Source organism: Pagrus major, chromosome 17 (assembly GCF_040436345.1).
Source record: "Pagrus major chromosome 17, Pma_NU_1.0".
NCBI lineage: Eukaryota > Metazoa > Chordata > Actinopteri > Spariformes > Sparidae > Pagrus > Pagrus major.
This window is the reverse complement of record NC_133231.1, coordinates 18,813,342-19,101,699: the sequence shown is the minus strand read 5'-3', so window position 1 is coordinate 19,101,699 and position 288,358 is coordinate 18,813,342. Positions and strand designations below refer to the sequence as shown.

At 41.8% G+C, this 288,358-nt stretch overlaps 16 protein-coding genes across 36 annotated transcripts; 2 read left to right on the top strand and 14 right to left on the bottom strand.

Moving 5' to 3' along the window:
* Nucleotides 1-21,152: 21,152 nt before the first annotated feature.
* On the top strand, nt 21,153-22,292 carry uts2r3 (urotensin-2 receptor 3). Its single transcript, XM_073486020.1, has one exon. The coding sequence runs from the start codon at nt 21,153-21,155 to the stop codon at nt 22,290-22,292; it is 1,140 nt and encodes a 379-aa protein (XP_073342121.1).
* An 8,133-nt stretch (nt 22,293-30,425) lies between these two features.
* Nucleotides 30,426-38,510, top strand: khdc4 (KH domain containing 4, pre-mRNA splicing factor). 2 transcript variants are annotated; one of them, XM_073485248.1, is made up of 14 exons: nt 30,426-30,583; nt 31,008-31,185; nt 31,968-32,096; nt 32,191-32,270; nt 32,368-32,420; nt 32,514-32,692; nt 33,108-33,319; nt 33,446-33,506; nt 34,301-34,361; nt 34,490-34,788; nt 35,249-35,392; nt 36,492-36,601; nt 36,708-36,793; nt 37,707-38,510. In XM_073485248.1, the coding sequence occupies exons 1-14, from the start codon at nt 30,555-30,557 to the stop codon at nt 37,937-37,939; spliced, it is 1,854 nt and encodes a 617-aa protein (XP_073341349.1). In that variant the 5' UTR covers nt 30,426-30,554; the 3' UTR covers nt 37,940-38,510. The 2 variants fall into 2 exon arrangements, with proteins under 2 accessions (XP_073341349.1, XP_073341350.1); XM_073485249.1 differs by lacking the exon at nt 37,707-38,510 and having other exon boundaries at nt 30,462-30,583; nt 36,520-36,601; nt 36,708-36,800.
* Nucleotides 38,511-39,180: 670 nt separating this feature from the next.
* On the bottom strand, nt 39,181-43,238 carry LOC141012453 (NADH dehydrogenase [ubiquinone] flavoprotein 1, mitochondrial-like). Its single transcript, XM_073485938.1, has 10 exons — nt 43,160-43,238; nt 41,958-42,040; nt 41,687-41,857; nt 41,398-41,581; nt 41,131-41,320; nt 40,791-41,003; nt 40,529-40,695; nt 40,349-40,430; nt 39,410-39,555; nt 39,181-39,276 (listed from the first exon to the last, which is right to left on the bottom strand). Exons 1-10 carry the CDS (start codon nt 43,226-43,228, stop codon nt 39,181-39,183), a joined length of 1,401 nt encoding a protein of 466 aa, XP_073342039.1. The 5' UTR covers nt 43,229-43,238.
* Nucleotides 43,239-46,930: 3,692 nt separating this feature from the next.
* Nucleotides 46,931-67,667, bottom strand: zbtb7b (zinc finger and BTB domain containing 7B). Of its 2 annotated transcripts, XM_073484784.1 has the most exons (4): nt 67,274-67,667; nt 64,632-64,738; nt 48,623-49,698; nt 46,938-48,492 (listed from the first exon to the last, which is right to left on the bottom strand). In XM_073484784.1, the coding sequence occupies exons 3-4, from the start codon at nt 49,690-49,692 to the stop codon at nt 47,862-47,864; spliced, it is 1,701 nt and encodes a 566-aa protein (XP_073340885.1). In that variant the 5' UTR covers nt 49,693-49,698; nt 64,632-64,738; nt 67,274-67,667; the 3' UTR covers nt 46,938-47,861. The 2 variants fall into 2 exon arrangements, with proteins under 2 accessions (XP_073340884.1, XP_073340885.1); XM_073484783.1 differs by lacking the exons at nt 64,632-64,738; nt 67,274-67,667 and adding an exon at nt 51,215-51,420 and having other exon boundaries at nt 46,931-48,492.
* A 6,433-nt stretch (nt 67,668-74,100) lies between these two features.
* Nucleotides 74,101-87,277, bottom strand: LOC141011419 (uncharacterized). Its single transcript, XM_073484573.1, has 9 exons — nt 87,101-87,277; nt 83,840-84,046; nt 83,296-83,509; nt 81,319-81,480; nt 80,122-80,340; nt 78,897-79,043; nt 78,541-78,781; nt 78,240-78,404; nt 74,101-77,889 (listed from the first exon to the last, which is right to left on the bottom strand). The coding sequence occupies exons 2-9, from the start codon at nt 84,025-84,027 to the stop codon at nt 75,470-75,472; spliced, it is 3,756 nt and encodes a 1,251-aa protein (XP_073340674.1). The 5' UTR covers nt 84,028-84,046; nt 87,101-87,277; the 3' UTR covers nt 74,101-75,469.
* An 8,405-nt stretch (nt 87,278-95,682) lies between these two features.
* Nucleotides 95,683-110,507, bottom strand: pklr (pyruvate kinase L/R). Its single transcript, XM_073484875.1, has 12 exons — nt 110,347-110,507; nt 107,766-107,930; nt 106,408-106,499; nt 106,175-106,306; nt 103,869-104,055; nt 102,468-102,741; nt 101,613-101,763; nt 100,609-100,761; nt 100,334-100,500; nt 98,158-98,224; nt 96,127-96,241; nt 95,683-96,037 (listed from the first exon to the last, which is right to left on the bottom strand). The coding sequence occupies exons 1-12, from the start codon at nt 110,366-110,368 to the stop codon at nt 95,931-95,933; spliced, it is 1,632 nt and encodes a 543-aa protein (XP_073340976.1). The 5' UTR covers nt 110,369-110,507; the 3' UTR covers nt 95,683-95,930.
* Nucleotides 110,508-112,671: 2,164 nt separating this feature from the next.
* cyp11c1 (cytochrome P450, family 11, subfamily C, polypeptide 1) lies at nt 112,672-119,121 on the bottom strand. The gene is made up of 9 exons (XM_073484877.1): nt 118,790-119,121; nt 118,474-118,629; nt 116,757-116,971; nt 114,565-114,768; nt 114,252-114,433; nt 113,979-114,145; nt 113,539-113,617; nt 113,239-113,451; nt 112,672-112,782 (listed from the first exon to the last, which is right to left on the bottom strand). The coding sequence occupies exons 1-9, from the start codon at nt 119,119-119,121 to the stop codon at nt 112,672-112,674; spliced, it is 1,659 nt and encodes a 552-aa protein (XP_073340978.1).
* A 1,531-nt stretch (nt 119,122-120,652) lies between these two features.
* Nucleotides 120,653-122,356, bottom strand: LOC141011467 (complexin-3-like). Its single transcript, XM_073484628.1, has 3 exons — nt 122,120-122,356; nt 121,137-121,220; nt 120,653-120,874 (listed from the first exon to the last, which is right to left on the bottom strand). The coding sequence occupies exons 1-3, from the start codon at nt 122,354-122,356 to the stop codon at nt 120,653-120,655; spliced, it is 543 nt and encodes a 180-aa protein (XP_073340729.1).
* Nucleotides 122,357-128,468: 6,112 nt separating this feature from the next.
* Nucleotides 128,469-134,324, bottom strand: clk2b (CDC-like kinase 2b). Its single transcript, XM_073485669.1, has 11 exons — nt 134,259-134,324; nt 133,505-133,595; nt 132,861-132,927; nt 132,659-132,775; nt 132,420-132,586; nt 130,720-130,814; nt 129,243-129,372; nt 129,068-129,150; nt 128,908-128,987; nt 128,732-128,822; nt 128,469-128,645 (listed from the first exon to the last, which is right to left on the bottom strand). The coding sequence occupies exons 1-11, from the start codon at nt 134,322-134,324 to the stop codon at nt 128,469-128,471; spliced, it is 1,164 nt and encodes a 387-aa protein (XP_073341770.1).
* A 1,373-nt stretch (nt 134,325-135,697) lies between these two features.
* LOC141011466 (meiotic recombination protein REC8 homolog) lies at nt 135,698-143,198 on the bottom strand. The gene is made up of 17 exons (XM_073484627.1): nt 143,143-143,198; nt 141,759-141,827; nt 141,541-141,683; nt 141,374-141,449; nt 141,152-141,272; nt 140,951-141,041; nt 140,087-140,154; nt 139,920-139,998; nt 139,700-139,823; nt 139,439-139,616; nt 138,566-138,770; nt 137,378-137,562; nt 137,223-137,268; nt 136,889-136,973; nt 136,377-136,466; nt 136,166-136,275; nt 135,698-135,801 (listed from the first exon to the last, which is right to left on the bottom strand). Exons 1-17 carry the CDS (start codon nt 143,196-143,198, stop codon nt 135,698-135,700), a joined length of 1,830 nt encoding a protein of 609 aa, XP_073340728.1.
* Nucleotides 143,199-144,606: 1,408 nt separating this feature from the next.
* On the bottom strand, nt 144,607-156,382 carry setdb1b (SET domain bifurcated histone lysine methyltransferase 1b). 2 transcript variants are annotated; one of them, XM_073485753.1, is made up of 25 exons: nt 156,246-156,382; nt 154,239-154,442; nt 153,862-154,028; nt 153,708-153,751; nt 153,166-153,292; nt 152,900-153,070; nt 152,597-152,798; nt 152,392-152,465; nt 152,112-152,302; nt 150,555-150,684; nt 149,623-149,833; nt 149,314-149,427; nt 148,904-149,201; nt 148,496-148,757; nt 147,631-147,721; nt 147,423-147,539; nt 147,110-147,279; nt 146,776-147,000; nt 146,467-146,637; nt 146,044-146,174; nt 145,821-145,840; nt 145,576-145,694; nt 145,198-145,454; nt 145,022-145,110; nt 144,607-144,946 (listed from the first exon to the last, which is right to left on the bottom strand). In XM_073485753.1, exons 1-25 carry the CDS (start codon nt 156,260-156,262, stop codon nt 144,829-144,831), a joined length of 3,720 nt encoding a protein of 1,239 aa, XP_073341854.1. In that variant the 5' UTR covers nt 156,263-156,382; the 3' UTR covers nt 144,607-144,828. The 2 variants fall into 2 exon arrangements, with proteins under 2 accessions (XP_073341854.1, XP_073341852.1); XM_073485751.1 differs by having other exon boundaries at nt 146,758-147,000; nt 156,246-156,381.
* A 1,942-nt stretch (nt 156,383-158,324) lies between these two features.
* LOC141011464 (cortexin domain containing 2) lies at nt 158,325-158,513 on the bottom strand. Its single transcript, XM_073484626.1, has one exon. The coding sequence runs from the start codon at nt 158,511-158,513 to the stop codon at nt 158,325-158,327; it is 189 nt and encodes a 62-aa protein (XP_073340727.1).
* A 1,295-nt stretch (nt 158,514-159,808) lies between these two features.
* On the bottom strand, nt 159,809-175,366 carry arnt (aryl hydrocarbon receptor nuclear translocator). 7 transcript variants are annotated; one of them, XM_073484778.1, is made up of 20 exons: nt 175,071-175,344; nt 174,316-174,409; nt 174,114-174,158; nt 173,393-173,443; nt 173,158-173,205; nt 172,309-172,522; nt 170,924-171,137; nt 170,690-170,792; nt 170,523-170,588; nt 170,286-170,371; nt 170,096-170,172; nt 169,400-169,534; nt 169,188-169,262; nt 167,513-167,664; nt 166,521-166,611; nt 164,175-164,362; nt 162,372-162,576; nt 162,084-162,261; nt 161,865-162,001; nt 159,809-161,773 (listed from the first exon to the last, which is right to left on the bottom strand). In XM_073484778.1, the coding sequence occupies exons 1-20, from the start codon at nt 175,105-175,107 to the stop codon at nt 161,690-161,692; spliced, it is 2,280 nt and encodes a 759-aa protein (XP_073340879.1). In that variant the 5' UTR covers nt 175,108-175,344; the 3' UTR covers nt 159,809-161,689. The 7 variants fall into 7 exon arrangements, with proteins under 7 accessions (XP_073340879.1, XP_073340883.1, XP_073340876.1 ...); XM_073484775.1 differs by having other exon boundaries at nt 161,608-161,773; nt 162,372-162,579; nt 175,071-175,193; XM_073484777.1 differs by having other exon boundaries at nt 161,608-161,773; nt 162,084-162,258; nt 162,372-162,579; nt 175,071-175,193.
* A 1,748-nt stretch (nt 175,367-177,114) lies between these two features.
* Nucleotides 177,115-199,789, bottom strand: LOC141011779 (ceramide synthase 2-like). 2 transcript variants are annotated; one of them, XM_073485049.1, is made up of 11 exons: nt 199,247-199,789; nt 188,611-188,784; nt 186,558-186,675; nt 186,345-186,463; nt 184,014-184,071; nt 183,692-183,742; nt 182,048-182,140; nt 181,444-181,572; nt 180,943-181,049; nt 180,691-180,844; nt 177,115-178,899 (listed from the first exon to the last, which is right to left on the bottom strand). In XM_073485049.1, exons 2-11 carry the CDS (start codon nt 188,781-188,783, stop codon nt 178,753-178,755), a joined length of 1,149 nt encoding a protein of 382 aa, XP_073341150.1. In that variant the 5' UTR covers nt 188,784; nt 199,247-199,789; the 3' UTR covers nt 177,115-178,752. The 2 variants fall into 2 exon arrangements, with proteins under 2 accessions (XP_073341150.1, XP_073341151.1); XM_073485050.1 differs by lacking the exon at nt 199,247-199,789 and adding an exon at nt 198,871-199,138.
* A 5,847-nt stretch (nt 199,790-205,636) lies between these two features.
* On the bottom strand, nt 205,637-228,906 carry LOC141011824 (CUGBP Elav-like family member 3). Of its 11 annotated transcripts, none has more exons than XM_073485131.1 (13): nt 228,759-228,906; nt 226,106-226,188; nt 209,924-209,981; nt 209,487-209,615; nt 209,279-209,358; nt 208,362-208,505; nt 207,761-207,905; nt 207,450-207,596; nt 207,281-207,343; nt 206,757-206,759; nt 206,226-206,330; nt 205,988-206,071; nt 205,637-205,764 (listed from the first exon to the last, which is right to left on the bottom strand). In XM_073485131.1, the coding sequence occupies exons 1-13, from the start codon at nt 228,901-228,903 to the stop codon at nt 205,637-205,639; spliced, it is 1,314 nt and encodes a 437-aa protein (XP_073341232.1). In that variant the 5' UTR covers nt 228,904-228,906. The 11 variants fall into 11 exon arrangements, with proteins under 11 accessions (XP_073341232.1, XP_073341233.1, XP_073341230.1 ...); XM_073485132.1 differs by having other exon boundaries at nt 209,933-209,981; XM_073485129.1 differs by lacking the exon at nt 206,757-206,759.
* Nucleotides 228,907-233,644: 4,738 nt separating this feature from the next.
* adamtsl4 (ADAMTS-like 4) lies at nt 233,645-274,623 on the bottom strand. The gene is made up of 17 exons (XM_073484928.1): nt 274,451-274,623; nt 272,454-272,517; nt 268,574-269,178; nt 265,855-266,545; nt 253,967-254,069; nt 245,317-245,456; nt 244,662-244,866; nt 243,720-243,904; nt 240,925-241,090; nt 240,142-240,405; nt 239,815-239,944; nt 238,789-238,993; nt 238,141-238,314; nt 237,871-238,050; nt 237,013-237,192; nt 236,759-236,906; nt 233,645-236,664 (listed from the first exon to the last, which is right to left on the bottom strand). Exons 1-17 carry the CDS (start codon nt 274,471-274,473, stop codon nt 236,534-236,536), a joined length of 3,594 nt encoding a protein of 1,197 aa, XP_073341029.1. The 5' UTR covers nt 274,474-274,623; the 3' UTR covers nt 233,645-236,533.
* Between the last annotated feature and the right edge of the window lie 13,735 nt (nt 274,624-288,358).

Here is a 288,358-nt window from a genome sequence, read left to right as displayed (position 1 = left end):
AGTGGAAGATTTATGTGGAGGGAAAAGGTAAGCACACAGGTCACCTTAGGAAGTCTGCTACATTTTTCCACAAGTCTGGCGCCAAAGATGATAGATCAGGTGTATGCCACAGAGGGAGAAGAGCTGAGAAATAAGGTGGCTGAGAGCTTTGTGGATTGTAGTCTCTAACTCAGCATCTGTTTGAACCAGATCAAAAAGAGGCTGCTTGAACATCAAAGAGAGTTTATGCAAACAAACCAGAAGATCACATGTAGATGCATTATGAAAATAAACAACATGCAGGGGAAACTTTGAAATGCACCATGAATATTATCTAAAACACATGCACTAGCATGAACATGTCCTCAATATATAGAAATAATTATTAAAAACTGACAAAAGATTAAATAAAAATGTGCAATTATATCAGGCAATGAAATGGTATGCTTGTCACGTATTTACCTTGCCCAACCATTTCCACAGAACTCAACACAACTCTTCCACAATTAAATCCTGACAAGTATACAAGAGTATTCACATCCAGTCTCTTTGGAACAATGGACAGAGAACAACAAGACACAAAAGCTACTGCTAAAACTGTACAAGTATTGAATAGGACATTTCCTTCAACCAATAACAGCAGGATAGACAAAAGTCTACAACAAATGGAAGTGGGGAAAGAGATCCCTCCTGAAGTGTGAGGTGACATAAGGGTTCATCTTTGCTTGTTAGTTGACCTCCCTTTATGAAACATGCTCAGAAAATCATTGAGCTTAGGGGGAAAAAATCTCAGGAGAAGATAACAAAAGAGTCTGCTGGTTTTTCTTTTGTCTTTACTGAGATGTTTGTGGTCTGTTTTGCATCCCGTCTTGTTCAACACAATGCCAGTCTTGAAAAGAAATAAGAACAAACAAAAAAAAAAGGTAAGGTCATTGTAAACATTTACAAAGCTGAAACAGATGATTCATCAGTATATTCGCATTTCATTTCAATTAAAATCTTTAGTATGCTGTATATGATACATATCTAACTGGCTGGTTATCAGAAACCTACCTTTTGTAGTATACCTCTATGGTTTTTCTCATGCAGTCCTTGAATTGTTACTGGATTATTTTATCGATCAAGTATGGTGGTATGTTTTTTTTTCTATAGACAGTCTTTGCTTGAAAAACCAAACTCTGTCACGACAAATGGAAAAACTTCATGGAACTTTCACTTCATGACAGATGGAGCCTGTGAACGGAAACAAAGAGAGAGAAAGAGAGAGAGAAGGTCATTTTCATTGTTTTACATTTCTGTACTGTACTATACACTATAATACTATAAAATCAATTTTTGAATATACACTACTGCAATTCTAAATATCTCACAGAGTGAGCATAACACTGAGCTTTCTGAAGTACAGCTGATGTTCATTACAACACATTTATGTAGAGGGATACAGAACTTTATAATGAGAATAGGTAAATTATCCTGTTAATAAGTCATGTAAAAGTTCTGTACTACAAGGCCCTCATTTTGGGCCAGGGAAACCAAGTGGTACAGGGTGGGTGATCTTTGATAAATAAGCAATAGTGGATTTAAGCCAATAGACTGGAAGAATTGCAGGGGATTTTCTTGGGCAAAGGTTGAGACTGGGATTGTAGCTCAGATGACGGACTGGGATAAACCGGGACGCTGGGTTGGTTTGGGTGAAGAGGTAGTATGTCTTGCTGTAGAGATGGCGATATGCTGTGGATTACAGCTACGCTCGTGACTCCGGTAATCTCACCGATGGTTTTGCTAATCCCCTGAGGACTTACATAAGAGCCACTACTGTTATAGAAAGTGGTAAGAAAATCTTTGAACACACAGGTAGGATATTTTATGGCATAAACAGGATTTGGGATAACACAGGAAAAGGGAGAATATGTCACTGAAAGTAACAAATGTCCAGTGTAAATATAATGTTCACCTTGAGTCAACTGGAACTGATCAATACTTTTACTAGAATCTGAGACATAACTATGTTGCATGATGTATATAAAAACAATGTGGTGGATCTTTTTTTGCAAATGTAACTAAAATAGCATCAGCTCCAGATTGTCAGAAAAAAATACTAATTACACACATTAAACTGATATATAACTTTGTATAAGTCATCTTCCTTAGATTCATGATCACTACGTCAGCACTGTGCAAATACCACAAAGGTGAAAATAATGCAAACCAGTCCAGGATGTAATAGGCTCAACCAAAATGCATGAATATAACACTACTGAGGCTATTATTGCACTGCTAAATGTAGAACAAATGGTAAAGCATTATCAAGGAAGCTTGACACGGAAGAGTAAATTATGGAGGTGTTAATTTTCACAAAGTGATAAAGACAGATTGTTCCAGGCTTGTGTTGCTCAATGTTCAGTTAATGAACAAATGTGTGAGGAGGAGAAAGTCTTGACCTTGAGGCCTCTGCTGTAGCTCCTGCCAACACTACCAAATGAACAAGCTCTCAGGTTTGCTATCTCTGTGATTGGGTTAAAGTGTCGCTGGACGACTGACGACAGTAGCCCGAGGAGGTGATGAGGGAAGTGTGTGTGTGTGTGTGTGTGTGTGTGTGTGTGTATAGGCAATGTAAGGGTGCACATGTCCTTGTGTTGCCTAACCTTATCGTGGTGAGGTGGCAAATGTCTCAAATGACTTCTTATATAAGAACATTCATGTAGGGGTGTCTGTGAAAATTGTCCATGTGGAGTTGTTGCTTCACACTTCAGGACCCCCAGAGCAGGATCTCATCTGCAGTCCTGCCTTATATGATAAAGGCTGAAATGTGATGGGGCTACTGATGTTTGTGACTCCTTTAAGCAAACTGATCTCCTGCAGCAAACATCAGCCTCTGATAGTAGATTATACAGGGGTCAATCAAGAGTTTTGAATGAACAACAGTTCACCTACTGCAAATGGACATTTTCATCTTATACAGTATACTGGGATATTTACTGATATTCACAATTAAAGGTACACTATTTAGTTTTGGGAAATATGTTTAAAGAGAAAGATCTTCATTGACTGATTTTTTTTATGCCTAAACAAACTAAATAAACAACTTTCTGCATAAACTGAATAAATAAAGACAAGACAATTTCATACTGTTTTACTTTGCTTATGTTTGGCGGACCTTGCCACCTTTCTAGCTTCAAACAGTGTTCTGGGAACCTTATTTTCCTCTGAGAACAGCTTGTTTATTCAGTAATGGAAAACATTAATATTTCAGAGCTTGTATTGTTACCTCATTGATACTTTAAACATTAAAATTGTTCAAATGTTTAATTAACACCTGCTTAAAACAAAGACGACATGTAGGCTCATTCAAATATCTTGGCTTGCTATTTTCTCCCACTTAAAACAGGAAATATGGCCGAGCTGGCGTTCTTCTTAGAACTAGGACCTCCAAATCTATATGTTAAAGCAATGCATGCATAGCACTACATCAGGCTAATTACCTGTAGTAACCTCCATCAGCCCAGTCTCATTCCCACCTAGTCAAATATCGATGTCTGTTGCCCAAAACTTTTCTTTAAAGTAACACTGGAAGCATTTGGTGATAGTGATAAAGCACACATGAAATTATACGTTATTTATGGGCAGTGACTAGGGATGTTAATGATTAATCATTATTTCACCAATTAAAAACAGACAACCAGAGATGAGCACTGGTACATCAAAAAGTAACTTGTTACAAATTACATGCTACTTGCAGGTAATTTACTTGCTTATCAAATATATCAAAATAAAATACAAAGTACTGGTATGATTAAATGTATTTAATTAAAATACAAGCATACTATACAAACTGATATTATTATGTTTTAGTCATCTAATAGCCTCAATATAGGTTGGATTTTGTTGGGCCTGTTGTTGAATGGCGACAGACCAGAGCAACACAATTAAAATAAGGTCATTATTTTGTGTTGTTTAGTTTATCCGTTCTTTTAACTTCTAATTTAGCCTACTTTGATTTTGCATTGAACAATTATCAAGTCATAACGGCGCATCAAAAAGGGCAAAGCCTAGGTTACTACAGAGTCGACAATATGAAAATACTCTGCATAAAACACACAATAACATCGACCAAGTAACAATTATCCATATGCATCACATCCACGAATTCAACACCATGACAATAGAACAATACCAATATCATATCTACTGTAGAAAGCACCAGGGCATGTTATTCAACAGTTTTCATTTGTTAGTTAACATTTCTTGGTGGTATTTTTCGGATCATTTTAAATAAATTATGCTTTTAAAAAGTGACGAGGACAAAATCTGCCATTTAAAAAAGTGTTGGGGACATGTCTATAGTCTCCCCAGTGTAAGTGAGACCTTTGGTTGGCCATTTTATTGGCAGATATTGACTGATCACAGATACAACAAAATTGGCGTATATGTTGTCCAATACATGCTGACTTTTTTGACAGAACATAATGCGGAAAAAACTGTTTCACTACTCTTATAATAACAGAAAAAAAGGCATATTGTCAAAGTTTATTGTTAAACTGTATAATATCCTGCCTCTATTACATATGTTTGTCTCAACTGTTTGACAACCACATTTGAGTATCTTTGCAAAAAACGTATGTTTAATTACAAAGAATATCGGAAGATATTGATGTCAGATTTTTTTTCCCTCCTCATATTGGCATCGGTCCCCAAAATCCAGTATCAGTCGAGCTCGAACTATATTAACCAAAAAAACGTACAGCAATACAATTACCTTGGCAATTATGTTTCAATTCTCCAGCGGGACCGCAATAATCCACATTGACAATTTATCTTTCTCTCTTTTTTTATTGTGGGTCTCTCACCATGTATTCTCTCTATGGCACCTCCCCTGTCCTCTTTCTATCCAGATTATCTGACCATATTAAGGTGTTATGTGGTCAGATTAGGTCTGCAGAGAATATGATTTCAGTGTCATTGAAAAAGGCTCTGAATAAACCATGTACTTCTTTGTCTGTCACCTCCTGTGTCACATGTGATTTGTGACCTATTTCCTGTTTTTATGTTCTAAAAACAAAAGCATAAGTAAAATAATGTTCACAGGATAATGCTGCTCTTTGTGTCATTAAATGTGGTTGGATACTTTCATGATGGTTTAATTAACACTGTGCACACAATGTACAAAACAAAACCCTCAAAAGTGACCATCTAACTATAGAGACATCAATACTTGTTATCGATCAGGGGAGTTAGAAACCAGGGCGGGTTTCTCTCTCATACTGTCACATTGCTCTCTGTTTTGGGTCTGTTTTCTATATCTCTTTATTATTCTATTAAATTTCACTTTACAACGCAGATTTTTAAAATGTTTGATGCACGCAAAGGGGCTACTGCAACAGCTGTAATAGCAATGCATAAAAATATAACAAGCGCACAGTGACCTTACAATGCTGCAGTGACCTTTTGCTTTAAGCCTATCTGATCAATACAGTTCTAGTGTCGTGTTGATCTGGTGGCATCATTCATATGTTGCAGCTGATAGTTGCAGCACCAGAGTACTGAGCAGTAATGGATGTTGTGTCATAAAGAGTCAAATCAAACCTTGAGTATGTCTCCAAAGAATTGTAATTTAACATCAAGGGTCAAACATGTAGCACCTTTATTCTTATTGGGTGCACCTACATTTTGTGCTGGCGCCCCTAAATGAAGGGTTATGTATCAACAGCCAATATTATCTATATAAAATATGAAATAGAAAGCAGTAGCATGGACTGGCTACCATGCCGCAGAAAAAAGGCTGCTGCTGGCAACAGCTCCTAACGTAGGCTATATTAGAAACCACCAAAGAGCAATGAACTTCAAATTATTAATATTCAAAGATTGGCTATGAAATATAAAAGAAATATAAAACTATCTTAAATAAATAGAATATAAATAACACAACCAGAATTATTAATCAAATGTGAAAAGACTTTTGGGAACTGTACCCAAGTCTTAAAATGATAAGCAAAATCTTGCCAGTTATTCTGGCATTGTATTGGCTAAAATGTTGGCGACATTCTCATGTAAACAAACACGCATGTTAACACAATGGGCAATATCAATAAGATATGTATGAAAAATCAATAACGCTAATTATTGAGGTAGGCCTAAGAAGTCTTGACATAGTTATTGTTACACAAAAGTATAGATGAAACAAAGAAAATTGTGAACACCATGACATGGTAAATCTGATGGTGTGTGGTTAGTTAGTTAAATACTGTGAGCTCTGACCGGGCAAACATTTGGAATTTAGTGATGAACAACACACACACTCCCAGACACTCCCAGACACAAACACAAATTTGGAGTCATCTTGGCGCCGGGCCTTATTCCATCTAATTGAAACTTTTCCACCATCGTCCCTCCTTCAGCTCTGTGAAGCGTTCGAGGTCATTGTGTGACGACGACCAAATGTTAATCTGGGGAGTTAAGATGGTGCAGGTTGCAATGTGACCGTTTAAACTCTGCACAACTCTTTTCTAATTAAGAAAATACTCAGAACAACTCAACTATTCTTTTAGAAATATTCATATCGAGTTACTCCATAAACAAGTGTACTGTCATGGAGACTTTTTGTCTAATTGTTATCCGATAGAAACGCCTTTTAGCGATTTAGAAAGCAAATTTCAGTATAATTCATGACAACAGAACCAAATTAACACTCTGACCTCAACAACAATGACACATTTTATCGTTCTTCAAAGTGTAATTTATAACTTAACTTAACCTGCTGTATTGGTTTGAATTACAATGACTAAAAGTTTCCATCTTTCTAGGTGGTCACAGCCTTTGGATTCCTGCCCTACCACTGCTCAAATCTAGAACATATCATGACTGTATCAGCTGCACAACAGCACAACCGAATGATGCTACTTGCATATATTTGCATTTGAAATGTGGCACAGACAACAACGTGTCAGGGCTTTTGAATGTTCGGTTCTGACGTGGCTACCAATTTCTAAAATACAAGTGTAACTGAAATATTCTGCAAATGAATTTAACAACATTTTGAAGGTGGAAAGAAAGGGCATTAGTCAGGGCTAACCTTTAGAGTTTGATGTTGTAGAATCATTGTTCAAATCTATAGGAAAAGTCTTTGCATGTAAACGTGTAATAATTTGAATGTGAAATGGTCATAAATTGAAAAAATGTCAAATGCATATATTAGAGCAGTTAAAAAATTCAAACATTCTGCAGTTGAATTGCAATATTAAATCACTCTTTTCTGTGTGCCTCTGTTAGTGTTTCCCAAGTTGTACCATTGTTATTAGCATTTTCTTAGCTTAGCTTCCTCAGTATAGCAAGCCAGCTAGCATTGTTTCAAGCTTCTGAGGCTGAACAAAGTTAAGTTACGGACATGTGGTATGGAAGAAAAACATATTAAACCCGACACAGGGATGTATGTCGGTGGCGACGGGAGACAGTTTCCTCGGCTGGGTGAGACAATTGGGGGTTGCCGTCTGAGCTACAGCGAGAAACAGCAATGACTACAGTGGTGAGCTAATGTGCATCTCTGCCCTAGGGCAACTCTGAGGGGACAAATTAACTCAAGTTCAGAAGCACATGGCCTAATAACCCCCCCAGCATCGATGTCATCTTCCAATGTGATGTTTCCCCGTGGACATCATCATATTCTAGTTCAGTAGACATTGGCCACCCTACTGTAACTCCCATATCTTCTAACTTTATTTAAGCTCAGTACTAAATTGCTGGAGAACCCGTTAACACCATTAGCTATAATGCTTACTTGCTAACTGTCTTGGATGCTAAGCATTGGTCAAATAACTTATTTTGAATAATGGTTCCCTTAAAATGATCAACATTAATAAAATATCATGCTGAGTTGACTGAGGATCGATTTACAACACAAAATAAAGTGTAACAATGAGCACTTTATAAAGGAGATACAGCTGCTGTCATCTTATAATCCTGTACTCTTTAACCCATGTGCCTCCCTGAAAACCCTCAGCAATATACTGCCATTTGATTTAACTGTGTTTTATCCACCAGTGCTTGACACGGCTGCAATAAATGTTTAAAACCTATTGTGTATACTACCTACTGCACATTTTGCAAAGTGTCCCTTCAAAATGACTATGGATGTGTGCTGTACACTGTTTCAAAACACTTTAGTTGTCCAGAAGCAGAAGGCCACCTCATTTTAAACCCTATTTCAAAATACAGCTGTGTTTTCTATCAGTTCACAAGTGACCACAACAAAAAAGGATTAAAGTCTAAATCATCAGGGCGCACCAAGCTCTCTGGCCTCCTTATCTGTTCAGTACTCTGTCATTGCTTCAATGCTCAGTGTTCCCAAGTAGAAACATCTTTTTAGTTTTCTTTATCTACCAGGCATGCACAGTACATGCAGTATTTTATTTTTCAAAATATACAGTAAAACCTGACAGAGGCTCTCTGTTTATGTAAAGTCTCATTTGGAGCTAATAGCAACTCTACAAACCAAGAGTAGGGGTAAAACACCATGATTTTTTTTAGATTTTGAGTTAAAATACACGAGTTTGCACTGTTTTGAATACACTGGGTACCACTTTAAGTTCTCAGACCGCTCACAGACAACACAACTGTAAACATCATCGATAAAATAACAATTTTACTGGTGTTTGGACAACTTCTCACGCACTAACATTCAATCAGCACTTACCCACCGCTGTCATTTCCCTCCCGTTGTGACGACGTCAGTTTATTTCACTTCCGTTTCTAGCTGAATTTAACGGTTCATTCGTTTAAAAGAGTTCGAATCCGTGCGCGAGCTGTCCCGTGCTGCCGGTGCTGCCAGCCGTCCGCGAGCCCTCAGGTGGTGGATGCGCGCGCTCACGTCGCGCTGCTATCCGTCCCCAATCAAAGACAACCACGCGCCTCTGCGGACTGCCAGAGTGACCTTGTCACACCGCACTGTCTGATTAATCAATGGTAAATTACAGTTTAGCTGTGTGATACACATGGATTATTGATCCCGGATTAGTTCCTTTATAGATTAAATATATATTTTAATTATTAAAAAAAATGAAAAAAATGACGTGTCATCAGTCAAAACTTCATTGTTACACGAATTGCCAAGAAGGACCAAACAGCCTAGCTAAGATCTTTTATTTAAAGGTCTAAATTATTTTTTATTTTAAGTTTATTGTTGATCATAAAATATAAAATGTTACTTACTTTTTATATAATTCTGGGCTCATTAAAAACACGTTCTTATATTTTATTTTTGGCTATTATTTTTTATATTCTTTATCAACCTCATAGGCTATTCTTGGTGTCTGTTCACTTAAAAATGTCAGGCTAAAGATCTGACAAACTGAATTTTCATGCAACTTCCCCGAATCCAAGGTGACATCTTAAAATGTCTTGTGTTGTCCAACCAACTGTACATACTACTGTACATAATTTGAGTTTTTCCATTTTAAAATAAATGTATCAAATCAATTTTATTTATACAGACCAAAATCTTTACAATTTGTAAGGATTGTACAATCTGTACAGTAAGTGACATATAAAGTAGATCTGTTTTTTTTTTTTGTTTCTCTGGCTAAAAGTAACAGTTATGTTCATTACTGATGAATCTGTTTCTCAATTTAACCAAATCATTTTTTGGTTTTTGTTCCCAGAGCCCAAGGTGACATCTTAAAATGTCTTTATTGTCCAACCAGAGAGTAACTATGTACATTTACTGAAGTATTGTACATACTACTGTACATCATTTCAGCATTTCTATTTTAAGACACCTTATCCACCACATTTCAGAGGAGAAGATTGTACTTTTAACTCTTTTCATCCGTCAGCTTTAGTTACAGATTACTTTTCAGACTGAGATTTTACACAGAAAATCTATATTGAGTTTCTAAAATGTTCTACTGTTAGTGGTTGAACTGACAAATGACAACATACACAAAGTATCACAGCTATACTTAGGTCCATCCCAGCCAGCTACAACATTTATAGTAATGTTATATTACAAATAATCAGATAATACAGTAGGCTATATGATAATGTACAATGAAAGTGCACATTCTGCTGCCTAATGTGAATTACACTTGTCAAACCGAATTTTCATGTAAGCTGTAACTCCAATGATTCATTTAAAAAAAGGTTAGATCCAAAAAAATAAGAATCTACGGAAGCCCTAAAGGGCCATGCATTCATACATTTTATTTCCTCCGTTTTCCCGTGATAACGAGTTAATTTCATTTGTTTTCTTGAGTTCCCGAGATAACGGGATCATTTTCTCGAGATCTCGAGATAACGAAACTTTGTTTTCCCGAGATAACCGTATATAAATTATTCGAGATCTTCAGAAAACAAAATGATAGTGTAGCATATTAAATCATTGCAAGAAACATCATTCAGTGTAGCAATGTCAGAGGAGCAGGAGCATATCGATCATCGCGTCACATATCTTTTCAATCAAGGCCTGACACAGGCTGAAATAGCATTATGCCTTGCTATTATAGATAATATACACATTAGTGTGCGTAATCTAAAAAGACGGTTAGCAAGGCTTCAGCTATATCGGCGGTGCAATCTAAGTGAGCCTGATGTCGTCGTTAACTACATAGCTGACCAGCTACGAGGTCCCGAGCATCTCCATAATCTCAGGCCTATCATATCACAGTCATTATCTCGAGATCTCAAATTAATTATATCGTTATCTCGGAAAAACAAAGTTTCGTTATCTCGAGATCTCGAGAAAATTATCCCGTTATCTCGGGAAAACGGCAGTTGTTATTTCGAGATAATAACTCGAGATCTCGAGTTATTATCTCGAAATAACAACTGCAATATACTACACTATTGTTTTGTTTTCTCAAGATCTCGAATAATTTATATACGGTTATCTTGGGAAAACAAAGTTTCGTTATCTCAAGAAAATTATCCCGTTATCTCGGGAAAACAAAGTTTCGTTATCTCAAGAAAATTATCCCGTTATCTCGGGAAAACGGCAGTTGTTATTTCGAGATAATAACTCGAGATCTCGAGTCTTTCGGTCTCTTTGGTGTGCGTCTGTCTGAGAGAGAGGGACATAGTGAAACTTATACAACATGGTTTGGTAATACTATCCTTAATTACAACCATGCTAATAAAGCTCATTTGTAAATTTTAATTTCGAAGGCCAGACAGAAGGATAGAGTGAGAAAAAGAGAGAGAGACTAATTACTCGTGACTATAGCCAGATTACTGAGCTACCCTGTGTGTGTGTGTGTGTGTGTGTGTGTGAGAGAGAGTGAGTGAGTGAGTGAGTGAGTGAGAGAGAGAGAGACAGAGAGAGAGAGAGAGAGAGAGAAGGCCACAGTGTGTGTTTACTAAAACTTAATCTCATTTAATCTCCGTCCAGGCGCCCAAGATGTGACCTATGATGTCATGAGCTCTGTCATTCTATGGAAAAAGGGATTAAAGACGTAATGTAGCAGCCACAACAATCAGCCAACAACAACATAAACATGTAAACATTTGGATATCAAAATACTGTGTATTTATTTTTAGTATTCTAATTGTCACCATAAATCTACATAGTGTAAATCTTAATCTGTGTTTACAGCACATATGACATGGCAACAGATGCAGTCAGCGTTACACTGATTACATTTGCAACTGGGCACCCTCTGTTATTCCAAATTGCATAACTGTTTGTGTATCAACTCTAATTGTAATCGACCCATGGAAAACTGTGTGGGAGGAGGGGACAGAGGCTGAGAGAGAGGGAGAGAAAGTGACGGGGGAGGAAATGATGATGTCAGACTTTGTGAATGATCAGAGAGACACTACACTCAATCAATCACTCTATACTGGTTTGGTTAGCTATACTGCAAGTTTAAAACATGTTTGGTATATGAAAAGGTATATGAAAATCAATTTAAATGAATTTTTTTTAGCCTGATAGGAAGGGGGTCAGAGCGACTTGTTTTTTAAACACACAGAGCCACAGGGTGCAAGTGCTTTAGTCGCACACAAATAAATCCATCAAGTGCGACATTAGTTGCACTAGTAACCCTGAAATTTATCAGGTCAGATTGAAAAATGTATACAAATATTTTTTAGAAAGCACAAATTGGGTGCGTAGACAGTTGCCTCTGAACAAACATACACCTATAAACATATTTTCTGTAGATTAGATTGTAAACTTTTAAATCAATTAACAGTTTTTCTAATACTTCAATAATATTTCAGGTTGATGTATTTATTAGAGTTTGTCAAGCACTTTAAACATCAGCACTTTGTAACTTGACATTTATCGGCACCTTTATGAGTGTTTACAATCATTTACATGATATGTGAAGAAATGTAATTTAAAACTAGCCCAGTTACCAGAATATAATGTTAGCAGCTAATGTTTCTGCAAACCACAGATACATCCAATGATGACATTATTACCAGTTGGGCATATCACATGCACATTTTATGCTTATTAGCTGACTTTCACATCAGAAGGTGGAGTGGTAGGGGATGGCGTTAAATGGTACTAGGCTGCCACGACTGCAGTCCAAGTCTTTAACGACATTTCCAATCCATTTTATTGGTGACCAAAACTGTCTATTTTTCATGGGAAGTCAGACGATCTCCAGGTGTTTTATTGGTGACCAAAACCGTCTATTTTTCACAAGAAGTCCGACGATCTCCAGATGTTTTTGTGGTGACCAAAACAGGAATTTTAAGCCAAACCATGACGTTTTCCTAACCCTTACCAAGGGTTTTTGCTAGGTTTACGTTATTAACTCTCTGCTCATTTCCTGTCATCTTTCTACAATAAGTTCTCAAACAAAACGTGTGATAAAAACTTTTAAAATGTGGTAAACTCTGACTGGAAGTCCACGTGCCATGTAAATAAAGCTTGACTTGATTTGATTGTGGTAAAGCTAAAATAAACAGGGAGAAATATGTACATCTGGATGAAACTTTCCTTTTTACTTGTGTGACTAGAAATGAAGCATAAAAGCACCAGCAGTGCTCATTTCTAACTGCTCAACAGTGAGTCAACGTTTCCACTCTTCAGCTTCAATCGTGGGGCTCTTTCACAGTGAATCATTTAATGTACAACAGTGATCTGGAAACATGATATGATGTATCTGCAGCAGGGTGGCAGTGTGAGGAGGAGGGGGATCTGCATAATTACTCCATCATTATTATTATTGGATGAGAAGGTGGGGGTGCAATACTGACTCTGAGCCACCAGTGGGCAGATTGAAACAATTTTTGGCATCCATTAGGGAGCCGGCATAGTTAAAGATCAGTGCCTCAGTTTAGGACTTGAAAGTTTTCACTCTTAACAGGTGATTAGGGAATCAGACTGACCAGAGGCTATACACCTGGTCACTGAGGGCCTAATTACAAGCCATGATTTAAAATCAGCAGCTGTGCAGACACTTAAGGAGGAGAACTTCACACCTGAGGGTGTTTTTGCGACTTGAAAGATGCCTATCAGAGAAGACGAGAGAAACAACACCTGCCTACACATTTGATTTTATAGAATTTCCTTTAAAGTAAAAGGCTATTTGGGAATTATGAGCGTTTTCTATGAAGTAAAAGTGTGATTTAGGTCATTTTACAGTCTATTCCAATACTTAGTTTTTACACCTATTTACAGGAAAGGCCTTAGTAAACTGTCTTGCTTGGTGAGATAGAGTCCATTTCCCTGTTGGCTGCTTAGACACTTGCTGCTATGATAACGTTTCACATGCGCCTGTGAAAGGCTGATCTGATTTCTGCAGATGGAGCAGCAAACTCAGGCTCAGGGTCCAGTAACAGGTTCCAGATTTTGCCACGGTCACACAAGGTCCAAATCTAATGCTCCGTGATTTCATATTGGTTCAATGTGTGGTGTCTGCCCTCTGCAGATTTCCTTCAGGGGCCAACACAGAAGACAGATCCTCTGCACTTCAGACTAGGAGGATGAAGTGTTTGCAGATCCTCTCATGTCAAGAAAACTGCTGAATCACTTCAAAAACAAAGGACAACTCACCTAAAGTAGATCTGTTTTGTTGTTTCTCTGGCTAAAAGTAACAGTTATGTTCATTATTGATTAATGTGTTTCTCAATTTAACCAAATACTTGTTTGTTTTTTGTTCCCAGAGCCCAAGGTGACATCTTAAAATGTCTTTATTGTCCAACCAGAGAGTAACTATGTACATTTACTGAAGTATTGTACATACTACTTAATAATTGGAGTATTTCCATTTTAAGACACCTTATCCACCACATTTCAGAGGAAAATATTGTACTTTTAACTGTTTTCATCTGTCAGTTTTAGTTACAGATTACTTTTCAGACTGAGATTTTACACAGAAAATCTATATTGAGTTTTTAAAATGTTCTACTGTTAATGGTTGAACTGAAAAATGGTAACATATACAAAGTATCATGGCCAAAATTAGGTCCATCCCAACCAGCTACAACATTTATATTAATGTTATATTAACAATAATCAGATAATACAGTAAGCTATATGATAATGTACAATGAAAGTGGCCATTCTGCTGCCTAAAGTGAATTACATTTGTTGTACTTTTAAAGTAACATGACATCTTTATTTGTGACAAAGTATTTTACATTGTATAATATAACTTATTTTATTTAAGTAATAGATCTAAATACTTCTTCCTACGATAACCAATAACTACCAGCATTAAATGACTGATACCGATAAGATAACCAGTAATTTCACATTTTTGTAAAAAAATCCTAACCTGTAGTTTTTGCACACCTGAAGGTCAGAAAGGCTCAGATGTAGTTAACATGGATGATTATTACAATTTATACATAATTGCATAATTTGTACTATAACTTTTGAAATACATTTCTCAGTATTGGGCCAATATCTATCGTGCATCACTAAATATTATTGATTGATTATCAAAATAGCGTTATTTAATTAAGCACTACTATTTTCTACCATTTAAACAATCACATCTTACTTAAATCATATTCAAAAGGCAAACTGAGACATACAAAACAGTACAAACTCTTGGCTTGGTGTAGAAGGAACAGGAGAAATTTGATGTGTAACTGTAAAGACAGACAGGCGGAGGGGTGGTGGTGGAGGGGGATCAATAACTCATCACAAGTTGTGAATCAGCCTCCAACCATTTGTCACACACAAGAAAATGTCCGCCCATTTAATCAAGTCTACGAGACTGAGGACGGTCAACCGGCAGGCAATCTGTCAATTTGCTCAGAAATGGGTAAGCTAATTAATGAAATGAATAAAGAGAGCAAGGACAGCCAGGAAAAGGTTAGGGAGCTGATAATGTTTACGTGTAGGCCGTTTGTCAAACTGTGGCTACCCACTGATTGGACACGTTACAGCCCCTTCATTTGGGTGTGCTGCATAAATAGATGAAGATATACAGAATAATAAAGACTGTTTTTTCAAGGGAGTGTGACTGTGAGCTCAAGCTCCATTTTGTTTTTACACGCTCAACCTCTTGTGAACTCCCAGTAGCACAAAGACACCTCAGGGCTCGTTTGGCCCCATGATACCCAAACATCTGAGAAAGCCCAGAGTATAGTATGTGGCAGAACATTAGCATACAGTTAGTACATTGAAATACATTAGAATAGACTTGTAATCCACTCAGTGTCACAGTCATGTTCTGTAACAGGTGTCCACTGTGATACTGAATCATCTGGAGTAACAGAAACTTCCATTAAAAAAACACTCTTCCCATGAGGGAATTAGGGAATGCTGCTGTATATAAACCTGAGCTGAATGTATTCATTGACTGGTTGATCAACAGAAAAACTATCTGCAACAATTTAAATAACTTCAGATCACAAATATACCATACTTTTGTTTGACGATTTTAAGTATGCTGGTGACCAAAACAAGCAATTTGAAGATGTGACTGTGAACTCGATGATGACTCGAACAATAATGATAAAATAATAAATAAAATAATCTGAGGATTAATTGATACAAAACAAACAAACAAATATTTAGGGCTGCAGATTTTTTCTCAATTAACGATTGTTTTTTTGCTCAATAAAATGTCAGAAAATGTTGAAAAATGTCGATCACTGCTTCCCAAATCCCGAGATGACATCCTCAAATGTTTATTTTCTTTCACAACCCCAAAGTTTTCCATTTACTGTCATACAGGAGTAAGAAAACAGAAAATATTCACATTTAAGAAGCCGGAATCAGAGAATTCAGACTTTTTTTTCCTTCTGAAATGACATAAATTGATTGATTTAGTAGGTGACAAATAATCTATCAATCAATTAATGATTGCAGTTATTCCTTTATATGTCAAAAAAATGTAAACAAAATGTAAGTTACACTCATTATACATAGTCAGATTTTAAAAAAATGGCCTGACAGACAACATAAACAGCAATACGTCTCCATACAACATTTTTGGTAAGAATACAATTTATTATGTTGGTAATGATGAAATCTGCATAGGCTCCATGCAAAGAGCGACAATCACCAACTCAGCCTCCATCAAAGCTTCATGGGGATCTGTTAAGAAGTTTTTTGTGTAATCCTGCTGACAAACCAAACCACAGGTGAAAACATAACCTCCTTGGCGAATGAGCACATGAGTAACTTTTATATGCTTTCATCTTCAGACCTTCTATTTTTGCATACTAAAGATTGATACAGACTAATCAACAGTGGAAACACGTGCACTGCAGGTCAAAGCACTAGAACAAAGCCCATTCCTCAGGTAAATGTAATTAGAAATTATATAATGTGTCTGCACGGACAGAGATGGATGTGTTCTGACAAAGACAAATAAACAGCACAGTTCTCAGACACTTTCACTCTCCTCTCCCCCCCGCTCCCGTTTTTCCATGTTTGCGTGTTAAAGTTAAGCAATATCCGTTTCTAAATGTCTGCTTTCACAGTTCATAATCCCTCCTGCTTCTTTTTTCCATTTGAATGTAAATTTGAGACCCGGAGAGCACCTGATATCACTTCATTAAAAAACTTTTTTGCCACCTTGGCACTCATGCCTCCTTCTACGTTTCCATCTATTAAATTGTAATACCTGTACCGTCTGCTTGTATGAGGGAGCCTGGGCTTCTCATGCCTTCATGGTCCCCCCACACCCCCACCCCCCATCCTATTTTGGCATGCCTGTGCCAGGTATTTGTTCAAATTCCTCACACCCCGTGGGGATAGGTATGTCCCCCCCCTTCCACCCGTCCCTCTCTCGTCTTTACTGCCTGTCTCTGTCTATCTTATGTACGCCAGCACATGTACATGGACTCCCCACCACCAACATGCAGCGCTCAGCCTACACATTTTACTGGGCTAGTCACAACTAAATCATTTCCAAGTTGTTCAGCCTCTTGATGCTGGCACAACCACAGCTGTGGGTTATACAACAGCCGGGCCAAAAACAACTCGGTGGATAACAGGCGACTGTAAGTTGCTTTTGATAACTGCTGAAAGACCCGTTTATTCTGCGATGTTGTCAGACTTTACACTTATTAGATCTACCAGTTTAGCTTTTCTCTGACATGGACAAATGTTGATACAGGCAAGTATACTGGATAATTAATTTCCTCTATAATTTAAACACCAAATCATCTCATAAATCCCTTGTGGGGGTGTGAGGCGCCTTGTGTTTGAACATGAGCTGATGTGGTATTGACATTGGGTCAGAGTTGAAGTGCATTAGTTATTGCAGTGCGTCATGAAATGACAGCAAATACCAGTGATACGCTGGCTGCGTTTGTCCTTCCCACAGACAGTCTGAACTTCACACAGTCAAATTTAATCTAAACGGTGCAGTTTAATACTAATGCTTACATTTTTCTGGTATCAAGCAGAAAATTAGATATTCCAAACAGAGTTGTGTCAATGTTTGGATTTGACTGACTCATTTCTTACAGGGGATTAACCTTGTGACCCTTTGGATGCAGGACAGGTTTCTTTAACCACTGATCCAATATGTGCTCTGTGTTTATTAAGAATTAAAGAAAAACACTCTGGAGTCCAACAGGGAACCACCGAACACTTATAATTCTTCTCCTGATGGGAGTATCCAGGTCTTAAAAAATAAAAAACAAGACACGCTCAACTTGCATTTCAACTAAATGCTTTCTGCTGAATCCTTATTGTAGTGAATAACCACAAAAGAAAAACATGGACAGCACTCTCATTTGACTATTTAATATTGTCACCAATATGGCCATATTAAATAGTCATATGGGTGTGCTGTCCTTGTCTTTCTTTTGTGACCATCTAGATCTTAAAGGTGCACTATGTAGTTTCGGAGAAGAGTTACATTAAAGTTTACATTAAATAAACTGAAAAAAATAATTCTCCTCATTTTTCATGACTGAATAAACAAACTGACCTTAAAGGACAACGCAATTTCATAATGTTTTACTTTGTTTTTATTTGGCGGACCCCACCACCTTTGTAGCTTCAAACAGTGTTCTGGGGACCTTATTTTCCTCTGAGATCAGCTTCTTTATTCACTTATGGGAAAAAATACATATTTCTGAGTTTGTATTATTACCTTATCAAATTTCTGGGATTGAATTTCTTCTTTAAAACTACACAGCGCCCCTTTAACCTTTGAAATGCCTCTGTATCTACTGATACTGGGAATGCATAGCTCAATATTTGATTATTATTTTTCACTGCCATTATGATCTGAACATGTGGACCATAAAAGCATCATTTTGTTTTAGTGCTGTTGGCAATTTAGCAAAAAAGCTTTCTTTATTTCTTGGAGACTAAAATATAGGCTGTTCATAAAAACAGTAAAACCACAAAGAAGTTTATCTTCTTCACTACATTCTTTAGTTTTAAGATAAAGTATGCTTCAAAGCGTATTTAACGTGTTATTACTGAATAAATCCATCACAATAAATTGGTAGCTTTCAAAACATAATGTAGTGGGCATATCTGTGACTTATACAGCACCGGATTATTTGCCCAAATATCGATGTTATGATACCATTTATGGTCAGATTCTTGACTTTCATGGAAAGTCTTTGCAGTGAGTTCACCGTGAGATTTATGTGTGGCTCTAAGGTATTGAAACCATTAGAGAGTCATCATCAAACTTACTGTAATCACCTCAATCGTGGCTATAAAATATAAGAATTCAAAACAGACATTAATGTCAGCTTTATCTGTATTTTACATTCTTATACTGCTACTCATCACAGCTGTGACTTACTCAGTCGGCTTTCAGTCATAATCTAAAGCAGCTGAACTGTAATTATCATAAAATGAGTGTATTGAAGTGAGAAACTAAATAGATTTCAACCACAAACCCCATCTGACGCATTCTTCAGATTTCTTCCTGTTTTTGGCACCTACATTATTAATTGTCAGAAAGAGAAACATGTGATTAGGAGGGTCACTGTTATATATTATTTAAAAAAAGTAGGGTCCCCGAACCCCAGATCAGGCTGAATATGAATATTCAGTACTCTGCGGGGTAAGCCCCCTCATTCAGCATCCCATCCCATCCCACCCCCTTCTCCCTTCACACACACTCCTCTCCCCTGGACTCAGACACATCAAAGACTGAGCTGAGGAGACAAGAGCTGCACTGAGCAGAGATCAGATCACAAAGTTTGTCTCCACATATATATTCAGACCTCCATCTCCTCCTGTTGAAGATAAATAAACCTAATTTTGTTCCTGAAGAATCCAGCAGGATATTTCAAAATGGGCACCAAACAAATGCATGGAATATTATTTTTACAGCGTCTGGGATTAAACTGTTTAAAGGTGAGTATAAGAAAAAAATAATCTGCAGAATTAATGTCTGGCTGTATCTGTATAAACAGTGTGGATTTTAGGCCTATTACTCATTTTTCTTTAGCGCTACTTATGGCCCAAACACAGGCCATCATGCAATCGTGCAGGCTAAACTGTTCTCAGTTGATTTATATTTAAAATTAAGCTAATTGCAATTTTTAAGTGTGAAACCAATATTCTCTTCAAAGTTTGTGGGTGTCAAGGATAAATATTTTTAGTGGCCTTAAATTGTTTTTGTAAAATTGTTTTTAAAAGTGCGGTCATCAAAAAGGCATAAAATCGTGTGAAACTAAACTGCATATCACAAGCCTATCGCAGTTTAAAATAAATAACTGATGGAAAGATGACTCATGAACATCACAGCTGTCTGGAGCCGGTAATGTATGGAGACGCACGGCGCGGCGCGGCGCGGCACGGCACGGCGGGGGTTCGGCTGCTCCTCCACAGTTCAACAGGAGCTCTTAACCCCGGTGCAGCCCGGGTCACCATGTGTCACACAGGCCGTTTCTGTCAGGCACCCCGCGTCTGCTTTGATGTCGCTGCAGATTACATTTCTCCTGAAAATCATCGGTCATGGACGAACAGTACTCTCACAATAATACGTGGATCACCACCCGCGTCTTTTTGGAGAAGCAGCAAACTGTCACGACCGAACAAACTGGCTACATTATCAGTTTCTCATGAACATTTAAAATGCATTCAGTAAATTAAAACATATCCCAGATGTAAGTCGGTCCGCCTCTTCGCGCTATCCACTGACTCGGCAGATTTCCATGCGCAAAAACGCACAACATAATCCCAGAAATCCGATTTAAAACCTGGCAATTTAGGATTTTATTTGCACCTGAGTCATGCTATCTCTCTTACACCTTTCGTGTTCCACTTAACCTGATTGTTGCGTTTGGAGGCTTCAGCCTAGATTTACAGTTGGAGCCCTCCTCCTCTGAAAATCCAATTATTTTACTAAACCCATGACAGCCTCATCTGGCTCCCTGTGAAACTATAAAACTGTGAAGGCTGTGCCAACCAGAGCAGGTTTCTGCTAAAACATAAACCAGCCTGGTTTTGCTGACATTTTCATTTCTACATGTTTATATGACTTTATTTACTTTATCTGGTGTCAAGATTTACATGGATATAAATCACCTTGCAGCACGTTCAGGGATCCAAATCAGCCTTGTATTGTTTCCTTAACCAGTGTGTCAAACAAATAAAACCTATAGAAGCCAGAGAATATAACAAGGAGGAAAGTATTGATTGAAACTAATAAAAAATAATTTTGTTCTCCTCTCCTCTCCACCCCACCTCCCTCCTCTCTCTGCTTCTTTTGCTTTATCTGAACCAGACTGCTTAACATTCATTCTGTTTTCCTTCTAACTTAAAAAACATTTAGCAATTTCACATCATGGATCTCTCAGGCTCTTTGCCTCCACCTTCCCCGTACACCTTCCCCATTATCCCCAATGTCTCCGTGCCCTCCTCCTCTCCCTCCATCTCTGCATCGCCCAGCCTGGCCTCCACAGCTCTCTTCTGCTCCCTCCTCTCTCTCCTCTCCTTGCTGGGCATCACAGGAAACCTGTACACTATGGGCCTCCTCCTGAGGCGCAGGAGAAGCAGGAGAAGATGTGGAACAGGACCAACCTGTTGCCTAATGAGACTACCTGTACCATCCTGCCTTGCCAACTCCTCCCCTTCCTCCACCCCCATCTCCTCTTCCTCCTCCTCCTCCTCTCTGCACCTCCAGGTGCTGAGCCTTGCTCTGGCTGATCTGCTCTACCTTTTCACCGCTCCCTTCATCGTGTACGACAGCCTGGCATCCGGCTGGGCCTTCGGTGAGCTGGGCTGCCGCCTCCTCCTGAGCCTCGACCTCCTCACCATGCATGCCTCCATCTTCACCCTCACGGCAATGAGTCTGGACCGCTACCGGGCTGTGGCCCATCCCCTGCACACCTCCTCCTCCAACTCCTCCGGCCTGCTACGTGTAGGCCTGGCCTGGGGGCTGGCTGTGGCTCTTAGCCTGCCCATGATGATCACACTGCACCTGGAGGACGGGGACAACCAGGAGGGCCAGCTGTGTGTGCCAGCGTGGGATGAGCAGAGCTCCAAGGCCTATCTGAGCGTGCTCTTCTGCACCAGCATTCTCGGCCCTGGGCTAGCCATCGGAGCACTTTATGCTACACTAGGCAGGCTTTACTGGGTGTCTCAGACCAAGCCAGCCTGGGCCAGTGGGAGCAGCACCGCCTGTCCTCCCCGTGCCCCCAAACCCAAAGTCCTGCTCCTCATCCTCGGTATTGTCCTGGCCTTCTGGGCCTGCTTCCTCCCGTTCTGGATCTGGCAGCTGCTGCCCCTCTACCAGCCCGACATGTTGCGGACAGTACCAGTAGGGACACAGGTGACAGTGAATCGTATCCTCACAGGGCTGACGTATGGGAACTCCTGTGTGAATCCTTTCTTCTACACGTTATTGACTGGAAAACGACGACGCAACCGGCAGACGCTGACATCAGCAAATCAGCTCTGCCGTAAGAGCAGTCCACTGCAGTAGTGTGTGTGTATGTGTGTGTATCTCTAACAGTAGAGACAAAAATGTGAGGGTGTACACATACGTCATGTGTGAAATGATACTGAATATGAATGTTTTATGAGTTCCATAAACACCAAAGACCATTGATTCATCCTTAGACTGCAAACTAAGGAAATACTAAGCGAATGATAGCACTTTGTAATAATGCTTTGTGAAAGAATATTTCCTCTGAGGAGACAATCAAAGACAAGTCACCTAATTAATGCTTTATCTGCACACTTTGTCCAAATCAAATACTGTGTCTATAATTGCTGTAGTAGCCAAGTTTACATGATGATAATGTCTATGCAGCTATGGCTGACTACATGTGGTCACTACAGTAAGTAATTGTGCAAAGTTATTCACACAAATCGACAGATTTAGTAACACAACAAAACGTTTTATTAAGTTATCAGGATTATTCCTTCTTTACTGTATTGTTATACAGAAATATTAGAAGAGTCTATGTTGCATGTTGCCCATGCACAAACATTTCCAGTAAAACCCTGATGCACTTCTGCTTGTTTTCAGAGAACTATCAAAGAAAATGTTTGTTTTTGAACGACTGGTTGTAACTGGTCAGGACCTTGTTGGGACATTTTTCTGAGACATTGTTTGTTGACTTAATGAATGATGTCTGAGCGGGTCAACAGTCTTTTGTTTGTTTCCCCTGAACCCTGACATATCTAAAACAACTGACTTTTTTTTTTTTACAATCACAACCTGCATGTTGGATTTGAAAATGTACTTATTACTTTGAATCATGCAATGCTTTGCATGGCCTCAACTTGTGTTGATTGTAACTGATGTTTCTATTGATGCATAATATATAGCCTTGAATAAAGAGAGTGCTTTCTGTAATTTGCTGTGTGATTTGGATCTTTAACTGGGGAATAAGGCCTTGTTATAGATAACAATAACATGAGAGAGAGAAGAAAAACCTGAGGAATAACAATGAAATGAGACAGGAGGAGGAAGAAATGTGCCTAGTTGAAAAAAAATCCTTGAGTCGCAGTCATACTTTTGTTTGTGTGTCTTTGTCAGCATGTCAGTGACTTTAGGTCTTCCCCGCTCTTGTGTATAAGCTCCCTGGCTGGTGTTTCTGTGTCTCCCTGTAGCAACGGCCTGTCTCTGTCTGTCCGACTCAAAGGCTGCACTGTACTCTATCGCAAAGCCTGCTGCTCTTTGACGCAGATGAGCAAATATTGTTGTTCGACAGAAAGGAGTAAGGATGGGGATGGGGATGGGGATGATGGGACAAAAGGGGTGGGCTGGATTTGCACGAACATGGTGCTTTGGTCAGAAACATGGAGTTGTTTAGGGGGGTGGCACCCTCGAGACATGAGGGTTGACCATGTGATTGTAAGGTCCCTGGTTCAAGTCCGGCAGGAGACTATTGGTGCGTGTCATCTTTGTCTGCTCTTTACTGCATCCGTCTCATAAAGACAAAAAGGCCTTAATCTTATCTATCACATCTTGCAGAAATCTAATTCAAAACAATAAAAGCGTAACTTAAGGTAGATGTAATAGCTCGTTAATTAAATGAATTCTGTTTAAATCTAATTCAGTTTATTTTGAATTACAACATGCCCACATCTGTACTGATGGATGTGAACTTTGCCTTAAACAGTATGCACCTTTGAGCCTGGGCAGTATATCGATATTATATCTTTATTGTGATATGAGACTATATATCATCTTAGATTTTTGATATCGTTATATCATGATAATAAATGTTGTCTTTTCCTGGTTTTAAAGTCTCCATTATAGTAAAGTGATGCCATTCTCTGAATGTACTTGCATTTACTCACTTAGTCATTATATTTACATTAGGATTACTGGTGATTATTTATCGAAAATATTTTGGTAAAGTATCAACAGTCATCTTTTTAATTAAGTGTTATTGAAAAGATTGCAAAATATTGGGATATATATGGTGTACCTAAAAATATCTCAGTGTTATTTTAAGGCCATATCGCCCAGCCCGAAGCAAATCCTTAGAAATGAATAAACAAACCAATTACTAAACAAACCATTAAACAATGAAGTTGCCAAACTCTTCTATAAAGCAATTTCTAAGGAATTTGTTTTTCTTTTTTGTCAAATATAAATGTAATCTTCTGGACACTAACCCTCTTCTGTATAAAAAGAAACGCCTGGACATACTTGTAGATTTTTGCCAATTTTGACCTTATTCTTTCAGCCAGTGTAAAATATTATATACCATAAAATTTAGGGGAACCTGGCCTTTCTTTAGTTTTGATGCAAAGTTACAATCTGAGACAATTTCTAACAAAATAAATCAAAAACTGCATATACAATTTTTCCCATTAAGGCAAAAATTACATTAAATCCTCTCATTAAAAACAGCAATGCTGTCCTCTAAGGAAAGAGATCCTAAATAATATTCCAGACCTCTGTGTAATTTTGACACAAAGCTTGGGGCGGGCAGATAAAGAAGTGGCACTGTTCCTGTCTCAAGTGACATATCTGGATAATGGTGTTTTTCTTTATCCACCCAAATCACACAGAAGGACCATTAAACCCTACTAAGTGTGGTTAACTGTGTTTTGACTTCAGTAACTTCTGAGAGAACATAATCTCCAAGTAATGTGAATGATTTCATGTTAAATGCAATGTAAAATGAAACTTGAATCATATGAGGAAAGCAAACATATAGTTTGGGTTTATTTATGTGCACATTAAGCACATACATGTAAGAGCATTAACTGAGGAAAAGAAAACCTGAGGGCTGCAGGAGAAGCCACTAAGCACCGCAGGGCTTTACTGCATTGGTAATACCAACAGGTTGTGGAGACACATACCAAAAGCATTTGTCAAGGGAGCGCGTGTGTTTCACGGCACGGTGATGCCATTATTTCTGAGGCTGTAGGGCCCTTCTGTAGTCTACGCTGCCTTCCATGTGTTTCCATTTACCTGGCACGGCTACCTCTGAGCATAACGTTCCCACTGCAGTTATTACCTGGAGCCCTGTGCGGTCACACCGCGGGGGGGCGCTTCTGTTGTGAAGTTAATGCAATATCCATCCACCTTTCACAGACAACTGAGGCCCTCTCAGCACATTTGTCCATTTAAATGGATTTTTTTGCGGACAAAGAGCCAGCTCCATATACATTTGAAATCATAAGCCCTCATATGAGACTTGGTGATTTTTGGACCCCTGGATCACCGAAATGACAGAAGATGGAGAGTGTAGCTTGTGTAAAGATAAACCTTTCCAAAAAAGACACTTAGCAGCAGAGTGGATATTAAAGCACAGAGCGCTTGTTGTTTAATTTTCTGAGTCTGCAGAGTGGACAGGTTTTAGGTGTCTGCATACTCTAAAACTCAATATATCAGATGATTAAGTCCTCCCTCAGGTCTGCGGGGATGACTGAGTGTTTGATAAACTTCAAATACATGGTGTTTGGTCAACCCAACCCACTGGATGGAAAATATTGTCTCAGTTGGCAGGCTGGCCGATCTATAAACTTAGTGTTGTTTGTGTTGGTAGTTGCCAACACCGGCCGACTCGCTCCAACCATAACTTTTGTCCTCCTGTGCTACAGAAGCTTTTGATTTCATCCTGAGATTGCAGGCAGTGTCCTCCTCCTCCTCCTCCTCCTCCTCCTCCTCTTTAGTCCTCAGGGGCAGACGCAAGCACAAATGTTTTCTTTTGGGAGCGTCGCTCGGTTCTACCTGAGGATTTCATAAATCCAGCACATGTCCGTTTTCTTGGAAACACCAAGCATCTTTCCATCCCAGCAGCACCCCTCGCCCCGCCCGGCAGGCTCTCCTCTTGACCAGTGTTTGAGGCTGCTGCAGGTGCCCCTCCCCTGGGCAGCCCGCTCAGGAAAGCACCCCACTGTGTAGACGAGACGAGACCACAGCCCGCGCCAAATTCACGCTGTGAGGTGTATAAGAGGCTCCCATTCTCTCCAGACATACACAAAAAAGATTCCCTTCACACTCCTCCTCCGCCTGCCCTCCACTAAAATTCAATCTTCCATCTGTTTTCCCTCTCTCAATCACTTTTTGTCCCCTCTGCACTCTCTGCCTTGCCTACACTCTCATTCCTCTGCAAGGTCTCACCTTATACGACATTAATGTTTATAAGTTTAATAAAAAATAAATTGAATAAAAACTCTCCAGTCACACCAACATGTCCCAGAATCAACATTGCTTTCCTCAAGTTCCAGCTTTCAACATCTGTAACATTACATCAGCTTAAATCAAACACACTGACTCAAGTTTTATGATACCCGCACATGTAGTCAACACAGTATTAAAAAAAAACAGTTTGTAATCGCTGGTTTGACAGCAAACACTGAAACCTGGGAGCTCACAGTGTTTCTTTGTTCGACCCATGGCAACCCCACCATGAGGCGCCCTCCTCCCCATCACGTCCCCCTGACTTCACACCTCTGTGTCAGCCGCCAGGATCAGGCGAGACCCAGGCCTGCGTGCCTTGAAGGCCGGAGGTTACATCAACCGACATACACATTACGGTTCGCACTTGGGCTCTTACTAGGAAAGACAGTAAATATGACACGTCTGCCTCTCTCTCTCCTTCTCCCTCTCGCTGCGTTTCACCTTTTCTCTGTTCTCCTCCTCCTCCTCATGGCACACTGCCCGTAAACAGCCAACGCTGTCAACTCAGGCGTCACGGCTCCCCTGACCTCTGACCTTTTGACACTTTACTCATCTGAACCCCATGGTTTGTCCATGGCTGAGGAGGGACATGATGCATGTCCATGACACTGCTCCATAGTTGAAAAGCCTGTGTAACCTATTATGAATCAACCGTAAAGCATAAGTGAATAAGCCATTTTACAGGAAGTTAATTTGTAACTATTGGTGTAACAGTCCTTTAGTTGTTGCAGGAATCTTTAAGGCAAAAATAACAAACATGACCCTTTTCAAATGTGAAAATTTGTAGGGGTTTTCTTTTAGTCTTGTGTGACTTGAAACTGAATATTTTTGGGTTCTGGACGGTTGGTCAAACAAAGCCAGTCATTAGAGACTCAGGAAGGTTTGGCAGTGTTTAAAACCAAAACAAGTTTCATCATTCAAAGTGTCATCACCAATGATTGCCTTGCCTATATCGTCTATCATACTCATTAAACTTATTTAAAGTGATGGACTTTTTTTAACCATTTTCTTTTTGTACAAACGATTAATTAGATAAACAAGAGCATAAAATGCAAATTAATCAATAATTAAATGAACTATTAGTTATATATACGAATACTAATAGACTATTTTTAAGATCTTCCCAAAGGACAACCTGCTTACTATACCAACAGTGTATTTTAAACAAAGAAATGGCAGCTACAAGTGATTCCGTTCAGAAATGTCAAAATAAAAGGTTAAATTTGAGATATTGAAGTTATGGCCTCATATATAAACTGGTTTGGTCCAACAGACCAAAAAAAAAAAAAAAAAAAAACTGCTTCGATGTCACATCATTTTCTGAGAGTGAAGGTTGAAGAGTGAACAGTATGGTGTTTAGGTGACAGAATTAGAGCGCCACCTGCAGATGAAATGTGAGAACAAAGACTTCATATCTGAACCCACATCACTACTTTCCCTTCTTTGGTAGATTACAGTTTAGACATTTGTGGCATCACATTTCTCCCTTTATCTTCCTCACATCTCTGACAGTGAAGAATAAAAGATCATTTTAAATGACTAGTTTTCAATTCAATGTATTGCAAACATTACTTAATCTCTTTTTGTGAGTGTTGCACATGATGCAATGCAAATGGATATCTACCTGTTGTTCAGGCTCATGATTATATTCTGACAGCTTTGTAATATGTGTTCATGGGTAGCAGCAATGCAGCACCACAGACTGAGCATCACACTGGTAACAGCTATAAAATGGCTGCACGTGTTCCTCGCTAAACAACATGTTCTTCCTCTTGTCTGTCTTTGTACCGACTGAACTTCCAGCTCGGGTGGCTCAGTAACTGACCCATCCCAGTAACAGTGTCCCCAGAGGGGAGGACACCTCCCGTCCTGAGGGCTCAGCACTGCTGAACAATCTCTGTTCACACAGTACCGAGCACATACCTTTGAAGAAATATAATTTAATTTCACAATGATTACGTAGCTATTTATATGAACAGTTTTTAGCTATTAAAGCTCACCAGTCCTTGTATCAAAAATTCATAATACTTAACTACTTATACTACAAAACACTCTGTCGCCCAAGGGAATCTTTGGTTCTTTTTTCAAGTCAAAGTAAATTTGTTAATACCTTAAAATTGCCTTAATGTTCACTGAAAATGGCTCCACGGTTGTAAAATCACATTTCTTAAGTCAGCTGTTTCAGTAAAAACATAATTGCAAACCTTAAGAAGTTTTTGATTGCTGTACAAGAACTGAAAATAATCCATTACTTCCACTCTTGAATTAGAAAGCAAAGTAAAAATAACTTCAGTCCTAATAGATGAGCACAAACAAAGCAAGTGATGTGACTGAAATCCAATACAAAGCCTTTGAAAACAAGCCATTTCCTCTTACGTACACACCTCGATCCTAATCAAACTCCAGAAAGCGGAGTTTTTCATACTGTTTTCAACACCCTGCATCAGCGAACAAAAGAAATTCAACTAGGGCTGCTGGTTGTTCAATCTATTGATCCATGTCGCCCCCACGCAGCGTTCTCGCCTTCCACAGAAACCTGCACCTCCTGGCTATGTCTCTGAGCTCCTGGGTGGTCAGTAACTGAACACCTGTACCTGCCAGAGTGACTCTCGGTAACCCAGTACATCTGAACAGCCTGGGAGCCGGCAGGCATGATGCTGTGGTCTGTCTCTGTAGGATGCTGACTTCATCCTTCACCAGGAACAAAGCCTTGAGGACCAAACAGGACCTTTAGCCCATCACAAAAACACTGAAAGCCTACAGATCTCACATCCTTCAACCAAGTTCAGTTTGAAAGCTTGAGGGGGATTTCAGTTTATAATGTATTTGCACAAAATACAATCATGTCACTAACAAGTCAAAAGGCAATTAAAGCCAGCAAGACATATTAGAGTTAGAGTCTGACTGAATTTTTGGGGCCGATACTGATACAAATATTAGGAAGTAAAGAACTCTGATATTGATATAATGGCTGATAAACACTCGCAATGGTCCCTCAAATGTGGTTATCAAACGCTTATGACAAAGATGTGTAACTGAGGCAGGATATTTTACAGTTTAATAATAAACTTTATTGTCTAAAACGACATCAGGGAACTGAAACAGTAAACTTGACTGAGAATTGAATGATTATTGGTTACCCCAAGCATCTTTTTCTGCATTATACTCTCTAAAAAGAAAGTTTACATATCGGGCAACAAATACATGACACCGATTTATCTCCAGACATCTCCGTCTGGCTCTAATCGAATTTCGATGACAGACTTTCCAGAAATATTAAATATATTGATGACAATTTGTTATTTTTGGTAGTTTTTCTATAATTTATGTTTTACTTTATAGAGTTTTGACTATGCTAACAAGCTCAATTTTACACAAAGACGTCCATCTTCCTGTGATTACTTCATGAAGTAACTTTTTTAAAAAGTTGTGTATAATTTACAAATTTTGCTGCCTATATTAGGTACAAAGCAAATATTTAACCACATTACAGTCAAAGGGAATACTCTAAAACATAAAAAATGCTATGACATCATAGGGTTAATGTAGCTAAATGCTAGCTTGCATATGTTAGCATTAAAAAAATGACACAAAGGGTCAAATCCCTCTGTCCTAAACTTGTAAAAGTTAAATGAGACATGCATGTGTGCAGTTCAAATGCTTCAGACAGACATTTTAAAGAGCAGCTGGTGTAATAGTTCACACTTACCTTGAAGCATGTGCTGCAGCTGAAGGCTCTTTCCTCCACTGGAGAGACTTTCATGCCTCCTCCGGAGAAACCCACTCAAGGGTGGCAAGGAGGTGTTGACAGGCGGGACAGGTGAGGTAGTAGCCTCGCACCTGAACCTGTTTTAATGCTCAGAGGAAAAGCGTGCTGGTATCTGGCGCCCCCATGTGTGTGAGAGAGTATAACTGCCGGCAAACAGCGTTAACCGGAGGCGGAAACGGAGCTGAATGTAGCTGCAGTGGCTACTGCGGCTACCGTGGCTAGCAGCCAACACAGCCTCCTGACGACACTGTGCAGCAGCCAAAACACAGTTATTTCGCATTTATTTTGCACTGAGAGGAAAAAAATCGCTTGACGGGAAATTGATGTCATATTGTGGAACCCAAAACGGCGGGTGAGTGTGTAAAAATGGGCTGTTTTTTTATATTTTCCTGTGGTATTTGACCCGCCGTCCGGATGCTTTCAGTTAGCCTCCTAGCTAGCTAACGGTAGTTTACATAATCATGGCGGAGTGTTGTCTGGCTGCTGCTGCTGCGCTCTGGTTCGTGCTAGCTCTGCTTTATATAGTTGCAGATTATGTAAGGTGTTTCCAAAGACTGCATGCGGGTTTTCAGTGTGCATGTACTGTAATGATCACATAAGAGCGAATAAAAATAGTCTCTCCTCTTGGTCAGTTTCCAAAACATCAACAATACTGTAAGCAGTTGTAAGGGTGACTTAGGTTATACCAACAAAGTCCAAGTATAGGTTAGTTCTCTTCTCCTTTCTTCTCTACAGTCATTATTTTATTTTCCTGTCATGTTTTTCTGTCCTCACAGCCGCCGCAGCAAATGGGACCAGCCCGGCCCCGGCTCTGGTGGGATGGGGGAGGCTGAGGCTGCACCCACCGGGGCTCTGGATGCTGCAGCTGCTGTGGCTGCCAAGATTAATGCCATGTTGGTAGCCAAGGGCAAACTCAAACCCTCGCAGATTGGCACCCCAGGCCCTCCAGATAAGGTATTTAGGAGCATCACATTAGATGCCTGGTGGTTAGTCTCTACACAGTCCAACTATCAGTGCAATATCTGACAAATTAATACACATCATGCACCATCTATCTATCAATCAATCACTGTTTTTATACTGTTTTGCTTTATTTTACTATACACCCTTGTTGCCTTTACATTCTGTTAGTATGTTTGTGTCTCATGTACATACAGGTATAGATAGTGATTATACAAATGCACCTTATCACTGCTGTCCTTTTCATACGAGTGTACTTGTACAACCGGAGTGACAATAAACACTCCGGCTGTTCATTGTCAATCCGGTTGTACAGGTACAGAACTGATACAAATCGTATCTGCACTGACGCAGGGCCATTATACTATGTTTAGAGGGCCGGGTAATATTAGTTAGAGTTAGAGAGTCTTTATTGTCCCTGAAGGGCAATTTTGTTCGCAACAGTAGTCAACACAATCAGTACGCATCGGCCTGAAAAGATACAATACATAGTGACGTAACACATAACATACAGGAGGTCATCATAAAGATAAACAGTGAGAAATAAAAATGAAATAACTATAATAAAGCTCTAAGAGTGCATCAGTCCTTTGTTTAGTGCAATAGCAACTAAACCTACAGCTTGTTCAGGAACCCAACCGCTGATGGAACTAATGATCTCAGATATCTGTTTGATTTGGCTCTCCTAGGTAAAGTATACCTCCTCCCTGATTGAGTTCTCTGGCCCCAGTTAATCTGGAGTGACACACACTTCATCTTTCTCCCTCCTCTCTCAGGTTGTAGGTGTTGGGAAGCCTCCAGTGCCAGCAAAGGCCAAGGATGACCTGGTCGTAGCTGAGGTTGAGATCAACGACGTCCCAATCACCTGTAGAAACCTCCTGACGCGCGGACAAACGCAGGATGAGGTCAGTATCAATATGGACGATGATATCTCTCAGAATTCAGGTTATTGGTAGCTATTTATTGATATGCACTCTCCAACACTTTGTTTGTCTGCAGATCAGTAAAGTGAGCGGTGCTGCTGTTTCAACCAGAGGCCGATACATGACTGGAGAAGAGAAGGGGAAAGCGCTTCCAGGGTGAATTCTCGCGCCCTTTTACTTTGGACAACTGATCTTAAAAACCTGCTGTTTAATTATTTCATGTTAACACAACCCCTCTGCTCTTCCCACGCAGGGATCGACCTCTGTACCTGCACGTCCAAGGACAGACTAGGGAGCTCGTCGACAGTCAGTACTTCAAATTTATCTTCAATCAGTCACGAATGGATGTCTTCATATATCATGTCATTAGACTGACGGTTTCTTTCCCGTGTTCTCCAGGGGCAGTTAATAGAATCAAAGAGATCATCACCAACGGTGTGGTGAAGGCTGCGACTGCCTCATCTTCTTCTTCAACCTTCTCCCCTAGTGGAGCTTCTGTCACAATTTACCAGCAGCACAACCCACCCCCTCCATCACTGCCCCCCATGACCCACCACAAACCACACTTTCAGTCCGGGGTATGAAAGTTTCCTTTTGTCTTTTTATATCCCATGAACTAATGCTGCGTTCCAGACAACTAGGAACATGAACATGTCTGACCTCCGGCTAGTAAAAGTACAATTGAAAATCACTCAATAGAAACTGGAGGCAAATCCATGAACCCCGTCCTCATGAAGCAGCAGTTGTGTCACATTGCACAACAATGGGTGTTGTTGTCACGCAACAACGAGGGGTGCAGGATGTATTTGTTGACTACAGTATTTGTATGAGGTTCAGGATGAATATTCAGATACCTTTCTGAGTATAAATGTGCAGAGAAATATAAAACAGGCCGTTTAATGGCATCTTTTACCTCATAACTGGTGGATGGTTTTAATGAACTAGAGTAATGTAGTTAAATGTTTGTCCTTATGTTGTGTTTCCTTTTCTTAGATGCATTATGTTCAAGATAAAGTCTTTGTAGGCCTGGAGCACGCAATCCCAGGGTTTGTTGTCAAAGAGCGGGTGGAGGGCCCTGGCTGTTCGTACCTGCAGCATATCCAGGCTGAAACTGGGGCCAAAGTTTTCCTCAGAGGAAAAGGATCAGGCTGTTTAGAGCCTGCGTCTGGACGAGAGGCCTTTGAACCCATGTACATCTATATCAGGTGGATGCTGTCCAATGAATTATGAAAGATTATGAACCATGAAGCATGTCAGAATTCCTGCTTGAGCAACTGGCTTTGTAGCACTGTGGAATCACCAGAACTAATTGCAGTCTGCTCTCTCTCCAGTCATCCTAAACCAGAAGGGCTTGCAGCTGCAAAAACCCTGTGTGAGAACTTGCTTCAGACGGTGAGTGATTTCCTGTTACTGTCAAATAAGAAACCACGATACTGATACTTGACTCCAGCTCTTTGCTTTTCCATTCCCAGTACAACTGACACTCCGGTATAAGTTTATAAAATTACGAATGTGCACTTTTCCATTATGGAAGCTTTTGACCTTTGTTAGAGGAAGAGACAGATCACTGACCATGATAGTTGGCTGTGTAGGGCTTAGTTATTACAACTGTTTGGAGATTTGGCACAGGGTTAAAGCAAATGTCCCAGGGATGTACTTCAGCTTGCCTAATTAAATTCCTAGCCATATCATTGATTGATCACTAATATCCCTGTTGGCCTCTACTGACATTTCCAAATGTTGTGACTCTCTCAAACAGAAATGATTGTCATTACCAGCCCGTTGTTGCCACTCTGGCAAACAAAGCTTGAAGTTGGTGTGAAAAAATTAACACGCACTTCCTTTCGGTATGAGCAGTGTGATTGAACTTTGAGATGAGATCAAACTTATCTGCAGTCACAAAGCGGTAGATAGTTGTGTTTTTTGATACCACAACTGTAGACCACAAGTTTGAGTTGCACTTTCTTCACACGCAGCTTTCTGCTCTAAAGGGAGGTATTACTGAACGCTATCATTTCATTTGTATTGAAGCTAAGTAGGTGTGTGACAGAGTTTTCACATTATTTTCCTCCAAAATATAGTGATGTTACTTTTCTGTTTTGTTATTGTCTTATGATTACCAATAAATCATATGTTAGTTCTTGAAACACTAAAAAGCCTTATGTGGAATGTTTGTCTGTCTCTAGGTCCATGCAGAGTACTCTCGCTTCCTCAACCAAATGAGCACAATGATGCCAACACAACAAGGTAAAATATACCTGGTTGCCTCTCTTTGGTTTTGATTTATCACTTTATTAAACGATACACTAAGAGCTTTAACATACTCAGTCAGATTGAAAGAGCCTGACTTGATCTGTTTCCTCTCCCTCCTACAGGTTTTGCACAGCCCCCAGTTGTGAACGGGATGCCTCCGCAGCCTCCGTACTACCACCCTGCTGGTTATCAGCCAGGCTACCCAATGCCCGTACCACCACCTCAGCCACAACCTCTCCCTCCACCTTACACAGTCCCACCTCCTATACCTCCCGCAGCACCTGCAGGTGTGCCTCCTCAGTACCCCCTCCCCCCTGCCCACACCCCTGCTCCTGCTCCTACCCCCATTCCAGCTCCTGCTCCAGCTCCAGTTCTTGCCCCTGCACCTGCTCCTGCTCCTGCTCCAGGCACCATGCCACAGGTAGGACCGGGCCACCAAGTCCTCTATTCTATAGAATAAAAGACGTAAAGCATAATGGTTCCTTCTGTGAAACAAGAAACAAATTTGGACTTTGTCTTCACCACTTGTATAGATTTGAAGGTTGTCACAATGCCAGCATTTAAAACTTCGATACAATACTAGTATAAAAAACAAAACTTGATAGCTTTTTCGATACCACAGCATACCAAAAGTCAGAGGCGCACAAAATAGGAGAATTTATTCAAATTTTTTACTAACAACCTGTACAGAACTTGTCGAGAATAAGTCACTTTTTTGTGTTTTCTATAGCACCAGTCATTTAGATTCTATTAAATGCATCATATGGTTTTAAGCATGTGGTGTTTTAATAAAGCATCGATGGTTTTGACAACCATAATAGCTTCCAAAGCAATAATACTTGCAATAATGTTAATTATTGTAGTTTTCTCCTTCTCTGCAGACTCTTCCTCCTGTACCTTTTCCTCCATCCGCTGCAGTGCCACCCAAAGCTCCACCTTCTGCCACCCCAGCCAACCCACCGCAGAAAAGACGTTTCACAGAGGAGGTCCCAGACGAGAGGAACAGCGGCCTGCTCGGATACCAGGTGATAAACAGCTCCTCCGCCGTTACAGATTATTGTTCTATAATGATCTTTTATCGCCCTTCTTTACTTTTCTCCACCTTAGTCCCCCTTGTTATATCCACACCGAGTACAGTTTGTCTGAGTGTGTGTTGAATTTCATCAGCCAATCATATGCATTTCTGTCAATAGCTATTCTGTTAATTCATTGTCTGTGATTTTTCTATCACCATGTCATCCACCTTCCGTAAGTGTTTTATGTACACTGTTTGAGATAGCATGGCCTGTTTCCTGTTGTTGTTGTTCACTTACAGTTTTCCTGTCTTTCTACTGATAATATGGAGTATCAAAAGAAGGTATTATTCTTACTGATCAGCCTCAAGTATCTTTCATAGAGGCTGGAAAAAATGTCAGTGTAATCAGACTTGTGGTAAGATATTCACAGTGACAGATTATTTCACTTTAATGCTGGTGTAGTAATAAGTCATATATTTTTTTAATTGAATAATATCCTACGTACAAACAACATGACTCAAAGATCCTTTATATAAGACCAATGGGATCAGATGCATTAAAAAAACATGAAACAGCCGTTTTGCTTCTGAACGTTGATGTTACACGGAGCTTTGACATCATATCCAGGTAGTGAATGCGCCACACAAATGCAAATGTCCGGTGGTAATTTCTAAATTACATGAGATCAACTGGTAATACTAGTCCCGTGTGAATAGGGCTTAAGAATGTTATTAACAAGTTAAACATCTTTGCTCTCGTGCATTATTTGTAAACGGTGTCCTTTTAAGAAAAGATGAAACAATTTTGAAACTTTGGTCAAAGCCAGTCATGGACATGTAGCCAGAAAGATTCAGGGTACACACACTGGAAAAATAAATGATCAGTTGTTTCAGTATCATCACAAAATAAACAATTATTAGTTTCAATTCCAAGTCATTTAAAATATTTTAAATTGATTTATTTTGCTTTGGGAGTTAATGGAAAATTGAGATTTATAGATTATAACATTTGAATAGTTATTTTCCAGTTATTAGTCGTATTAAAGTGACAGGACAGGGTTTAGTTGAGGATCTCTGCTAATCAGGCCTGTGTGTTTTTCTGCTCATAGCATGGACCCATTCATATGACTAATTTAGGTGCAGGCTTCCCAGTGGGCAGCCCGGAGACCACAGGACCCCCACCACCGAGTTCCTCTGGCCCACCGAGTGAGAGGGACAGGTACGCATAGTTTTGTTGTAGTGGTTTACAGTTAATTAATTTAAAAGTGATTAATGGTGTTCAGGGGTCAGTTGTTAGCTGACACATCTCTCTTTGTCTTCTGCAGTAGGCAGCTAATGCCTCCACCCCCGCTGCCTGTGAATGGAGTGAGACCCAAGATGGAGGAGAGAAGGGTACCGCAATGCGCCGTGGGTAAGGGCATTATCCCGTGGATTGACAAAATCCCTGCCCAAATCCAAATCCACACTTCCTGAACGTGGACTCTGCCCCTTTATAAGCTCAGCCTGGATCTGTTCACAGCCTTAAAGTAGAGCTGCAAAGAGTAAAATGTAAATCCTGTCCCGGACCACTGGACCATGTCTAACTGTCTGGAGTTTACTTGAGACCTATATCTGTTACATGAAGCCCCAGAAGATGTATTATGACACCTAGTTGGCCTAAAATCTTGATTTGAATAATAGGGCCCCTTGTTTCTGTGACAGATTAGATTAATGAAGCGTTACACACTCTCATACTCAGCCTCAAACTGGCCCTTATGCTTCTTATGATTCTTACAGGATTCTGCTGCTGTGACTAGAAATCTCCAGATAGTGAGATGGAGCTATGACCTGACATCTTTTATGCATTGTTAAGTCCTTTTTTATAAAGAAGTCTGATTTGTCGAGTCCACCTTACCGTCCCGTTCTGATGACATCATCAGTCTGGTGTATCTGTTTATTGTTTTGCTTTCCTCACTAACGAGAATCTCTCCTGTTTTTGTGTTTTTCTCTTTTTCTCTGTGTTTTTCTTCTCTTCCATGTATCTCTGGGGCGATGCTGGATTCTGATTGGGGGTGGGGCACGACTCGTCCCTGTGATGCCGTCCTTCCTCTCGATTGGACGGCCCAAACACTGTCGCTCCCCACCAACCAATGGCTGCTTTCGAATGGCTGCCCCCCTTCTCTACTCTGCTGACAAACTATGATTTAAATCTATTAACTATTTGTTTCTCCCAAAATGTGTTTGGATTAATGAATTTGTGCTGCTGCTGTTTTTGTGTATGTTTTTCTCTCCCCATATTTCTCTCCCTCCCTCCCCCACATGTGCCTCCCCTCTCCTCCTTTCAGAGCCCACAGTGAAGAGATTGAAAACTGGTTTGGTGTCGTACACGGGCGACTCCTCGGATGAAGAGGAAGACCACTCAACCTCCAAAGCCTCAGGGCCAGGTAACCCTGGGGCAGTTCCCCCTACCTCCACCTCCTCAGGCTGGACACAGGGCTATCGCTGCCCTCCTCCACCACCCCCGCGTGCTAAAACACAGCCACAGCCGCAGTCTATGCCTTTCTGGATGGCACCCTAAAACAGGAAAATCTCCCTCAAATGCTTTGTGCCGAAGTCTTACGGGATGTTCACCCAAACTGAGCCTGTCTTCTTCCATCACTCATCTCCCGCTCATCACATGGATGACTCTTAACAGCTACATGTTGGTTGCATTTTAGTACTTGGGTCTGCATAGACATACTAATACTTGATTTTTTGGTGCACACATTATAGTTTGAAGATGAACATTTGAAGGACTGATATTCCAAACTATTTTGTGGATGTAAAGACGATCAGATGAGCGATTTTCTGCCTCCAGTTTTATTTGGAACGGAATAAAATCACATGCCAGGTGAAGTGTTTGAATATAGTGTCATTGTAAAAACAATCTCACAAGGCAACGATGTTGTACATCACTTCTTTAAATTTTTTCCCCAAAAACAGCTTTTCCTACTTTGTCTCACCCCCTTTTCTTTCCTTTCTCCCTGTCGGTGATATCATCCTTTTCTATTATGGTCTTTTTGTACAGATCATATTGGACTAACATGTAGTAAACCTATTGAATTTATTTCATGCTTTTATGAAATAAATAAACTTAATTTATTGCAGTGTTTGAGCTTGTGACTCTTATTAATGTGTATTTTCCTTATTAAAGTCTGTTCTGCCACACATCACAAAACCAGTCTGCCAATTAGCTGTCAACAGTTAGCGTTTCCAAGTGGTATGATTGTTGCCACTTTTGTAAAGACAACTATATTGTTTCATTTTTCCTCAGAGTCGCAAATAACACGGGACACAACTCGAGTTCAGTCAATCATTCAGTCTGTAATAGAAATAGATCACCAGTTAAGCTTCCTTTTCCCAGATGACCAAAACTGTATAGTGATAGCGAGGTTTATAGGGAACCAATACAAACATTGATGGTTTCATTATTCTACATCCATAAATTGTGCAATCAGCATTTACTTCATAATGATATGATGAAGCAAAACGTCTATTGTCACTTTAAATAAATGTGTAAGTGACCAACTTGTTGCAGAATTGATTACAAAAATGTACCAATCATCCTTGTGTGAAAACCCTTAAAAACATGTTGTCTGTGAAGGTTTTGCAATGATGATAACTTTAAACTTGAAACATTTCATTGAAGCAGTACAACTTGCAATGTGCATTCTCTTAAAGAACAAATATCACATTTAAAAACTATAATTAAAAAAAAAATTATACACAAAGCATGATGAGCTATTTATACTGTAGTGAAGGACTTGATGCTGTGTGGTCTCAGATCATCTCAATATCTGGCTCCCTCGGAGGGTTTTTCTTGTTATACTGAGCGATGCGGCTCTCCATGATTGGCCGGAAGTGGCGAATCAGTCCCTGCATATAAAAAAAATGGAAAGTGAATAGGAAGAAAAAAACGTGTTAAAATGTTAATTAATACGTGTTTCAGAACTTTGTAACCTCAGACAGTGTTTCATGAACAGCTTCATCGTTAGATCTGTAAATTCACCTGCACAGGCCAGGCAGCTCCGTCCCCGAGGGCACAGATGGTGTGTCCCTCAATCTGCTTGCTCAGCTCCCAGATCATGTCGATCTCTGAAACGGCTGCTTCTCCCCGAACAAACCTCCACATCATATTATCCATCCAGTCAACTCCTGAAGGAGCGGACAAAGGGAGAAAAGTTGAATACAACAGAGAAGAACACTAAAATCACAACATAAGTCTTCTTCTGGCAAATACCCACATAAAGGGAATGAGGAGGACTTTTCCTTTGATACTTTTATGTGTGTTTTGATTTAAAATCATGAAAATGATCTACTCATTTCCATCCTGATGGAAAGTCGGTTTCATAGTCGACAAAACTTTTCTGATGCTTCACAGCAAAACAGCGTTGCAGCATCCCCCCTCAACTACTGAAGAAGATGGGGGAAAAAAAGTTAAACAACCCAAATATATAACAAAAAAGAAAATGGCTCCATAAAGCTCATCTGATGTAATTGAAGTCTCTGGAAGCCTGAGATCTTAAATTGATTTGAAAAGACATTATTTATAACATTTTAAAGTAAAATCTTCACTGTGGCTGCTGAGCTAAAATCATGAGCGTGAACTTATCCTCTAATACTTCTGAATTTTGGGATGCAATAACATAGTGTATTTTTTTGTTGTTTTTTTTTTAATCTAAATATAAGATCTGAGTACCACATGTGGTTGGTAGTAAAAGTTTAAGAGAGCTCTGATTCCAGTGAGCAGGAACTTCAGCCGTATTCATGATGACTTCTTGGTATCCAGCACCGATCACACAGAGGTGTTTGTGTATGTACATAACTATTCCAGCCTATTAAAAAAGAGAAATGGCAACAGAGTTCTACAACAGTGTTGGTTATAAGAGGACTCAAAGGTCATAATGAGGTGATGCATTTGAGGTTAAATACATCTGCAGTTCTTTACCCTCTCTGCAGGGGGTGCACTGTCCACAGCTCTCGTGTTTGTAGAACTCAACCAAGCGTGCGATGGCTCGGATCACGTCAGTCTGGAGGAAAAATACAGTTCTCAGATTATCTTTGCAGACTGATAGTCGCTGAGGGCGCAGTGTGTTTTGTCGTGTGCAGTATTCAGGAGTGTGTTTACCGATTTATCCATCACTATGACAGCAGCGGTTCCCAGTGCAGTCTCTGCACGGACCAGGTCATCGAAATCCATCAAAACATCATCACACACATGTCGAGGAATGATGGGAGTGGAGGACCCACCTGGGATCACTCCTAATAGATTGTCCCAGCCACCCCTCACTCCTCCTGCGCCAATCAGACGAGAGCAGAAAAGGAAGTCATGTCAACATCTCAAAAAGGAAACCTGCATCAACACAGAGGTGGACAGTAAACACACACACCTGCGTGCCTCTCTATTAGCTCCCTCAGAGGAATAGACATCTCTTCCTCCACCGTGCACGGCGTGTTCACGTGACCGGAGATGTTGAACAGCTTCGTCCCTGAGTTCCTCTCCCTCCCGAAGCCGACGAACCAAGCTCCGCCTCGACGACAGATCTCAGGCGCCACAGCAACCGTTTCCACATTGGAGACTGTTGTCGGGCACCCAAACACCCCTTGAGGGAGAGAGAGAAACACAGTGATAAGCACCAAGGACTGTAATTACAACATTACTCTATTTTGCAGTTTCTTAAACCATAATTAACCCCAGCAGGAAACCGGATGTTGGAGCTGTCATCTCACCTATGTCTGCAGGGAACGGCGGCTTGAGTCGGGGTTTCCCTTGTTTGCCCTCAAGAGACTCGATGAGCGCCGTCTCCTCCCCGCAGATGTACGCTCCGGCTCCCCGCATCACAAACACATCAAAGTCATACCCCGAGCCACAGGCGTTCTTCCCTATCAGCTGGGATTTGTAGGCCTCATTAATAGCCACCTGTTTGGAGTGACAACATCGTATAAAACACGCAGCATCTATGGACTGAAGAGCCATCTATCTGTGCCTCTGTATACCTGCAGATTTGAGGACTCGTTGTAAAACTCTCCTCTGATGTAGATGTACGCAGCACGAGCGCCCATTGCTCTCCCAGCGACCAGGCAGCCTTCTATCAGCTTATGGGGGTCATGACGCATTATCTCACGGTCTTTACACGTCCCTGGCTCCCCCTCGTCGGCATTCACCACCAGGTACTTAGGCCTGAAACACAGTAATGAAGGAAACGTCACCAGAGTTTCATTACTGGTGTGGACAGTGCTTCAGGCGAATCAGATCTCGGTTGTGTCTTCTTTTTCTTGTTCCTACCTGCCGTCACTGGGTTTGTTCATGAAGCTCCACTTCATGCCAGTGGGGAAACCCGCGCCTCCTCGGCCTCGAAGCCCCGAGATTTTCACCTCATTTAGGATCCAGTCTGATCCCTTCAGTATGATCTCTTTAGTCTTGTACCAGTCTCCTCGTTTGAGAGCTCCCTTGAGTCTGGCAGGAGGAGGGAGAGGATGAGAGAAAGAGAGTGTGTTTACTGAGTTTCAGGCCATTAGAGTTGATGCAAAACTGTTTTTGTCTCACATGTTTCTACCTCCACTCATGACGGCCATATAAGTTGGTGAATATCCGATCTTGGTCACTCAGAGGGCCAAATGTGGTCTTTTTTGGCTTCACCTGGTGACAGGAAGATGAAAGACAAGTGTGACTGACAAAGCAGACATAAGGTGACTGCAAAGATGGACGCATGAAAATTAGAGCTGCCATAACCTAATATTATACATAATAAAGATTGTTTTCATTATCAATTTCATCTGCCGATTAGGTCAGACAAAGCAAAGACTCCTGTTATACTTTCCCACAGCCCAAGGTGACATCTTTAAATGTCTTTTTTTTGTACAATCAGCAGTCCAAACCCCAAAGATATTCAGTTTAGTATGATTTATGAAAAAAACAAAAGCATGAAGTCCACACATCTGAGCTGGAAACAGCACATTCTTAGCATTTTTGATTTTAAAAAATGATTGTTCAATCTAAAGCATTTAGCACGTAATTTTCTGTTGATTGACTAATCGATTTGTTGACATAATAGCGAAAACTAGAATGCATTAAATGAAAAATCATTTGAACACATAGGAGGCCTTCCATATACATTCATTGATACATGCCAATATGGGAAATTTGGGAGTTTTTGAAATGAAAATCCTTAAACTGATTTCTTTGAATTGTCTGAATTTTATATATATGTGCATGTTGCAGTGATCAAACAGACCTGAAAACCACAAAACTAATTTCAGAAAACAACATTGAATGAATTTGGCAATCAGTGGGACTCGTACAGCACATTGAAACATTTGGTTATACATTTTATAGTACGTGAAACATGGTAATAATTGCTATATTCTGCAAAATAATTAAAATATATGCAAGTAAATATATTACTCAAATTCAGTGGGGGATATGGATGCATTACAGTCAAATGAATTGCGTTTTTTGGGGGGATATATTCTGATGTCACAGAATAAACAATCAAGTGAAACACTCAAATATTCCAATATCCCTCACTAATTTTAAGTAGTGCACATCCACAATGCCTTTTAAGACATTTTCATTAAATATAGTACCTCTTTAATAGTCAGATTAAATCAATGTTATATCACTGTCATATAGAACAATATGCAATATGAACATAGACTGTCAGCCTTAAGACAAATTCATCATGAACAGCTAATTAAAGCCTGTATGTGACAGCAGGCCTGCGGGCCGGTGCAGTCTGCGGTGTGAGGGCAGGCCTACCTGCGGCTGTGCTGCGGTGCTGTAGGTCAGACGCGGAGCCACCTGACGCACCACGGCGCCCCACAGCATCCGCCGGGGCAGCATCCTGCAGAGCCGCTGGACCAGCACCTCCAACTCAGCTCCGACCGGTTCAAACCTCAAACCTACTCCTCCTGCTCCACGTCTGACTTCTCACACAATGTAATCGATTTGTGAACCCTCCGCCGTTGAAGTGTGGGCCTGCTGGTTCAGCTTAATTAAACTAAGAGGATTAACCGACCACGTCACATCCTTTCCCAGCTTCCCCTGCGGCAACCCGGCAGGTAACCAATGCACTTGACACACACGGTTAATTGGTCAGTATCAGGGTCACTGTGAGGAGCTAGCATTAATAATTAATCATTAATAATCATGCGCATTATTTAAAGGGATAGGAGTATTCATCAAATGTTCCCATGGTGTAGTTTGTAGTCCTAAAACCCTGAAATCAGTCTGCATTTTCACACATCCGTTTCCCGCCTCTCAATGAGTTTTGTTGATTGTGTTTTCAGTTAACTGCCTGAAATAAGGTCTGTGGCTACCACAGGCTGAAGATATTTACACGTTTTATTCTACAACATAAAATACAACATTAATTGTCCCACAATTTAATTATAAAGCGCTTACGTGTCTTAAAAATGGCGGTTGCTAACAAGTGGCTAAACTACAGAAGTTGTCACGGACATAAAACGTCGTCACGCCGAACACGGAGACTCATCTACTCACTAGTCCGTCTTTACAGGCCGACTTTGGTTACACAGAGTTAACTACAGAGTGGTGTAGGGATGAAATAATATTGTAGGCTAACCCTGACGTTAGCATCGCCCTGGTTCCCACGACTAAAGCTAATGTCAGGCTCTAACAGACGGTCGCATGGGGACATTTAATTATGTATTTTATGTCCTAGAACAAAACATGTGAACATCATAAGCCCGTGGTAACCACAGATCTTATTTCAGGCATTTAACTGAAAAACAATTCAAAAACTTTGGGACGAGGGAACCGGATGTGTGAAAATGCTAACTGATTTCCCTGTTTTAGGACTACGAACTACACCACTCTATTGTAACTCTAACTTTACAACTTGTAGGTCGATCAATTTGTAGAAAACATGTATAGTATTTGTGTAGTAAGACGCTTAGTGGTGGTGATGTTTCCGTCATGCGACTGCAATGTAATTTGTTTATAGCCTAATATTAGCTTTTTACTTCTAGCGATTTAACTCACGCTTTGAAAATCACAAAAGTGGTGTTGATCTGTGTAGATTCTCTTGCTGAACAAAATGTGTAAGTATCATAAGCTTGTGTTTGCCACAGATTGTTAAAGAACACACTTAAGAGAGTGAGTTAACGACAGATTTTCTTTTATTGAATTGTTGTTTTCGCAGTTTGTCATTAACCCACTCTCTGAATCTGAAGTGTGTTCTTTCATTTTCTGGAGGCATTTCCTCATCAGAAGTCATATGACATAGATATGTTGGGTTTTAGTGTGTTTCTCCATAAAACTCCCATTGACTTCAATACAGCTGTAACAATAGTCTGGCACCAAGATGTAATGACTCTTCCTTCTTTTTTAGGTTCCTTGGTAGTATCAAAGAAGTGGTAGTGGGAAGTTCCCGTCTTCCTGAACTATGTCAGGAAGTGAGCAGTTCAAAGAACTAAGGGATATTTTAAGGTGGCCTGTAAAACAAACATGTCTATGTAATATCCTTTAAGAGACTCGCTACTTTCAAGGGGGGCTGGCATTAATTGAGATTTATGAAAGTTTATTTTAAAGAACATCTGTTTCAAAAAGTCATTATTAGTGGGTTACTGATACAGTTGGCTGAAGTTATTGCACAATATCAGCTTCATATCAGCTAATGATTAATAAGAAATGTCAGTACAGAAAGGCTTCAGGTATGTTTGAGGTATTTTAAGAAGAATGTCTCCATTACATTGTTTGTCCACCAGAGAGCACAGGTTACTTTGTGATTGTAAAATGTCCTTCTCAGTACGCATGTCAGTCACAACTCTTTCCTCACCAAATCTAGGTGTTTCTTAATAAAACTGTTATGGTTGACATTTTTAAACAATATATGTAATCTGACATCTTCTTACTGGATATTTTTACCTTTCAATTATGGACATCAGCCTCAAAAATCCTGTATCTATCAGGTTCTAGTGAGAGTTTGCTTAAAGAGTCATTTTTGTAATACAAATCAGTAACAGTAAGACAGCCGACAGCAAGCTTAGATATCTTTATTTATTTTCTTTACATTAACTGAAACAAATGATGGGAAAATTAATTCATATCTCTGAGAAGGTTCCACTAAAAACTGAAAGACAAAAATGTATCCCTGATAGCGGGGTCTCTGCTCAGACCGGACCCCGTGTCCCTTCACCGAAGCCAAGAAAACAAACAGCTCACATAGAAACACACACTTCACAGCTGGCATCAGTTAACCCTCATTCATTCACAAAGCTCTGACTGGGATCGCCAACACCCTTCATCAACAGGACCAACTGTCATACTGCCATTCCAGTAGGACTGGTTCCAGTAAGGCCAGTAGATTACTCTTACAATAGGTTTAATTAATTTGGTTTTCAAACGTCAAATTATGCAAATCTACAAAATCTCTTATTTTGAAACTACTGGCCTTACATGAAGAGTGTCAATCGCCCCACAGCACCAAACGATTTCTTCCCATTTTATATTTTGTATAATCACTTAGTGCATTGCTCAAGGTTTCCTGAGAATAGTTGCAGCACAAAAAAAATCTAAGGCAACTTCATCCCAATATATATATATATATATTATATTGACTATATAACTCTGTACATTAAGCAGGAGGAAGAGTATTCAACGTATGTGGGTTTTAAAGAAGTATTTCAATCACAATCTTAAATCGTACTGAGTGAGTTAATGGACTAGATATCAAAGGTCAGACGAAAAGGCTTGAAGCTCTCAAATATCATAGTGCAAATAAACTGGAAATAAAAAATGATTTACTAAACATCAAGGAGCGGATAGTGCACACAAGGCCAGACCAGCGCGACTGCTACACCAGGTCCTGACTACATGGGTTTTGAAAGAATTTGAAATAAAAAGACAACTGCTGTCACTTAAAGCCATTAATGATTGCATTACACCCTGCAAAAGGCCTTAATGCGCTGGTCCAGGTAAAGCATGGCAAAGCTAAAAAGGTTTTTGGTCGAAGATAGATTAACTCAAAAGATAATGGCCCCTTTAGACACAGCGGTGGCTGATCTATAAGAACTGCCATGCAATAACACGTGATACAGTACTATACATGTGGAATTAACAACAGAGAAGCATGCTGAAAACGTCAAACAGCAAAGTCATGTTGTGTTCCGGTTACACCGAAGGTTTTAAACCCCCTGACTTCTTCTTCTTTGCTCTGTTCCCTTCTCTCAACCCCAGAGGATGGAATGTGCCTGTAATTATTGCAGTACCTGACGGGGTTAAATGTGCAAAGAATGCATTCGAGGAAGAATCACCAAAAGAAGACACGCAGCCCGTTAAAAAGGCGTTCAGGTATATGGAGACGTTGAGCCAAAATCTTTAGCGCAATGCAGCTTCTTGCAAGACTGTGATCTGTGCCCTACCCTGGATTTGGTCTCACAAAAGAGTTTCAGCAGAAGAGTCTTAATAAATAACAATAAATAAATAAGTACAGAAAAAAGGGGCAAGTCATTTCATTCACCCCCCCATAACATGCCCCTTTTCTATTTTTTTTTTTTTTTTTTTTTCAAACAAGGAACTCAAAACGAGTGCATTGGAAGACTGAAATCCACAGCCTTTGGGAAAAAGAAGAATTGTCTTCAACACAATCAACTCATAGACCCAGACTTTGTCTCTTTTGGTCAGGCATTTAACGCAGAGCTCCACGGCCCTGAAACACTCAAATATGGAAGCAGATTCTTTCTCATGGCTATCAAAACAGTTGGGATGCATCTTCTCGACAAACCCAACATTGGCTACAAGTCACCTCTCCTCTCCTTACCTCACCTGTTAACTTAGGATTTAAGAGAACAGTTCAACTAAAATCTTTGGTTTAAGCACCAAATCAAAGAAAAGATTCTACCACAAACAAGAAAAGACACAAAGAACATTATTGCTTACAATGTACAGAAAAAGTTGGATTCATTAGACTGCATTTCCACTGATAACCACCAGAGGACAGTGGCCACACAAACTCATTCTTGTGATGTAGGTGATATGACTTCTGAATTGCACCTGAATCAATACATTTATATTGTAACTAAAATATACATCTTCAAAAATCCCTAAATGTCGCAGCTCTGGATTTTAGTTTGCATAGTGAAAAGCATCCCGCTAACCACACACTCAACACACACACTTCCAGCTAGAAAAGTCAAATCAAACAGCTCAAACCTGAAACACATAAAAATAAACAACAAACGAGAAATGAAAGTTAAAAGACAAATTAAATCAAAAGCCAAGAGCAAGAAGACAAACATTTAAAATATCTCAGAAAACCCGTTTTCCATTTTTTTCTTTTTATCATTTAGTTGTTTCTTTTTTAAGCGCTCTCTATATGGGAGCAGCAGGTCATTAGTCCAGCCACCTGAGTGAGATTTTTTTTTGTGGATGCTTTACCACACAGACACACATGTATACACACACACACACACACACTCACACAGACACACACTCTTCACTATTCCTCTTCCTCCGCTTCCTCTTCTCCAATTTCCTCTTCCATTTCGTCAGGCCATCGGTCCCGCTGCGAAGCCGGCGAGTGGGTTCCTCCTGGGTCTTCTCCGTCTGCCTCTCGGCTCCCTCGCAGCTCCAGACCTCGCAGGAAGAGCTCAGGGTAACTGGCCAGCCTGTGAGGCCCAAGTTGAGCCAAAGCCTGAAGGGCGAGGGACCGCTCCCTCTCCCTCTCGACGTCGCCTTGAAACATCAACGGAGGGCCGGACCCGCTCCCACCATCCAGCACCTGGTGAGGGAGGAACGCCGAGGAGTGGGCCTGTAAAGCCAGAGCCTCCAGATGGTTGGAGTGCTCCCTCATGTTGCCATCCCCTCTCCCATCCTCCCCGTGCTCAGGCCCACGTCTGGGCCGGCGTGTGCGCAGCTCCAGGCAGCTGTGTCCCTTGCGGTGACGCTGGAGGTGGTCCTCTCGGGCGAAGGCCTTGTGGCAGAGCGGGCACTCGAAGGGCCTTGCCCCGCTGTGGAGGGACAGGTGGTTTTTGAGGTCGTACGAGTGGAGAAACCGGGCAGTGCAGTGCGGGCAGGGGTAGGGGCGCTCGCCTGTGTGTTTCCTCATGTGGATCTTCAACTTATCATTTCTAATCAAGAGAAAGATGAGGAATGAAGAAGCAGGAAGGGAAGAGAGAGAGGAGCAAAACATTATTAAAAGACTCGCAATACATCAAACCATTTTGTTTTGTGCATATTAGATGTAAGAGGTTCCCGTACCGAGTGAAACGGACTCCACAGGCAGAGCACTGGAAGGGCTTCTCTCCAGTGTGTGTCCTCATGTGTCGGGGCAGTTTTCCCGCTCCATGGATGATCTTCTGACAAACAGGGCACTGCTGGGGCGTCTGAGACTTCCTCTTTCTCCCACCTCCCGCTGCTGACGCCGCCCCTCCTCGATCAGCTACAGAGGTAGGTATGGAGGTGCTTCCCATCAGGATACCATCATCGCCAAAACCTTCCATGTCATCTTCCTCTGACAGCTTGTCATTCAAAGGCGGAACAGGAGGTGGGTGGGCTATACGGGGCCGCTCAGGGAGCCAGTGGAGGAGCCCTCCATTTGGTGTGGCCCCTCTCCCTGGCTCTCTGATCGCCCTTGGATCTCCGTTCTGCCCAGATTTGTGGCGAAGCTCCTCTGGTTCTGGGCTGGGTGGCTGAGTGGACGGCAGGGAGCGGAAGCTGTCGGACGCAGGTGACGGGTGCGAAATGGGAGAAGCAGGTGAGGGGTTCAAAGCTGATGAGTCGATGTGATGTGACCCAAGTTTTTTCACCCTCTTTCTGTCTGTTTTTCTTCGGGACCCTTTCATTATCCTGCTCTCTTCTTGCGCAATCCTCTCAGCAGCTGTGTGTTGGGCTCTCTGCTGCTCTGCCGTCTCCCCCTCTGCCTCCGCTGTCTCCCCCAGGATGTCTCTGCATGCGTCGGCCACACACTGGATGCCCAAAAGCTGAGCCCCTCTCAGCACATCCCTCATCCCAGAGCTGGGGATGGTCAGGGTGGCAGTGTAGGCGAACTCCAGCAGGGCATCCAGGGCGTCCGGTGCCACGCAGTCCAGCTGGCACACGCTGAAACCTCCTCCACCCTCGCCGCCCCCCTCCTCTGCCCCGAACAGCTGGCGGAAGTAGAGACTGACCGCGGCCATGACTGAGCGGTGTGTCGGGTAGCGTGCCCCGCGGGACGTCAGAGTGAGGTCACAGAGGAGCCCCGCCCTCCTCTGGTCATTCAGGTGGGACAAGAGCTCATTGCTGTGCTCCGGGAAGGGGATCCCAATCAGACCGTCCTCTCCTGGAGACATTGCCACCTGCATGAAGAGGAGAAAATCAGGTAAGAGGACAGCCTGAAATATGTACCTGACACAATCGTCCTTTAATGTGAATAAAATCAGATTCTTTTCCTATGAATTTCAGCTTCACTGAAAGAATATCCTTCTATCGCTTCTGTAAAGAGCCTCGTGTACACTTAAAAGTACATAAAAGTAAATGTCCAATAGCGTGACTGACACAAGGAGTTTCTTTCACGTGAGGGACAATTTAAACCAGGCTTAGCAACAACTCTCTCCATTATCCTCACCCTCCCCAACCCCTGTACTCTCTCTCTCCCTCTCTCTCCAGATTACTAAATCAGGAGGCAGCGATTTTGGCCAGTGAGATGGGGGTTGGGGCATCCGAGGACGAATGCGATGAGATGACAGAGCCAGCAGGAGAGGCAAAATACAACAGCGAGGAGAAGAAGAAATAATCATTAGAGCGGAGAGAGAGAGAGAGAGAGGGCGCAAGGGATAAAACCAAATGTTCGATAACGGTGACGCGGAAAGGATGCAGGATTATGCAATGTGCTGTAGGTGCTGTAACGAGAGGCAGTAGGTTAATTCCCGTGTGAAACCTTTATAGCATTAGCCGTTTGATTAAAATACCTGGAGAAGAAAGACGGACTAATGGGGGAGAGAGAGACGAAAGAAACGCAAGCAAGGAGAGGAAGTGACAAGACTAGAGTGGGTGAAAGGGGGGAGTACCAATGAAAGAATGAGGAAGGAAAAAACAGCAAGAGAAGAATTACAACCTTTATGAGGCCTAGTTTAAAAGTACATCACTCACAAACTTGATCTGCAACATATAGTTTACAGCCAGTTACTAAATTTCATTTATTTCAGTCCACTCTTTGTCTTTTTTTTATGTTTACCAGTGAGTTTAAAAGGTAAAATGTCGCAATGCAAGTCACATAAGGCCAACAAGTTTCTTTATTTCCCTTTGTGAGACATAACGAGGTCTGTGGTAATAAGACCCAACAACTCCCTTCTTTGGCTCCCAGAGCTCGCACCTCACCCTGTCCACACTATACCTGCTCAACAATATCTCGAACACACCTGAGCAGACCAGATTTTCCACAAACAACTCACCCTCCAGATCTCACCCCCCCCCCTCCCTGCCCTTCATATCCCTCCCATAGCAACTGGCAGCCCCCTGGCCATCCAATAACAGTGTTCACACAGTGCCCAGAGGGCTCCTCACAACGACACTGCATCCACCTGACTAACCTGCTCCAAAACACACCCTATTAAATACACAGGAGCACACACACAGATACACATTGCGTGCCAATCTGTGGCCCCCCCCACCCACCATTGTTCTAGTTAACCAGTTATGTGACGATCTCGATGCCACCCCATTTAAAACACGTATAAATATACTCCACCCATTCAACAACAAATAAAAAGTAAAAGTACAACCAATCGAATAAATTCCTCACAGGAACTTGCCAGCCTTTTTCAAATAGATATCAAACGTTCCCTTTCTGAGTGCCTCAAATGTTAAACCTACCTTCCCCATCTTCAATGGCATGGGCACAGTCAGCTGGAGTCGAGGCAGCGTGTGTCTTTTGGCATCCATCTTTTTGCTCTTTACAACTCTTCAACCTGGCTTTCCTTCTCTCTCTCTTTGAAAACCACTTTCTTTCTTCCTACTTCCGTCTACCCCTCAGATGTGTAACTTAAAGGTCTGATCTCGCCGTCAGAAGTCGGGGTTAAGCGTTCATCCTTGGGGATGTCTACCTCTTTCGCACATTCTGACGCTCACTCTCCTTCCTGTTGTATCAAAAGAGGGTGCAAGTGACGAAGGCAGATTCAGAGATACCCCTCCCCCCCCCCCCCCAAGATCGCCCACGTGCCCCCCTCGCTCCATAACCCAACGGCCCATTTTCCGAACACTTTCCGATAAACACGATCTCGTCGTCGACCTCTCCCCGTTCAGAAAGAAGCCAACAGGTAGACGGGGTGTAGTGTATCAAAGGTTACAGCAGGACTGTTGATGATGTAGAACAAACAACCTTCAGAGTTCAGACCACACATTAATTGAACTGGTTTGGCAGGAAGGAAACCAGCACATTCAACCAAAACACCTCAGAAACACCTTCTTTTTTTTTTTCATTCAACCCAATGTCAAAATTGAACAATCATGTAAGAAATCATATTGGCATTATGAGTCATATTACACCTAAAAACAAACATTCAGGTAGGTGCAGTATGAGAGTTTAACCATATTTCATCTGCCACAAAGACAAACTGGTGCAGAAAGCTCTTCCTTTGAAAGAGCCACTTATTGCTCGTCATAAAATAAAACCAAGGTCTCCATAACAGATATTTACTTCTATTTTTCAAAACAAAAAGCATTTTCAGAAGAATTATCTCTTCAACTCGAGGCGACAAGGACGGCATGTGTACTCGCTGATACAGACGAGTGAGGAAGTGGAGGGGCACATGTTTGCTTTGTTCCTCACATATACATACACATATTTTCTTTAATTTTCCACCACACTAGAGCAACTATTTTTTATAATGGATCAATTGTTCAAGCCATTTTTCATAATAACATGACTGTAAAGTGATTATCTTTTGGTTTTGGATATTGGGTTGGATGAAAATAGACATCTGAAGACGTCAGCTTCTGCTTTAGGGCATTTTTCACTTTTGTCTTTAATCAAGAAAATGATCTGTAGATTCACTTTTAGTTGCAGCCCTACAGCGTCATGGTTGGAAAAGAAATCCCACTGGAAACTCACCACCGAAGCCTCTGTAGGACAAAGTGTAAATGCATCCCTTGACCTTGCTTGTGCACAGTTTGTCTCATTGTAAGTCGACACGATAACAGACCTCAATGTCATATTTAAGGATCACAAAGCATCCAAAGCAATCATTGATTAAATACATCCACAGGAAAACAGGATTGCAGCCTATAATTATTGTGCACATAAATACACAGTAATCATGTTTTGCCCAGTTTCTGAATAGCCGTCAATAAGCGAAAAATCACTAAAACACAGAAACCAGAAATCTTGAGCAAAGCAGTGCAGCAAAAGCGAGACACAAAGGGGTTTTAGGAGGAGCACACAACAACGCACGTTAAATTTCCGGCGCAGGGGAGAGAAAAAAAAAAGCATCATGGGTGGTTGGTGGTTCGAGCTTGTTATTTTAGGCATATTCCTTAGAACACAGACGTGTTCGGAAAATAGCAAGATTGCAGAGAAGTTGCAATGATTCCCATCAATTTTCTGTCTGTCTGTGAGTCACTTAATACTGACACATCATGACATGCACAACCGCTCTCACACACACACACACACACACTGTTCATATCCCCCCTTCTCGTTCCTTTTCACCTTGTTTCTGTTTTTTACTGCTAACCAAGGACATGTCTGCATAAGTTGCTGAATCTTGCAACACATTGTAACTAATGTTAAAACAGCCCGCAGGCAGATACCACAAACACACTTTGTCTTGCAAACAAAATAATGATGTTGGCTCACAAGCACGTGTTAAACCATTATCGTAAAGCATGATTACTGTCATTGTAGGTTTATTCATGTTAATTAGGGTTCACTAGCTTAAAGTCAAATAACTGATATCACTGTTTGCCTTTAGGTGTGTCATTTAGTACCACTGTTAGTCTTTCCAAAACATGAAACCACAAGAAAAACACTCACTGAAAAGTCGTTTATCTCTCAAAAAAAGTGCCCGCTTGTCATTTTTTAAATGCATTTAACGCTACAGATGTTATCCTTCCAACAATAGTCGCTTATCTCTTTCTTTGTTTTTTGCTCTCACCTCCCACTCCTTTGTCGACGGTGGAGGAATTCAACCTCCTCTGCAACTCTACGGTTTCCTCATCCCTCACTTTCATTATGTGCACACTCTTCCTCTCTCTTAACAACGAGGATGTATTTGTCACTATAAACAATACTGATGACACTTGGAGGTTTTTAATCATTGTGTGTTTATCTTACTACCGGGCCAAGTGTGGTCAACCTAAAGCTACAACTTAGTTTTTACTATCCGACCGTGAAACTGATAAAAAAAAAAAAAATCAAATGAAATGTGTTTAGAAGTGAATCCACCGAGTATTCATTTTAGTGAAAAGGAAATGGAAACTTAAATCCACCATTACTGTCCACTACCACGGCTCTGTGTCACTCCTGCAGAAAAAAAAAGAGAAAAAAAAGAAATTCTGTGTGGAGGCCAGGAAAATGACAGGATTGACCGAACCTGAACACAGAGATTTATTCTTCAGTATAAAAGCAGAATCCATCGTCTATATCGTGAAATCCTTCTGCACACGCTCGGAGTGTGTGATGACTGGAACTAGAACTGTTGGTATTATTTTTATGGGTCTTATTTTCCGTTAAAGGCTGTAAGTTTTCCCAGTCCACCTCAATTATATCAGGCTCCAGCGCTAAGGGGGAAAATATGACTTTATACTATTCACAGAAAACTGTGGCTGAGAGGGAGAAGGAGAAATGCTTTTATAAATTCTGATGTCAGATGTTTTCCAAAGTGTGTGTACGTGTGTGTGTGTGTGTGTGTGTGTGTGTGCGTGTGTTGGTTAATGTGAGCCTGTATGGTTGGTTGCATGTGTTGTGCTCTCAGTACTTTCAGTACTTAAATAAGTGAAGGGGAAGAATATGGATAGTTCTTTTACAAAGTCGTACATTAAAGCTAAATGTGAAAGGTAGATGGGTGAAATTTTAAAAGCAGACAAGACAATAATTAGCAACAATTTTAGGTTTTTTATGTCCAAATGTTGTTACATAAAATGCCTGTATGGGGATGGGTTTTTAAACACTGCAGCAGCTCAAAGGCAAAACAAAATAAACTGAAACACTCACAAGCAAGGAGCAAGTGAAACACTTCATGCACACACACTCCAACACAGTCACACACACATAATCCGTTTTCATTCGGACAAAACCCAGTACTAGAGAGGTTATTCGTAACCACAATATAACAAATCCTGATGCTAAACTACGACTGCGCCAGAGAAACTGAAAAACAAAGCGGCCAAACACACGGAAAGTAAGATTCAAGCTCATACCGTTTCTCCTCCACACACTCGTCTTCCTCTCACCACTTCTCTTCTCTGTGTGACAGATTTTAAGGGGGTTAGGAAAGACAAAAAAAAGTTTTCACCCTCTTTGCACCTCACTTATTTGGGGTAGCGAGTGGAGCATGTGGTACTGGGACACCTTCTCTGAGGAAGAGTAGGGGAGGAGGAAACGGGGGGGATGAGAAGAGATGAGAGTGCACGCATGTCTGCCAAACCAAAGCTGCACTCAGCCCAGCAGAGCACTCTCTCAGGACTATCTGAGTGCTAAACATTTAAGCAACAAATACACCCAGAAATACTGGCAACACATCCAGGACTTCTAATAATACAGCTCCACCTCTGCCGGGAGATAAAAACACCACCCATCCTGAGTCCCAACTGAACATTTGCATCCCACCAGCAGATATAAAAACAGGGAGAATTTGAATCGGCATTTGAATTTGTCAAAGGCAAGACTTGAGATCTTGATAATTAGAGCGATTGCACCCGGCCATGACTGGACTTAAGGAGGAATTTATTTTAAAAAAGAGAAGTCCAGAGAGCTGACGTTACTCAGCACAAGTTTGTTCTGTCTTTTATTCAAGAAAGACACTGCAGCCAAGCCCTCCTCTGTCCTTACTGTAACTGGGGCATTATGGTGTGTGTGTGTATGTGTGTGTATGTGTGTGTATGTGTGTGTGGACGCATGCGCACATTGTGGTCTTAGAACACATTACATTATTCATTTGGCTGGCAGAGCAGAGGCCCTTATCCCCTCGCCCTACCACACCACAAACACTCCACTGTGAGAGCTATAACAGCGGCCAGTTTGCATGCGAGACCTGAACACCAATGTGAATCTGCTGGAGGATTATCAGCTTATCAGCACATGGGACAAGACATTTGGGTGTACATATAGGCTCTGCCCTGCAACATCCACCACCTTGTAACCTGACGTTAATGTATATAAAATTGTCTTTTTGCAGAAATTAAACTCTTTGTAACAGGTAGGCAACACTGACGTCAAATATCCCAATCATTTTTAAATAAACGGCTTCAAAATTGTAATTGAGAATATTTGGGGGCGGCTTTTTAGAGGATATCTGCTCACAAGACAATTTGAAAGAATAAGTCATCATTTTACTCAACCTAAAGGTGCACTATGTGGTTTTGGGGAAGACATTTTAATCAGAAGAGAAAGATCTTTATCGACTGATTTTTTTTATGCCTAAACAAACTAAGTAAACAAACTCTCTTTGTTTTCATGACTGAATTAACTGAATAAACAAACTGACCTTAAAAGGACAACACAATTTCATACTGTTTTACTTTGTTTATATTTGGTGGACCCTGCCACCTTTGTAGCTTCAAACAGTGTACTTGGGACCTTATTTTCCTTACTGAATAAACAGCTTGTTTATTCAGTTATGGAAAAAATAAATGTTATTATTACCTCATTAATATTGTAAATATTAAAATTCAGTTTGAATTCCTTCTGAGAAACTACATAATGCCACTTTAAACGGCAGCACAGAACAATATTATTTTACTGTAATTTAGCCTTTAAGAAAATAAATTAACAGAATTTATGCACTAAATTCCTTTGTGATATCTTGCTTTTTATTACACTATATTATATTGAAATATTTAACTAGTGTACATGCAGCCCAACATACCATCAACCTTGTTTTTTAATCTCAATATTACAACTAAAGTTATGCAAACTTGAAAACTTCCTGTCAATGTTGCTTGCTAGGCTCCATGTTTTAAGTTTTTCAAGTGAGTCTTTGACACTTTTCTTTGTAATTCTTTTGTAAAAGCTTTTTGATTCTGACCACTCTGAAACCGATGATTCAAGCTCATACCAAAATGATTTCCCTCTGAAAGTGAAAAAAAGAAAAAAAGACTTATTTTCTCTGAAATGAGTTTAATTTACGACTTTTCTGCCACCGTTAAAGAGAGAGGAGGGAGCAACAGTAGCAGGAAGAGAAATCAATCTGAGGTTGGAAAGAGGAAAACAGTACGAGATTTGAGAAGAGACAACAAAAGGAACATGAGGGAGGTATGTTTTCTAAAATCACACATGTTCTTAGAAATCACACAAGAAAAAAGGAGGGTATGGAGGAGGAGAAACACATGAGAGTGAGTGAAGGGGGAGTGGGTGTCGAGATACTCTGAAAGATAAAGCACAGGAGAGAGGGGAGGTTAAGACAGGAAAATCTAGTCCCGGCCTCGAACAATCTGTGTTAGCGAGGAGACATGAAACAAGAGTAGAGAGAGTTAAGTTACAAGGGGAGAGGAAGGGGGAGACAGAAGAAGAGAAGGGAGAGGAGCAGTGACGACTAGGAGATAAACAGAGCGTTCGAGCGAGAGGTGAACACATGCACGCAGCCACAGGAAGTAGCAAGAGAGTCCTTGCAGGTGTGTGTGTGTTTGTGTGGGTGTGTGTGCAGATGTCTGAGGGAGAGATGTGGTAGCAGCCACCTCTATCATTAGCATCACCAAAAGGGAGTTTTGCCTGAAGATGGAGAACACACACAGATGTGAGAGAGACGGCATGCTGACGGAGTGGTTTCACACTATATTCGCCCTCTGTGTTCGCTCTTTATCTGGTCAGCAGTTTCTAGCCCCAAAACACTCCACAACTGTGTGTGTGAACACCAGAGCATCAAGGTGTGTGGGCGAATCACGTACTGCTTGCTGCATCAATTAATATGCAAGAGCAGGATAGAAACTTTATTGTAGTGCATGCGGTTTTAATGACGTCTATGTGCCTGATGAGCTAATTTGAGTTGATGAAGTTGAGGAACGTTTCCTCTCAGAGTGCAACACTGCATGTGAAGAACTGTATTGAAAACAGTGAAAGGGTGAAAAAGTGTCATTACAGTCAAACATCAGTAATTTATCGACTGTAACTCAGCGGGGGTGTTTGAACAAGTTGATCCGTACAAACAGTTGAACCGTGCAGGGGTTAATTGCGAAGTAGAGCGCCAGATGCTGTGACTTGGGTCAAAATCCTACTTTATTTTTATACTGAGAGTAAACAAAATGGATCCTTTTTACATACATATGTTGAGTGAATCATTTCTTAAAAGATTAAACTGGAGAATATTCACATTACTGTGCAGTAGAAATGTTCATTTGCATCATGAAAGTCACTTTTTCAGTCAGACTTTCCGTTGGGGCCAATTTCAGATTCCTTCGAAATCTGTGCTAAGAAACCAAAAGCAGTAACATACCATGTGTATTTTAAAAACATCTATTATTATTTAATTTACAAATTTGGAGGCACATTTGTCTTTTTGTCTCATAGACGGTGAATACAAGAAACAGTGTTTAAATATTGTAAAAATAAAAATAAAGCCACATTCTCATATATACGTGCGTTTTAAATAAGTAGTTACAAAGCAAAGACTTTTATTTTTTTGTTACATTTATATTTTTTATGATTTATTTAAAGGAATAGACAATGTTACGTTTGCATATGAAAAGCATTTTTCATAGTATGAATATTTTCTACAAATCAATAAAATGTGTTCGTTAATTCATAAAACAATATAAATGTACTCACACCCATAAACTTTTTTTTTTCCGTGGCCTCATTTTCCTTTCCAAATATATCGTTATGTTTTCCAAGATAGAAGCACAAATGTGTATAACTAAAGCTTATTCAAACGCTCTGTGATCACTTATCACTCAAAATCCTTTATGAAACTTATAATGTTACGTTTTTTTAAATTCAATTACGTAACTATTTATGTATTTGTATACACAACAGTCTTACACAAGAACACCACACCTGCAGCTGCAGAATGAATCGAACACTCTACATATTTAAAACAACTATTTCAAATTATAAACTTCACGAAAGTAGCTGGAGCAAAAAGCAAAAAAGGTTGTTATATGTCGATGCTGGAGGAACGATGTTGTGCAGCCCGAGTGAAAATGTCTTCAACAAAGGGAAAATGTGACGTAGATGTGACTGTGATTATTTTGAAAGATATTATGAAATGCGATATGATTCACAATTATTGGAAATGATCAATTTGGCATCAAAAAATATGAAAGCAGTAACTATGAAGCTTTCCAGAAGCGGCAACTGCAGGTGTAATTTTGGACCTCACTGCTTCCCAGAGATCCAGTGTCGCCTGTGTGACGTCAGTCAGTTGTCGGTTGGCAGCTTTGCCACGCCTCCATAACACCGCATGAAAGCGACAAATTTCATTGTCTGCTGTTATCGGTCTTGTCTTTGTTCGGCCATGAGCGTTAACAGTAACGTTAACTGTTTACTCCCAACGCTAGCCGAGACCAGGACAAACAAAATTGTTACGTCGTGTGCGAACCACCTACCCTCTCTGGCCAACCAACCACTGCTGTGTGAACGCATCGCTAACTGTGTGCCGCTTGTGATATTTTCCGGGAAAGTCGCCACCGACACGTTCTCTGACATCTGGAGAACAAGATTTGTAGACCAGGGCATCTCTGCAGCATTACAGTACTTCAAAACATCACACATTTGACCTCTATCGTAAAGCTTCTGCGATTTGGATATTGTACTTATTGGGATTTCAATAATATTATGATTAATCATGCAGGCCTAGAGGCTGCAGAAAACAACAGAATCAGTTTTGGAACAAAGCATCTGTTGATAAGAACACTTAATATTGTGCACATGTTTCTGTGTCTTACATTAAGTTAAGTTGCCACATCACTGGGAGGGTCTCAACAGCTGCTGCTCTCCCACACAATTGACCTCTCATTTTAGGGAAGACATTGCAAAAGCACTGGACACACACACATACACACACAGACACACACACAAACGCACAGAGAGAAAAATGTCGCAAAACTAACTGATCCTGATCAGTTTCCTCTTCCTGTGCTCAGTCAAGATGGTCGACCACTAGAGCAGATGCAGAGATAAATGGAAGACATCCTGACACTGAAATCATGCGAAAAACTCTGAGTGAGATTTAACAAGAAAACAAAGAGAAGAAACAAAAATATTCAGAGAAAAAGACAATTAGAGGACATGAGTGAAAGATGTGTCACCTTCCTGACAGATCAGCTTAACAGCATGGTAACGACACAGACAGGGGAGGAGACTGTTTGATTTACTGTAACTATTCATTAATTATATCAGAACTTAAGAATAACCTCTAGTCCTGCAGTCCAGCTGTCAAGTGCAACACCCACTGCTGTGAGCCAGACAGCGGCGCAAGCGCAAAAACGATAACAGACACGAGGTTAAACTAACTGAGAACTTCTCATGATGGACGTCTCTCAGCAGAATGATGATTTTCTCTTTCACAGTGTCGATGTTTGGGGAGCATTTCTTGAGGGAGAGCAGAATCTGATGCATCATATTTCCTTTCTGAAACAATAATAATGTTTGTTTTTCAAATAATAACAAACACAAAGTGATTTTACTTTTCCAAAAGGGATGGGTATGTGAGTGTTTTGGAATAAAAGCCTCCATTTGCAGCTGGAGTTCCCCTCTGAACATCACATATGAAAGGGGTCAGTTTCAACAATGACTCCCTTCGCCTGCTCATGTTTGGGTGTTTATTCTCACTTTCCCTGAAGTGTTGTCTCACTGTACCTATTTATGATAACCGCCCGCTCAATGTGCACAGAAACAATTGCACTGTTACTAGCAGAGCTGAATCATGATCCCTCCTTCAGCCTGTAGCTTTTTTCTCAAGCTGTTTTTTCTCCGTCTTCTGACTCTTTACAAGAAGGAGAAGAGTCACGGCCACCTGCCGATTGGTTAACGCTGGGCGGCGTGGGCCGTGAGGCTGGTGGTCGAGAGCGAGGGAGGGCTGTCAAATGCTACAGAAACTCATGACTGAAAAGAGGAAATGGCAGATAGAGAACTTCCTCTATTGAAACAGATCGAGTGGGGGCAAGACTCAACCATGGTAGCAGCAGACTGGATTACGGACACCGTGTAGTCACCCCTGTGCCATTATTGCCTCAATGTGGAGAAGCAACTGCTGTATATGGTGAAAATGTGTCATTTGTGTGGAGGTCAAAGGGATACAGTCATGGTATATGTGTGTTTTTAAATAAAGGGGACTTCCAATCATGAAACCGATAAGTTCCAGCAGGGAAATAATTGGCATGACCCAATGAAAACATCGACTGAAAAATATTTTTCTTGAGAAGCTACTCCTCTTTTCTTGCATTGGATGACACACCGGATGACTGCAGGTGTGTAGTTTCTCCTTTATTTCGCAGGAACATTATAATTAGTTGTTTCTTCAGCACGGCAAAGTCCTGAGAAAAAAGGTGATACACCTTCAAATATTAGGGCCAAAAGGGGAAACCATCACATCTTTCAACTCCCATTCTCCCTCCCCCGTTGTGTCTCTCTCTCCCCACCTTCCTCCCACTCGGTCGGTTTGCATGAAACTGAAAGACCCGTGTCTGAAAAGGGGGAATTTATATGGGCTTACATGTCCTAATTAAAGCATTTCCTGGAACTGTGTGCATGTATTGTGTATGTGTGTGTGTGTGTGTGTGTGTGTGTGTGTGTGTCTTTATGTATGTGATGTGTGTGCGTGTGAATGTTCCTCGCCTGACAGACCACTCAAATTCACTTCCCCTCACCCACCAGTTCACGGACACATGGTTGTCACCAGTCATACCCCAGCAAAACCAAGGTCACATGATCTGTCACACCGACTTGCGCACACACACACACACACACACACAAGTTACAGAAAAACTCACACTCGACTCAAATGAAGTGTTAATAACTACATGTAACGTATAATCCGCTGTCATGCTCGAACATGACACTCTATCATTCATATAATTTGTGTTTTCAAAATAGAGTTTAGCAGGAATTTGCCTCGAACGACAATTAGCAATCAGGAAGGGGACAAAGGCAGGTTTGTACTTGTTGTAGCGCTGAAATTGTAATGTTTTAATTAACATGTCATTACTAATTTTATCTGTATGCTGGAGTGTGTTAAAACACTGCAAACAGTGAATTAGGTTTGGTTGGAGAAGCTCTTTATACTTCTATACGTAAATTCTGATCAGGTTTGTCCAGTTAAATTAAAGACTTCAGTGATCTAGATGTTCTTTAGAGCGGGTTGTGTAAGATTTTTATTAAAGGATACAGTCTTCGCAGCAAGTTGATGAGAATTTGACGAAAGTAATATTAAAAATATGTATTCCTTGTTTGATTTGTTGCTGTCTGCTGTGTCGTCTAGTTTGAACTCCTAAAACCTGGAGGTAAATTTAAATTTTTTTGAGCCATAGGTTCCCTCTGTTGAGAAGAGCCAAACTGATATACTGGTTGGCTGATATTATTGATAAAATGCTTGAGGTAACTTATAATTATTTCTCCCTGTGGAGTTTCAGTGCTCTACTGCCATTGTGTAATATCCTGCCTCCATTACGTTCATATCTTTTCACACGTGTTGTATGTATAATTTAGGTGCACCCAGTGACACATTTTAATTCAATTCCTCAACAAATTATGTAAATGATTGTAAACAGGAAAACATTCGTTCAAAGTCAACTGTCTACACACCCAGGTGGTGTTTGTTTAAAATATTTTTATAGGCAAATTTTTTTTAATCTGACCTGCTGAATATCAGGTGCACTGGTGCGACCAATAAAAAATATTTAGACATACTTGACAGATTTTTGGATTCATGTGCGACCAAATTAGTCGCACCCTGGAGCCTTGGAGGGATCATTGTAACAAATGTATGTTTAGTAATTATTTGTGAGGTAAAAACCAACCAATAAATGTGGTATTTGTTATTTTAGGCTGTTATGTTCCCTAATACACTACATTATAAGTCACCGGAATCAAAAATCGAGCTTTGGGTTAGTCCAAAAAACTGTATAATATCCACCACAGGTTTACAAATACATATTTTTTTCAGTTGTATTTAAATTGCAGGCTGTTGATGTTGCTGGCATTGGAGAAATATGTCCTCAGCTAGACAGTAAAGTTTAGCTTGCCATTATATGAACATCAACAAGGCTTTAAAGCTTCTCAGAAGCAGTGCTGCGCTGTCGTTATCACGTACCAAAAACCTATAAATATCACGAGCCCGTTTTAAAAACATGAGTTTATTTTTGGCTTCATTCCCGAGCCATCTTTAAAAGCCGATTGCAGTTATTGAGCGTCTGCAGCCAACAAACTACAGAGGAGTTAACTTCCAGGTTGCTTATAAAATATTTAACTGCTTGACCACTTTATTCAGGTCATATTTTTTCTATGGCCGTCCCATAAAAAACAAAGTCCAGTGAGGTCTGACTGTGGTGTAAACTGTGACAGAGGAGAGAGATGTTGCGGTTCTGGTTGATTCGCATCAAGGGAATTAGTCAAGCTCTTTTCTACGTACATCCAGTAGTTCAGTGGTGTTACTCAGACACAGGGTGGGCTGAACTCAGTAACCTCAAGTGATCTCAGTCCGTTTTCGATCATTGAGGAACTGATTTAACATGCGTACATTCATAATCATGTGTATGTGCAGCTCGAGGGGATGAAGGCAGGTTTATTTTAAAGCTGAAATTTGTCATGTGTTTTTTATTCATCTGTGCATTTAGTTTGGTTAGAACTTAGCTCTTTATGCTAAATGACATCATCACTTTGACTTTTACTGCACGCCAACAGCAACAAGTTAATGGTTTCAGCTTTTACATAGACTCCTGATTTATCTTCGTGCCTGCAGAGGGTGCTTATTAACATAAAATGTACATAGAACTTTAACGATAACGAGCAAGTACTTTTGAAGATTAAAAAAACATTTTGTGACCAATTACCAGTACTGTTATACTGTATATGCTTGCTTGAATGTAGCTTGGTCCTGGTTTCCCAAAGGTATCTTTAAGACATCAGTATGATTTAAACTGGGGCTGCAACTAACAAGTATTTTCATTACTGATTAAAGGGTAACTCCAACAAAAATATACATTAAAGTGTGTTTACAGGTCTTGGGGAGTACTACTGCATTTGTGAAAAAAGTAGTATAAAGTCTTTTGTGGCTCCAGAGGAAGCTCCATGTAATCTGATGAACTGCCTCCAGTGATGTCACTCAGTGGCTAAGTTGCATTGTGGGTAATGATTGCACCAGGTCCCCAAAAGGAAGAAGAAAGTGTGGAATAAATAAGGCGATATCTCTTACAACTGTCCATAATGAGTCAGATAGTGTTATAGGAGTGCAATGCTAGACCAATGGACTGTTTTTTCAAAATCTGGCGCCTACATTACCCACAATGCAACTTAGCAAAAGGCTTTATACTACTTTCTTCAAATATGCAGTAGTACTCCTCAAGACCTGTAAACACACTTTAAAGTTACCCTTAAATCTGCCAGTCACTTTCACAATTAATCATTTGGTGTATAAAATGTAAAAAGATTGTGAAACATGCTCGTCATCACAATTTCCCAGAGCCCCAAAATGACGCTGCAGCTTTCCCAAACGGACAAACTGATGCTCACATTAACTTCATGCAGCGACCGGCTGGCTGCAGAGGCAACAGAATACTGCAGGCAGGGTTTGAACTTCCTATCACAAAGTCTTTTAGCATTCTTCACACGACTACTCTCATGTTTAACCACTGCACTAGCATAAATGATTGTGAAAGTCACAAAGTGTGTCTGAAAGTGTGTACCATTGTCTCTACTTGTACAATTAATCACGTCCTCCTTTTGCTCCACCTTTAAGTGAGGCCATTTGAAACAGGTACCAGCAGCTTTGCCTTGACATGTACTGCGACATCACTTAGTGCCAATAACCTCGTTAGGAGGATAATGAACCCTTCAGATTATCTTTGTCCCATTGCAAGAGAGAGGGACTGATGTTGGGATTTATGGTTGAACATACAATGTGATATAAATTGTGATTCTTACCTCCAGTCCATAAACCCAGGAGAAGATGGCTGCCTGCTTCTTTCTGCCTCCCGCTCGTCTCTCTCCTCTTTAGTTTCTTTGCTCAGAGGTCAGCAGAGGTCATACACCTGAGGGAAAACAAAGGAGCAGAAGTGTGAAAAAATAACCTGATTTAATTTGAGCATTATTCATCCCAAAGGGGGGGCTCTGAGTCAGGCATTCACCAAGTATGTGAACAAAGATGGGGGACGTGGTGAGTTGATATAAAGGAAATGAGAAAACAAAGTGCTGACTAATTGAGGCACACGTCGTCTTTTCTTGTGTGAAAGAGGTTACAGCTTGTGGATAATCACACACTCCCACAGGCCATCACATGATGCAACAGATGTAATTCGGGGTGGAGTGGGGGGGTTCTTATAAAAGAAAGACAGAAACCGACCGCTTCCTACTTTGACTTCTTCGGAAAAGAAGTTCTCCAACAGTCAGTGATGGTTGGGAAAGCCCACACACACACACACACACACAGACACGCACACACACACACACACACACACAAACCCACACACACAGACACAGACGTCTGAGATGCATGTGATTAACACCATACTGTACAGAAATGATGGCATTTTGATGATTTTCACAGCTCTCTAAGAAATATTCAATGCAAGCGATGAGAGTCATGGGGTGGAGTGTGTCTGAACTAGGGCTGCAACTAACGATCATTTTAATTAGCAATTCATCTGTCAACCATTTTCTTGATTAATCGATTAGTTGTTTGGTCTATAAAATGTCAGAGAAATGCTGTTCACCGTTTCCCAAAGGCCAAGATGACATCCTCAATTGTCTTGTTTTGTCCACGACCCAAAAATATTTAGTCTACTGTCATGAAGGAGTAAAGAAACCTTAAAATATTTACGCCTCACAAGCTGAAATCAGGGAATTTGAACATTTTCGTTTTTGTAACCAGAGTGCATAACTCCGCCACGACCTCTTTAATTCAATCAAGCCTAATCCAACATAAAATAAAACATATTTAAATTCGCTAGGTCGCAATTTTTATTTGGATCCGGATCAAACTGTAATCACTCATAGATATCAGCCACCTAAATACGCCTGATTTTAACAGCAAGATCCATCCATTATTACCCTGAGAAATTAACAAAGATGTTGAAAAATACCCCATCTCGTAATGTTAATAAAAAGTGAGAGAAAACTTCTGGATCCACACCAAAAGTTAACGGGGTCTATTCTGGGCAGAGACACATCCTCCACCCAAGTTTCGTGGAAATCCGTTTGGTAGTTTTTGTGTAATCCTGCCGACAACCATAAAACAGACGTCCTCCTTGTTAAAAAGGTAGAAATGACTCAAAATGATTCATCGATTATCAGAATAGTTGACAACTAATCGATTGATCAACTGCGGTCTGCACTGCAAACTCAAATATATGAGTGTCAGGGAGGACAACACAAATATGAGCTACGAGAGGAGGGCCTGCAGAAAGCAGAGCAGGCTGCAGGTCACATCAGGACGGCACGAACGAGGGATGAAGCACAGATGTCCAATTATGTTGCAGACAAAGTTAAAGCAAACAGAGCTGGCATTAAGAATTTATTTCAAAACCCTGATGGCTCTTCCATGTGTGTGGGGAGCCATCGTTAGAAACGTCCACTCACATGACAACACAAAAGAAAACAAAAAAGGCTCTCCCCAAACTTTCCTTCCTCGCAGACAAGAGGCCTGTAGACGGTGTGTCAGCCCCTCGAGAGAACAGACAGGTGAGCCAAAAAGAAACCTGCAACAACACCTGAACCTGGAGGGCACAAGGCATTAACTACCTGCATGGACGGCTAAAGATTTAACCAAACAGGCTGTGCCCAAGACAGGGAAACCAAACCCAAGCCAGTTGAGCTTGTTAGGCCGGTCTGTCAGAGGGGCGAGTCAGCAACACATCTAATGACACACACACACAAGCCCACTGGCATGACAGCCCTCCCCACCCATGAGGTAGGCAGCAGCCTGAACCTAACATTACAGCCTGAGCACATCCTATTGTAACACAGGGGAGTGATGGGATTAACATAAAACACTGGGTGCGCCATGGAGAGGATGATGATGGTGATAATGATGACTAACAGACCACTGAAGGGGGGGATCAGATCCAACACTGCTCCTCTGCGTGCCCACGAGCAGCGGAGAGGCAGGTGATGTGCGTGAGAGCAGGTTAGGTTTTGGATGTCAGCCGGTGTTCTCGGCTATAATTAGCAGCCGAGTGTCCAGAAATGTACCCGCCGACCCCGCTGCCTCCCTCTGCCTCTCTGCCTCCGTCTCACCTGGCGGCCGCGCAAAGACGCACAGATCAAAACAGCGGCTGCAGCACCTGAGACGCACATTTCATTTTAAAAAAAAGAAGCGACGATTGAAGCGTTAAAGTAGGGACTACATGTCGACGGGAGTTACCGAATACCCGTGACGTGGATTGTCCTCCTGTGACCCCGATCAGAACCGGGGAGGGAGGGAGGGAGGGAGGAGGAGGAGGGAGGCTATAGGTTGAGACAAGCCGGTGCTGTCATGGCACAAACAGACGTGTCGCGTAAAGCACATTGAACCTACAGGTGTGTTATAGTTTTCGGTCAAATGCACGGAGTGTGCTGAAGCAGGTTACCTGAGTGCCGGTGTGTCACCTGTACAGACTCGTCGCCTCCCACCTGACCGGCCTCCACACTTCCTGGATTATTCCGTCCCACCCTGCCGACTTCTTCTTCTACTTCTACTTCTTCTTCTTTTTTTATCCTCCCTGCTCGCGTCTTTTCTTATCCTCCAGGGGGTCGCACCGCTGCTGCCGTCCTGTCAAGCTCGCCCTCCTGGAGGTTTTTCTCCGGGTCGTCCTCTCTGCTCTGCTCTGCTCTCCTGTCCTCTCCTCTCCTCTCTGTGCAGACCGCCGGCTCTCTGCGCTGCTCTGACCCCCCTGTGCGCTGCTGCCTCCGCCGGCCCACTCTGACTCCCTGCTCCTTCTTTCTGAGAACCAGGAAGCGGCTTGCCCTACTTACACCCAGTCGCGGATTGGCTCTGGCAGGGCTGGAGAAGAGACCGCCGGGGTGGGCAGGGCACATGGGGGGGGAGGGAGGGAGGGGGTCCGGCTCTGGTGCGATAGGCCAGCAGCGGTGTCTGTCGCGGCGGGAGGAGAGAGGTGGGCCGGTTTGGAGACCCCGCTGCTCCTCCTCCTCCTCCTCCTCCTCCTCCTCCTCTCCTTTGGGCATCATAGCATAGGTGGGTTGAGCACAGCAGCGGGCAGCGAAAGCGGATTGAAGCATATCTGCTTATACCTGTCAGATGTAAAAGCATTTTCAGACCAATAGTGTCTCCCTCCCCTCCCTCTGTCATGACTCAGCAGTATTCCCAGCGGAGCCAGAGGTGACCACGGATGTTGAGGTGGATGTGGGCCAGCTCCAGACAGGTGCCACATGATTAAACGGAACATATTGTGATAAATTAAACTCTTTTTTTTTTCTTTTCACATCAGGGGACTGGCTTTTTAGTGAAGCGGTGAGTCAAACAAGAAAAGGAACTTACAGGAGTCAGCTGAAGTGCAAACACACAGAAGCCTTTTGTGAACACTTTTTTCCGAGCTATATTTTTGTGAACAGAAGCCTCATTTCACTGCAAACGCACACTTTGAAGTGGTTACGACTATGGGAATCACCTCGGTTTTGTCTCAAACTCTGAATCTCGTCCTCGTCTGCTGCAGCTCCAGGAGTGTGTGTCGGTGGGCTCAGATGTGAGGCTGCAGGAAGTCTCTATATATAATGCTGCGGTCAGCCCACCCTCTGTCTCCCCTCTAACCTTAAATCTGTGCTCGCCCTGCGGTTGTGCCACCACTCACAGAGGTAAACGCTTACATGTGCACCATATTTTCCATGAAAAAAAAATGTCACTGATTTCTGTTTTAAAGCACGTGGTTCCCAACCGAGGGGTCGAGGCACCCTCAGGGGTCACAAGATAGATCTGAGGGGTCACGAGATGATTAACAAGAAAAGGAAAGTGCAGCTGTGACACACATTATGATTTAAAATAGAAAAACTTGTATGAAAAGGCAACATCAGGTATTGGTTGAAATGGCAGTGCGATATGCAACCCTGTGTGGAAGCCCATTTTTCGGCAGTTAAAAAAATTAAGATGGAAACTAAGCTTGATGAAAGAAAATATTCCCATTGTGAGTCATAATGATGAGATAACAAGGGGAAATTATGAGATAAAATCCATCATTATAAGATAAGAAGTTGAAACTATGAGATTAAAAGTCAAAAGTGTGAGATAAAGTCATGATTATGAGATTTGAAATCAAAAGTATGACTTTAAAGGTTAAAGTTATGAGGTAAAAAGTCACCCTCAGGGGTCACAAGGTTTTTTTGTTTGTTTGTTTGTTTTACTCTTTGGCTTTTATTGTGAAATTCCAGATACTTTCATCTCCCCAGGCACCTAAAAACTTGCATGAAAAGGCAACATCAGATAATATTCCCATGATGAGTCAAAATTATGAGATAAAAGTATTATTATAAGATAAGAAGTCGAAACTATGAGATAAAAAGTCAAAATTGTTAGATAAAGTCATAATTATGAGATTTAAAATCAAAAGTATGACTTTAAAACTTAAAGTTATGAGGTAAAAAGTCACCCTCAGGGGTCACAAGATAGATCTGAGGGGTCAGGATATGATTAACGAGCAAAGGAAAGTGCAGCTGCAACACAAATCATGATTATGTTTTTTTAATTTTTTTTTTTACTCTTTGGCTTTTATTGTGAAATTCGGGATACTTTAATCTCTCCAGGCACCTAAAACTTTTATGAAAAGGCAACATCTCTTTTTGGTTGAAGTGGTAGTTCAATATGCAACCTGTATGGAAGCCCATTTCTGCCAGTTAAAGAAAGAAATTGATGAACATTTAGCCTTGATTTAAAAGTGTGTATTACCATGGTAAGGCAGAATTATATGGAAGCCCATTTTTGCCAGTTAAAAAACTAATAAAATGGAAAAAGTCAAAACTGTGATACAAAAAGTAATAATTATGAGATAAAAAGTGAATTCAGTCATTTCAATTTTTGTAATCTCGTAATTATGTAAAATAAAGTATTATTTTATGGACTTCCATGAACCTACTATGGTAGAACATACATTTACTCAAGTACTGTGCTTGAGTACAATACTTGAGGTACTTGTACTTGAGTATTATCATTTCATGTTATTTATTTATATTTATTTTGACATATTTATTACTTTGCAGATTCAAATTATTAATAACAAACACAATAAACTAACTTGAAGCTTCCCGACAGTATATAAAGTAGTTGCAACATTAAAGTGATGAACACATAATTATTATCTAGAACTACGTTTACTTTACAAATGAGTCTGAAATGGGCCATTCTGCAGATCGAGTACTTTTACTTTTGCTTTAATATTTTTTATTCTAATATTTTTCTTTTGAATGCCTGTCTTTTACCTGTAGCAGAGTATTTCTACACTTTGGTGTTTGTACTTTCACTTAAGTAAAATATGTGAGTCTTTCTTCCACCGCTGCCTTTGGCAAGAGGTCATGAACAGACATTGCACAGCTCCAAAGGTCGGGAATTACAAACAGTGGTGGAATGTAATTAAGTGCATTTACTCAGGTATGGTCCTAAAGTACTTGCACTTTACTTAAGTATTTCCGTGTTCTGCAACTTTATACTCCACGACATGTTGAAGACAAATATTGCACTTTTTACTCCACTACATTTTTTTGACAACTTTAGTTACTAGTTACTTTGCAGATTTATCTGTTAATCAGATTTTAAAAAGAATATTCCCATAATCACAAAAATGCTAAATATCAGATGCATGAATCGACCATGGCGCTAACTGGACAACCCATAGTGTTATGTATACAGCATAAACATAAATGTAAATATATGAAAAATCTACTTATACTTGTACATTTTTTTTTGCAAGAAAAGTACTTTTTAAAATTTTATATCAGATATTTGAAGTCTTTTACTCAAACACTATTTGTACTGGTGACTTTTGCTTTTACCAAAGTAATATTTTATCACAAAATCTTTACTTTTACTCAAATATGACTTTTGGGTGATTTTTACACCACTGACCACAAAGCATAAGAAGAACAGACCCTTCAGTCCGTTCTTGGATGAATTAATTGAGGATTATATTAAAAGGAAACACACACAGATATGCTGTTACTATACACTGCAATGATGAGGGATCAAACACTCATAATTGGGATTTTTTTGCCCCCGAAGCACTCGTCCAGTGTGGTTGTTTCCAGCGTAGCCTCAGTAAAGACTTCCCTCTGAGTCTATTTCAGAGCCAGAATGACAGGCAGCACTTACAGGCCTGTTTATCCCCCCACCTCTATTCATGGCAGGTAATCCAGGCCTGCCATCATTAACCTCATTCACACTATCTGCCTGCGCCACAGTGGCCTCTCCTTTTCATAATAAGATTCCCCATCATTTAAACGGCCTCCTGTTCTCTCATGTGACTGTACTGATACATACTTAAGCAATATTAATGGTGCTATTGTGAAAGATGCTCCTTCTTCCTGCTGTGTTGATGTGATTATTAACATGTCAACGCCATCTAGTGGTCACTGACAGCCAGCAGGCCTGAATCGCTACAAAACTGTGCACTGTGCAATGTGGAACCAAGGCTAGAAATGATCATGTTCACCCGGATGTGCAGCTCTCTCCTAGTTTACAACCTCACTTCTCTCCCCAATTATAAATGTCTGTACAAGTCCCAGAAAGCGTAGCTAAAAACCCTCAAATATTTACAGAAAGGCAATTATCCTCTTACTGACAAATGTGTGCTACTTTATGAGACCTAGGAGGGCTTTCCAAACAGTGTGCAAAAATTAACAAGTGTAAATGCAATATGTTAATGCCCCTTAACTCGTAGAGGTGAAATTATTCTCTCGTCGCTGCCTACATGGGCTGAAGGGCTGTTGAAAACCACTTGGACTTTAATGAGGGAGGAGAGTTAAAATAAATGTGTGTAAGCGAGAGAAAGTTAAAGGAAGGGAAGGGGAGGCAGGTGAATCAGCGAGACTGTAATCTGCCCGCATGAAAGCGGATATTCATTTAGTTCTTCCACTCCAGAGCGCGAGAGATTTAGGTGTCCCCACATTCACAAGCTTAACCTTGGATATGAGTGTGTCTGCCCTCTGCTGAGAGGTGCAGGATTAGGGTTGGGGATCCAGGAGCAGCAGAAGAGGAGCTGGGACAGAAGCAATAGAAACTGTTATCAAACATTCGACTCATGCAAGAAGTTATTTTAACACACAACAGTGTTGAAGCTGAGTCACAAAACCTCTCGAGTCCCAAATCCTCAGAGATAACGAATGAGTCCAAAGCTGAGTCATTGGGGTCATGTCCGAGGCGAGTCTCAAGTGGGGCTCAGCAATGTGAAATGAAACATACAAATTAAAGGATCAGTTCACTCAGAGTACAGAAACAACAGTCCTTATCTGTTTTGGCAGTAGATAAGAGTAAACAGTGTACGGAGAGTGTATAACTTAAATCTTGCTTTTGTTTCCTTAGAAGGAGCCTTTCATATCTACAGAGGGAACACGTCCTCTTCCACACAGTCTGTGTTTCTACTGGAGCCCAGAACGGACAAACCAAACACTGACTCCAGAGAGGGCTTTTCATGTTTTTGTCTTTTAGCGTCCACTGTAGGGGAGGGTGAGACGAGGGGTGTTCAGTTGGTTGCATCGCTAGATGCCACTAAATTCTACACACTGGACCTTTAAGTAGAATTTTGAGAAACTTTTGTACAACTTCAATATTTTCATTTTCTGCTACTTTTTACTTCTACTTCAGTTTGATTCAGGGGAAATATTGTACTTTTGACCTCACTGCGTGTATTTTACAGCGAGGTGTACTATTCTCTTATAAGATTAAGATTATATATGAAATGCAGAGCATTTTTAAAGATAAAGCAAGTGGTTCCCAACCCTTTTCCCTTTTGACCCCTTATAATGGAGGAAGATCAGTTGGGGTCCCTTGTCATGTTTAAGAAAACAGCATATTTCTCCTCTAACCTTCTCAGAAGTAATCCTGATGAAAACTGTTGTCAGTTTATTTTGTGGACACCACTGAAGATACTATAAATTGAGAACATACTGTATGTGTTTCTACATAATTCTGGGGAACTAGCCCCCAATTAATTTGAACATTATCAGCTTTTTTGAGGTTATAATAGCATTTTGGGATTGGTTAGTTATGTATGTCAGCCTGGGAAATGTAGTAGTGGAACAAGAATACAGATCGTAGCAACACAACACTGTAGAAATACGCAGATACAAGTCCAACAAGTTTTCCTTGTAGAGTATTAGCCTCATAACTAGGGGTCGACCAATATGGCTTTTTCAGGGTCGACACTGATACTGATTATTAGAAATCAAGAAGACTGAAAACCAATATTTGGGGCCCATTTTAATTTGCAGTAAAAATTAAGTCAAAGTCAAATTTTGTAACAAGCAGTGATGAAATAATAGTAAAGTACATTTTACTCAAGTACTGTACTTAAGTGCAATTTTGAGGTACTTTACTTGAGTATTTCCTTTTTTTGCTACTTTATACTTCTACTTCTTCACTATATTTATTTAATAATTTATTCAGTGTTTATAGGCTAATAATTGTGATGCGTTACAATCAGATTTTGTTGTGGGTGGGACATTGTGAGAGGTTGTTGTTTGAAAGCCAAAGTAGCAACATTTTTAAACGAGTTTATTTTATAGGTAATCTGACAAAAAAAAAAAAATCACAGATACCGATAATTGGAAAATGCTCAATATCGGCCCCGATAATCAGCCAGAACCAATAATTGGTCTGCCCCTAATCAAAACATATTTAAAGTACCAGAAGCAAAAGTACTTATCATACAAAATTCCCGTTTCAGAATTATATACATTATATTTCTGGATTATTATTAATGCTGCATTAATGTTTAAGCATCACTTTAATGGTGCAGCTAGAAGAGGTCAAGCTAATTAGAAGTACTTTATTTAATGTCAAGACCATAATAATTCATCATCAATAATTCAAAGCTACAAAGAAACTTGTAACGGAAACTGTGAAAATAAATGTAGTGGAGTAAAAAGCACATTGTTTGCCACAACTAAAATGCGGTGGAGTAACTCACAACTGTACTCAGTACAGTACTTGAGTAAGTGTATTATGTGTTATATTCCACCACTGCTGAAACCAAAAGCAACCACATTTTAAAGTGAATTGTCTCAAGTCTCCTCTGCAAATGTCCAACGTTTTTTTGAGTCATCAATGTTTGAATTAAAATCAATATTTGTACCTTATACATGTACACAGGACAGATACACACATGTAAGCACACAAACGAGCTCATGCCTCAACACACTCACCAAGATGATATCTAAATCCGCTTTATTCTTACATCCAGATATACACCACCATCATCATCATCATCATCATCATCATCATCATCATGGTTGTCAAGATCACCACCAACATGATCATCATCAAAATCATAATCAGCACCTTCAACACCACACTCAAGACCATCATTGTGACAGCATTGTTAGCTGTTTTTTTCTGTTCAAAAGCTAAAGCTGTGATAAATAAAAAATTAAACATTTGGTCCTTTAATATATAGTCTAGGCAACATGGTATCAGGGGTTAAGACAGAAATGCCTTGTTGCTACCCACACAAAACATCAAACATCACTGGAAATGGCGCTGAAACAGTGTCGTAGGGCGACAGCGGGAGGAGCGAACTGAACATGAGGCCGACAGCAGCGAAGAGCAAAGTGTCGGGCAAACCGAGAGAAAGGGAGAGAGTCTGTGAGCGTCACAGAAACAGTTAGCAAATGGAGCTGTGAAATCAGATGAAAGGCGGCTAGACAGACAAGAGATGAAAGACTGAGAGGCTGAGGAGTGAGGAAGCATACAACAGAGACCCACAGAGAGGCACGTATTTACAGTACAGGGAGGAACGAAATCGAGTGAGCCACAGTGCACAGCAGAGGAATATTGTGCGTCACACAAAAAACACAATTTTACAGAAGTCGTCAGAGTGAACATGTAGGTTTAAAAGTCCTTGTTCAAAAACTAAACACCACACAACTGGGACAACAAAACTACCAGTGGACTGCTCCTAATTATTCAAATTCATATGAGTATCGACTTTACAGTGATTTTTAAACTCTATATCCTCATAATTATTATTATTATTATTATTATTATCATGATGAGAAAATATTACACTTTGGTGCAGAATGGGAGGCAAGAGGGAGTTGGAGCTGGAAACCAGGAAGTGGCATCACAAATGACTTTCTTCCAAACAGCAAAAGGATTATTGTTTTCTCACATTTTTTATTATTATCAAGGCCATTTCCTGTCACATTATGAGAGCCTCAAATGTTTCACATGTATTGCTGATTCCATTGTCAAGAAAATGGAGACTTTTCACATATACTGCTTTTTTTTTACTCCTGACTCTCAGCTATTGCTTCCATCCCACTTTACTGTTTCCACTTCAGCTCCCCTGCTTGCTCCAACAATCACTAACACAGATATGTATGTATACATTTGGATGTTTTTTAGACTCTACCATACCTCGTACACACTCCACTCAACAGACCTGTAAAGTCTTTCTCTTGAGTCAGCTGAGTCACATGAACACCTGATGTTCTAAGACAACCACATCCTAGAGTGAATGCAAACAAGATGTACCCGTCCACGTGAGATCACTGGATGTCTGGCGCCAACGCTGACACAACTCAGCCTCCACACAAGTCAAGCTGTGAGGTTTTCTTCCTCTTCTTTCTTACATGTTGGCAGGAAGTTTGTGTCTCAGTCCCTCTGAGTCTTTTCTGGCGAGTTGCTGCTGAGAGTCCTTTTTCCCACCTTTAGGTGAGGTGGTGTTGGCAGGGGCGGCAGTGTGTGCTGACTGGGCAGGTGTAGTGGTGGATGCCTGAGAGGTCTGGGCAGTGGTAGAGGGTGTGTTGAGTTTTGAGGACTCTCTAGGGGCGGCTGTGGTCGTTGGCAGTTGTTTTGGGGGGTGAGAAGAGGAAGATTGGATGCTAGGAGAGGTGGTGGTGGAGGAAGAGGGGTTAGTGGAGCTTGGCTTCGGGCTTAAACATGCCGATGATGGGGTGGTTGCTGTGGTTGGTTTGGTGGGATGACCAGAGCCTGAAATTGGGCTTTGAGAAACGACAGGAATGGTTTGCTTTACAGGATGAACTGTGAAAGTTACTTTAGGTGGAGAGGTCGTGGTAGGTGGTGTTGGGGAAGGAGATGCAGCTTGAGTTGGGGTTAAAGGTGAGGCCGGTTTTGAGATCTGGCTTGAGGTGGGGCCTCTGGCTGAGCTGGAGACAGAAGGGGTTGGACTCTGGGGTTTACTTCTGGGGGGGACAGATGTGACAGGGATAGGTGAGGGGACGAGGGTCTGGGTGGGTGTAACAGGTGTGAGTGTTGGTGTCTGGGAGGGTGTAGAAGTACGGGTGCGTGTGGTCTGAGTTGGGGCTGGTATCGGAGGAGGGATTGGGGTCGGGGCAGGACCGGGGCCGGACAGCGGAGAAGCAGAAGTAGGTGTGTTGGACGTCTTGGCTCGGGGGCTCTGGGGATGCGGTGGAGAAGTGGAGATCAAGGAGGAAGGTGGAGAGGAGGAGGTGAGAGATGACTTGTAAGTTTGAGGTAGCGGAACAGGGGTAGAAACAGAAGATTGAGGCAGTGTGGAGCAGGGAGAGGGAGAGGAAGAGCGAGGGGAGGGTGTGGGGATCGGTTTGGGACGGGGAGTTGATGAAAGCGTCAGCGGGTGGGTTCCTGCCGTTGGAGGGGTCGAGCAGGGAGGAGGAGAGGAGGAACGAGAGGGGGTCATCGGGATTGGTTTGGGACGAGGTGGCTGGGAGAGAATAGGTGTAGAAGAGGAGGGGGTGGGTGCAGGAGACGGGGTGGCAGAGGAGAGCGGGGTCTGCTTTGGAGGGGAGGAAGATGGCAAAGAGGCTGCAGAGGGCATGTGTGCAGGTGGAGGTGTGGGTATGGAGGCGGTGTGAGGGGCTGTGGGCTGTGCTTGTGTTTGTACGTTGAACGGTAAATTTGTCACCGGCTGCATTGGAGCGTTGGAGGTCAGCATGCCCGCGCTGCCTCCTCTGGCTAACTGCCCTGCCAGGAAAGGAGCTGCCAACAAATTACCCCCAGAGGCTTTCCGGTGGAGAGGTGGGTGAGGCTGCAATCCTGCCCAAGAGCGGTGAGGCAGAGTGGGCTGCGAGGCTGACAGCAGCCTGGCCTCCTGGGTGAGTCTGCCCAGTGCTGGCAGCCCCTGAGAGCTGTTTCCACCATGACGTAGCAGAGCTTCCTTTGCTCCCTGTTGACTCGTCATAGAAATGCTTCCATCTGATGGGGCAGCAGGAGCAGCAGAAGGGTTGGTGGGAGGTACCTTGTGGAGGGGTGGAGTTGATGGCCCTGCACCTGTCGGGGTTCCAAGTGATCCAGCAATGACTGAGGGGTGATCAGCCTGAAGGCGGAGGCTATAATGAAGTGTCCTTCCTTGTTGGACAGGAGTCGGGACGGAGGAGGCTTGTGTGGGTGGAGTTTTAGCAACAGGGGGCGACGTCAGCCCACCAGGAGGGCCCATGGTTGAGGGTGAGGCAGGAAATGGTCCTCTTGGGGACAAACTACCCAAACCACCGAAACCACCCATCCCTCCCATTGCCATCATCCCGATGAGAGAGCTCACAGAGGGGCGGAGAGGCTGCAACACAGGAGGGCGAGGAGGAGACAGAGGGAAAGAGGTGGAGGGAGAGGGAGAGACAAGAGGGGAGGGCAGGAAGAAAGCACCTCCAAGTGCATGCTGCTGCTGCAGCTGCTGGAGCTGCTGCTGCTGCTGCTGCTGCTGCTGGTGCATGAGGGCAATGGCTACATTACTGGTGGCAGCGGCAGTCTGCAGGGGGGCGTGAACCAGCGGTGCCCAGATGACCGGGCGTGGCCGAGGAGACACAGTGCCACTTCCTCCCATGACCCCACCTCTTCCTGCAGCGGCCGCTGCAATGGCTTCCTGCATGGCCGGCATGCTGTCGTGTTTGACGATCTGCTGGACCAGCATGCTGTCACAGGAGCCCAGACTGCCCGCTGCCAGGCCTCCTCCGGCTCCTGGACCCCCTCCGCCCCGGCCTCCACCACGACCCATACTGCCCCCCAGAGATCCACCCTGGGATGACTTCCGCAGGAGCATGGAGTTCTTCCTGCCTGTAGAGAAGAAACAGGAGAGAAAATAAGACAATATTTGCTTGTAGAAAGATACATTGTCTGCTGAACAAATAACAGACATCAGAGGTTGTAGCCTCAAGGTTTTTCTGTTCCTCACTGAGAACACTGCTCATCCTTAATTATTTCAGCTTTTCCTCTTTCAGCTTGTTTTCAAAGATGAGTTCTGACCTTTCAGCTGAGTACAAAGTGCCTGAGAAATATAGCAGAATTAGATGGATAACTGCAAATATTTGGCAAGGTTGTTGTAGAACTAAATGCTGAATGCAAAATAGCTGAATAGAAGAGACAGTGAGAGAAATGTATGAGCCAATCAGAAATATGCAGCTTACCAATACGGTCCAGTCGGTCGACTGCGACAGTTTCGAAGGCACGCCGCATCATTGGGTGTTCCTCCAGCACCTCGTTAAAGCTGTCCACGCTGAGAGAGTACAGACGACAGTATGTGTCTGCACGGACACTGGCTGTCCTCCGTCCACGAGTCAACAAACAGATCTCTACATGTGAGGAGGAGAAAAGAGGAATGAGAACAGGCAGTGAGAAGGGTTGTGGGATGCATTAACCCTACATTATTTATACTTCTATATCTTGTTACGCAACCATAACCATCTAGCCATCTCTGCATGTTCTCACCTCCAAAGTAAGACCCGTCGCTCAGCTTGGTTTCCTTGTTGCCGCGGGTCAACACACTCACTCGTCCGTGTTGGATGAAGTACATCTTCCGTCCAACAGTGCCCTCCCGGATGATGAAGTCCATAGGCTGAAACACCTCAAAGCGAAGCTTGGTCAGCACGGCAGTCACAAAGTTGGGATCAGCGTTGGCGAACAGTGGCATGTTAGCCACCAGGCTGCGACAGTTGAAGCTGACGATCTCCTAGACAAAGAGAACAAAGAGATGAATCGAGGAAGGGAAAGGTGACAGATTTGCTGGAGGACAGAACATTTGCGGTTTCTAAGTGTAGGTGTGTGGGTGTTTGTGAATTTATTACCTCTTTAAGCGGCTCGCTGAGTTCTCCCAGGATGTTCTCCTCATCAAACATTTTCCCCTGGAAGCGGTGCTCGTAGTACTCATGGATCTTTTGTCGAACATCTGCAGGAAGCTTGTGGAACGACATGTACTGCTCCACCTGCTTGTACTGCAATAACAGAAACACACACGTGCACAGGTCAGAGATCTGCAAACAAATTCACCAAAAAACAACCAACTACATTATCTGTATCCATACTTGAATGGGTGGGGCCTAAACTGAACAAGGGTGCTGCTTAAACTGGAAGTAAGTGGGACTAACCGAAAGTTGTTAATTTAAGCCTGAAATTGATGAGTTAATAAAATGCTGCTATGTTTATGATTTATTATACAACAAGTAGTTCCAACCAAGCAAAAGGTTGATCAACTAGACATTTAGATTAAGCTCAAATCAGCAAGGCAGCACACCTTACTCATCACTAAAACTATTACTCCGCCATCCATGGCAACACTACACAACATACAAAGGGTGCCAGTTCTGAAAAAATCAGACAGTGGGATGTTTTAGAAACATTTTCACTCATGAAAATAAATCATGAACCACGGTGGGCCTATATAGCCTAGACTGTGACCTGCTGTTAAGCTATTTCTATCAGTTGTTAAAGTAACATTTATAGAATAATTATGAAACAATTTCGGAACTAAATCTGCAGTGATAACTTGGAGGCGTTTATGTGCGCAGCATTTGAGTCCAAGACAAATTTCCCTACAGGGACAATGAAGTATATCGTATCGTATCGTATCGTATCGTATCGTATCTTTGCAAAACATATAGTAGTGCAATCAGAATAAACTGTTTTTCTTCTTTCTTCTTGTCAACCTTCGTACAAAGGTTACTTTCTACAACCTATAAGCATGAAAGTATAAGCATTAAAAATATAGAGTAGTCCTCAGTCATCAACAGGTGATTCCAAACATAAGCTAGTGAATAATATATATCTGCTGTATTTATATTTATATCATTGTCTTCTTTGGCTCTGGGAAGGTGTGATGAGCCTTTTTTTACTGACCTTTTATAAACTAAAAGAAGAACTGATCAAAACAACCCACAGCTTCATTCATAATGAAAATGATCGTTAGCTGCAGCCCGAGACAGAAATCGATTGAGTCAAGTTCAACGGCTAAACTATAAAAAGTATGACGGGGGAGATGGATGCTGCAACAGATGGATGGGCATCATGTTTCACCTTCTCCTGGTACTGCCGTCGTGAGGAGTCCAGTGACTGGATGAGAGCGGTGGCGTGGCCGATGAACATGGCGTAGCAGGTGGCCCCTACGATCATACTGAGCATGGTGAGCCACACATCAGTCATCCCTTCTGGAGCCTGGGCACCGTACCCGATACACAACATGTGGCTCATGGCTTTGAACAGAGCATAGGAGTACTGCACGCCCCACGTGTCGTTCTGTGAGCGGGAGACAGACAAAGGTGGGGCGAGGAAAAAAAGTGTTAATTAAAAGGCGCTACAATATTGAACTGTTCTTATTTTAGTGAGGTTACAGGAGCATTTTCCGCTCACACCCCACACCACTTCAGAAAATACAGTTGAGATCATAACATGAAACAGCAGAGCAATTTAACTGTCAAAACCCACTCGGCTGCAAAACACGCCGACTGCAGAGCGAATAAAACCACACAGACAATAAAAGCCATCATGCATTATTAAATAAATCTTTAAAAGACTACAAACAAAAGGACCAGCCCCATTTCTGTGTGTGTGTGTGTGTGTGTGTGTGTGTGTGTGTGTGTGTGTGTGTGTGTGTGTGTGTGTGTGTGTGCCTTTGTGTTTTAGCTTGTGTGTGAGTCCAATTATACTAAGATGTTAATGGTCCAACAGATGAGGGGACTTTCTCTGGGGAAAATCCCAGCATCGGCCTGCTTAGCAACAGTCACCCAGCCAACCGCTGAGACATGAGTCAGCTATTCATATAGCTGTGTATCTGTGTGCATTCATCTGCGTCCACGTCTGCGCGCACGTGATGAAATCTGCTGCAGGTCCCCAGGCCTCCCACTATTTGCGTGCATGCACGCCTCCACCTGATCTCTGCTGAGGATTTTAATTGGAAAATCATTTTATTTTTGGTGACGATGAGAGTCGATCTTATTCCAAACGGACGTGTCGCTGCATGAGCCAATTAACACAGACGAGGAGCAAACAACGTCAGATCTGATAAACAGCCTCGATCTGTACACACACAGATAACCCAAAACCTGAGCCTCGCTGCATTCATCTGAAATAAATATTGTGCGCACTGTTCAAACAAGCTGAGATAGAGCTTTGTGTGCTTCATTCAGCTCAAACTGAATGTCATGTCCTGTTTTTGCTCTCCGCACAATGAAATCTTTCATTCACATACGTGTAGAGGGCTGGTTAGAGACTCACCACCATCAGGTTCTTGGAAACCCAGCAGTCAGGAGGGAAGTCCTGCAGCATTGGGACCAGGAACTGCAGACAGCCATCCCAGTGGCACAACAGCAGCATCATACCGATCAGGTTGACTATCCTCACCATGGCACTGGCAAGGTCATAGGTCATGTGGAAGATCTGAAGAGGATCAGAGGGAGAGAGGGGGAAGAAAATATGGATGTAAGAAGGTTAATAAATAATAGGTGGATGGCAAGTGAGGTTCCTTTCCTCCAGCTCATCTTTATTTTTATTTATTTAATGATGATTCACAATTAGTGGGAATTTGTGCATCAACATTTTTATTTTAACTGAAAAAACTGTTCAGATCATGATGATGTGACGTTTGATGGGGTCTTTACAAAAGAACCATTTTTTCTGACACCTGGACAAATACAGAAAAATTTTAATTTAAATTGTGCAGCCCTAACTGTTGGTCTTAATCGTAATTCTATTTAATTTGAATTAATTCTTACTTTTAATAGTTTTAATTCATATGTCTTGTGAATTTTTACTGGTCGCTTGCTAGTATTATTTCATTATTTCATTTCATTTTCTTCTTCATGTTTATATTAAATGTTTCTACATATGTCTAACCTTTATCTTTACACTATCCACACAGTTTTCTGGTAGCTCATGATCTGTGCAGCACATTGTGCTTCCACCTGGAATGAAAATCTGCTCTATCAGGGGTGCCTGAACTTTTTCACTTGGGGGGCCAAAAACGAAACTTAATGATGGGCCACAGGCCAAAAATAAACACATATTGTACTGTATTGTACAGACTGTACTGTGATGTTACTCAATCTGCACTCAGTATGCACTGCTCAATCGACTGACTTCCTGTGCAAAGTGTCACACTGCGCACCATGAAAAATGATTAATAATCACGAATTCCACATTTATAGACTGTTTTTATTTCACACATCCCACACACTGCTCTACTCAGTCTGTTTAAAAGAATATTTACAGAAATTACATATCTAATGAATGATATGCAGAAATTGGACATGACATTCTTGTAAACATTCTTGTAAATTAAGTGCAACTGGATGAGGAAACTTGGACTCTGTGTTTATAACATCGATGCTTGGTGCTCACACAGTCAAATTTGATGGACAGTGTTTTCACAGATGTTGAACTTTTTATATGAAGATGTTGACCACATTATCATCACTATCTTGTTGCTGCTGTTTACATACACCCAGACGCAAATTCAAGAGATGCGCTACCTATTTATTGTATAATTGTATATAAATAACTGTATATTCTGTACGTTCTGTAATTTTTGTAGCATGAAGGAGTTCACAAAATGTGTGCAATTCTGTGTTGTATAATGATGAATAAATTACCTTGTACCTTAATTATGTGTTGGCTTCTCTACTTGTTCATGTTTACTTCTCTCCTTAGTTGCCTTTTCTTTTATGTGTTGTATAATGTCACAGATTGAACACGTCACTTATTGAGAGACACTCCAACAGGAGACTGACCCACATCTGTGCAGGAAAAATCAGCAGAGTATCATCTATTTAAGATCACTGTTGTATGAATTGTTTGAAACACTCTCGACTAAGGTCCAGAGGGACCATAACGTTATTAGTATTAATAAATTTGGCGATGGAGCGGGATCTTCTTTTCTCAAGACTGAGCTGAGACTGTCCAATGCATCTGCATCTGGGTTGATGTGTGAATATCTCCTTTGAAAAAAATATTTCACAAAAAAAAAAAACCTCACTAGAACAATCTGGTGAGCCACTTTACAACTTATGGTAGCCCCACTTTGAGCAGGCTTGTGCTATATAAAGAAGGTCTTGCTTGCTCACTCATCTGCACAATATTTTAAAAAGGGTTTGATTCTACCCAAAAACATGATATTTCACATATGAATGAGTTTTGAACCATCACTCTCACGCAAACATCTCCTTCCCTTCGACTCTGTTTCCTAGAGTTTCTCACCTCCTCCCACTGGTGGATGTAGCGGATGAGTCTGGATAGGCGAAGCAGTCGAAGCAGGCTCAGGATTTTGGTGAAGCGGACGATGCGCAGTGCCCTGGCTGTCCTGTAGACCTCGGAGTCGAGACTGTCTACCATCAAGAAGATGTAGTCCACTGGGATGGATGACACGAAGTCAACGAGGAACCAGCTCTTCAGGTATTTCTGGCGGATCGCCCTAAGCAAGAGGAGGATGGCAGACCAGTGACATTCGTGATTTGGCAGTCAAGCTGTGTGGAAGTGATTGCAACATTTGGTTGGCCTGAAACGATTCTCATTAATATTCAACAGGAACAGGACTGGAGAGTGAACAAAGCTGTGCCACTGGCTGCTCGTCAGCTTTTTCACATCTCACACATGGATTGTTTGAAGACAAACCCAGCAGATGGCCAAAAGAGCACATTTAAATGTTCGGTGACAGAGCTGCTGAATTTATATTCAAGACCCTGCGCAGTGACCACCCTTGACATATAAAACTGAAACACAATGCACAAATGCTCCTACTGACCTGGGGTCCAGCAGTATCTCAGTGTTGTCTTCCTTGATGATGCCGGTCCTGAAGTTGAGAACCAAGTCGACCATGAAGAGAGTGTCCGACACCACGTTGAAGATGATCCATGAGGGAGTGTTCTCTTCTCTAAAGAAAGTGATGCCCACTGGAAGGATGATTAAGTTCCCCATCATCAACATTAACATCAACAGGTCCCAGTAGAATCTAGACAGAGAGAGACAGTGTTGTTCTGTTGGGATGTGACAGTGTAAGATATTTGGTATCGTCTAACTTTTTCTTGTCTTATGTTTCTTGAATGTACATATTTGCTTGGTGGCCCCTTTTTCTGTTTTTAACAGACGTTTTGGAGGAAACGCAGGTGTAAATAATGCAGTTATGGATGGCTGATTTCCTATTAGCTACTTTGCTCCTGGTGTTGCTGGCTTATTGTCATCTGATGTGTCCAAAATCGATCATACATGCTGTTCTAAGAGGGTTTTTGGTGATATGTTCACACTGAAAATGTGACAGAATGCCAGACAAAATGGCAAAGCTGCTCACTGTAATAAAAAATTAAACAAATTGTGAGTGATAGTGAAACAGCTCCAGAGAAATATTGGAAAGCAAAACAAGGGAACAGTCCAAAATCAAAAACACACATTTTTCATCTACCTGTAGTACTATTTATCCATCTATTATTGATCAATTCAACTCATCCATGAGTAGATACACGCTTTCTTCTGCACAGTGATGTGGCTGACAAGTTTGCCACCTCCCTGCTTTCATTTAGTGGGCAAGCCATGCCTTCAGCTTTGGTAACAGGTTTAGTAATGACTGGAGAAATGCAGGCTCCCCCTTGTGGCAATTCAAAATAAATCAGGAAATCAATATAGGACTGTACATTATCGAGCTAGACGGCTTTTTCAAGTGAATCCTGTGAGAATATTTACAATTTTCCCGTTAGGCTGACCCGGTGTCCCTTTTTATGTGGGACTGCACAGAATTTTCATCCTTTGTCCCACATCCCACATACTAAGACAATGTCCTATATTTTGATTGACTCATTGTTTTCAAAACTCAAACCACCGCAGGACAGACTCTTTTCTAGTATCTGGCTTTTATCCAGTGCTAGGGGGGGCTGTCGTCACAAGGATGTTTTTGATGTCAATCAAACTATGCAGGCTTGGTTAAAAGTGCAGAGTAATGTGTCCCTACACGACCCCGAAGAAGATGTAGATTGAATATGATGCAAACTAACACACACAAAAAAAGGAAAAAGCAGCTACAACAAAGAGCCATGACAGCAGCTGATGATAAGGTAATACCACACTGTGCAGCACTCTCAACCATACAAGTAAGCTAGTACTGGTCATTTTTCCAGACTCCAGATTTGTTTGTACAAAAGCAGCCCGCTGCTGAATCAACAAGATAGCTTTTCATTAAATGTTCATTTTTTTTAGTTAATTAGACGTAATATCACAATTCCAAAAACAACATGCTTTGGTTTGTTGGGATCTGTTCACTCTTAATCCTGATAACGGGAATTCACCACAGTCAGCAGTCGCGGTCACGTCCCTTTATACAGTATACAATTCATTTGTAATATGGATTTGGGATACTTGAACACAACAGAGCCATCACTAATGTTATTAGTAACACCTACACTCTTCCCACTATGACTGCTGTGGAAAAGGTTGATTGTATTCGATACATACTAAAGCTTTATCAACGGTTTTAACCTCCACATTAATGCTGATTTATCTTATTTGATTGATTTGAGAGAGCAATAAAAAAAAATAAAAGAGGCTGTATAATTTAATCTTTCTCTTCTACTGCTGCGAGCTAAAGAGGATGTGTTCAACGTGGCAATCTGAAATAACAGATTTAAAAAGGTATTCCTCTGATTTAGTCTCACATAGAGAGAGTGACGGACTGATCCGAAATATAATATTGAAGCCGCAGAGGACGAAATATCCTGACTTTGAGACTCTAGTATATGTCAAGCTCCATAAATCCTACAAATCCCACAATACACCTGGAAGTGTCTTTTAATTAGAGCCATCCCTGCCGGGTAATTGCCCTCATCTTTCAAACTCCAGCTCACAAGGCCACTAAAATAACCCTGAAAACATTAAACTGCTGTTTTTACAGTCTGAGTCATATTCTCCATTTCTCTGTGGAGTGGCCCTTTTAAAGGACAATTCTGACAGATTTTGGTGTGCAAACATGCTAGTCTCTCTCTTCACCGCCCTTTATTTCAGTCAATCCTGTTATATCTGATATCCTCAAATATATTCTTATGTTAAATTATTCCTATAGATAGTCTCCTGTTTGTTATGGACAGTGAGTATAATAACTCGGGGAAAAAATACCTTGGCAAAATAAAGTACGTCTTTTATCTGTCCTAACAAACGAAGCAGAACAGAATTGAATTGAGACGGAGAGAAAGACAGAGAGGGAGGAAAATGATAAGTAACCTTGAGGGGCCTCATCAATCTGTATCTCATGCCGGAGGGTATTACCGGATGACGTATAGTCCTTGCATAAAAATACGGGAAATCAGTCACATCACTGGGACGCTGCAAGTGATTAAAGTATGACAGAAGAGGCGATGCAATCATCTGGAGATGATTCCTGTCATCTTTGTGTCTTCCTCTTCCTAATCCCTCTCTATCCATCACCTTAACTACATATCAATGACTCGCTTCTTCCTCTCTACACACACAAACACACACACGCTCTCTCTCTGGGAGAAAGTACACTCAAAGCTCTGTGGTCGATTGCTATTGAGCGCTAATTTAGTAACACAACCTCATGGTGTGACGCTACTGCTAGACTGATGAAGATTAAGCATGAGTCATCAATCTGCTACACACACACTCCTCTCTGACTTTGCCACTTATACTGACAGATGTATCACTTCATAATCACTGGCAATAAATACAGGGATTATTCACAGCAAACAGACACAGCGGTTCTGTAGCTACTGTGACGAGGCCGGAGATTTATTCCTGACCTTGAGGACACCATTTGTTAACTCTGATCACAGGGAACAATTCTGTAAATCACATCAAACCATCCTGTGGCTGTCAGTAGTATTCATATACGAAATATTATCCTAACCCCAGCTCTTTACTTCATGTTCTGATGGAGGACATGACCTGACGGAGCATAGACATTTCTTTTGCTTTTGTACTGTATGATGTACTGCGGGTGAACGATTAGTCTATTTAAGGATAAGTTCGCCCAAAAAGGAAAATTCAGTAAATATCTACTCACCCTCAGTTTTATAATCCACAAAAGCTTCACGGCAAAACAGTGTCTCTCAAACAACTGAAGTAGATGGAGTCTTGTTTTAAAAGAACCGATAAAACCCATCAAATGGCTCAATACAATATAATACAAGTCTCTGGAAGCCCCAAGATCCCAAATTAATGTGAAAAGACGTTATTTATACCCTTGACGCAAGGTCAAGCTGGTGCCCCCTTTTCAGACGGGTGCCTGCTAAGGCTTTTAGCTTAGCAGCTACAGTGAAGATTTTCTGCTTAAAAATGGTGGAAATAACCATCTTTCCAAATCAGTTTGGGATCTCAGGGCGTCTCCTCCCCATCTCCTTCAGTTGTTTAGGAGAATACTGCCAAGCTGTTTTGCTGTGAAGCTCCAGAAATGTTTTGTGGAATTGTTACAACCAGGGCCAAGGGAAAAACCCTGGTGCAACACGAAAATGAGACTCCCTCTTCCCATCTCCCAAGCACCAACCAACAGCAAAGTATTTTAAAGGCTTTATTTGAAAACGTATCTAAACACAAAAAGAAGTGCTGGCAGTGTGGCTGGATGCAGAGAGAGGAGAGCCCCCCGGGAACTGGGAGGAGCCGGCTATTAAACTACAGCATGGAGGCTGGAACCAATCAGCTCCCTGGGACAACCTGCACACTCGGGCATCATTCAATCAATCAGCCAAACACACCTGCAGCCAATCACACTCACACACTCACATTCAGGTAACACAGAGAGATCAGAGAAAATTAAAGCACATTAATTAATAGAAGTGTTAATATGACCTGTAGAGTCGTAGCAGGAATACAAAACTTCACCTGACTTTCCATCGGTATGGGGGTGAGTAGATGAGGACATTTTTGGGTGAACTTGCAATTAGTCGATCAACAGAGAGTTCATCTGCAACAGTTTTGATAACGGATTACTCACTTTGAATTGCCAAAAAGAAAAAAAAAAAGGTAAAATAAAAAAAATATAAAATGGTTTTTAAAAACCTGTTTGAGGCCCAAAGATGTTAACGTGATCCATCATTTCAGAGTTATTGTTATAAAGGACAGTCCATAAAAAGTTTTCTACAAATTTCTGTAGCAAATTTCAGACAGTGAGGAAGGAAGTCGGTCAATGTGACTCCACGTTAATGTGAGTAAAACTTGAATACATGAACATTTCTGCCTGAGTCACGTCAGATCGATTTGCATCATCAATGGTGGTTATTTAACAGTGAAGACAACAACTCCCATGATCCCACGCTAGTTCATGACATCATCACACTATGTCTTTTGTTTTCTTTGTTGTGAGAGACCGCCAGCAGCAGAAAATACATACTGTGCATTTAAGTAGCACTTCAATTACTTGTAATGGTTGTGCTTTTTATTTAACATTTGCGTATCCACCTCCTCTGCCCTATAGACTGTCACATTATCCTACAGGGAACAATAACCATTTATGATTTTTGTTCTCCCCACCTGTCTATAACACACACAGTGCTTTGCATCTGAAATCCTTTCAGACGGAGTGCACAGATTTAAATGATCAATAGCATGCAGCAATGATGTTTTAGCTTGTGGAGTAACTCAATAGATGACATTGAACATGTCACTGCACATTCATCAGCTTCTGTGTGCTAGATTTCGCTGTAGTCACCGACATGAGGCAGCCGGGTTGAACTCAAAGGAACGAGAACAACCAAACAGACAAGAGAAGACATCAGATCCAAACCGAGAACGACGTGAAGGTTTGTCGTGTTGGGCTAAATACCTGACAAGGCCTGGCTTCTGATCTCCTAGGTGTGGACTGACGCAACACTGGGTAGTGTGTGTGTTTCACGCAGGTATACATGCATGTACACTAGTGTGTACTCACAGTGCACAAACACTCATGCACACAAATAGGAATTGCAAATGCAATCAAAGCTTCTCCTCAGCCTCATCAGTATGCCATTTTGAACACGAACAGGTGCTGGAGGAGAACTGACCTGCATCTACCTGCTCAGCTGTTGTCAAACCAAACGCTAATTCCACTGTAATTGAGGCCAAGTGTCTCCTGAGCGTCCTCTGATTGGTTCCCTGTTCGCGGATGGCCAGATGTCACTTCTGAGCAAGTTACCACCCATCATTCTGCCACTCAGACAGACAAACAGGCACAACAGCAAACCGGCTATTATATAATAAATCTCTGTTGCTATATGTGTAATGCCACCAACCCTGCTTCAACACGGCTCATCTGCGTTGACAGACAGTTTTCATCCCCTCGTCTCCACTTTGCGTGCCTCTCTGAGAATCATCTTCACCTCTTCCACCTCTCGTTACGTATTCTTATAGGTGCAGCAGCAACCCATCTTTTCTTAATGAGGTGGAGGGCGAGAGGGCTTATCAGTAGACTCAATAAAGAGGGACCACACACACACACACACACTGTGGTCAAGGTCAATCCTGGGCAATAAAGGGGCTTTGAAAGTAATTTGTCTGTCCTTTTCTTCCCCACAAACTTCCCCTTCAGACTACAGGTACTTAACGGAAAAGTTAGATGACTGAATTATGCATTGTGCACACTCAACTTGCATAATTTAAGGAAGACATACATAATTTATCCTAATCCAATTGTGATTCTCGGACTGGATAATTAGACATCATTAGATATCTTGCGTGAATATCAATAAAGCGCAGGAGGAGGGGCGGCAGAGATTCCATTCACATCCATCCACACCTCTTCATCCAGCCCTCCCTCCTCCTCCACCCCTCACTGACCTCATTCACCGTATCTGCTGCGAGCATAAGCAGCGCTTGTGAGTGATCATCAAATTGACAGACAATACTAAACGAGTCAGTCTGCGAGTGTGTGTGTGTGTGTGTCCGTGTGTGGCTGATGAGACAAAAGTGGGCCAGGAGCCTTGGGGATCAAGTCATCCATTGTTGCTGCAGTGTGTCTGGAGATGATGAATGCTGGAAGAAGGGTGTTTGTCCAAGGATGCTTTGACATGCCTGTCTGTAAATATTGTGACACACTGAAAGTATTCTGCGCTCACCTCCATTCAAAAAAACTAAGCCACAAGAGACACAATTTACTACAAGGTGTGTCGTCACTCAGGAAAACTTAAAATAAACAGCCTCAATATTGATTTCCACCCCAGGAGTCAGACAAATCCTGGCTCCGAGCCACCAGCAGGGAGTGCTGTGCTGGGTTCATCCACTGTTCACACCAAAACACACTTAACATTTTACCTAATTGACATGGAAGGCGTCTCTTGCTGCCTGAACACCTCTTGGCTAAATCTGTCCTCCTAATTTGCATCTCCTCACCTCTGCCCCTCTCTAACTGTGAAACGATTCCTTCTGAAAACTAGCAGACTGCAATTAGTATTTACTCTGTCACGGTTTTTTACAAATGGAGATCTGCTATCACTGCATGGTGTCTCTCCTGGAGGCCTCGTCACCTACACACTGCCCTTTCCATAAACACCTCTCCCTCTGGGTTCATCGTGCCTCCAAGGACATTTCATCCACTCCCCTGTTATCATTCTGTCTTTTAGCCTTTCTCCCTCCAGAGACATCCCCTCCAACCCTCCCATACATTTCTATTGTGTGCTCAGTAATATATATTTAGCCTCCTGCATGCCTCTCTCTCCTCCCAGTTGTCCTCCTCCCTGTTTCTCCTGTTGGCGACTGAAGCAGCAGCTGAATGTATGATCTGTTTCTCTTGCCCTGTTCCTTCTTCCACTTAAGTGTCCATTATTATGCTTCAAGTGTGCTCACAGAAGTGAGCACGCGTCCAACTTGCTTTGATCCTCATTTCCACCAAAAGAACATTATGTGTCTTTTATGTGCTACAAGTGGCTTTTATTTTACAAACCGACATCAGTGTGAGTGGAAGCTGAGTGTGTGTGTGTTTGTGTGTGTGTGTGTGTGTGTGTGTGTAGTGACTCCATACCTGAAGTCACTGTAGGGGTGTATGATCCACGCCCCGGCTGATTTCAGTCTTTCCTGCTCCAACGCCACAGCCTTGTGGGATCCAAACATCCTCAGGCTGAACTTGTTGACCCCCGGCTGCAGCATGGCCCCAAACTGTCTCTGGATGAACGTGCTCTGGTTGGAGGTGCTGTAGTCCTCCCCATCCAGCCCCATGCCGAACCCGCCCAGTCCAGACTGACACATCATCTCAGGCGTCCCTGCTGTGGTGTTGCAGGCCGTGGTGGTGGTGGTCTCCAGGCCGGTGGCCACCACCATCACTCCGGTCCCAGTGGAGGAGGTGGAGGTCAGGGCGGCGCGGGATGAGGCGAAGCCCACTGAGCGTGGAGGAGCAGGGTGGGCTGTAGAGGAGGAGGGCGGAGGAGGCGGCAGGGGCACTGGAGTGGTTGGGGTGCCTGCTGTGCGGAAGGGGAGGCCGTCCCTGGTGGAGGAGCTCATGATGGAGAGGCGGCGGCCGCGCCCACCTAAGGAGGTGCTGTCTGCCCCGAAGGAGCCCCTCTCCCCCTCCAGAGAGGCCTGGGACAGCCTGTAGCCCGGGGAGGGCAGGCTGCCCTTGCTGCGCCGCTTTGAGTCCCCTCCGTTACGTCTGGGGAGGCTGTCACCCCCAGACCCCCCTGCGCTACTGGGGGTGCCCACACCTCCAGCCACCCCATCCATCCCAACTCAGGGAGGAGGAGGAGGAGGAGGAGGAGGGGAGGGTAAATATAACCTGTAACTCCCACCTCCTCAAGAAAACTATTGTTTAGTGTAGTCAAGCTGAATAGATAACATAGGTGAGAATGTCAACGTCAGTCTGAATGTTAAATTAAAGAAGCTACAGAGAAGTGGTCTGAGTGTCTCCAGTCATTCTCCTGGAGCAGACAGCTCACACCTCCGCCCTCTCTCCGCCGGTGTGGCCATGCTTACCTCAGTGCCCTTGGAGAAAGCTCCATCCAGACATTGAATCCTCCACCCTGCCGGTGTGACGCCAGCAGCTTCACTTTTCCTCTTTTCTTAAGGAGTCTCGTTTGTCCTTACAGATGTTTCTCTGTCATTCCTCCTTCCTCGTCCTTGAAACGTTGCTCTCCCCCCGAGGCCCTCCCTCTCCTCTCCCCAGCCGCCCTCAACGCTCCGACGCCGGTCATATTGGCACCAGACTCCCGGTCTTTTGTAGATAACGGAGCTGGTCGCTCATTGGCCGTCGGTGTCCAGTCCGTGAAGCCTTTATGTGTCCAGGGCTGCTGCTCACCCAGTTTTGCTATTTTCTACATATATCATTATGCAAGAGCTGATGTGAGCGGTAAGGTGGCAGAGAGGGGAACATTCATCCGCGGATGAATGACAAGGACACTTGATCCTCTGTCAGGAGGGATGTGTTGTTAATGGACATAAGGGACGCACATAATAGGCGCTCACACTCCGAGGCGCACTGATTCATTGTGACACGCACACAGAAAAACACAGCGACAGGGACACACAAGACAGCGGAAACAAGCCAATTTACCCCAAATCTAGCCCATGATTTCCCAGAATCGGCAGCACGTTGTCATTTTCAGTATCCGAGCGGAAAATCACTCATGATGGAAGGCGCGCCTGGCTGTGACCGAGGCGCTCAGACAGCCGGAGGAGAGGAGGAAGCTCCACAGCGGGGCTGTTTCGTGAAGCTGATGCCGGAATTAACTTGGTCAGGTGTTCAGAGTCTGACGCCCGAAATCTTGAGCTCTCTCATCAGCAGCCGCTGCCATTATCCTCCACTTCTGCCCACTTTCAATGACATTGTGTCCAAACGGCGGTGCCCTCTCCTTCTGTATGGCACCGAGGACGACTGAGCAGCTCTGTGTTTCAATAGCAGCTCCTCCTTATAAAAAAAATAAAACAACTTGTTGAGCCTTTAAGGTGGCCGCTCATTCACAGACTGGAGTCCAGTTCAAAGCTGAAATTCACTTCTCAGTCTGACTCGACACTCAGAGGTCGGACCGGCACGTCCACAGTGGCGCGCGGCGCACGCAAATGAGATATTAAATAAATAAAGACGCATATAAAGGTCTGGATCTAATCGGCCTGTTGCCATAGCATCCGCATCCCCATCATCCGTCCCCCAAGGCCGCATGCCCGGCCGGCGCAAGACGCACGCATGCCTCGCAGGTACAGGTCGCGCGTCATCCTCTCTCACCAACACAGCGTGATGGCGAGGGATTATGAAACCGTGTTTAAACCATAAGATAATATACAATAGCTGTCAAGTCCAAAGTAGGCTGGTGATGAGGATGAAGCTCAGGTATTTTAAAGGTGATTTATCGTGAAATAAATTATAATATTCTGTCACTCAGGGCGGATTTAAAAAAAAACAGTTTCTGTAAATACACAGTGTTATCTGTCACCTGTTGAAAGCTGAGTGTTCTTCAGTACAGAGAATATTTCGATATATTTCGACAGATATGGCTTTTTAAGGGCCAATACTGATACTGATCAGTACCAAATCAAGGAGACATGATATCTGATATTTGGGACCGATATTAATTTGCAGGAAAAATGTAACTCTTTCGAACAACCAGTGATGGAATAAATCTCAGTACAATATACTCAAGTAGGCTACTGTTCTTAAGTACAATTTTCACATAGGCTACTTTACTCAAGTATTTCCATGTTATGCTACTTTATACTTCCTCCCCACTACATTTATTTGATACATTTAGTTACTTTGCAGATTCATATTACTCAGTATTTACAGGCTATGAATTGTGACGTGTTACCAATCAGATAGTGTTGTGGGACATTGTGTGAGAGGACGCTGCATCAGAGCCAAAGTAGCACATTTTAAATTAGTTTAATTTATCGGCAATCTGACAGAAAAATCACCGATACTGATAATCAGAAAAAACTCTACTATCTTTCGCAGCTTTGGTTTTACAGATTAAAGATGTAAAACGTACACATTTTAGTTCAAAACATTCCAATATAGCTGAAATAATCAACAAAATGTGAGTTTTGACTTCTGTTTGTACTGTGTTGTAGAGACGTCCTCTGAAGTTTGGCTCCGGTGACGAGCAGTGTAAACATCACCAACACTCCCCCACAGTGCTCTCAGCTCCCAATCTGCTCCTCTAGCTGCACGGCTAACTGAGCTAACCTGCTAACAGCAGCTACAGTTAGCAGCAGTCAGCAGTTGCTATGGTGATATGCTGCCCCCTGTGTGTTTGGAGTATGATTTCAACAGGTGGCAAATTCTTATACACTGGACCTTTAAAAGTGCTCATACCCTTCCTGCCTGGTGAAACCATGTAAGTCCATATGTAGTGATTTTGAATTTGAATATTTCTGATAATCTGAAGAATTAGAAATTAGAATTACTAAATTACTTTTTAGATATCTGTAGTTCTCAAAGGACAGTGAGGCTACAAACATATGATGATTGTATAGAATATGATGCAATGCTGTACATTTTTGTCAAGTAGTTAAAATTAGCTCAATCTTGACAACTACAGCAGTAAAATGCAACATACACATTAATGCAGCAAAAAACATCAGGGTGTCTCAATATTTTTATATATTATTGTCATATTAAAAATAAATAAATATTGTTTTGTCAATAATACACATATGATAATGTTGTGTGAATATCACAGCGCCTCTCCTGTTTCTCTGTTTTTACTTTGTCATAGTAGGCGCCAATAATGAACCTCAATGGTGGCCGCCAACTGATATAGGATGGAAAAAAGAAGATGATGCAATAACTAGCTACAATAGCTATCTACTACCACATTGTGTGGCTACTACCATAATACACAAAATCATTTTGGAGGAGATGACAGGCGAGAGTGAGTCGCTCTACACACAGTGTGGGCAGACATCACGATAATATCATCATGGTGAATTCTCTTGGCCATGACAATCATGTACTGAAAGTCTGATTTTGTGACAGCCCTTTTACTGCTGATAAGTAGATTTTGTTGATAATACTTACTGACTTTTTACTTGAGTAAGGTTTTGCAGTGTGGTATTGATATTTTCTCTGAAGTAAACGGTCTGAAAATTTCTTCCACCACTAAAAACAGTATAAAAGTATATTCTCTAAGTCTTTAAATGCATTTTCTCCATGCGTTATGAATGACAAATTGTGATAAAAACCCATGAACAATGTGCTCAGTAAGCTCACTATGTATGTGAATGTAAACATGGACAGGAATAGAATAGGTAATCTAATACAGGAGGATTCAGGACATATTAGTGCCAGAAAGAAAACACAACTCAAGGAGGAAGCACACAGACGAAAAGCGAGGACGTCACATGGAGGATCATGACACACTAGGAAGCGCCACGCAGTCACAGATATAATTAGTTTATGGTAGAACGGCAGACAGATGTCAGCATCTGGGTCATCTCAGTGTGGACAAAGGAGCGCGGTTCAATACCCGTCATCTCGGCATCGCCAGTCACCGCTCATAACAGCCAAAAGAGCTGCGCTGTCACAGAGATAAGCTCAGGACTATGGCCAGGAATAAAAGCCTTATCTCCCAATTCTTTATCGGCTACCAATGATAATATGCTTCCATGATGGCAGATAAAGAAATAATATTCATTTTCAATTCAATATTACTCCCATAAATATTAGAGATGAAAAGAAGAGGCTGGACGGCTCAGTTAGTGAAGCTTAAAGTTAATGTTTCAAGTTTAATTTTGGAGGGAGTCATCGCTTTCAAGACACACACATTCAACAATTCCTTACCACAACTTTAGTTTCAGTAATAAGGACGATACTGCCGAAATACTTGTGAATTTAATACCTGAATCTATTAATGACAGTGGTTTTTATTTTATTTAAAGGCGTGGTGTTCATCACATTTATATGTTTGGGGCTTCAACACTAAAGTCGACTCAGGTCCAAGTTGTTACGGGACATTGACCGCCCTCATAATGTTAGTGTGACCGGACCCTGGGATCCAGCCTGTCACCACAATCACCATGTCGCCCGACTTGAAGAATCCTCTTGCTTTCCCTGAGGAGGGAAACACAGGAGAGTGTGTGAGTGAGATGGCATCATAGCATACACATAAGCAGGAGGCACACAAAGAGACACCCGCTGACCTATATCCATGCCGAAGTTGACCCTGTTGTCTACATCATCGGCCCAGACGGGAGCAGGCAGAGGGTGGAAGAGGACAGGAAACACTCCTCTTAACAGCTGAGACTGACGGGCCACCTGAGGGAGACGACAGAGACGTGAAGGGAAGGCTCAGGTATTTGTTACATAACAGTGATTTGTGTTAGATATAACTACTACTACTTTGTTTGTGGTGTCCGATAAGGTGATACATTACTGCCCGTTCCTCTGCATATTCAAGATTTTGACGTCCACAATGAGCCCATGACTGATCTAATGCAGTGTTTTCCAAGTCTTTGTTTGTGACCCTATAAAGTAAATATAGCGAAGTCTACTTGTTGATATGGTTATGGCTTTGTCTGGACATCAGTTATGATCAGATCAGCCAAGGAGTGATTTACTTCACATGCTTGGCCAATAAAGCTGATTCTAATCAGTTCATCCTTGAGACCAAGTGGACGTTTGTGCCAGATGTAATAAAGTTCTTGATAAATCGCTCTCATGAGAGTGGGCCATATGTGAGGGCCTTTGTAAAGGTCAAAAATCAGAAGTATAAATAAGGAGTCATGCCTCCCGGGTTGGGACCCACTGATCCAATACTGATGTGAGGGCCATTTCACTGGCATTTTCATCCATGAGAACATTTTCTCAAAAATGAAAGCCCAGACTTCCTTTAAATTCACCACACATGTTGAGTCTATCGATATTTTTGGTGAATCCCCGACCTTTCCTCCAGCACCACCAGCAAGCCAAACTTTTCACCTGTAAACACTAAATAAATAAATACATCTCATGTGATTTAAAATGCACATTCACACTCCCCACAGGACTAACCCTTTCCATTCCGGACACTTTATAAGCCTTTCTCCAGCAACACTATCAGGCCAAAATGTCACATTTGCTCACAGTGTAATGGGCAGTATGAACGTTGAAAAAGGAGACACACTTTTACTTTAAATCTTAATGACCTCCTGGCCTTTCCTTGTAGTTTTACCCTCAGGTGAGCGTCATTTTTATTCTGCGACAGAAATTTAAAAATTGCTAATTTGCTAATGCTAGCATGTCTATGCTGATATCTTTCCGCTAACGTCATATATGCTTGTGCATAAATGCTATTGTCTTCAATATTAATGTTTCTGCCAGCCATTCTAATTCAGTCCTTGTTTTGTACTGACTTTCTTATTATTGTGTATTGATTTATAATTCCAGAGACAATATGACTGCATAACATTATGTTACTGTGCATCTATGGCACTTAAGTCAGACAGAAGCTGAGAGGCTGTTCTTGTGTCAGTTTTATAAGTAGACGTATCTTCTACATCTTACATCTCATCATTTATTTGTCTGTTGTGGCCATTATTGTTTTATCTTTTTAACTCTTGCTAGCAATGTTGACTAATTCTTATCACTCTTATTATTTGTATATCACTGTAAAGAGGGCACTCCTAAAAACTGAGCTTGCTCTTAGTGAGTTTCTCCTGAAGAAATAAAGTTTTCAACATTCAAAATTACCACCCTGTAATCTCAGAGGTTGCCATAAGTAGGGTCACAGGGTCAAGCCCCCATGAGTCCACACCAGGTCCAGATGTGCCGCTCTGAACCTGACCCTGACTCTCCAACCTCCATGTGGAGCATATAGCACGAGGAGGAGGTTCTTATGTGGATTAACTCCACAGGGCTGTAAAATTAAAGGTAATCTTGAGCTACTTTGAGACCGTTTGTGACACATTTTGTGCTCTGACCACATGTTTTAAAATAACTATCTTTGAGCAAAGAGCTCTGTAGAACGCTCCATAAAACAGAAATACACCCCAGTAAAATATCACACATAAACACAGTCAGAGAGACCAATCTGACATCTTTAGCACCGTGACTTTTAACAACAACAGACTGTGATAGTAAATACTGACTGTATCACACGCTGTTCAGTTTTTAAAAGTATGAGTCATCAACAATTAAGTCGTGGTGGTTCAGGAAAGACAAGTGCAATGCTGGTTCATATAGGCAGATGGTACCTGAGGACTTCTGGTGATGGAAATAATCGGACAGCGAGGCCGGTACCGGGACAGGAGATGTGCCGCCCTGGAGAGAAGAGGAGGAAGGATACATGATGAGCAGGAGGGAAGTGTGTACAGATAGGTGACAAATTCAAGGAAAAACCAACATAAAGTGTCTTAAAAGTATCGTTCCATCACCAGAACAGCTTCAAGGCTCCTTAGCGTAGAACTCTATGAACACCTTTATCGTCAAAGATTTACTGAAGGATGGTGGTGGTGGAGTTTAACACATTGATTGAATGCACAATTGATCTAAATGCAGAGGTCACTGAGTGAAGTCTTTAAAATGAAATAATGAACACTCTTTCAAAGTCACTGTTTGGCCATGCAGGCGGCATGGCTCAAGGGACTGCTCTGTTGGTCACAACATTTCAACAACGATCCATCTGATTTTGTGTCCATAGGATGAATCCTAAAGACTTTGATCCTCTGACTTTTCCTCTAGCAGCAATATTAATTCATCTTTAACTTTGCTTATTGTGTGTTTTTTCCCTTTTTTGGCAAAGGAATTACACTCAAATACAACTGTAGGGAAGTAGCGAGAGATAGTCTGTAACCATAACTGTTACGTACAAAAAGAACAATCACACCCGGGGCAACCGGCATTAAAGCGCATAACCACCAGCAACTATAACAAAGTGATAAAGTTAAGAAACAAATGATTTAAGAGGCAATGTACAATTTACATTATATTATCATATGTATATTATTAACATAATATAAATATTTAATTTTTATAGGTGCAATTTTGTAAGAATTGGCCACCTGTTGAATTCATACTCCAAACCAACAGGGGGCAGCATATCACCAGAGCAATTGCTAACTGTAGCTGATGTTATCTAATAGGTTCAGTTATCCTCGCAGCTAGCGGTCATGTTAGCTAACTCTGCCAGGAGCTGAAGCTCGGAGCACTGTATAAGAGTTGTTTTTGATTATCGGACCATCACCTCTTGAGGTACAAAATGGATGGGGGCCAGCTGGTTAGCATTTTAAGTTTGACAGATATCTGTGCAACACATTACATAGACATCTTTGACATCATTTTTTTGTATTTTTTGTGCTCCTACATATACTGTATAAAATAGGCAAATATAAGCATGTTAACATGCTAAACTAAGTTGTTCAAAATGGCAAACACTGTATGTGTTAAACACAGCCTGTATGTCTTTGTCATTTGTGAGCCTCTAAACATTCCCACATTAGCATTTAGCTCACAGCACTGTTGTGCCCCAGCACAGCCTCTCAGAGCTGATAGCATCGCTGTAGACTCTTTGTCTTGTTTCCTTACAATCTTGATCTACAGTCAAGGTCAACTGGATCTTCTCAGCCTCTGTATGAGTAATAAAGTGTGATAAGACTGAAGATTTTGCATTTGTCATGTTTCTCCTCTCAGATATCGAGCTCCATCCTCCAATTTGATACCCTCTGTATGTGGTGCCTGTGTGTATGTGGAGACAGGTCTATGTATGTGGTGATGCAAAACTATATATAAATATCTATATGTGAGTGCATGTCTTCAGAGAACAGTAATATGTATTTTGGCAGAACACACAAAAACATAAGGGGAACACAATAAAGGTTATAGTCAACATAAAACTCTGCCTTAAGGATGTGGAAGCAGGAAACAGAAGTGCAATATTAAATCTTTGCTCTGGGATAAAAACACAACATCTGCTGCTCCAGCAGCTTGTCTTGTCTGTCCAGAGGGAAGAATGGAAACTCAAAAAAACATTGCTGATGTGTTTGCACGGGTCTACAGTATGTTCACAGTTAGGGACTGAACAAAGTGTTCAACCTAACAGCATGCTCTTGGGATGACTCAGCACTTCAGGATTCATGTCCAATACCACCGACCACTGACGCAGGAAGTGGTATGTCCGTGACTTTAATGTGGGAGACTGGACTTTTTTTGGATTTTGGATTTTAGCTATCATTATTAAAGCTTCAGCCTGCCTCCTTCTGTGTCTGCGTTTGGGTCCTTTTTTGATGAACTGTGACACTATTTGCCTGATAAAGGTCAAGAACTGAAATATTACATATAAATGTCATTTTGCAAGTTGCAGGAGTTTGCTTGAAACTAGTTTCTAACCATATTGTAACCATACATTGTTGGTGATAGGTTTGGTTTACACACCTGCCGCTAGTGGTGAGGACTATGATAGCTCCAGCGCAACATTTAAAGGATGACTCCACAGCTCCGATGGCTGTGACCTCTGTGGGATCGGAGGAGAGGGGAGTGAGGCGACGCAGCTCCTCAAACAGCTGCTGGTGGAAAATGGCCGCCTCTGCCTCCCTGCAGATCTGAGAGACAGCGACAGAGGAGCGAGGGTGAGGAGGGGGAGAGGGTTATCAGAGGGCCCTAAGTCAGATGTAACAGAGTGGACATCATGCACACACAGAAACACACACCGAGTGCATCATTGCGACTGCCTCCACAGGAAACAGTCCCTTGGCGGTCTCCCCAGATAACATTACACAGTCGGCTCCATCCAGCACAGCGTTGGCCACGTCACTACCCTCCGCTCTTGTTGGCCGTGGGTGGGCCACCATGCTCTCCAGCATCTAAATACACACACACACACACACACATCACATCAGCTTAACGTTAGTACTTTAACCACAGCTGAAATGTCTCAAGTGAATAAGACACTGTAGAGGGATTAATCCATCGAATATAAGCCACTTTATGTGTCAAATTTTGTCCTAGATGAGAAAGAAATGTAAGGCACACAGGCGCGAGACAATGAGGAGAGGAGCTAATGGCTTTGTGGATGGCTGGACAGTGGCGGAGGAGAAATGAGCAATCATTTAGACTGAGGCAGGCGAGGATGACTCTGCGAGATCATTATTGGCGAGCCAGAGACTCAGTATTATGAGTCAATAGGCTGGGCAGACAGTTGGAGGATGAGATAGCTCGCAGCGTTGCCTGAGAGACTGCATTTTTGTAGTAGCTAAGAAGCTGCTGCTAATGCTGATCAGTGCATGTGTGCACATGTGTGTACAAATGTGTGTATGTGTGTGTGGGTGTTGTTTGTGGGCTCGGGTCTGGAGTAGCAAACCTGCTATAACGCTGTCATTCTGAGTCAGGAGCTGTAGCATAAACAAGATACAGCACTGTGACTCAACATGGCTGCAGGAGTGTGCATGCATGTGTGTGTGTGTGTGTAAGCAGAGAGGGGTGTGAAAGAGAGGAAATGTGTGTGTCTTTGAGGATGAATTCATCAGACAAGTGAGTGTGTTTTCGTGTGAGTGCATTATGTAGGAGTGCAAGGTTAATGTGTGCCTGTTAGGTTTTAATGTTAGTCTGCTCGGACCATTTGACACCTGATTGGTTAACACCGTAGTTAAGAGTCTAAATCTGCATGTTTTATCATATCTGCATGCGTGTGTTTGTGTGTGTGCTAGTCCCTGACCTGTGTGGCACAGATGACAGGCTTGCCGGCAGAGTTGCAGCGTCCAATCATCATCTTCTGGGCAATGAAGACTTTCTCCGCCGGGATCTCGATCCCCAGGTCGCCCCTGGCAACCATAACGCCATCGCTCTCAGCCAGGATCTCCTCAAAACTGACAGAGAGATTAGGGGCGGGGATGAGGAAGGCGAAGGATTCAGGGTTTGGGATGAAAAGAGGGAGTTGGAAAAAGAGCACAAAAGGGACGAGGAAGCAGAGAGGAGCAAAATTATACTGTTTGTGTTCATCCAGGATGTGTTTTGAGCTGCAAAAACAGGATTTTGCCGACTGCTTCTGGATCTTGAGAACATATTGAGGATTGTGCTGCTTTGAGATCTAAATCCTACATTATGAATATGTGAGCAGTGTAAACAGGGAAGAGCAGGAACATGTGATGAGCATGATTTAAGTAAAACAGCTGCAGGAGATGTTAAACAGGACTCTTCACTCCAAATATTGACACACAGCATCATAATCAAGCAAAATGTAATCTTTATGAGCCAACATTTAAATTAGAGCCATAGTTAAACAGTCAGCAGTAGGAGAGAGCGTGAGAAAAGTGATGGAGATGAGGGAGCTGTGACATGAATTGTGTCAGATATTTTAATTGGCAGCTATAACTCACACCAACACACATCGCTTATCATGGATGCATTAAATCCAGAGTTGACATATGTCCATCCATCACTGACAGCTGGCCGTCCACAGGAGCGGTGGATTTATACGTCCTGTCACAGCCTCATTATGACACTCTCACTGCCTCCAGCTCAAAATAACCATGCTTTAATGGTTTTATTTATGGTGTTTTCCTCCACTCACTTCTGAACCCCTTGCCGGCTTTCCACCTTGCTGATCACTTTGATGTCTCGTCCGTGGGGCCCCAGAACTCGCCGCACATCTTTGACATCCTGGGCCGAGCGGATGAAGCTGGCGAACACGATGTCGACACCCTGGGCCACCCCGAACCTCAGGTCGGCCTCGTCTCGCTCGCTGACTGCCTGCAGGCCGATCAGGTCGGAGCCGGGGAGGTTGACGCCTTTACGGCTGCACAGCAGCCCGCCGGCCTCCACCACTGTGTCCACCCAGTCAGGACCTGCAGAGGACAAGGAGTTGAAGGATAAGTCCACCCAAAAGTGTAAATTCAGTCATTATCTGTTCATCCCCATGCTGATACAAAGTCGGGTGAAGTTTTTTCAATATTTCTGGAGCTTCACAGCAAAACAGTGTTCCAGCATTCTCCTAAACAACTGAAGTATGTAAAAAATAACTATAAAAAAATATAAAATGGCTCCATACAGCTCCTCAGGCATAGTCCAAGTCTCCGGATGCCCTGAGATCCCAAATTGATTTGCACCCTTGACACACGGTCAAGCTCTTGCATCCACTTCAGACGGGTGGAGCGCTAACGCTTTTAGCTTAGCAGCCACAGTGAAAATTCTGGCTTTAGAAATGGTATGAATAACATCTTTTCAAATCAATTTTAGATCTCAGGGTGTCAGAGACTTGGATTGCTAAAGATAAGCTGTATGGAGCCATTTTATATATATTTGCAGTTGTTGTTTTTAAACAAGTCCCCATCTACTTTAGGTGGAGAATGCTGCATCTCTGTTTTGCTGTGAAGCTCCAGAAATGTTTTGTCGGCTTACTGGAGCAAGATCCATAAATGTATCTGGGATTTCTCAAGTTATAAATCTGATTTAATTTCAAGGCCATATATACAAGATGACCCACTAATTATAGCAGACTCAGATATGATCCAGACTACATTAGTACTATAATGGCGGGGAGGCAGATTTTGTTAAGGGGCTGAAAGACTCCAGGGGAACCGTCTTTTCATGAATAGCTTATTCAGCTAAGCAAGGTTAGAAAAACATCTCATTCAGACTGAGAGACAGGGCCGATCATAGTCTGTGATCTTTTGTACATCAGTGCTGTGAACTGATAAACATAAAGCAAGTAGGACTTTGTATGGACGATAATGAGGGTAAACTAAATGAGAAGTGTTATATGATAATGGCAGACAGGAATATATATGTTTATGTATGCAGTTGTATGTTTGATTTCAAGTGTGTATGCATATATATGCTTGTGTTGGTGTGTCTTTTTTTATGTATGTATTTATATTGCATAATTCATCAAATATATATCATAACACAAGAAAATAAGAGGTAAGATCTTGTCATATTACTGCTTTGTTAAAGACAACTTAATGTGCGTTACCTGTTTCTTGTACTTTGAGTCCAATGAGGCCATCATCGATGTAGATTGTGCTTCCTTTCTTCAGGACTTTGGGCAGACTGGGGTAGTCCACCCATATTACCTTCCCATCTGTCTTGTCTTTGTCACTCTCTGCTGTCACCACACGGACATGGCTGCCCTTCTCCAGCTCCACCTCCTCCTCCACCGTCTATACAAACACACACACACACACACAAAATGAAATGACTTCTGTTCAGCAAACACCACTATCACCTCTATAATCTCCTCGAACGCATGGAAGACGTTATCAAACATGTGTCATCACTAGTTGTTCAGGACATGATCTCTATGGGGGAAACCTGTGGTGCAACTACAGAGTTTCATCACGGTATTGTTTGTAGGAATGTGTGGGCAGGAACGTGACATACAATCTGTCCTTCTTGTTTACCAAGAGCAGAAGAACCTACAAACTCAGTGTGTAACTCACAAATTTGGCAAGAAAACTGTTCAATAAATAAAAAAGTAAATGGCACGTAAGAATATATGGCAACCCTCCAAGTCCTGTTGTTGTCATCTATAGTATGTTGATGTACCTCAATCTGTTTGAATCAAATATTTGGTTTTCTCGTCCTGAGTGTGGATCATATCTCTGTTTACTGTTGCAAAACCACAACCTGCGTCTGAGCCGAGCTGAAAACCTGTTTGACTGAACTCCACACGCTGTCTGAATCCATGCTGAGCTTCAACAGGCTGGTCTGTGTGTTATGTTGCTTGTGGCTGAACCGTTCTGTTAATTCAGAGGTTTCACGTGCCAGTGACGATGTGATAACGTGACAGACTTCAACTGTACTCGGTTATAACTGTCCCACAAATATGTCAACTGCTTTCTACCATCACTCTTTTTTGTGTGTCTGCTGTTTTCTCATGTTATCGACATTCTTGCTGTTAGTGTAAAATGTCCTCTGCTAAAACATGCAAGAAATGATGGTGGTTTTATTGTAAATATGTTTCTTCTTACTAAATTTGTTTACACATTCCTTTTGTGTTTATACTTCTGGTTTCCATGATCCTGTTTCCCTGGGTTCAATTTTTACCGTTACTCCTTGCATCCTCTGGACTTTCTTGGCGTCGTAACTGTATTCATGATCAGTGTTGGGCAAGTTACTTCCAAAATGTAATGTATTACATATTACCATCATTTGAATGTAATAAGTCACTTTGAAATATTACTGTCCGTGTAGAGTATTGCATTACTGAGCTGAGTATCAAACTTCAATACACTTTCGTGTTTTAGGCATCAACAATACCCAACAACCCCGGGGAGGAAACAGAAAATATGTGGGCAACACATATACAACAAGTAATTCCTGTGATCTGAGGACTTTATAGTAGATAGTGATGAGTTACTGGAGAACAGACTGGGGGATAATACATTAATGAATCATTAGGTAATGATCAGGACATAAATACATGTCAATTGACATCCTGACCACTTTCTTTTTAACTATGAACTATGACTTATTCTTCAGATCAGTTCTTGTGGTTTCTGCTAAATGAACTGAACGTTTGAAATGTGGAGAATCTATCTAACCATAAAAGTTAAAACATTTATATCATTATGAGCTGCTTTGAACAAGGTTAAACGGGTCATCGGCGACATGGTGGGTCTGACCAGGTTGAAAAACATCTCTAAACCCTTAACTTCAGGTGGTGAAGCATTATTGAACATAGTAACTGTGATAATATTACCATAAATCCTATTGCATGCATTATAATGCATTATATTGCTCCGTTACAGCATAAATTAATATATCACTGTAGTGCATTACTTTAGTCCTGCGTCACTTTAGTCGCTCCTAACTCTGTTCATGATATGCGAGACCAAGACCAAGTAGAATAGGTTGGTAAGAATATGATATAAATATAATATATAATATAAAATATGAACAACACACAGTTATGTATAGCTCATGTGTTAGTAACTTAATTGTATCCCTCAATTAGTCTACTAAACAGACTTTGGGGGAGTCACAATGAGCCAGAATCAGTGTGCAGCTCGCACCGTGCAGAGCGTTTTGTAAGCTAATCAAAGCATGAAGAGGTTTCCAACAGCTTGGAGTTATTTGTTCAGCAAAGCAGACGGCGTGCAACAGCAACACAATAATCTGATGATGAGAAAGCAAAAGAGGACACAACAACAGTTGTGACAACCTGTAGAAAACGATGATGATACGAAGCAGTCAACATATTTTTCAGCACCTCTTACACCTGACTGCATGTGACGGGTTGATTCAGACTGGTTGATAGATGAGGCAGAACATGTTTACCCCTTTCACTAATCCAGTGCGGATCTCTGGACCCTTTGTATCCAAGGCGATGGCAACCGGCCGATAATACAAGGGGTCGGAGGTTATCGTCTCCACCGCCTCTCGGATGTTTTTGATGGTTTGGCCGTGGTACTGACAGACACAGGGAGGGAGACAGACAGAGAATCAATACATGACTGAAGGAAAGACCGAAACGTGTGTTTAAGTACTGAAAACACAGGCACAGGACATACTTCATGTGAGCCATGAGAGAAATTTAGGCGAGCAATATTCATTCCTGCTTTCACCATCTCTTGGAGTTTGGGGACCGATCGGGATGCAGGACCTGAATGGAGAAGAAAGAGAGTTTTACAAAATGTGAGGGAACGAGAGCTTCTTGGATTCAAAGTGAGTTTGTTAGAAGTCACAAGAAAACTCCAGGACACTCTCTTTTAGATCATTTAAATGCCTTTATTGTCACAGCATTGTTTTGTTTGACCTTAAAACAAACTCCAACGTAACATGTTTGACAATAAAGGCACTGTCATCGTTTAGAAGAGCGTCTGCGGGTTTTGTTGTGATTTTTAAACGAGTAAAGATGTTTTCAGGGTTGCTAAGAAACCGATACCAGTGTCAGAAATTATGATAATATCCTGGTATATTCGATTTTTGCACCATGCCCTAACATTAACAAGTGCTTCAAAATTTCAATTTCAAAAGATTTCAAAATATTGATATAAATAATGTGTATCATGATATAGCCTAAAAATATCACAATACTATTTAAAGGCCAACATACCCAACCCTCTTCGATACTGCCTACAATGCATGAATCTGTTTTTTCTGTCTGTATGATGTATGATGAAATATAATAATAAAAACAAAACAAACAAAAACATAATAACAATATAGGGTTATTATTATTATACTGTACATATATTTTAAGGCACTGGTATTGGACCGGTGCTCAGTATTGCCCGATACACAAATTTCAGGTTTAGGTCTAGCTATTTAACATTAAATCTGAGCATAAACAATAAGTCGATTGGCATAAAATTGACATCTTTGATAAGCTATCACTGATTCAAGCTTCTCAAATGTGACCATCTGCTGCTTTTCTGTGTTTTCTGTGATGATAAACTGAATACTTTTGGGTTTTGGACTCAAAGACAAAACAGGGAATTTGAATGTGTCAAATTTCACATTTTTCTGATATTTTCCTGATTTTTATTGGCAAAGACAATAATTGGCAGATTAATTAATAATAAAAATGATTATCAGCGTTACCTGCTACTTTAACACTTTCGAAACAAGCCCCTTCAATGAGCAGTGAAACGATATTTGCCTTTGTGAGAAATGAAAGGTGATATCTGGAGATTCAGAGCTCTGGAGGGACTAAGAAGCAATTTCTGTTTTGTGTTTCCTTCTAATTATATTTCTCTTTTTCTGGGCAAACAGAGCTCCAGGGTGACACAGCCAAGACTTAAATCCTGCCAACACACTTAGGGCCACCCGGCAGCACCCAGGAGCTGAGTGCCAGCGATGACAAACAGTTGCCAGAAATCAAACTTGAAACTGAGACTCACTGTCTGCAGCCATTTGCTGCACTCACCGATGGTGCAGATTATGCTGGTGTTGCGCGCTGTGATTGGCTCCTGGTCGATGTCCAGCAGACAGAGATGTTCCAGGAAGGTGTCAGCCATGCTGGCATCCAGCTGCTGGCGTTGGATGAAAGAGTCCGGCAGTGTCATCGCCTCTGAGTAGCGCCTGATGCGAGCTGTAGCGACAGAGAAAATGTTGTCAGCGGGATGAAGTCAGTCATGAAAACTCGACTGCCAACTCCACCTGAGAATACAAATTAAACATCTCATCGAAAACGTGTGTGTGATTTCTGTGTTTAAAAACACTTATAGTTGTGTTTAGAGTGAAGGGAAGAGATTAGAGACTCTACAGCTTTCCACCACAGACTCTGAATGTACAGCTGACCTGACATTAACTACAGCGTGGAGGGGTCATGTGGATTTACATGCTGACATTCAGCTGCCACACCAGTCAGCTGTATGAAAACAAAACACTGCAGTTCAGCAACAAAATGGCATTTCATAGGTGACAGGAAGGTTGAGATTAATGCCATGTAGAGGAAACACACAGGGTTACACGGTGACATTTGAAACACAGAGGTCTCCACACCAGCAGTTCTTTGATATGAAAAGTCTGTTTCTCAGACAGCAGAGAGGAGGATCTTGTTTCACATGCAGTCCACTAAAATACTATCTCCCGCTCTGCTGAAGAAGGAATTAAGGTAAACTGAGATGTCTTGTATTCTCAGAGGAGACACTCAAACTCAAAGGAGACGTGATTTGCTTGCATTTTTTGTTTTCTGTCGGTGTTCGAGCTACATGTTCGTCTCTGACTGAAAAACAACAAAGGGCCAACAAAGAACAAATCCATAGATCAGAGTGTGATAAACCAGAGCAGTTCTACTTTGATCATTTTAGAGTAATGCTGGTTCATTCGCTGATTTTTGGCTCAATCAGAATAATCGGAAAAATGAGCTCCTGACTGGGAAAATCTATGTGAACAACCCCTAACAAACCTTACCTGCACCACTTGCCGACCCTGATATCAAGTCAGATAAAGCAAATTTTAGTGGTTTTATTGAACGTACTGATGTAGCATCAAGTCTAGGACAAAACCACTTCGAAATATAAATGTGACGGGTGGCAAAATGGCGAGGACCCAAATGCAAGACATGCAAGTTTTGCTCTCCTTTTACAGCCAAAAAAGACAAAAAAAGTAATTTAACTACTTAAATCACTGTGTGAATATGAATGTAGTTAAACTACCTGCAAACTATCGCAAAATCTACTTAAACTACTAGTTCCCAGTGACTCCACCTGTCACTACTACTGCACAAAGCCTGGGTGTAAAAGCCAGTAAATGGAGCCCATGTCTTCATGCACAGCTTTATAGTCTACCTGACTGAAGGCTTTGAGTCGGTACAATGGCATCCATTTTAAAGGATGTCACAGTCAGTCAAGCCTGCAATTTCTGCCTCCACAGGGGAGGAGAGGGCAAAGACCAGGGAGGAGAAGGACGAGGAGATAGGGGCCTGACAGACAAGGTCGCTGCTCACGGCACAACGGGAGTGAAGAGGTGAGGATGAAGAGGGCAGAGAGGGGAGGAGGACGAGAGTGTGAGGTGACGAGAGGAGGCATCTGACAAGGAAGGGAAAAACTGAAAACTGGATTATTTGTTAGGTTTGTTAATTTGTTATTTTTGCACTGCATGCCCTAATGTGAAGACCTTGTCAAGCAAAGTGCTATGTTTTAATTGCATTTAATTAAATTAAAGCCCTCTGTGGTGGAGCGACACGCAGAAACACAGAGGGACAAAGCTTGAAGTCTGCAGAGGAAACTCCCTGATGGGAACGGTGACTGGGAGGTTTTTGCAGGATAACGTGAACAAAACAGACACAGCTCTTCTATCCTGTGGATTCGGTAGCTGTCAGTTTTTGCTCTCGCTTTCTCTTCGTGTCTTTTTCTCTCTCTCTCTCTCTACACCTCCCTGTGACCCAGTTCTGCCGCACTGCTGCACACATCATTACGTGTCCCACTGAGAGCCTCCTCTGACACTTCCCAGGGTGTACACATGGAAACACACACACATACATAGATACAGGTGCCTGTTACAGGAAGGATGACTATAAATAAAGTCGGGTCAAAGGCGGTTGCAAAATATCAGTCAATGCACCTTGATAAGAAAGGTGGACAGGGTCGATGGGTGAGGCCCGGTTGTACCAGGAATTACATGTTTGCAGAAGGTCACATTCCAGCATGAAGGCAGGCCAGCGTGCATGTGTGTGATCGATCCGTGAACAGATGTTTGCCCAGCTATGATTCGCCACTAAAGTTCAAAAGCATCTAAAATCGACACAGTGCTGCATAATCTGACCAACAAGTACAAAATGGGCAAGTGAGTGATTTAAATGTAATCACAGATATTGGTGAATGACAAATTATTACTGAGAAATACCTGATCAACCAAAGCACACAATGCTCTTTTGTCCTTGCAGCTCAATTTCACAATAAATCCATGTAAATCAGTCACTATAGAGTCATTTTTGATAATACTTAAGTTGTATGATCATGTACAAAACTCAAAATACAAAAGAAAATTGTTTGTCCACTTACCCAATTTGGAAAAACCCTCCATTTTTTAAATTAAAATCCACGGCACAGTTCCTCCTTTTCTTCTTTATTCTGTAATTTTGTATTAATTTCCTCCTCGTGCCTTTATCGTCTGAGCTCAGGCCGTGCACCTGTCATCCTCTTAAGTCTAGTGTCACCTGAACAAGCCTAGTTCAGTCTCTTTCCTTCATTTTCACCCTCTGACCCCTCTGCTACCCCCTCATCTCTCCTCCCACTCGCACCATTTGGATTGAGTCCATTTGGATGAATTAGTGGAGGTGACTCAGTGACTAGGCCAAGCACTGCTAAAAATGGAAATACTTTATGTCAATAGCCCCGTGATGACACTGAACTATCAGGGTGCAAAGTGAGACTTGCTGCATCACTACAAGTTATGTAATCCTGACCCTGGCCTTGACACACTTTTAACCCCAAATCAGACACAGATAATCTTTGAAATACTTTCAGCGTGACTGTATCTCCTGCTCATTTTATTCACAAGTCACTCTCAACCCTACTGCTTATAAATAACCGTCGATCCACTGGTTATCACTTACTGGCCTTAAGAAGTAGACTTTTGGGTTGCCAAATTGTGAAACGAGTCATTAAAAAAAGTTTATTTTCTTATTTTATTCCTTAAATACTGGAAATCCACACACGCTCCTTCATTAATACACTGGAGAAAATACATTTTATATAATTTGAACATGGAAAAGACCATAGCTATTGGAAAGAACATGCTAACTCCATTTAAAATCATATGGGGAGATGTACTACTGGCATTAAGGACATAAAAAAGTGGCCTTATGCTTGAACTTGGCTCAAGAATTTTGGCTTTTGGTAAGTAAATCACCTGTAAACATAAATGTTAATAAGTCAGTAGTCAAAAATGTTAATAATTTACAAATTTTAGTTTCGACGGCCTGTTGCACTTCCAGAAGGTCAGAGGTCAAACAGGTCATTGGAGGATTTTACATGAAAAATTCTTCTTTCATCCAACCACGAGTCAGTCAAACACCCAAAGATGCTTCATTTACTGTGATGAATGACAAAGAAAACCAGCAAATCTTTACTGGGACTGGAACCAGCAAATGTTTGACAGTTTTCTTTCGTTTGACTAATCATTACAGCTCTATTCTGAACCTTTGGAAACATGTGTCACTAATTTGCTGTCCTCCACATTTTTGCTTTCACCCACTGCAGCATGTTCCTGTTTTATGAGAAGACACATGATCAGGTCAGAAAAATGTGGGCTGATAACGGCTGATGTTAGAGGAGTGTGAGACTTTGACAAAAGAGATGACACGGAGATGATGTGTCTTCCACTCAGTGGAACAGTTGACTCAAAGTTTCTTATTGACCTCTTGAACGAGTGCATGGAGCTGCAGTCTGTGGGGTAGTATCTGTGCACAGTCACACATGAACCCAGGCTGACAGAGGTCGTCAATCGTTAGCCAAAGGACAAACAGACCTTTGTTCCTGAGTTGACTACAGAAAATCTACCCTGTGTACCACACCTAGTATGATATAATAGTAATTACCAGACTGGAATACAGGTCGGTTTTACGCATGAAGACCAAAGTGCACTAATATGAAACTTAAATCAAACACTTAATAAAGAAATTAGTGAACTACAGGATCCAAGAAGCAGGATTAGTATTAAAACGTTCACCTTTTAGTCTCTAACAGTGAACAATTCATTTTAACCTGAGACTGAGTTGCGTGTTTCTGGAGAAAAAAAGTATTTTATGAAGCTCGTCAGGTAACAATCGCATGAATAGGACAAAGTAGAGTGATCAATATCTGACAGAGTGAGAGAAATCAGCAGGGAAGATTTCAAGCTGCAAAACAAACAATCAAACCAAAACCAGCGTTACATAAACAACAGGGTGCAGAATGAGGCATTTGCTTACACTCCTTACATCGCACACTGTCTGCACAGTAAAGGTTGTAAAGGAATTAAAGGTAGTAAAGGTTAGATGTTAGAAAATGAGATGACCAACCTGTTGAAGTCATGAAGCAGGCCAAGACTGAATGAAGAGGAGGGACAAGCAGGACAAATGTAAATAAATGTGTTGGTGTGAGTTTTAGCACCATCTGGTGGGCTGCAGTGTAAATGTTGCTTTCGCCACAAGGAAGACAACAAGAGGAAGAAATGATACTTTATTCATCAGCATTATGAATGAATGCAAACTGTATGAGGAAGCCAAAATAACAGCTAAACAGAGTATCATCTGGAGGCTATGTCTGGGAGATCAACACGGGCTGAGTTGTGTGATTAAACACGTGGAATGTTGAAAGCACGACTCTCTTCTCTGAGTGTGTGCGTCAGAGCTTGCTGAAAGTGATCCTCGGCGGAGTCTCGGGCTGGAGGATGAGGGTGCACGTGGTGCTGATGTCCTCTGTGGACGACACGCTGAGATGGAAGCTCAGCAGGATCTAGACAGAGAGGGAGGAAGGGAGGATAAAGGGAGGCAGGAGGGAGGAGGTGATGGTGGTGTGAAGACAGAGTGGAAGAGAAGGAGGAGAGGAAATGTTAAGAAGGATCACAGTCATGACTTATTCAGCTGCTGTGGTGGAAAATATCTAAATATAATAACTCAAGTGTTGAGCTCAGGTACAATTTGGGGTACTTTTGGGGGTATTTCCATTCGACCAACCCTAAATTGCCCCAACCTGCCCCTAGTTTTCTTTCCTAACGTTAACCTTATTTAACATTGTGTTGTCTGACCCTAACCTGACTTTCTGTATCTTAAATTGTCACTAGCTTCTTTCCTAAAGCTAACCTTTTTCAAACTTAGTATTGCCTTAACCTAACATAGGCAATTAACTTTCTTCTTGCATCACATCCTTCTCTCGCCCTCCTTCCTCTTTCTCTTGCCTGCTATCACTTACATGCATCAGCAGGAGCTGCAGCTCGTTCTCAGCGATCCTCCTCCCGACACACTGCCTCGCCCCGAACCCAAACGCCAGGGAGCGAAACCCTGTCCTGTCTCCTCTCTGGCCCTCCTCTCTGCCGCTGCTCCATCGGTCGGGGTTGAAGCTCTGTGGGTCCTCAAACACGTCTGCGCTCCTGCCCAGAGGGTAAAGACAAGCCTGGACCATCGTCTGAGGGGAGAGTTGAGCACCCTAAAGTCAGCTGTAGCACTGAATGTACTTGAATGTGTTTGTGTGCAGATATGAGAACAAACTCACCCCAGCAGGTACGTGATAATCCTGGAGAACAATATCTTTGATTGGATAACGCTGCACTGTGGTTCCTACAGGATATAACCTGACAGAACAACAAAGAAAACACACACATTCACACAGATTGACTTCTGACTCACTCTTAATGCCAGCTACTCAGGATTACTGGTAATCAATTCTCATTTCAGGTCTTTGAGGGATGCGTCTGTTGATGAGACAACTTGTGATGGAAACTGACTCTGAGGCAGCTGCTCCTGAGGTCAGAGATGCTTTTTCTTCATGATAAGCTATTGATCAGATGGACAAATGTGTTTTTTCTCCTCTAACATCCATCACCTCAGCTCAACAATAAGCCACTATGTTATTACTGGTTAGTTTCTGGGCTTATAATGAATTATACCTTATTCAGGCCACACACAGGTGGATGTGTCTTGAGTGTTTTGTACCTGAGAATCTCCTTGATTGTGCCCTTCAGCAGCGGTGCCCCCTGCAGGGCTTTCTGAGGGTCACCACCTGCCTGAGCCCATGACACCCTCACCTGCTGCCTCACCTTCTCCTGCACCTCCGGGTTACGGCCCAGCTCAAACAGAGCGAACTGCAGGGGCACGGCTGTCTGCAGAGAGGACGGGATGAGAGGTGACAGGGAATCAGTTAAAGTGGGGTATACGAACGTAGGCCAGAGTAGACACAAACACACACACACAAACACACACACACACCGTGTCGACCCCTCCGGCCATCAGCTCAGTGATGTTGGCTTTGATGAGGTCCAAAGATAGCTGCCCTTTCTCCATGAGTTGGCCCAGGACCCCGGTGTATCGGCCTCCAGCTGCCCCAGCCTCAGACCCTCGACCCTGGGAAGAGGACAGTCGCTGGTACCCCCTCTGGATTCTCGCCTCCGCTGGAAGAAGACCAGGACAGGATGACAGGTGAGATGAGAGTAGTGAATACTGAAATAGATTGGAGAGAGTTACATAAACTAGATATCCAGGCGAAGTGAGCCATGATGCCCTGGCTTTGGAGTCCTTCTACCGTGGGTGAAGATGTGGTCCCATGCACTGGCGTGCTGAGTCCACAGGGGAGCGCCGATGCGGAGCAGCAGGCGGGGGGGCAGGTAGAGGAGAGGAGGGGTGGTTGCCAGCATTCGCTCCACAGCCCAGATGAACTTCTGGGACTCCAAGGAGGGAGATGAGGAGAAGAGACCGATACGCTCCCCATAGATCACATGGCAGCTGGCTACAGGAGGAGGAGAGGAGGGAGGGTGAGGGTAACGGAGGTGTTTCAAGCTGAGCAAACCAACACAACACAAAATCTTAATGTAGTCATTATCTACTTACCCCCAAGCCAATGGAAAGGGGAAGTTTCATAGTCCGCAAAATATTTCTGGAGCTTCAAAGAAAAACAGTGTTCTCCTAAACAGCTAAAGTAGATGGGGACATGAATTGGCTCCATACAGCTCATCAGGTGTAATCCAAGTCTCTGGAAGCCCCGAAATTCACAATTGGTATATATATTGACCTAAATTGCGTATGTTAAAGACCATTTTCAACACTATTGATCTTAATATGTTTGCAAGCCTTGGGGTACTCTAGCCAGCTGGCTACCTAATCAGTCCATCTAATAGTCTAATGAATAACTAATGAACAATGACAGTTTTCAGCAGCAGCCATTTCCAGCAGGTGCTGGTGGCGAGCAAAGCATTATCATTCTCATAGATTGTCAAGATTTCTTGGTACGTGCTATTTCTGGACATTTTTAACAAATACTTGGGCCATTTGAAAAAATGGCTGGGACATGTCCCCAGTGTAAATGACACCTCAACACGGGGTCGAGCTTCAGGCGAGGTGCACACTAATGCTTTTAGCTTAGCGGCTACAGTAAAGGTTTCAGCTTTAAAAGGGGTGTAAAATAATGTCTTCTCAAATCAAATCTGGGCTTCTGGAGACTTTGATTGCACTGCAAGAGCTGTATGGAGCCATTTTATGTTTGTTTAAAAAACACTCCCCATGTACTTCAGTTGTTTAGGAGAATGCTACAACACTGTTTTGCTCTGAAGCTCCAGAAATATTTTGCGAACCACAAAACTTTAAATTTTTTGAGTAAACTTATCCTTTAAAACCAGAACATCTTAAACTAATAAAGGCTTTACTGAATAATGAACTCCAGGTTGACAGTTATTTAAGTAGATCATAACATTTCCTGGCTCATATTTCCATGCTTTGAAGGATTACCAACCAAAAAAAAAAAAAATCCAAACAGCCAGGTTTTTTTTAGACATTTCTCTCTGTGACAGCAAGAAAATATTCTGTATTTTCAAATCCACAGAAAGAAAATGTTGTTTTCTGAGTGCATATGTTGTCTCAGAGGAAGCGTCTCTTCTCCACCAGACATCCATCCCCTGTCAGACCTGTTTGTGTTATATTAAGTACACATCACTGACTGGAATAAAGTTTCTTGGCAGTCTATTCCTACCCTGGCTTAACACATGGCTTGGTGTGCTGTGTTGCATTAGAAGCAAAGCAGCGTGACTCAAAGTTATCAACTCTCACTCCCTTTCTCTCTCTCTCTCTCTCTCTCTCTCTCTCTCTCACACACACACACACAGATGCATGCACGTGTACACGCTGAGTCACACAAGCATTCACACTTGTGAATGAGGCATGTTGCAGATAGGCAGATGAAAGCAGCAGACCTGCTGGAAGAATGTGCCAGCTTTGATCGTCTTTGTTGGTGTTTCTATTTTTAACGGTGCATGTTCTCCTTGACCTCCTACATCTAAAATATGTTAACGATAGATATGCCTCAGGTTGAAATAAAGATTGGCTCTGGTGTGAGGTGAGAATATTTTAAATTGAAAGCAGACAGAGCAGGAGCAGGGAGATAATAGCAAGGGGAACATTTCTTTTGAACATTTTAAAAAGGTGGCTTGACGTGAGACGACGTCACAGCCCACGTAAGCATTCGTGACTCAACCAAAAGAGCTGATTGTTGGGGTGAATGAGAGGCTGTCAGAACAGAGAGATGATTTTTATCCATACCCTCATTCTCCCATAGCACTTCAATCATGCTGGGTGAAAAGAAGACATGAAAGTTAAGAGGGGGGATGGATAGATTCCTGGAAAGAAATGAGCCAGGATTCTGTGGCCTCGGTGTAGATAAAACAGTCCATACATACTTTAAATTTAATCACACATAAGAATACACTGGGGACGGTGACCTCCGACCTTCCAGTGCGAAGCGGAAGAGGTCAGGACTGGGATCCATGGTCAGGCTCCGTCTCCCCTCCTCGCCTCTTCCCTCCCTCTCCACTTTAGCCCGCAGCATTCGACAGAAATCCCTCGCCACCTCATCAAGCAGGGGGAGAAAGCGCTTCACGGCGGCACTCATCATCACCTCTTTGTTGAGCAGTAGACGGTCAGCTCGCCATTCCTCACCATTCCTGTGGAGAGAAGATTTGGAAAAGAAGGATTAAAGTCGACCTGTTTCTCTTCAGTTCAGTCACTGTGAAGCAAAGAAACTGGGTCTTAAGTAGATGTGCTGTTGCTTTACTGAAATTCATGTAAAGGAGATATTCTGTGTTAAAGTCTGTTTCTGTATCAGTTTATGTTTCCTCTCACCTTAACCTAAACCCTAAATAACCTACATATCCAGTGACTTCTGCGACACATAGTCATAAACTACCCTAAGATGGACTACATGGAAAAAGCTCCACACCCCGAACAGAAGCAAGGTGCCCCGACTGAGGAGACTCTTGCAGTTGTTTTATGTCTCTGTGGTTGTTTTGTTTCCCTTTGTAGTTCTTTTATGTCTCTGTGGTTGCTTTGCATCTCTTTATGATTGTTTTGCTTCTCTTTGTAGCTGTTTTGTGTCTCTTTGTGGTTGTTTTTGTCGCTTTGTGGTCATTTTATGTCTCTGTGGTTGTTTTGCGTATCTTTATGGATATTTTGCTTCTCTTTGTAGTTCTTTTACGCCTCTTTGCAGTTGTTTTGTGTCTCTTTGTGGTTGGTGTGCATCTCTTTTTAGTTGCTTCATGTCTCTGTAGTTGTTTTGTGTATCTTTGTTGTTGTTTTTTGTATCTTTCAGAGACAATTTGCAGAGGAAACCCAAAGGTGAAATTGATTTCAAAAGGACACACTACCAATTCTAACCATTAAAAGTCAATTTACTCATCGTAAAGAGTCTCATGATACGCCTGTGAAAACTCATGTTTTGGCCTCTGTGGCTCTGGAGATCTTCTAAAGTCAGACAAAATAGCACTGATGAGATCAGCTACGGCAGGACGGGTGAGGGAGTGTTTCAAATGAAATTAAGCTACTGTTTGAATCATGGTAATTGTTCAATTCTATTGTTTTTGCAGCTTGACCTATATGAGAGACTAAAATACAGTATATCTCTGTGTCTGCTGCTCTGATTTTATCGGTTCATTTTCTTTTTTCTTTTTTAACTTCAGTAATGTCTCATGTGAGTCTCCAAACTTTATGGAAACACAGTTTCAAAATATCAGCCTTTGGCAACCTCCCAGAGGTAGAATACAACAATGAAGGCCATCCCCCACTGGCTGGCTACAGCAATTTTTGCTGATTTTTCTTCAAATACCCTTCAGAACAGTTGAAATATGCTCAAATCACATCAATATTCTACATGTAAGAGCTTTATAAACCTACAGTCACAAGATTCCTGCTGAATACTTTCCACAACTGATTGAATGACCCACTTAAAAGAGTGAGATGATGATGGGACAAGTGATTACATGCAGACAGCTTGTTTCCATGACTTAAGGGAACGCTGCAATGACTTACATTCATACAATAATTGCTTATTCTTCTCCACTACTACTTGTCCTAACCCTGACCACAAATCATGACTTAACCCTTCGAATAACTTAATAACATATCTTCAACATCAGCAATACATATACATATATACAGGTTTGGTACTGACTTCAGGAAGACTCCCTTGCTGTGCTGCCGTGTCTCTCTGTGTGTTGCCCAGGGCTGCAGGGTCATCCGTCGGGGGTGGAGGCCCTCTGAACGAAACAGCTCACTGATGTCAGATGGCAACATGATGTTCACACTGCTTTGGGTGCCCACATGCTCCCTTCACACACACATACACACAGAAAGGCTATGGTGACACTTGAAATCATTGATCAGTGCCACACATGAGGTGATCAAAGACTCTTAATGTATACCTTTATTGCTCTTAAATCTTTTGAGACACTTAGGCTCAAGACATCATTCCTCCATCTTCCTCCTACCTGTAAATGGGACCGAGGGTGTTGAAGGTCCTCTCCATGTGTTTGTGGAGCTGCCGGAAACGATCCTCTCTCCAGAACTTCACCAGGTTGACCCAGCCGTTCCTCCCTGTGTGAGGGATCTCCTCAAAGCTCCTCACCCGTCCATCCACACCCCTCTTTCTGACTCCTGCACTCTCAGCTCCTTTCCTCCCCTCTAACTTTCCATCCACCACCGTCCCTGCTGCGGTCATGCAAAGTGCTCGCTGTGGTGCAACACCACAGAGCAGATTTCTGGACCCACAGCTGCCCTGTGCTCTGATGCACACAGTCACTCGGGTGTTCATGTTCCTCATGATCAAACGGTCTCATCCAGACTTGGACACCCTTCGTCGTCGTCTCTGCAGGGCTGTTTATTTCCCTCCTCCATCCTCCCAACCTCATATCCTTGAATGTGCTCTAACGCTCTGACAAACTGATAGCAGGTGATGATTTATGGATGTGAAGATCAGAGTTCAAGAGAATTAAAACGGGCTGAAGTAAAACACACACACCATGTAAAGGCCAAAAAAAGATGTTTATCACAAGCGTTTGTCACAGCTATAAAGTGTCTACTTCTTCATTTGTTGGGTTTTTGCTTCATGTTGTATAAAAACCTTTGATTAGCAGCATGAGATTATTTTACTTTCACACCAGTATGAGCTCAATAAAAACAAGACAGTAATCACAAGAAACTAAAATGCAGTTAATTTACAGTGCAGGTAGAATTTGGCTTATAAACACACATGTGATACAGATCAGATTATTTACAAAGAAACAGCAAAATAATTTCCTAATCACACAAAGAAAATGAGCATATATTTATATGTATGTAGTGAATGTGTGATGTAATGTGAACGTGTTACCCTGAGGTTCCTTACTTGTGATTAGATCACCAGCTGGATCTATATCATTTACAGAGACGTGACAGCCCTGTAAGAAGAGACTAGCTACAGTAGCTTCTAGGTTACGTAACACATAATATTATAAAATAATAGTAATTCAAATTAGAATATAACAAAAAGAGGATCTGAACAGGGATATAGACAATGTGAAAACCTGATATTATGAATGTCATTAATAGAACTGTTACAGAATTATATTGATCCCTAATATAACTTATATTTAACATAAGAAAAAAGTCTTAATTTAAGTCATCATCAATACCTATATTGTATCATTGGTTAAAACAATTTAACACACAACTTGTGAGTTAACTTTCACTGTATAAAAAAGGTTATTATCAAGGGATTTGTTACATTCACAGGTTTGATCGAGTACAGTGTGTGTACAGGTCACATGCATATGTGAAGAAAAAGTAGTAAAGCCGAAATTACTCATAATGCAATATAGCCACTGAGTGACATCATTGGAGGCACCACACCACCAGCTCTCATGCCATTTCTCTCCAGTGAAATATGGTGATTTTAACAGATTTTTTTGATAAAATAAAGAATGAAGCATCCTTTATTGAGTTGAGATAGTTAGCCTTCATCCTGAAATAAATAAACTATCTAAAAACTTGTGCATTGTGGCAAAACTGAAAACAGGCTCACATATCAGCGACACTACAAACATGATGATTTTATAGAATATTATACATTGCTGAAGATTTAACTACCCAAAAGTATATAAATTAGTTAAAATTAACAAAAAAAAATGCATAAAAGAAATGTTGTATATATATGTACAACACCATTTCACCAGACCATTTCTTCTACTTTTACTTCTGAACCCTGGTATCAGGATGTTGCGCTCATGTATGATGGTATTTCCCTGCTGTTTCCCTGAATTTCTCCAACACAATCAAAAGGCGGCATACTGATCGTCCCTGCTATCACATATTGATCACATGACTTGACAAGAGTCCCTCCTTCCTGATGTAGGAGTGGACGTCTTGCTGTGTTTCTTCCCTGTGAGCGCCGCTGTGCCGAAGCTGAGGCCTTGGAAGGCGCTCAGCAGGTTGAAGCTGTCCTTGCTTTTGGTTTCAGGATGAATGATCTTCGACAGCTCGTGGGGGAGCGACACTTTCCCGCCAACGGAGCTCAGATGGTTGGTGTCCTTGGTACTCTGAATGTGAAGGAAAAACAGAAGAAGAAGAGGGTTAAAAGACTGAACATAGGACAAAAAAATAAACGTATGCATTACCCATGCACATGATAAGCCAACATACAGTACAGTATGTATAACAAATAGGAAAACACCTGCAGGAAATGCAAGAGTCTGGTAAACAAGTGAAAACAGTGAGAAATATTCATATACAAAAAAACAGCTGAAAAACAGAAATGTTATGAAACAAATCTGTTGAATGTTTTGCAGAAAAGTGACAGACCTCAGACAGCTGATATTTTCTCCTGAAGTGAGATCTCATCGCTGCTCTCTCCGCATTCTTCTGAGCGTTCATTGCTTCCCGCAGCTTTCTGTAAACACAGCAGACAAAACACAAATACACCTGACTTATTAAAAAACAGAATCAAATCAAAGCAATATCTCTGCCTCAGCACAGGTGACTTGAATGAACTTGATTCATTACAGCGGCCTTCTCTGATGGACGGAAATGAAAGCTGCTGCAGACACAACCATAAGAATAATATCACATTTAAAAACAATGTGAACTCAGAGCACATGTGTTGGCTTCATTGCGTAAAGTGCTTTCAACAAATGTGGTAAATTTAGATTAATACAGTGAGTTTGACAGGATTTCTGTCTTAAATTGAAACTAACCTGACCAGTGTGTAGGATTTAGTGGCATCTAGTTGTGTGGTTGCAGATTGCAACCAACTAAATACGCCTCACCTCACCCTGTGTAATAGAACCGTCGATCCACTTGAGGACAATGTGTGAGTGTCACAGTTTGCCTTTCATTTTCTGTCAACCTGATCCTGGTGAACACATTGGACAAAAGATGACCAGTGCCACCAGATTATAGAGCATCTTCTTTTCTCAGGCTGAGAGACTAATTCATTCATCCTCAGCATTCTAACTATAATAACTATACATACTTCCTTTTCACTGATGGTCTTGTTAGCTAGACAGTTAAAAGTTCCTAGTAGTACATTAAAGCAAGTACTTCTTTTAAGCCAAACAATGTTTTTTTTTCCTTTAGTTAACCAAGAGGTTTTGATACCTTAACATAACTAGGTAGTTTATTTTGAATGTGTAACCAGACGCTGCATGACAGTGACATGGTGGGCCAGCAGGTCTATTACACAGTTTGGTGTGATACCAGGTTAAATCCTACACACTGGACCTTTAATAAAGGATCTGAATGCTTCCTCCACCACTGCATGTTGTGTTTCTACATCATGTCTCCACTTGCCTCTCCTTCTCCAGGTCTGCCTGGTACAAGCGGACAGATGGGTCTTTGGGCTGAGCAGTTCGGAGAGGGGGGGTCCTCCCCGACCTGTTGCATCCTCCTCTTCCTCCTCCACCTCTGCCCCTCCTGTTCCTGGGTTTGGCACACAAACGCCTCTCCTTCACCCCCGACACACAGCTGGTTAGCTTCCTGACAGGAGTCCTCAGCGACTTCTTTACTCTCACCACTGACTCCATGATGGTCCGGAGCTCTCAGGACGGGAGGGAATGATCACGCCGCTATTTCTCTGACAGATGATGTGCGAGGATAGAACGGTTTTCTCCTTCGCTCATGTTGTGTTTCTCTGAGAGGACAAAGTCAGAACACACAGTGTCACGCCTGGTGGTGGCAATAATTCAGGTGGAGACAGGACAAGGACAAGGACGGCATTCAGACAAGGCTCAGACACACTGACTTAGTAAACACACACACCAGATTACATATGCAGATGAAGCGTTTCATCTACAGGAAGGGGGAAGTACTTACAGAGAAAGATGGAAGCCACACAAGAACAAAAATGATTTATGTCAGACTCAAACATATCAGACACTCACTATTCATCTTGGTTGAGCGTGTTCGCCCAGTCCTCGTTTTTTTCTTACCTGTTCAAGTGGCCACAGTTGGCCAAAGGCTCACAGCATAAAATCCAATAAAGCTCCGGCCAGATGGCTTCCACAGCACCCGGACAATCAGCCAACGCTTCAGATCAAATCAGAGAAAACAAACAAGAAACAGCAGAAGGTCCTCCATAAGATGTTGCTCCTGTACTCCTTGGCCCTCACAGGAGAAAATCCCTGTTTTCTGGTCCAAGTTTGAGCCTCTGCTTCTCCTGCTTCCCTCCTGCAGACTCGCTGCACTCTTCAACAGCCCCCAACTCTCCTATACAGATTACCACTTTAAAGACTTAATGAGGGGAATCTCGTTAGCCGTGGCAGGGAATGCACCCAATGACTCACGTGTTTGTGACAGAGATTTAGAGACTTTAGCTGATGTCATGTTGAGTGGCACATGCTGACATCAGTGTTGTTCCTATATAATACTGCATTGTCTGCATCTTGCATTATCTGCATTTTGCTTATTTCTTTTGGAGCAATAAAATTGGAAGGTAAGTAGCAGGTACTGGTCTGCAACTCACATTTCTCTCAAAATATAACTTCCAACACATCTTGACTTCATTTCAAGAATATAATCAGCGAGGAAGAGGTGAGCACAGATTTGGAGAGAGAAAAATGAAACAAAGAGACACCTGGATGGACAGAGTCTGGTCTGAGACGGCAGCGTCTGAGTCATTCAGAGATAAGAGGAAAGTATTGATCACTGGACCAAACTGGACCACACAGCAGCAAAAATGATAACGAGGAAGGTCACCCTCCCCCAATTCCTGCGCTAAATTACAAATGTCAATGCTGAGGCTTCGTTCAAGATGAAGAGCAAGAGAGAACAAGAGATAAGACATCTTTCTGTGGCATGTTGACCAAATAAGCTCAGGCCCTGATTGAGTTCATCTTGGTAATATAAATATTGGTACAGCTGCCTCTTTGTAAGACATTAATGTGGAGTGTCTTTTATTTGGACCTTGAAATGAACTGAACAACATTTCGTTCAGGAGACCATGTGTTCTTCTTTATTAATCATTTCGGTCCTTATTAATGCATTTTATTTACTAATCAATTGGTTTACCTTTTGTTTTTCAGTAGTTAAAGAAAACTACAGTTTGCTGATATGTGTCTGTAATCACAGGATCAAACTGGCAAAAGAAACACACTCGAAGAACTTTACTTTAAGAGCCCCGATTTAGCATAAGTACCATAAAATCTTTTAATAAATGATGATTTGGACACATGTTTGAATGTCTTTGAATGACTCCCCACTGCGAGTTTTGTGCTCTATGTCCTACTCTAATGCCCTATTTGGCATTGACATCACACACACAAACACACACACCTTCTGAACACTTGAACCAACCCACTTAAAGTCCTTCGATCCCTTGTTCCCCTCCTATTCATTCCCCCCTACTGGCCGGATCACTTCGATTTCTGACAGGTGAGGAGGTTTTAATCCTTTAACAAGATCACCAGGAAGAGCCACGCCTCCCCAGCTCATGCTCAGTGACAGATCTGGGGTCAGTTTACTCATCCGAAGGGAAGGCGTTCACAACTGAAGGGAGGGAGGTTGAGTTGGTCCTGTGTCAGCTGATACAGGTCAGAAACGGGACGAAGGGAGAAACAGGACGTTCTCGACCCAACATCTGAAGTATGTTCATATTTTACAATTTATTTAGATAGAAAGATGGATCATGTCATCAAGCACTTCAACCAAACTAAACTGCTGCAAAGTATAGTGTATATTGTGTGTGTGTGTGTGTGTATATGTGTGTGTGTGTGTGTGTGCGTGTGTGCACCAAAAGTCCACCAAAAAGAGCCACTTAAGGGATTCTCAGGTGGATCAGTGTCCAACACGTGAACGGCAGCCACTGATACCGACACATTAATACACACGCACACACATGCACACATGTTCCCATGCATGGACTCACAAACATAAACCAAATGTTGATTTAATATTAAAAATACTAAATACGCATCTCATCATGGCACATTAGCATAATGACCTGAATACATACGAACAATAGAATTTGTTGCTTTAAATAAAGTCAGCGTGCCCATCGGGGGATTCACTCTGGTGCTTTGAGAACATAACATTTTTGAAGTCATATGTATTGGATCTCAGTTGTCACTACTTGGGGGGAAATTAAAGGGACTCCTCAAATCTAGAGACAGGAATGATAAAAACATCCTTTCAGACACTGAGAACAGGAAAAATGTAATTCATTCAATGACTAAAGAAGTCATTTCATACAAAACGTATCACAAAAACACACAAATTATTGTTATAAAGTGACTGAGAGCATACATTTTAAATTTTATCTGATACACCGCTCATGTTGCTTTCGTGTATCTCCTGGTCATATTATATCTGTGCCTGGATCCTCTGCGGTACTGGGTGAGCCATTTTTAGACTAATTCTCTATGTTACCGTATACAGTAACTACCATACTGGAGTTCTGTAAGCAGCTCCGGCTACCCATGTATCATTCTCACATTTCATTCTACACACAGTATGTCATATAATTATAGTATCATGTAATTCTAGTGTACGAGTGAATCTGAAAAGTAACGTACTATAATTATTTTGAGGTTTTGGGTTTCAGGTCTATTAAATAAACCGTACCTAAACTAGGAGACACTGCAATGAGGATTTATTAAGAAATGTTTTGGCACAGGCCGAGCCTGGAGCAGATGCTGGTGGTGTGCACTACAGGAGGGTCTCAGCCTGTTAAAATCATGTTAAACATATGTTAAACCACCTGTTTAGGTCCTATTCAGTGATTGGCCTCAGCCTCCTGGTCACAACATGTCAGTGAGCTCTTCTTTCTGAGTTGCTGCAGGTGCTTCAAGGTGTATGAATTATGATGTTAGCTGTTGTCTGACAGAAGCTAATGGGCTGTCAGTTATGTTGTTTTACCTTGAAATATGGGCTGATTTCCCATCCCTGGATTCAGAGGTTTCTGATCAATCAGGAAGCAGCTGTACCATATTTGATATTCCCACCCTGAGTGTGACAACAGAGGAAAATGGCTGCCGTGCGAATATGGTCTACTGGTCAGTCGAAGGTTGGAGTTTCAACATTGTCGGCTGCTCTTTCAAAATGAAAAGGCGCTGACGGTCTTCAGTTACATCTTCAGGAGCACATCGACCTTTAACAGTTCAGCATCAAGTAAAATCAATCTTAAAAATGGTATTCTGTGTCATATGAAGTATGTAAAGAGTGGCAGTGTCAGTGTAAATCTTTGTTAATAAAACTACGGACTGTCACTGAGAAACAACAAGTAACACGAAATCTATTCACAGACACACAAAGAGAAATTGAGTTTCTGCACACTTCAAAATGCCTTTTTTTAATTTTAGCACCAATTCTATTTATTCACACCCTGAAAATACTTTCAGCACTGCCAAGGAAGAAGACACACACACACACACTTATGCATACCCTCAGTAATACACACATACAAGTAGACAAACACACACACATTTTAGAAATAAGGTCTCATTCAGTCGAGCACACATACACTGACAATAAGTCTGTCTCAGCTCTGCCAAGGCTGAAGAGGAATACTGGCGAGCACTTACACTCGCTCAGCCTTGTGGCCGTGCTCTCTGCTGAGCTGCACTCAATCAAGATGCCAGAGGACGGCCGCGAGTAAAATGGCAGTTACGTGAGGAGTGTGTGTGTGTGTGTGTGTGTGTGTGTGTGTGTGTGTGTGTGTGTGTGTGTGTGTGTGTACGCACTTGTAAACCTATATAACAGTGGACTTTGGAGTCGTAACACTTCCCCCAACAGGGGACTTGAAAGCCGACGGGATATTATTAAGGTTCCCTGTTGGACTTGCCTTAAATCAAGCTAGAATCATGTCTAAAGCCTGCTGGTTAATTTTTTTTTTTAAAATTTGCCAAGAGGGGACCTGTAGGTGTGTGATTGTTAAAAATTCATACTCAGCAGTCTCCTGGCAAGCTGGAGCAGGAACTCTAAGGATCCGTTCACACATGTCGTTTTTAACACTCCTGCATAATGAGTATGTGTGTGTGTGTGTGTGTGTGTGTGTGTGTGTGTGTGTGTGTGTGTGTGTGTGTGTGTGTGTGTGTGTGTGTGTGTGTGTTTGTGTGTGAGACTTGCACAGATGGACAGTGATGAGCTGAGAGGCCACAATCAAAACATGAGAACAGAAGAACAGAATTTATTCAACAACTAAAGGACTCATTTGATACAAAATTCATTACAAAAAACACACACATTATTGTTATAAAGTGACTGAGAGCATAAAACTAAAAAAGATACTTTAAGCTTTTGGATTTTTCTTTTTTTTCTTTTTTTTTGGCATTTTGAAGCAGACTTGATCTACTTGCATGTGAGGATCAATGTTTAAAAGACAATACCCTGTGGTTTTGCATGTTTTAGCTTTTTTACACCGCCATTTACCGGATAACCATTTTGCAAACCATGCTCCTGTGTTTTCCCACTGTTCTAGGCACCAACTTAACTAGAAGTGGGGGTGTTTTCATCTCTTTTTAGCAGCAAAATAAACAGTATAACAATTATCCATTCATTCATCCACCTGTCCATCCGTCAACGTACAAACTAAAATACTCCAATATCATAACACATACTCACAGAGTTCATATTTGCAAATTATGCTACAAACACTGATAAACGTGTGTGTCATCGTCATTGTTTCCAGAAAATCTGTTTCTGTCCGTCCAGTCGTGAACACAGAAAATCTGAATGTCTTCACCCTGTAAGGAGTTTTCCAAAAGCTCCGTTTTCAGTGACCTAAAATGCCGTTTACGTGTGCAATGAAGGCCCAAACCCACAGATAAAGCTTTATTTTAAGAAATACCCGGGTACGTGTGGACGCTTCTCCCTAGCTCCACCCTCTAATCCAAATATGCTCACTTTTAGCTCCAAAAAACAAAATGGCAACGGCCAGATTGAGGCTTTCAAATGGTAAACCCACAATTTATCCAGGGCTCACAAGGGGACTTTCTGCAGACTTCCAGAGAGTCTGCTTGGGAAGCAAACGTCACCCGTCTTCAGTGAATTAATTATCTACAATTTATTGCGATATGGGGTGTAACATTTTAAAACTTTTTCTGAATATGTAAAACAATGTAATTTATTGAAATGTTACTTGAATCATGTAGGCTAGAAATAAAATTTAACCACAACATGATATATTTGCTTTGCAGTCTCATGCACTCGCAGACTCGACATGACACTGACCATGTCAGAATATGTACGACTGAAGTCTGGAGGGTGGAGAATTGGATGCAGCCTTTGAGTCTGAGTGTGGACTTTGGGATTGGGGCCAAGTTTCCCCTTCAAGTTACCTCTGTGACCCAATCATCTGTTTGGTGTCAAACAAATCCTCCTTTCTCTGCTGCTGTCAGCTGTCACTTCAGTGTCTGACTGACCCTCCTCAACCCCAGTCACTTCATGTTTCATCAGAGACACCTGTCCACATCACATCCATCCAAACCTTTCACCAACTCTACACTCTATCGGGGGAATATTCCTGTGCGGCTCATGGCACGATAACCCCCATAAAATGACATCATCACAATGAGGTCTTATTGCCATTGTTCTTCCACCTAGTCTCTCCTGATTGAAATGTGAAGTGTACATGATTTGTATGAGAAACTAAAACATGCAAACACACTGGTATGGTCCTCATAAGGTCAGGTGGCGTCAGGGTCATCTGCTCATATCACAGCTGTTCCTCCACACTTGACTCCTTCCTGGATGATGGAGGAAAAACGGGTGACACAGAGCAGAGGACAGAGAGAGGCGTTTTGAGGGCTCGTACTCCAGCATATTCTCCAAAAGGTGAAAAAACTGGTGGTGCTCTGTCCCCTGTGACAACAAGTACTTCTGCAAACAACACAGATAAAAAGAGAAACATGTTGTTTAATGGAGTAAATGTGTGACCCGTGGTAAAACTTTGCACCTCAGCTCACCCTTAATGGTTTGCACTTGGCTTTCACGTAGCGTCCAGCCTTGGAGCACTCGTTCCAGTCGAGACGCCCACGGTGGAAATACTTCTGCTTTCTGTGAGGGAAAAATAATACGTATCAGGCAAAGTTTGTTTTCACGTGTGTTTGTGTGTAACCAACAGTGTACAGGAGTGTGTCACCTGCTCCTCTGGATCATTCTCTGAGGAATTGGTCCCTGTAATATCTCCATCATAGCAAGATGCTCCTTATTGTCGTGAGTCTATAAGTGAACAAAGACACACAAGTGAAGACAAGATCAAAATCCTCTCAGAATGCACGCAGTATAAACACACATGTGACCTGGTACAGTGTGAAGCCTTCGTAGTATTCAAACAGGATGCAGCCGATACTCCACACATCACACTGGTGACTCCATCCCAACTCTGAGGGAGAGAGAGGAGGGACACATCCCTCAAAAACAAGCACAGGACTGACAGCTCCTGGTTACTCCCTGGTCTAAATCAACATCTCTCACCCAGGATGACTTCTGGAGCTCGGTAGTGACGAGTGGAGATGACGGCAGAGTGGTGTTCATGGTCAAAGGTGGCGCTGCCAAAGTCAACAAGCTGCACCGTGGTGTCATTTACTCTCCTCTCATTGCACTTCTGGAAGAAGACAGAGAAGCAACTTAGCCTGATTATTTAAAGGGCAATTCTAGTTAATAACAAGTTGTGGTTATAAGTTGTAAATGATAGTTTTGGCTATCATTTCTATCAGTTATGAACACTGTACAGACGATATATTCGCTGAGGTCTGGGAACATTCACTGACATGAAAGTGGACCTAATGATGTATGGTGACAAATGAGTGAGGAGGTTGGCCTGGCAGGTGTGTAGCCAGTTTAGTGAAAGATTTTATTAAAAGATCTATGAACCACTGACGTTATGCATGCACTCTATGTTACACTGCTACCATAACATACCAATATGTTAGCTAAATATGCCGTCAAACTTAGAAACAAAAGATTATTACACTGAGGCAGCTAATTCATTTATGCTACATCCTCTGGTACACGCTGTCTGAAATCCTCCACAAAAGTTTACATTTTTCAAAATGCTGGACCATATTCTGGACGCAGAAATAAGAAGAAAGAAGGAGTTACATAAACATCAGAATCCATAGAGGTTCTCAGAGCTATGTGGAAACATACTGTTAAGGAACAGTTCGTGAATTTAGCAAATATTAATCTACAGTCAGTAGCCAGTTAGCTTTGATTAGCATTAAGACCGGAAGCAGTGGGAAGAAGCTAGACTGGCATTCAAAAAACAAAAAATAGTCCGGCACATAGTGTTATCCTGCTGAGAAGCACAAGTTGTTGTTTTGACAGTGTGTTCAGACAGAATGTGAGATTTTCAGAGGAAATGTGACTAGATGCAAATTGATTCAGCGTGAAGAAGCTAACATCTGTACAGTTGGTACACTGACAGATTGAAGGAGCTTTTGTATCTAAAATGTGGACAGAGTAAGACCAGCTTTTGCCCAGCTTCATCTTTATGCTAAACCAAGCTAACAGCTCCGACTTGTAGCCTCATATTTACTGTATAGACGCAACCTCGTCGTTTGTTTAAAACCTGTGACCCACTGCTCGTGTTTCATGCTCCAGTATGATATTATTATTACTGACAGGAATGATGGACAAGACGATTATGAAAATAACACCCAACTGTAAAAAAAATTATATTTTTCTATTAATTAATATAAAAGTCTCTCCAGAGATGCTACGCATTGTCACATGGAGGTAAGCAAACACAAGCCACAGTCACCCTGGATAAATATGCGTGCCTAAAGGAAACACATGTGGGTGGTTCACGGTTTCTGCTGTGCAAAATTTGCATCTAAATGGGCGACCACAAAGCAATCTCCCAGGTTGTTCTGCCTGCATTAATCCCTGATTATTTAACATCCTGATTTTCTTTCAGGTCCCAGCCTTCATGCCTGCAGTTGTTTCTGACCTTCTCAGCGTTGTATATGAGGGAGTAGTCTGAGTTGACAAAGAGGATGTTCTCAGGCTTCAGGTCGGTGTGAGTCAGCTTGTTGTCATGGAGAACTGCAGTGGAGACAGAGGAGGGGGGAGTAGATGGAGATTTATCAGGAGAGAGTCGACGCCCTCGTCTGGTCAGGTTTCTGTTGGTTAAACTGTTAATAATCGTGATGAATGCCAGTTTGTCTGCTGACATGTTGGTTTAATTAAAAATGCTGGAAGCCCTGAGTGTGTGCTGTGTTTTTTAAGTTTTGTAGCATTAATGGTCCCCGCATCTGCACCTCATAACAATATGTTGTGCACCTCTGGCATCTGGCAACACAAGATTTCTTTTTATTTCTTCTGTAATAAAGTCATACTGATAATTCACAACACTTTCAGAAGTCTGCATCACTACATAAACCAATCCATCAGCAAGCACAGTGTCTTGCTAAAGAGCATTTTGGCAGTAGCTCCAGTCATCAGTTCCTTAGATGACACCACCCTCACCTACAGGTGGGAGACGGACCAACCGGTCACCTGGTGCAGACAAAACAACCTGGGGCGCAACGCATTAAAGGCAGTGGAGATGATTGTGTGGTTACATAAAGATCCCAGCCTCATCTGCCTCCATCACCCTGTGTGACTCCTCTGTCGAGTCTGTCGTTCTTTCCTCTTTCTGGACACGATCGTCACTAAAAACCTCAAGTGGGAGGTGAACATCAGGTCACCTCCTCCATCACCACTGCTGCCGCTGCCAGGGACAAGGGCAGACTGCAGCGAATCGTTCACTCTGCTGAGGAGGTGATTGGCTGCAATCTGCCAACCCTGCAGGACCCTGAGGTGAGCGGAAATGATTAGAGCCGACCCCTCCAAAACCAGACAGAAAGTTTTTGAGGCACTCCCCTCTGGTATAAGAGGCCGGGGCCATCAGGATTAAAATCTCTCTCCCACATTTTTCTTCATGGACACTGCATGTTTTTGTATTTTACATTAAAGGAGATCTATTTTGTATTTTGTTTATATGAGTTCTTTTGTATGAAAAATATTTTGAAAGTAAAAAAGGTCACACCGACAGAAGCTGCTCTCTCCCACAGAAAACACAGCTCCTGAAACGCCTTGTCAGCAGTCTCGCCTTTAATTCTGTGACTTTGTGACATCACACTATGTCACCATGTCACACATTTGCAAAATTAATGTCTAGCGGCTAGTTTGTCACATAAGAATTAATTAAGTACAGCTGCTCCGTTGTGTTAGCCGTGCTGGCTCAGGTGTGTGTGACCAATCAGAGCAGAGTTGATATTCGGGGGGGGGGGATGTTTTCTCCCTTCTTTAACATTTTGAAACAGGATGTTTTTTATACATTTTGATGAAAGATATCAGGCGTATGAGTGAGTACAACTTGATGTAGATCTTAGATCTGGTGAGCTTAAATTATGGATAAGCATGTTTAAAATGTAGTGATACAGGCCTCTCAAGTCTGATATTTGATTTCACTTGAACCTGGTATGAGGACGTAAAGAAGATCCTCTCCAGGTAACAGTCAGCCCCTGAATATCCACCTGGCTTGTTCGCTGCTGCATCAGTGGGATGGCTGTGAATAATCGGCTTACAGTCATCTCTGACATAGATCCGGAGGTGTGGGTGAAAAAAGCAGAGTGGTACAGTTGATGTGGTGCATGTTGGACTCACAGCTGACAGCGTTGCAGATCTGGTGGGCCATGTGTCGGATCTGGTTCATGGGATAAGGCAGGAAGCTGTTTGCTTTCATGAAGTCAAAGGTGCTGAGAGCGAGCAGCTCGAAAGAGATGCACACGTGGCCGTAGTAGTTAAACCAGTCCAGCATCTGCACACAGTGACTGAAGAGACAAGAAACACAGAGATGAGATGTATAAGACAGGAAAAGAGTCACATCTTCACAATCTACTCACTGTCTGTTGGCTGGATCTCTCTCACTGATCTTCTCCAGCACGTTGATTTCCAGTTTGGCTGCTTCTCTGTATTTCTCCAAGTTCTTAATGATCTTCAGAGCGACTCGGCTTCCTCCTCTGCGTGTTAAAACGCTGTGTTTGAAATATGTATTTAACATGTTTCATATTGGTCCAACTTTCATTATTACATGAAGCAGATTACCTGTTATGGTCCAAACATTGTACCACTTTCCCAAAAGTTCCCTCACCTAAAGTGTCGACTATCTCATCTGTAAGACAGACAAGGGTGGAGTGTAACTAAGTGCATTTACTCAAATACTGGACTGCTCCACTAAATGTCAGAAGGAAATATTGTACTTTTCACTACACACTATTATCTCACAGATTAAGTTACAAGTTACTTAAATTGAAACACATGACGAGCTCATTGAATGTTTTTTTCCGACCAACAGCTAATAAAAGTGCAGATGAAATGATTAGTTGACTATCAATTGATTTAAAATTTGTTTTCCACACTCTTTATCAGTGTGTTTCCCCACAGAAAACATTATTTTTATCTCAAATTGATTCAATATGTTTTGCTCACATAGATAAGAAAAAATCAAAACATTTTGTGTCCGGCAGAAATAGTCGGTACAGGCACTGTAAAGACTGGAGACTGTAGGTCAGACTGCAGTTTCCTTGGTGGGAAAAAAGTTACTTGACTTGCCAAGTAAAAATTCCTCGAGCTTGAAACTTGGACAAAACTACTGGAGTCACATGTCTGACACAGACTGAAGTCAAATTAAAGCTGGAGTGTTTTACAGTATGAAGGCTGTCAACACGTTCCACTTAACTGTTACCTACATCTGTCTTCAAGGACGTCTCCGCTCTTGTAGATCAGGTGGCCGTTCTCAGTGTCCCTCTCATTGTCGTCTGCAGCCTCATCGCTGCTCCGCTGGAGACAAAGACAGCCGAATTTATGACAGAGGAGAAATCCGGGCAGAGATCGACCTGCCTCTGTCCTGTTCTTCATTGTCTGACTAAAGACAGAGAGGTATCTGACGTCTGGGCCCTAAAGGGCAAAGGTCATCAGCTGGATTTACCCCTGACTGTGACGATGCATTTAAAGTCACATGCAGATACAAACAAATCTGCACTTCAAGACACCTTATTCAATGCGGCCTGTTTCTTTAAAACTGCAGACTCTTTTAATGCAGCCGTGATCAAAACAAATCCTCCAGAATGCGAGCTTATACGCATTAATGTTGATCCTGATGACCTGAGCTAGTTCTAAAGGAGGTTAATAAGAAATGTCAAATGACTTCTGGCCTCTTTGGAAAAGCTGAGGCTCTATTTCCATCCACACTCTGAGACTGTTATTAATATGAGAAGCCCAGCATGTGCTGAGGAGACACTTACTGCAGGATGAGGGCCGCGAAATAGACGAGCAAGTGACACATAAAAACACACACTCAGTCTGCATGTGATTTGCTGTTTGACGACTGAGGAGCTTAAAGAGATAATAACAACTAGGTGCAGGTGATTTGAGTCAGAAGTTGACGTGATGCAGAGGTGACAGAAAGAAGCAAATGCAAGCACAGAAAATGGAGATACTCACAGAGAGGCAGAGGCAAATACAGTCCAGAAAGCCTTTATAGAGAGAGTACAGCTCTGTCTTTCCCATTATGCAGCAGAGCTACTCAGAGATGAGCTTGTGTGGAAGAGAAGATGATGGAGGGAGGTTGTAGTAAGGTGAAAGCAGGTGAAGCAGCAGCAGAAAAACTGGTCGACGAGGAGTTTAGGAGAACAACAAGAGGACTGAGGACGGGATAATAGAATATTAAAGCAAAGGCATAGAACAACTAGAGAGCATGGAGATGCGACAAAGTAAAAAATAGCTTGCGGCGTTGTCAGCGGAAACCAGAGGTGAAGGAAAGACACAACTACAGACAGAAGAAAAAACAGCTTAAGACGAATAAAGAAAAGTGAGCATCAAACAGCGGAAAAAGTGAACATGAAAGCGGGCGCACAAGACAAAAACAGAAAGTGACGGACAGAAGTGAAACGAAGGAAGGGGGAGGACAGAGAGAGCAGAGACAGACGCTAATAATAAACTTTGGTCACAACCCCCTGAGAAAGTCTTGAGAGGAGAATCAAGATGTGGCGAGGGGGAGCGACGCAGGGGAGATCCAGTTTCACTTAACTTACTTACACTCCTCCTTGCACCTCCTTAACCCCTGCAATAAGTTTTGCCACACCTGTCCTGCTCTGCACGCCACACATACCTTTCAATATACGGTGCGTGTTTCCTTTACAGGAATAACTGACACGGCTCTGATCAAGCTTTTATTTTGTAGGTCAAAGAGACATGACTTGAACAGAGGGGGGGGCACGCTTTGTTGTTCATTTCAGTGCAAAAGAACACGAGGGAATGTCATTATAAATGTATCAAAACTATAAAAACAGTTAAAATGTTCATCTGAAATCTCATTAAGTTGATAAAACTTGTTCACAGTAGCAAAAGGGAACAATTATGTAAAACCAGACATTTAGTCATATAAAACAGGTAAATAACAATAAATAATCTCAACCAGGTCGACAAGACAAACCAATAACAAATCTTATGAGGCAATCAGTAACAAAACATTTGGCTTCTACAGAGCTGCAACAATTAAACAATTAGCTGTCAACTTTTACATTAATTGCAGACTATTTTGATAACAGTTAATTGAGTGTTTTTTTAATGAAAAAAAACATCTAAAATCTCTCTTTAGGCTTCTTAAATGTGAATATTTCCTGGTATGAAGACATTAGACGACATCTGGGAAACACTGATCATCATTTTACACCATTTTCTGTCATTTTCTAAACCAACCAAATAATCGATTCATTGAGAAAGTAATCAACAGATTAATCGACCATGAAAGTAATCGTTGCAGCCCCAGACTTCTAAAACTGAACACAGGAAACATCAGAAACAGCCAAATAATCTACTATCAGACTGAACAATGATGTTTGTTTTGGAGGCTCGTGAGGACTTGAGTGACCGTGAACACGTCATGATGTCAGCTGCACCTTTTCGTAGTCGTGCCCAGGTAAAATCGATATGTCGCCATAAGGCTCGTCCTGCTCCACGCGCAACTTCCTGGCCGATAAATTCTCTACAGACGAGACACAGACATTGAGCTTAAAACATCCACTTAGTAATGGAAACCACACTTAAAGATAAAGGGGAAAAAAGTCAGGATAACGGCACATAAGGAACAAAACTAAATAGGTTGAATTATCTATATTCAGTTCTGTTTCTATGAATTATTGTACATGAAGCGAGACATTTGAATCATTAGTTCAGTCATACAGAGGCCAACAATATCCCTCAGCTCTGTAGCTGAAAGTCAGATCTCATAATTCACAGACCACCACATATTGATTAAAGAGCTTCCTCTGGTGTTGATCCTCCAACATTAACACAATTTCGACATGAGTGATGGGATGATTCGATGAAGACTGAAACTGAAGCCTCACCCAGGAGCCTCTGAAAAATGTTGCTGACAGTTCTGCGGTCGACCTCTGGCGGCAGAAGAGACTGAAAAAGCACAGGTGTCCCTTCATGTCCGGCCAACTCCGGCGGCAGCCTTTACGCACACACGAACACACACGTCCACACGATGTTATCTCCAAACCACACTACTCAGATCTGAGTTTCTAGTAGTGATGTTGCATTCACTGTCATTACCTAGGGGACACTGCTGCAGGCGTTTCCAGCAACTCCTCCAGCACCTCTGGGATGTCCTGCAGTGTAGAAACAGACCTGGAGACAGGAGATCTGACAACACACACACACACACATACACACACACACGCACACACACACATATATAAAAGTGGACAGCTTTACGCCTGTCACAACTGGCACTTGTGATCAGGTCTCAGTTCCCCGCTCTACGTGCAAATATAAACGCAGAGGAACAAACGGATACAACTTTTTTACACAAAGAAACAAATGTCTTTATGTATAAAGGTTGCCGAATTAAACACACAAATAGTCAAGACTTTGCTGAAGATAGCGTTTCACAAAGTTTATAAAGTTTCTCTGAACTCATGAATTCACAAAATTGAGGGTGTTTTTTTAGGGAGTCTGGTGACTTTCCCCATGGGTGTCAAAGAAGTCGCCTGTATCGGTTACTGTTTACTGTATTTGTAGAATTTGACATGTTTACAGTCAATAAAATGTTGCTCGTTACGTACCTTTCTGTCTCGGGTGTGAACATGGGGGATATCTCTCGAGACGCCTCCCTTTGATCGGAGCCCTCCAGTGGCAGTGACCCATGGCCTGCACACACACATCAGAGGACACTGGCTTATATTCATTCCCCGGAGGCTTGTCGTAACCCCTAGCCATAAGTGATACATGCCTAACCCTGACCTCTGACCCCAGCCTCCCCACACAGACCGCCTAAGCTCGTGCTGAACGCAGCTGCAGCGAAACACATTGAGGACGACAATTTCACTCCCAGTTAAACACAAACGAGCTGCTCCAGCCTCCTCAGTGCAGTATCGTGTGTTTTTACACAAGATTTACCTGAAAACTCTGTCATCATCTCAGATTCTGCCACATCTCTGGGGATCTGTATTCACACACAGATACACACACATTCATAGTTTTTCATTTTGTGATATTTCTCCCAGCAAGAAACGGCTTCACAGACATCCACATAAACAAACATGCTGCCACACCTCCTTGGAGCTGAACTCAAGTCTCTCCACCTCTCTCTCGGCCGCCTCGGCTGCCTCAACAATCTCTCTTTCCTTTTCAGAGTCAGTGGACTCGGTCCCTCGCTCCCCGACCTGCAGGTCCGAGCCTGAGACAGGCGTCACGGTCGCAGCCTGTCTCCATAGAAACTGCACCTCTTCAGGCAAGACTGCAGGGGAAAAAATAGCTTTGAGGTTTATTTATAAAAAGGTTATCTGAGTCACATCCTTCAAAATAGCAGTAGATGCAGAGAAAAGTTGACGTAAAGGTGATGTTTGTTAACATTTTATATCTGTGTATAATAAATAATAATTTAGAGAGATCACCACCGAAGAAGATTAAAGGATAAGTTTAGAGCCCCACAATTAAAGGACCAGTGTGTATAATTTAGTGGGATCCAGGCGTGTGGTTGCAACCAAGAAACTCTCGTCTAATCCCCCCACACGGCGGCCACCAAAACACAAAAGGCCCTCTCTAGAGCCAGTGTTTGGTGTGTCCGCTCTGGGCTACTATAGAAACGGCAGTGCAACTTGGCGGACACTGTGGAAGAGGATCCACTCTCTCTGACGATATAAAAGGCTCATTCTAAGGTAATGAAAACACAAGGATTCATAGTCTAATGTGATTCTACACTCATGAAAACATAATTATGAATATTATATTACATTTCTGCCCTTGAATCCCACACAATGCACCTTTCAAACATAAATAATCATTAGTTTTGTGTTTGTTCTTTGCACAGAGAAAACACCATAATGCCCAAACACACCTACAGTCCTCCCACACAGGTGTTTTCACTCATGTTTCCTGATTAGATCTCTTCAGAAGACTATGTGGCTCATTAACGAGGCCTCATATCTATTCCAATGTCCCAGTAAGCCATGACAATGTTACAGTGAGCCAGCAGGAACAATCAAAACTGAAGCAGCTAAATGAAATTCATTAATTGTACTATTCACATCTGCGACATGTCAAAATGTCTCCTGGGAAAAAGGACCATTAGCAGTTTGGTGACACATCATTTTCGGCATCCCAACTTCAACGTGAGCAGAGGTTGAATCGGCCAGACTGATAGGAAACACCCGTGTGAGTGAGCGCAGCCTTGAACTGATTTAACTGGCTGGTTTTCGGTGCATTGCTGCCTTCTTTTTGTTTACAGGTGTGTTACTGACAGGTGCAGGGGTTGTTGAGGAGCTCAGCAGCAGGGAGCATCCTGTGAGAGGAAGACGGCAGGAGAAGCAGACGTCCGGTTTCAGTCTGAGGGTTGTCGATCCGCTCCCGCAGCGTCTCCTGGGGGATCTGCGTCTCCGGGTCGAAGAAGATCAACTGCCTCTTCCCTCTCCTCCTCCTGGGCTTCACCTCAGGAGTAGGCACATCCTGGGAGAGGTTAAGGTAGCGTAAAGTAAACATACTAGAAATTTCCTCCAGCTGTCAAATGTAGTCTGGATACCACTTTATAAAAAGGCACCTTTCATTTTGGGTTAATAAGTTGTAACTAATGGGTTTTTAATGGCTAAAAAAATCACCTTTTAATGATTTATAGATAAGATATAAACTGAGAGTAAGAATGTTCGGGTTGCCAGGTTGTGAAAAATCCCTATTGCTGGTATTTATTACATTTCTTTATACCTAACTCTTTTATTTATCAGGAGAGGCCCACCTACAGACCTTTAACCACTGGACCGCAATCCAATTCTTAATAATGTATAAATAATTAATAGTTACAGCTTGATGGACTTTTCTGAACAACCATTGTTAATTATTCATCAATGTTTTAACTACTGCAGACTTCACAGGTTATGAAAATGTAAAACTCCTGGCCTTTTATTTAATTTTTAAGGCAGAGCCTCCAATCTGCCTTCTAGTGGACCTGAACACTTGAATTGTTGTGATGTTGTGTTGTGATTTTTCTTACTATTTTTGATAAATTCATTTGTATAGTTTATTCTAGACAATATGTGGGTGTTTTTTTAATCAGCATGGGTGGATTTTGAGCAATTATTGGGTTGGAAAACATCAAACCAATCTGGCAACACTGCTGGCACCTCTGACTCCAGAGTCGGTCTTTGGCGTTCCTTTGCTGCAGATGGTGGTGACGGGAGGACGGGCACAGAAACGGGGGTCAGCTGGTCTGTTGGGAGTCCAGGCTTCTCCACTGACAGGCCTGGTTCTTCCTCCGGCAGCAACATGGCGTCTTCACTGGAGAGAGTGGTGGGCTGTAATCTGACACAGGTAGAAACACAGTCAGTGTTCGCTTGCGTGGATGTGCATGTGCTGATGCTTTCAGGTACATCTGGATGATTTACTCAGTAGTGGATCCTGTGAGCTCTTTGGTTCTGTCTTTAACCAGCTCTCCCTCTCCTCCGCCCCTTTCCATCTCCATCTCTTCCTCTCCGGGTGTCACATCTTCCCGCGGTATCTCCAGATCCCCTGTTTAACAAAGGGTAGAGGAAGAAGAAACACAACTCTTACTTCCTTTTCACCTTTGTCTCAGAAGAGAAAGGAGCTCCTAGTTAAGCCTCACACCTTCTGTAAAGTCATCAGTTTGGGCCAAGAGAAAGTCAATAATCCCTGGATGCTGATCGATGAGCTCCACACCCTCAAACTAGCAGAGAGAAGAAAAAGAGAAGATGGATGCCAGAGGAAATCAGAAATACGAATGTCTTTGTACGAGCTTCTTTTGACAGCTGTACCTCGGCAACAGGGAGAGCGACAGGCTCCGTCTCTCGCAGAGTGATGGTGTCTGGAGATGCTGTGATGCCTGTGTGAGAAAAAAACACAATCTCAACAGCTACACACAGAAACCAGCAGGGGAGGACGCAGCTAATCAAGACGCAATTAAAGCGCACTCTTCTGCTGAGTGAAACCCAGCCACACTTCCTGACACCGCTGCATCAGCCTCGGCCAATTAGGAGGATGTTGTTGAAGGCAGTCCGCCCTGACCTGACCTGCAGCATCACCCCGCCACAGGATGTGCTGCTCTGTATCTCTGCCTCCATTTGCACAATGTGAGCTCTCTGTTCCTGTGACCTGTTGGTATTCCTGCGCACACAAGCTGACATTCTGTACATTTCTGTATACGTCTTTCTGTAAAGCTGCACAGATGATATTTAATTAAAGTTGATCATCAGATAATTAGCACAGGTCTTTTGTGTTTTTCTCTACTGGAATGAAGATTCTTCAAACGTCTGTTTATCTTTCTCTCTCTCTAATTAATGGGAAAAGCTAGTAGGTAGAGCTTGAGTGAGCATTCTTCTGTCGAATTAGTAAATCTCTATAAGCATGAACCTTTCTTTTTTCCTGTGGTCAGGAAGTATTTTTATTATGAGCTATATTTGTGTTAAACTGTTTCATGGCAACATGTAGGCTCTGCATGTCGCTGTGCGTGTTTTCCCTGATTAATAGGTCAAAACCTCTTAAACTCCTTGTATCCTACTCGATGCGGTAATTGATAGTGATCCCTCAGTAACCATTCCTGTAAAAGACGCCTCCTTTTCATCCTGTCTCTACCTGTATTAAGCACTTTTATGTCATCACAGTGCATCAAGTTATCCTACCACTTTCTAGTGGAGCAGCAGCATCAGGAGCAGCTGGACGGGTCAGTTCAGGATGTTCAGGAGACATTTCCCTCAAATACTCTCGAGTCATCTGAGAGAAACAGAACAGGCAGAAGACACGTATTTCTATCATGTTTAGAGTATATCCAGCTGTATTTTCACTACATATCTTTCCTTGCTTGTGTATTTAGGTAGGCCTACCTGTATCAATGTAGTTGGACTGGGCATAGCATCCTTCATGTACATCACCCCAAATAAAGGGTCTGGAGCTCCTTCTGTCTCCTCCAGGAGAGACAGGGCATTAGGGAAGTCCAGAGATTGTCTGAGAGAAAACAGGAGGCGAAGAAGAGAGAAACGGGAGTTGTTCTGTGTTTGTAAGTTCAGACAAATGTGTGAGCAGCTGCATCGAGCAGCTGTTCTCACCTGCTTTGGTCATCGATATCAGTTTTCTGTGACGTCTTCTGTTTCACCAGCTGGCCCACAACGGACTGAAGTTCCTCTGGAAGGACACGAGGTCAAGAACAAACACATTTGTCTCGGCATCTCTTTCCTCAAAAGTGTTAATAATTTACTGGATTATTATTTTTTACCCAGGAGAATGGCACACTGTCGGTGGTAGACGACGACGACGCCATACTGGAGCTGGGAGGAGAGGTAGAGGGAGAAGCGAGGTTGTGGCAGACCGGGCCGAGGCGCAGGGACCTGCTCCAGCACGTAGTCCATGATGTCATCACTGTACGGGCATTAGATTTATCGTAACTGGACACAGTTCGGCCCAATAGGTGATAACACTGATATAATTTCTTACCAGGTGCTTTTGACGTTGACTTTTAGGAAATCCCGGCGTGGAACTCTGATGCCTTTTGTAGCAACAAGCCTGAAACAGACACAGGGCGTTGATGTAGTCTTCTTCATGTTTTACTCACCAGGGTATAAAAGTATAATGGGTTTTAAGTTATCTAAAACTTGGTTATTGGTAGCTTTGCAAGCAATTAAATTAAAATGTATAAAATATATAAATGTATGTATAAAATGCACCAGTGAAACCAGTGCAAAAAGTTGCCTAAACCTGTCTGAAATAAAATAATCCCATCTGGGCTTTACACAAGGACAAAAGTACTTGAGTAAATGTACTTAGTTACATTCTTTCACTGCTTAATTTTGGTCACTGCCAAATTTGAATTGGGGAAATGAAGAAACACATCAAATAACTCCAAACCCACCTGCACCTGTCCTCTCTTTCTTTGTCCTAATGTGACCTTTGACCTCAGCTTCAAAGCTGTTGACTTCTTAAGCGGACTTCAAACACTCTGGCACGTTGTTTAGCCTACAGTGTACATGTTGCCAGATATTTGTTTTCTTTGCCACAGATGCACCTGCACTCTGGGCCCAACAAAAGTGTGTCTGGATCATATGGTGGAGACGCTGGAATCTAGGTTTTAAAAGCAGAGAGCTGGCTGGACAATTTTAAGGAATAAATTCCTGACAGTCTTTACATTAAATATTGTGTTTGTCCACTTATTGGGTGATTTACTGAAATGTCCTGTCCCCTGAGAATAAAGGAAGGTTGAGACATTAAACTCAGTTTAAGCAGCTTTGATTTTATAATGAAGGTGTTTCAGCTTCCAGATAACAAACCAGCAGAGTCTCTAAGCAGGTCTAAAAAACCTCATCATCAAAAAAACACAATCAAGTTAGAGAGATCTTATTAATAATCAGCTAATAATACAGTTAATACCCCAGCGTGGAGCGTAACTAAATACATTTATTCAGGTACAGCCCTTACATAAAATACTGAGGTATTTTTCTCGAGCCTATTTTAATTTGATTCTACATTTCTGAGGAAAATATTCTTCTATTTATTTTTACTCCACTACAGTTATGTGATAGCTGTAGATGCTAATAACTTAGCAGGTGTATATTATAAGAACATCCAATGAGCATGTTATCGTTTTACAGTAAATTAAAGCATCCAACAGCGTATTAAATGTGTAAAATTAGTTTTCCTGTTGTAGGTCTACTTTGCTGGTAAGATTTTTGATTATGACATCAACTGAAGTAAAATTGTGAATGCAGGTTTTTTTTCTGGAGTATTTTCCTGTCGTGCTATAGCTACCTCTACCCAATCCAAATGTCTGCTCACAGGCAAAACCAGAGGAATATAAAGTGTACAGCTCCAGATTATTACTCACCAGATTGTAGAGAAACATCCTGTATGACGCTTTAAAACGGTCGGGTAGTAAAACATGTCAGCAATTCCTTCTGATAATCAATAAAATAGTTGGTGAAGGCTGATAAATGAAGTTATCAGTCTACATCAGAGCGGAGTGTCTGCACCAGAAGATCAATCAGCGTCGGTCCGATTGTTTCTGTTTGGGGCGAGCTGATTGGTCAGAGCAGCAGTAAAGTGCTCTAATGTCCCATTTACACGTAAATGCATCACTAATAATCACGTATTTGTTTGATTAATATCGTTTCTGAACTGAACCGCTCTGTATAGTAAATACTTAATTACTTTATAAAGTATTTTTGATGTTAATAAACTACCTGCAGGCTTAAATGCAAGACTTTTACTGAGTTAAAAACATTAAAAGAGAACTAAGCTTGATGAAGATAAACAAAATATTCCCATGGTAAGTCACAATTATGTGTTAAGAAGTCACAATTATGAGATAAAAAAGACAAAATTCAGATAAAATGTTGAAATTGTGAGATAAATGTTGACATTTTAGTCGCAAAAATTCAACTCTGTCTCATAATTTCGACTATTAATCATCATTTTGAGCTTTTGTCTCATAATTCTGACTTTTTAAATCATAGTTATGATTTTAAATGTCATAATTATGACTTTCCATCTCATAATTATGAAATAAAAGGCCAAATTTCGATGAAAAAGTTGAAATTATGTGATGAGAAGTCAGAATTATGAGATAAAATAATAAATATGATATACAGAATTAAAGTTATGAGATCAAAAAGTCAACATTTATCACATAATTTCGAATTTTTACTTTTTATCTCAGATTAATGACTTTCTATGTCTTAAACTTAGTTTTAATCTTGTTTTTTTTCTTTAACTGGGAGAGATGGGTTACCATATCAGATATTTAGATAAGACGCACAGTTAATGGTTTGTCACAGTTCAAATGAATCAGAGCACAGTGTCTCACATCCTATATTCATTTTACTTTAAAAATATCTGGAAAATGGTGCAATTATCAGATAAAATAATATTAAACTGCCAGTGTTTCCAGTTCCTAACAACAGCTCTGGTACATTCTATTAAAGGGAATATAAAATAGATGTATAATGTTGATCTTTGTTGCTCCCCTCAGCAATGAACCAACACACTCTCAAACTAGAAACTACATTTGTAATTTAAGTGATCATTTTACCCAGATTCATAAAACATCTGGATTAGGATACAAAATGTTTGTACAGGTTGAATACTGAGGGATTTTTTTATGACAAAATGATACATTAGTGAAAGTAACTTCTGCCACTACATTTGCTATTTGACAGTAAATTTTTCTTTTATTGAGTTTTTTATCACAATCTTTCCAGAAATAATTAAACTAGTTCACCCGGAAACTGAACCATTTACATCTATCTCATGTTTCATAAAAGAAAAGATGCAGGAGCTTTGATTCATTAAAGAAAACTGTTTTTATTCAGATGTAAAGACATGTGATGGATAGAATGAGACAAATCAGGAAACACGGTCATATAAAATAAAGGCAACAAAACAGCTGCAATAAAATTCATATTCAACTTAAAAAACAAACAACACAAAACACAGTGGAGTTACAGTATTGAAAGGGCTTTTCTAAGATTCCTACAGATACAGCAGAGGGAATGAAGTCCATGATGGCTGCAGATCACAACAGTCTTCCTCTGCACTCGGTGGATCCACAGCAGCAGAGCAGCACCTTCCCCTCCACACTGCCCACCTCATAGTTGTAGTCCCAGGTCAGCTCTGTGCCGGCCCGGATTCGCCTGCACAAGGACACAAGTTAGGGCTACAAACACCACAGAACCTGCAACAAACTTAAAATCTGTCTCAAAACTCACTTGCTGGCAAAGAAAGCCACCCAGGGAAACCGTAAGTCATGTGTGTCCACAAACACATTCTGGACGAAAAGGTTTGGACTACAGCTGTGCTGTAAGACAGAGAGGACACAGAGATGATGAAATTAAAGAGACTGAATTTAAGTGACCTGAACTGAGATCCTTTAGATAACACTTACATTGAGGTAACGTCCAAGGTTTCCTTCCAACTTGGCATCGATGATGTAGCAGGACTCCTCGCCGTCAAAGAACAGGCGGGTGTTTTTGGGAGCGTTTTCCCCACCTCCTCCAGTCGGCCCTTGATGTCCTGTTTTTCCTCCCTGGCCTCCCGGCCCTCCTCCGCCTCCAGGTGCACCTGTTTTTACCATCATCCCATGGCTGCCCTTCAGGGCGATGCCTCGAGTTGATTTCACTGCCACTTGCTTCTTAGTCACACCTGAGCCAGAACAGCAGCAACAGGAGGAAGCAAGAAAGAAAAGAATGAAGAGTGAAAACTGCAAAATCCAAATAAGGAGCACTATCAGAGTGGTGTAGATTCAAGCATCTCTTCTCGTTACCCGGGGTGACTTTTTCTTTCTCCTTGTTGTCGTCAGATCCAGAGCTGATGGTTTGAACATCATCACTGTCAGATAGAGTCATCACATCCTGCTTCTTTCCTGTTTCTGATTTCACTTGACTGAGAAAAAAAAACAAACACAAAATTTATCTTATCAGATATCTAACCTAAGGTGATATTCTTGATCACTGAGTTGCAGAATTGTTGGTAAATGAAATATGCTTAAAATCAATCAGTCCAACACACCTCTTGCAGTCTCCGGATTCCTGTGATGGAAAACAAAAAAAAAATTCCATCATTGTACAAGACGAGAAAATAAGAGCCACCTTTTACAATCTATCCTCTTACAAAAAATAATGTATCTAAGATGAGAGTTCTGATGAGTATTATGTTTTTAGCTCTGTGTGAGACACAATCATTTTAAAAAGGCTGTGAAACGTTATTCTTCCTTTATCTCCTCTGCACTGACCTTCTTCAGGCCCTGGCTGGTTAGCCAGGAAGCCACTTTGCTTTTCCCTGTCTCCTCTGGCATGGACGGTGGCTTCTCGTCATCCGTTCCTTTGGCTGATGCACTCAATCCATCTTTACTGTCTTGACTCCCTGTGGCAGGAAGGGGAGAGGGTGTGTGAAAAGACACTGGCCTCATAGCAGGAAAACGCTGAAGAATTTTCCCAACAATAAGAGCTGTGAAGATATACTAAATACACTAAAATGCCAAGATATAAGCTTCAACTTACCCTAAAAGTCACCAAATTTGGCACGTTGGCACTCACTCAACAGATTTCAGATCAGAGATGCAAGGAACAATTATGTTCCTTCTCAATTAATCTATAAATTATTGTTTGAATAGCAGATAGAGCAGGGAGAGCTCCTGAAGAGGCCACCAGCTCACCTTCCTTGTTGACCTTGACCTGACCACGTGTGGTGTAACTCCTCCACACGGAGCTGGACGTGTAGTAGTTGTCCTTCACAAACGTGTCGTCTGAACTGTCACTTTCATCTTCGCTCTTTGAATCCTTGTCATCGTCATCATTGCTGTCGTCAGATGAGCTTGGACTTCGGGCTGTGGCAAGAAAAAAAAAAACCCCAGGGAAAATCATGTGAAGGAGGAGGATTGTAAAATGTCAGCTGGGGTCAAGAGCACAAACACATCAGTCTATTAGGGACAATGTTTATCTCTCACCTTTTGAGTTGGACTCACCCTTCTTAGGCGGTCGCCCAACAGGGTTAGAAGACACCAAAGCGGATGGTTGGATTTTAATCCTGGAGATGTCCACGCCGCTCCCCTCGCTGTCTGAACAGTGAGCCTCACTCTCATAGCCCTCCTTGAAGTTCTCCACACTCTCTATGTGGTCCAGATTAGCGAAATACTCGTCGCCCATCTCTAGACCTTCTTTGTCAGCAAAGTCGTCCGTCAAGATTTTACCTGTTAAAGAGGAAAAAAGGTTAGAAAAAGAAGAGCGAAAAATCAAGTCATCCGTCATTCTATTGTGAATAAACTGATGAAGATGTCTCAGTTTGTTCCCTTTCCTCACCAGCATAGATGCAGACAAAAGAGCCCTTGGCCACATCATCCAGACAGCGGATGCCCCAGCCTTTGTTCTGGGTCTTGAAGAGCTGGAGACGAACCTGCAGGCCGTGCTGCACCAGCCGGTTGGTGCACATCTGAGCACAGCATTTGCACCGCTTATTACATTCGTAGATCCTGAGAGAGAGAGAGCAGGCAGATAATGGTATCTGAGACAAGACAAATTAGCTTTTATATTCAACAGTAATCATCTACTTATGAGGTTATGAGGGCTGAAAGTGAGTTAGTCTTTCTGTAGTAGTGTGAGTACGATGTCTGACCCTGTGGGGAGGCACTCCTCTAATCGTTTGTGTAAAAATCCAGCATTTGGGTTGATCTGTGCCCCCGGTGTACAACCTGTAGCCTGAAGGGTCAGCTGGTGGCAAGAGCATTTGGACCTGTAATAAAGACACAAAGACACGTTTTCAGAATATTAATAGTGGGAGTAATATGAAAAATGGTGGGTCATGGGTGAGCAACTTTACTCACTTGTCTCGACAGCCATCAGTGCATTCACATCCAACCAGGAAGTCTGAACTGGTGTTGATGAATACTCCATCTTCAGGAATACGTTCTTTACCTTGAAGGGAGAAGAGGAGAGAAGGATCAATTAGTCTCTCTGCAACGACTTATCCCACAGGGATCTTTCAACGAAGGTGGGGGAGCAAACGGCAGCTGTAATAGCTCATTATAATTTTATGTATTTTTATTACGCTTTGCACATAACCCCTGCAGGTGAAGTGGGAAGCTAAGGACTTGCAAAAATAGCTCTCCGACAGCTCAAATCAAGACAAAAAAATAACAATTTAAGAAAAGGGAAGAAACAAGGGAATCAAACATAAATTATATTGAAGTCATGGACATGTTTTTTTCCAGTCCCATTGTATCAAAGTCCTTTGTGTGAAGTATCCATGTGTACAAACTTCCTGTATCTACCTACCCACTAGAGAGCAAACTAATGCCAAGAGTACACTACACAATATCAGTCCACTTAAAGAATTAACAATACAGTGAGCCCAGCTAATAAGCTAAGAATTGAGGCAGCTCTGTCTACTTTGCCGTCCAACTCTGAGAGAGGTGTGTGCAACAAATACCCCTTTCACTGGCAAAAACCCCATCAAGACCCGCTAACATGTGTGTTGAAGTAAAGACCGTAGGTTACTTTTCCATCCGTCTCTTCCATTATCAGCTCCGGAAAAACGATGTGTCTAATTCAAATAATCGATTAAAACTTTTTCAAACAGGTTTAATGTCTACTGGACGTAGTCTGATGAGTTCACTGCATTTCCGACGCAGAAAATAGAGTGAACCGAAATCAACCTCTCTTTTGTTGCTTTCTCATTGTAATTCTTACTGTAAGCTACTTTAGGAGGCGGGGTGGAATCGATCTCGTTGACGCAGGAGAGTGGGATGTCCTCCTTTCCCCCAGTGATGTCAGGAATGTAATAGTATGGCCTCTGTGGCTGGAAGGGCCGGTCCACGAGCACGTAGGGGTCCAGGCAGAACATCTCTAAGAATATAAAGTCACAGCGCGTCTGGAAGAGGTAGTGCTGGATCTCTGCCATGTTACGGAGGCAAAGCCCACACGGAGCCTTGTAGATCACATGGAAGGACATCTGAGGGGTGGACATGCAGAAGACAAGAGTTTTACGATTCAGTTTGACAGCAAGGAGGGACAAAAAAAGAAAAGTTTCTATTTCAGGTTAGGGAGAAACTGGCTGAGTGCTTCATTATCCACTTCTCAATTCAACTATGAACATACCTTGCGGTTGACTTTGCGTCTTCCCGTCATGCGTCTGAAATCGTACAGTAAAGGTGTGAGAAGGGGGTTCTTTCCTCGGTGCATGTCTGATTTAGCAGGCCGGACTCGATTCAGACAGGCGGGCTGACAGGTGTGTGCCAGGTAAAAGATGCGGTCCGTCGGGGCACGGTAAGCAGGCTGATGCGGGATGGTGGCCATCGCGTGGGTGATAGGAGGGGGGACGGTAACCAGAGGCGGCCTCTGAAACGGCTGCGTGAAAGTGGGTGTAACAGTATTTGGGGCATTCAACATTCTTCCGCTATGGATTGACAGAAAAAAAGGAAAAGACCAGTTTAAAAATCACTTTTAACGGCACTTTTATTTTTTTCCGGTGTCACAACTTATTCAACCATATAGTAAATTGGGCTCACCTAGGGAGGGTGCTGGGACTGGAGGGAAGAGACTGCATGATTTTGGAGGCATGAGTGCCTCCCACCCCAGGGACAAATGGAGAAGTGCTCTTCTTTGCCATCTGATGTTTATTGCTTAAAGACAGCAAGGAGAGAAAAATCAGTCACCATCAAAAGTCTCCTCTCAAATCATTGAAGTTTAAAACTCCATCAATCAATGTATTCTAATGTAATATTAACAACCCATGTAACTAATATGTAATGTGTTTAATGGGAAAAATCTCTATGACTCATTTGGAAGCATGGGTGCTAGAAGTTCAACACACTTACTCAACACGCTGTGGGGGCTGCAGAGCCTGCAGTGGCTGCAGAGGCTGCAGAGGCTGAGGGGTTTGTTGGGGCTGTTGGGGCTGTGGGCGCTGTGGATGTTGTGTTGTCGGTGAAGGCTGACTGGGTGAGGCCTGCGGCGTTTTGACGGGAGAGGCTCCAACATGTCCGTCACTGGTGTATTGAACGACTGGACCTTTACTCCTCAATGCTCCTGTAGGTTGAAAATGACAGGAAGAAGTTACATTTTTCATATTTTCTTGTATTACAACACCCAATCATAGTGGATAAAATGGGCCTTTAAATCACTTCTTAAAACCCACTTTAATAGACTTGCTTTCATGTGAAGTCACCCTCTTTAAACTGATTTTTCATCATTCCATCTTTCATTCCCTTTAATGCTCTTAGTCTGTTTTTAATTCCTCCCTTGCGATGTCTTTTTTCTTGCCATCCATTTCAGCTTTTATTTGTTATCTTTAATCCATTTAATGTCCTTTATTCTTTTTACTGCCCATAAACTTTTTGTCTGTTCTTAATTCCTTTGATGTGATGTCGTCTTCTTGTCGTCCTTTATTGATTTTATTCTTTCATTTTCTGTAATTTTGCCCGTTTTATCGCTTTTATTCCTTTTACTTGTAATTAATCATATAAACTTTTTGTGTTCTTCACATTTTCTGTTGTGCCTTCTCGTTCTAACTCGCCATAGACTCGGCTTCCTTGTGTTTGGAACTGTTGAGTGCTTATTCTGTAATATTGTCTTCCTGAGTTTCCTGCCTTGTTTGTCAAAGCCCTTTGTAAACTCTGGTGCTATATAAATAAAGTTTATTATTATTATTATTATTATTTTGACACCAGGACAAAATTTAAAACAAATCTCTTAAGACAGGATCGAAAACTTTTTGTGAAGGCTACATGCATGTGAGTGTGTATGTTACCCATGTTAGGTCGTGTCCTCTGCTGTCCAGCCAGCTTCTTCTCCGCGGTGTTGGCGGTGGTCATCTTCAGGTTGAACATTGGCTCCAGCCTGGTGGAGCCTCTGTAGATCCACTCACTCCTTTTATCATCCTGGTCAACACAAAACAACACAAGTTCAATCTTCAACTGCTGTACTCAGGGCTCCACAGTAATGGTTGCCAGGTTGGCAGCAAGTTTGAGAAACAGGCTACAAACTCATTTTAACATGTAACTGGGGGTACAGCAAAACATGTACCACGCAGTGATGACAATTTAAAATATTTGTTGCATTCGCCATAATTTAATATTGCTGAACCAAACATGGCGAGGTGATTTTTTGTTGTTGTTTTTTTACTGTAGGGTTAAAAGTTCGACCAATCGTCAACATTACAAATGATGTTCAAACAAATTCATCATCCTGGGACACCGTCCAGCTGTGAGATCATCATAAAACACGTATCATGTAGAAAAAAGAGGAACCGTTTACAAACTAAGCTTACCCGGTCTGCTGGAGCTCCATATGTGGTTTGGTGCAGCTGACAAGCTGATGTTACAGGCATGAGCGATGTGATAGATGCTAATTAGCCTGGACTTGGTGTGTTTAGAATGCTAACCTAGTAAGTAGCATAATCTATTTATGCTACTTTAATAAACAACACAATGTTTGTTTGTTTGTTGTAGATGAAATATCTTGTTTTGGGGAATGTTTGCTGCCAGCTGTCGGATTTCAGAACAGCCCGCTAATCGTTAACCGTCATCTCACGTGAAGACGGCGTCACACAAACTCCATTCAACAAACGCTCAATTTAATATGTCTCTCTGGTGTTCTCAAGTAAATGCACTGAAAAACACGTTGTAAGATTTCTTTTACTTCGGAAAACAGTTCTGTTTATTCAGTATATGTCTAGTCCACTAAACAGCATTTAAATAACGTTAAATCCGCTGTTTATTCGTCCACCTGTATTTTAATTACATATTCTTAAAAAAGAGCATGCTACAGCTTCTCATAAGTATGTTCAAGGCAGTCCTCTCATATTGATATTAAGCCTTCAGAATATTCTCCTTACCATTTTTCTTTATCACGAATAACACTTTCCTTTTGTGCAGTGGTTAAAAGCAACTATTTACTTTCATTCCACTTTCTATCTCTCCTCAACTACAATTGAAAAGGGATGCCTCCTGGGCACGACCAACTGGGAGGAAACCTCTGGGGCAGACCAAACACTTGGTGGAGAGATTACGTATCTCATCTGCCCTGGGAATGCCTCAGGATCCCCCAGGAGGAGCTGTGAAGCACGGCTCGGGAAAGGGACATCATGAATACCCTGCTTAGTCTGCTGCCACCACAACCCACCCCCAGACAACCAGAAGACAATGGATGGATAAACTAAGTATATACATGTGCAGCTGGAATAATTATTTGATTAAAGAATTAGTTCTATGATGAATCAATTATTATCCAGCACATTTGTTTAAACTCCTTTCTGACAGCTGTCAAACTAAGTGAATTATATTTCTTTTTTTTGATGCCAACATACCAAAAAGAGGATCTTGACCAAGCTTCCATCCACCTCCTCCACTTTGCTCTTCCACCAGGTTCCCTCCCACTCTGTCTTGATGATCTGTCCAACCTTTAGGAGCACCATGGGCCTGCTGGGATAGGCAGTGATGTACTCCTCGATGAAGTCTCGGCATGATGCATCCTCTATGTCCTCCCAGGTACGCTTTACTGTGGAAACGAATAATCTCATGCTTTTATTAACAAATTCATATGATTTACAACTGATTTTTGGTGTTTACAAGAAAATGAGCACTTACATGGACGACAAACTGGGAAGAGCTCAGGTAGTGTCACATATGAAGCATAGCCATCATCAAAGAAGATCAAAAACCTGAAACACATACAACAAAAGATATTAACTAGAGCCTGATCTGTTCACTTGTTATAGATATATTAGAAATATTTAATGTACGAGGACATGCAATCAATATCCATTCTTTCACTTTATTGATCTAGCTTTACCTCATACGGTTCTTGTTGTTGGGCATCTCTGCTACTATTCCAGCGTAGAGCCACACCAGGTTGCCGTCCTTGTACTTGGCGACTACACGAGCCCCAACATAGAGAATCTCCAGGGTTGGGTTATAGTCGAAAGCCACGTGATTTCCAGACAGCAGACTCTTTCCTTTATCAAACTTCACTTTATACTTGAATACACCGTTTCCTGAATATAGACAAGGGGTGTGACAGCAGATCAAGAAAAATCAAGCACAGAATACATAAAATCAATAACCTAAAGGAAGACTGAATTATCTGGTAACACACCGACAGGGCTGATAGCAACCAGGGTGCCTCTGTGCCAGGTCTTGGTGCGTTTCTTTCCCAGAATGTTCATCCCGACTCTGAGCTCATCTTCTTTCATGTTTGGGTTTGGCTGGGTCATGGACTGAGATGGAACTTGGGATACAAACACTGCCGGCACTGAACCCTGAATACCTGGATGGTAGAAAGGCCACACACAACTTTAGTCTCAAATATAAAATACTCTGACAAAGGTATGATGTTCACTAAAGTAAAGTATACATGCTCACCTGACTGGGATGGAGGCTGTGTTGGAGATCGTAGCAAAGGAGCACCAGGTGAAGGCTTGCTGACCATTTGGACCAACTTCTGCACCTGCTGGGAGGTTTTCTGGATAGCTGCAGAGGCCTCTTTTACCTGGAAAAACCCTCTTTGTAAGCATTTCCACAAGTCTGTCTCAGAAAGCAGCTGTTAATTTAGCTGGAAAACAGGACTATGTAAAGCCTGGAAGAGCTCTTTTCGAGCCGTAGTCCATATTTCAAATTTCTTAAGTGTGTTTTTAGACGGGGCAGTAGGCTGCTTTTTGTTTTTTGGGGATTTTTTATTTTTCTACAAACTCGCCACCATTGTGAAATCAGAAAGCGACTGCCCTTCATGGATGAACTCTTGGATGCTACTAAGTGGGCTAACTCCCTCCCAGTGACTCACTCCTGCTGACAGTCAGCAACAACAATTCAGCACATCTAAACTCCAGCTCAGACCAGCCCACAACAAACATTTATCAATGAAGTGTAAATAGAGATCAAATAATGAAGCTTTTCTCTGTTCTCACCACTGGATCTTTGCCAAGAGCGACGGGCTTCTTTGGAGGAACCACTGAAACATCGTATGGAACAGAAGAGAAGCAAATATTTTAATAACCCGACTGTTATCACGTTGTAGTATCAACAAATGGTAACTTCTCGTAAGAAAGTAGTGTGACTCACAACAGCCAACAGCGATGACATCATCATCGTCGTCATCGTCTATCTCAATGACCTCAGAGGACAGCAAGCCTCCTCCGCCTCCCTCATCCTCTGAGCTGCTCTCGCGGTAAACAAGACCGTTCCTGTGGTATGTTGCCTTCACCAGTTTCTCACACTCGAGTATGGACCTGAGGAAGAGTGGGGAGAAAAGTGTGAGCCTGTCAGACCCAAACAAGTACTGTACAACTAGAGACACACTGATCGCATCCTGTGGATCGAACATGATGTCTCCAATCCCATTTAATACAGTTTTTCCAACACAACAACACTTTTGACTACAATTTGAGTTTTTACACTGTAAAGCAAAAGACTTCAGGAAAAGGTTATGTGATACTTACTGGTTGGCATCGTTGAGAAGCTTCTCCGTCTTTGCCTCTTCTTCTTCTTTCTGCTCCACCCATTGCTTGAGCTCTGTCAGCTGAGCCTTTTTCTTCTGCACGATCTCGCTCTTCTCCACGGCCTCCTCAATCCACTTCCTCAGCTCATCCAGAGAAATGCCAAGCTCTTCCTCCAGACCGGGGTCCCAGCCATCTACCTCCATTCTGAGGAGAACAAAACACAAAACATTGAAACAATGAAACATGTAAACACCAAATTTAGTCATCTAAACTTGAATCTGCAACGTCTCACTCATAAATAATTAACTTAAAGTACTTTTAGAGCCTGTATTTGGCCAGCTGCTGTAGTTGTTGCAACCAGCAGGTCACTCTGGTGTCAGATTAGCAACATTAAGGAAATATGTCATTCATTCATTTCATCACAAGTTCGCATACTTGATTTAGTATACTAACTGCCACATTGTGATGGGGTCGCACTCACAATTTAACTCATGGTATGATACGATTCACAATACGCATCCACGATAGTGATAGTATCACGCTACAGTGATTCTGTGATCATCAATACACTGTAATATAATTATCTTACAATATGTAACAGTATCTCTCTGAATGAAGAGTACAAGATAAGCCTAAAAAGTGCAGGAATTAGACATAAAATGAGATGAACAATGAATAAAAAACACACCTCTTTATCACACACATTATAACTTGTTCATGTCCACGTGTGACAGCATTCAATGTTGTTGTCTGAAGTAAAATAGCCATAACCTGGCAAAAGGCCGCACTGCCAGTTGCCACTTGAAAATGTTTCAAGAAAGGTTACAATAATGCCTCACTAAATTGTTTTAGATGTGTTTCACTTTCACAAGTTTCACCACTTCATGACTCCTTGTGGTGTACACTTCTGTAAACCTAATGTAAATTGTCAGAGCACCTGCATGTTTTAATCAAAATATTGACATTTAGCAGCAGTGAATCAATAATCATCTCACTAGAGAACATGATGTTTTTCAGTATCAATATTTTGTCCCACTGCTAGGTTTTTATATATGGCAATATCAAAACATATCCTTATTAATGACAATAAAAAAATGAACTCTTTTTTATAGGTATACCATGATGATGATGATGATGGTGATGATGATGAACCCTGCTGACAAGACTGACCTGTTTGCATTTGCATGTTTGCAAAGACTCATGACAAATGCATACTGATATCTGTCAGTGTATATCACTATAACAGGAAACAAACATATCTGCAGTGCATGTTTCCAGTGCAGCAAAGGGCTAGTGATGCTGACTCATCTGTGTGATGATACTGCACATGGAGGCACTGAATCACTGTTTCAAGCATCGGTGTGTGCAGTGCAGACTTGAGATCATCCACTGTGGATTTGAGATGCAGTTAAAACCTTGCACATTAGACAGGGTGACACATGAGTACAAACTACTGACTGTAACATGTTGACGTTGCCTTTGTTTGTTTTGTGTTTAGCAGACAGAGACGCGGAGGCTGATGGTTAAAGTTAACGGTGCAGCCAAAGAAATCATTGAGAAAATATGTTAAGATGGTGCTGATGTGGCACACAGCTAATATATACCGCACACATAACAATAAGCATTTCTAAACGCAATATTAAAGCAGTGGGAACAGAGTAACGTTAACCTGCTAATGCTCTTTAGCATAAGGGACACTATCCCGTTGAATTAACTTCATCTGGATAACTTCCCCTTTTATTCCCTGCTGACACTGACTGTTAAACTATCCAACCATCACTTCATTGATACTTTAATATCACACGTTCAGCTGAAAGACAACAAACTGACGCTTTGGTGCAAGTGAGAGCAGGCTAGCTCGTTAGCCTAGCATTAGCATGGAGAACGTCTCATCTGCTGACTGACTGCTGCAGGTGTGAGGACCACAGACAACACCGTGCCCTCTGGACGTGTCCTCAAACACAAATCTGACGCCAGCTGCATTTAGAGACAGCACCCGGCACTCACCCGTCGCTGCTCTCCATCCTGTCTGTTCGTAAATGTAAATGCTGGCTAGCTAATGCTACCAGCTAGCAAGCAACAACAAGGGGCGCGTGCTTTGCATTCCAGGGTATCCGGAGTGGGCGGTGTTGTTTCTGCTCTGCTGGGTTCTGTGAAAGCAGAGAGCTCCGCTCACACGGTTTATCCAGATATGTAAAAAACGTGCACCTGCAGTACGTGATGCTGTGCACATGTAGGACAGAGGCGCCTAAATTTCTCATCATTTTACCAACACATTCATGTTCAAGAGTACTGAAACAAGCTCACACCAACACACATGATCTTATTACTGTCGTTTGTGGTTTTTAGCACATTTGATCTCAATCAAGCTCTGTGATATTGCATGTGAGACTTAATTAGGACTAACTGTGGCGACATTAATCAAGCAATTGGCCCTTTAAACACACTTCACATATTCTGATGAGTATTTGACTCAAATTAGTTAATTAACTAGCAGCTTTTTGGAGCTAAACATTGAGCCTCTGAATGCTTTCTTCGTTTTCATGACTGAATTGACTGAATAAACAAACTGACCTTAAAGGAAAATGCAATTTTAAACTGTTTTACTTTGTTTATGTGGCGGACCCTGCCACCTTTCGAGCTTCAAACAGTGTTCTGGGGACATTATTTTCCTCTGAGAACAGCTTGTTTATTCAGTTATGGGAAATATAACCTCTATTTACACTGTAGATATTCAAATTCTCAGTTTGAATTTCTTCTCCAAAACATAGTGCCCCTTTAACAAGACTTTTTCTCAGAGAGAGACATGTGTTGCAGGTTCTCACCATTTTCCCATTCTAGTAGTGTTAATCAGCTTTTTCAGGGCTGATACCGATAACGATTATTAGTAATCAAGGAGTCTGATAACTGATAAATTTTACTAATGACAATTTTATCAAGTATCGCACTTAAGTACAATTTTGAGGTAGACAACTTTACCTGAGTATTTTCATATTCTGCTACTTTATACTTCCACTGGCAATTACAGACAGAGAGAGGATGTTACATCGGCACCAAAGTAGCACATTATTTTATTTTATCTGCCATCTCACACAAAAAAGTTGGAAAAATGCTAAATATCGGCCATGATGACCAGCCAGGCTGATGATCAGTCTATCACTGGTATTGATTACTATTAATATTAGTCATCATTTATTTCTATTCGCTTTAAAAACCACTGCCCAAGAGCAGGATTCATGGTGCACAAAAAGAATCTGTACTAGATGAGGCTGTCTTTGTGAAATGACCTACTACTGATGAATAACAACACATGCTATGAGTTAGAGAGGGTTTTTTCATTCGTTCATTAGTCACAAGCAACTTGCATGAAAGTTTGTGCAAAGGCTCCAAAACATTGTGTGACAGAATTTAGGGGAAAGAGCAGAACATCTGTTTTGCATTATATTTCCATCAATGAGAACCCTGAAACATCTGTGCCGCATTAGCGAGGAAAGGAGGGCATTTACTTTAGTCCGAATCAAGCTGCTTTTCACAGTGTACACTCTGGTACGATGGAGGGATCACACTTAATCTTTAGGAGTCACCTCAGACTTTCTGTCCTTTATAGTTCACGTCATTTGTATTAGTGTTTCAGTGCATGGACCTGCAGGTATTGCTGTCTAACACCAGAAAGGCTTACCTGGATAAACATTAGTATTTAGATTTCAAGATTTATGAAGTTTCATTCCACTACAAAACATTTCCAACCGTGTCTAATCTTTTTTTTTAATCATGCATAGCTTCTATTATTCATAGGCATATAGCGCCACTAAACATTTGAACCCATTCTGTGATTTACATTGCATACTTACATCATTTGAAGTTGTTGGATGCTGCTGGTGGACAGCTTCTTTGTACAAAATGTTTATCAGCTAGGTAGAAAGTATAAAAAAGTTGGAATAGTATCAGACACGACTCCAACAGACTGACTCAAAACATTCTTTGGCTCATGGCAACTTCATTTGGTCCTCGATAGTTAGAGTTAGATTAAATTATAACGCTCCTTTTGGACAATAAGCTGCCTTTACTGTACAGTATATATGTCTGTCAGTCCTCAGTTTGATCATCCTCTTGGTGTGTAGTGACAGAGATAGCACTGTAAGGGTCCAGCACCATCTGAGCGCAGCGGACGATGGCCACCAACAAGAAGAAGCAGAGCAGGAAGAAGAAGAAGAGGGCAAAACCGAGGTCCACATCCAATTCGAACTTGCGTCTGGGAAAGGCTGTAGGGTCCATGTTGGCAAATCAACACACAAACCAAAAATCTCTCTGTTCCTCAGTTTTCCTCACATCTGTTTACTTCCCTCTTGATATGTCCTGCCATCAAAGTAGTTCCACAAATGCTTGAATTATTTCAAAGGCCATCATTATCTGAATGGGCTGATGATGAAAGACAATCCATCGCACTGCTACAGACCTGCTTTCAACAATCCCTTCCTCTATGTCTTGACCTCCATTTCTTCTCCCAACATTAACACCTACTGTCCTCCCAAAGATAAGATGGACTGGTGAACACACGGAGCCCCATTTGGCACCTGTGTCCTCCATCAATAGTTAATAAGGAGGAGTTTGGTGACGATCAGGCCGTTCCTGAGATTAAAACACCCGGGCATATCTTCAGGAGAGACCTTTATAGGAGATGACACCTGAAGAAGAGTCACTGGATCCCTAGTCAGCACAAAGTCTGGATACATGACAACAACACAGAAAAATGTGGCCAAACACAAGTTATTAAAGCCTTGTAAAGCAAATGTTGTCTGCAGATTACAATGCATTGTTATACTGAACCAATCTGTTCACTCTACACATGCACAGGGTTTTTTTATGGTCTAAAAGTGGTAGAAAACTTGTACAGAAAAAAAGAGTACAGAATGATCAAGAAAGGCAAAAGAAAAGGTTGAGGAGGAGAAAGAGGATCTGACACCTCACTGGTAATCCACTTGAGAGGGTTTGGAAACTGATCCTGACCAAAAAAAATGCAGATTGCTTGTACTCTGATGCCACTTCAAAGACACACACAAATAGAGAGTAAAGTGACTCTATGGGAGAAGAGCCTGCGTGTGTTGAATTGATGCCAGCAAAACAAGAATTACAGCACAAGACGTCACTCAAGTGCAACCCAAACAGGGACAGAGCTGTAAACCTATCTTGGAGGAGTACAAGCATTAACTCTGTTTGTTTTCACTCCTAGGCTGAGAAACAGAGCAGAAACTGATCCCAGGACAAACCCACAGACCTTTCCGACTCCACAGATACATTATGAGGAAGGAAAACAGATACAGGCCGAACAAACTAAAGATGGCTTTTGTTTCTTCACCAGTTCATAACATAAAACTGTTTCACGGAAGTCAATACGAGCATGGATGTAATTAAAGACAGTCTCGACTCTGGTATGAGTGTGATCAGTAGACTGCACTGCCGCAGTTAAACAGCTAACACGAACAAGACTGGGAATATAAATGACTTTGTGATTAAGGACTAAATGATGCTAACCCTGCTGTGACCTTTCGAGGATGAAAACACAACCAGACTTCTTTGTTTTTCGACAATATAACAATTTAATACAAAAACCAAACATTTCTTTTTCTCCTTTAACATTTCATAGACATATACAGTATATTTATATATTTGTGTTTCTATGAGTGATAAAAGTTCACATCATTGAAAAAAAAACAAACAAACAACCTGGATACAGAGCAACCAAAGAGGTTATCAACAATAACAAAGACAACACAGTCACCAACATACCACCTTCTTAAAGATGAAAACTGGACAATTATCAGCATGGGTTTCACATACAATTACATACTCTTTCATCATGAGTGTGCAAGTGTTACACACAGACAATGGAAAACTATAATAAAAAGGGTCAAATTTAAACTAATTCCACATATTAAAAATTAAAATATTTTAGAAGCATTCGCTTTCATCCCACAACATTCTTCTATGATACAAACTTACCAAAAAATGATTGTTAAACACAAGTGATTGGATCTGGTTTGTAAAGATTCAGTCCATGTCCAAATGTTTGTCACAAACAAGAGGACAAACAATTTTTAAAAAAACAAACCTTTTGGGTGATTCTCATATTGTTTTAAGCTCTATTATTCCATTTCAATCCTGAATACCCTGATCAAACCATTAATAAAATACAAATCAGAAAAGGGCAATGGAGTCATCAATAACAATAACATACTGGGAAACATTTCAATTAAATCAAACATTTCTACCACATCTCTCCTTTTTTAAAATAACATTAAATCAAGGACAACATTAATGACAACAATAACGAATGGCTTTAAAAGTACACAATTTCTGCTTGTTAATTATTGCTGTGTGCTTTCTTTTACAAAAGGCATACAAAAAGCCCATACTTGGTACAGGGTAATGCAGGGCGATAGAAAGAAAATATCAAGCAAGTCAGAAACCCTACGACCGTGTTAAAGTTGACAATGATACTGTACGCATCAATTTTACATACATACACACATGCATACTGTATATATGTAAAGGTAGGCAAAGAAAAATAGATTGTATACATTTCCAACGGGCACCAAGACGAACAGTATGTAGCCATTGTAACACTGTGTGTCTGCTGTTGAAGTAAATCATTCAATAATCAGATGTAGAGGATAAATGAATAATTCAATTTATAGGTGAAGCCACCAATGTACATAGAAAACTGTCCTCAGTATTGTATAAGCGCTCCATGAAAGCAGTGCTGACGTGTAGAGACATGCTGTGGATTTTAATCTGTGTGTGACGTTAGCACAGACATTGGTGGGTTTGCGTGCAACAGCGGAGAATTTTAAAAATCACCAAAGCTGTATATCTCTGCAATTTCCTGAGAGTTTTAATCAACGATTGGAGTGACTAGCCTACGTGCTGAAGGGCAAAACTGCAAAATACACTCTTCATCAATGCCTGAGAAAAACTAGTAACATAATAAAATAAAAGGCCTTTGTGTGTGTGTGTGTTTATTTCCTGTATGTGTTTACCAGATTGTAAGAGAGTGTTTAAGTGCACTCTATTCAAGTGTGGTTGTGTGGTTGTGTGATTGTGCGCTTTTATATATTTATATTTATATATATCACATATCTACAACATAGGTTGTTGAGCTTTGGGCAGTGCTAGCTAGAGAATTCTCTTACAATGGCTGGAATATTGTTACAATAATCTTTATTATCTTTTCATCTTTTAGTCAGTAGCAGATCCTTGATTTTCCTCCCCTATATATCTGCAGTCAGATACATCCCTCCATCTTTAACTGGCTCGTGGCAGTGCAATTTAAGCCATGCAAAGCAAGGGAAGAGTGTTACTCTCAGGAGCAGGAAGAGAAGATGAGCAGAAGAGCTGAATATAAGAAAGACTGAAGACAGTCAAGAAGACAAAGCAGAGAAGTATAGACCAGGTCACTCAGTATACGGAGGGTAGATAGGAATCTCAAAGTCGTCACTGTTGAAGTTGGCAGGCTGGTCCAGCATGGACAACACATCCTGAATCAGATTAAAGAGACAAAGATTCATTTTAAGTGACACAGAGAGGGAGAAGGAAGTACTTGAGAGAGATGAGGCTTGTATCACTCACAGGAAACATGTCTTGCTGGTTGCCCTGAGCATGAGGATGCTGCTCTGCATTAGTCTGCGAGTGCTGCTGGCCCTGCCACTGGGGCCACACTGCCTCCGCTGCTCGAGGGGGGAACTGTGGCGCTGACTGAGAGCCATCTGGGATAAAGTACAACAGGGTGAGAGGATGCACCAGTGTAACATAGACAAACAGATTCACTTATGTATGCACACAACTTACCATAACCATTGGTGTTTAGGCTGGCACGCACATTCATGGGTGGGTAGTTTGCGCCACTGGTCGTGGTGGGAGAAGCACCTGTGGGCATCTGTTCAAAAGAGTTGGAAGAGCCACCTCCAAATCCGCCCATGCGAGCAAACGGTGGAGACATGGTCTTTGCTGCCTGGGGAGCCACCTGCTGGATAGAAGAGAACTGAATTTAATGACTAGTTGTTAAATAAGTCATATATTTGTCGGAAGAATCTTGAGTTTCAATATCAGACAATGACTCTTGTTGTACTGTCATACCTGGTTATTAAATTGTGGTCTGGCTCCAGCTGCTGCTCCAGGCCATCCTCCTCCTCCTGGTCCTCCATGAAGGGGGGCTCCAGTGCTGGAGGGGGTCAACGAGTGTGGGACTCCATTCTGACGAGACATATGAGCCAGCATCTGCCCTGCTGAGTGGCCCGACTGTGCCATCTGTGGAGTAATCTGCGAATTCATGTTGACTGGCCTGCTGACAAACGTGAGGGGAGAGAGAGCTCTGTTACCAGCCTGTCGTCTAATGGGAGGTGAAAAAAAAAAATCACATAAAAACTGATCCTTTTATCAAACACGTTCTTAATACCAACAGGATTCAAAGTCAGTATCACAACTAGTAAACAGAATTCACTTTTCATGACTAAATTCTGAAAGGACTAATCTTTGTCAGGCAGCATCTGCACCCACTTAAAGGCACATGTGGGAGGCCTTGGTTCCCCTATACCTTTCATGTGGACTGTAGTATGTGGCAGATTCACAGTTGAGTTTCCCTATGCGCTGTTGTTGCACATGAGCCAATATCAGGCCAAAAAGTGCCTCTGCTACCTCAGCTGTATAAAACAGACCAAGTCTTTGTCTTAAATATAACTTTTGAGGGTAAAAATATTGGATGCAACAGCAACATTTAGCCACGGAAGATTGATTATTATTACTTGTAGGAGCCGTGCATTTGATTTGTGTTTAAGTATAATATTCCTCTGGGCACTAGGGGGTGTATGGTTACACAGGTGTTGCTAATAGGGCTGAAATCAATGATTACTTTCATTGTAGATAAATCTGTTGATTATTTTCTCAATCAATGTATTAGAGGTTTGGTCTATAAAATATCAGAAAATGCTGAAAAATGTTGATTAGTGTTTCCCAAAGCTAAAAAACCAGAAAATATTCACATATTTGCAAGAAATAATTTAATAGCTGACAACTAATCGATTAATCAATTAATTGTTGCAGTTCTAGTTGCTGATAAAAAAAAGAGGTTCTGACTTTGCTCTGACAACATTGTAAGACTGTATTTGTTGTAACTTTGAGTTGAAAAATTACTGGAAGTGATGGACACTAGTAAGAAAATAAAAGCATTATTTGAAATATTAGTAAAGACCAAATATCATCAAAAATAAAGTCACAAACTGCTTCATTTGGGACACCACATGTTTCTTCATTGGAAATCAACAGGGTTTGTTGTTGGACAATTGCTACATTACAGAGGATACAGGAATCCTCTGCTCGCGTAATTAGAGCTGTACTGGAGCTACTGGAGTGTTACTGAGACGCCGAGCATCAGAAATCTGGATGTCACACCACCTATGCCTGCCAATGTTTGGGGTCAGTGCCATGCTAACAAACATGTGAATAGCGATTGTTAATTTGTGTGAACACATTAACGATTGCTGCATCTCTCTAATGTGCTGTTTCTATCATTGAAGACCCCCGCTCCAAAAGACACAAGTCATCTTCAGCACAGAACAAACGTTCTGTCCTAAGAAAGTTGCACCAATGAAATATTTACAGTAGATAACAATCCCATTATCTTCATTACTAATTGTAGTTGGCAAAATCTGTTATACCAAGTTAAGAATATGACAAATGAGTCAGATCTCAAGACATCAGGATAAAAACTACAGACTGCTCCTTCTTTCTGTGTTGTGTTGTTTGTATAATAAGTACTATGGAGTTACTGTCTCTGGTAACAGATATCAACTGTCTGAGAGAGCGCCCAGGGATTGGTAACAGGCAGCATTGCCTCCAGGTTTAAGATCTGGTGTACATGTAAACACACAGAAGATTTCTTACCTGTATACATCATTGGAACGACCAGTAGTGAAGTTGTTGGCTGGAGAGTAGATCTGTGTGGAGGGAGCAGGTGTGGAGGGCAAGACCTTGGTCTGATCGGGGGCTTGGAAAAGCGAGGGGTAGAGCTCTGGCTTCTCAAGGCTCTTAGTGTGGTCCGGCCCTGCTGCGGTCACGGGCTGCACTGGCATCTGAGGACCACCAAGAGTATCAGTCAAGGTTCACACATTAAAACTCTCAAGTGTTTAAGTGGTGAAGAGTTGGCAAACATGACCATTTATCATCTCAACCAGAAAGTTAAATGGACCGAAATGAATGTTCCAGCACACTTGAATTTGGTGCGAGTACGGACGCTGCTGTCAAATATGGCACCACAACAACATGCCTGTATAGTTTCTGCAATATAATTTCTGGTTCATCAAATGGCAGATGGAGGCTGCATCATGATAGGAGACATAACTCCCAAGCTCCTCAACATAAGAAATAAATCAGAGAAAAAAAGCAATCAATCACAAGACAATATTGACCTACTGTGTGTGCCAGTTTAGAAAAAAGAAGCACGTAGGCTTACTTCAGGCACACTCACACCGAGTCAAGGATGTCGTTAAAACGCCTTTATTTGTTTGGGCAGCTCATGTGTGTATGTGTCGGTGTATTATGGGGGAGGTGAACCTGAAAGTGAGCTGACGCCCAACACACAAATACCACAATGAGTTTTAAATCAAGTCTAGTCTCCCTTAACTGATGGTCATAAAACGAATCAGCAACCGTTTTGATAACAGTGAAGTTATTCCTTTATGCAAAAAGCATTGGGTTTTAAACGTGTGGTAGGACCCAACTGACCTTTTGATTTTATAAAACAACTCATTAATAGAAGAAGACTGGACTATAAATTGACAATGAACACTGCTAATCATTAATCGTGCGCTGAAGCCATAGTAAAGTCACATTTGTACATGTATCTTATTATTTATGTATCGCTTTTACAATTTGTACAATATAAAACCCTCCATCCTTACACTTTCAAACTTAATAGGTGGAAGGAGAGGAGAAAAAGACCCAACATGCAACAAACAGGTTTCATAATTACAGAGAAGACAGAAATAGCAGAAGCAGAACTGGGACAGCAGAAAGTAAATAAAAAGTACATGCAGTAAATAATAGTCGTGCCCTCAGCAGTTGGTTTCAGTCGAACATTGTGTTGCTAGTAGCAACCACTGCTGGCAGGTTTCCAAAGCAGTTTAACTGACATCGTTACATCTGCCTTTTTGTCAGATATCTTTTATTTACTCCTGAAACGCCCTCGTAAGACTTTCATCTGTAGGTACCTCCATCTTTTAAAGCCATTTTGTGACTGTTGTTTGTAATTTGAGATGTAAGTTGTTTTTCTGCAATCAGTTTACTGCTAAACAACTGAGCCTTTACACTGACAAGCTGTTGGGAGCTAATGTGTAGCTAATAAAACATTATAGGCAACTGTTAATGTAGTATTATGCTAACTTATGCATTTTACTTTTTTATTTTTAACTCTAGACTATGTGTATGTTTACTAGATTAGAATATGTTCAGGTTACATACACATTTTGACCGATGGATTTCCATTACTATTCCATGACCAATGAAATCAAAGAACATATATTACTGACAACAAATCATAATTACATTTGATTACAGTTAGAAATACATCACATGACCATTTTATATATTTCTGCTGCCAAGACGCAAATTGTAACTAAGAACTACACTGCAAAATATGCATTAAAGGTTTTGTCTGATGTTGCATGACAGTGGGACACGGCTCACTAAATTGTAAACTAATGTGATTTTTTAAACATTTTTTTACAATGTCGGTTTTCCACTGGTGTTTGAATTTTACACTTCTGTGAACCTTGTTTTCTTGTTGCTACACAAATAGATTTTGCACAACACCTTGACCTTATGTAATTTTTCTGATTTGTAATCACTATCACTGAATTTGTTGTGTTTTATCCGTAACTGTTTCCACAGTTTCACAATTGCTTCCAGTAAGTCGACATTGTGATCAAATGCGTCACTTTTAGTCATAACCACATCTGACTAAGTTTTGTCAGGAATACTTCCAGGCTTAAAACCTCTTGAGATCACCAAGTACTACAAGAGAAAGTGTTTAGTTCAAGCATGAACAGCAGGCAGTCACTTCTGATAATGGAACTCTCCTGACATCCGCTTCCTGTTGAGGAAATTATCGACATCCTGCCACTGTTTCCATAAATCAGGCCTGATCGGTCACTAGAGCAAGGGACAAGAGACTCAGGAGAAACGAGGCATAATCTATGCTTCAATCAAACATAGACATTCATGTGGCCTAACCTGTGAGAGGGTGATTGGTCCTGCTTCGTAAATGCCGTCTCTGGTTCCTCCTCCTTCTAGCTCAGTCTGTTGCTGCTGCTGCTGTAACTGCCTGAAAAGGGAAACAGAGAGAGAGACAGAGTCGGTCTAAAATAGCCTCATTTCAATTTCCATGCCCTCCACTGTTGAGTGAGAAATCCCAAACACCTGCTGACAAAATAGCACTCAACCCGCCACCGGTCACCATGGCAACATAAGAGAGAAACGAGGACTGAAGAGGAAGAGAGTAACACGCTTCAAGAGAGAAATGTCTGTTATGTAAATACATACTGCTAACATGCTAAACCACCTGAGTTAAAAGTCAAACTCTTTAAATTAACTACCAACTACAAGACAACAGCTATTAGACATGCTCCTTAAGAGACAAAAGAACTATTTTCTAATACGACAGGTGAACAGAGACTAAAAAAAAAAAAAGAAGAGAAGAATCACGAAGAGTGGGGAATGAAAACAAAAACAGAAGGACTGTAGTTTGCTAGAAACAGCAGTAGTCTCCCATGAAGAAGCAGCCCCTGTTCTCCCATGCAGGGGGAGGATAGTCAGGCCAGGCCTGGTCTCACCTGGTGGCCACCTGCCCAGGGCTGAGCACTACAGGAGGGCAGTTTGGGCTGCCCTGGCCCAGGGAGGGGGGCAGCGAACCCCCTGGGGAGGAGATGGGAGTGAGGGGGTCCTGTGTTGAGTTTCTACTGCCCCACAATCAGAGACAGGTGCAGAGGAGAGGTGGGAGGTAGGGAGAGAGTGATCAGTGTGTGCTTTATTAAATGCAATTGTGGTGAGGGTGCAAGAGGAACTGGGGACTGAGGGTGATAGTGAGCATTCAGACTGTGGGATCTTTCACAACAGTCACATTTCAAGACGTCAATGGTTTCATTATGTGCTGTATTTGATTGTGTAATCATGTTACATAATCTCCAGTATTGGTAAAATCAGTCTAGAGTGAGTGTGTGACTCACTTGACATTGACGTTGGTACAGATGATGTACTCAATCTCCTCTGAAAATGGGTTCTGGAAGGTGAAGGAGCTGGTTCTCATCCAGATCCATTCTCTGGATTTGGTGCGAAACCGAAACATCACTGACAGGACCTGGCCTTTCAGCTTCACCACCTGCGGACATGAGTCCAGCAAACCAAACAGTCACAATCTGGTGTTTACATAATCAGTGAGCAGTAGGTTTACACACACACACACACACACACACACACACAGAGTTTTTTTTTCCTTTACAGTAAAGTGTTAAACACTGGTCATATTTTCAGCTGTAAAAACGTAGCATATTGAGACTTTAAGATACTACTTATATCCCTCTTACACTGGACAAAAAGCCACCAACATCACATCTTTAATGTGCATGTGTATAATCAGCATTTACTCCCATGTCAATTGACTTGGCAGTAGTCTCGGTTATTTATCGGCTCTGGCTTCGATAAGCTGCGATGAAGACACAACATCTGATGATATGACGTATTCGGTTCAGGCAAGTTCAGGCCGCTGGCTTGTTAATGCTGATTGATTAAGACTTCTTAATGTCTTCTGGATAAAGTCTGATGAGGTTTATGATCTGCAGCTTTCTACTATCCCCGGTCTATCTGGCACATTGATGATGACCAAACGTTTAGCCGCGTTTAAAAAACCCTGCATATACCAGCTAATTTTGGTGTACAATTGGTACTAGGGTCTATTTTATACCGACTTACCTTGAATACAAGGTCACTACATGAAGTTATCTTCTCTTTCATTGTGCAGCACTCCTGTCATAATCGTACTTTACTCATAACAAGTCTATCTCATGTACATGCTCACATGCAGATTAGAAACCTGATCAGGTATAAAAATGACCAAGAAATCAGCCTTCAAGGGAAATGTCTGGGGAAAGACCCTACACACAGATTAAAACTGAGACATCTAAGAAATTATATTTATTGCAGGAAGCCAACAAGAACTCAGCTACTTAAAGAGGAAGTCCACCCACACATCAAAGTCTGTTGACAGGTCTTGAGAACTACTGCATATGTAAAAAAAGTTACATAGAGCCTTTTGTTGCTCAAGAGGCAACTGCACAAAATATTGTATAATATTGCCCGAAATTATGCCACTTGAGACAGCACAGCATAAACTTTAGCACACCTGTGGATCGACAGCCATGTAGCAGAAGACCACAAGTCGACAAAATCACAACAAAAAACTCCTTGCTGTCCCCTTCACTTGCAATCATAGAACTTTACTAACAACGTTTCCGTACACAGGCCTTCATCAGGTTATTTCTGACGACTAAAGGCGAAGCTACCATACATCTGCAGCCCGCTCCACATCTCTGCTTGAGGCTAGCGGCTTGTGGCTACATTTAACCATAATCAGCATAACACAACTGAATCAGTACAGTCAAGTGGAGTGCAATGTGGGTAATGTAGGCACTAGGTGTTGACAAAGAAGAAGAAAGTGTGAAATAAAACACTAGTGTTGCATCAATTTCAATTCAAACAATGTTCCAGGAGTGTAATGGTAAATTGCTGGAGTACGCTTTTAAGTGCATGTAAAAACACTGATATGGGAGTAAAAACACAAGAGACAAGCTGATCTTAAATCGATAAGAAATCCTGCAAAAGCTGCACATATTCAGATAGTCCTACCTGTTGGAAGCTGTCTCTCAGTAAGCCCTGGTCTTCAGGATGGGCAAGCTCCAGAATATTCTTCCCCAGTAATTCCTGCAACACACAGAAGATAATACAACCACCATCAGCCCAGAAGACAATAACACAAACCTCTGGCACAAAGATTGTTAGGGGATGCCATCTGGCACACAGTCCCTGTCCCTGACATTTCCACCAGCTGTGAGTCTTACCTGGGGCTGGTAGCCGACAGCAGCCATGCAGCGGTGGTCTATGAAGGTGAACATGCCCTGGCAGTTATGGCGAGAGATGAACTCCACTGGTACACTGATACTGTTGATGTCTGTGTCACCTGGGCAACAAGTCACCTAAAGAGGAAAAAAAGATGGAACCCATTTTGTTTAATAGATCAAAACAAGTTTTAGAAGCCACATTGTGCATGATCAATTTCCTCTCGGTATTAATATGGACAAATCACCGCGAGAATCGAAAGGATTCTGGGTGTTTACTCAAAAGTTATAAATATTATCAGTGGTTTACAATCAGAAATATTATTTTAAAACACGCTGTAACAATGCAAACATCAGCCATAATCCACTCCAGATAAGACTGTAGATTGTTACCATATACTACTGCCTTGTGGTAGATAAGAATATTCAAAAGAATACATGTCTCTTCTACCAAGAGTAAAGGGATTTTATTCCTAAGATTGTTGATATAAGGGTCAAACATTAATGCCGTTTGTTGAAGATGTATACACATTTGTATTCTTGAACATCAACATCCATCCCACAATTACACAACTTTTATTTCCTTTCAAAAGACATATTGCTCAATAGTCAACCAAGACGATTAGTTAAAAATAATTTTCATTAGTTAAAAATAATTCTTTCATTATAGTGCATATATCTACACACCATCCATCATACCTGTAATCTACCGATGGCAACTAGACAGTAGCGACTCCCCTGAGTGTTGTCTGCTTCATCGTCTGTTAATGATACTCCTAAAAACAGACATGCAAAAACTGTGTTAACATGGGCCACAAGGATCAACTAATGAGAATGATTTATTACATTTGACTATATATGCAGACTCTTACATAATTATTAGTTTTACCTGCAGGCGGCCAGGACTTGATGTATCCTGTACAGTGGACCACTACATACTGGGGCTCCCCTTCCTTGGCTGTACCCAAACCATTCCTGAGATGAAGGAAACAAGTGTAAATCAATAGTATAGTGCTTACATCTAGCTTCTTATCCCTACTGGGCTACTCCAGGTATGCTTATGCTCTGCACAGCGATTCCAACACACTTTTAAAAAACAAACACAAAAGAAAAAATGTTTGGTCACCTGTTCCTATTCCTAAGGAAGTTGAGTCTGTTCATGGACAATGGTTCCACCGCACAAGAGCCACACCTGCAAGTACATACAGGACACCATGTGGGCAATTTATGCATCGAGGCACACACATCAATATGAATGATGAACTGGATAATTAACTATACTATGACTCGCACCTCATTCTGCAAATGAACGATCGACGGGCGCCCATACTCATTCGGGCTGACGACTGCTGGCCTTCCTTCTTTACTGTTCCAGTCTTCAAGTCCAACATCCTCCCTTTAAAAAGGCAAAAAACGACAAGACTTGACTCAATTTTGAGTGTAATGGTGTGCCTTCATTTGTTATATTCACAACTTTTGAGACTAATAGTGGTAAGAAATTAACTACTTTCTGTATATGCTTTGTACCTGTGCTGTTATTCTCTGCAGTCGAGAGCTGCTCCCTGAGCTTTTCTGTGTCATCTGGGTGGAGCTGATCATACAGGGAGGAGCCGAGCCATTCAGACTGTGACTGGTTGAGGACGGGTGTCAGGGAGTCAGAGACATAAACAATGCGGCCGGTCTCACATGACACCACGAACAGGAAGCCGTCGGCTGCCTCCAGTATGAGGTGCTTCAGTTCCTATAAAAATAGAGCAGTTATCAGAAGGCATGCTGAGCTGAAAGGATGAGAAATCTATCATGGAGCATGAATCTAAGGTCTTTTTAGTGAAAAATCCCCCTTTTCCCCAAATCCCTCTGCACCTGGATCATTGTTGTTTAAATGTTGACCTGGAGAGGGTACATAAAGACAAGTGTTACCTCCACGGTTACAACAGTTGCTTCTTTCACCTGTGCGCAAGGAGCTTCACTAGGATGATGTAAGGCAGTGGTTCTCAAAGTTGGGTCCAGGGACCCCAAGGGTTCCTTAATGAACATTTAAGGGGTCCCAAGCAAAACTGGGAAAAATTTATTTTTACTAGTACCATCCATGAGCAACACAATGACAGAATGTAAGACTATATTGGTCATGGATTTCAAATACTTTCTGTAGTATAACATCTAAAGTACAATTCTTCGGGGGTCCATGCCATGAAATAGTTTGTGAACCACTGGTGGAAGGCATCGTAGGCTGACTTACAGTCATTGCAAATGAACAAAATGTATTTTTGAACGAATTACAAGGTTTTCGGGGTTTGAATGTTTTAGATTTTCTCAAAAGATAGCAAAAAATTGATCTCCCTTGCACATATAATACAGAGGATATACAACAACATATGCCACTCCCCAGATCTCAAGATGAGGTGAAAAGTTACAGCATCAAACAGAGACAGAAGACAACACCTTAAACTCTATAGCTTCTTTACCCTATCCTATCGTATGTGCCAGCCCATTTTGTTACTGTTCTCTCACTTGCACCACGCATTTTGGCCACAAAGAGCTCCATGATCACGTCAAGAATTCACAAGTTGACCAAGAGCCAAATTAACCAGATTAAAACAGCAACGTCAAATATAGCGACTGCCCATTTAGCTACCATGAAAGAAAAGTAACTTGCAGGCTGAAAGGTGCTACTTTCACTCCTGTTTCACCTTGTTTCCACTGAGCTCAGAGAGGTTTAGTGTGAACTTTATTGGGACTATGAGAACGGTTTACTAAACTGACTTCTCAGTAAGTTGTACTGCCTTGTCCAATTCTATACATGCCTTCAGCAAAATGCTAAGATTTACCCACTGTGCAAGAGTTTAGAGTAGAAAAATTGTTCATTTCCACATCTGACCACTCCTCAATTTCTCACTCTCAGATTTTCATACCTGGTCAGTGAGAAACGAAGGTTTGTATGACCCGTCTGCATTGGTATTGCCACTTCCTCTCAGAGATTTCATATGGGACACAGCCATTCGTAGGATGGTAAGTTTGTCTGGTTTCCGTGCTAGTGCGCTGCAGGTAGGCACCATGTCTGACAATTCTGTGATGTAGGCAGTCATCTTGTTCCGTCTCCGCCTCTCAATCTCACTGTGATTCTCCCTGGAGTGAGGAAACGAGGGAGGGACGCAGAGGTGGAGAGGATAGGAGGGACAGACGGGCAGGTGGACAACATGGAGTAGAGTTTAGAGTTAATGTTGCAATGCAAGTATGCCAATCGGGAAGAAGAGGTGAGAATGAGAGAAGGTGAGAGAAACATAATGGACGTACAAAACAATAACGTGTAGTCAATGATCTTTAAAAAATAATAGTGAGGAAGCAAGAGAGTCTGGTCTTTCCAGGCCAGCCGTTGTGACAAAAGAGAGCGAGTGCAGAAAGAGAAAGACCCTTCAGATGTCCTGAGAGGGGGGGGGGAGAAAAGAGACAGAGAGGACAGGTTGCTCAAGAGGAAGGGATTATCAAAAGGGAAAGAAGTCCCTGAGTCACACACAGCAATGCAGTTAGTGACACATAACACAGTGGTGGGTTGAGAGAGACGACCAGCTACTTTCGGCAAAGAAGCATAACATTCTGACAAGCACCAAAACAGGCGCGTTAAGCCAGCGAAGTATACCAGTAACTTTGTGCCATCTATTTGCTGGGGTACCAGCAAGACAGGATAGCATTTGATCAGTGCATTCATTGTTGATATGGATACAAGCAGGAGAGGGAGCCTTCCACAGTGGTACAGGCCATACCTGGCTAGTTTTTCCTTATCTGCAAAACTCTGATCTTCTTCCAAAAACCTGGAAATGAAACCAACCCACTAAAACACAGGCCCAAAAGTCACTACCAAAAGAAGAAAAAGTGTAAGAGTAAAAGAAAAAATTCAGAAAGTAGAGGGAGAGCAGCATGGGGGTAACGTGGTACCAATAATAATGCTCCCCTGTAAACCATCCACACACATCAGTCCCTCCTAATTCACCCTCCTACCTGGCAAAGCGCTCTTTGTCATTGTTGGAGCCTGGTGTTTCATCGTCACACCTGAGGAAAAACAGAGATTAAAACAATTGTTATCTCAGCAGCCCAGACACAAACACTTGACACAACGCCTCATCTTGCTTTATGACAGGACTAGGGATGGGACGATAAAAGATTTTAGAATGGATCGCGATAAAACACACAATAAGTTGATAGTGGTGAATTTTTGTTGTCGTGATAATCATGATAACCCTACAAGAATGACTTGAAAAAGCTGTCTATCTCGCTGACGTACAGTCCTATTTTAGCTTCCTGATTTTTGTTGAATTGCCTGAGCCTGTCACCATGGCTTAAGGCATGGCTTGCACATTGTATCCCCCACAAAAACAAGTTAAATCTGATGTGTGTAAATACTACATATTCCAAACTAAAAACAACAGGTAGATGAGGTTACTGCCATTAATTTATCTTTTATTTATGCAGGAAGACCTCATGATTTATGATCACTTATTTAAGAAATCTTTGCTTGATTGATTTTCACACACACACAAAAAAAGGCTGCATGCACTTTCTCTGATGTAATAACTATACCTGTTTCCTAACTTAATGTAAGGTTAAAGTGATTCCAGTATGTTTTAGTGTTATTTACTTTAAAAAGTGTTATATACCTTATGTTTGACAGGAAATTATCATATCATCCCAAGCCTTGACAGGAAAACTGAGACAAAAGTACCTGAACAACTTGCTGCCTTCATCATCATCATCATCAAAGTCTGGCCTGCAATAAGGAGAAGAGAGCCATGTGAAAAGTTACATACACATTTTCTCAAACGATTTTAACCACAACGGTCAAAAGCAAAAGTAAAACAATCAGCAGATACAGAAAACACAAAGCTGACATATCAGCACAAAGTGTACCGCGGCAGGACACTTACGCTGCTCTTCTCTTGCCGGTCCCTTTTGGTACAACAGCTCCTCCACTTGCTTGGGTCCCACTTGCCCCCATACCCAGATTTGGGTCTGGTAACTCTATTAATAACACAGAGAGACGTAATGTAGCACAGATGACAGGCGATTTCCCATTGTGCCTCGAGCACAAAAAAATAAACTAAACCACTCACTCGTGCCCATACCTGAAGCAAAACTGGCATAATCACACACCAATGACATTATTTCACAAGATATGTCTTTAAAATTAACTTTCCGTCACATTACTCTTAAATCTTGCTTGTAGATTGTTCAGACCCCAGACAATCACGACACCAAGCTAACGTTAAAGATACATTTGGCAAACAGATATCAATCTAGTGAGCAACACCACCTAAAAACAGACACACATGAACCGAGCGAGCTAACCGCAGCTCGGTACTCAGCTAACTTAGATTTGGTTTCTCACCTGAACTCATTTAGCAACGTTAAAATATCACAACAGAGCTATTTTAACAGCGAGCTAGTCGCTAATCTAGCCACTATGAGCTGGCTAGCATGCCAGCAAGCTACCCCCCTTATGCAATAGCCAGCTAGCCTCGCAGTGGCATTAGCTTTGCTACTAAGCTAACTTAGCCGCTGCTGTCACGCTATCTTTAGGAAAGTGTCCGCTTCAGCTCTGCGTGACAAAACGTCCATAAACGACAACAGCTGCGTGCTGCCATGCTCCTAAAATGTCGCTGTGACCTTTATACAACTTTACCTGGGTTTGAAGAGGACATGTCCGTGTGGAATAACATAAACAAACAACTTCGGCTGCGGAAAAAAAAAATCCTCAAACCCCTACCCCCTCCTCCTTGCTAGCAGGCTACAGGCTAACAAGTGCCCTCCCGAGCTCCTCTCGTATGCGCCTTTATTTTAAAACTCGCAAAGCCATCTCTGGTACTGTAACAGAGCGACCCGAGGATTAAAGAAACACGCGGAAATAACAGTCTATCTCTCCTAGTGCCCCCTTTTTTCCTGTTTTCTCCCTGTTTAAACCCCCTTTCTTTTTAAGATGGCGTTTGGGCGCAAGCTGTCTACAGCGCTGTCTTCTCCTCTTTCTATTGGACAGCGCACAGCCAGATACAAATGACGTCACATGTTGGGAACTCCATGTTTGGCTCCGCCCCGCTGGCAGAGAGGGACCTGCAGGTCTGTAAAGTTAAGAGACCTCAGGTTTATAAACTCTGTCTTCCTACATGTAAACAACAGATGCACTTTTTATGTTGCGATGGGGAAACTGTGGAGCATGCTACTTCCTTTTGGTTGGATTTACAGAAGAGCCTTTCAACAGCTTAATTATTATAAAAAACCTGTTACACTAACAAAGATGACTCATTTTTAACAATCACAATTTCAAGCAAAATATCCTGTCCACAAAATGCCTAGCTTAAAAGATCATTCTCCTTTTTATATTTATAGAGATACAGATTTTAAAACATATCTGACTACTACTGAAAACTTAAAACACTAAAAAATTTATAGATGGGGGGAAAAAAAATACAATATATATATTTCAGATTTACTCCACTTGTTTAGCAGAACCCAAAAGTTGTTGTTGTTATGTCTTTCCTCCCCTTACATTTTGTTATTGTTATACATTTTATACATCGGTTTAGTTATTGATTTATTTATTTGACTATTTATGTATGTTTTTATACTGTGAAGCACTTCATATATATATTTACAATAAAGTTAATACTAAAGTTAAGGGAATGTCAATGTCTTCTGTAAAGTGTTCAATAGGAAGTAAAAGTAGTATTCAGATTGTTATGTTTAATTACTGTATTATCATTATTACTATTATTATTGCTGATTCATTACTATGTAAACAGCATTTTAATGTTGAAGCTAGATGAGTTGGAGCTGAGGTTGAGGTCCTGCATTTTGATCTATAACAATGCACTGTATTTTTAAGATGATCACATCTTCGCATAAAAAATGCAAGGTAACTAGTAAGATAAAAAAAAACACAACAATTTACTTTTGACATCTGAATCTGAGAAAATGAAGCATTTGAAATTCAGAAGTCTAACTGTGTGGTTGATTGTATGGGGTTTTCCTCTCAGAGTGAATAGACTATTTCCAGTGGTGGAATGTAAATTAGTATATTCACTCAACTCAATTCAAAGGCAAATATTCTACTTTTTACTCCACTACATTTGTCTGACAGCGTTAGTCACAGGTTACTTTACAGATTACAAGTTTTTATACCCATCCTGGTTGAAATTTGTAGATTTTGAATTTACGTTTTTCTGATAAACTAAATGATTAAGTGCTCCTTTACTAAGTTGAGAACATTCTTAGACTTCTTAAGACAAATAAACTATTGACCTTTTACATTCACATTTCTCACAGGACAACAACACAACAAACGTATGATGATCTTACAGAATATGATGCATTAATGTAGATTCAACAACCAAACAGCATATAGTTGTAAAAGTCAAGGCACACATTAATGCAGCAGCAATATTTATCTATAACGTCAGATATAATGGTAAAAAACACTGACAAGGGCCATTTTACTGCAGAAACAGTACTTTTACTTTTGATGCTTCAAGTAAATTTTGCTGATGTTTATATACTTTTACTTAAGTGATGTTCTGAATCTTTGACTTGCAGTGGAGTATCTTCACCTGGTGTTTCAAGGGACAAAAACATGTTTAATGTTCTCATGTTTTATTTGTTGGAATTCAGAAACTTTACTGTCTGGTATGTCTGCAGACATGATGCATAAATAAAAAATAAAAAACAACTTCAAATTGATTTCATCGTGATTCATGATCTTTACTTTTATTATTAATAACAATACTTAGTCATTAAACAAAAAAAAAATACAAAAAAAAAATGATAACACTGTAATTAGGACACAGCTGTTTCTTCTGTATCACTGGGGAAGAGAGGCTGCTGGTTGGTCTGGGTTAGTAAAAAAAGAACGCGGCGGTGGAATGAGGGTGACTTTCAAAGGAAGGTGATCTATAAAGAGGAGGCAGGTGAGTGATGGATGAGATGTGAGACAGGAAAGGAAAGGAGAGGCCATGAAGACAGGAGAGAGAGCTTCCCATACATTACAGATAAGGCACTTGACGTAACAAAAAACCTTAAAGCGTGACATCAAAAAAACAAAACTATAACATTGAACTGCTAAAAATTGATTACAACATCTTTCATCTGGCTAACATCAAACAGCAATACCTGTAAACCCGTTTCATACACAGAATCATACCTAAAATCATGAGTCCAACCCAGGTTACCAAACATAACCCAGGCTACTAGGCAGTGAATTGAACAAATCTGGTTCATATTTATAAAATCTGGAAATGGTTGATTCGCGCCATTCCATTCTACTTAGTAACACTCCTGTGTTTCCACATCGCAGGCCACCTTCGCAGTGATTTTATTGAGTCATCAGTTTTCAGTGGGTGGCACCATCACATCAAGGCGATTCAAGACTCAACTGGTTCAAACAGCTTCAGCCAAAACCAGAGAGGAAAAACATTCAACACTAGCAGGAAGCTGTGATTTCTATTGCAGAGTTTCTGACTGCTCAAACAGCAAAGAATTGAGAATCATTGCAGGTCAGACATCTATTGGAAGCAGGAATTCTACATAATGAGCTGGATTAAGAATTGAAAATCAAAACAAGAAAGCAAGAATTATTCACTCCTTAAACCTGACAAGGCAGTCTACTTGATATGGCACAGGCCGCATTGGAGAGCAGAGGCACTCAGTCCTCCTGCAGGTTCTTACAGTATATAAGAGACTGTATGTTTGTGCAAAGACGTTGCAATAGCTGAACATTTACGTAATTGCATAGACAGAAAATTAGGGAAATAAATGCCCTGTTGTCTCACTTTCATAAAAATCACTGTCCTTTGTTCTTTTAGTAGGAAACAAAAAAGGTGCAACAACATAAAGCAACACAAGATTAAAGCAGGAAGCTTTAACATGGCGTTTTAACAGCCAGTATCTGGCTCTAAGGCACACAGAACAAGGAAAGCTAAAGTAGAAGCAGCATCACCTCCCTCCCTCGTCCACACTCTGCTCCTCTCCATTTTCTCACCTGTCTCTTTGAAATTCTGGGACCGACATCACACACCGACAGTGATATATTTTTCTCTGATGACAAAGCAAAGACAGCCATGCCACTTAATGTAGTGTATGTCATCTGTGCCCTCTAAAAGTACGAATGAATGTGTGTGTGAGTGTTTCTGTGTTGTGCAAAAGTAACAGTGTCAGATTTCCTCGAGTTACCTGCTGTTCTTTGTTTTACGGAATGACTCCCCCCCTCCTGACCCACACCCCTTCTTGTTTCTCCTTCTTTTCATCCCTCCCTCTTGCTCCCCCACTGAGGGATATGAGTCCTTCTCACATTCTTTCGTCCCCACACTTGTTTGCTTTTACTCGGTCTTGCTGTGGTTGTTGTTGTGGACTGCGTGACCGTTCTGCACTGGTCCATTTTTCTTCATGTCCTTTTTAACCTCTTCCTCCTCCTCTTCTGATTCATCTGTTTCGTCTTTGTCACTCCTCTCATCGTCAACTTTTTCCTGAGAAAAAAAAGATCATTTTAAAATGAGGCCGTGTAGAAAACATGTCATCAATCAAGGAGACCTTCCGCTCAAACTGTACTGGAGCTCTGGTCAGTGTCAGAACAGACTCAAACTGTCCAGTTGCATGATTGAAAGTGTTTGAGCGGACGTGCATGTGGTTGTGCACAAGAGATCTGTAAGATGATGTGAGTTTAAATATTCCTAATGTTCTTTCTCAGCTTTTATGGATTATCTTCATATGCATTTGCAGGTTATTCATATTTGTTTTGTAAATAATGCTGGGTGAATTTTATTTATATAGCCTAAAATCACAAATAACATTGTTTCTAGGCAAGGGGCTTTACAATCTGTACAGTGTACAGCAAACCCCAAAAATATCTTTCACGGATGATAAGGATGTGAGCGCTTTAGTTTCTATTAATTTCTGGATTAATAAACAGAATCTTTCTCTTTCAGCACTGATATGTCAACCACCAGCTCCATTGCTTTTATTTCTTAGACTTTGAAGGGAGACCTAAGGGAAACAGCTGCATTTGTGAAAAAAAATCAAAATCTTTAATGGCTCCAAAAGGGACTCAGTGAAGTCTGAGTTGTCTCAAATTATCACACTTGAGGCAGCGTCGGTCGGGACTAGAATGCAAGTTTGCAAATAAAAGAGAAAAATCTTGGAATGGGGAGTTAGAAATAAGTGAGCCTACCAGACCTCTGGAGCCCACTCCTGAGCTGTACTTGAGGCTAGCTGCTTAAGGCTTTATTCAGACCAAATCAGGCAGAAACGGCAGCATATTTAGGCTGCGGGACGTGCAGAGGCAAAAACACAAACAAAAACACAACACAGCGGGTTGCAGCAAAAAAGTTGGAACAGAATTGACTTTGAAGAAGCGCTACCTGACGTCACACTGCGGTGGCTAATCACTTAAACGGGCGATCAGACTAGCAGAATGTCCAAAAAGACAATATATGGAGTGTAACAAACAACTCTTTGTACAATGTTGTTTCACCTGTATTCACTTAATTTGGTCTTGTGAAGCAGTTTTATAGCCCACTGTAATGATATGCTACATGTTCTAGTTTACTTTTATTCTGTGATCTATCGATACACATGCTGATGCTGATAGCATAGCAACATAGCAGCTTCTCCTTTGTTGGTGGTTGGCAAACTGATTTAAGGTGCATTACTGCCACCTTCTGGCTTGACAGCAATGCACTAAAATTTCTGATTGAACTTTTAGCGGTCATGTTGCGTTGTGGGTAATAGAGACACCAGGTTTTGACAAAGAAGGATGTGCGTAGGATGAAACAGACAGTCATCACTCCTTTCACAGCTTACAGCACAGGCGACACTTGATACACTTTCAGGTTTCAGATCCTCGCCTTTGAAGAAACTGTTTCCAGCTCTTCTTACTCCAACAACAGTATTTTCACACGGTTTACTCCATCTGTCTTCAAGGGTTGGACCTCAGTTGACACTTCAACTGACATGAACTGGCACTACTTTCTCTTGCAGCTCAGTTTATCACTTACACTTGTGAACACTTGTCAGCACTTTTCAACTTCAACTTCTTTTAGTGTTATAAATGTTTCAACTGCAAATTTTCAGGGGGAATACATACACATTTAAATTTTTTTGCCCTTTCTAGGATTTTATTTTATCTTGTAAGCATTTACTATATATTTGTTTTTAAATGAATGTTGGATGATGAAAACACGAGTGCTGAAATGTCCATGATTTCATGGCTGAACAAACAGAATCTCGGGACTTTGCAAAATATTTCTTTGGGTGCTTACATTGTTGGTGAGGAAGCGAACTGCTATGCGTATGATGAGGACGGCCCAGAAGACATGTAGACACTGCAGAACCATCAAAAGCCCGTTGAAAAAGTAGTAGCCAAAGAAAGGTTCATAGATGGTCACTGGGTAAACCCACGTACAGTAAATAATCCTGCAACAGAGAGAGTGAGGAGTAAGGACAATGGAGATTAAATAACAGCCAGTTATATATAACATTAAAATAATTATTTAAAATGTGTTTTTTTCTACCTGAATGGGAAGATGACCAGGCGAGTGACGATGAAGATTGCAGCAAATACTATAAAGATGTAGTTACAGGCATTTCGCCACCCAGCATAGTTGAACATCTTTGCAGACTGTCAGAGGGAGAAAGAAAGAAACCATTTGTTTTAACAGGAAAGTTCAAGACAAATGGATTATATATCTAACCAATGAAAAATGGTTGTTGGTTTGCATATATCCTACGAAAGATAACCACAGCGTGGGCCTATCCACAAGGTGGCAGTGTTGTTATGAGACTTTAGCTTAGTTAAGCTTTCATGGCACTCTGGATCACCTCAGTAGGGATGCAGCATGTGAACACTCACCAGCATTTTTCCTTTTTGCAGGGATAAACGGCATCAACATATGATCCATTCATATTTTCACATTCACTTTATGAGAAACATAGTTCACTGGTTTGCGTGCCAAAGTGTGCTAATCACAATACTACACGACTACACTAAAGTACTGCTTTTTGGAGACATTTACCTCGAGGAGGTAATCAGAGGAGTCGTGAACCAGCATGATGAGAGTTCCAGCTCGGATGTAGTTAACACACCAGGAGAAGCTGATGAGGAGGATAGTCGCTACATGGTGAACAATCTGCTCCTTGAAGTCCTAAAAAGGTGGAGACAAGGTGAGAAGAGACATGGTGGAAAATGTTGGGAATGTGTGCTTTAGTTTGGTACATGTTTTGAGTGGCAAATCCTGCTTAGAGGTATCTAGGTTATAACAATGTGCTGGAGGAACACACTGTGCCTCTTTGGTCAGATTTACCCCACTGTGCTCAGCTGACCACAGCAGAGCAAAGTCCAAACACTCACACACACACACTCAAACACACGTGTAACAACAGTCTAATGTCACACACAGTCCAAGCCAGATGTTAAACTAATCAGATAGTACGAACAGACTTTGTCTTTCTGTTACGTACAGTTAATCAAGATGTACTAACCATATGAAAGTGAAAAACAAAATTTCTGTCTGGATAAATTCAATTTTCTGTCTACATCAATTTGTGTGTATATTTTCCTTCTGTTTCTGTGCAAGTGGTTTGTTTTATATCCACTGATAGGAGAAGATGTTCACTCACTTTGCGTTTGACATCAGAAGCAACACTGAAGAGCAGAGAGCCATAGAAACCCAGCTCGATCATGTAGTACCAATACTGAGATGGCAGGAGAGTCTGAAGGAGAGTAAACAGAGCTTTAATCTCAAAATTCATACAGCAACATGGACAAATAACTGTTGTCTATAACAAATGAAGAGCATTCAAATAGCTTGTTTTGTATATTTAAGAGCCCCAAAGATATTTAGCTGATTATTTAAGAAGACAAAAAAAACAACATTTGTAACATTAACATTTGAGAGGCTGGAACTGATAAATTTCAGGCATTTTTGTTTTTTAAAAAATATGAAAGATGAACTTTATATAAAGAAGATGTCTCATGACTGGTGTATCAGGATTCCTGCAGTGTTGAACCAATCCAATTTAAGACCTTATTAATGAAATGTAATAACTTTTTCTCAGCCATATCCAGTCAAGTGACTGAAAACCAGCAGGGGATACATACAAGTACATACATTTTTATTGATATTTCCGTCACATTTCATCCGTCCTTCCCAGTTTCAATAACAATAATAATAATATTAAGTACTCTGTAAATTTTAAACGTTGACTTTTCTTTAAAAAAGTAAAACTGGAAACGGATAAGCTCGGAATAATCAAGTAGAGTACAAGCTAAAACAACTTAAAACTATAAGTTTACTACTATTTTATTTGGTAATTTTGAGGTGATCGATAAATATAACAAATCAATTCATAAGTCCTTAGGTGATACCAAAGATGAAATTGTTACTAAGATTAAAAAAGGCATCAAAAGGATGGTCAACACTTAAATTATTCACAAAACAGAATGCAAAAAAAGAACGAATAGATACATTAGAAAAAAAAGTCAAGAAGTATTTACACGTAGAGTATTCTGTAATAGATCTAGATTATTGTCAAGGTGAAAAAGTGACACTCGAGTGCAAATATGATTTAGAGATCTACAGGTCTGATGGTGTCGACTCAGACGCCACAGGAGAAGAACTGAAGAGCCTCCTGCTGCACGAGCCACTGTTGCACTTGTAGTTTTTAGATGTGTTTCATCTCCTAATAGCCAACAACCAAATGTAAAAACATTTTTAAAGGAGACCTATTGTGCTTTATAATTTTTTCCTTCCCTTCAGTGTGTCTTATAGGTTCTCATGCATGTAAAAGTTCTTAAAAGTTAAAAAGCGCAAAGTCCGCGCCAACGTATGCCCCTCTCTCCCACAGAAAACACAGCTCCTTAAGTGCCTGAAACTCCTCGTCAGTAGTCCAGCCTTTAATTCTGTGTCCTCTTGACATCACACTATGTCACCATGTCACACATTTGCTTAATTAATGCCTACATTCAGGATCGAAGTGAAGCTAACTGGAAGCTGAAAACACAACAGAGCCAACCGGAGATAAAGTGAGCGGTGCTGGCTCAGGCTTGTGAGAGCTGACCAATCAGAGGAGACTGTGCATTTATGAGGAAAGGGTCTTGAAGAGGTAGGAGCTAAAACAGAGCGTTTCAGGAAGAGGGAGAAAACTGATGTGTTGTACGCCTAGTCCAGTAGTAACCCAAAATAAAACCTGAAAATGAGCAGAATATGTCTCCTTTAAGATACCCTGGTGCATTCAGTGTGCAGAGCCATCTCAGACACTTACCAGCACAGGAAAGCCTTCCCACATCTCCTTCAGTTCATACAGCCAAGGTTTCTGGAAGGAGAGATGGGTATGTGAATGAGACAGTAGAGCTCGAAAGACAGGTGTATTTATATCAACTGACTCAGCATTGCAATGAGTCAACACTGCCCCTCTCTGGGTGTGCGAGAGGAGAGGTCATCACAGCAAAAAAAGGCCGACTACCATGGAAACCATCAAGTTACGATGGCAGGGCAGACGAACGAGGACGTAAACATAAAGAGACGGGAGGTGGAGGAAGAGGAGGTGGAGGAGGAGGGGTCGAGGTTAACATGGCGGTACTCACATCGATGAGGGCGGCCAGGCCAGCAATGAAAGCAAGAAGGTAAAAGGTAAATCTCCAACTGCAAGAGAACACACACACATACAAACACACTTTCTACTCAGTCAATGGGGAAGAGACAGTAGACACATTATCTACCAGCAGACACATAAACGCATCACACACACACGCACAAACACGCACAGATATTCTCGCAAACACACAAGAGTTGCAAGTTGGAAAGAGATGCGGGGCTGAATGAGCAGCCTGGAAAAATCTGGTGAACTACGCTGAGAATGTCAAATCGGGACACACACACCCACACACAGACACACACAGACACACACACACACAGCCACAGCAAAACACATGGTGACAGACAATGAAAGCTGTCAGACACTATCCTCCCTGTTAATATCCTGTAACAGAGACAGTGAGGGGTCATTCCCACTACAGCCAGGTGTAGAGAGGGGATTCACACAGAAAGCAGAGCAGCAGCAGAGACAGACAGAAAGAGAAAAAGAAGAAGGTGAACGCATAGAATGAAGAGACAGTGAGAGTGTGAGAGATACACCAGTGAGGGGAAATAAGGGAGAGACACAGAAAGCCTGTTGTGTCCACATAAACAATAGACTGATTCAGAAGGGAAATGTCGTAACATGCACAGCGAAAGACACACCACAACCGGGGAGTGACAAACATGCAGTCACATGCACACAAACGCACACACACACTCACTCACAAGCATCATATGCAGGACTAGTTTAACATAAACGGGACGCGTATAACATCTTCTTGGAGATTAAAGGGTCACTTCACCAAAATTACAAGAAAAAAATAAATAAATAAAACTTTTAGTAGAGTAGTTTTGATTGTATTTGTTCAGTTTTGGGGAGCTTCTCTGACATTTCTGCCATAACACAATGGAAATAAGCCACTAATATCACTTAAATCATGTAAAATTAATCAGCAACAGTGTCACCATTAACCTGGATAAAACACTGTAGATGGTAACAAACACAGTCTCAGCCAGTGGACTTGCCCAGTTGTCATGGGCTAAGAGGATAGGTTCACATTTTTTAAGTCTGGACTTAAAACAATAGTCACTGCAACATGTTTTACTTTTGTGATTATTCCTCCTGTTCATACTGACCATTAAAAGTTCCTTTCTTAATTTGCTTGAAAGTGAAAGGGGGCAAAAGTCACAGTCTCTCTTTCTGTGTGAAAATACAGATGGGTTACACTTTAAAGGCTAAACCTCCTAGATTGGTAACCCTCTCCACTCTCCCATAGATGTCATTAAGCCCTTGTGTCCGATATGAAAGCATCTGCATTTGTCATGTCTCTCCACTCATTCATTAAGGTTTTTCCTTTTAGAGAATAAGTTTATCTAATATGAGGCTTCAGGAGTAGACCAACTCAAGTAATGATTTTCCAAAGTTAAAGCCTTTTTTGTACAAAATTCCACAAAGTAGATATTTTCCCCCATCACTTCCAATGGAAGAAGTGATTACAGCAGGCATGTGGGCGCTTGATTATTGTTTTAAGAGACTCATTATGTTAAACTGAAACATAATGTGCTAAAAAAAATGGAAATTCTAATGTCTGCATTTCCATGAAAATGAGCAAGTCTGTCCGCTGAGGAAAACCTTTTGATATGTCTAAAGCAGTGGTTCTCATAGTCAGGTTCAGATCTTGAGGGCGTTCCAGGGGGGAACTAGATAATTTACTCATATCGGACACTTAACTGTGGTTTTATTTCTTCTTGTAATTTGGGTGAACTGACCCTTTAAGTCACATGAAAAGCTTTTATGGATCTGCCGACAAACATGAACAATGATCGTGACAATGACGCTAATAAAAACCACACAGAGACATTATACATTGAACACAACACATATCTACATGCACATCACTGAATATCAGCCTGAGTATCACTCCTCACGGTGCTAACAGTATGATCCTAGCTGCTGCTTTTTTTTAAGTGTCATCTGTTGCCACAGTGTGAATCCTGCCAGCTGACATCAGCTACTTTCAGCAGCTTCGTATTATCAGGTGTTCATGCTGTTGGTTTAGCTTCTGCTACAGTTAATGCTCACACAAAAATAACCAACAGTGGTGACAGAGCCCTGTGCTAATGAGTGTGTGGACGGTTGGATTTGTGTGTGTGTGAGGAGAGTGCGGGCTACAAGCATGGTAGCAGCATTGTAATGAGTGCATGTTAAAAATAGAGGGCTACTTTTGCCCTCAGAAATGTGCTCATATAGCCAGAGGAACGCAAGGCTGGGCAGCTGATGCGACCTAGCCCTATGGAAGTGTGTTTAAAAGTGTGTGTGTGTTTGCGTGTGTGTTTACCTGGCCTCTCGAAACTTTTTGAGCAAACTCGGCCTGTCCTGGTTCCTTCGCCTCCTGAACCATCGCTGCACTTGTCTTTCTGAATATCCAGTCTGCTTGCAAAGACTTGCTATTGAAGTCTGAGAACAGCACAGAGAGGTCAAAGATTTAAGCTTCCTGGCAACACACATAGCATGGTACTGAGTCTTTTTAACAGTGTGTGCAAACACCTACCTGTGTGGGGTTTTTGGTAATGTTACAGTAGTAGGACTCCAGTGCGGGGTTGTTAGGGGCTTTGAGCCGTGTCGTCTCTTTTACCCCGAGCAGAGAAGCCAGGGGTGTTGCCACTGTCCTGCAATCACACAAACAGGTTGACGAGGTTAAAAGGAGACGAAATGTAGAGAAATTAAAGAAGTATAGATTCAGTGCAGGGTGATATCATGGAAACTCTGATGTAAATTACCTAAATGTGAGCTAGAGAGTAATTTTAACTATAAAAGCTAAGGATGATCTACTGTAAGTCAGGCAAGAAGACAGTGTTAAAAACTAAAATTACATTGTGCAATGAAGGCCTCATTAACTTTGTTTACATGGACCCTAATATTCCACTTATAATCCGAATACTAGCCCAGTCACCATAAAAATGCCTCATGTAAGCACCTCAATCTGAAGAGACTGGCCCAATCCTGCTCGTTCAGAAGGAATTTTCAACTGGGATGAGAGGAGTGATGTAAACCTTTGATAATCCATTCAACAGGAAAATATTAGCACCTAATAACCATGTGAACAAGTAATCCGATTGTTTCTCTCTGGTTGAAATAAATAAACTCTTTCTACGCATGTCTGGGGTGGTAACAATAGGTTGGGTTGACATCAGGCGAAGTTTTTGAGAAGAACAGAAACATGGTGGTAGCAAAACAAAACAGATCAGTGACTGATAAAACTTTTTTGTTGGAGACCTTAAAATATTTACAGACTGTTGAATGCCTAATTCGAAAGAAAAACTGCAGAAATGCCAGTTGTTCTATCCAACTATGGCAAAGGCCTGACCCAAACTTCTACACCTTTGATTGACTAGTATTTGTTGCCTTCACTCAGTAGGGTGGATCATGACCTTGCTATCACAGGATTCATAATTTCGCTCCCAGGACAGGATGTGGGTCCATCTTGAACATTATGTTAACAGGTGGAACCCATTCTTCTTCTTATTATTATTATTATGTTATATTTCCGGCAGATTAGACACTTCACAGTGGACACAACCACTTTTTGTGCCATGTCAAAAAAAAATATTTTCATATTTAAGGTTTTTGTGCATTTGAAAGCACATCTTATCTGATCATTTTATTTAGCGTCCAAGTAAACAGTTTAGTTGGAGTCTTTAATCGGGTTGATTTCAATCAGGTCGAAGAAACACTGTTCATATTGTAAACGCAGCCACTGCCATTTGAAGCATATTTGTCTCAATAAAGTGCACTCTTCAGGATTTGCCCTTTGAAATTGTCTGTCCTGATAACCCATGTTAACATATATTAATTGGATAAAACTCACTGCAAGGCTCACAAAAAATTTGCTGAATTTACTGATTGTACCCCTGTTTAGTCTTCCTGTATTGAGGACTTTATTTTGTTGTTACTGTATATAGTTTCTAACTGATGTTAATTTTGATTGGCCTATTGTTTGTTGTCTTGTTAATTGTGTACTGTCATCTGCTGGTTATATACTGTGTGTTCACATATTTGGTTTTTGGCAAAATAAAATATTCATAAAATAAAATAAAATTGGATAATACTGATATTCTTCTGTCTTATGATATTTCTCAAGTCTCGTTATAATTCATCTCTCTATGACTGGATGGGAGGTCAGAATAAAAACAATGATGAAGAAGAGAGCTTCTTTGTATCAGCAATTACACGTAGGTGGAGGTAACAATTGTCTGATGGCCAAAAGATTAGCTACAAATAACAGGAACACTGTACTTGTGTGAGAAACAATGTGAGTCACTTTTCATATTATAAAGTCGGGCACAGCATGGAAAGGATCAAATAACTGCTGAGGGGAAAAAAGGAAGATATAAACTGCATTCTGGAGTAAAATAATGTAATTAGAGGTCAGAGGATGAGATAACTGATGGGCAGACTGCAGGAGAAAGAAAAGGAGGAGACGGCAGCAGTCAGGGGAAAAAGACAAGAATTGGACTGGACAGAAGGACGGAGACAAATGTGTAAATATAGAGGGAAATGAATGTTTCAAATATCGAGTAAGACAGAGTGAAAAATGGACTGACCTTTCAAAGATCTGACGGACAACAAGGAATACAAGGGCGATGGGCAGCGCCACCCACAAGTCACGGGCCTTGGCGTATACTCGTCCATCCCGGTCCTCCAGGTCGGCCCAGCCCAGGCCCTTTGGAAACCAGAGGCGCTCCTGCCAGAACCATTCGCTCAGCTCGGACATCATCCTGAAACACAAGACACGCGAGGAGTCAGCAACAACTCTGTGGGTTCATTAGGCTGTAAAGACCAAAGATACACATGTTGTGAAGGCAGAATCCACACCCTAAAGAAAAAAAATTGTGGATATGGTTCCACCTAAAATGTGAATGCAGTCTATAGGGGCTTGCTTTCTTTAAAGGGAGCAGCTATACAGGCCTGGCTGTGTATAAGGGAAGACATCTGTGATTAGGAATGTTTGGTACCGTGTAATTAAGAGAATTAGACGATGGTACAACTGTTTCCTTCTCACTGGAAGCCCGGCTGTAGGTTTTTCCTAATGCATAAAACAGCTCAAGAGGCCCCATGTGAGGGAGGAAAACTCAGACCAACCACTGAGCTCGGCGCTTTCAACATCAGCACTCTCCTAAACAGTCGACAGCAGCTGCATTTTTTATTCAGCGAGTACAGAGTTGAATATTTCTGCTGTTAAACTCAGGGAGTGGCAGAGAGAGTTAAAGGAAGAGTGTCTTAGGGGATGTGAGTCATGATTCAGCCATATGTGTAGAGCAGCGGGGGCGCCCCAACACACTCCGTCTCTGGAGTCCCCTCGCAGATCTACAGTAACTCCCCTTTTGACTCACTGCAGCTGTAAATGCCAAAGCCCTGTAACCGCTCCACTTCCACTCCGAACCCCACCCTGCTGCTCACTGCCAGTAATCAAGAAGGATTCCCCCTTTGGCCCGCAGTCCCAAAGCTATGTGTAATGCTCTCTCTCCCTTCACTATCTTTAAGAAATGCAGCTGCAATTAGACCTGGGCGTAAAGAACTGTGCTCCATGCATAGGATTCACAAAAACAGTAAACTTAATTTACTTAAATAAAGACATATTTTCCAACAAAACTTTTTCTTTTAACAATCACTTTCTTGAGTAAGCCTTTGTCCAACAAAATGTCAGAAAATTGCAATAAATGATAAGAACCAAAGCTGATGTCATCACACTGGTTGCTTTTTTTTGACCAGCAGTCTGAAATCACCAAGTATTCAGCTTAATATCATTGAAGACTAAGAAAAACTAAACTGTCTCTGGCATTTTTGCTAAAAAAATCATTTAAACAATTAATTGATTAATTCAATGCACAATATGTAATTTCTGCCACTAGGGGGCTCTCAGTCAAAACAAAAAAAAACAAAGGATGTAGTCTGATGACGACCTGAAGTAGAGTAGGATCATGGAAGTTGTTCTTTGAAAATGATGAAACTCTATCTGAGGTGACTCAGGCAGAAATGTTCATGGACGAGCTAATTTATTGAAGTTTTATTCACATTATGTTTAGTCATGTTCAATGACTTCCTCCCTTCCTCTTTCTCAAATTACAGATTTCTCTGGGTTTGAACATTGTTGGAAACATTTAGGATAATGTAAGTACAAAACTTAAAATATATAACAAAGCTCTTAACGTTTTTTTTTGACATTTTAATGTAGAACTTTTAAAGGGGACATATTATGCAAAACTCACTTTTTCCTTGCTTTAGTGTGTATATTTGCGTATCCGGAGTGCCTCCCCACCCCTTAAGCATGATTTTTCGACAACTAAGTCAATGTTTCGTAAACTACCGGAGTCAGGGATTGGGTCTCTAAACGAGCCGTTTGGATTTCGACCTGATTGTGATGTCACAATCCGGTCTTTTGCATACTCCAGCCCTCGCGCTGGCTATCTCCTCCCACACTTCGCCAGCTACCTGAACGAGGATCCGCCATTTTCTCGTTCTCGCTTAACTTGTACGCGACAGCCTGACCGCTACCATGTACAACACGACAGCCGAGCACTGCTGCTCTGTCGTTGGATGCACGGATCCTCCTGTTTCGCTACATCGCCTCCCTACCAAAGAGGATATCAGAGCGAAGCTGCTACATTTTATTTATCAGGGAAACGTCCCAGCTTCAGTGAGCAAAAGCGTTATGGTCTGTGCCAGTCACTTCACGCCGGACTGCTTCAGCAACCAGGGTCAGGACTGGACGCTGGACTGGCAACAAGATTGTCCCTTAAAAGATGGATTCATACCCACTGTCAATGATGGAACTGTAAGTATTTAAAAAACAGTGTAGTTTGTGTTACTTTGGCCGTTTAGCACATGAGCTAACGCTAACCGTCGATGTAAATGTGAGGCTAAACTAACGTGAAGTTATCAACGTTGGGCTTACTGGCCGTAGTATTCACGATAATGTTAATGTTACCAAACGTTAATTTGTCATATCAGCACTCTTTTAAAACATGACAGTGAATTGAGAAAATGAATTAGGATATTGAGATTTTATCGCTTCTAACCGGCTTGTGAATCACTGCTCGGCCGTGAACAAGCAGTGGAGAGGGGTGAAATGTCTCGGTTGTTCGCGGACGGTGAGCTGCTGTTCCGCCGTGAACACGCAGAGGAGACGGGGTGAAATGTCTCGGTTGTTCGCGGATGGTGAGCTACGTTAATTCATTAGCATGTTGTGCTAAAGGACAGTGACCTGCATGTTACCTGCAGTAAAGCAATCACTACTTTGTTTTGGAGCCAGAGACAGGGGTTAACTGCTACTGCTGTGCTACTATCGGTTATATGAAGGCATGGACACAGAAAAGTTGCTTCGCAAATGTGTATAGCTCGTTGCCATGGTCACGCAATGCCGTCCTCACGTCTTCCGCCCGGCAGGAAGAGGTGGGCGGCGCACGCAGTAGCTCATTAGCATTAAAGGGAAAGGCACTCAAACCGGCCGCTTAGAGCAGGGCTGTGAAACTGGCGTGTAAACACCCCTGCTGTGCTCAATCCTTCGGTTTTTTCGACCAAAGCATGTTACTATCATTCCATTTAGACATCAAGGAACCATGTCAACAAGCAGAAATGAGCATAATATGTCACCTTTAAATAATATATCTTCATAATAATAATCAATCAATCACCTATAAAACTAGCTGGTCAAAGAGGGGCGCCAAAGTTGGTCCCCTGCAATACCTTCAATTTTGAGATAAAAATGCTCTCTAATTATAAAGAATATCTATTTTTCATTTTCTAATGGTACGTGTCCACAGGATCCATCGTTTCTACACTTCCCATTCATAGCTGTGCAATTCATTAGCGTAGCGCCACCTGTGGAAATTCCTGAAAAACTATAAAAACTAACCTTAATCAATGTATAATGACAGATTCAGCAACTGCATGGCTCATTTCTTGCCTAAGATTACAGAAATACATTTCGCAGAGCTATTTTAGTAACATAAGAGAAAACTTCCCAACAAGCCGCCGTGTTGGTCCGGTTTGAAATTCCCAGAGCACACGGCCCACGAGTGGCATACGTCCAATCAGATGCAGCCAGTAAGTGCAAGGTCGTCCGAGGGTGTCAAGCACTTAAGTGTCGCGTGCCCTCGCATCTAAAAACCCCTTGTGGACACGTACCATAACAGAGTGACACTTTGCACAGAAAGTCAGTCAAATGAGGGATTTTTGGATCTTTTTATGATTTGGTTTGCGTTTTTGTACACAAAACTAGGGCTGGGCGATTAAACGATCTCGATCATTTTCATGATAAAATGTTCCACGATAACGATGATAAATTTATGACATTTATTTTTTCGATAGTTATTTTTGAGTCCGTTTTCCTTTACTTAGAAAACACTACATCAACAGCCAATCGCACAGCAGAGAAACAAATGCATGTGGTTGATACATGTTTCCGGCCCCTCCCACTCACAACAACTCAGAATGACGGTCACCACCTGTGTGTCGAGCCGGCACAAGACAATGAGTGGTACCGAGGAAAGGTCATACCATTTCGGTAATTTAGAAATAGTTCGGCTACCTGATGTCTGACAAAGGACAGACCACCATTAGGTGCAAAATGTGTCGCCGACCAGTCCTCAGCAGAATTGGAAACACCACCAACCTCTTCCATCATCTCAAAAGGTACCGTCCCAAACAGTCCTCCGAAAGCACGAGTTTGCGCTCTCATGCTAGCGTCAGGCTCCCCTCAAGTAGCCAACAACCCAGCCCCACTGCTTCTACTAGTCAAACTTAAGTTCAACCAACAATTGCCACTGCTTTTTCAGCCATTACAGCATATGAAAAGAAACCGAAGCGACACAAAGACAGAACCAGCCCAATTACGTACTGTATCGCTAAAGATATGATGCCTATAAGCACGGTTGAAGGGTAAAGTTGGAGGAGCAGCTCGGAGATGTCACCGTTGATATGTGGTCTGGTCACACGTCTGAACCACATCAGATCTTACAGAACAGGAGGCATTAAAGCTGAACTGAACAACTACCAGCAGCTCAAGAATGTGCAATATTCAAAGAATACAGCAGCATAATCATCTTCAACATTTACCTTTTTATTTTATTTTCTTTAATCAATGTTCAGTTCAGTATACTACCTCTAAAATGTTTTAGACACGTTTGAAACAAGCAATTTGTTGTACATATTCATCATTTTATTTATCCAGTGTTTAACATAAAGCCATTTGGTTGGTTGGTTCTGTTGAATGTTTGTCACCTATTCATTCTGACAATAAATAATTGTATTTCATAAACCATAATTAACCTTCTGGTTTGTTTTGGGTTCTGTCCTAAGGAAAATACTCAATCGACATCGATCAATATAAAAAAAACATATTGTGATAACAGTTTTGGCCATATCGCCCAGCCCTACACAAAACACAACTAATTACATACATACATACATACAGCTTCAGATGGAGAAAGTTTTGGAACTACTGATCTGAACACAATCTGACACACAAGATTTTTGCTTATATAAAAGTCTAAAATTGTCAAATTATTGAAATCAGCAACCAGATATTCCCCAAAAGCTTTCTGTATTTACAAATCATTTTCGTTGGTAATAAAATAAGTACTGTGTGACCCCCAGGCCTTATTTGGTCTTAGTTCCTGCATAGCTCTAAAAAAACAAATTAAGATCAGCTCTTGATGTTTGACGCTGACAGAGGACCCCCTCAATCCTAAAGATCTAACCTAGTGCTGCTGCTGGTTGTAGCCTCTTATACTGTCATGAGACGGTGTCATGGTTGAGTGTGTCAGTTGTTTTCCACATCATGTCATGTTAGTCATGGCCCCTGTTTCCTGTTGCAACAGCATGGCTTTCCCCTCTCTCTCCCCCCTCAGCACAGGTGGTGGTGGATGGGAAGGGTGACATATTTTTTCCCAGTGAATTTGCCAACTCTTCCAGTTCAGTAGCACAACATCTCACTTCTCCTGGAGTGTCCTGCCAGATCTTGTGAGCTCTGCTGAACAGCGTGTTTTGTGTGATCTCACCAAAGACAGAGCACAAATAAAGATGGTTGATATAGCAGAAAAAGTTATATTTTGCTTTTCTGCTGAGTGCAGGCGATTTAGGATTTGTGAGGATATTTTTAGGCTTTCTGGTTGAGATCATCCAGTGAATTCAACATGTTCAAACTCTTTTCTCCACACAGCTTTCCTAACATCACGTTCCATTGGCCTGCAGGATCATATGACCACACTCTGACCATTTCCAAAGGTCCAATAAAAGTAAAGGATGCCTCTGGCAGGGGAGGGAGAGAGGAAGTTGTCTGACTCCTCTCTCTCTCCCTCAGTATGAATATACATTACACGGATGTGGTGATTGTAAACAGAGATCCAGCTGCAGTCGGGCAGAGTATAGTTCCAGATGTTACCGATATGCTTCCTTGTTTACAAACCTATAATGCAGTTTCTCAAAGAAATGAATTAAATGAAGGAAAAAACCCAAACAGACCAGACTGTAACCTGGTACAGAGTGCAGGAATATGTGGAGAATGTAAACATACTGCCACCGTACAGAGGGAGCGGTCCAGCTGCCCCATTCACTCTTCATGCATGAATTACACCTTATGGAGTTTTACAGTCATCCAACACTTTGTTTATCTAAATGATAGAAGACTGAGTCAACTAGAGGAAACATAAGTCATGAGACAGTAGCAACATGCTCCTGACTGTGAGTCACTAATAACATGCCAACTCTGTGTCTATAACTACCCATTTGCTCATATCTGTCCATACTTAAGTTGCTCACTGACAGCTGACTCATTGTTTTAAAAATGTCTAGGAGACAGAAGCAGATACATCAGACAGCTTAGATGGGGAATACTGTGGAATACTTTATATGAGGTCAGTTTTCAGAACCTGTTTGAAGGTTTGATAAGTCCGAGCCAGAACGGCACATCGACGCCATGCTGATATTGAAAAAGGTCGCAAGACAGGAGTCAAAATGGTGGTGAGTCAGCAAGTAAGTCTGCAGCCCTGAATCATTTCCTGACCTTGAACTAATGGTATTGAGACATAAAGGTACTGACGATAGCTGTGATATTTTAGAAATGAGGTACTGATATCCTGTTAATAATACACATGATAGTATAGTGTAAATAATCCAACACCCCTTATATCATTTCTGATTCTTTCCGTTCTCGGGTTGTCATAGTAGGTGGCGGTAATGCACCTTAAAGCAACATTATGTAACTTTTTCAACTTAAAATAACAGCTTCAAAATCATGTTGATGGTACAGTGTCTTGTAATTGGGTGAATGGTTTCTCTGTCTCAGCCACTTCACACGCTACATACAGTACATGTTTACTTCAACACACAAGTTTTCAACACATAAAATTGTTATGATGTAATGAGTTTTGTTTGTAGTTTGCCCCTACATTATGTCTGACAAATTGTTACAGACCTGGGATTTGTATTTACAACAGTGCTGTTGCACTCAGAAACTATGGGGGGCACCAAATCGCACAAAATGTCATTCTACATAATGTTGCTTTAATGTTGCTTGCCACCCCCCATAGATTGGAAAAAAGAAGAGGAAGACAAAATAATGACATAGCCACTATTACGTGTTGCTACTACATCCACACTGAAAAATGCCAGTGTTTGACGAGACCAGATAATATTCATATTTAATCAATATTATTCATATTTTCTTATGAATCACTCAAACATATTTATCAAAAAATAGTTGGCGATTAATTTAACAGTTTACAACTAATCAATTAATCATCGCAGTTCTGTCATAATGTATTTCATTACCAGCAAGTTTGTGAGACAAGTAATGTTTTTTTTTATTTTCTACTTAATTTCCACTGCTTACTACATCATCAGTGGAGTCTCGTGATTGCTTCCCTCCATGTGAAAGCGTTTTTTCATCAGATGTACTTAACCCTTTACATACTCGTCCCTGTGATGTTACTGTTAAGATTTACACCACAAGTCTCGCCAACATTTTCCCTGAAATGTTAGTGAGTCTTAAGGTGACAAGAATGTGGTACAGATTGCCCTGAAAATGAAAAAAATCCCTGCTCCCCTTCACACATACAGGAAATGTTCCTGAACATTTCAGGGATCGACTGCATGTGTAAAAGGGGCTTTAAAGTACTGACTGAAATATGTCTCTAGAACCAGATAAAGAACCATCAGGTTCTGTAAATTTGAATTATGTTGGTCAGATCCTAAGTCTTGTTTACTTAATCTTTAATCACATATTTCCCAAATAGAAACAGAACATCTTGCTAAAATTTAGAGGCATTTTATAAAGGCAAAGTTCTTGTTGGATTATTCAAATCAAGAGATCTATAAATAGAAAAGTGGTTCTGTCATAAAACTTTTTTTTCCTCATTGTAAGGCAATAAAAAAGCAGGCTACCGTTGGCTTTCATTGCCAAAGCTCAGGTATCATATTAATACCAGCATCACACATTTTGAAATGACACACAGCTATATAGCTGTGGTAATTATCTCTCAGCCATGCAACAAAAATAACGACATATGCACATTTTACTGATAAATCTGTGGGTAAGCTTTCCTGTCAAGAGCTGATAACCTTTAACACATTTAATTAGTATGTTATTTAGTTTAGCGTTACAGATTATAGCTGAAAAGATTAGTCAGTTAATCTATCAACAAAAAAATAATGCAACAACAATATTTGATGATTTCTTTGTCATATATGATAGAAAATGGATTGAATTCAGTAAAGGGATACATTTTATATTGGTTTATTTCATCATTTTCCAGTTAAAATGATTCATTTGGGAAAATGCTTGGTTGATTTATCAATAATAACAATAATCATAGTTACAGCCCTCGTTTTATAGCTGTTTTACTGTGAGTTAGACACTTACAAGAGTAAAATGTTTGATGGAAACAATACATAAACGTAACACACTGGTGCAAACTTCTGGCACCTACAGGACCATCAAGTTGTAGCTGTACCAACAACATTAACAGTCAAACTGTAGATTTTAGTAGGTACAAGTTGCTGATTAAGTATGTCAACCTCCTATACTGACATCCTTCATCTCTTGTGTTCCCAGTGAAAAGTATTACATATTGAATGCACATATTGTGGCATGAAGTGGTAGTTAATGCTTTCTGCACATGGTTCATTATCTGTAACTCAGGTCATGCCTTCTGAGGGTGAGTCACACACACATCCTTCACATTTTTGACTTTCCTCTGGATCTTGTTCTGACTGAAAACACTTCAGTGTAATCTCATTAAAGTAGAGATGATTGCAGGAAACAGTAAACTGCAAGTGGGAGAAAACATAAAATCATCCCAAGGGCAGACAGCCGGTCTGTAGTGATCTGTTCCATCACTGTTATCCAATCTTCTGTGCTTTAGAATAAAGTCAACTTGAATACCTTTGACACTGATCTGTGACCCTGATGAATTATTAATGGGCCGATTCAATCAGTCAGCAGGCTGATTTGAATAGGCCTGTTCAGGAGGTGTGAGGATAATATTGTCATGCTGATTCTTCACTGACTGGATGCAGGCCAGATCTGCCCTTTGTGTAAGTAGTTACCTTGCCCAGACCACTTAGATTGGCCCCTGGAGATGTGTGAGGGCTATTCTTTCTGTTGAGTGGAAGCTCTGAAGGGTAATGATCATCCAACACTGAGGTAGTGCTGTGCACAGATCGATCATGTCATAGATTTACATAACTTTGAATGAATGGTAGTATATGCAAACAGTTGCAAACAAAAGTACTTCTTCTACGTCCCCAGGACTTCCAATGGCTGTAGTGGCTACTCATTAATACGTTTACAGCCACCGTATCTCAATTTATAGGTTGTTGTTCCCTAAATCTTTTAAAAATGCACTATAACTGCTTTTCCACCAAAATTAGCAGGTCTACACAGGGTTTTAAATGCGGGTTTCCAATTTGGAAAGTCTAGAAGAGCCGCATGATTAAATTATTTTATCCCCATTCAAGTTAGCCAGGCGCTAAACCAGAAGTTAGGTCGGTCGGCGATCCAGGTATTTTCATACCTGGGAAGTTGAGCTTTGAAGGCTTCAAAACACCACTGAGCAGCTTCCATAGGAATGAACAGGGCTCTGCCTCCAACACTGTGTCCAGTAATAAAACATCCTTGAATAGACCACATTCCTAATTCCTTATTTACGCGCCACCCCCGGATGTTGATAACGCCTCATCACTCCGCGCGGTGGAATTTAGCATGTTCACATGGGTCTTAAGTTGAGCCGAGGTGATAAAAACCCGTGTCTACTGCATAGTCAATTGACTTGGGTGTAAATGCCCAGTTTACACATTCCCATTACACACAGAAGCCTGATCTTCACGGGTATAAGTGTGATTTTTGACCAGTGGAAAAGAGGTATATGTAGTTTTGAAAAAGAAATTCTAACTCAGGAAAAGGTAATAATACAAACTCAGAAATATGTATTTGGTGTACAGAAGGGGTCGAATATAAGGCCAATCAGACACAGAAAAGAGGCTACTTAGAAGGGTCCTGCAAATATCAACAAAGTAAAACAGCATGAAATTGTATTGTTCTGTGACAATTAGTTTATTCAGTTTCTTCAGTCCTGAAAATCAACGAATTAAGATTTCTCTCTTCTGATTAAAATGTCTTCCCTTTAAACTACATAATGCACCTTTAGATGTAGGTGTTCTCCCGTCACAGTGGTCTTCACTAGCTTCAACGGAGGGAGAAAAGCTACCAACTTTGTCAACAGGAGAGGTCCCAAACTAAAACAAATCACTATAACGTTAATTAACAACAAAAATAATTTAAAATGGTCGACATGTAATCTCACCTGGCATGCGTCCGCCTGCTGCGGCTGACCGGGACCTGTGATAACGTGACATAATTTGCTGCTAGTTAGCAAACTTTACACACCGACCCTCCACTGGGCCACACGCCAGCCAGCCAGCCCCCCCCCCTGTCCTCATGCGAGACTCCAAATGTTGACGACTATGAACGTATTTTCATTTAGCAACAACTCTTGACCGCCATTTATGCGTTTAACCCCCGCATAGGGCCCTGCGGTGGGCTATTTAATTGACCGATTCCTTTATGAATGCGTAATGACGTCGCAGGGAAGCTGCGGAGCCTGCGTGCCCCGTTAACCCACTCACGCGCACATAAACGAATAACGTCCCCCCGCCGACATGAAAGTGAAACGTACTTACTTTGGTGTTTCTCCTCGTAGCGAAGCGAGATGTGAGGCCTGCAGACAGAAAAACAATGTTTTGGTCTTTTCCCCACAAAGAAGTCGTCCTGGTCCGCACCTAGCTTGCTAGCTAAAACAAAAAAACAAAAAAAACCTAACGGTCCTGTGAAGAGAGCCCAGCCCGCTGACTGAGCTCAGAAGGGCGCAGTGAAGAGTCCAGAGTTCAGTATCCGGGCTGGATTTTACATCTTTCCATGGAGCACAAAGTTTGTTCTCCTTCTGGATCAAAACATTGATGTTGGGCAAAAACAAGTTGGGAGAAAATGTGAGATGCTGCAATGCGACCGGCAGTTTTTTCCCCTCCCAGCGAACCTCTCTCTCTCTCTCTCTCTCTCTCTCTCTCTCTCTCTCTCTCTCTCTCTCGCTCTCTCGCTCTCTCGTCGTGTCCCTGCTAATTTTTTTCCCCCAACTTGTGTCCCCGGCAGTCCGCGGGGTCCGTCTGGGTGTCTGGCCGGGCAGAGGAGGAGGTCGGGCCGGCACGAGTGCGGACTGAGAGGAGCAGACAGAGGGAGGAGTGAGTGAGGGGATAACGGAGAGGGAGGGACGCGGATGACGTCCAAGCACATGAGAGAGCATTTGGCTGACACACACACACATCCGCATTTTGTTTCCGCTCGTAGAAAAGTTTTACCCCCCCTCCTTTGTGCAGAGGCGAACTGGGTTAATGGGTACCAGACCCCTGTGGTCTGGTTCATCTTTTTTTAAAATCACACAGCCCTTCATTTTCTGTCATTTCGTCTTCTCCTTGATGATAAAAACAACTTCTCCCTCGGTTGTGGAGTCCCAAGCTTTTGCCCCAGCTTCACTTTGGCTGACCTTTGACCTCATTATTTGCAAACGTAGCACAATCACTTCATGTGAATATTCATCTGAATGTAAAATTCATTTTATTGATTGTTATGAATCGTACTATTTCTATAACAGTATATTTACAGGTGGTGTTTATCAATCTGTTTTTCTTAATAATAATAATCTCACTTATTACACTAATCACATATTTTGCACTACATTTCTATTATTTCTTAAGATATTTAATCACCCAACAACTGCATTCTTGATATGTCATACTGACACTACCTCATATTATCTCCAGCCTGTGGAACAGATATGTTGTAGTGGTGTAGTTTGTCTGTGATATTTGCATAACAGATGCTGCTCTTTCTGCCACAGAGTTTTTTCATAGGGGAATTGAGCAAAGGTTAGAGTGCTATCCTAATAACCTATGAACTAGAAGACAAGCATGTGGGGGTTTTTACTGACATAATAATGCACAGTGACTTAAGGTCTGACTAACCTCGAGATTATTCTAGATAGTAACAGTTTGCACACATGTGAGGGTTCAATGGACAAGGTCAGTCAGTCAGGTTGCCAATGTTTCTCAAATTAACACAATCCCCCTGGATCCTGCTTGATATTTACATTTATCTTAAAAAATAATACATGGATAAAATGATATGCTTTCCCGTTAAAAAGACCTAGACCAAGAAAAGCAAAAGTTTTTGACCTATAAGGCTGTATTAGGCTTTTGATTTTCAACTCACTAGTGGGTCATGGGAGATCTTTAAAGGTTGCAACCATCCCACAACTGCCACAAAAAACATCTTATAGGTACAATATGTTCATTGTTCATGCTCAAAATAAAGAGGGGGTAGCATATCATCAGGGTAACTACTGCTAGTTAGCCCGGTTAGCCTTTCATCTAGCCGCCTGAACTGGGAGCTTGGAGCACAGGGGGGTAGGCTGGTGTTTACACTGGTAGCACATGAGCATTGATTTGATAACTGATTAACATGCTAACTTCAGTAGATATCCCCGCAACACAATACATACAAAACATCAAAAGTTTTATTTCTTCACAGTCAGTTGATAATTATAGTTAAAAAAAATGTAATTCTTAAATATTGCACCTTTAATAGTTCAGTTAAAGAAATGTTTTGGAATTAAACTTAAAATAATGGCCATTTGAGATGTTTTCTATCTTCATATGGGTGCATGTTCAATGAAGATGCTTCACATTCACAATGACCTCAATCAATACACACTTCAAATTGACCCCTCCATATTCGTGTGTATAAAATAATAATACATTTGTTCTTGACAATGAAATCACGTCTTTTCTTGAACTATATGTTTTCTTTAACTTTGCGTCACAAGTGCGATTGAAAAAGTCTGAAAACCACAGGGCAAGACATGTTGTGAATCCAGGTAGGGAGTTTTTCTTTGTCTCATGCATTTGATGGATCATCTTATTAAAATACTGTCTTGCACAATCATCAAGCTCAGTGATAATTCATCTTGACTCATAATTTGGTCTGAGCACTTGCACACACCAAATTATTAAGTTCTTTCTCTTTTGTTGAATTGAAATGAGATCAGGTCATAGGGGGAAAACATTAGGAGAATTATTGTCCCAGAGGGAGGAGAGTTTACCGGAGCCATGCTCTCAAAGATAAAACAAATACATCATTTAATTCTGCTGATAGTAGCCTGAAGTAGCCCACTCCCATAAACGAATACAGCAGATAACAACGGCCTTGGCACATCAGCATAATGTGGGTGAATACTCTCTCACTCTCCCTCATTCTCTGGTTACATGTGTTGTACTTACGCCCCCTTCTGGTCAGAAGACTGATGTGCGCTCTTATTTCTGTGATGAATCAGTTCAAATCAGGATTTTTGTATAAAGGAAGTAATTAAAAATCTCTTTCTTTCTTCTTCTTTCTTCTTTAGTCACACACATATAAACACATGCACACAATAACTCACAGTAGGACATTTCGTATGATACTTTTTATTTTAACTTAAAAAGAGAGTGGATCAAAAACAGGATTCAATAAATTAGAAATAAATATAATTGCTGTAATAATTAATACATACATTATAATTACTCGATTGCAAGAGTCTGACAGAAACAGGCCCTCAAAAGGTTTTTCTCTAGAAAATTCTAAAATCAAAATATTGCAACCCACTCAAACCCCCTTCTCCCAATAAACAAAATAATTGATAAATTAGTAAATAAATAAAAAATAGCTCAAATATTAAAACCTCCCGAATAAAAGTGCAATCCCCCCCTCCCCCAAGTTTCACCTAAAATCTAAGTAGAAATTTAAAATAGGTTAGTGATTTCCCATTTTACAATTTGGAATGTAATATCCCTTTATGAGGACGATGATGTTACTAGTGGTAATAATAATAATAATAATGATGATAATAATAATAATGATAATAATAATAATGTCGCTGTGTCCTGTTCAGTGTTTATCTAAAGTAGTATTCTTTTTGCATTTTTTCTTGTTTTTTAAATGCTGCTCTTTGTAAACTAAATTATTTACAGGTCATTAGGATTTTCTCCAAAGTCTCTCTAACCTACTCATTTAGTCATCTTTTTTGTATTTTCTTTCTTTTTTTATTATGAAACATCGGCCCCTCTATATTTGTCATGTAATAGACATGGTATAGACACGTTAAAGTCTATTGAAGTGATATATCAGCATTTTTCATCAGTACCTTCCATACATGCTTGGTCTGAGTCATCTTTAACTGTACTAAAACACCCTGTTGGCAAACTCCACACAGACCGCGGTCAAACCAAGCTCTTGGCTGTATGGGTAAGATTACTGACTCGTGTGAACCGTGTGTGTGTGTGTGTGTGTGTGTGTGTGTGTGTGTTTGTGTTTGTGCACATTTATGTACATTTGTATATCAGCCTTGTACTGTTTGAGGTTCAGTGTTGAGAGTGCATGTGTATTCATGTGTCAGTGTATATGTGTGTGTGTGTGTGTCTGTGTGCGTGTGTGTGTGTGTGTGTGTGTGTGTGTGTGTGTGTGTGTGTGTGTGTGGCTGCACTCCCCGGACGCTCAAAGGTAGCAGACAGTCTGAAAGCACTATGAACCCTGGGATTCCACCTCGGCTGGACTCTGAAAGGTCACCTGTGAAGGGAGGGAGAGTCGGGAGGTAGAGGGAATAATATAAAAAAGGAGAGAGAGACAGAGGAGGGAGGATATGTTAGAGAGCAAAGTTATGAATACATTACAGCTCCATTTGTCTTGTCAAACATGCTCCTCTCATCAAACCAAACTCTCGTAGGCATGACTTTGACTGCTATCTTGCAGAGAAACTGCACCTTAGGATGCTCCTAGCTCGACTTCAGTTTCACTTCGTCTTGGTGAATTAAAACAAGAAGGCGTCATTCACAGTTGTAAAGCTCTTGTCTTTCAACAGCAATAAATCATGGTGCTTTAACACATACACACACAGTGTCTGGATCATGCAACTCAATACAGTGAAAATCCATTATTCGTGTTCCTTGTGTGCATCTGGAGGTAATGTATGTGTGTCTGATTGTAAAGCTACGGTATCTGGGTCTATGTGTTTATGTGTGTGACTTTATGAGCATGTGCTGCACTCGTGTGCCTTGGATCATGGCAAGCAAACACTACTACCGACATGCATCACTCTCTGGCATTTGCAGTATAGAAATTCTGGGTGATAATTTAAATCTGGCTGATGAAGGGGCAGCAGTTTTAAGGGTTCAAATGGTGGTCCATTGGACGTTAAACACCTTCGTATTATCCACAAGGACTTGTTATGTAAAAGTTTGTCTAGAAATAGAAACAGAATGCTTTATTCATAATGTGTGCTGCCATGTGACGGCGCTTACACACACTGGCCTGACAGAAGCTACACGTTTGCTCCTCTTTGGTAAAGGTTAGGGTTTGTGGAGGATTGAAATGACCTCAAACTAAAGAGATCCTCTATTCGCTATGTGTCATATTTCTCCCAGAATTCCTATAGTTGAAGGCTGTTCTCCAATAAGCAAGAGGCACTTGTTTTTCCACCATAACAACCACATACCCTTTACCTCAAAACACGAGCTAGAGGAATAGAAAGAGGAGTTTGGGATGAAGAGAAGCGAAGAAAGACTTTGACAGAGAAAAAAGGGGAACAAGTAGGAGGAGATAAGGGGTCCAGAGGAGGAGGAGGAGGAGGAGGAAGGGAGTAGTGAAGGGGAGAGGGAGGAAACACCACAAAAGCAGTGATAGGAGATGTAAAAGAGACCAAGAAAGAGAAACAAAGGAGCAAAAAAACTGAAGTGCCACATCAAACAGTGTAACAAATCAGAATCCAGGAATATAAAACTCAGCCTATCAGAGTACAGCTCAACAAAATGCATGCTCGCCCAAAAATAGTGTGCTTTTTTTCTTTAAACTCAACCTTTTCTGTTCTTCTCTGTCCCAACCTGTTTGTTTAGGAACAGTTTGTAGCCATGTTTTAACTTCATAATAGCATGTTAGTTTTTTTCCATCATATTTTGCAGTAAACTGTAGTGCTGATCTACATTTCTCCACCAGTCCACTATGGAAACCTCTGGAAAACCTCTCTATACAGACACCAGTACAACAAGGATTATGCACTCCCGTATTACACACTAACAGTGTAACACAGACACATATGCACACACAGATGCCCACGCTCACTACTTTACCCAAACAATTTGTTCAAATAATAATGACACCAAACAGAACACTACAGAAACTGATCAAAAACAAAGCTGCGAGAAAATAACGAGCGTTGCTGCTACAGAATTTATCAGATTACTGTGCAATGATTAAGTGTATCGAATATCCAATTAAATCAATTGATTCTGAGTGCAGTCCTGGCTATTGACAGTTATTGATCAGTATGTGCACAGGTCAATACAAAATAAAGTCACAATGCACCAAACACAGTCTGTGGTCACTACAGCAACAGGACATGCAGGTCAACGCATGGCTGGTTGCTCGAGGTGACAAAAGGGCAACCAACACAGGCAATCAATCGCCACAGCAACCCAAACACAGGCCAACCAATCAACTTACAACAATGCGAGAGGAAGGGGGGGTCGGGGCTTTATCGGTCACTAGGCAACCATTGCCATAGCGATGGGGTCCTCGTGTATTATGATTGGACGGAAGGATCTTGGGTGAGGTAAGTTGCCGTTTCAGGAAAAGATCAAAACAGCAGGAAAGAAAATAAATAAGATTGTGAAAGAAAATAAAAAAGGAAAACAATATTTTAGTATTTTCACTTTTCCTGAGTTGATTAAGTTGCTTCATATGAGTAACCCAACTTATATTATCCACTGATATGTCATGTTAAGCTTCTTTTTTTCAACTTTAACTATTAATTAGCATTTCAGTGTCAAAGCTACCTCCTTCTCCATGTTTTTTTCTCTCACTAACCTAATTTTATCCTCCTGCTCCCCCCCAACATACAACACCTCACTTCTCTTCATGTCATGTCACTCAGCACCTCCTAGCCGCCACCTCACCTCTCATTATTTCTTCTTCTTCCTCCTCTCAGTTGTCACTTAGTATGGGCGGTTAGCATCTTTGGGCCTCTTGAGCTGCACTTTCAGTCTTTTCATGCCGATCTGGAAGCCGTTCATGGCCTGAATGGCGGCCTGAGCGCTGGCTGGGTTGTCAAAACTCACAAATCCTGCAAGGAGAAAAAGAAAATGCATTTTAATTGAAACTCTCCTCCATGCCGTCCCACAATATCTTATGCTCGACAAAGTCACCCCCTCACTCGTCCTTTCCTTTCTCCGATACATCTGCTCTTCCCTTTCCCTCCCCCTTTCTCCCCCGTCTGTGAGTCTCACCGAAGCATTTGCTCTGGTTGGTGGCACGGTCAACAAACACCTTCGCTGAGATGACATTGCCAAAGGGCAGGAACATCTGCAGCATCTCAGAGTCACTGAACTCCTGAGGCAGGTGGTAGATGAAGATGTTACAGCCCTCTGGACCTGAGACACACACATACACACACACACCACACACACACACATTAGACAGAGTGTGATAAATGATCTCAGGCTGTGAAAGCCTCGTGATAAACAACTTTAAATAAGCTCATTGGAGAGAGGGGTGTGGCCCCAGACAGACAGGAAGTCACATCACCTTCTCTCTGCTGCTGTTGCTGGGGCTGCTGGTGTTGCTGGGCAACCAGTGTTGGCTGCTGGGGGAACGGCTGCCCGACCAATCCGTAAGCAGCAGGATACGCCGCTATTGGGAGAGACGATAATAAAATCTGATTGGGTAAAAACAACAGGTGGCAACATAGAAGCGTCCAATAGAGTCATTTCGTCAGAATGGGAACGTCTCCTGCTGAAGGTGAAAACTATTAACTCAAACAGTTGAAAGGAGCAAGTCTGCTTAACAATGACATTGTTGTGTCTGGTATGCACACATTACAGTCCACCTTCACTCCACAGGTATGAATCACATATACAGAATGATTAACTTGAACAAGTATGATTAGCTTTATCACATATTACCAGCCATTAATGTGTGTCACAATGAGATCAGATAAATCATAACAAAATTAATTCAATCACTTGCCCTTGAAACATTTCCACCCTTAGAATGATGGCAGTCAAACTGAAAGCAGACACCTGGACCTTCTTGTTCCACATTCTATCCTGATTTAACCTGCTGCACGAGCCGTCTGCTTATCTACACATTAATATTAATTTCTCATAACGTAATGTGGACATAGACATTTGCAATTAACATGGCCAAAAGAGGACGTGATTTTCAAAGCAACACAGGTGTGTTTATTTTCTTTTATATATGTCTGTCCATATACCACCCCCACACACAGTGAGAACGTAACCATTCTTCTGACCTTGTGCGCTTGTTTCCTATTTGCACATTTGCCTGGTAGTACGCACTGTGTATGTAGTAAGCATTTGTCACATCAGCTTGAGGTGCTTGGGCATTTGAGCTTTCTACCAGTTTGTCTGTATGACACATTAGCCTGCCTATTAAACAACAAACTGCCTTTTAACCAGTGTTGTAAAAAGTAGCCAAAAGTCACACTTGAGTTAAAGTAAAGTGTCTGATGAGCCCTTTGTACAGATCGAGTATACTATACACTTTATGTGCAGCTTGCTAAAAGTTAATATACATATTTGAAGAATCCAGGCAGCATTTTAATCTGTCTATACACTAACCTGTGTAGTGCTGCATGCCTGCGTACGCCTGCTGTAGGGGGTCCAGGGCTGCTGGACTCTGAGCTGGAAAAACAGTAAGAATAAAAAAGAAAATAATATAAATCTTTTGAATGTCTCATTTGCCACAGTCCATATATCTGTATACTTCTTTGTATTTTTATCAAAATACCTTGATATGGGTGAACGCCGTTGGTGTATAGTGCTTCTGTTGCTTGTTGTCCATTAGTGGGGGCTGGGACGCTGCTGTAACCATTCACTCCTATTGGAGGGAGAGCTGACACAGGCGTTGCTGCAATAGTTGGTGGAGTGTTTGTACCTACAGACACAGATCACACCCCAGATAATGAGTCTCCATATGACTACATCTTCAAATCCCTTTATTACACCCGTTATTCATCATTCATGCAATTATCTTGCTATAACTGTGCAAAATACTGTTAAAAACATGAATATCTAAGTGCTAAGTGTGTGTGAGCCTACCCGAGGACGGCGTGATGGGTGTAATGGGTGTGGCGATGATTCCGTTGGCATTGAGCGCCGCCATCTGCTGCATCTGTACGGCGGCAACTGTTGCCACAGGAGACAAGTACGCTGACTGGGCGACCAGGGCCTGCTGTTGGACAAGCTGTAGACAGGGAAGGAAGCAGAGAGAGAGAGAGGAAGGGGATGTAGAGGGAGGAAGAGAGGAGGGGAGTGAGGGAGAGAGAGAAGACAAAGAGACGGTTAAATGGATATGGGAAAAAGAGAGAGAGGGACAAAGAGGGAGAAAAAACGAGAGGAAGGGACAGGGAGAGGGAGTGATGGAGGAACAGATGAATAGAGATCTAATTACAAGGCCATTATGTCCTGAGTCAGTGGGTTAATGGTTGTGTGTTGCGGGAAAGCTAATGCCAGATGACGTATGTTCTGTTGTCTGTGTAACAACATTACCCCCAATTAGACCACTGATAGCCTCTTCAAACTTATTACATCCTTTCATAAGCACAGCACTCCCCTTACAAACTTAGTGTGTATATGTGCGTGCAGCACAGTGAGTGTTTGTGCATGCATATGTGTGTGTGCTGCTTGCCTGTGCATTAACCGCCTGCGTGTAGGCGTTGTAGGCGGGGAAGTTGAGGGTCATCGGGCTGAAGATACCGAGCTGGGAGGCCACCTGCTGCATCCTCCTCAGCCCCCGCTCCTTCTCTGTGTCGGCGAACTTCACCACCAGACTGGACGACGCTCCCTGTGTGGAGAAAGATAATGTAGTCACAAGTAATGTTATGTGTTAATGGGGCTGAACTCCATCTTTATCATTCGTTTTCTCTATTCACTTAATCCTTTGAAATGGGGCTTAGGATTTCAGGATATAATATAGAGGATGCCCAGTAGCCAGGATTCTAATATTTGGATTTTTAAAAACATTTTATTTTTCACTTTATCCAGTTTTATTTTCTATACATTTTATTTCCAAACATGTCTGTCCTGCAAAATACATGTATTTTCCAAACACTTTTAACATTTTATAAGCTAAGAAAAATCATTTTCAGCATTGTGACAATGCATTTTCAGATAAATCAGTGTGTTTTTCAGTTTTTTATTCAGACAAAGACACTGGAGAATTTTCTCAATTTTCTTTCCTCGGCACATGCCAGGAATAATATTATGACAGGTAAATAATCAATCCTTTATTTGTTTGTTTTATTTATTGGGCTAAGCAAGTCAAATTTAATGTATAGTGTCCCAAAAATACTCTGGAATCAGACTGTAATCAATGTAGAACTCCCTCCAAGTTCCTAAAAACCCAATTTCCCAAAAAGGAAATATATATGATATGACCTTTGGTCCTCAGTGGTAGCTACAGCCCTGCCCAGGACAGGACCAAAGCAGACAGATGCTTATATTATTTACATTTTACTCATAGTAAAATTGAACTCCCCCATGTAACTTATATTCATGTCTTTGGAAGGCCATGCAACCATTATTTAGTATGTGCTTGTGTGTCTGTCTGCAACTTACAGGCATTGTGCGGCTTCCATGCAAGCTGTTGATGGCAGCCTGGGCTTCAGCGTGTCCTTGAAATTTTACAAAAGCGCAGCCTGCAACCAAACAGAGTCAGTCCGTCAGTTACAGCACACAGACTGTATTACATTACAAAGTATGTACAAGTAAATGAAATAAGGTTGTTTGCATGCGTGCACGAGCGCATGTACTATACGTGTTTTACCTTTGCTGGTGCCGTCGGGTCCTCTCAACACAGTACACTCGTCTATGCTGCCGAAGGGCTCAAACAGCCTTCTGACGTCCTCATCGCTCTGTTGCTTCCCCAGCATGCCCACAAACAACTTCCTGTCCTCTGAGAGACCAAGGACAAGTGGAAGAATGAAGTAAACAAAATCAACTTTCGTCACACCTCTGTTGATAAGCCTAGAGAATTTGTGCTCTCTTGGAAGCTACCATTTGTGTCCACCAGGGAGCAGTATCGACTGCAGAGAGTGATAATAGGGGAGGGAGTGGATAGACTGTGATTTGAATGTGTGTGTATTTACTTAAAGCACGAGTCCAAGTAAGCTGCCAAACACCCCGTCGACTACTTTCCATCTCTAACTGATTCAACTTGACACCTACCATTCCCTCTGTATGTGTGTAACTGTGTTCAGGTGCGTGTCTCACCTCCTCTGCCCTCGCTGTCAGCTGGTTTCACCTGGATTGGCCGATTCATCTGAGGAAACAAACAAGAAGGAACATCAACACAGATGGTCAACACAAACATGTCTCTCTCTGTCCAATTGTCTTAGCACAGGACATCTCTTTAGGATCAACTCCACTCACAGTAAACAGCCTCTTGACATTTGTTTCCTGGTTTTAGATACGTTTCATCTATCTTTTTACAAGGACAATGCCCATTAATCATCATTTCTGTAAATGTGCCAGCAGACTCATTTTGAAATGAGAAACTGGAAGATAAAACTACTGTAAGAGTACAGTATGACAAATGAAAATACATCACATTCAAAGTTACTGACCTCCATTATATATCTTAAAAAACAGTAAAATGGTTTAATTTTGTATCATCATCTGTACTGACAAATGTTCCAACGTGTGATAGTAAGGCTTTTGAATTTTTTTTAAACTTGAAATGCTGAACTGACGTGGGTGGGGGAGTGTATGTGTGTGTTAAGGTTTGTCCATGTGTCTTTTAAACGCTGATAAATTAAGGTTAGCAGGTGACAGGTGTGACTGAACTTTGTCCCTGGTAGCTCTATTTCTGTGTCAAAACACACACAACCTTATTATCTCTGATTTCTCTCTCTTACACACACACACTCCCATGGCACGCACACATACACACATACAGAATGGAGGGGGGGATTGAGAAGTGACAAGATTAAGAATGCAGGCCAGTTGATCTGGATTACAGAAGAACTACGGATTAGATGAGGGACAAGAGTAGATTGAGATAGAGAGAAGAGCGAGGCGGGGGCTGGGGGGGTGTAGATATTGTAGTGGGATGAGATGACAAGTGTGTGAAGGGAACAGGCGCAGTCAGCTAAAAATAAAAGGATGGAGAAGGAGATGGAGATAGAGAGAGGCCTGGGGGACCCCGACTGACTTCGACCGACTGAAAGGGCAGGTGGAAGGCCAAGAGGAACCCAGGGAGTGAATGGAAGTGCTGGAAAAAGAAGCATTACATGAGGAGTGAGACAGGGAGACAGAGTGGGAGGATGAAAGCGGAGCTGCCCCTGAGAGGATGATTCAAAAAGAATAGAGGGAGAAAGAGGGGGAGGACAGGGGCGTGATTCAGTCGTGACTCTGACTCTATCGAAAGAATGTCACGACTACAGAGATTCACCGCCTAGAGTGCTAATGCATGCATGCAAACACACGTCTTGAAGGGCCTCTCCACGCATGCACTATGTACAGACACACAGGTTTGTCACACACACACAGAAAGGCACACGGAAACATGCTACACACAGTGCTTAGTCATAGCACTGAGGCAATGAGACAGAGTGTTAATGCCAGAGGGATGGGGTGGGGGAGGAGAAGGGCTGCAGAATGATGGCGATGAAAAGAGGCAAGAAGTGCAAGGAAGGGAGAGAAGAAAAATGGATGGATCTAGAGAGGATGGATGGAGCGAGGAGGGATTGAAGGGAGTGACATTGATACACAAGGCAAAGCCAAAAAAGACGAAAAAAGCAGCGTGTGTGGGGTGGACACTCCTTTTTCCAATCCAAGCTTTGAAATGTCGCAAAGAAAAACAACCGGCTTATATTTTTTTAATAAACATTGTTATCAGTCAGGCTCAGATTTAAAGTTCCTCACGCCTCTGCTGCAACAAAGCATAAAATGTACTAATTAACACCTTGTCTCACTGCCAGTCAAAATGAGTTGGTTGAATTAGATATATCTCTTATCTATGAGAAGACAGGGAGGAGAAAAACTCACAAGGGAAGAACAGGGGATGAGAAAAGGGACAGAGAGGAGGAGGCGGAGGGTGGAGAGGGAAGGGAAAGGGAGGGGATGAGAAGGAAGAATGGAGAAAGGTCCCAGTGGGGTGTTAAGGCAATGTAATGAAGCTGGTAATTGAGGAGAGGGCAGCGCAGAGAGAGACTGGTCCATACATTTGATTAATCAGCTCTTAGCTGTCACCACAAAGCTATTGATCTAAGGCAAGGCCATCACACACCATCAGGAGACACACAAACCAGCACAGATGCAAGCACATCTGTACATAAAACACGAGCACTCACACACACAACATCTGCAAAGGAAGGAGAGATGTACATTTTTAACCCCTTCACCTTTATTGTCTTTACAGAAACTACACACACAACACACACACCGCCCTCACAGTCTTCACACTGTCAATACACCCATCCATCCATCAACCCATCCATCCATCCATCATATCCCAGCCCTGGTGCTATTGCTGTCCATCCACACTGCCATCCATCTTGCACTATCAACTCATCGATCAGTCCCGTCTTGTTCATTGATTTCGGGCCGTGTTGTAGAGCAGGCTGATTGTAGCAAGATTTGTGTCCACTAACCCTTTCTCTATCCTTCTATCCATCCATCACCTCTTCCATTTCTTCCCTCATTAGGCCTATTCAAGCTCATCCCCTTGCCCATAAAACAGAGTGAAGAGAAGCACCTAATGATTACAAACTACCGCTTATCAATCAGTGCTTATCAGCTTCTAAATATGTGTGTGTGTGTTTGCTTAAACTGCACTGACCTGTTGATCATTTAAAGTAACCACATCATATAAATTTAATGTAATGCATTAAGACTTGGAGAAGATGGAGAGATGCAATAGAAGACAGCAGGTGAGAGGCACACACTGCTGCTACAAAGACAACACAATGGCATCGGAAAACTGGCATGGCAACAGACTGGTTGTCATGGCAATCATATGACGGCACACTGAGTAGGTAAACAAGGATGCTGGTTGCCAAGGGCGACTGCTGTGCTCTTCTGGTAAACAAAGAATTTGAGAGTGCTTCGCTAGCTTTCCTCTTCCCATCTCTCTCTGAGTTGATGTAACACAGGAGAAATGAGCACTGAGTATTAGAAAAAATGTACGAGGACAGAGAATTTATGAGAATTACGTAGAGATAGGGGCAGTATCCAGAGGAAGACGTATGTGTGATTTGGCTCCAAGCAAGAGAGGGAGAGGGAGAAGGTGAAGGAACTGAATCTATATTGTAGCAGAGTAATTAAAATTCCCTTGAGCCTGAGAGAAAAATGCAAATAAAGTACAGTCCCTGCTAGTCGGTCACACTGTACTCTGTCTTTCTCTCTTCCATTACTCCAACACACATGAACAGTCGCACGCTCCTTTCAACTCAAATTATGCTCTAATTACTCACGTTCCAATTAAGACTTAATCAACAGTAACCATCTGCAAACGTGCGCACGTACAAGGAGCTGGCTCCGTACTGTAGCAGCGCGGTTTGATCCGTCCTGCTGCATACTAAGAAGCCCTCGCTGAGAGTTTCTGTATCTCTGAGGAATGCGAATTCGTATATGTGAGCAGCGGCGCGGCCATGCATGAGGCCGAGATCTGTGATATATGATCGTGTGTGAGCTCGCATGACCACTCGCACTCAGTCGAGGCACGTCCACTTGTACACGCATGACCGAACCCTGCATGCAAACACAACTCCATTTACATGCTGTGGTGCCAACACAAATACACACACAGTACATGTCAATCACATATGCACTCAGACACACACACTCACACACACTTTTCTCCACTCCCAGAGCACCCGCCCTTCTGTGCACACAGAGACAAACACATACTACACACATACAGTTAATCTTACTCCCTGCAGTAATGCAGAGAGGATTGTGCCAGGATTAGGGGATATTAAATCCTTGGATTATCCAATCAAATCGTATTCGACCCCCTCCCCCACCCACGCAATATCAGTGGAACAAACCATTGCACCACATCATGAGGGCAGGGGGAAGTGTGTGTATGTAAATGTGTGTGTACACGCACTATTTGGAACATGGATTAAACTTCAGTGTTGAATCAATGTTATCATTCTGGTCTTTTGATTCTTTTTTGGCCACCAAAACACTGGAGGGCAACTCTCCACAAATGTTCCTACAAACAGAAATATAAAACTGATTACAGTGCACAGCATGACAACAGACAATGCTGTGTGTGTGTGTGTGTGTGTGTGTGTGTGTGTGTGTGTGTGTGTGTGTGGAAAGACACACAAACACTCTCTTTTCATATCTCTCTTCCTCTCACACACTAACGCACACACACCCTTCCCCCTTCAATCTCCCTCTGGAACACTCCATCCACACAATTTCAGATGTCCATTTTCCAGAGTGCACAAGAAAGGAAAACTATTTTTATCCCTACTCCACGATCTGGCATTATTTCTCCCTCTTCCTCTCCCCCATCCTCGATTCCCCTCTTTCCACTCTCAACTTCATAATCCCCCCTACACCCTGCCTGATGACACAGGCATCTTTGGCTTTTTTATCTTTTTCCATCCGTTCCCTCATCTCTCTCTCCCTCTGCTCTCACATTCACTTTTTTCTCCATCACTGCTGTAACATGCCTTGCGGGCATGCAAACTCATTATCATCAGTGTTGTGAATCCTTATGTTGATTTGGCAAAACCAAAATTGAGCTAAATAGCAGCACTGTTCATCCCATATTTGTCTCTCTTAAAAACATTGTTTTACAGAAAAATACATTAATGTTACATATAATTCGGCCTTGATTTTGAACTGGGCAAAAAACCTACTTTGGTACCTAAAAGTACAGTTTCATGCTGATTAGTGCAAAGTCATGTAGTAGAGACACTATTGATTAGAAGAAGTCTATTGTTTCCTCTCCAGTATAAGTGGAGTGGCTCTCTGACTCTGCATGGATTTATACTAGAGCAATATTCACAAATAAAACATCATTATATTTCTGATTGAATAGCTTGATGATTTTGGGTATAACTGATAGTGTTTTTGGCATAAACTGACAAAAGAGTTTGACAAACAATAATCTGTGGTATGAATTAAAGTTGTCAGGATATTATCTATCTATCTATCTATCTATCTGATCGTAGATTGGATTTCTTTACGTACTTTACTTTCGATACAATTGAATGCATATATTATATTGTATTAAAGACATGGTATTGAAAAAGCATAAAATTATTGATACTGCTGACAATCTTAGTGTGGATATGATTATCATGCAGGTAGGGACATTTGTTTTTATTTGAACTAAGCCAGAATGTTCTCAAAGGTTTAACACTTTTAGCCGATTTAGATAAATCATTTAAAATGGCAAATTCCCAGTGTGAATATTTTCAGTTATATGACTATGACTATGACAATTATATAAATATCTAACAATGGTATATTGGACAAGCTAAGAGATTTTAAGCAGTTGTACTGGGCTCTGGCAATGTATGATGGACATATTTCACCATTTTCTGACGTTTTATAAACCAAACAATTAATCAATGAATCAAGAACAAAATAGGTACATTAAACTATAATATAATAATAATTAGTTTCAGCCCTACTTTCAACACTTAACACAATAATCCAGTAAGAGACTGATTATCAGTGCTTCTTCTACAGTATATATTGGCTTTATTGTGTGTAAGAACAGTCAATAAAGGCTGTGCTTTTATATCCTGTGTTTACATTTCAGGCAGGATATTGAAGCATGCAACAGTGTGTGTGGCTCCCTGGTGAACGGCTCTCATTCACAGCTGGATGAAGACATCGAGATGAAACAGCGAGTGCGAGCGGGAAGGTGGAGCAGCCCAGCTCCACCCCGCCTCTCTTTCTCTATCACACCACGCTAGGCTTTGCATCCCCCAGGTTACCTAGCAACCTGGCATCTCGCTCAGCTCCGTTGCCTGGCGACGGGGGCCTGCAACCATAATACAGGCCCCTGAGCGGCCCATCCCCCTGCTCTCATCCCTCCATCCTCTGTCTCTCTCTCATTCCATTCTTCACACCTGAGAAGCCTGCCCTCCTTCTCCTACACTCAATACTTTATCTGGCAGTTAACCCTTCATCAGCCTCTCCACTGGAGCATGGATTACCAACATATTCTCCTCTCTCGCTCCCTCTCTTTCTGTCTTTATCACTCTCCATAGTAATGGCATCAAACCATGCATAAAGCAGAACTAACTACCCTGTTGATCCCTATAATATTATGTTTTTGTCAAACCCCAATGAGAGCATTCTGCATGCAGCACTGGAGCACTCACTGAAATTTGATCCTTTGGATTTAGTCCAACATAATCCAACAGCACTATAGCGGATAACTGTTAGACCTATGCACTTGGACCTTCTTTCTATTTTAGGGAGTGTAAGTCCTTTGGGAAATGAGCTGGTGAATTAAAAAGGCTGCTCAAAGCCATACAAATTCATGATTGCAAAAATCTCATATTCAGTGAGATTACATTCAATGCAGCGCCAGTGACACGTTTCTGGATGCTCAGATAGTTACAGCGCAGGATCCAAAATAATGCAGGCAAGCCAAACATGCAAATGGCCTGCATGCTCTTGTGGAGGCATAATCAGAAGTAAAAATAGACTAATACTGACTCTGTTTTTGCATGCACCATGGGAGAAAAATAAATTAATACTGGCATGTTTTTTAAATTTTATTTCAACTCGCATCTATTTTATTGAGGAGCTAGTCATAAGTAAGGCTATATAAATGTCATGTGTGTCTATTTTAATGTCATCACCCTAAAAGCATTTTTAAATTCAATGAAATGAAGCGATTCATTTCATTAAATGTGTTTGGTTTTTTTTTATCAAATGTAATTTCATCAATGAATATAACTTGTTTTTGTGGTATGAGAGTGATGACGTAGATACAGAATCTGATCTTTTTTGTAAGTAATCACCTATATTGTATTTTTTGTGATTTTTGTTATAAAAATGTAATTAATTGGGCTGTTAGATGTTGATGTTAGGTGCTGTTAAAACAGGCATGTCTCTTCTTGAACTACTGCTTACAGCCCTACTCAAAAGTCATATTTACAATTTCTAGAAAGTACTGTTTGGCTACACTCACTCACCAACATGATAGAAATTTGATTTCAATCCATACAGACCATGTTTAGCTTGCCTTGTAAATTTTGATAAATTAGCTGCTGTCTCCTCTTAACTCTTTATGAATCTAAATTTTTTCTTCTCCTCAATATATTTTGTGTCAGGGACAAAGAAAGCAGCTTATAATTGATAAAAGACATTTTTTCGAGTATTCAAAATATAGAAGGTATAAAGTTTCTATCTTATCAATTAAAAGTTATTCCTAAATATTACGTAAAATGTGATCAAACTGTACACACACAGTGAAGAAGCACATGCAATCTTACATTCAACAGCTAAAAATGTGTTGCAAAATACAAATCTACGTGAACCAAACAAAAACATTATTTTGACAAAACCTTAAACCTAAATCCCTTCCTACTCTGCATGTACCCACATTCGTGCATTATTAAAACAAGCAAGGCTTAACTCACTCATTGACAAACCAAAGCAGACAAGAGCTACACAAGCCCTGTTGTCCTGTTCTCTTATCTTCTGTTGTTGGACAGAGCATTGTGAAGTGTGCTGATCTACAATAGTGTGATTTGGTTGAATAAAGCTCCAGATTTGCCGTGTGGTCAGTGTGAAAAGGCCATAATCTCGACAGCAGATTGAAGTGTGGTTAAAGAGGAGACCTCAGAACGGAGGTCACACCCCAGGTGCAACTAAAATCCTGTCATCCCCTCGCCCCCCTAATCACATACACACACATATACGTATATATACACACACACGTATGCAGACACACAGCAGTGGCCCCCTCTGACAGATGTCTCTGTTTAAACTGACAGAAGTGCGCCCTGACTCCCTCCCACTCCTCCACCACCCAGAAAAACCCCTTTCTTCCACGCACCACCCGCCTGCCCCTTCCTCCACGCTCATTATGGCAAACTTTTGTCTTGTTTCCTCCTTCTCTCTAACCCGACCTCCCCTGCTCCTCCCCTGTCTCACCCTACCCCCTCCCTGTCTATACACCCCTATTCATGCCAAACCTCTTCATGGCCCTCCTCGACCACTCTTAACCCCCCCACCCCCCCCTTTTTTTTTTCATTCAGACGGATTCACACACTCATTCACCCCCTGTGTATGGGCCCAGCTCTATACGTCTATCTCAGTGCAGACGTATAAATTTACATTCTAAGACAAGGTGTCTGGATTTCAGGCTTTAAGTTTTACTTAAACAGTCTCACATGGAGAGTAGCAAACTCACCAACATCAATGATTTTCATAATGTAGCCTAAATTGCAGAGGATTGTTTTTTATGTTTTTGTTTAACTTGAAATGCAGGTTTGAGGAACTTATTTTTGCTCATATTTACACAGAAAAAAATGTCTAAAATGTGCAAAAAAGTACAATTTAATCTACAAAATGTGTGATACAGATGTGAAATTAAATATAAGACAAGGCTCCAATTTTGCCTCTAACATAATGTGGTCGTTTTTGTCCTCTCCACTGGTGACATATTCAGGTCATCGAGGGTTTGCAAACACTTAATCTGGCTACATCTTTCAACTGAATGTAAACTCGGAGAGTTCAGTCCCTGTATGCATTTGATGGCTCTCAAAATACACCAAAAGCAGCTCAATAAAATCTGTGATTAGGAATGGAAATGAAAGGCTGAATGTTACAGTAACTGATGTAAAAAGGGTGAGATGTTTGCCTTATCATCTGGCACTGGAAATCCACGATCAAAGCAAGTGCAAATGCTGAGATCTGGGCATCTGTTAAGGTCACTGCATTTAAGTGATTTTTTGGCACACTCTGCTCTCTGGCACTTGTTTTCTTCCTTAAAAACTCAAAAACATAAATGAAAGACACCCTCTAATCAGTCAAATTAAACTACTGCAGTGTGTAATATCTATCTTTTAATGTCTGTTTTAAATATAAGGATTTTACCTCTGGGCATTCCCAAATTCATTACCTTAAGTGTACAGCTTGCAGTAAGCCATGTGTGAATCGAGGATTTAAATGGGCACACTAAAGCGGCCCATGCTGTGCTTCACTCAAGGTCTGGACCCAGCTTTAAGTTGCGGGAACAGAGCATGTATCAGATGCAATAATGATGACTGATAATTGCAACTTAACAGTTCCTTTCATTCTATGAATGTGGAAACTGGGCCCTGCAGATTTTTGTAGCTGGCTGGATTTACAAAACAGATGGCATGTGATATAGACTCAGCTCAACTTCAGGCTACTTTAATGCACAGCATCTGAGAAACACAGATTTGGCAGCGAACAGTCACATAACCTGGTAATCATGTGTCCACACAAACATAATTTTTCCAAACTGGCAAAGATACAAATGTTTGTGTGTGTGTATGTGGTGTGTGTGTATGTGTGTGTGTGTGTGTGTGTGTGTGTGCGCGCGCGCGCGCGTGTGTGTGTGTATGCGTGTCAAGCCTTAAAGAGGCAGGCGCTCTCCAGGGTCAGGCTTTTATGAGGCTATGATTAGATTCTGCCTCAATTTTGTGGTGAAATATGAGGCAGGCACTCTTTCTCTGTCCATGTTGCATGCACATATGCACTCACATGCGGACACACATACGGGCATACGCATACATCACAAGCGCTCACACACAGGCACACACACACAGCTAAGACTTTTGTTTAAAACAAACTAGCTAAATCCCCCTTGGTCTTAGCTATACACAACCCCACACTAACACCCCTCTTGCCTGCATCCCCCCTCTGTATCACTCTCTCCGGCTCCTCCTCAGTCTCTCTACTGCTCACTTACACACACATAAACACATACACACACACACACACACACACACACACACACACACACACACACACACACACACACACACTTGATTCTACACCTGTCCCTCTACTCCCTTTCCATCCCACACACAGTGAGGATAAAAATAGAGAAACAGCACGAGGGAGGGAGGGGGGAGCGATACACATCACAAACCCCATCAGGCGGGGAGAGATAGAGGCAGAGGGATGGCAAGGAAGAGACGGAGAGAAAATGAAAGAGAGTGAGAGAGAGAGAGAGAGAGAGAGAGAGAGAGAGAGAGTGAGCTGGGGTCTGTTCTAAATTGAAAGTGCAGCAGTAAGCAGTGAAGGGGAATAGTAAACAGTGCTGCTGACCACATAAATATGCTAAATTAGCCTACAAAGTCGCCCTAGTGGATAATTGCTCATCATAGCTTTGCCCCATAGGGAGGCTGCCTGCCAGGCATCTTAGATTCCACATGGAAACACACACAGAACATACACAACATGCACACATTACACGCCCTGAGAGGATCTGATAAACATCAACTACGAGCGCTGGATGATGGACACATGAGAAGATGGGGCCTAACTTCACAGTCATCCTCCACACACTACAGACAGACCAGAGGGACAGGCAAATTTGGATTGTGAACCAAAATTTCATGTTTCATGTGATGTTTATTTCTAAGACATGTTTTGCTTTCCTTTAAGAATCAAGTGATAAAACACTAACTGTAAAGAAGTGGCAGTGAGTGAGTCCCTGTGAGTCCATACTGTGCATGTAAATAAATACAGCCTTTTCAGTGCGGGACATAAATAACAAATTCACTCTTTCTCTCTCCGGTCCACGCTCAATAAAATACATTACAGCCCCCGTCATGTTTGCATGATCCAGCAGTAACACTGGCACTACTCCAATTTATCGGCCTAAGAACGCTGTGCATTAAATCAATATCACTACTGTAAAGTTTTATTATATTTTAATAAGTGTATCGATCTTCTGCTCTATCAGTTATTGTTAACTACTTGTCCTGTGAAGTCTCTTCTGCCTTTTTAATAATTCATTAGGCATAAAGTGCAACATGGGAAGTACAATGTATGTCTGTCTAAGTGTGTGTGTGTGTGTGTGTGTGTGCACGCGCGCGTGTGTGAGCATGTGTGTAGGCCTCGTTTTGGCTCTAATCAAAGAACAGGGAGCAGAGTGCTGCCTGGAGAGCAGTGAAGCATGACAACACACACCTGGTAAGCTGCTTATCACACTTTAATTTCACCTACACTGAGATCTGCGGATGCCAGGGTGACCAAACAGATGTGCATGGAGTGTGTTTGTGTGTGCGATTGTGCACATGCACGTGTGTATATGTACTAACACTTGCGTCTGAAGTAGAGCAAAGATGAAGGGAGAGATAAACTGGGAGAAGAGAGTGCAGATTAAATGAGAGAGAGATATCAACGGCAAAGAACAAAAGGAAAAGATGAGGGGAGAGATAAGAGAGGAAATACAGCGGCAGTAGCCTTGGGAGAGATAGAGTGATGGATAGATAGAGAGAGGAGGGAGGTACGAGGTTAAAATCTAAACAGGCCCGGAGTGCAGTGTGGCCTGAGAGAGAGGGAGGATGGATTGGAGGGGTAGGATAAAGCAAGGACAGTTTTGTATGAATGACTACTGTAAATTCAGTTTGTGCACGAGTGTGCATTTGTACATTTTTGGCAGGAGTGTGTTAGTATGCAAAGTCTTTCTATGCTGTGTGTCTGTGAGTGTCCCCTATGCAGTTCCATTTGTAATTGTTATCAGGAGTACAAATGTCCCTTTTTGCTTAAATAAAGACAAACAAACAAAGATATACAAGCTAGCAATGTTAACAAAAATCATTCTAAAGCTACTATAGTGCTCATATAGTGGCTACTGCTGTAATAATGTTGAACCCAGATGCATAATAAACACCAAAGGCTGGCAAAAAATGAAGTAAACTCATTCTGAATCCAAACTTCCCTCTGTCACCATTCTGTCAAATGCTTTGTGCTACATAACTGTGGTCCAAACACTCATGTGGGGTGTCGTGTCCTTCTAATGTTTCTCCTGGAGGGAAATAAGTTTTACAGCTCTGAGACCAGCCACTCTGAATTTGTTGACAAAAGGCTGAGCCCTGACCTCTGATCTTGTGCACAGGCTGGCGACCTACCACCACCAAACTCTGCATTAAAAAGACAGTCCATTGTACAACATATACAACATGTAAATTAAGGTAAATGAATACATGGAATGGCTCATGATGCTTATTTGTATTATTTACATGTTTATTTGGCGTCTATGCATCAACAACGTGAAACCAAAAATAGAGCAGTTGTTGGATTAGTCCATTAAAAATGTAAAATGTTTGCTGGTTGATACAATACAAAATGAAGAGTCTTTGGGCTTTGGACTTGTTTGGATGAAAGAAGCAATTCAAAGACTTTGGGCTCTGAAAAATGTAAAAAAAATGCTCATCACAATTTCTCAAACATTTTATAGACTAAATGATTAAACTATTAATAAGCAGATTAATTGACAATGAAAATATTTGTTAGTTGCAGAGCCCGACTAATATATTGGTTGGCCGATATTGGCCTGTGACAGGTATATTGGTATTGGCTGGAATGTTATCCGATATGTGCTGGTATGAAAACTTTTTTTTGATATAATGCAGAAAAGACACTTGGGGTAAATTACAATAATTAAATTCCCAGTGAAGTTCACTGTTTCAGTGCACTGATTTAATTTTAGGCGATCAAGTTTACTGATAAAACTGTAAATGATCCTGCCTCCATTACATATCTTTGTCACAAGTGTTTGAGAACCACATTTGAGTGATCATTGCAAAAAGATGTGTGTATATTGGCTGATGTAGCGCTATTGGATTTTTTTTACCCACTAATATTGGTATCTGCATTTGTCCCATAAATCAAGGATCAGTCAGGCTCTAGTTAGTTGTATTCTTAAACATAAATGACATTAATAGATGTAATGTTTACCTCACTGCACATCTCCCTCATTATTCCCACTTGGAGCAATCCCTGCATGCAAATACGAATGAGATTTTCAATTTTCAAGTACAAATTAGCACTGATATGCGACAGCTAAAACACTAGCTCTTTCGTGTGCTTGCATCTCAGAGGGAATCTCTGCACCGGATCTAATACGCCAAAACATCTGTGTGCTACAGTGGGACTTTTTGGTGGTTCCACTGTTAAATTTCTACTGTGACTAATATAATGTAACTCTCTCCCTCTCTTCATATCACGCTCCCTCTGTGCTTCTCTCTCCCTCTCTGTGTCCAAATTAAACACAAGGCGCAGGACACTCTGATAAGGCCATCTGTTCATCTCTCCCTCTCTGTCTCTCTCTCTGTCTGTCTGTCTCTCAATCCCTCTGTCCTTTTTCTCATTTCCCCTGCTGAATCTAGTGGGGGGGTGGGGGGGGTGGGGGCATTTAGGGTATAGTTTCTCTGCAATTGTGTGTGTGTGTTTGTCTGCTTCCTTTCATTCCTCTACTGGCTGGTTGGAAGTGTTAAATCAGCGTTAAATCCCATCAGCGAGTGACAGACGGAAGCAGCAAGAGCACTCTGTAGCATCGGACTTGTCAACCAAACATTTGAATTGCTTAGCCATGGCGTAAGAGAAACACATCTGTATGAGTGTGTGGATGCTACAGTTCTATTAAAGTTGTATGAGGCGCCTGATGTTCCACTGGTACCCACAATTAAGAGCGATCCTGAGATTCAAGACTACCATGCGCACACATGCCCGAGATCTGACTATGAAAATGAGTTTGTGAGAAACTAATCATGCAGCTTAACAAGTGGAGCCGGGGATGAAGGGGAGAGGGGGGAGGAGAGGGAGGAGACGGGGGTGTGAAACGGTCAAAAGGGTCAACTAATCAAGAGGAGGGGAAACGAGACGAGGGGTAGAGGAACTGCGAGAGGGTGGAGGAGGGAGATGGAGAGAGAGAGAGAGAGAGAGAGAGAGAGAGAGACTGACGTTGAGGACTTAGAAGAAGGGTTACCATAAATGACTGTGAAATGAGAATCCGAGGAGGAAGCGTGAGTGTGCAGCGAGGGAAAAAAATGAGTATAAGACAGCAGGACGGGAAAAGAAGGGGGGGATGAAAGAGGGATACCATGAAGAGATTTTAGAGAGGGAAAAGGAGCGAGGCGATGAAAGGGTTGGGGGTAGCGAAGAGAACATTCTGTAATATTCTACTGGTGCAGAGAAACTGGGGGGATGTGAAGGGAGGAGTTGAACAGAGGACAGAGGGGATTTGAGGAAAAGAAGAGATAAAATTGAGTGAGGGAAAGCATGGAGGGTTTGGGGGGATAAAAGGATGAATAAGGAAGAGATGAAAAAGCAATTCTTAGGGAAAGAAAAGAACGGGACAATGGAAAGATGTGTGAAAGAGAAAGAGAGAAGTCATCTGAAGTCTTTTCTAAATCCTGTCAAAGAAGGCCATAGGCAGGGATGAGGAGGAAGACACACAGGATGGAGAGAGGGTATAGACAGGTAGTGGAAAGTGGTAGAAGGGAGGTGTTGCACTGTGTAGTGGCCTTCAAACTGAAATATAGCCATCAAGATAATACTTTGGAATTATTTAGAGAGATTATATTTGGAATTATCCTTTAGAAAATGAAATAAAACTGTCAAACTCAAGCAATAGTCGACATACTCAAGTGATTAACCGGGTCGTTTATGGGAACTAAACATTCGTGAGGTGTCTGAGGAAAGGAAAGCATTCGTGGAAAAACTGTGTACATAACTACAATTTACTATTATTCATCAATCAATTCACTGATCTCAGACAAACACGCTTAGTGAGATCTTTGTCGGATAATTTTTCATATTCTTGCGAGAACTTTACACTGAATTTCAACTGAAACTGGACACAATAAGTGACGATATCTCTTTCATTAAAACCTCAAAGTGGAAGGTTGGATACTCCAAATCGAGGAAACAGTAATGTCGCTCATTAACAGTCCGAGCTTATTGAAAACGCAGCACACGATAGCCACACCCTCGTTTCAGCACAAGTCCTTCCTCTGGGGAGCGGTGCTTCTGATTGTTGTGTGCTGGCTCTTTAGTAAATCTCTACCGCTAATGAGTATCCTCCCTGCAAATGTTTCCTCCATGTGTCCAGAATATTCATCACAATTTATCTCGAGATTCACTGCTCCTGCAACAAGCCTGTTATTGATGTCCTCAACGGGAAAGGAAAGTAAAATCCAGCAGAGATACGAGTCAAAAACGGAGGTCAGCACGAGAGGGAGGAACAAGACACAGCAGACAGTGGAAAGGTGATTTTTGCAGAAAGGTCAGACTCCTTAAGAGGCCCTAATTGGATTCATGTCATTATCAACATGCTGTGTTAGTAAGCATGAGTGTATGTGTGAGTGTGGAGGCCTTCCCCAGCTGCGTGGAACAGCATGCATATTTTCAATATGTACGTATGCAGGGATTTGTGTTTGTGTGTGTCAGAACATTTCCCCTCCCCCAAAGCCTTTTCTTCAGTCTCTCCTCCAACCATTTTCTCACAGAGATCTTATCAACACACCAGCTTGCAGAGAAGGTGCAGGTACTGAAACTCTGATCGGTGGCAGAAGATAGAGACAGGCTCAGAGATGTCGAAGTTAAATTTCCCATAATATTGTAACTGCTGCAAATCAGAGTTAAGATAAGGTAAAGGAAAATGTCATTTCTACAAAATATACTATACTTTCACAGCACCCACTTTTGGCTGTGTGGTAGTGTTAAAAAAAGGCTAGGCTTAAAATCCAAAATGTTCCAAAACAGATACTGTAAAAATCCCTTTTTAACTGCAGCGGAAACCAGGTCAGAGTGAAAAAAAGAGAGAGAGAGAGAGGGAGGGAGCGACAGAGAGGTACAGCCTAAGAGACAGACGCAGATCTCGCACAGTGGCCCATCCATAATGAACAGTGTCCTACCCCAGCCCAGCCGCAGCACACGATCCCTCACAAGAGAGACTTAGGGAGACTGGGACGAGACAAAGGGGAACGGCCACATTAATTACACACACTCTCTAGGCGGGAGCTATCACCAGAGGGTAACGGAGGGAGCGACAGAGAGCCGGAGAGAGATAGAGAAATGGAGATGATAATGCTCATGGAGAACCCTGGTGTGTCTCCGGTGAGAGAGGGAGTGTTTGTCCTTAGCAGCAAGACGCCTGCTGGCTGCTGAGTTATGTCACAGTGCTACTAATGGGACCTGAGCACAGACACACCGATCTGAGGCCACTTGTGTGTGTGTGTGTGTGTGTGTGTGTGTGTGTGTGTGTGTGTGTGTGTGTGTGTGTGTGTCTGTGTGTGTGCGTGTGCGTGTGTATTCAAGGTAGATGGCAGCGTCTGTGTATGTAAGTGGGGGAGGGGGCACTTGTGATATGAATTTATGTGCAAGCTTGTGTGCATTGTTGCATAAGTGTGAAGTGTATACTGTCTAGGGATATATGTGTGTGTGTGTCTCTTTGTGGTGTTTACTTACCCCTGGTAGTGTTTTCTGCTCGTGTAGAGCGCTCTGGGCTTTCAGTGCCGACTCTCTCGCACAGTACGTCAGAAACGCACATCCTGTCAGATAGAGAGAGACAGAGAAAGAGAAGAAATAGAAGGGAGAGGAGTAAAGGTAGGAAAGGTCAGTGAGTTGCTCTAATATTTGTCTTTCTTTGTCTCTCACAAAAACATACACAATCACACACCATTTAAATCATTTAAATGTCTCCTTTTCTGATGTCTTCCCTGATTACTGCTCACCTATTCTGGGTTATCACTGGGCTAACTGTGCGAGGGAATTAAAAATATATAAATTCATGCACTGTAACTAAACTTGACAACACCAGATGATACACTCTAGAGCAGAGAAGGACACTCCACGGCACGGCACATTTCAGAACGGCACGGCACGAGTCAGCACACATGACAGCACCACAGACGTGTGCGCGGGGCTAACAAGGCCTTGCAGGCTGGGCACAGTCAGGTTTCCTGCCCTAAACCAACCACTATGCATGCCTCACGATCACTCCAAAATACACTCCCCCTCTTTTTTCCTATGTGCTGTACCTGTCTCTGTGTGTGTGAGGGAGGGGTAGGTAGCAGAGCTGGCTGGCCAGAGCTGTTTACTACACCTGTCACCAGCACTAAGACAACAAGATTAGCAGCAGGTTAGCATCCGGTGACATCTCAGACAGACTTACGTAGATTCAGAGTAAAGAAGAGAAGATTTGACGATAAGAAAGGAAACATTCACACACAGAGTACATGCCATAAGATGAGAAATAAAACAGAAAGACAGGACGCACATAAGCACACACAGGAAAGCACACAGCTCACACACACACACACGGACACACATACATCTTATGGTCCATCTCATTGCTTTTAAGAGGGGCTTACTGTGGCCGTGGGGATTCTCAAAACAACAGATTCTTTCCCCTGTGTCACCCAGGCTTACAGGCCCATTACACTGATTGGAGCATACAGCCTAATCTGGTTCACAACACACAGGACCCCAGGTCAGTGTGTGTGCGTGAGTTTGCGAGAAAGAGAAAGAGAGTGTGTGTTTGCTACAGTTTATTAACGATCTATTGTTAGGCAGGGACATTATTTAGAGCCTCCTAATCATTAACATGATTAGGGGACTCTCAACTCTATATACTATATAGTACAAACCTATTTATCACTGTTGAAAACTTGGCAAGAGACAGTTAAATTTGTGGATTAGTTACTTTGGTGTGCTTACAATACGGAATTTGTTCCAAATAGATCTGATGATTGATTTCAAAAGTGGATCACAAAAGGCCTCCCTAATTAATATCCAGAGCTTTTATTCCTCACCAAAAAAATGGTCTGGAACGAAATGATTTCTACAGATACCTTCAAGTTCAGCATTAATTCAAGCAGAACCTAGGTGTAGCTTCAGAAACAGGAAAGACAGGAATCATGAAAATGTTCTTGTAACACGTTATAAGATTATCTCCATAATGTATAATGGCATTCTCCAGTAAGAGGGGCGGGAGAAGGAGGGAAATTTTAATATTTCAGAGGAGGGCTGGAGAAGACTATGTCAGATACAATGAAATGTAACTAGTTCAACTACATGGTGAGGATTCTGTTACGCCCTCGCAAACAACATCAGGAAAGGGATCGTAGACTATGTGGGATAAATGACACCAACCACCATTTTTGAGGAATTGCCAGGTTATTGTGCCTTTTTGGCAGGAGATGCATGAAGATATTAATAAAGTGTGTGGAGTCAACGTTCTTTCTAGGCTTTTTTGATTTTTGGGGGGTGACATCTCACTTGACAGGGGAAATATCAATCTTAAGGAGCTGACACCAAGCAAAAAAAAGTGGCTAAAATCAGAGCCACCCACCATTGATGAATGGATAGAAATAATATTTCAAATCTGTACTATTAAGGATGGAAAGGTTGTCATTTCCCCTCAAAGTCCAAAAAGATTTTTTTTTTCTGATACTGAAATTGAGAGAGTACATTAAACCTATGAGGTCAGGCTTGACTTGATAGAATAAATAAGTAAGAATATAATGTGATTTATATTATTTCATTGCTTCTTTCAGCTCGCTCTTTAATCATTTTTTCCCCATTTTCTCTCCTTCAACTCTTTGTTGTATCTAAGGTGAGCTCTTACGCTTCCCATGTAAAATCATAAATAATTTAAGTTAATGTGATAAAAGAAAGCCTTTGGAAGAGCAGGGCTGTAAAATGGTGATCAAACTTACTGCAAAATGTACTGTTTTCAGTGTGTTCAAAGCTTTGTGAATCTATTTGCAAGAATAATGATACTGTGTAATATGATGAATGTAAAATACGTGTTTTTCCAAGATGAAAATAAAATTAGAAAAACTCATGCGTAGGCCTGTTTTTAATTCACAGCATATTTGCAGTAACTAGGTTGTTCGCCTGTCTTCATGATCTCGCTTTGCAGTGTTAACAGGAGCCAGAGACGAGAGCAGGTGTGACAGTTTCCATGGTGACATGTGACACTCAGCGCAGGAAAATCCGCCCATCTATCTGCCTTACTGTCACACATCTACCTATCTACTATCATGCAATCTTTTCATCTTTCTATCTGTCCTTTTGACCATCTATGTTTAAGCTGCATTACAATGACAAGACCTACCTTTGTGCATGCCTGTGTATTTGTCCTTAATCACAGTTAGCTCATAGATCTTGCCAAACTGCTCAAAGATAGGCTTGAGGTCCTTCTCTTCCAGATTCCGAGGAATCTGCCCCACGAACAGCTTGATGGCGTCGGCCTCCTTCATCAGGACAGAGTGGAGAGGACGACTGGGTACTGCAGGGGCTGAGGGGCGAACAGATCAGGAGCAGGTATCCCTGGAGAGGAGCAATGAATGTTGGATGAGTCTTTAGGTCACAGTTGGGGAAATCACCAAAAATACAATAACAGCAAGATTAGTGATCCTAAAAATTGGTACTTTAGTGGCTCATGGTATGTTTTTGGTATAAAATAATGAGTTCATAATTACTTATACTACACTTTATAGATTTAAAACTCCTATAGTATCACAACAATTAATAGTTTTCCCTTAAGGGCTCATGTTTATAATATTATATTTATTACGTGTATAGAATTTGCATCTATCTAGTTGTAAGATCATAAAAAAGAAGAATGAGAAAATATTATCAACACAAATTCTTAATAAAATGTCTGATTTGAATATGATCATAGGCTATAAAATGTGTGACCCAATTATTAGGAGATTATTTGCGTGATTATTTTGAGTGTTTATTGCCCAGCCTGATGACAAAGGGCTCCACTAGCTTCTGGTAAAACAATTATGCAAATGTTAATTAGCCAATCAAAAAACAATAATGGGACTTTTTTTTTCTCCCCCCCTCCATTTAAAAAAAATATAAATCGAAAATATCTGTAAGCATGCATTACCTTTTGGTGGATAAACAGCGTTCGGATCCCTACACAGGAAAGAGAGAAGAAACAGCGTGATTGGGGGTAAATCATTGCAATAGAGCGGTTTCTTTGTTTAGCCAGCTGTAGGTTACAGCATACACTCGGATGTCATGGGGCTCCCTTGCTCTTTGTCCGATCCCCCCCTCAATGTACACATACACATATACACGCGCGCGCACACACATACACACACGCACGCACGCACGCACCAGAACAAAACAACACGGGGAAATATACGAGCTACACACATGAAAGCTCTTACCGTTTTCAGATGAAGCTTATGGACAGACTGCCGATCAGGAATCAAAGAGGGATGCTCTCTGTCGGGTCCCCGTTGTTGTCCTCTCCGTCCCGTCCTCCTTTCCTCCCCTCTCTGGATGCTCTCCGCTCTTTGTGCCTGCCGTTGCTCTCCCTCTCCGCCTCCTCCTCCTCCTCCTCCTCTTCGGCGTACAGATACTACGGGCTCGGCTGTGGTTTTTAAAAAAGCCCCCGTGTTCCGGTCTGGAGGGTCCGGAGGAGAGTCCTGGAGGAGGTGGTGGTGGTGGTGGTAGCAGGTGCGAGTCCAAATCACAGCTTGACACCTGTCCCGCTGAAATTCTCGACTCTCAAAATCCAAAAGTGGAGCGAGCTAGCTAGTTAGTTTTCACTTTCGCCAAAGCCCACTCTTAATTCCTATTTAATTACGAAGTGATAACAAGCTAACCAACCGCTCAAATTCTTAACGTCCAACTGTTTAAACTTGCTCGGTCTCGTGTAACAGCAGTTTTTAGCCTCGCCGTTTTTGTCCCAACCTGGGGCTATTCTTACTTACTATTCTCGCTATTTTCTATTATCTTGTGGCGTCTCACCCGTCCGACGGCTGGATGTCTTTTCACGTCCGACGCCGGTATCTGCTCTGCTCTCTTTCTCTCCCTCCCCTCCTCCTCGCACCGAAGCGGTTGCTAGCCCGTGACGTAACTCCCAGGGACCGTAGCTAACTGTGTTCGCTTCGGTGAAACGAAAAATGAAGCAAAACAGCTCATTTTCACACTATAACACATTTATATCTCCCTTTGTAAATTTAGCTGATACACGCTCTATGTTTTTATCTTTATTTGAATTTTTAGATCAATTATAAGTGTTTTTTAAACTCGGTTTCCGGGTGAGACTTTGTCGACGTTGCCTGGGCAACGCCGTGCGCGGAGCCGCCTATTGTTCTCGCCGCGAGCCCTGGCCTTGGTGCTGAAACGACGATGCCTCTTGACGTGAAGCCGAAGCGCGCCGCCGATCGACGGGCACGCAGTCACGACTACTACAGCTGTTCACGCCCGAGCCCGAAATCACGCTCACACCCACTCAGAGTAAAATGTGTGACAGAGAGAAGGAGAAATAGCTCGGGGTTGGAGTTGGCCTACTTTACAGCCTGTACTTTGGAAAAAAAGATCCGGCCGACATTGGGCTGAGATGTTAAAAAAAAAAAAAAAAAAAAAAAAGTCAGGCAGCGCAGTTATTCATAAACAAAAAGCTAGATGGTGCGTGTTATCTTTGAGGTGCGTGTGCGTGCCCGGAGAGAGATTGAGTGAAAGGAGAGAGTCATGGGGTTCATGGTAATTTACTCCAAAAGGTCACCATCTGCCTCCCCTGCCTCGTGCCCTCTGTGAGCCAGCATCCCCCGCTACATTCATCCACCATATAGACCTACACCCCACCCTCCCTCCCACACACACACACACACACACACACACACACACACACACACAAGGGGCCTTCTTTAAACAAACCCAGCACCGGTGGAGAGGAGGCACGCAACGCCCGCTGCGCCCCGAGGATGTGATCGGTGTGCAGGCAGCAGGCAGCACGCCACCGGAGCTGTTAAGCCTCCCTGCACGATGGAGGAGAAACGGCGATAACGCACGAAAGAGCAGGAAGAAGAGGGATGCTGAGGAGGGAAAACCTGAACTCTGTTACTCAGCTTTTTTGTAGCCAAAGGAGAGTTTCTTCACCTTTGCTGAAGTTTTAGAGGGGTCCGTATTGTAGGACCACTTGTTTGCAAACTAATTGAAAGATAAAGTGTTTTATAAAACTGGTAAAACTCTATAATAAAGCTACACATTTTAATGTATGAATTAATGACTATAATGAATTCCTGCTGCTCACCATTAACAAATAATCCACCTGCTATGAACTGTCACGTGATTAGTTCACACTGGATCATCAGTTAGGAATGCCTCGTACATTAACTGATATGCATCAAGTTAGCTTGATTTTAGTTAAATAAAAATATATTTATGTGACTGCATCGTCAAACGTGTAAATGTTATCTTCTCACAGCCAGCCTGATAAAGAGAGAGAGGCTGAGCAAATTCATCAGTCTGACTAAATGTAACTGGAAACCAGCTATCTTGGTCGCATATCAGTTGGGTTGTATCCAAAAGTCATACTTGATTAAACGTTAAATGTGTTGAAATTAATTTTCTGGCAATAAATGTACTTAACTGTATCAAAATTGCAAGTAAAAGTAAATGATACATCGATTTACCTACATGTATGTATACACTGTACACTATGGGTTGGCCTATTACCCTCCTGGCTGATTTTCAGATCTGATATTCAGCATTTTTCTATTAATCAGTGTTTTTTCTAATCTGATTACAGACAAAGGAAACTAATCTAAAATAAATTTGGCTTTGATGTAGCATGCGATCTGTAAAGTAACTAGTAACCAAAGTTATCAAGTAGATATAGTGAGTAAAAAGTACAATATGTGACTCCAAAATGTAGTGGAGTCGAAGTATAAAGTAAGAGAAAATAGAAATACTCGAGTAAAGTACAAGTGCCAAAAGTCCAGTACTTAAGTAAATGTACTTAGTTACATTCCATCATTGCATACAAGTTACTGTATGAAGTAAAGTATATTAACTGCTGATCAATTAAGTGAGAAAGAATCACCATAAAGTCATAACTTTGTCATTTGTTAATGGTTGTCAACAGGAATTTATGATGCATCCTGCATTAATCCGAGCAATAAATCATCACGAGTCATGCAGTTCAGCATTACTTAAGTGTATGCTTTGTACCTTTAATATAAAGTGTTACCAGTCTTTATTTATTTTTACATGACAGGTCTGGCCCTCTGTATCCATTAAAATGTCCCCATCATCCAAAAGACAATGTCCTGCCAAACAACCTGAGACATCTCAAGAAACTTCTTGGAAATCCTGGCAGGGCTCTCAGATATAGAATTAAGGACACCCAAGACTAGTATAGTTAAATAGTTGCCTACATTAATCTTTGATTCACTTGCCAAACTAGTATTTCTCCACCAGAATTAGAGAAAAGTGTGGATGCGGCTTTGGAAAATAACATTAACAGGAAAATGTAACTGAGAGACTGACTGAGAATGACTCAAGTATCTCTAAAATCCTGGCTATGACCCTGTCACTTCCAACACCTATCACACTAGGATTATAAATTCTAATTTAAAAAAATTGACATGCTCTTTACACTTTCAAACTCTTCTTCCCTGCTTTCACTTTCTGTGGCCAAAATACTCACACTTCTGCAGCCACTCCTACATTTACACCTCAGGCAGCAGGACATATCTGACCTTTATAAACTTGGCAAAGTTTGCATATTTGTATAGTGCACTGTGGGTTCAGAGTATTTTGCATGATAAACTTGATTTGGAAATGCCGTCTCCGTATCAGACACTAAAACACCACATTTCATATAAAAAATGCTTTATGAAGGACTTCTGATTATTCATGTCATTCAGGTTCAGACTTAATGGTACTATTTTGGACAGGTCACTCTTGAAAAACAGATAATTTATCTTAAAAGACTTCCTGGACAAATAACTACATACAGATGACAAGCTTGTAAGGAAAACCTTGCTTATTCAATGTTTTGACCACAAAAACCAACTCGTCACAATCCAGACTTGGCACCAAATACAGACATTTACCCTTTACACATACCAGTAATGTCTGAGGAAAACTAGGCTTGTTCATTCATGTGTGAGACTCAACAGCGCCATCGTTTGGAGGAAACTGGCATCATCATCCTTATTCACTGGAGAGCAGCAAACACGACACAACTTTTCTGTTGTTTTTCACTTTTATTTAAAAGGAAGCTTCGAGATAATATTTTTTCCACACTGTTTTTTGTTTTTGCACGATAATAAAAAAAAATCGTCCGTGTATCAGTAATAACAATCTCATAAACTCTGGTGGTATCAAAGAAAATTTGCTACAGCTTCTCAAAAACAGAAAATAAATTACATGTTCTTTAGATAATAGATAAATTACTATCCTTTTTTTGTTTTTCATATAAAAAGTAATTTTTACTACAAGGGATTAGAGACAAGAATGACACATTCAAAGCCAGGATCGCAAAACACACAACCATGTACACACACGCACACGAACACACAGACACATGCATGCAAACATACAATAAAGACACTGAATCTCTTGTCAAATGCAAAATACAATAGTTATATGACAGTTAGATGTGAATAAATGCAGTCTACAACAACACTTCTGATAACTCTACTTAGTTATAAAACATAAGTGCCTATTATGTTCAGAGAAATTATAGACATTAAAACATATCTGACAAATATACAGACTCCTCGCCTTTCAGTGGGCGGGGTGTGATGTGTGTGTATTTCTTCTTGGGGGGTGTGTGGAGAAGAAGAACAAGAAGAACAAGAACAAGAAGAACAAGAACAAGAACAAGAACAAGAAGAAGAGAAAGAGAAAAAAAGCGTGAAAAGTACTTACACCCATATACAGAGGTCACCACCTCAGAATGCAAAATATTTACTGTCAGGTCAAAGCAGAACGAGCACATTTGATCCATATCATGAGTTAAACTTTGAACAGACATGAGGTTTCCTAATTCTGGCTTTGCCTACTCTCATAGGACAGATTCATCATCCCCGCACAAGAGGGAAATGATGGATGCAAATAAAATATAGACAGAGATGAGGTGAGAAAACAGGGAGGATACAAAGTTGTTTTTTTAATACCTCAGGATAGTCGTCATGGTGACGTGATCGCTAAAACGTGAAATTAGGTCAACCAGGAGTGAATCATTTCACATTTTCAAACCTGTGCGTCACCACCAAGTTCGTGCTCAAAGGCAATATTCTATATTTTTCCTATTGTGCAGAATCGCATGAAAAGACCAAACCCAGCAGAAAACCCACGGAGCCACAGAACTCCACTATTTCTAAAATACCATTAAAAACACACAAATGAGCTACATTGTCACACTGGATGACATGTTCCTTCATTAAGATGAACATGGGCACTGTAGTTTACGATCCTGGTGTCATAACTGATGTGTGTCAGTCCACAGCTGAAAATAGTCCCTTACAAAAATGCACTATTTTTTATTCTTTGAGTAACATTTATCTAAAAACTGCAGTGCCCAGCTGTTAAAGAAAGTTACTGGGTGTTTTTTAACAACATATTTGCCAAAAATTAAACAAAACACACAAAGTTAAACAAAGTTAAAGATGAATTTGACTGAGGATTATTTTACCCCAAATTTTCTATAGAAATCACAGTAATAACATAATCATGAATTCTTAAGGCCTCGATAATTGTGACAGCCCTAATCAACAGACAGACTAACACATAGTTATTTTGGTCTTTTCATGTGATTTGTTGACAACAAGAAAAGTACAGAACAGCATCAGTCCTATCACTTCATAATTTCTTTTTTAAAACTGTTATTAAGTGAGCAGCATCGTCTTTCGTTCAGTAAGAACATACACCCCCAATTCTAAAAAAGTTGCGACGCTGTGTAAAACATAAAATGCAATAATTTGCTAACATTCTGTGTTTACCGACAACGGTTTTACAACACTCTTTTCCCAGTCTTTTGTTGGCCCTGTCCCGACTCAGATTCAGAATAAGTATACGTATATTTACAAACATTAATGAAATTGATGAGTTAAAACATTAAAAATATTGTCTTTGTACTGTTTTCAACTGAGAATATGTCAAAAAAGGATGAGCAGATTATCATATTCTGTTTTATTTATGTTTTACACTGCGTCTCAACTTATTTAAAAACCAGGGTTGTAACTGCAGCAATTTTCACACCTTAACTGTGGTATTTCTACCAGCTCTCTTTAAAAGACTTCTATGTATATATAAAACGTTTGACTCTATGTCTAATATCCTTCTGGTCTGAGAAGAATCTCACATCTTCCCGCTCTGATATATTTGGTCACTTACTGCCATACTAACACCAGCACCTTTGGTTCAGCTGTCCAAATACTGAACTTTAAATAAGAGGACACTATTTTTGGCAAACAGAAAAAAAAAGACATACAATATGTTAATGAAATCCTTCTAGCTTAGTTGGGTTGTATCTGCCTCTGCAGTGTACAGAAACACAGTAGACCTATTCCAGTAGATCTTTAGCACACACAGTACTACATTATACACAGTTTATCTAGCACACATGGTAATTATTTGTTGAGCACATTCCTTTTCATAATTAGTGGTATGCATGTCTGATTACATCTGTTTTTTAAGATCCTGTACATTAGACAGAATCTTAAGAAAAAAAAGTCTAAATCTGCTGTTGAAACACAGCTGTGTCCTCCGTGCGCACCTTCCATTACAATCTCTCAGCCACAGAAAAGAGTTGAAATCATCGCAAATGCATCACTCAGCCCTGCGTGACACATGCGTGTGAACCTGTTAAAGCTGATGCACAGTAAACAGATGCAAGCTCAGTGGAATATGTGGTTCTAAAAGACAATATAAAACAGTATACAGAGAACTGGAAGAAGGAACCGGCTGCTTTCACAGTGTTTTACCTGAAGAATCAGGAGAAAATAACTAAATGTTTTCTGCAGGGATTATGTCGTCTCTGGGCTGTCCTCTTCAACAGACTCGTCATCAGCACCTTTGACCTAATCCTCCACTTCTTGCACACATGGGCTGTCTGTGATTTTGTGCTGGTCAGTGCCTCTTAGCACGCTGAGCACTCTGGGTACACGAGGCACAACAGGCACTCTTGTAGTAGGAGTAGACGCACAGCCTGGCCTGAACCACCATCACACAGTTGTGACGTTTGTCCCGGCAGTTTTCATCTGTGGACAGGGACAAAGCGTAGGAGAGAGAGGTTGGCATGGGGAAACACTGAGACACACATGAGTCCATTGTCATATAGACACACACACTAACCTGTGACTTGTGGACTGCAGGGTATTATGTTGCAGATTTGCTCCTGTTCAGGTTTGGGGCTCAAATCACATTCATGGCTGTGCTTTTTGTCTGGCGTCAGACACCGTACCTCTCTCATTTGTAAGCCTTTTCCACAAGAGCGCGAGCACTGAGAACAAAGAAAGAGGGTGTGTAAAAAACATGGTTTTAAGTTAAAGTTGTCCTGACCTTTTCTCTTTTAACCATTTCACTCTCAGCTCCCCCTCGTCTCTCACCGCGCTCCACTCCGTTGTGAACCACTGTGGCTCACACTCTCCCATCTCACACTCCTGGACCGCAGCAGGCTTGTCCAGATGTGCACACTCAGTGGCCGGCACGACAGTGAAATCATTCCCCGTCTTCTGGACACAAATGATGTCTCGTCGCTGAGTTCCGTTCCCACATTGGACATTACACTGAAAAAAATACGGAAACAGGAGTTACATTATCTGTTCATAAAACTACTTAATCTATGGCCTCATTTCCACGACTGTACGGCTTGGCTCCACTTGATTTGCTTCGAACTGTTCGTTTTTGGTTTTCCACTGGCAAATATTGTGGAAAGTACCTAAAATATTTCTTACGTGCCAAACTGGCTGCTAGGCAAATGATGCAAATGCGTGACTCTGTGACGTAGTGTGATGTCACAAAGTCACGGAATTAAAGTGTGGGACTACTGATGAGGCGTTTCAGGAGCAGTGTTTTCTGTCGGAGAGAGGAGCTTCTGTTGGTGCAGACTTTGAACTTTTTAACTTTCAAGATATTTTATTATACATTCACTAGAACATAAAACACTGCTTTACATATTTTAAATAAAAAAAAAATCTCCAGAAGAAATAGGACCACACAAGGACTGAATTAAAGATAAAAATGTCTAGAATTGTAGAAACTAAAATAAAACCATGTATTCCTGTACACTCAGCACTGCATTTATTGAAAATACAATATTTTGGTCATTAACTTTTGTTGGTCATAAAAATCACAATATAAAACAATGTCTTTATATTACAAACTTAAAGGAGAAACATACCAACAAGTGCAAAAACAAAAGAGGTAAAAACACATTCACATCATCTTCATCCCCTCCGTCCTACCTGTGTCCAGGGGCTGCTGTACCAAATGGTTGATGCCACACATGGCCCCTTATTGCAGGCCTTCATCTCTGCCGGTTTATCTCCGACACAGTCCCCTCCTCCTCCGCCCTCCCTGACCCCTCCTCGAGTCAGACACACCACCTCCCTCTTCTGCACCCCGGGGCCACACTGCGCCGAACACTGAGGGATAAAGTGGAAGATCATGTTGAGGATTACTGTTGAGAGCTGTTAAAGTTTCTTACTGTGCTTTGGTGTGTGTGTGTTACTCACAGTGTTGGACCAGTTAGTGAAGTACCAGTTGGTTACACACGGACCCATGTTGCACTCCTCACTCCCCTGTGGGCGAGCACGGGAGCTGCACTCCTTGTCGTTCACGATGTTGCCCTGATCGCTGAGGCAGCGCACACTCCTGGTCCTCCTCCCAACTCCACAGTCTACTGAGCACTGTGAGAAACAAGGATGAGTGTAAACAGATGAAAGAAAAGGTGTGGAAAATAAAGATTGATGGTTGATTATTGGTCTTTTCATATTGTGGGTTGTGCAGCAGTAAAACTATAAGCAGTTATTGGTTGGTTAGGACTGTGTGCTTTTCTTATGAGTCATATCTGTTGTATGTTTTCATTTGCCCAAAATGTGCAACTGATTAACTGAAAAACTCAAATGAACCACAATCCTAAAAATGATTTGTTGTAACTGAGCCCATGGCACAGTGTTTGCAGGGTCTCCAACATGAAAAGGATTAAAATAGTTGTGTGCTAAACTAATGAATGAAATTTAAAATTTATGATTGAGCCATAATTTAATTTAAGTCCTATCCCAAAACTTAAAAGAACTATACTCACAAACATTCTTACTTATTTTAACCGAACTCCACCCACTCGTAAAGTTCCCAGTCACATACTGGTGTTGTTGACCTACCGTGCTCCAGTCAGAGCTGACCTCCCAGTGGGAGCAGAGGCGGAGCTGACACGCCTGTGTGGAGTCTGGTGGGGTGAGGTTAGCACAGCGCTGTGGGTGGACCATGGTGGAGCGGTTCCCAAAGCTCTGCCTGCACTGGAGCTGCCTCTGCTGCACCCCGGGGCCACAAGACACGCTGCACTCCGACCACTGACTGGCTTCCCAGCTGAGAGAGAGACGGACATGACAATACAAGATCACAGGTTTCCAGATATACGACTAGTTCAATAACATGCCATGTGTCAGCTCACTACAAATCATGTATGCATGCACTGACGCTTACGTCAACCATCAACCAAAAATGATGGTTTCTGTAAGAATGTTGTGGTACCTCCCTGCCAGCCACTGGTTTCCATTCAAAATAATAAGCTTGCATAGTGTTTTCATCACCCTCTTCTTTGAGCATGGCACAAATTAAAGGCAATCTAAACAATTTAGCTACACTTTTTCTATTATTCAGTCGAGCTGGTGACCCATGTACCAGATTCCTTAGCAGCAGCTCGGGTTTGAATCTGTCTTCCCCCACTCTCTCTCCCCTGTTTCTGTCACCCTCTAAGCTATTATCAGTGACATAATGCCAATTTGTTTACGGTAGAAATCAAGAATAAAGCAGGCTGCCACACTTATTTGCATCGGACACAAATAAAAACTATTCTCACCACACTGGTAGATTGAATCATAAAAAAAAGGTTGAAGCTTCACTTTAGAGTGATATATGCTGTATCCAACAGCTCAACTTTGTGAATGACATAATAATTGAATATTATAGATATCATTTTAAGTAGTTTTTACAGGATATCTGGAAAAAACATTTCAAATACTAAACATTGTTCAACATTGAGTATTTTATAGTTTTAACAGACTCAAAAGAGAGACAAAAATGACTTGATGAGGAGATTTTGCAGTGCTGTGAATTATCAGCTATGAAAATTGCACTTTCTGAAAGTCTACATAATGTGTATCTCTACAAACTGTGTGTTTTCTCACAATGGTGGGCAGGGATGTATGTTACAATGCTCCTCCTCAGGGACAGGTTTGGCTGCAGAGTCACATTTCCTCTCAGGGACTTCCTCGTCTGTATGGCGGTCGATACAGAGAATGACTCTGGACTGAGAGCCTGCAGAGAGAGAGAAGGTGATGGATATGCAGAAGGAGAGAGACGTCAGCTCCATGTTCTTGTACTTGCACCTACCGACCAGAGGAGGGAGGCATCACATCATCCAAAGTGAGCGAGCATCATTTTGTATATCTAATTTCAGTTAATTAATACATTGACACATATGTGAGAATCTACAGGGCTCTTCAGAATCTAACCTTTGCCACAGGAAGCAGAACACTCAGTGAGTTCGCCTTTTCTCCACACAAATGGTGGCTGAGTGTCCGGTGGCAGGTCAGTGCGAGGGGGGATCCGAGCATTCCTGTTCGGTGCAGAGCCTCGAGGACGCGACCTCTCAGGTGTCCATCGGTCCGAGGAGGGAGGAGAAAACACAGAGGAGGAGGAGGAGGAAGAGGGGAAGGAAGGAAGCGAAACAGGAGGAGGAGCAGGAGGAGGGTCTTCTACTGAGACGGTGAGAGGACCTGTGAGAGAAGAAAAAAATAGATGGGACATGAGGACAAATTAGAGAGGACAGGAGAGGTGGGGGAGAGAGGCGAAGATTGGGAAACACATGAGGAGGGGGAGGAGGAGAAAAGTGTGATACAGAGGGAGGAAAGAGGCGAAATGTTGAAATATTGAGAATAAGAGGAAGGCAGTGAGTCAGAGGCTAATGATGTCACCATGAGGTCAGGGTCTCATGACAGCGAACATGTGGAGCAGATAGCCTCCCATCTAGGTCATACGCAAACACACAAACACACTTGGACAATAATCCCTCCCACTTGGCCCACAACCACACCCATCCGAGTCCATAAACACGTCAATCATTCTCTAAGGACATGGGCTGCACAAGTGTTTCCCTGAGTAATTTGGAAAGAATGAATCTTGGTGGTGCACATGACTGTCAACAGCCCCATGTTTCTGTAATGCTACTGCATTAAACATGCAGAAAACACAGCTGCCGAACACAAGAAGGAGAAGTTGGAGCGTAATGGACGTACTGCGAAGGGGTGCCCTCACTGGCTCTCGCTCCCTCTGCCTCTCTCTGGGTGCCTCTCTGAGTGTCTCCCATTCTCGGTCCGTCAGCCTCTCCCTCTCTGCCTCCTTCTTCTCCACAGGGACATAAAACTCATAGTCGATGCCTGGGTTCTCCTTGTGGAAAATGATCTGCAGAGCAAAATAGGGCGAGAGAAGAGACAGAATTAGAGGTGAAAGGAAGCCAACGACACATAAAACAGTCAAGCTGTGAAAAAAATCGAGGAAACCGATTACCTCAAAATTACTAAGTAAAATAGACTAATAATTTTAAGTTCTTAAAACTTTATAGCTCGTACAACTTAAATTTAATAGTATACGTCACTTGGTAATTCTGAAGTAATTGGTTTCCTGACTTTCTTAAAGTGGCGTAAACTTATAAAACATTTATAGTGCATGCAGCCACATCTCCAATAACTAAGGTCCAAAAGTCAAAATGTTTTTGATTAAGAAAGATGTAAAAATTTCCAAAATTCACATCATTTTTTAATCTAAAGAAATATTCTGCTTCAATCACATTTGTTGGCATTTAACCTTTTAAAAATTACCCCTGTGATCGAAAAACTGCTGTCCTGCATGACTCACACAAAGGGCAAGCTCCTGTACTAAGAAGGTTATTACATTTATTCAACCGCAATAAAAAAAAAACTCTATTTTAGCTCTAATAAATTAAATTACTGAGATCATATTGTGGTTGTTGTAGATGTGGTTGTTTGGCTCCATCGAAACATCTTCACTTTCAAAACAACAACAACTGCAGAAAGATGTCAAAGAAATTGTCGCTTTGGAAGCACTTTAAAATTAATGATGAAGAAACACTACATTCAAACTGAGGATTCTTTCAGGGTGCTGATGGTATAAATATAATGACACAAAGCTTTATCCAAAAACCTCAACAGAAGCTTTGAATGTTAAAAAACAGCTTCCCTACGGATCCCTGTAGATAAATGCACGTCTCCTTTCCTTCACAGGGAGGTCAGAGGTCAGGATGAGCTAAAAGCAACCACTATGGTCCTGGCAGGGAATCAGTGTCATGCTCGAGGAGGCCTCAGCAGGGTGTATGCTTGTCATTATGTGACTGCCCCCCTCACTACGAAACCCTGCCGCCTTTCTTTCAAGACTTAACATAGTCAAGGTCATCTAAACTTAATCAGCTGGAGTCCCATGGCAACAAGGTTCTGATCTGCTATTTTTTGCCAGAGACGGTAATGTAATACAACTCAATCTGTTGATGCAACGCTTTGGTCCAATGTGAATTATCTCGATAACACGGTGTGGTCACCCACTGGTTTATGGGCCACCATTTTGAAGCCTTGAGTCTCATTCATTGTTTTTTGGAGCCATAAGTAATCATATTTGATTTCCTTTAATTGCCCCCCGGGGACAAATAAAGTTTTTTGAATTGAATTGAATACACCATGGTATAGACTAGTCAATCACAAGGTAGCCATAAATAAAATGTCTATTGAGGTCAGTTCACGACAATGTCGCAATTAAAGCGATACACACAGCCCTCTGTGAAAACACAAAATGTCGTTTTTACACTTTAGTTTTGGTGCGGTGGGCAGTTTTTGTTACCTTCTGACAGAGTGAGACTAGAAGCTCCCCCCTTGTTTTCAGTCTTTAGCCCCATAAGACAAAATTACTGTTTACTTGGGCCTCCTCTCTGTTTATTTACTCTCATTACAAAGAATCTGTAAACAGTTGAAATTCATGTTTTTTGAGCTTGATGAAAAAAAAAAATCAACAAATACTAGGCTTCTGTATTGTTTGTATTCCAGCCATGTGTGACGAAGACTGTTTCCATCACTGCAGATATGAAACGGGGACAAGTTTGGTTGGAAAGTGATAGCTAAGCTAAGCTCACTCAAGATACGGACCGTTAACTGTTCCCAGTTGGAGTCCGGTCTGGAGTTCCACTCATCTCACTACTGCCTGTCTGTAATAAAGCCATAAAAATGCCCCACATCTACCTTGCAATGAGCGTTTGGCTTTATCTGACCTTTCCCCTCGCCCACACTGATGTGATAATGAGATAAAGTAGGTGAATACTGGGTGTAGCAAGGGGTGTAACTTGTGCTGTAGCTTAGCCAGACAAGCTGAGACGTCCGACGTACAACTCATACAACACTTCTGATGTGGCTTTTTCGTCGTTCTTCTCTGTGGCACCACCCACAGGCAGATAGCCGACTCCTTCTAGTCTTCATCGCCATCAAAACATTTCTTTCCCCGTGCGTAATGAGCATTACAGCCTCACAGTGCTCCTGGCGAGGTTATAGAGTTTAAGTCTTTTTATGTCTTATTTTAAAATCCCATTAAGCCCTAAAAATGCAGGTGATCCCAGAGGAGACCAAACTCCGACCTTGGTGGTTGCTTGCTATTTTTACCCCCTCCTGCACAGTAGCTTCTGGATGCAACGCTGCAGATGACTCTTCTTCTTTAATAAGATCTTAGCCTGAGGTTAGAGTTGTTATTATAAAGCCCTGGATAGTCTGATGTGGCTCAGGCTAAGCTTTAGTGTAGCTGTTTTTATCCCTCCATAATGCCAAAATAATGCTGCCTATCTGGAGGATATTGACACAGAGCAGGAGAGCATCGCCTCAGGCTTAGGACAATGTTACAGAGATGTGAAAGACTGTGTGTATACATGTGTGTCTATACATTAGTCTACGATTCTTATCATTAACTTAATTTTGCCATGCCATGGTTCATGTTTGCTTACAGGGTTAGAATAAATGCCTTCCTGTGGTTCTGTACTTACATATAGCTGCAGCTGCGTGGTGGTGGGTCCTGGAGCTCTGAGGGACTCGCCTCTCTCTTCCTCCCCCTCCGCCTGAGCTCTAGGTCGGGTGTAGGTGAAAGTGGTCCCTCCTGCCTGGTAGTCCCCTGGAGGGTCCACAGCCCAACGACCGTTCACCACTGAAGCCCCGGTGCCACTCCTCATGGCTGGAGGAGGAATTGAGCAAAGTTTGAGTCTTCTTCTTGTTTAGTCTACATTGTGGGGAATTCTTAGGAAACCCCCATGAGCTTAAACACACTTTCAGACAGACAAACACAGACTTTAGAGTGCTGTCTCGCTACCAAATGGGGGGCCTGTGAGAGAAAACCTGCACACGTACACACTTCACTGATTCCTTATGGGCTCTAATACAATGCTGGCTTAATCTGCTTGAAGTCTTTGAGGCCACAAAAATTTACAATCTTAGTCCAAGCCAGCACACACAGTGCCAAATCTCATTCCCAAATCTGCAATTCCCTCGCCAATGTCTTACTTTTACTAAAGCTGCAACCAGTATTATTATTCAAGGACTGTTAAAGGATAAGTTCACCCCAAACTTCAGTCCATATCTACTGAAGTTTTGTAGTCCACAAAACCTGTTCGAGCTTCACAGCAAAACAGTGTTGCAACATTGTCCTAAACAACTGAAATAGATGGGGACTTGTTTTATAATGTAAAAAGGCAACTGAAAAATAAACACAAAATGCTTTAAAGCCAAAATCTTCACTGTAGCTGCTAAGCTAAAACCGTTAGCGTCCACCCTGTCTGGAGTGGGTAAGCTCCACCACGCACTGAGGGTGTAAATAACATTTTTTTAATCTGCATGAAAAGGTAATGACTACATTTTCATTTTTGGGTGAAATTATCCTTTAAACTGTAAATGTGTGTGTCCATGTGCTCGATTTTGTGTTTATTAGGTCTTACCCAGGTAATTCGGGCTGGCACGTCTCTCCGTGATGTTAATGAAAGTAGCTCCGGCCGGGATGTCCAGGATCTTGTGGTAACCAAGGGGAACGGTGACATTTTGGAAGTTTCCCGTCACCTTTCGACAGGAGCTGTCCCGCCCACCACACACCCCACACTTGTCAATCACGGAGCCGGAGCCCAGTACCCCATCGCAACCCTCAGTCTGGCAGGGGAAGAAGGGGAAAAGATGTGAGTGATGGGTCAGACAATGAGGGGAAAGAAAGTGGAACAAGAGAGATGTGGGAGGAGGGGAGGGGACAGGGCAGAGAATGGCTAATTCCAATCTTGTTGACATTTCATAGACATTGCCAGTGTTTATTTCAACGTTGTTTGTGTAAATTGGTAACTGTTGCTGGCCAGATTCCTGCTCGAGAGGCAAAATCAGAAAGCCAGAGTGCAAATGAGGAAAAAGAAGGAAAGAAACAGACAAAAGAGGCCCAGAGTAGGGTGATAAAAAAATCTGGAGAAACTCTGAATCTGAATGCCAGGCTTAAATCAGCCTCCAGACGTGAGACTAAGGGCCAGTTCTGGACTTTGTCAACCTCCGGCCAGACAGGAAGGCCTCAGTCACTTGAAGCTAAAATCTCACACCCGGGCATTTAAATGCACTCACCAGACACTGTCCTTCTACACACACGTCATTTGAGCTGACGTTGACGCAGGGGGTCCCGTCTCTGACACGCTCGGCTTGACGAACGTAGAAACGATAGCCAGCAGGTCTGCAGGTCAGCTCGCACTGCTTGTCTGCACCAACTGCAACATACAGAGGATACAAGGGTTACTGCACAACATATATGTCTGTCTTAAGTGTGTGGCTGGGAGATCTCCTGTATGTAGTTTTTTGTGCATCTGCCTGGCTTGGAGAAGTACCATCTGGGCGTTGAACGTCTTTCCATGTGGTCAGGAAACTGAGGCAGGGCCATGTAACCCCTGACAGTCACACAGCACCAGAGTGATTACCTATTTCCCCCCGCTGCTCACATGTACGAGCACACTCTCTGCTCCACCCTCCCAGGGGATACAGAAGAGAGGCGTAAAAGCTTGAGGACGGTTTGATTTATGGGAGAAACCCAACGGGCGCACACAGCAGGGAGAGATGTACTTCCTTCTCTGAAGGAGGAATCAGAGAAAGAAAAGACAGCTTCAGGGTAAAGGAGGAAATTAAAGCCCTTCAGTTCCGAGAGAATAAGCTGACAAATAGATGAGCAGAAAATACAAACGGTCTCACAAGGGAATAGGAGTCAGGTACAAGTAAAACATGTGGAGAAAGTTAGAGGAGTATGTCTATGTGGTGAAATACAGGTTTAAAGGAGTAGTTCAACATTTCCTTCAATGAAAAGATAACTGATAGTTACACTATGTGACCTCTCACTTCTAAAACCATACATTTAAATTTTTTGTTTATGTAAAAATACACAATGTGTTATATAGTGAGTTTTCGAGATGTTGGTAGGTGTATTTTTGAACTACGGACAGAGACAGGCTAGCTGTTTCCCTGTGTTTCCAGTGTCTATGCTAAGCTAAGCTTACCGCGTCCTACCTCCAGCTTTGTACTTAAAGGTGAATTATGCAGTTTGGGGGTGAAATTCAAACTAAGAATTCTAATATTTCAAATATTAATGAGGTAATAATACAAACTCAGAAATATGTGTCTTTTCCATACAGAATAAACAGGTAAGAAAGGCGGCAGGGTCCGCCAAATATAAACAAAGTAAAACAGCATGAAATTGTGTTGTCCTTTGCCTTTGTCCGTCAGTCATTAAGTCTGTTTTACAGGTCCTGTGGAGTCCTACTGCATATGTGACAAAAGTTGAAGTATAAGGCCTTTGTGGCTCCAGAGGAAGCTGTGTAAAAGCTAATAATTTACCTCAAGTGATGTCACTTGAGTCAGAATCTCTACAACTATGACTTTCAAATTGACAAAAATATGGAGCTGTGGAGTTAGAAAGAAATGAGATTACCAGACCTCTGTAGCCTTGATGTCTAATTGAGGGTGATGGCTACTAGCATAACGCACCTGAATCTCTGTCTACTGGTCAATGCTAGATAGTAGAGTGGGGGTTTCTGGCACAACCAAGGGAAGGGAGAAGGTCTGAAGAGGTCAAAAAGCTCCAGCAACACTAGTAGTGTAGAGAACAACTTTATTAGACTGACGTGTTTTGGCTTGTAGCCTTCATCAGGGTCATCCACAAGCCGAAACGTGTTGGTCTAATAAAGTTGTTCTATATACTACAAGTGCTGCTGAAGCTGTTTGACCTCTTTAGACTTTAAGACTCTTATGAGATTTGTACGCATTGCTTCTTTATTGTGGAAAACTAATAATGTTTAATAATTTGACAAAGCTGTGGTTAAGATCTGGTTAGCTTTAGGCACAAAAACACTTGGTTAAGGTTCAGGAAAGAGTCACTCGCACAAGATCTTTCGCAGGTCTGGGTCAACCATCGAGAAACAACTGTGGCCCAGCCATGTACTGGGCTTTAACCTATTGTTTGAAAAGTGACTGAAAGGATTGCTCGATTATCAAAATGAATAATTAATAAATCATTTTCTTTGAATCAACTAAATGATTAATCAAGTTTTGGTGAGCATACCAAGACAATACTTTTTTTCGATACTATACGTTACCTTATATATGAGAAACCACATTAGAGATTTTCCGACAGGCAAATTGTACATTAAAATCAGGAACACTGTGATTGAAAATTAAGTAAAAAAAAGTTTACGAATCTGACCTGAAGCTTGATGCTAACTCTTAGTACTTAACATTTACACTACGATCGATACGCTGAGTTGCATCGTGGGTAACGTAGGGTCAGGTTTTGACAATAAAAGAAGACTATCTAGCCCTGATTCTACTGCAGCACACACACCCCCCCACAAGATTGGGGGGGTGTGGCAGGGGTTTAAGGCCTCGGGTAGAGCTGGTGTGTGTGTGTGTGTGAGCTATATAGACATGAGCTCATAGCATGAGTAAGGGGTCATAGATTTAGTTGTAGATGGGAGGGAGGGGGTCTGTCACTGGGAGTTCAGGGGTTAAAAGGACAAATTCTGCGCTTCTGAAATTATGACTTCTCGCAGCGGTGTCGTATTTCTCCGCCAAATTACAACAGAAATGTACCCACTAGTGAATTCTACATAAATATGAACAGCATGACAACCTGCCAAAAGTGGTCAAAAGCTGTTGCACAGTGTATTATTCTCTCCTTGAAGCAGTTTGAAACATAGGGCGTTTCTCTCTACAAGCCCTTCTTTTGTGAAATATATTTGATAATTTACAGTAAAGTGTGGTTTTGATATCACACTAATGCCATTTAATTTTCATATAATAACACTGAAGATTGTTTCACCATGGGAAGATTTCCTCTCCCGGTTTAATAAGCCTTCATCAGCAGGTAACCTAAAGTCGACCATCCTCAAAGTCAAGAGGTTCAGAGGAGATAGCCAAGAACAAAGACTAAAGGTCAAATACCAGACCCCTGGGTTCACCTCGCGTGCGAGTGCAAAAAGGTGCATAGTGAACTCAAAGAAACTCCATAAATACTTTCACAGAATCACTGAAGTTTCTTGAATCTCTCAACAATGCTTCATCAGGTGTAATATAAGTCGTACACAAGTCATCATCAATGAAAAGGATTAGTAAAACTGGACTGTTCAGATGCCATGTCATTGTTTTGTTGGTTTCCATTTCAGGGGGACACCACCCAAAAAGAAGGATAAGGTGGAGAGTATCAGTGGGAGTGCTGAGTGAACCAAGTATTATCTTAATAAAAAAGTTGCCTAGTGTAGGCTTCTGACAGAAGATTTCCAAAAAACATCTGTAGCAGGGATGAGCCATGTTGTGAATCTCCAAATTAAACACACACTGAGTGATGGTTTGTCCCTTCGCAAGTTCGACATCCTGATCCACAGTTGTGTGCCTGACCAAATATGTTAAGGACATTAAGGAGTGTATTTTATCTCTAAGTGGCTGGAAGCGGTCAGGAAGTGATGCAGGTGAAGCAATTGACCCAGTCTGGATGTTTATCTTTCCACAGCTTTGTAGGGAAATGAAGGTCATGCATTGACATTAACATCAACCTGCTTATAAATATACTCCGAGAATTTAGTGCTGGTCCTCCAACAATGGTAAACATCTGTTGCACGATACTTTAGAGTTTAGCAGCGACAGATTACAGGAGACCTCTCAGTTTGCTGTGTTACCAGAAAAAAACAAGAAAAAAGAGAGAGCAGAGCAGACAAAGGAAAAAAGGATTAGATTGTTAGATTCCGATTCTCTCTTGAAAAACCCATTTGTCAACACTTCGATCAGCTGTAACAATTTTGTAAGACCAGCTGTACGACAGCTGAATCAACTGGACGGTGAATGTAACAGAAGGGGAGACTGTTGTTTGAGTTTTGGTGAGCATGGCTGAGTGTGAGCAAAGATAATGGAAGCAAATTCATCTGCTTGCTTTGATTATGGATCATTACAAATACGCTATCTTTTAAAAGTAGCAAAGAGTCGCACACAGAGAAAAAAAGGAATTACGTTTCATAAAATAAAAAGTTGTCATGCACAAAAATGTGTCGATAATCATTTTATAATCTCATCCCAGCGCTCTAAATCGAGATTGAATTGAATTTTGAGGTGCGTACAGATTTCTACCTCCTTATCATTTTTGCACATCCAGTTTCCTTGTTTTGAAGTCAAAGGTTTTTGCATCAAGCTTAAGATACTTTTTCGAGTTCTGTTCTACTACAAAATGCGTCAGCAAATACTTCACAATTATAAAGCGTTTAAGTGTAAAAAATGTTAGCTGGTTGCTAACAAGTGGCTAAATGAGACTACAGAGGTCTTTAGGGACATTAAACGTCATCACACCGAACATGGTAAACAAACTAAATAATAAAACTCTCTTTGTTTCCATGACTGAACGAACTGAATAAACAAACCTACTTTAAAGGACAAAACAATTTCATACTGTTTTACTTTGTTTATATGTGGCGGACCCCGCCACCTTTCTAGCTTCAAACAGTGTTCTGGGACCTTATTTTCCTCTGAGAGCAGCTTGTTTATTCAGTTCTGAAAAAATAAACATTTATGAGTTTGTTTTATTACCTCAAATTCTGAGTCTGAATTTCTTCTCCAAACCTACACAGTGCTCCTTTAAGATGACTCTGATGATATTGGAGAAAAGGAATCTGAATTTTGCTATCTGCTATTTCTGTCATTGATTTCACCAAATGATTTAACTTATTTTGATTAACACAAATAGTAAAGCTCAATCTCGCTGGTTATACATATGTAACTACTGTACAATAACGTGGAAGAAAAGCAGGAGTCACTGGCCAAATTCCATCTCCACCCTTTTGCTGCCGTTCTGTCTGCTAATTGCAGAGCGACAGATGTACAGTACATATTTAGAAAGAAAGAGAAAGGGGAGGCAGTGTTCCCACCCTCTCTCTCTCTCCATCCTGCTTCTCTCTTTCCGCCTGTCATAGTTATCTTTGAGAGATTAGACTGGAGACAGTGACAGAGAAGAGAGGGGGCGCTCAAAGTGGGAGACGTGTTCCCACTCATGTACTCTCCCTCGTTCTCCATCTCCTCTTCTTCCTCTCCTGAAGTCATGTTCGAGCGACTCCTAATCACCTTGAGTTTTTCCTCTCTATTTTCAGCCTCTCGCTGCTTCTCTCCGCTCCTCTGTTCCCCTCTCTTCCACTGTCCCTCTCTCCCTCTCTCCCTCTCCGAGCTTAGTGTTCAGACAGTGGAATATATGTTGTCTAAATATACTTCCCCACTATCTCTCCGTCTAAACAAACTCCAGCAGGGACAGAGAAAGAGGGAGGCAGTGGGACAGGAAGAGGGGATGAGGCCTGAAAAAAAACGGGAATATCAAGTAAAACAACACCTGCACGTGCAGCGCTTACAGAAAGACTCACGGGGCGGGGGGGGATTCATTTCGCTGAAATGAATCGGGACCATCATTTCTGTGGTTTACAGCCATAGTGGCAGCTTTACAGTTTAAGTCACAGTTCCAAACCAAAGGCCACAACACTTTGCAGTACATACATTACAGCCTGTCACCTTGGAGGCAAAGAATCACACGCTAAGCAGCAAGAGCTGCCTGCACAGTTTAACATAAATACTAACTGGAAATATACGCAGCGCCGTCCTGAAGTCCTAAACAGACGAGTGCAGCTGGACAGAAATGACTAACACACACACACACACACACACACACACACACACACACACACACACACACACACACTCCTCGCAGCCTCCAGCGTACTGATGGGAAGCTAGATATGAAGGTTTGGGCTGTAGCCAGTGGGACCCGACTGAAGTAAACAGTGCGATAGGGTTTACTTAGCAGAGTGGAGAGGATCATCTCCAGTGCTGATCGAGCGTGTCTGACCCGGCTGACGTCATCGACAAATACTTTAGACACATTCAGTACTGTAACTGCCCCGTCAGCTGCTAATAAGTGTGCCATTTGGTGGCTTCTTTCATCCAAAAAATTCCTCACAGAAATGGGATTAAGATGCATCTTTCTAACGCCAGAAGAATGATTTACCCCCCTATCAGAGGCTGTCTCTGTTTTTCCTCCCCTCCTCCCTCTCCGTCTCTCTCCGTCTCTGTCCAGTCCTCTCTGCTTTTCAGCAGATCTCAAGGTCTCGGTGGCTTAAAATAAGCCCGAGTGGAGCAGAGGGCAAGGACGCGCAGCAGATAGAGAAAATTTAAGAGAAGCTCAATTCAGGATGCACACAGTAATCTCAGACTTTCACTTTGCACACACACACACACACACATACTGTAGGGTTGGTAGGTGAAAGGAAAGCCCCTGTGTGTTTATGCAGACAGTTAGACTCCTGCTGATACCCCGGCCTTGACTCCTGTTACAGATGTGTGGCGTACATGGTCTAGACCTGCCCTCAAAACTGTTCTCAGGCTGCTCTGACACGACCAAAACACGTCACTACAACCTTTAATGTGTACTCCTTCCCTTTTTTTTGTGACCTTGAGAAAGGCAGGGAATTTACTAGCCTCTATGCCTCTGTCTTTTTTGAGTCATGCAATCCATCCATTATCTATAAATACTTATCCTTTGAAGGGAATAGGCAATAGGCGGACAACCATTTAAATTCACATTCATGCATACAGGCGATTAATACTGTGTTAAAACATGCTGTGTTAAAACATGAAAGTGTGGAAATTGCAACTGAAGCACAGGATAAAAACACTAAAGAATCTAACTTGTTTCGATAATTTGTAGTTGTGTTATGGGATTACATAAAACTATGGAAATAAGTTACTTTACAGCATTAATTCTTGGCCACTTTTCAGCTGAAGCTGGCAACTCAACATATCATCCAGGATAAAGTTGTTATGGTGAACGTGTTAGCAAGCAGGTGCCTATTCGCACATCCAGCAGTCAAAGAGCAACATTAGCATTTGTTCTCAGTTGTGTTTCCCACCATCTGCAGGATTAAAGTCCAACATTCACTAGTTTAAGCTTTGTTCTAACTCACCAGCAGGAAGTATCCGACTCTTTAGCTGCCCCCTTGTCCCACTGTCTCCACCAGCTACTTACTAACTGTGTCTGTTAGTTGTTGTGTGCCAAGTAGGCAGTGTACAGTGTGCTTATTAGAGCCCTTTCATTCAAAACAGCTGTTTGGAAACAAGGTTGAATAGATTGGGCACAGGGTTTCCTGGCTGGAAACATCACAAATCGGCATGGAACGCGCATGGCTCAGGACAAGCAGGCTCTGCACAGCTTGTTCACCCTGCTGCCCTTCTGGCAAGAGATATAGTATCCGCTGCTGTATCACCAGAGTACAGAGCAGCTTCTTTCCTCAGGCTGTAAGACTCCTCAATTCATCCTCAGCACTAGTAAATAGTTTTACTTTTATTACTTGATTATTTTTTTGTATTCATAATTTTGTTTTTAGAGGTGACATAGAGGGACTACAGCTACCTTTCTGCTGTACAATCTTGTGTTGTAGAATGATAAATAAAGTGAATCATGATTCTTGAAAACAGATGAAGGCCATTAAACCAAAACAATTAGCCGATGCAAAAAAATTGCGTCATAAAGCCCAGGGGGGAGAGAAGGGTTCACAGTGGATAAAGTTGACTCATTGTTAAAGGTGCACTGTGCCCTTGTTCGTGTTCTTCTGTTTCTAGTTGTGTGTTTATTTGGACAAGTTTGAAAAGTGTGTATTGTTTTAAATCAGAATGAAACCAGACTTATGTATGTGGTCGGTGTTGCTGCTCTATTGTCTCCGGCTCTACGCTCTCACAGTGTGTGTTGATGGACTGCAGCCAGCTGATACAGTAATCACAAGTGCATAGACAGACAGATACACAAACAGACACGCACAACAAATCATTTCGGATCCATTAAGCCATTCCTCTACATACAAAAGCACACTTGCCAAAACGCTCACACTGTAAATACCCAGCAGCTTGTAAGCATATTTTTAAGGCTAATGACAAATACTGTTGATATCATCTCACAGCTGTGTTTCTTCTCTCGCTCCCAAAATCCCCATGTTTGTAATATTCTCTCTATCAAATTCCTCGAATAACTGTCTTCTCTCTTCCTCTTTCTTTCCCTCCAGCATTGGAAAACAAAGATAAATAGACACAATCTCCCCTGCGCTGAACTATTGTACTCTCAAGAAGAAAGTAAACAAACACACGGCACCACACACGAACGCGCTCTCGCTTTAAGTGCACGCGCGCACACACACACACGGGCCACGTCGTCTCCCTTCGCTCCCAGTCGTCATGTGACGAAGACACTTGCATCCCATCACCTCTCACCTCCCTCTCTCTGTCCTCCTTTTCTCTCTTTCTTTATCTCACGCAGTAGGAATCTGTGTGTTCTGAGTCAGAGCTGGGAGGAGAAACTTGGCAGGAGAGGACGGGAGATGTTGGACAAATCAGAGGAAAAAGAGAGGAGGGAGAGCGTTTTGTGCGAAGAATAAAAGGCAGAATGAGTTCCAGTCATTCTCCTTTCCCCTTGACTCTCACCACCCTCGACGCCACACGAGCTGCTCCAATGAGAAGAAGGATTGCGGTGGGTTGGGCATGCGGTGGAGGCCTGCCAACGCACACTAACACCAGAGCAACATTTAACTCACTTAAACACACATTCTACTGACGCTTTTTCACCACCCTCCCCCCTCTGTTAGCATTTAATTATCGCTATAAGCCTATTATCACATGGAAGCACAATGCGGCTAAACTGCGGTGTGTTTGTTAACTCCGTCCTCACCCTCAGTGAAAGGCTCCCAGTTGTAGAGGCGACCCATGAACTCCTGGGTGTTAAAGGCTGCACACTGCTCTGCTCTGGACTCCAGCGCTCCTCCTCCACACACCTGGTGGACAGAAACACATAGAGGGAAGTTTAAAAATGCAGTGCCACACATTGAACTCGTATGAAATCACCCAGCTATTAAACCGACGCGTGTTTCTCTCCCAGTCCCTGGAGGAGTCAGGGCGGAGCTGACTGTTGTGAGTGAAAAGTGAAGAAAAACAGCTAATAAAAAAGGGAAGAATTAACTTGAGATCATAGAGGTAAGCTCAAACACAACTCTAAAACACAAACACACACACATACACACATGTAGTCTGCTTGCTGCTTTTGGCAGTCAGCGAGCATATGAGAACCATATGGAAATAATAGATTTTTTGGAAGCGGCTGCTCACATAAATCCACTGTGGCGCTCAGTGCATGACCACAGAATGTGAGTGACTGTGTGAGCACGTGTGTGTGTGTGTGAGTGTGTGTTTGTGCGTTTGTGGGTATGAGTGCATGTCCAACTTGTGCTCGTTCAAGCAGGGTCCTTATGGAGTCGTAGAGTGGAAAGAGTTTCAGCATACCTGCACTTAAACAACAGCTGAAACATCGGGCAGACACAACTCTGCTGGTTAATACTGAAGTGACCGTAACTCACCGAGCTTTGCCCCAGTCCTGCGGGACACACACACACACACACACACACACACATTGCCATTTCCCATGTGCACTTTATACCGTTCTTCCACTACATTTCGACGGGAAATTATTTTGAGTAGCCCACTTTTAAGCCATGCTAGCAGTGTGGTGCTATGGATGGCAATCTATCTGAAATAACTCAACAGCTTAAAGATGGATTGCCATGACACTTGCTGAAGACAATCATCTTCACCGTACGTTTAACTTACAGACATAACTTTGGTGATCCCCTGTATGTAAAGTGTCTGTACACTGCACTGTGTTCACTGCACAGTAGAGAAATAAAAAGTCTGCTCATGCAACGTTACTGTGAGGTGTCTTCCTGTGTTCTTCAAAGCAGAGTTGGTCTGAACTGTGTACAGCAAGTTACCAGCTACATGCCAGGCAAAAAAAAAAAGCCTTAAACCTTGACTATGGTTCAGAGCTGCTGATCTGGAAAGCCAAGTCGATGCCAATACTACCTCAATCTGACAGCTCTAGTTTTCAGACTCATGCATTGATGCACCAGTATTATTAACCTATTATAGTTATACAGTATGTAATATTAAGCCACTACCAGCAGCCAGTTGGGTTAATTTACAGTGGGAAAAGCCAGCTTGGCTCTGTCCGAAGGTAACAAAATACACCTGCCAAAACCTCTGCGGTGTTAATTAGGGAGCTTTAGAGGTGCTGGACAGAGCCGGGCTGCTTTCCCACCCTGCCTACAGTCTCTGTGCTAAGTTCAGCTAACTGACGTAGATACTAGCCTCATGTTCAATTAACAGATATGAGAGTATTAATGAGCAAACCGCTGAGTACATTCTGCTGATTTTAATTCTTTACTTACTTAAATAACCTTTTGAGAACAGAATCTTTACTGTCGTTGTACTTTTTTGTACAGGATCTGAATAATTCTTCCACCGCTGCACACACACGCACACACTCAGCTTCATCAGGTAACATTACTGTGGGAAGCCACAACCATCCTGTCTGGTAAAAAACCCACTGAGTTTACAGCCCTCTGACACACAGCTGGCTCAAACACACACACTCACACACACACACACACACACACTCCTGCATGCCGCACACAGAGCTCTCAGATTTCTTTGCAACTCGAATCTCTGTCAGCTCCACAATCTTTGTGTCTTTCACTCCTCTCTTTCTTTGATTCGTTCCTCCTTCTCTTTCTTCTTCTTGTTTTTTTTCTGAATCTCTCTTCACTCACACAGCTGTCACAAGCAGCTGGAAAGTTCCTCGTCGCTCATCTGGGAGAGTCAAGAGCAAGGGAGTAGTCAAGTTTAAACACACACACACGCACAGACCCACATTTCCCATGTGAACTGGCCTCAGCGACAAAGTGTAACTAAAACACTCTAATGGATCATCTGCCAAAGCATGCACTCAATTTCACACTTTCACTGTGTGTGTGTGTGAGTGAGTGAAGCTATGTGGCCGTCATGTCACAAGGCACTCATAAGGATCATCTGTTGTTTCTGTTGTGGCAAAGTGTGAAACCAGCTCATGAAACTTTATGTGGAGCGCTCCGCCACATTTTCACGCCGCAGAAACAGACTTATTTCTGTCTTATTTATGGCCGATACGTTCAAGCCTCTTACACACTCACAGAGTGCGTTTGGGCCACGTCCACTGAATACGTGAGTGTATGTGGGCGCTTGAAGGTCAGTACACGTATGTGACCTGATGTTTTCAAGTAACCCGGTAAATCTGCCCGGATGTGTGTGTGAAATGTGGTTGGTAATGGTTGTAAATATTTCTGCTGGACATAAACATGTTGGGCCCCATTTCAGCCTGGATGGTTTCTGTGTATCTATGCATGTGTGTGTGTGTGTGTGTGTGTGTGTGTGTGTGTGTGTGTGTGTGTGTGCCTGTTAAGACCATAAACAAAAAAGAAAAAATGATGGTGTGTGTGCAGCTTTGAGAAGCTACAGTTCAGTAAAAAATAAAGAGCTTCCATAAAGGACAAAAACAGGAATGTAAAATGAAAAGAAAGAATGCAAGAAAATGTCAAGTGTGTGCATTCATGCGTCGGTGATCGTAAGAGCGCTACAGGGTGAGTGGATCCTCCTCCCAAAAGAGTTTAGGGTGTGTAAAAACAGAGGGAGGCTAATGGACTGAATGGAGGGAGGAGGGAGGAGGGAGGGGAGGTGAAGTGAGAGTGAAAGCAGAAGAGAGAAGACGCGTTCGCTGGTGTTTCGCAGCTCTGCGGGAGAATTTGTGTGTTATTGTAAGGACTGGTATACTTTGGTGCTCCCTCATTTACTGTGAGTGCAGGGCGAGGGGGCGAGAGGGTCTCCCCATAACCAACGAGAGAGGGGAGTGGGGTTGACGAGGGAGAGTGGCAGTTATTGAATGAGCTGAGGAGCGGAGAGAGAAAAGAGAGCGATGGCTTTTACAGAAGCAAAATCCTTAAAAGAGGGGGGTGATAGAAGGAGAGAAAGGCAGCGAGGATGGGCCCGGGCCTGTGGATGAAATCAAAACACCCAAACCACAAGTACCCTCCAAACAGAGTCAAAACCATTCAGTCACTTAGCAACACTCAAAAACATCTTGTTAAATTTTTTTTTTAAATGATTCTTGCCTTATGTCTGTTTATTACTAACTGGACTCTAATGCTGCTTTTCCAGAAACCTCAGAACTAGAACATTTCCTACCTCCTATTAGAAAAAGTACAATATAGCGATGCTCAAAGTCAGAATTCCTACTTGTAAACTCAGGGCACATTTATCGACCCCGACAACAACAATGACAGCACCCTTGAGAAGGGGGCAGAGTGTATTTGTAGACGACGGTGTTTGTGAAAAGGTGAGTGAATAAAATCTTTAGTTACATTTTCAAGTATTAAAGTGCCGTAAAATGAAATATTTTAATGGCGGCTGTTCCCTAATGTGTTGTTTTCCTCCTTTATTTCATTTGTAATGTAAGAGGGCTGCACTGCTGAGGGTGTTATTGTGTGCACATAATTTTTGTCACAGTCAGTTTTTTGTTCACTTTGGCGTCGTGCATCTGGAGCGCTTTGAGATCGGAAGTTGAAGTATGCCTGGATAGAATACTGGAAGATTTCTAAGATTTTGAAATATCTCTTTGGACTCATCATGACAAGCAGCTGTCTTTTTGATTTTTTGGCCTTTTTCCTTTATTTCTTTTAGTGTCACTACAGGAAATGAGGGAATAGAAGAGACTGATGTGCAACAGAGGTCCCTGACTGGAATCAAAACAACTGGATTGCAGCTTAACCCCTAAAACAATAGGATGCCAAAGTTTTGATTATTTTTGAGCTTTCATAGATAAGGATCAAATCTCAGCACTAATATAGTACCGATCGAAATGAAGCCATAGCAGAGAGTATCAAAAGCTGTAAAGCATTGCATGTCTGGTCATATTTATGACATTTTATGTGGAAACTTTCTTGGTTCCTGCCTTGAATCAAAGTTTTGCTATTGTTTTTATGTTTTTTTAGAGCTGCAATGATTAGCTAATCAATTGATTAGTCAATCCAAAGAAAATTATTATTTTCGTACATTTTTAAGCAAATATAACAAACATTTGTTGGTTCTGGGAAAAAAAAAAAGATGCTCTGGGAACACTGTGATCGCATCACTACAGTGAAGTCTGACGGGGCAAGAAACACAAGTGGTCAGACAATCAGAGAGGACGTTAACACGCAAACAGGCGAGCCAGATTACCTAAACCGGACATGAGCGTAAACAAAGCATTAATTGGTAATAATCCCTCATCGAACAGAAAAACTGGTCTAAATTGAATCAAGAGGTCTGTCTGTGAGAGATGTTTACAACTGACAGTTGGGGAAATCATTTCACCATTTTTCTTTGTTTTCTCTACCAAGGAAGTTTGGTTTCCCTGAGGGTCTGTTTAAAATCTGCACGATTGTCTGACTGCCTGGCAGATTTCAGCATTTTTATTTGGTGATGTGATTGTCAATAAGACCAACGGCTAAAACTGGGAAACAACAAGCCCAGAAGAGCCAAAAAAATACAACCAAAGTAGCTGTAAAAGACCAACTTAAAGCCGCTGAAAGGCTTGCTGAGCGGTGTGTAAACATAAAAGCAGTCTGAAGTTGAAAGATATAAGAACTGGCAGCTTCTGAGCGGCAGACTGACAGGGTGAAAGAGTGAAAGATGGACAGCAGCAGAGAGGCAGGTGAAAGAGAAGTGAAAGAGAGTCAGTCAAGTGTTTTTGTACGGGAGCTGTGAAAGTTATAGATGTGTTTAACTAGCAGGGAGGAGGGAGGAGGCCTGTGGGCAATATATAGGAGCATGTGAAGGAGGAGGGGGGAGGGGTACTGCCTGAGGCCTGAAAGCTTTGTTCTGTGCGCACACACACATGAAAATACCACACACATATAAACACACACAAGCCAAGGTCCTGATCACACATAACACATACGTGAAACACAAACACTCCGACCGACCCAGACAAGACTAATGAGTTTTTAGGAAAGCGGGAACCTTTCACCACATGTGTGTTTCCGTAGGGACAGCTCCCAGGTGACACGTCATCCAGTCATTTTCCATTCAAGTCTGTGCCTGCACAGCTGGACGTTATCGCCCCAATAACACATACAGGTTAAGGCTGGCCGGTCATTCCTCAGGCATTACTGCAACACTGCACAGACAAAGTGACTGACCGCCCGCCCTGCAGCCATAAATCAACACACTCCACACGGCAGCACTAATCACTGTACGAATGCACACAAATCCATGACATGTGTTAATATGTGTGTGTGTGTGTGTGTGTGTGTACGCTCATGTATGTGTTTGTCCTCCGCGATTAACATTCTCGGGCTAATCTTGTGACCGAGGACGTGTGTCGACGCTTTGCAGGGCACCACCCAGCTCTAGGCCTTGACCCTGAGGGGGTCAGGAGTCCTCCAGAGGAAACGCTGCTCATCTATCAACAGCAGGCTGAGACTGAAGGAGGAGGCCCCGTGCTGCGCGAGACGGACGGCAAGAAATATCGCTGTTGTTCTCAGAAGAGGTTTGAGTTTGAGCCTCAAAACAGTAAAAGAAAAGAGAAGAAAACAGAAGACAAACACAGTAACCACAAGATCAATAACTGAAACCAGAACTGGGCTGAAAATGACAATCTTTCCATGTTTCACTTTCCACAAACCCACATCTTATATCTACAAACCAGAGTGTTTTCATGCACGGCGATAACTCTTCATTTACACATATTTTTATAATGACACACAAAGAGAGGCGGGAAGTGTTAACAGCTTTGCTCCTAATTCTCAGCACTGCACTGAATTGTGTAAAAGAGCTTTAAATGTTTCGGGTAACTTCTTCTTCTGTCTGGAACCTTCTGAAACTGGATCCAAAATTGGAAAATTTTTGAAAATCCCTGCACACAAAATTTGGATGGTGTAAATCGAATCATTGCTGCAGAAACTGTGAGCGAGATCATGTGGCTGCACATGTTTTAGATCTGCCTTATTTGTCTTTATGGTTTCAGACAGCTCACTGGATGTTGCCCTTGAGGTTGTTTCGAGGATGAAATCTTTTGAACGAATGTATTTGAAATTTCTACATTTTCAATCTATATAAGGCTTTCCTGGTTAGAGGAGCAGTTCAGCATTTTGGGAAATAAACTTATTTGTTGACCCCACTCTTTTTTATGTCTATTAAATATAAGGCTACAGCCAGCCACGGTTATTATCCTACACTAAATCTAAAACTTAAACAAATAGCAGTGAAAGAACTGAAAAACTAAGATAACACCTTGCAGCCAGCAACTAGTTAGCTTAGCTTAGCATAAAGACTGGAAAAGGGGTAAAACTGAAGGCTGAATGTAAATGTCCAACCTCTGGACTTGGGGACTGACCGTTCACTGTCATCACATCAAGTCTGTGAGGGTGTGAGACAGCCAGGCTTTATAAGCCTCTGATAGACAGACCTAAAGACTACAATAATAAAATGCATTTGATTACCTCTGCAGCCAATACTTCTACTTATTCCTGTATCATGACATGGTTGAATATTAATAGTATCCGCTTGAGGCCCCCTGTGGACTGAATGAATTATGGGTTTGGACAGCTCTCAGCACTCACAGACTTCCCACGTACATGCCGGCAAAGTTTACAAGTCTGCAAAAGCGTTGAAATTCAGACATTTGTATTCAGCCAAAATATAAAAATGAAATATTGTGGTTTCAAGGTTTTACAGAAATTTATGACTATTTCCTGGAGATTTGTTGTCACTGTTTTTACACTAAAGTGTTTGTACAGATTAAACAAACAAGGTATAGTGTGTCAATTAGTGAGCTTTAGAGGTGCTGCTGGTGGATTTTGTTACGTTTAGATAGAGCCAGGCTGTAGCTGTTTCCCAGTGCTTTACCTGGTCTCTGTGCTAAGCTGAGCTAACCAGCAGCTGGCTGTAGCTTCTTATTCACCGTACAGACATGAGAGTGGTGTTTCTCATCTGACTAAAGAAAGCAAATAACCATATTTCTCACAGTGTCAAATTAAAAACAGAGTACAAGATGGAAGAAGTTTGGGAAGTGAGACGGAGAAGAGGCAGAAAGCGATGAAAGGCAACATGAAGGAAGAACCTTGAGTGAAACTCTGAGCACACAGGAGCTGATATAAACACTTTAACAAGCAGACGACGTACCTGGTTTTTGTAGAGAAGCAGGTACTCGTTAAAGAACTAAAGCAAACAAAGTGCAGACCAGTCTGAATGAGTCAATGTGCTGTGTGTGTGTGCGTGAGTCACATAAACCCACACATCTGGGCCTGTTTGTCGCTTCATGAGAACAACATTAAGCGTGTCAGGGTCTGCACAAAGTCATTACAGCTAAGGAGTGTTGCTCCGTGCTGATAGTCATAATAATATATTTCCTGTTTAACAACGCCTGTTTAATGACAGGCTGTGATTAGATCATCAGGCTCTCGATCGCTGCAGCAGCCTGGAGACACATCGGTGTACCTGGTAGGTTTCAGCTACGGGAACAAGATCAGTGAGATGTTCATGTCTTTTAACACAATACGCTCTCGTGTTTTTTTGTGTTGTTATGTCGGCCGAGAGCGTAGGTTTGGTGTAATCTGAACAGAATATTCTGGGGTTTTCAACTGTTGGTTGGAAAGAACATGAAGATATTTTAAGAGGTTTAAGAGGGCTCTATTGTTTTTAAATCAAAATAATAATTGGCAGATTAATCAATAAATGAAAATAATAGTTGCAGCCATAGATTGTGTGTAGCCTCTGAGGTGAAGCCAAGGACAGAAGAGTCTGTAAGCAAGCTGCAATAACTGAAGACGACTCAGATGAATAAAACATTTTTCACATTTTCTCTTTTGTATTTTGACAGCTGGACATTAAAGGTGATTCAAAGCGGTTTCTGCCTCCTTTGTTTTCACTGCAAACACGACGGTGGCAGCAGCAAAGAGACGGAGCGAGGCTGCCTGCCGCTCTCGTGAACAGACACAGAGTTAAACACGGAGCAGTGAAGAAAGACAGTGTTGGAGCCACATCGTCTTCAAAGTGTGATTATCCGGTCTGGGACATGAAACAACTAGAAAAAATTCTTAACTATTAATTGCGTCACACTGCGAACCATTTCCTCTATTTTGAGGTAAAACCTGCTCTGTTAAGCTGTGTGAGGAGATTATACCTGGGTAGCCGCAGCCTGTGGTGGTCAGACGAGTAAGGTAACCTAATAAGGACAATATTCAGTGAGATTACTCGGACTGAGACTATAAAAAAGGGGGAGAAAGCGGGGCAAATGGAGGATTTTGAATACTAAGATGAGCACGTCTTCCCCTGCTACCTACGTGCATCTCAACTTCTGCTGCTTCTGATCTCGCCTCACTTGCTGATGTTGCAGAGGCATGTACTGTTAGTGTTCCTCTGTAAATATTTACATTGACTTGGAGGGCATAAAAAAGGAGCTAAGGCGAGAGAATCATCAAAATTTGGGTTGAAAGACTTGAGGAAGGAGAGGACAGAAAGAGGAGTGTCTTTCTTTGAAACGTCTGCTTCAAGCTGGTTTGTCTCAGACAGCTTCTTCTCAGATTCCACCTTTTCCTCCCCTCTCCCTCTGACAGAATAACTTCTCCTCTTGTTACACTCTGCGCTCTCTCACACACACAGACACACACACACACACACACACTCACACATATATACAGCTTTTCTCTCTCTCGCTCTCTCTCACACAAACACTTTTCCATGAATCTCTCTCCTCCTCTGGCACAAACTTCCTCTCGTCTTCCTGCAGAATCTTTTTCTCTCCGTCCTGCTCCATCTGTTGCTGCCGCTTCCTCGCTTTACTCGTCTGTCTCCTCTGCTAACACATCCCTCCGCCTCATTCTCACCAGCCTTTATCTCCATTTCTTCTTTCCCTCCCTCCCTCCCTCCCTCTGCACCTTTTCTCTCCCTTTGCCCTTTAGCTCACCCTCCCACTACTGTGTGCAGATTTTCTAAAAACAGTACTCTCTTTCACTACTACTTAACCACGTCACTTCCTTTACCACCCTCTTTACACTCTACACACACATACACACACTTCCCCTTTTGCCCTCCTCATTTCCTCTGTCCCTCTCTTGGTTCCCCACTTGCTTCTACACAACAGTAAAAACACACACTTGCAATGGGCCTCGGGCACTGTGTGTTATGAGAAACACACCTAATAGATAATAGATGTGTCACACTCAGTCTGGCTCACTCCCTCAATCACACACACACACACACACACACACACACACACACATATATATACAGTGCATACAAGTCTGGGCAAAGTCCATCATTCATCAGCTTTTAAACCAATTTTTAAGCAATGAAAAGATGTGCACAGGCGATCCACTGCAGGAGCAAACAAGGCTAAAGCAGAGGGCTAATGTTGGGTAAATATGTAACCCAATGAGTCAGGCAGGCTCAGCCATCACAGGACTGCTATTAGCGCTGCTGGCACACACAGAGCGAGTATTCTGCCAGCTACTAAATCTGTTTTAACATGGGGACTATCACACAGAGCCGAGCGGAGACAGAAAGAAAGAAAGAGGGGGATGAAAGAGGACGAGGGGCTGCCAAATTAAGAAGGAAAAGTCAAGTGCTGAGAGTGCCAACCTGGCCCCTAATTCAAGTGTCTACTTCCACTTCTGTGAGAGCCAGTTGTGGAAATAACATGTGAGCGTGTAAGCGTGTGAGTGTGCGGTAGTCGTTCACTTAAGTCTTATCGTCTCCCAGTACGCTCCCACTTAAAGCAGACCTGCTACAAGTGGTCTGCTGGCATAAATAACCCGCTCACATGTCGCTCAGTCAAGTATTTCTGTCCCCATGATCAAATCTTAGAAGGGACCATGGATCAGTTTCCTTTATTCGTCCGACCCTCAGTCCATCACGTGCCATGTCTCACACATGGATGTTCGATTTTTTTTGAAACTCAAGCAGCAATGAGACTTTCTCACCACTGCAACAGCACTCCGACGAGCCCAAAACAGATGTCAGGTCATGTTGTTTTTTTGTTTTTATTCATGTATCCATGTTTTGGAATTGTTAAAATGTTCAGATAGAATTAGCAACATGAGTTTTTAGTTTGCTCCTTATGAGCCTGTCACTGTGGCTGAAGGCTTTACATTGCACATTGTATCCCCCAGAAAAACAAGTCAGATTGGATGTGTGTAAAAGCTTCTGATTCCAGACCAAAACATGACAGGGAGATAAGTTTACCACCATTTGTTTATCCTTCATTTGTGCAGAAAGACCTTTGATTTATGATTACTTATAGAAGATTCTTTGTTTGATTGTTTATTACTAAAATAACAGGATGTGTGTCCTATCTGGGATGTGATGAAGTACTTGTTTCCTAACTAAATCTAAGGTTAAAGAGATTTCAGTATGTTGAAGTGCAGTTTTAAATATTACAAATCGCAGTCATGTTGGACAGGATAATTGTGACACTAAATCGTCCTATGCTGACTTCAGAGGCTACCAAAAGAGTAGGTTCAATCCTCATCCCTTACTGTTGTTATTCACAACATCCACAAATCATTTTGTTTTCACAAAATACTTCACTAAAAAAAGTTTTAGTTCACACTTAATTGAACAAAGGAAGCCGCTGCAAATGCAGCTGTCAAATGTTTATGACTGCAAATTCGATCAAGCTGAAATCTGTGACTCTCCACATGTTGTCGCTCTCTCCGGGGTACAAAATGATTTATTGTTTGAAAAATCGTGGAGGATTGTGTGAGAGCCTGCTGTTAATTTGAAGCAGCCATTGGAAAAAGTTGGTAAATGTGCAAGCTAGCCAAGTGGAGCCGATTCTGATTTTGACATATGTGAAATGTCACACGTTCGCCAGGACAGGTGCAGCCTGAAAATGTCAACATTTTTATGCTTTAAAATATTACACCATACAGCATATTATCAATACATTAATTAAACGACATTGTGGATCCGATCTTTTCCCTCTTTTTCCGAGATATTCACTCTCAATTTCACATAACATTGAGTGAAATCAAGCGTGGCATTCCTGTCTCGGTGAAACCTGAGTTACTGCGAGGTCGCCCTCGGTTTCTCACCTGTGTGTTGAGGGTGAGTCGGACTGTCTGACACGACCCCCCTGTCTGTATCTCCGCCCACTCTTCTTGGCAGCACGTCGCACACTTTGCTACCGATAATGTGCTCACTGTGCTGCACTGAGAGGTATGGAGTAGGTCGCAACCCCAATCAACACCGCAGGCCTCGAGCCAGACAGGACATCAAATCGATAGACACACACATTTACACATACAAACACTCAGGCTCTTTTCATACTCACACATACGTGCAATCGGTTGCCCAGATACTGATTGCAGACACATGAGCGTGTGTGGCTTCACAACGGAGGTGTGTATTCTGGTGGTGACCCAGAATACACACACGCCTTGGAGCAGCGGAGGCACTCGCAGTCAGTTTCCATCCGAGCGCTCATAGACAACCAGCCAGTGTTGGATCTGGGGAATGATCTACCTATCAAATACACTCTGCTGACCTTCAGCTCCTCGTCTAACTGCTCCCCTCAGCACACGGCATGATTATAAATCAAGCATGACTGCAGGCTGAGTGAGGCAGCTGGTGTGAATGTGAGTTACTGATATTATTAAAAGGGCGTGAAGGCGGTAAATTAAGAGGAATATTTCTGCTGTTTCTGGAGATCTTTACCTGTGAGAAGCACCTGCGGTACTCCTTCTCCGGCCCAGAGCATCTGTACACCTGAGGAGCTCCTCTCCCTCCAGCCCTGCCTGACTCCACTCCCATGTGCGGGATGTGGGGGTGCTGTAGTGGGTAGACGTTGCCGGTTTGTGGGACCTGGGGGCTGAAGCCTGGGTGGAGCTCTCTGTCTCTGTGCACGGGGCTGGGGCGGTGCAGAGAAGTGGAAAAAGGTGAAGCGGCGGCAGGGGAGTTTGAGCGGGAGAGAGGAGGGACTGGAGGAGGCGGTGCGGTGACGGAGTGCCAGTCAAATCGATGGCGGTTGGGCAAGTGGGAGGGCGACGAGGAGCGTGAGAAGGTGCGAGGAGGTGGCACTCTTGCTCTCGCGTGATCTATATTTGGTCTGTCAAAGTGGCGGTGGTGTGGCGGGTTTCCAGTTGTGGTGGTCGTCATGGGCGACTCCTCAGCAGCAGGTGCGTCTGTGATCTCCACCTCCTCGCTCCTCCCCGCCTCCCTTTCTTCTCCATCACTCCCCGCCTCTTCTTCCTCTTTCCTGTTGGTCTCGACGTCGATTTCCCCGGGGGGCGGTGTTGCAGCGTCAGTACCGTTGGCGGTGTGGCGAGCCTGCCGGTTGGGACGATGCAGAGGCAGAGAGAACGGGACCCTGCCGTACCCGAACTGACCTGGACGGATGCTGGAAGATCTGCGAGTCAAAGTGAATGAGACATAAAAAAAAAGAAGATTAACAGATGGACAGAAAGAGCCAGAGGCGGTGACAAAGATAAAGAAAACGGAAAGATGGTAAATTTCAGATGCAGCTCATGTTGCTGTCCAACATAATAATAACCGACGTGGAGCCAGCAGGCTGCGGTCAGGGAACATAGTAATGCAGTGCCTGTGTATATGAGAAAAACCAGAGGTAATGATGTAATTACACAGCAGATACCAGGGCCACAGATGGGCATAACGCCAACTCCCAATGCTCAAAACATCATAACAAACCCTCAGTAACGCCTAAACAATGTCAGCACTTTAACTTATGGCACCTGGATGAGTCATAAGCTTGTATATTAAATGGCGCTCAGAGGGATCAGCGTTTTATTTTGGTGACGTGATTGCTGATGAGTCACCGGTGACTTTTTACCATGTTCCCTGTGATGAGGTACAAATCTTCTCTTTGTCTGGTGGCTTTTGCTGCTCACCCTTAACAATTGAGTTCTTCTGTTTGTTCTAAACAAGCCGGTGTTGCTACTGCCAGCAAGGCAAAACTCACTTCCTGTGTGCTGGAGTCATTTTCCTGGGGGCTGGGGTGCTGAGCAAAGCATATGTAGAAGCTTACGTTAACTGAAAATCGATTGACTCAGTGTTTCTGTGTCATATCTCTGACCTTTGACATTTAAAGACACTTTAATCTACAAGAAAATGTTGACAAATTTTGTTTTTAGACCTCGACCGATAACAACTTTTACACCAGTTTTAATAGTTTTGAGTTAGAAACATCTGATGATGACATATTGACCAATACATTTGGGAAAAGTTACACATACTTGGAACATCAAACTTAACCAATTTGTACCTATAGGTCAATTTAAAACCATGATTATGAATGTAACTAATTATGTACTCTGAATGTTACTGTTTTTAACTGTTTTCTGTTTGTTTGTTTTCTTGTTAATTATTGTTTGTGTTTACTTATTCTGTTTTAACTGTAATCTCAACATCATTGAAAATTAGGGCATGCCTTCAATAATTCCTCAAAAAGTTGAATGAATTTCCAATAAAGATCTCCTAAATGTAATTAATCAAGAATTGATTAAGGTCCACTCTGTAGCTGTTCTGCAGCTTTTGATCAAATCATACCATCTGTCTCAGGAGATACTGGTTCCCACACTTCTTATCAATGTGTCATCAATGCTTAAAAGTTTTGAAGCGCGCAAAAAAATGGAAGATAGGTAGGTGAGCTCCAGAGCAGCTAATGAGTAGACTTATGTCAAGAAGATGACATGGTGAAGATGGCTGGTAAATTGTATGCCAATCATATTGATGCCACTTGACTAGCATGACCCATCCAAACACGTGGCAACAGCATTCTCAGGCAATGGTGGACAATATGCCCTGACGCACCAAAAGAAAAAAAACTGCTCAGGAAAGCCCTAAGATGGTGACAATCAGCTCAAAGTGTCAACTTGACTTCCAAATTCCCCAGATCCAAATCCGATTGAGCAATCGTGGGCCATCTGGGAATAAGTCCAATCCATGGATGCCCCATTTTGGATCAGATTTGGCTCTTGACCCATCAAAGCAAGGACACCGGACCTCTGGGAGTGTCCTGTGGTCTCTGGTATCAGGGTGTTGGCGGCAAATCCTTTAAGTCCTGTGGGTTGTGAGGTGGGGCCTCCCTGGATCGGACTTGTTGCGGCATGTTGCATGGATGTTTAATCTTATTGGGATCTGGGGAAACTGAAGGCTAGGTCGATGCCTTGAGCTCTTTGTTACGCTCCGTGGGCCATTCTTCAACATTAAGGGGGTGTACGTGGTCTGTGACAATGTTTGGGTAGGTGGTGCGTGTCAAGTAGACTCAAGGTTTTCCCAACAGAAAAATGTATTGTTACAAAATGATCAATGTTATCCACTTCACCTGTCAGATTGGTGTATGTGAAGGTACTGATAAATCTGTGATAACTAGCCTCTAATTGGTCAGTTTGCTTCCTAATTATCCAGGCACACTCACCTCCTCGCAGGCACACCATCTCGACTGGACGAGACCGACCTTCTGTTCCCACCTCCTCCAGACCTCACTGCTCCAGGATTGGTCGGCCTCCTGATGATCCTTGTTGGCTGGTTGTAGCTGTGTGAAGGAGCGTGGTAGGGAGATCGAAAAACAGATACGTGGTCTTGATTGGTTGGGGGGAATTCTGGCTGATAGAAAGGAGCTGATGGATTGGCCTGTCCCGGTACAGGAGCAGCTCCTCCTCCTACTCCTCCTCCTCCTCCAGCAGCGTTGGTATTTCGATACAGCGACAATCCCGGGTTGTGATTGGTGGGGATGGAAGGGGAGTGATAAGGTGAATGTTGCCCGGGGTAACGAGGAGGGTAGTAGGGACGCACAGGTGAGATGACAGGACCTCCGATGCCCCCAGGTAAATAACCTGCCCAGTTCGGTGGAGAATGGGAGAGTGGAGGGGTGTGAGGGGGCGGAGGAGGTAAACACTTCCTGCTCCTCTGTGAGACGCCCACGCCACAGGTCTGAGAGCATTCAGACCAGTCCTCCCAAACAGACCACACCCCCTCCACAGGCTCCGCCTCAAACGCCTGTCTGGACCGTCGGCCTGCCACCTGACACACGCACAGGGAGAGACACTTGATTACATATAGCAACTTTACATTGTTTAATCCAGAGGTTACACGTATCAGGTTACATGGAAACTGTATGATTTATCAAAAAAGCTGAATAATATGTTATTATTAGTGCTGAAACTAATGATCATTTTCACTATCAATTATTTTTCTTATTATTTTTGATTTACCAATAATTTTTTTAGTGGATGAAATGTCAAAAACAACTTCCAAGAGTCCACAGTGACGTCTTCAATTGCCTTGCTTTTTTGCCTTATTTCTTGTTTCATCCAACCAACAGTCCAGAACCTAAAACTTTTCAGTTTACCAGCATACAAAAGTAAGAAAACCAGACAACAGCTTGAAGTTTTGCCATTTTTGCTTAAAAATGGTATCAATCAACCAATCAACAACATTTTTTTAGCTATTTTATCCTATTTGGTAATTACCTTGAATCTGTCTGTGCTACATTTTTCCTCATCCCCGTCTCGCCGTGACAGGAATATACTGATTTTTAACAAAAGGTCATCTGTTCAGAAGGTAACCCGTCCATCATCGCCACCTTTCAGCATTCAGCAGTACAAGAAATCTGTGTGAGGCCACTACCTGTACCTCTGTGCTTTTATCTTCTCTATGTAAAATACAGACCAAATAAAACAAGGTTTCTTGAAAAATGGTGCTCTATAATAATAAAGTCCCTAATTTAATCCAGCAGCTGCATCTGTGTTCACTCCATTACTTACAGAAAGTGGGTTGATTTTGTGCTTCAGGTTGTGAAAATTGTGTCAGTTTTCAATATGATTTTAAGTTTATAAAAGTTAGACTGGTTAAATAAGTACTTTAAATGGGCACTATGTAGTTTTGGAAAATAAATTACAATATTAATGAGGTAATATGAACTCAGAAATATTTATTTTTTCTATAAGTGAATAAACCCTTACTGTTATAAAGGTGGCAGGGTATGCCAAATATTAACAAAGTAAAACAGTATGAAATTGTGTTATCCTTTAAAGGCAGTTTGTTTATTCAGTCATGAAAGTCAATCACTGGAGATGAAGATCATTTCTTCCCCAAAACTACGTAGTGCCCCTTTAACTGAATGTTCAAGTGCAGTGAAACTGATTGTAAATGCTGCAGGCTTTGGCAACATTTTAAAGAAGTACTTAGCTAAGCAAAAACGTTGCCATTGCAAAATCAAAAATCTCTGGAAGGACTTATTTTTTCACAGTCCACTGATGAGCTGCAGTCTCGTGAGTTTCCTTCCTTTGAGGCCAAAATGTAAATCCTGAACCTTTCATAGTTCAGTCAAGCTTAGAAGAGACTCGGTCACCTGCCAGCAGCTTAAGAGCAGATGGATAAATTCAACAAAGTTGGTGTCACATGAAATTGCTGCAGAAATAACAAGCTCTGATCCGATCTGGCTGGACACGTGTGTTTGTATACATATGTGTGAGTGCCAGCTCAAGCTTTGATGTCTTCGTCTGTGGCTGTCGATAAATGTTTCTCCCCTCATTTCATAACCGACGCGTTGGCCTGGTTGGCAGAGCCGCAAACATGAGAGCTGAACAAAAGTTTCCATTCAGAAAGAACCAAAACATGAATCTGCGCTCCACTTCACCTCTCTCTCTTTTTGAGTGTGTAAACGTGTGTACATGGGCAGAAATGTGCGAGTAAACATACTGTACGAACTGTGTGTGGAGGGAGAGGACAGGTGTAAGCGGCATACTGGAGTTCCTGTCTCTGTCTGAGGTAAAATGGCAGGAGGGTGGGAGGAAAGGAAGCAGACAGGCCTAATGACTCGGAGTGTGTGTGTGTTTCTGGACGGGAGGTGTGGTCTGTTGTAATGAGTGACATCAAACACACAGCTGCCACATAACTGGGACCATTAATGAGCTCCGTGCAGTGACCCTGCAGCAGCCACCGCTGACCTCTCCAGCTACTGGGTAAACTCCTGCGACACTGTAGGACCAGGCCTGAACCAGACGGCACTGTCACTGTGAAATCTGCCCTCCCCTCTGATTACACTGTTCATACTGCAGGGCCCTCTCCAGCTGTGGACCCCTTTAAAGGACACCTTCACATTTTTGTCTTAGAACAATACTGACACACCCAAATATACACTGAACTTAATCACTGTTGTAATAGTGAAAGAGAAACAAACTACACAGTTCCATTTATTTCTATTTAGTGAGTAACAATTCACCTTTTTAAGCCCTGAGTATTGAATTTGTGGATGCGATGCATACAGTATGGATGTTTGTTATTTGGTCGGTCAACGTTATTGTGTGTTTTATGCTGAGTATTTCTGACTCTGTAGTAGCCCAGGCTTTGCCCTTTTGATGCACCAGTGTGCAATTCTTTCCCACTTTTATTTATCTACTCTGACCTCATGCTGATCCCCCAATACACTACCAAAAATCGACCAACTGTCTCCACCACCTTTCAACATAAAGTGACGCCCTTGCTTTAAACATCCAGCAAGTTACCATGCAACAATTCTGTCTGGCCACCTGGTAAAGTCCAATATTCACTCTCTCTTAGCTCTGTTTTTGGTCTCCACCAACTCCTTAGGGGTGTATCTCGCGCTTTAGCAACTACATGCTTCACTATGTTCACCAGCTAATTGCTAATTAAGTGTACAGAGGGTTTTTAGGGGGTTTTATCTAAAAAACAGTTGCCTGCTGTGGCTGAAAACAATCCCTACGAGAGCAGTGAGAGTGGACCAATACAGTAAAGTTGCGGACCAGACAGCTAAACAATGAGCTGAAGCCGAAGGAAGCAGCAGATTCAGGTGATAACTCTCTTGAGGTTCTTTATTACATACAACTCTCATCACATTGTTTTATAACGTCATTTGATTGAATGCTATTATAAAAATATCAATTATAGCTGCTTCGCGCTAACTAACTTAACTGGATTGTCTTAAAAAATGCGTTAACACAAAGCTGAAAACAAGGCTGTTATTGTCAACAGTCACACATAAAGAGATTCCTTCCTAAGTTGATGTGAAATTTCAGCAACTGAGTTTAATTAAATCAAGACACTATCTTTCAAAATTACAGACTTTTTAGTAAGAAAATGCCCTCTTTGTGTTTTCTTTGACTGAACAGAAGGAACATTTGCAGCATCCAACAACCCTTTAATTGTACAACCGGGCCTGTCATGTTGTTTTAAGACACATTGTGGAAAAATGTGAATCAACCCTCGTCACCTTTCACCCCTCTATAGTGATGCTGTTGTCTGTGAATCTCCCTCATAATGAGCTGATGACTCACCTTCCTCTTGGCGGCCTTGGTCACGGAGGTCGTGACCACCACAAATCCCCACAGCACATAGAGCCTGGACGGAGGGAGAACAGAGGGTGAGAGAAGTGGCAGATCTACAAGAGTTTAAATATCAGCAGGTTGAATACGTCTTTTGTAAAGGACATAATTCTTCCATGACCTAAACGTTAAGTTGGTATATGTTGTGTGAACCCACAGAGACTTTCATTATTCCCTGCCCAGAGCTCCTCAACGTTTTTGAACCTTTTCCCCAAAATGTGTTAGACGTGTTGAGTGAACACCCTATCAAATGTTCCAGTGACCTAACTGTACTTTCACAAACTCAATGATGCCACTTTCTTTGCCACAACAGGTGGCGTGGGGGCTCAAGCGGGAGGTGAACACAAGTTTCTTTTTCCCCTTCAGGGCTCACAGGCAAAGATCTCAATCAATCTGGGGAATCTTGGCAGGCACTAACAAACTAATGGGTTTAAACAGTGAGTATGTTTTCCCTCTGCATGCCTCTCTCCAGGGCTACACACACCCTGAGGATGTGGTTTTCACACAGAGACTCACACACACACACACACATACACAACAACCATCACACTCACAGGAGCGCAATCAGTCACAACATCCAAAATCATCTTGTACAGTGAGGTAGTTTTTATTTGAGGTCTGATGTTCAAAGGACGTGGTTTGCGGTGTGGGACGAGGTTGAATGTCTCCTTTAATTTTGGGTTCCTGTCCTTAAATTTGACATGAAACTACTTTAGGAAGCAGCAGAATGTGAAGTGCATCTGAAAAATAGATTTAGTCGTATATTTAGGCCTTAAAATTTTGTGGTTTTTTCCCTTTAAGGTGAAAGATACAGTTACTTGTTTCTCAAGAAAATCTTATTTTCTTAAAGGTGCACTAGGTAGTTCTAGGTAAGACATTTTCATTGACTGATTTTTTATGCCCAAACAAACTAAATAAACAAACTCTCTTTGTTTTCATGACTGAATAAACTAAATAAACAAACTGACCTTAAAGAACAACACAATTTCATACTGTTTAACTTTGTTTATATGTGGCGGACCCTGCCACCTTTCTAGCTTCAAACAGTGTTCTTGGGACCTTATTTTCCTCTGAGAACCACTTGTTTATTCAATTTTAGAAAAAATACACATTTCTGAGTTTGTGTTATTACCACATTAATATCGTGAACGTAAAAATTCTGAGTTTGAATTTCTTCTCTACATGGTGCCCCTTTAAATCAGCTGTTTTGTGGAAGGATCTCCGAGACAAGTGCATCAGAAACAAGTGCAATACCACCTCTTCATCTGCCAAGAAAACACTATGAACATGATACTAAACGATTTGCAAAGATGGACATTTCAGCGCTCGCCACGAGAGCCCAAACCATCACCGCAAGCACCAGTCCGCAGGCCACATGTAGTCAGAGTAATTGGTCCCTTCTTCCCAGTGTGGTGCACCGCCGTGGTCTCTGGAAGCTTCCCCACACCAGACTACATAACTACCCCGAAAAACACGGACAAAGGTCCCGCACAGTCCGACACAACAGAGCTGCTCAGGCCGAAGTAACGACCCCCTACCCGGGTCCACGTTTCCCTGGCCGCTACAGTGGCACATTGTAGAATAAACTCCGCGGGGACAGGGAGAGAGAGGGGGTATGGAGAGATATGCAGCAGGGAGGAAATCTCACAAAAATCCGCCCTGAGGAGAAAGAGACGAACTCTAACCTAAACCCAGATGCCTTCGGGTGAATTCCTATCATATATCCTGCACGGCGCCCAGTGCGCAACGAGAAGGCGTCGTGCGTAAAAGCCAAAAAAAAAGTTCGCCACAAAAAAAAAAAACTTTTTAAAAAACTTTCCTCCACATTCATGAACTCAAACATGCCCGCTCAGAGGAGGATGCCCCACATGTGATGTTGTGGACAAGCAGACTGAGTTAGAAGAAGAAGGAGAAGAAGCAGGTTGCAGCTGTGAGAGTCAAAGTTTTACCTGAATATTAAACTGAGCCGCATGCTCCTCCGAGAGTCTCCCGCGACACTTCTCACTTAATCACCGCTATCGATTATCAGTCCAGTCCGGTGATTTGATAGTGGTCCGTTCCGGTCCGTGCAGTCCTGAAAGAAATGTGATGAAGTCCTGCGAAGGCTTCTTCAGCTCTCTCTCTCTCTCTCTCTCTCTCTCTCTCTCTCTCTCTCTCTCTTTCTCTCTGTCCCCTTCCTCCTGTCACAGTCACTCCCCGTGATTTTTTGGAGAGTGGGTAGGGTTCCGTTTTTTTTCCCTCTCTCTCTCTCTCTCTTTCACTCGACAACTTTTTTGGGTCCTTATTATAAACTGGTGTGACGCCTGGCAGCCAGGGGGCCAGGGGGGTGAGAGAGTGAGGGAGAGAGGGGAGACAGGAGACACAAAATGGACAGATTACACAACTCTCTCTCTCTCTCTCTCTTTCTCTCTCTCTGCCTCTCTCTCTCTTTCACACGCATAAACCATACACTCCCACTGCCCCTCACACACACACACACATGCACCAGTATGGGCCCTGACTAAGCTATAATAACTCTCAGAGCCGCTTTCTTAGTTGCACAATCCAACATAAGAATGCTCCATTGTGCTAGGTCACAGTGATCAGTAGTAATGATCTACTCATTGTCGGAAACAGGCCTGAGCTGGCAGCATCTGCAGCAGAGACACTTTGTTGGGGAAGTACAAAGCCTTATGGGTTTGCTTTTGTGCCAATACAAACACTAATTGTTCAACAACAAAGTGGAAAATGGTTATTTTTTTTTATATTTGCGTGGATGAAATACCGCTGCTGCTGCTGCTTCCCAAGATATTTCTGAGTGATACAAACATAGCTGTGTTTTCTCGTAACTGTTTAATCACAGTTGAGCACTTGAAAACAGACATGCTCCACCAATTTGGAGCTGAGATAAGTGCACCCAAGAGACGTCCCGCCTGTGTGTGTATATGATGTGTGTGTGTGTGTGTGTGTGTGTGTATGATGTGTGTGTGTGTGTGGGCTGTGAACTCCTCTCGGTTGCGGTCTGAAGCAGATGTGAGCACCACTGCCTGATTCCAAACTTGTTTACACAATATTTATATGGTCGTGATCCATCGACCTCCCCAGCCAGACAGGACAGTTTTCAAAAACAGAGCAATGCCGGCCGAACATAGCTCACAGGGGACAGTGGGAGGTAGAGTCCACAGAGGTGGAGAGAGGGGAAAAATGAAAAGATCTCAATGGGATGAAGAGCTTCAGTTTAGTTTTTAAAGGAGCTGATCTGTTGTGTGTCTACTGGAAAGAGCTTTTATCCAAGTTGGAAGAGAATGGATTGGAAATGCGTCATCAAAGCCAAAATTAAGAGCAGTTAAGTTTGACACAAAGCCGTACAAAAGAGAATTGGTTTTCTTTCTTTCTTTTGAGGCTGGCAGATTCAAATGCACTGTTTTCAGCAATAAATCTGTGGGAGCTGAGTAAATCGAGAAAAGTGAAACATAAGTCCAATTTTCTTCTGTATTGTACGGCGTATTAGTTCTTCATAAAACACCTTGACAAAACTAGAAAAAATAGAAAAAAAATAGAAAAGTTTCTCATAAAGTAAATGTTGATATCAAAATGTAACGGCTACAGAACAATGACACCATCGGCATTCAGATTGGTTTCCTATAAACTTTGCTTTCATTGTGGTATTTCGTCTGCTGCCAGTTACAAAATCTCCTGGGAAAATGAAGGCTGACTGTCGATCAAGTCAGGCTGGCTGCCTGGCACCAATTTTGTCTGTTCCAGGCTGCCAGCCTGTTTAGTTTGTTGACTTTGCCTCAAAACTGGGGAGAAGGAAAGATTGATAATTTGGTCCTTAATATGATTTCTCTAGTCGGTTGTAATCATAACAAGCTGTTTAAGAATTTTGTTGTAAACCGGAAGGTCTGAAAATCTGATTAAAAAAACAAAACATATGAATTGGTTCTCTATGTTTTAAGATTCTTATAGCATCCTTTCAAATATATGGCTGCACTCTGGATCTGGTTTTTGTTAAACAGTGGCGTCTTTTACACCCATGAGGCTTGGGCACAGTAGCATGCATGAAAAATAATGAAAAACATCATCTTCATCATGGAAAAGAGAGAAAGACGAAAGACGAAAAACACGAAAGAGGAAGAAGAAAATGTGAGAAGACAGAAAGCAGTGAGTGAGAGTAAAATAAGAAGACATTTCTAAAATGGCACTCAGTGAAATCAAGATCCATGCATTATTCCCTGGGGAATTCATGAAAATGTTGAAAAATGCTCCATCTCGCAATGTTAAAAAGTGTGAGAAACTTCCTGGATCCGCACCAAAATTTAATGGGGCCTATTCTGGGTCGAGACCCATCCTCCATCCAAGTTTCTTGGAAATCTGTTTGGTATTTTTTGGTGTAATCTTGCTGACAAACCAACAAATAAACAGACTTGAAAAGTGAAAACACAACTTCCTTGATGGAGGTAAATGTGGACACATGAGGGAAAATGAGACTGCAACACTAACATGATACTAAAAACACCGTTTACTACTGATCCTGTTCAGAGCCCAGCTCATCAGCATAACAACGCCTCCAGAGTCGGTCGGTCTTGTTCAAGGACATTTCTGATCCGTCTCGAACCTTCTTATTAACATTTCCCACCCTGCTGCTGCCTCTGAGAGCAGAGGCGAGATGGTGGAAACGTGAGAGAGGCCAATGAGTGGAAGGGAGGGTGGGTGCGCACTGAGTTATGGTCTAACACATATTAACACACCCAGGGCTTGAGATGTCCCAGCTCGGGCCGGGCTGCTGCTTTTCTTGGACAGACATCCTACAACATGGACGCTGCGATGGTGATGGAGATTAGCGACTTCAAAGCCCGCTGCGAGGCTTAAACCACATTACAGAACCGGCTTAAGATTTGATCTGTCAAAATAAAAGAGTTAATGTTAAAGGCGTACCAAGAATGGCGAGGGTGGATTCCAGAGGTTAGTGCACATGCATAGACACATGTGCAGTAACTCGGACAGTGTGTACGTTTTGTGTGTGATTAGTGAAATGGATATCTCTGTACTTCTAAGCAGCATGTCTATCAGTGACTACAATTAGCCAGAGGTCATTGCCATGGCCACTGGTGGTCCGTGACCACTTATAGCCCTCTGCTCCCCTCCTCCCTACCTCTTTCTCCCTATCTGTCTCTTTCTTCTCCCTCTTTAGCTATCTCTCTTTCTCTGGATCGGCAACAAGCAATAACTTGCGTGCTGGTCTGCCGACACGCACCACCAACCACACAACCCCGATAAGCAAAATGTCTGTATCAACTAGTCACCACAACACACAGATGTGGTGTGTTTGTGTGCGTCCGGGGAGGTCCGTATGTAGCAGCTGATCTGTTATTTGTCTCGGCTGGCTGATCAGAGTAATGGCACCACAGATCAGAGCAGCAGGGCCCTGTGGGAGTGATATATCACTTGAAAAAACTTCTTGCATGTACACACACCCTGCCTCCAAGAAACACACACACCCCAGCCTCGGGCCCAGACACAGTAGGCCCGCAACTCGTTTACTGTTAAAGTTAATGAGGCCTCCAGGCTTCTTCAGACCAGCACAGGGTCGGTGCTCAGCTCAGACTGCCTCCCATGGAGACTACAGCGAGACAGAGCGACTTTAAAAGGTCAAACGGGGGACGAGTACGAAGACCTGTCTAATGGTTATCACTAACTATGCTCAGACCCCAGTAATCCCAGTGTGCCAGTCATGATAACACAGGAGCTCAGTTCAAAGTCATTTACAGCGAGAGGCTAAAATGTGCTTCAACAAATGTGCATGTAATTGTCTTTGAGTGGGAGGGAGAGAAGATGTTCATAGGTATTCACTTTGTCTGTCGGCTCTGTGGCATGACATTTCTTGCAGACATTCATGATCTCCAGAGGATGAAACCTTCAGGGTATTGTCATAATCCGCCAACAGCAGGTTGACATTTTTGGTTTTAAGGGAAATGTCTTGATAACTTTCTTTTGTATTTTCCTGGTCCACAGAGGATGGATACTAAAGACATCAGTAATGCCAACCGCAGGTCTAACTTTTCACTAATCCAGTATAATATCTCAACATCTACTTGACAGATTGGCACAAATTTTGGTCCAGGCATTCGTGGTTTCCAGAGGATGAAGCCTAATAACTTTGGTGATCCTGTGACTTAGAGTCAGATTGAAAATATCTCAATAACTCAGGGATGGATTTCCATGAAATTCTGTGCGGACATCCATGGTCTCCAGAGGATGATCGTCCGCCTTCAGCAGGTTGATATTTTTGGTTTAGTTGAAATGTCCTGACAACTATTTCATGTTTTGTCATTGTGCCCGGAGGATGGACCCTAATGACTTTGGTAATACCCTGATTTTTCCTCTAGTACCACCAGCAGGTCAAAGTTTTCACTTCCACATCCAGGAAAATATCTCAACATCTACTTGACGGATTGGGACACATTTTGGGAATAGACATTCATGGTTACCAGAGGATGAAGCCGAATAATTTTGATGATCCTGTGACCTCTCATGTAGCACCATTATCTAGTTAAATATGTCCAATTTGGACAAATTGTCTTAACAACTATTGGATGGATTCCCATGAAACTCGGTACATACTCAAGTCAAAGTGAAATGTCTCAAGAGATGAATGGATTATCAAGGAATTTGTTGTCTTTGTGAACTTTGGTGATCCCTTAACATTTCACTTAGTGCCATAATGATATCAAAATTAACATTTTTCTAGTACTTTGGTTTATCCTTCTTTACAGTAAGCCTCACAGAGCTCCTGGCGAGGCTGTAGACTCTAAGCCTTATCGGGAGTTAAACAGATCCTAATGTATATACTGCAGTAATCTAAAAATAATGGCAATACATTACTGATGGCTGTCAGACCTGTCGTCACTGACCAAGATCTCCATGACTGAAGAGTCCAGGAATTCTTCTCCATCAGCAGTTAATTGAAAACTCAGGCCGTAATACAACACACAGTAGTCTATAACCAATCGACCATAAACATACCGAAGCACTTATTGCCCAGCTGCGTCGTTCCGCTCTATCTCTTGTCTCCTATGTGTCTCCGGTGCCAAACATGGCTGCCCAGTGCCAAGCCATACCACACATGCCCGTTCACACAGACATAAATCCTGTTGTTGTTTTGTTGTTGTTATGTGTACATATGTGGACCAGTGGCTTCTCTGAATGGGCAACAATTGGTCTTTGTGTGAATAATTGGAACAAGGTTATTTCAGCAGTTTTGTCAGCCAATTAGGGTCCAACTGAGCCTCCCCCTCTCTCTCTCTCTCTCTCCCTCTCATTTCCTTGTCTCGCCAGTAACTCCTCATTAGAGCGCTCCACCCATCGATCCCCTTATCTCCCTCTGTTACCCCTTTTGAACCCTCAATTTCTCTTTTCTTTTTATTCTCCTCTATAATGATCTTCCCCTCCTGAGGTAAATCACTGAACTTACAGTTTCACAGAACTTCAAACTAAAATCCTTATCGTGAAAAAGTGTATCTCTTGGCTCTCTCGGCTACATCCAGACCAGACTGTAAAGATGTCAGCTGTTTTCTCCTCTGGCTCTCTGCGCCCATTTTCAGAACACACACGCCCCGCTTTGATCCGGACCCTGGCACAGGATTGGTGGAATGGAGCAAATATTGACTCCATCTGAGCCAGACAAATCGCTCCTCCTTCCTGCGTTCTTTCTCTTTCACTCTCCTTTGCACCAGCTCAGTTCCCGTCTAATCTGCCATTACCTCTTTCTCTCACATTCCCTTTCATCCCCTTTCTGCTGCGGCCTTTCTTTTCACTCCCTTTGTGTCCCCGTCTGTCAGTCTCCCTCTCCTCCCCGCTCGAGGTTTCTCAGGATGTCTGTACTGTCGGGTCAGGGCCCTCCTCCTCTTCTCTGCTGGGTTAGGTGCCTTTATGGAGATCAATCTGTGGCTTTGTCTGTCCCAGTGTAAAAAAAACACCTGCATGTGCTACATGTTGAACTACATGGTACTGCCTTAAGCCTGGAAAATACTTTTGTATCTGTGAGTCTTCAAACATGCACAGGCAAAGTGTGAAGATGTTCATGGAGGCATGTAATGTTCATATGTGCTGCAGCTGGCTGCCACATTAACTAAACTAGACTAAACAAAAACAGAAAAAACAATCTGTAAATGGAAAACAGATTTTGACTAAGTGTAAAAAAAAAATGTGTTTCGTTGTCTCATCTTTATTCTGCTTCCATGTTGATGCAACCCCAATGCTACTGGGTAACCAGCTGGTCAATACATACATTTGATGCACGGGACCACAGATACAGACTCTGATGTTGTTGAGATTTTACAGGTTTAGACACCAGACACCATCAAGACACCCACAAGAATAAAGCTGGAGTTAAGTTTCTGCAATGATACACGTAAATGTCTCTGTGACCCTAAGCAGAGAAGGGTGCAGTGTTGGGCAAGTAACTTCCAGAATGTAAAGTATTACATTTTACTAGTTATCATTTGAATTAATTAGTGATTTTACAACATTATTGTATGTGCAGAGTAATGCGTGACACTACTTTTGTGTTTTTTTTCCTTTCACCAAAATAACTGCAGTTTGTTCAAGTATGTACAACTTATCAAAAAATTGAAGAGGGTTAACATTGTTTGGCCACTGTAGCCTTAATTAATCCTTAGTCTCTGCTGACTATGAAACATTTTACTGTCATTCAAAACTTATTGATCATCACTTTTCTTGTGTTCTGCGTACAGCTGCATTTAGAAAACAACTGATAAAAAAGACGCCTCTCACTGCAAAAACTGTGCTCTGTCTGACTGCCAGAGCAGATTGGCATTTCATGTTGTAGGCTGCAACACAACAAAAAACGAACATACCCAACGACAACCCAACAACACTGGGCAGAAAGATTTGAAAAGTGTTTTGTGTCAAAAGAAGTTATGTCTTTGTTTGATGAACAAAGTTGCGAAAAGTGAGCGATGGACAGGATAAATCACAACTTGGATTAATTCATGAAAAACCCTTTTTGATCCCTTTGATCAGTGGACCATCACGGACTAAATAAATATAAATTATCGAGGAAGGGAGTGGTGGTAGCTTTTTTCCGTCTTTTTTGCTTACCATGCCAGAAAATTCAGTTAATTGTTCCTCAGTTCTTGTGGTTTCTGTTCAATGAACTGAACAACTGAACTGTGGAGAATCTACCCGTTCCAACCATGTATATCATGCCCATAAAACAAAAGTGAAAACATTTATATCGTTAACAGCCAGCTTAAACAGGTTGCCGGCAACCCAGTGGGTCTGACCAAGTTGCTAAACATCTACAAACACCCAGGTGGTAACACTTTACTGGACGTAGCTACTGTAATACTGTTACTGCAGATCCTATAGGTGTTATATTACTCTGTTACTGCTTGCTGTAACCCCCAACACTGGAGGGGTGTTATGAGTAACTATACAGCTGCAGATCAAGACATTTCACTTAAAGACACACCCTCTTGGTGGTGCAATAGAGGAAAAGTCAGGGATACATTGTCTGGTGACCATGATTGTCTGTAAAAAATTCCCTGGCAGTTCATCCAGTTGAGGAGGTATTTCAGTTTGGACCAAATTGCTGGACTAACATCGCCATCTTGAGAGCTGAGACACTACATTGGCTAATAATAGCAGATTTCCCATGATGAGGGTAATGCATCTCATTAGTACAGCTTTCATTGGTCTTCCCCCGGTCTCCTCTGCTCACTTCTTTCATTCCTCACCTTCACTTCGTAACAAATTCTCATATAAAATAAAAGTCTCAAGCTGAAGCCAAGAAAACCTGGATGACATCAGATGCTTTTTTTCCCTTAAACTTTGGAAAACTCCCTCCAGAGCCAGTGACTGTTTTTACAGGCTGAATGGCACTTCTTATGAGTAAGCTGAACTTCATGTGTAAAATGAGTGGACGGCCCCTTTATATTCATTAGTTAAAAAACAAAAGCAAGCCCAAAATAAATCAAAAGCTCCTTTCTATCAATTTACCGCTGCAAATAAAAATCCTAGCCAGATTTGTCCTCTGCAGAGGACCCAGGACAGGAATACATCATGAGCTCCGACCAGCTGTTGTGTGAAGGGGCCCGAATCTCGGCACAACAGAGATGCAAGACTGGATAATAATGCAGGACTGTGAGAGAGGCCCCAGTCAGTTCAGTTGATACTGTGCCTGAATAGAGCATATTCTCACACAAATTTGCATTTAATCAAATTACCAGATAACAAATGAAACAAGGTGAATCTGGGGAGTAGAGGGCCCCTGGGTATTTGGGGCCCTGGGGCAGTGGACATTTCTCGGTTTGAACTGTAATCCAACCTCAACAGAAACAATTCTCCCTGAATATTATCTGAACTCAATGTGAAACTCTTTATTTGAAAGTCTGGAAAAATAAATCAATATCTCATATCTCATTAATTCATGTGTGCATACAGAAAAAATGTTGTTTCAAGGAATAGTTCAACATTTTAAGAATTAAACTTATTTGCTTTCTCGACCGTAGATAGATGAGAAAATCGACTGTCACAACCAACATAACCCACCGTGAATCAACACCAGGCGTTTTCACATTTTGTTTTTTGGACGGATGATCAAACAAGACACTTCTTAATTAGTGAGTTTTAGAAGACAGAGCCAGGCTAACGGTTTCAGTCTGTATGCGCTGTATGGCTATATTTAATAGACAGATATGAGAATGGTATCAATCTTCTCATCTAAGTCTCACAAGACAGCGAATCATTATACATCCCAAAGTTTTGGACTATTCCTTTAAAATTAAAAGGCTATCAGTTTGATTTCACACATGCAGTAGTTCTCCCCATGACCTGTTAACACATGTTAATGCTTAAAATTGGTGGAGTTACCCTTCAGACAATTAATCTTCTTGTTTATGTGTCTGTAATGTATCTATAATCCAAGCACAGTACGTCTTAGGAAACGGGATACAAGTTTATTTTTATTAATCAGAAGATGCCAGACACATGCAAGTACTGACATACACATGCACAAACACACAAATACACACACAAACATTTGGCTAAGCTTGTTTCTTATAGAAAATAGTTGTGCAACTACAAATAAACTCTCCGCCACACAAAGTTCAAAGATATTGAGAAGGAAATAATTATACATCAATCATACACACAAACAATTATGAAATAACTGAGTTTCAACATTTGAAACATGCCCTGAGCCACATCTATGTCAAGGGTTTGGCCAAGCGCACCAGCACCCCTCTCACGATCCCTCCTCTAGCCTCGTATGAACTGACCGCTCTATCTCTAATTCCCTCAGCCCGGTTTAAGTTACACTACCCTCCAGAAGCAGGAATCCTGAAAACAACCTGCAGGTCAACGTCTGAGGTCAGCGTCTCCTCCTCTTACTCCCCAAGGCTGCACTACTAGTTCGTGCACAACATACTGAGATGAGGAAAGGGAGAGACTGTTTATCAAGCATGGACTGGACATTATTAAATATGTGCACAGTAGATCATGTCGGGCTGAATTTCTGAATGAATATCCTCTGGTAAAAGTAGCAATCATTTGATCTACTGATGAACTTTCTGGTCTGCCAATCCGCTGCTATTATTCCATAATTGTGCCGTGATAGATGATCATGTCTGTAACTTTCCAGAGAATATCACATCGTTTAGACTTCTCTTACATCCAGACTGTTATATAATGAATCAGTTGTCAGGTTTAAGTACTTAATTTGTATCTTGGAAGTCTTTTGCGTCCCACCCTCAGGTTTTCTGTCAGATTTTCTCTCAACTACTCTGTGATTTCTTGGGTCTGTCTGGGTACTTTTTGCAAAAATTTCAGCAGCAGTATGGGATACCAGAGCACGGGCGTTATCCACATGCGTTGGCACAAAGTCATCGGAGCAAATTCAAAACTGATGCTTGCCTCCCAAGCCTTCCTTTCTTCACTCCTCCTCATAAAAAAACCCTTTTTACAGCGAGTGGCTGCGTGAAGAGTGCAGCAACTGTAAATATTTGTAAATTTACTGAGGGGTTTGGCTTATTCTCCTCACAAAAGAGTCAACATGACCTCTGACCTTCCCCTGAACCCATAAACTCCACCCTCCTGAGAGCGATTCAACAGGTTGGTTAGAACAATAAACCGAGTGCCTCTTTCAAACAGAGGCTCTCTGCTCCCTCTCCTCTCTAGGTACCCTGCTCTGATGAGAGCAGGATAGGAAATCAGGTCAGCAGTGTGTTGAGCATAGCAGACATACTTGGGAGCAGACTGAGGCCAGGCAGAGACTGTAAACTACTGTGCTGAGTTATGAGTTATCTGTGTGTCTTTGTGAGTGCGACTTCACCAGCTCAGCGTGAGCGTGTGCACGCAGGAGCATCAAGTGCAAGCGCACGTCCAAATCAAAGGTGTAAACTGCACACCGGCGGATTAAAAGTGGAGACGGTCTGACGGGTAGAGAGAGCAGCCAGATCAAATAAGGAGCAACATACCCCAAAAAACCTCTCTGTATAAACTGAGAGCTGAGCAGTTACTGGACCCAGAAGAGCGAGGGGGAAAGGAAAGGAGAGACGGAGAGGGAGTTGGCGAGTGGGAATAAGAGTGGAGCCCGTCAGGCCAGGCAGCGCGGGTGGGCTGAGGTTTTGGGGTCGAAGTAGAAAGCTTTCTGACAATTTTATTCCTCTGTTTTACATCTAAAAGAAGGACTTTTTTTGTTTGATTGTTCCTCGCCGCTGCAAACAAGCAAACGAGTTCCCACCCAGAGAACAGCACAGAGCTGTGATTTTTATGTGCTCTAGTGCTGCACTGCTGTCATATATTTGCATGAAAAACCTTTAGCCCCAGCACACCTGTTGAACAGAGTAAACAGGCCAAATGATCTAGTGATATTCCCTCAGGTGGTAATTTACAAGCCCCAATCCAAACATTACCAACTTAAACACACAGCGACATGCACAGATGAGCTGGAATCTGAATATTGGAGGGATCGTACTATTAGTGAAAGCATGTCAAAGAGTCAGTGTGTGTGTGTGTGTGTGTGTGTGTTTAGACGAGGTCACCGGAGGGTCTTGCTGGGTCCCTGTCACTATTTGGCTCCGAGCCCCACAGACCTCCTGTTATTGTTTTCAGTGGCTTCACTTTCTAAGGCCGCCTTGGCACTGATCACATTTCTCTCTCTCTCTTTGCTCACACACTCTCTTTCTTTCTTGCCCCTACTCTAAACACACACACACACACGCACACACACATAAAATGCATGAGCACTGACCAAGCGCGCACACACACACACACACACACACACACACACACACACACACACACACACACACACACACACACACACACACACACAGAGGGGTTATTTATAACAGGGTGGAAGGGAAAGGCAGCCTGGCCACACAGGGCCTATTTTGGGAGGGTGAGCCTTCAATCAGTCAGGCTGACAGTTTCTCAGTGATACCAGGAGAACAATACAGAGCAGCATGTTTATCTTCCTCCTGGCCTGGGTCACCGTCACCCTGCCTCCTTCCAGGAAAACTGGACCTCCAGGACAACAGTGATCTCAAAATCTGTCACATTGGAACCGCTGTCGGGTTCCTGAAATAATTTTCTATTGGGAAATACTTTCTCGAGCCAGCCCTGAAAATTTTAACTCTCACATAGTTCCCTATTACACAGATATTCAAGACTAACAAAGACAAAAATGAAACATCTTTAGTTATTATTCATAAAGTGTCTAACACAAAAAAAAGTCAATGGTTTTATTTATAAGCCAACCAACCAACCAACCGACCAACCAACCAACCAACCAACCAACAGACCGACCGACTGACCGACCGACCGACCAACCAACCAACCAACAGACCAACCAACCAACCAACCAACAGACGAACCAACTGACCGACCGACCGACCGACCGACCGACCAACCAACCAACCAACAGACCAACCAACCAACCAATCATCCAACAAATAATCAGACACGGGTGGAGACGTAAATGGAGGAGATAATCTACAAAATATTTCATCGTGAAAATAATCGGTTGAAGCACTAATCGACTGCAGCCAAACAGCCTCCAACTGCAATCAAGTTCGGATTCAAATGTTGCTAAATCCTGATTGGTGCATGTAAGTATATGACATCACATTTCCCAACCACTTCAAACCAGTGAGAAGAGCACAGAGAAAGAAAAAAGTACAGTAATATCTACTGTGAAACAAACCCAAACTGTTTTAACTCCAGCAGAACACAGTGCACTCATACAGAGCTCCATCACTCATAATGAAAACTGATTAAGAAAATATGTTTTCAGGGCCTTTAACTTTTAATAGATGGACAGTTCTTTATGATTTTCCCATGAGGTCTTCTGTCTTATATTACACTGCTGTTCTGTAGATATCCATCTCTGCCTCCCTGAATGAATCCTCTTTATTGTCTCTCTATATACTGTTTACTTCCCCCACAGCAGCTTTCTTTTTCTGCAAACCCCTTTAGCTAAAAATAATTTCCGATGAACTCTGTGCGACTCCACCAGTTGAATGAAGGATTGTTTGTGTTTTTGTGTGTTTGTGTGCAAAGAAGAGATAGGAGGGGGGGCTGCGGGGAGGTGAGGAGGGTGAAGGGAGCCTGATATTGTAATCTATTAGGTAGAGATATGTGTGTTTACGGGAGCTAATGGTCTGTGTCATCACTATGCAATGCTGGCTGGTCTCTGTGCTGTCTGGGCCGTATTTTATCCTCTCAATTTTGGATAAAGCGTACAGCAGAGCGAGAGCCTGCAACAAGGATTACCATAAATACTAATATGACTTGATATCAGGAATAAATCATTAAGAGAGAAGGGTGTAGTCTTACGGGCCAATTCATCTGAACTCCAATAAATTGTTTTCCTTCTTACCTCCTTCGCTGTGAGTATATGTTTGCCTGCATGTGCTCCTGTTAGGAACAGCAACATCTTTCCGAAGTCAGTCTCCACATCATTCTGGAATTTCCACATACCTCAGTGTACAGTTTCTATTTTACAGTGACTGTTTCGTTTCCAGTAAAAAAATGTTCAGTAACAGTAACAGGGACACTGGAGAGAGATGCTGCTGTTGAAGTTTTAGTTAAACTAGTGGCACGGCTCCTGGGACTATCGGTCTAGAAATATTTGTCGGTCGACTGAAATATCTCAGTAACTATTGGACGGATTGCCAAGGAATTTGGAGCAAACATTCATGTTCCCCAGAGGATGAATCTTGACTATTTGGTGACCCCCTGACTTTTAGTCTGGCACCGACGACAGGTGGAAAAATTTTGTTCGAAGTTCTCAACAGCTACTAGACCGATTGTTAGCAACTGTGTCCTCTTTGGCAGTGATGGAATGTGACTAAGTACATTTACTCAAGTACTTAAGTACAATGTTGAGGTACTTGTACTTAGCTTTGCGTTTGATATTTAAGTAAATTTATTCCCAGGAAATTACTTTTGTATCTTAAGTATATTTAACATCAGATACTTTAAGACTTTTACATAAGTACTACTTGTATGGGTGACTTTCACTTTTACCAAATATTGTATCTTTAATTTGACTGTTGGGTTTGATTTTTCATCAGGTCACAATCAGGTCAAAATTTCAGTATGTCCAGTAGCCCCATGATCAAATACCTGCAAAACAACATTCCCATGAGCCTCAGCTGTACTTCATATTTAGTGCATGTTAACATGCTAAACTGGGGAAATGGTAAATACACCTCCAAAAACATAAGCATGTCCGCATGCTGATGCTCACTTAAGCCAAAGCTCTGCTGCGCCTCAGTGCAGCCCCACAGAGCTGCTTGCATGTGACTGTAGACTGTTTTTCATTTTTCATCGTGAGCACCAAAAACTAA

Bases quoted from the DNA above. Each gene is read 5' to 3' on its own strand.
- uts2r3 (XM_073486020.1), top strand. From the start codon at position 21,153: ATGGATCTCTCAGGCTCTTTGCCTCCACCTTCCCCGTACACCTTCCCC.
- khdc4 (XM_073485248.1), top strand. From the start codon at position 30,555: ATGTCATATTGTGGAACCCAAAACGGCGG. The intron at 31,186-31,967 runs GTATTTAGGAGC...CTCCTCTCTCAG, and splicing joins CCCCAGGCCCTCCAGATAAG to GTTGTAGGTGTTGGGAAGCC. The intron at 32,693-33,107 runs GTATGAAAGTTT...TCCTTTTCTTAG, and splicing joins AACCACACTTTCAGTCCGGG to ATGCATTATGTTCAAGATAA.
- LOC141012453 (XM_073485938.1), bottom strand. From the start codon at position 43,228: ATGCTGTGGGGCGCCGTGGTGCGTCAGGTGGCTCCGCGTCTGACCTAC. The intron at 40,696-40,790 runs GTGTGTGTGTTT...TGATTGGCGCAG, and splicing joins GCTAATAGAGAGGCACGCAG to GAGGAGTGAGGGGTGGCTGG. The intron at 39,277-39,409 runs GTGAATTTACAG...TTTTATATGCAG, and splicing joins GAGCTGCCTGGCCTGTGCAG to GGACTGATTCGCCACTTCCG.
- zbtb7b (XM_073484783.1), bottom strand. From the start codon at position 51,283: ATGGATGCCAAAAGACACACGCTGCCTCGACTCCAGCTGACTGTGCCC. The intron at 49,699-51,214 runs GTAGGTTTAACA...CTCTTCATGCAG, and splicing joins TGCCATTGAAGATGGGGAAG to GTGGCAATGTCTCCAGGAGA. The intron at 48,493-48,622 runs GTACGGGAACCT...TCTCTTGATTAG, and splicing joins TGTGGAGTCCGTTTCACTCG to AAATGATAAGTTGAAGATCC.
- LOC141011419 (XM_073484573.1), bottom strand. From the start codon at position 84,027: ATGTTAATGTTGATGATGGGGAACTTAATCATCCTTCCAGTGGGCATC. The intron at 80,341-81,318 runs GTGAGTCTCTAA...TCCCGCTCACAG, and splicing joins TTTCCAAGAACCTGATGGTG to AACGACACGTGGGGCGTGCA. The intron at 77,890-78,239 runs GTAAGCTGCATA...TCTTCTCTACAG, and splicing joins CGACCGACTGGACCGTATTG to GCAGGAAGAACTCCATGCTC.
- pklr (XM_073484875.1), bottom strand. From the start codon at position 110,368: ATGGAGGGTTTTTCCAAATTGG. The intron at 96,242-98,157 runs GTACCATCTGCC...CGTCTCCCTCAG, and splicing joins CCATCACCAGAAGTCCTCAG to GTGGCCCGTCAGTCTCAGCT. The intron at 96,038-96,126 runs GTCAGCGGGTGT...TTCCCTCCTCAG, and splicing joins CAACTTCGGCATGGATATAG to GGAAAGCAAGAGGATTCTTC.
- cyp11c1 (XM_073484877.1), bottom strand. From the start codon at position 119,121: ATGAGGAACATGAACACCCGAGTGACTGTGTGCATCAGAGCACAGGGC. The intron at 118,630-118,789 runs GTAGGAGGAAGA...GTGTGTGTGAAG, and splicing joins ACCCTCGGTCCCATTTACAG to GGAGCATGTGGGCACCCAAA. The intron at 114,146-114,251 runs GTGTGTGTGTGT...TCCTCTCTGCAG, and splicing joins TGGCCGGAGGGGTCGACACG to ACAGCCGTGCCCCTGCAGTT.
- LOC141011467 (XM_073484628.1), bottom strand. From the start codon at position 122,356: ATGGAGTCAGTGGTGAGAGTAAAGAAGTCGCTGAGGACTCCTGTCAGG. The intron at 121,221-122,119 runs GTGGAGACATGA...GTTTACAGAAAG, and splicing joins ACCTGGAGAAGGAGAGGCAA to CTGCGGGAAGCAATGAACGC. The intron at 120,875-121,136 runs GTCTGTCACTTT...CTTCACATTCAG, and splicing joins GAAAATATCAGCTGTCTGAG to AGTACCAAGGACACCAACCA.
- clk2b (XM_073485669.1), bottom strand. From the start codon at position 134,324: ATGGGAAAGACAGAGCTGTACTCTCTCTATAAAGGCTTTCTGGACTGT. The intron at 132,928-133,504 runs GTAGGTAACAGT...TCTGTCTTACAG, and splicing joins AGACGTCCTTGAAGACAGAT to ATGAGATAGTCGACACTTTA. The intron at 132,587-132,658 runs GTGAGTAGATTG...TTGTCTCTTCAG, and splicing joins AGAGATCCAGCCAACAGACA to TCACTGTGTGCAGATGCTGG.
- LOC141011466 (XM_073484627.1), bottom strand. From the start codon at position 143,198: ATGTTTTACTACCCGACCGTTTTAAAGCGTCATACAGGATGTTTCTCT. The intron at 140,155-140,950 runs GTAGGATAACTT...TTTCTCACACAG, and splicing joins TGCTGCTCCACTAGAAAGTG to GCATCACAGCATCTCCAGAC. The intron at 135,802-136,165 runs GTGAGGCTTCAG...TCTCGTCTGTAG, and splicing joins CATTTTTCAGAGGCTCCTGG to AGAATTTATCGGCCAGGAAG.
- setdb1b (XM_073485751.1), bottom strand. The intron at 149,428-149,622 runs GTAAGTGTGTTG...GCTGTCTTTAAG, and splicing joins CAGCCCCCACAGCGTGTTGA to CAATAAACATCAGATGGCAA. The intron at 148,758-148,903 runs GTATGTTCATAG...TCCACCCCTCAG, and splicing joins GACGCAAAGTCAACCGCAAG to ATGTCCTTCCATGTGATCTA.
- LOC141011464 (XM_073484626.1), bottom strand. From the start codon at position 158,513: ATGGACCCTACAGCCTTTCCCAGACGCAAGTTCGAATTGGATGTGGAC.
- arnt (XM_073484775.1), bottom strand. From the start codon at position 175,107: ATGTTATTCCACACGGACATGTCCTCTTCAAACCCAG. The intron at 171,138-172,308 runs GTATGAAAATCT...CTATTTTTATAG, and splicing joins CTTCGTTTCTCACTGACCAG to GAACTGAAGCACCTCATACT. The intron at 164,363-166,520 runs GTTAGGCCACAT...GGTGGTCCTCAG, and splicing joins GACCAATCACCCTCTCACAG to ATGCCAGTGCAGCCCGTGAC.
- LOC141011779 (XM_073485049.1), bottom strand. From the start codon at position 188,783: ATGATGTCCGAGCTGAGCGAATGGTTCTGGCAGGAGCGCCTCTGGTTT. The intron at 186,676-188,610 runs GTCAGTCCATTT...GTGTGATTGCAG, and splicing joins GTCCGTCAGATCTTTGAAAG to GACAGTGGCAACACCCCTGG. The intron at 186,464-186,557 runs GTAGGTGTTTGC...TGCTGTTCTCAG, and splicing joins TTACCAAAAACCCCACACAG to ACTTCAATAGCAAGTCTTTG.
- LOC141011824 (XM_073485127.1), bottom strand. From the start codon at position 228,903: ATGAAGGAGGCCGACGCCATCAAGCTGTTCGTGGGGCAGATTCCTCGG. The intron at 209,982-226,105 runs GTAAGTAAACAC...TTGTTTCCTCAG, and splicing joins AGCAGAAAACACTACCAGGG to ATGAATCGGCCAATCCAGGT. The intron at 209,359-209,486 runs GTAAAACACGTA...GTTTGGTTGCAG, and splicing joins ACCCGACGGCACCAGCAAAG to GCTGCGCTTTTGTAAAATTT.
- adamtsl4 (XM_073484928.1), bottom strand. From the start codon at position 274,473: ATGCGGCTCAGTTTAATATTCAG. The intron at 254,070-265,854 runs GTAAAGATCTCC...TCTGTCCACCAG, and splicing joins ACCGCAGGTGCTTCTCACAG to GTGTGTGGAGGAGGAGCGCT. The intron at 236,665-236,758 runs GTTAGTGTGTGT...CCCTGTCCACAG, and splicing joins CTGCAGTCCACAAGTCACAG to ATGAAAACTGCCGGGACAAA.